Below are 288,358 nucleotides of genomic sequence, written 5' to 3'. Positions count from 1 at the left end.
CCTGAGGACGGCTTCAATGAGACAACCCACCATGTACTCCTACATGGCCACTCACCGATACCTTTACCAAATCATGTTCACACACTTAGCTCACAATAGTAGGACATGTTCCCACACCTCTAATTCATCCCCGATGAATCAGACCTGACTCAACTCTAAGCAATATCAGGCATGACAAACAAGCATGAATGAGTAGGCACACCAGGGCTCAAATAAGTCCTACTCATGCTAGTGGGTTTCATCTATTTACTGTGGCAATGACCGGTCATGCAAAGGAAAGGGGTTCAACTACCGCATCATGTAACAGTTGAATCGTTGTTGTCCTAATGCAGTAAAAGAGAGCAGGAGCGAGAGAGTGGGATTGTATCGAAATGAACAAGGGGGTTTTGCTTGCCTGGCACTTCTGAAGATAGAATAGTTCTTCATCGGTGTGATCGATCTCATCGTCGGAACGTCGTCTACCGAGAGGGGACAATTACCGGCAAACAAGGAAGAACACAATCAATGCGATGCACAATATGATGCATGATCATGAGATGACAACATGTTGTGATTTGAGCTAATTAATGCAACTAGCAATGATTTAAATGAAGTTGGTTTGAACCAAAGGTTCAAATTCAAACTCCATATGTGATTATTTACATGCCAACATTTGATTTGACCTGATCAGCAGGCATAAGTTTCTCAAACATGCATGGAAATAGCATGAATGGATAGATTGGATTTTTCTGATAATTTTTCATATATAATTTATTTAATTCTGAGCTACGGTTGATTTTCTATGATTTTTCAAAGTTTAAAGCATTTTCTGGAATTTCTAAACCTTTCCTGATTTATTTCAATTCCAGAAAGATTTTACTACATCAGCACTGCGTCATCATGACGTTAGCAGGTCAACAGGGCATGGTCCAGGTCAAACCTGGCCTGTGGGTTACACGTGTCAGTGTCATAACTAACTTAACAGAGTTAGTTAGTGTTAGGTTAGGCACTAATCTAGGATAATTAGCGCTAAACTAATCTAACTAATATTTAACAGGGGCGGCCCACACGTCTGTGGGTCAGGGGGGAAGTCAAACCCCAGTCAAGCGGGGTCAAACCCGCCGGACTTGGTCCACGACTCGTCGCCGGTGAAGCCCGGTGGAGGGGCTCGGAATTTGCCCACGGACGACCAAATCAACCGCGGTTTGGTCCTATGCGTAACTGGGGCTCGCGCGCATCTGGTAGGCCAAGCGGGAGGAGCTGGGGTGGTCTGAGTCGATGGCAGCGAGCACGAATGCAGCGGCTGGAGTTTGGGTCTCTGCGGTTTCGGTGTTGCGAAGCACGGCAGGAGCAGCTGGAGGGGGTTTTGGGCTTCTGGCATTGCGCTGAGCACGGCTATGTGCTTGGTTGCAGCTCTATGTGACAGTGGCCAACGCGGCGACATGGCCGGCGGAGCCGAGCTCTCGGCCGCGACGGGCAACAGTGTTAGTAGGAGGAAAAGAGCCAGGAGAGAGGAGGGATCGACGCAGATGCTCACAATGGATCAAATGGAGGGGTTGGCGAGCTCGGGAAGAGGCTGGAGTGAGCGGGGCGGCGAGGGAGATCTCCGGCGGCCGACGGCGAAGATGAAGATGATGGAGTCCCTTCGGGCGTCTCGCGGGCGCGTGGTTCGTCTTGGAGCTCTGTGGCGTCGAGGCGGAGCCTTTGGGCATGGCGGAAGGGTGAGGGGGTGGCTCTAGGCACGGTGGTAGCGAACGGCGGCAGTCGCTCTCGGGTGAGCTACGAGGAAGGGGCTAGAGAGCGAGGGAGAGAGCAGAGAGTGAGGGGAGAGGCAGAGGGGGCTGTGGGGCGCCTCGGTGGCAAGCATGAGGTGGAGCTCGGGCGCGCGTGCTGTCGACACGCCTCTGACTACTGGCAGAGGCTGAAGACAACCGCTTCTGGCCAGTGGGCCTGCCAGGTGCGTTGCCAGGTGAGTTCCCTCTCTCTCAGTTTTCAGTTTTTGTTTTTCTAGTTTTCTGCAACTTCTGAGTTTTATTAAAAATACCAAAATGTTTTCAAAAATCCTGAAGATAATTGTGGGCTATGTTTGGATTATTCCTAACAGCCCTCACTTAAGTTCAGAATTAATTGAGCACTTAAAACAATATATAGCATTTAAATACCCAACTACAAATAGCATATGATTTAATTCAGTGACCTTATGTGTCCTAGAAAATTGTGCACCATTTTTGTCAGAGGTTCTGGACCAAGGCAAAGATGATGAACATTTTAGAAGGGCATTTCAAGTTCATTGAGAAAATTATTTAGTAACCCTAGTTGGTTTAAGAGGTGCTGGGGGTTTTGAATCATCCCCATTTCAAGTTTCTTTCAATATTAAACATGATGCACACATGAGGCTAGCCTAGTGCATTACCAGAAGCTAGGGATGTGACAACTCACCCCCACTAAACAAGAATCTCATCCCGAGATTCAAGCGTAGGGTAAGATGAAGGGGAAACACCACTAACACAATCTTCACGATCCAGGTTGCACTTCGTAAGAACGTTGATTCATCACCATCTTTGTCTCGACGTCTTGCTTCGGAAACTTCAACCAACACGACAACGAGAGAAAAAAGAAACACTAAGAGAATCAATCTTCTTGAACATCGAACAACTCAGTGTAACGTCCCGAGACCGATGTGCCAGGTGTCTTCCAGTTATTCTCCGTTGTTGCCTTGTCATTGCTTGCGTGTCATGCTTTTCATATCATGTCATCATGTGCATTTCCTTTGCATACATGTTTGTCTCATGCATCCGAGCATTTTCCCCGTTGTCCGTTTTGCAATCCGGCGCTCCTATGTCACCCGGTGTCCCTTTCTACCTCTTTTCGTGTGCGGGTCTTAAACGTTTTCGGATTGTACCGAGACTTTCCAAGCGGCCTTGGTTTACTACCGGTAGACCTCCTGTCAAGTTTCGTGCCATTTGGACTTCGTTTGATACTCCAACGGTTAACAGAGGGACCGGAAAGGCCTCGTGTGTGTTGCAGCCCAACACCCTTCCAAAGTTGCCCAAAACCCACCTAAACCTCCTCCATCATCTCGGTCGTTCGATCACGATTGCGTGGCCGAAAACCGCACCTCATTTGGACTCTCCTAGCTCCCTCTACCTACATATATGGGTGCCTCCCCGAATTTCCGCGGATGAAACCCTAGCCCCGCTCCTCGCGTCGCCGGACAAAATTCCCACCACCGGCCGGACATATCCGCCGCCCTCAGCCACCTCACTCCGGCCAATCATAGGACGCCACCTCAGCTCCGCCGCCCCCTCCAGCGAATCCGCCGCCGCCATGTGTCGCCCGCGCCCCCTCTCTCCCCTCCCTGCCGCCAGGCCCGCCGGGGCCCGAGGCCGGCCCGCCCCGGACCACACCCGGGCCGCGCCCCGCGCGCCTGCCCCGCCGCCTGCGATCCTGCGCCGCCGCCGCCCAGTACGCCGCGTGCGCCGCCACCGGCCTTCACGCCTCGCCGCCGAGCTGCTTCGGCCACCGTGCATCGCCGCCGGCGCCAACACACGCCCGCGCCGCCTCTTTCGCGAGCTTCCGGTGACCTTCTGGCGAACCTCGTACGGCGTGCCCCGAAACCCTAGGTCCGTTTCGGGAGGTACAATTTTGGCTAAGTCCCCAGATTCCAGTTATTTTTGCATTTTTCTTCGCATCGTATCTCTGCATCCATGGCTCCGATTCGTACGTGTAGCATATCAAAATGCTGTTGGAAGAGGGCTATGTGAGGAATATGTCAGATCTGTTTCAGCGAATGGCCTTTTGTCATTTTTGCCATGATTAATGTGTCCATGCTATGATGCTGAGACCTACATGTGTTTTGTAGAATGCCATGCCATGTTTACAGGGGTGTATGCCATGTATTTTTGTGATATTTTTTGTGACTAGCACAAGCATGCAAAGTAGCTTACTCAATGATGCTGATTTCAGGGACTTGGTATTTCACTAAGTCCTTGTCCTGTTATTGTTTTTATGCCATATGTTCATATTGTTTGCTAGTGATCCATGCCTCTTTTGAGGATGATAAGTAAGGATTTTTTGTTAATATTGTTGTGCTTTATCCATCCATGTCTTTGATTGCATTTATGGAGCATCCTAGCTTGAGTCAATCGAGCTCTACTTTTGCTATAAAATGTTCCTGACAGATTGTTAACATGTTTAGCGATTTTGCCGAGGATGTTGTTATTGATCCGTGCATGATATGTTGTTGTTCTTGCCATCTCTAGTTTCTATGACATGTCTTCTTCATGGGTGTATGCTTAGATTGTCATGCCATGCTCTGTAGTGAGTGCATCGAGCTCGTAAACATGCCTACATGTTAAACTGTTTTGCATGCTCCACTTTTTCACCAAGTCTGAATTTGTTTATGTTTTTGCCATGTTCACATGCTTGCAATTGTATTTTATGATCCCTTTTGACTCATGGTCACTAAGGGACGTTTGTTTAGTGCTTAGAGTAGCTTCATGCCATGCATTTCTCTGCCACGATATGTTCCTGTAGCATGTAGTTTTTCATGCTCTAAAGATTGCTTCCTGATGATTAATTCCAGACTTGTGTTAATTTCACTAAGTCTGGAACCTGTTATCATTTGCACTTTTGCCATGCTTGTTTGAACCTGTTAATGGACGAATTAGCTGTAGCTCCGTGTTCATCTTGTGTCAAGCATCATGAGTGGATCCCTGCCATGTTTTTTGTTGTCATGCTTGAGTGTTGTAGCATATTTATCCTGATGCATTTAGGAGGCTACTTGCTGATTGTCGCAGACCGGTGCCATATTTGTTTTGCTTGCCATTTCCAAACCGTGCATCTGATTCCGGTGATCTTTATATCGATTTTGACCAAAATCAACTCATATTGCCAGTGGCACTCTTGGATTTCCAAGTTGAGGCCAGGTTGAATCATTCCTTTCCAAATCATGCATATGCATCACATACCGCATCCCGCATATCATGCCATGTTCATGTGTTGGTTGTTTACTATGTTGTGTGCTTCTTTCCGGTGTTGCTTCTTCGGGTTGGTTCCGATTACGTCGCGTTTGTGAGGACCTATTCGACTACGTTCGTTTGTCTTCTTCATGGACTCGTTCTTCTTCCTTGCGGGATTTCAGGCAAGATGACAATACCCTCAAAATCACTTCTATCTTTGCTTGCTAGTTGCTCGCTCTTTTGCTATGCCTATGCTGTGATACCTACCACTTGCTTATCATGCGTCCCATATTGTTAAGCCAAGCCTCTAACCCACCTTGTCCCAGCAAACTATTGTTTGGCTATGTTACCGCTTTGCTCAGCCCCTCTTATAGCGTTGTTAGTTGCAGGTGAAGATTGGAGTTTGTTCCTTGTTGGAACATGGATATTTTGTTGGGATATCAAAATATCTCTTATTTAATTAATGCATCTATATACTTGGTAAAGAGTGGAAGGCTCGGCCTTATGCCTGGTGTTTTGTTCCCCTCTTGCCGCCCTAGTTTCCGTCATATCGGTGTTATGTTCCCGGATTTTGCGTTCCTTACACGGTTGGGTTATAATGAGAACCCCTTGATAGTTCACCTTGAATAAAACTCCTCCATCAACGCCCAACCTTGGTTTTACCATTCGCCACCTAGCCTCTTTTTCCCTTGGGAGTCGTGATCCCGAGGGTCATCATTATTTTAACCTCCACCCCGCGGGCCAGTGCTCCTCTGAGTGTTGGTCCAAACTAGAGCCCTGTGCAGCGCCCCCTCGGGGAAACTCGAGGTTTGGTTTTAGTTGTATGGAGCGCTCATGTGAGTGTGCCCTGAGAACGAGATATGTGTAGCTCCTATCGGGATTTGTCGGCACATTCGGGCGGTGTTGCTGGACTTGTTTTGCCATTGTCGAGGATGTCTTGTAACCGGGATGCTGAGTCTGATCGGATTGTCTTGGGAGAAGGAATATCCTTCGTTGACCGTGAGAGCTTGTGATGGGCTAAGTTGGGACACCCCTGCAAGGATTGAACTTTTGAAAGCCGTGCCCGCGGTTATGGGAAGATGGGAATTTGTTAATGTCCGGTTGTAGAAAACCTGAAGTTGATCTTAATTAAAATGCATCAACCGCGTGTCTAACCGTGATGGTCTCTTCTCGGCGGAGTCCGGGGAGTGAACACGGTGTTGGAGTTATGCTTGACGTAGGATGTTCTAGGATCACTTCTTGATCATAGTTTCTCGATCATGCTTTTGCCTTCTCTTCTCACTCTCATTTGCGTATGTTAGCCACCAAGTATGCTCGTCGCTTGCTGCAGCTCCACCTCATACTTTTACCCTTCCTATAAGCTTAAATAGTCTTGATCGCGATGGTGTGAGATTGCTGAGTCCCCGTAACTCACAAATACTTCCAAAACCAGTTTGCAGGTGCTGAGGAAACCGTGCAGGTGGTGCAACTGAGCTCAAGGAGGAGCTCGGAGAAGATCTTGTCCTTAGTTGTTTCGTTCTAGTTGATCAGTAGTGGAGCCCAGTTGGGACGATCGGTGATCTGTGTAGCATTTGGGGTAGTCTTCTTTTATTTTGTTTCCGTAGTCGGACCTTGTGTGTATCCAGATGATGTAATGCTTTATTCATGTAATTGTGTGAAGTGGCGATTGTAAGCTAACTATGTATCTCTTTCCCTTATGTATTACATGGTTTGTGTGAAGATTACCTCACTTGCGACATTGCTTTCAATGCGGTTATGCCTCTAAGTCGTGCTTCGACACGTGGGAGATATAGCCGCATGGAGGGCGTTACAAGTTGGTATCAGAGCCTTCCCCGACTTTAGGAGCCCCCTGCTTGATCGAATCGCTGGCGTTGTTGAGTCTAGAAAAATATTTTGAGTCATTTAGGATTATATATACCGGAGAGTTAGGAATTCTTTTTACTCCTCAGTCCCTTCGTCGCTCTGGTGTGGCATCCCGACGTAGAGTTTTGATTCTTCTCTTCTCAAATTTCACTAAAAAAATTTTAGGATCATGCAGGTATCTTGGAATCGTTCCGATGGTTTTGTGACGAGAACATTGTTCTTGGTGCCTCCTGACATTTAGGGGTTGTGGCAGTGTCCCGGGGAGTTGAGCTCCGAGGTGTTGTCGTCACAATTTTATCGTTGCAATTTTGGAATTCCTGATTTTTTTCGCCGACATCGAAAATCTCTTTTATGCAGTTGTTGGTGAGATAACCTCGATGCCACCCAGTACTGGGGCGGCAGTTCGGGAGTATTGCCATAACTCGTATAACAGATGCTTTTCGAAGGTTGAGGTAAATGAGTTCCGAAGGTTTCTTGGTTATGTGTTGAAGGATGGATACAGCTGGATGTAGGATTTGCTAGTTTTGGGTGAGATATTATGCTTCCCCCGTACCCCTAACACCTGATTGCATAACCGGGAAAGTTTCGGGATTTTATAAGTGGGAATTCAAGTAGCTCTTAGGATATCTTTCCGATAGATGTATGATATGAAATTGGGGTTCGACATCTAGTGGTCCGCCTATCCACGGTTGGTTTACAGTGGTCTCGTTGTGTCTTAAAGAGTCCTTGGCTATGCTGACTCGGGGACGCTTCATATGTCATGTGCACTGCCTTGTACATGATGGTGTTGTACGATCGAGCCCGTGTAGGACCCACCACGAAAACTTCGGACGAAATCTCTACCATATGTTTGTTCCGGCTTACTCTGCAAGCCAATCCTTTGTTTTGTTTTCAGTTGTGGTATTTGAGTTGCTTCAATGGCAAATGTTGATTCCATACCTTCCTGAAGTGGTGTTCTCATACTCCGATGTGAATACCAATCCTTCTTGATCATAGAGATTGTGCTGTCAATCCTTTTTCAACCGGCGTGTTTCTCTTCAAGTGAATCCTATCGTTTTCAACATCCGCTTGATCAAGTATCAGTTCTTCTCAACGGTGTTTGTTTCATCCATCTCCAAGTTGTCTTTGTTTTTCCCACCCTCCCACCCTTGTTTTCTTCAAGGACTCATATATCTTAATCAAGTATCCATCTTATTGATGCGAAGTCTCTTCTTTCTTTTCAATCAATGTTCTTATCCGGTGATTCTCATGAAGATGCTAAGGAAGCTACAAGTTCGTCATTCTTCATTCTTTTCATCTCCGGCGGTTTCAAGTCAAGCTTTGTTGATCATATCCCTTTTCCTTGTTTCAAATACCATCTCATACCGGTGCACCTCATAATAATTCACTTCTCGCTATTTAATTGTTCCGGAGTGCTCAAGATATCTCGAAGATTCGTGTTTCCACTCTGCATTCGTTCAAGATCTTTTGAGGATGTTCTCTCACTCAAGCCATTTACCTCAACCGGTGCATTCTCTCTTTTAAATCGTTCTACGGTGTTTCTTTTGAGTGGGCCCTAACCCACAGGTCTTTTTCCAGGATCTTACCTGACTCTTCTTATTCTCCCGGAGATATTCTCAAATCTTCTAAAGCTTGACGTAAGAATGAATTGTCATCAGTCATATGTATTTCTCCAAGATCTTTCAAATTCTTTCATCGTTGGTTCAACCTTTCTAATTTTCATCCCGGAGTATCTCAACAATTTGGTGGTGTTTATCATTGTCATTCTCAGATTTTGAAGACCGAAGAAGAGTTTTACCTCCATATCTTATCCGTTCTCTCAGAGATTCGTGGTTCTGGTTCAAGGCCATCCTCTCATAATTGTTTTGATTGTGACAATTCCTTTCACCTATTCGGAGCAATTCAAGACTCTTTTCAATTTGATTCATCCGGAGTCCATCAATTCAGGTTTATTCATTCTCAGCTTTCAGCCCTCATTCTCCAAATCTTGCCGGTGCATCATTCAAATATCCTCTAATCAGTTCATGACCTCTTCATTCTTTTGTATCTAAACTCTCTCATGTACCTTCGTTCATTTTCAATTCTTACGGTGGTTCGTTCAAGATCCTTCTTTATACGTTATTGTATCAATTCACTCATTCTTTCCAATTTTACCGGTGGTTCGTAGAAGACCTTCTCAAGGTTGCGCTATATCTATCTTAATCCTTTCTACGAGAATAAGTAGTATGCCAAATCCTTTGTTTGTCATCAATTTAATTGGTGAAGGATGAGCATAATGTAATTCTTATTTTTGTTTCATCGAGTGAACTCAATTCCCTGTTCCGGAGGCTCATCAAATTCTCGTTTTCATTTGTTTCATTTTTTGTTTTCCGGAGTTCCAAGTTTCCATTTTATCTCGTCGCAAAGTTTCATCCAATCATTGCAAGGTTTCACATTATGTTTTTAACTTCTCTTTCCTCTCGTTTGATCATCCTTTTGTTACCGGAGTTCTTCATGAAGGTTCTACATGATGGTTCATCAAGGATTTATATTCCTCCTCAAAGTTTTCATCGAGATTCTTTTCTAAGGAGCTCTAGCTCTCTTCATCTCGCAACCCGGAGTGCAATTCTTTCACGCATATCTTTTGAGGTGGTGTTATGTCATTCTTGTTAATTTCCCTTCGTGCTTCGTGATTCACAGGTTATCAAGAATGAGGTATTTTAAATCCATCAATCTCTTCTTTGGAGTTATCTTGCGTTATATTTCACCATAAGCATTCCCTAAGGATTGTTGCTATTTATGGTGCTCATATATGATCCAAGTTCTTCATCTATCCTCCCGGTGAAATAAGTTTCTCGTCTCCTTGTTCTTATCAATCCAATTCTTTTTCCCGTGAGTGGCAGGTTGTCACCTCATAATTTGAGATGTATTCCATAAGACCACATCAAGCTTATCCTTTCATTGTTGTTAATCCAACAACTCCGTTCGACCCTTCTTCTAAAGATGTCTTTTCAAGCACTTTTGCGGCAGAAGTTGGCTTTTTCTTCTCCATTCTCCTATCTCAATTATCTATCTTCTATTCTTTCGTTCCGGAGGCATTGCGATGTTGTTATTTTAACCCATCATCTCATTTTGTCAAAGCTCATGTTCTTTTCATGATTATCCATTTAACCGGAGTGTCATGCCCTCTTTTCAAGTTCTATCATCTTATCAAGTTCTTATTCAATTCCTTTTCTTTTCAATCGGAGTGCTGCCTGAAGTTGTTCTTCCTTATTCCTCTTTTCTAATGAAGTGTTTTCAACTTCGTTCATTTCCATTGTATTCTTTTCTCGAAATGGCTTAACCTCTTCAAGGTTCTTTGTTTTCACTCGTTTGTCAAAGAAGCAACTTAGTTTTACCTCTTCTCTTTCTCTTCTGTTTTCCCTCCGGTGCCATTCTAGTTCTCGGGACGAGATCCTCTCGTAGTTGTGGAGTGTTGTAACGTCCCGAGACCGATGTGCCAGGTGTCTTCCAGTTATTCGCTGTTGTTGCATTGTCATTGCTTGCGTGTCATGCTTTGCATATCATGTCATCATGTGCATTTCATTTGCATACATGTTTGTCTCATGCATCCGAGCATTTTCCCCGTTGTCCGTTTTGTAATCCGGTGCTCCTATGTCACCCGGTGTCCCTTTCTACCTCTTTTCGTGTGCGGGTGTTAAACGTTTTCGGATTGGACCAAGACTTGCCAAGCGGCCTTGGTTTACTACCGGTAGACCTTCTGTCAAGTTTCGTGCCATTTGGACTTCGTTTGATACTCCAACGGTTAACCGAGGGACCAAAAAGGCCTCGTGTGTGTTGCAGCCCAACACCCTTCCAAAGTGGCCCAAAACCCACCTAAACCTCCTCCATCATCTCGGTCGTTCGATCACGATCGCGTGGCCGAAAACCGCACCTCAGTTGGACTCCCCTAGCTCCCTCTACCTACATATATGGGTGCCTCCCCGAATTTTTGCGGATGAAACCCTAGCCCCGCTCCTCGCGCCGCCGGACAAAATTCCCACCACCGGCCGGACATGTCTGCCGCCCTCAGCCACCTCACTCCGGCCAATCAGAGGACGCCACCTCAGCTCAGCCGCCGCCTCCAGCGAATCCGCCGCCGCCATGTGTCGCCCGCGCCCCCTCTCTCCCCTCCCCGCCGCCAGGGCCCGAGGCCGGCCCGCCCCGGGCCGCACCCGGGCCGCGCCCCGCGCGCCTGCCGCGCCGCCTGCGATCTCGTGCCGCCGCCGCCCAGTACGCCGCGTGCGCCACTGCCGGCCTTCGCGCCTCACCGCCGAGCTTCTTCGGCCACCGTGCGTCGCCGCCCGCGCCAACACGCGCTCGCGCCAATGCGCACCCGCGCCGCCTCTTCGGCGAGCTCGCCGACCCCAACTCCGGCGACCGGTTGCCCCAACTCCGGCGAGCCCTTCCCCAACTCCGGCGCCGTCTCCCTCTCCTCTGGTGACCTTCCAGCGAACCTAGTACGGCGTGCCCCGAAACCCTAGATCCGTTTCAGGAGGTACAATTTCGGCTAAGTCCCTAGATTCTAGTTATTTTATGCATTTTCTTCACATCGTAAATCTGCATCCATGGCTCCGATTCATGCGTGTAGCATAGCAAAATGTTCGTCTCTACGAGTAATTCATTTCATCTCATTGCATCATTTTCATTTGAGCTCATCTTGGTGCCCGAAATGCTGTTGGAAGAGGGCTATGTGAGGAATATGTCAGATCTGTTTCAGCAAATGGCCTTTTGTCATTTTTTCCATGATTAATGTGTGCATGCTATGATGCTGAGACCTACATGTGTTATGTAGAATGCCATGCCATGTTTGCAGGGGTGTATTCCATGTATTTTTGTGATCTTTTTGGTGACTAGCACAAGCATGCAAAGTAGCTTACTCAATGATGTTGATTTCAGGGACTTAGAATTTCACTAAGTCCTTGTCCTATTATTATTTTTATGCCATATGTTCATGTTGTTTCCTAGTGATCCGTGCCTCTTTTGAGGATGATCAGTAAGGATGTTTTGTTAATATTGTCGTGCTTTATCCATCCATGTCGTTGTTTGCATTTATGGGGTACCCTAGCTTGAGTCAATCGAGCTCTACTTTTGCTATAAAATGTTCCTGGCAGATTGTTAACATGTTTAGCGATTTTGCCGAGGATGTTGTTATTGATCCGTGCATGCTATGTTATTGTGCTTGCCATGTCTAGCTTCTATGCCATGTCTTCTTCATGGGTGTATGCTTAGATTGTCATGCCATGCTCTTTAGTGAGTGCATCGAGCTCATAAACATGCCTACTTGTTAATCTGTTTTGCATGCTCCAGTTTTTCAGTAAGTCTGAATTTATTTATGTTTTTGCCATGTTCACATGCTAGCAATTGTATTTTATGGTCCCTTTTGACTCATGGTCACTAAGGGACGTTTGTTTAGTGCTTAGAGTAGCTTCATGCCATGCCTTTCTTTGCCATGATATGTTCCAGTAGGATGTAGTTTTTCATGCTTTAAAGATTGCTTCCTGATGATTAATTCCAGACTTGTGTTAATTTCACTAAGTCTGAAACATGTTATCATTTGCACTTTTGCCATGCTTGTTTGAACCTGTTAATGGACGAATTAGCCGTAGCTCAGTGTTCATCTTTTGTCAAGCAGCATGAGTGGATCCCTGCCATGTATTTTGTTTTCATGTTTGAGTGCTGTAGCATATTTATCCTGATGCATTTAGGAGGCTACTTGCTGATTGTCGCAGACCGGTGCCATATTTGTTTTGCTTGCCATTTCCAAACCGTGTATCCGATTCCGGTGATCTTTATATCGATTTCGACCGAAATCAACTCACCTTTCCAGTGGTACTCTTGGATTTCCAAGTTGAGGCCAGGTTGAATCATTCCTTTCAAAATCATTCATATGCATCACATACCGCATCCCGCATATCATGCCATGTTTATGTGTTGGTTGTTTACTATGTTGTGTGCTTCTTTCCGGTGTTGCTTCTTCGGGTGGGTTCCGATTACTTCGTGTTTGTGAGGACCCGTTCGACTACGTCCGTTTGTCTTCTTCATGGACTCGTTCTTCTTCCTTGCGGGATTTCAGGCAAGATGACCATACCCTCGAAATCACTTCTATCTTTGCTTGCTAGTTGCTCGCTCTTTTACTATGCCTATGCTGCGATACCTACCATTTGCTTATCATGCCTCCCATATTGTTAAGCCAAGCTTCTAACCCACCTTGTCCTAGCAAACCGTTGTTTGGCTATGTTACCGCTTTGGTCAGCCCCTCTTATAGCGTTGTTAGTTGCAGGTGAAGATTGGAGTTTGTTCCTTGTTGGAACATGGATATTTTGTTGGGATATCACAATATCTCTTATTTAATTAATGCATATATATACTTTGTAAAGGGTGGAAGGCTCGGCCTTATTCCTGGTGTTTTGTTCCACTCTTGCCGCCCTAGTTTCCGTCATATCGGTGTTTTGTTCCCAGATTTTGCGTTCCTTACACGGTTGGGTTATAATGGGAACCCCTTGACAGTTCGCCTTGAATAAAACTCCTCCAGCAATGCCCAACCTTGGTTTTACCATTCGCCACCTAGCCTCTTTTTCCCTTGGGAGTCACGCTCCTGAGGGTCATCATTATTTTAACCCCCGCATGCCAGTGCTCCTCTGAGTGTTGGTCCAAACTAGAGCCCTGTGCAGCGCCCCCTCGAGGAAACTCGAGGTTTGGTTTTAGTTGTATGGAGCGCTCATCTGAGTGTGCCCTGAGAACGAGATATGTGCAGCTCCTATCGGTATTTGTTGGCACATTCGGGCGGTGTTGCTGGACTTGTTTTACCATTGTCGAGGATGTCTTGTAACCGGGATGCCGAGTCTGATCGGATTGTGTTGGGAGAAGGAATATCCTTTGTTGACCGTGAGAGCTTGTGATGGGCTAAGTTGGGACACCCCTGCAGGGATAGAACTTTTGAAAGCCGTGCCCGCCGTTATGGGCAGATGGGAATTTGTTAATGTCCGGTTGTAGAAAACCTGAAGTTGATCTTAATTAAAATGCATCAACCGTGTGTGTAACCGTGATGGTATCTTCTCAGCGGAGTCTGGGAAGTGAACACGGTGTTGGAGTTATGCTTGACGTAGGTTGTTCTAGGATCACTTCTTGATCATAGTTTCTCGATCATGCTTTTGCCTTCTCTTCTCACTCTCATTTGCGTATGTTAGCCACCAAGTATGCTAGTCGCTTGCTGCAGCTCCACCTCATACTTTTACCCTTCCTATAAGCTTAAATAGTCTTGATCGCGATGGTGTGAGATTGCTGAGTCCCCGTGACTCACAGATACTTCAAAAACCAGTTTGCAGGTGCCGAGGAAACCGTGCAGGTGGTGCAACTGAGCTCAAGGAGGAGCTCGAAGAAGATCTTGTCCTTAGTTGTTTCGTTCTAGTTGATCAGTAGTGGAGCCCAGTTGGGACGATCGGGGATCTGTGTAGCATTTGGGGTAGTCTTCTTTTATTTTGGTTCCGTAGTCGGACCTTGTTATGGGCAGATGGGAATTTGTTAATGTCTGGTTGTAGAAAACCTGAAGTTGATCTTAATTAAAATGCATCAACCGCGTGTGTAACCGTGATGGTATCGTCTCGGCGGAGTCCGGGAAGTGAACACGGTGTTGGAGTTATGCTTGACGTAGGTAGTTCTAGGATCACTTCTTGATCATAGTTTCTCGATCGTGCTTTTGCCTTCTCTTCTCGCTCTCATTTGCGTATGTTAGCCACCAAGTATGCTAGTCGCTTTCTGTAGCTCCACCTCATACTTTTACCCTTCCTATAAGCTTAAATAGTCTTGATCGCGAGGGTGTGACATTGCTGAGTCCCCGTGACTCACAGATACTTGCAAAACCAGTTTGCAGGTGCCGAGGAAACCGTGCAGGTGGTGCAATTGAGCTCAAGGAGGAGCTCGAAGAAGATCTTGTCCTTAGTTGTTTCCTTCTGGTTGATCAGTAGTGGAGCCCAGTTGGGACGACCGGGGATCTGTGTAGCATTTGGGGTAGTCTTCTTTTATTTTGGTTCCGTAGTCGGACCTTGTGTGTATCTGGATGATGCAATGCTTTATTCATGTAATTGTGTGAAGTGGCGATTGTAAGCCAACTATGTATCTCTTTCCCTTATGTATTACATGGGTTGTGTGAAGATTACCTCACTTGCGACATTGCTTTCAATGCGGTTATGCCTCTAAGTCGTGCTTCGACACGTGGGAGATATAGCCGCATCGAGGGCGTTACAAGACCTGGCTCTGATACCAACTTGTAACGCCCCGGACACACCCGTCGGTGGTCGTTACTCCTGGCGGGATCTAGACTGGCCCCACAGATCAATACTAGTCTTTTCTGCGCAATTTGTCCTCACTCATGCACACCTGGGAGCAACTTCCCGGTCGGTTACCCATCCTGACACTACTCCAAGCTGAGCACGCTTAACTTTGGAGTTCTGTCCGAATGGGCTGTCGGAAAAGAAGGAATTCCTTATTGATATGAGTAGTCTATCATCCCTAATAAGACAGGCCATCACACTCAGGATCAACGCATGGAGTGAGACATTGAAAACATCTCTCGAGCTGAGACACAAAGCATACATCCAGAGGGATGGAGTGAAACAGATGACGAAGATACACTAGGTAGGCAACAATTCCACACTTAAGAAGGTGGTGAACGGTTGTCAACGTAGCAAGGAGTTGAGTGGCCATGATACCACAACGAGACATCTTAGAGGAGGTGACTCGTAGAATTATTCCCTTAGGTGGCAAAAAGAATTACTTTTGATACGGAGATTATTGGAACTCTTCTTACCAGCCTAAGGCAATTTACAAACGTCGTTTGAATGAATTCGAAAGAATGGCATACTCATACCAGAATGGATGATGTGGACTACCTTGTTGAAGACAACGTAATGGATGATTTGCTTATCATCGGAGATGAATGGGACCCATGGTAAGTCCACTTTTGAAGATGACCCTGAACAACAACTACTGAGGTGCAAGCTGGGAACAAAATGCAAATGTTGGGAATGATTCTGGTAACTGGGGAAGAACTCAACAGTCGAGAGTGTTTCCAACGTTCCAATGGTTATAGAATCATCGAAGAAACTAAGAGCACAAGGATCCCTAAGGAACAACTTCAAGAATATGTCATGCGAAATCCTCATGGGAGGTGACCAAACGGCTTAATCAAGATACTACAACAACAGTGCTTCCAGCTAGGTGTGTCCACTTCACTGGAACCTATATCATAGTTCTCGGAAGAAGTTCCAACCATCATATCTGCCTGAGATTCAAATCTGGTTGGTAACAGGATAATTCAGACAATGTGTCAGGAAAGAAAGTTTGCAACACAAACCAACGAGATGACGTTGCGAGATTCTCGAGATATGAACTACAATAGCAAGCTCCAAAACATGAGTTGGTTCTGCTACATACATGTGAGCATGTTGTCCAAGACAAGCATGACCACATAGTAGTCTTTCATTAAAACACTATCGAGTTCAGGTGGGGAACCATCATTGAAGATAACAAAGTCTTGTGCATGTCCGTCTGGGCCCTTCAGGAATAGCATGTGAACTTCTTATCCTTGAACAAATCAATCAGTGGCTTGGTGTGCTAGGGAATACATATGGAGTGGAGGTAATTAATCTACCAAACCATAGAATACATTCGCACATGCATAACTGACTTGGGATGGTAATAGAGGAAACAAAAACAATCTTTCTCGAACTCATGGCGGCAACTTGCACCAAATGCACATGAATTCGAGGAAGTCACTTCTTCCATCCAAGCATAAGCTTCATGAACGGAACACGAAGGCATTTCTTACAAAGTTTTCAACACTAGGTGGATGTTCAACATGAATCATGGAGGAGACAAAATGCTGCTGATGGGCTCAACAACAACTCATCAGAATTTCCATATCACCGGACTTCCATCATTATGTGATAGTATTGGTCAGACCAAAAGATGTAATGGTGTATGCTCGAGGGATCAACCACGAGTAAGACAACATTATGAACATCGTTGGCTCTGATTTGATTTGACGATAGCCCACACTCAAATGAAAGATTGGATAAGATAATAGCACCGACAACTGATCACGAGGATCAATCGAGGAAGATATCATCTTTCTTCAACGCCCACACACACAAGAATATCCCTTTGGAACCAATTAAGTTAGGCAAGCTTTTATCTTCCAACTCCCCAAGTTGTTGCTTAGCTCAACCAACTAGCTCAGGGGTATCCAACACAGATTCTTGGAGAAAGGGGTGGCTACAAGAAACCAACTTTATCACGAACTCAACATAGCGGTCAGGTGATAACCGGTGATACTTCCGAGAAGATATTCAGAAAATCACGAACCACCGATATGTTACTAAGCTCGGGAACAATCTTACTCTTCAGGGCAAGACAATATGATCAACAGAGCAAGGGTTTGACAAAATCCTAACTCATTGATCGAAGAGTGCACCAGAATTAAGGACTAGGTAGCACGATCAATCTAAGGATGATGATTTAATAACCAGCACACTAAGAATGAGAGCGTTGTCCATTAACTACCAAGCAACGGGTTGCTAGGGGTATTGATTTCACACATCACGGTCCACCTGTCAGCATTCCGGTTACAACCAACATGGAGACCAAGAAATGAATAATGATGGCGAAAATATCACTATATTAAGAATTCATAAGAGATTGTACAATTCTCACGTCATTCTTGATATGAAAGAGGGTGACACTCCAAGGTAGAACAGAGCAAAAGCTGAATTGGCATTTTCATCTGTGGAATACAACTACTTTGACCCAATCCTCAAAGTGGACAAGGTACTAGAGTTTGTTTCTCCTAGTCATTCCGGAATAGAATGGCTTGACGGACCACCAGAATAATAGGCATTGATGAACACAATGCACACATACTCTTGACTACCAATTGATAGACGAAGGTCAGAAAACAACTAAAGAGGGATAACTCAAAGGAACGTATGATTTTCTGAGTTGTGGATGCATAGATTAGTATGTCGAACCAAGTTCATAGGTTTCTTCTGGATAATCCATGTGGAGAGGTAGAATTGGCAGAGTCACAATATAGAATGGAGAACTCATCAAGAGCACACTGGCTGTGATCTTTTGGTTAAAAGAACTTCTGCCAAGAATGGTTGATGGTATTTAGAAGAAGGAAATACCACGGACCTCGAGAACTATCACAAGGGTTACTAATATCCTAAAGGAACTAGCAACACTATCAACAAGAGGTAAGTAGAGTGAAACTTGGACTCAAAAACCCAGAAATAGAATGCCTACTAACTAAATGGCATCACGGGATGCTTTCGAGAACAATGGCCAGAATCATCACACTGGGGATACAAAGCATTGTTAGATTAGTGGGCGGTTCTCCAGGATGCGTAGGGTCATAATAACGGCTTCAACATATATGCCGAGGCAACGAAGTACCTCAACTCGACGATTAGTGTGGTTAATCTGGCCCAAAGGAACATCCAGACTATTTAGAGACCTGGGATGACTCGGACAGCATAACGACTGTAAATGCTCAAAAAGATTTGAGACATCCTGAAAAATGGTGGCATTACCACTCAACATCACAATAATAAGGTTCCGAGATCAACTAACAACACATGGAAGTAGTAGGAACTGAACCGGGGCTTGAATCCATCAATCCTATAAGTCTACGGATTAGTAACACGTGATCCTAATAGAAATATGAGAAGCCTAGTTCATTAACCCCGTAGAAAAGAAGAGGTTGACTCAGATCAGAAGGGCATAAGGTAAAGGAGTAAAAGATCCTTATGTTCCCTTCTACAATCAATTCCCTTATATAACTAAAGCATTTCTAGACTCAACTTCGACCAGCTTGGCTTGGTAATCCTACAGGCAGCTAGGCTCTGATACCAAAGCTGTCAGGACCCCGATTCCAAGTCACATCGATCTAGCCGGTAACACCTCATATCACTTTGCGGCCGCACGCACGGTATTCCCACGGGTATCGCCTTACCATGGCCTGGGACAGTTTGCACCTTTCGGCTCATGTATATGATAGTGTCGCTAGCGTCCATATGACAGAGAACCCGGGCTGACATGACTAGTCGTGAACCCAAAGTGGCACTAACTTATGGGGACATGCATACATGAATCAACATCGAGCATGTCGGTTAGCAGCGTGCGAATCCGGGCTGTAGCACTGGGCTAACAGGACTCCGGTGAACCGGGCTGTAGCAGGCTAGGCAGGACTCTGGATGTCACCGCGTGACATTTCCCTGAAGGGACAGACACAGGAACGAAGTGAATCACAGGCCGGCCAGTCAAGTGTTCCGGAGCAGTAGTGCTGGGCTAGCAGGACTCCGGTGAACCAGGCTGTAGCGGACTACTATGGCTCATGGAAGCACAAGACTACATTTCCCCATAAGAGAGGCTACCAAGGATAAACAACTAGGTTGTCGGATCCCACACATATCAAGCATTTCAATCATACACACAATATGCTCGAAATGTGTAAATACAACATGGCATCACAACAAAACTCTACGACTCAAAGTATTTATTCATTAGGCTCCGAGGAGCGAGATATTACAAACATGGGTCTCATGACCCAACATACAGAGCATACAAGCAACAAGCACATGCGGAAGCTTAACTTGTCTGAGTACAGACAACTACAAATGAAGAAGGCTGAGAAGCCTGACTATCTACAAGACCCTCCCAAGGGTACAAGATCGTAGCTGAGGTCACGAGCTAAAAGTCGAAGTCCATGTGGAACTACTAGTGAGACTGAAGTCTCTCTGCAAAAGCATAAATTAAGCAAACGTGAGTACAAATGTACCCAGCAAGACTTACATAAAAAATAGCTACATATGCATCAATATCAATAAAGGGGTGGTGGAGTTTAACTACAGCAAGCCAGCTTTGACTCGGTGGCTATCCTGAACTATGACTGAAAGTAACTCTTTTGAGGTGGCGCACACGAGTCCACATATTCACCATATCAATACACCACTATGGATCCGCTCCCGTCTCCCTACAAGAACGCCATCCATAGCACTCACGCTTATCTTGCGCATTTTAGAGTATCCACTTTCACTTGTATATGAACTGTACAGGCAACCCAGAAGTCCTTTACCACGGACACGACTATTCTAATAGATGATGTTAACCCTGCAGGGGTGTACTTCTTCACACACGCTCTCACCACTTACCACCATGTACACATCGTGTATCTCGCCAACCTTCAAGCGGAAGCCTAGCAAGGGAGTCGGCCACAACCTGACTAACCAACAAGTCTCTAGTCCAGGTTTATCGCCTATTCGGGTTCCATCCGCAAGGAGATCCGGCCGGGGTGTCGCTCACGGCCCCAAACAATGTGTGCAGGGTTCCCAAGCCCACCTCGACGGATGGATCTATGCTTGGTACACCGTGCCACGGTGCCTAGTCTGTCCCAAGCCCACCTGTACCGAGTACCACTTGGTAGACTACTAACACAACCTACAAACACCAGAAACTAGTTGCAACTCTTGGACAGAGATCAGGTTGATTATTAAGTCGAGAGGGGCACTTAAGCATTCCAATGCGTGGTAGTAGCTGTTCATGGATCACAAATACAGAACTCAGTTCCTGAGGACGACTGCAATGAGACAACCCACCATGTAATCCTACATGGCCTCTCACCGATACCTTTACCAAATCGTGTTCACACACTTAGCTCACAACAGTAGGACATGTTCTCACACCTCTAATTCATCCCCGATGAATCAGACCTGACTCAACTCTAAGCAATAGCAGGCATGACAAACAAGCATGAATGAGTAGGCACAGCAGGGCTCAAACAACTCCTACTCATGCTAGTGGGTTTCATCTATTTACTGTGGCAATGACAGGTCATGCAAAGGAAAGGGGTTCAACTACCGCAACATGTAACAGTTGAATCGTTGTTGTCCTAATGCAGTAAAAGAGAGCAGGAGCGAGAGAGTGGGATTGTATCGGAATGAACAAGGGGGTTTTGCTTGCCTGGCACTTCTGAAGATAGTATAGTTCTTCATCGGTGTCATCGATCTCATCGTCGGTACGTCGTCTACTGAGAGGGGACAATTACCGGCAAACAAGGAAGAACACAATCAATGTGATTCACAATATGATGCATGATCATGACATGACAATATGCTGTGATTTGAGCTAATGCTACTAGCAATGATTTAAATGAAGTTGGTTTGAACCAAAGGTTCAAATTCAAACTCCACATGTGATTATTTAAATGCCAACATTTGATTTGACCTGATCAGCAGGCATAAGTTGCTCAAACACGCATGGAAATAGCATGAATGGATATATTGGATTTTTCTGATAATTTTTCATATATAATTTATTTAATTCTGAGCTACGGTTGATTTTCTATGATTTTTCAAAGTTTAAAGCATTTTCTGGAATTTCTAAACTTTTCCTGATTTATTTCAATTCCAGAAAGACTTTACTGTGTTAGCACTGCATCATCATGACGTCAGCAGGTCAACAGGGCACGGTCCAGGTCAAACCTGACCTGCGGGTCCCGCATGTCAGTGTCATAACTAACTTAACAGAGTTAGTTAGTGTTAGGTTAGGCACTAATCTAGGTTAGTTAGCGCTAGACTAATCTAACTAATATTTAACAGAGGCGGCCCACACGTCAGTGGGTCAGGGGGGAAGTCAAACCCCAGTCAAGCGGGGTCAAACCCGCCGGACTTGGTCCACGGCTCATCGGCGGTGAAGCCCGAGATGGCGGAGGGGCTCGGAATTTGCCCACGGTCGACCAAATCGACCATGGTTTGGTCCTCCGCATAGCTGGGGCTCGCACGCATCTGGTAGTCCAAGTGGGAGGAGCTGGGGTGGTCTGTGTCGACGGCGGCGAGCACGAATGCGGCGGCCTGAGTTTGGGTCTCGGCGGTTTCGGTGTTGCGAAGCACGGCAGGAGCAGCTGGAGGGGGTTTTGGGCTTCTGGCTTTGCGCTGAGCACTTAAAATAATATATAGCATTTAAATGCCCAACTGCAAATAGCATATGATTTAATTCAGTGACCTTATGTGTCCTAGAAAATTGTGCACCATTTTTGTCAGAGGTTCTGGACCAAGGCAAAGATGATGAACATTTTAGAAGGGAATTTCATGTTCATTGAAAAAACTATTCAGTAACCCTAGTTGGTTTAAGTGGTGGTGGGGGTTTTGAATCATCCCCATTTGAAGTTTCTTCCAAGATTAAACATGATGCACACATGAGGCTAGCCTAGTGCATTACCAAAAGCTAGGGATGTGATAGAGGGGGCGCGGCCCATGCCCTGGCCGCCTCTCCTCTCTTTCCACCAAGGCCCATTAAGTCCCCGAGGGGTTCCGGTAACCTCCCAGTACTCCGGTAAAATCCTGATTTCACCCGGAACACTTCCGATATCCAAACATAGGCCTCCAATATATCAATCTTCATGTCTCGACCATTTCGAAACTCCTCGTCATGACCGTGATCACATCCGGGACTCCAAACAACCTTCGGTACATCAAAACATATAAACTCATAATATAACTATCATCGAGACGTTAAGCGTGCGGACCCTACGGGTTCAAGAACTATGTAGACATGACCGAGACTCGTCTCCGGTCAACAACCAATAGCGGAACCTGGATGTTCATATTGGCTCCCACATATTCTATGAAGATCTTTACGGTTAGACTGCATAACAACATACGTTGTTTCCTTTGTCATCGGAATGTTACTTGCCCGAGATTCGATCGTCGGTATCTCAATACCTAGTTCGATCTCCTTACCGGCAAGTCTCTTTACTCGTTCTATAATACATCATCCTGCAACCAACTCATTAGTTGCAATGCTTGCAAGGCTTAAATGATGTGCATTACCGAGAGGGCCCAGAGATACCTCTCCGACAATCGGAGTGACAAATCCTAATCTCGAAATACGCCAACCCAACAAGTACCTTCAGAGACACCTGTAGAGCACCTTTATAATCACCCAGTTACGTTGTGATGTTTGGTAGAACACAAAGTGTTCCTCCGGTAAACAGGAGTTGCATAATCTCATATTCATAGGAACATGTATAAGTCATGAAGAAAGCAATAGCAACATACTAAACGATCAAGTGCTAAGCTAACGGAATGGGTCAAGTCAATCACATCATTCTCCTAATGATGTGATCCCGTTAGTCAAATGAAAACTCATGTCTATGGCTAGGAAACATAACCATCTTTGATTAACGAGCTAGTCAAGTAGAGGCATACTAGTGACACTCTGTTTGTCTATGTATTCACACATGTATCATGTTTCCGGTTAATACAATTCTAGCATGAATAGTAAACATTTATCATGAAATAAGGAAATAAATAATTACTTTATTATTGCCTCTAGGGCATATTTCCTTCAGTCTCCCACTTGCACTAGAGTCAATAATCTAGTTCACATTGCCATGTGATTTAACACCAATGGTTCACATCACCATGTGATTAACACCCATAGTTCACATCGTCATGTGACCAACACCCAAAGGGTTTACTAGAGTCAATATTCTAGTTCACATCGCTATGTGATTAACACCCAAAGAGTACTTAGGTGTGATCATGTTTTGCTTGTGAGAAAGTTTAGTCAACGGGTCTGCCACACTCAGATCCATATGTATTTTGCAAATTTCTATGTCAACAATGCTCCGCACAGAGCTACTCTAGCTAATTGTTCCCACTTTCAATTTGTATCCAGATTGAGACTTAGAGTCGTCTGGATCAGTGTCAAAACTTGCATCAATGTAACCCTTTACGACGAACCTTTTGTCACTTCCATAATCGAAAAACATATCCTTATTCCACTAAGGATAATTTTGACCGTTGTCCAGTGATCTACTCCTAGATCACTATTGTACTCCCTTTCCAAAAATAGTGTAGGGTATACAATAGATCTGGTATACAGCATGGCATACTTTATAGAACCTATGGCCGAGGCATAGGGAATGACTTGCATTCTCATTCTATCTTCTGCCGTGGTCGGGCTTTGAGTCTTACTGAATTTCACACCTTGTAACACAGGCAAGAAACTCTTTCTTTGACTGTTCCATTTTGAACTGCTTCAAAATCTTGTCAAGGTATGTACTCATTGAAAAAACTTATCTAGCGTCTTGATCTATCTCTATAGATCTTGGTGCTCAATATGTAAGCAGCTTCATCGAGGTCCTTCTTTCAAAAACTCCTTTCAAATACTCCTTTATGCTTTGCAGAATATTTCTACATTATTTCCAATCAACAATATGTCATTCGCATATACTTATCAGAAATGCTGTAGTGCTCCCACTCACTTTCTTGTAAATACAGGCTTCACCGCAAGTCTGTATAAAACTATATGCTTTGATGAACTTATCAAAGCGTATATTCCAACTCCGAGATGCTTGCACCAGTCCATAAATGGATCGCTGGAGCTTGGCATATTTTGTTAGCACCTTTAGGATTGACAAAACCTTTTGGTTGCATCATATACAACTCTTCTTTAAGAAATCCATTAAGGAATGTAGTTTCGACATCCATTTGCCAGATTTCATAAAATGTGGCAATTTGCTAACATGATTTTGACAGACTTAAGCATCGCTACGAGTGAGAAAATCTCATCGTAGCCAACACTTTGAACTTTGTCAAAAACCTTTTTCCGACAAGTCTGGCTTTGTAGATAGTAACACTACTATCAGCGTCCATCTTCTCACTACTAGAAAAAGGGGCTTTTGTCCCGGTTGGTAAGGCCCCTTTAGTCCCGGTTCGAACCGGGACTAAAGGGTCGGTACAATTGCCTCTCCCCTTTAGTCCCGGTTCTTACACAAACTGGGACTAAAGGGCGCGGCCACGTGGAGCTCCACCTTTAGTCCCGGTTGGTAACACCAACCGGGACTAAAGGAAATTTTATGATTTTTTTTTTAATTTTTTTATGATTTTTTTAATTTTTTTTTATTTTCAAATTTCTGAATTATTTTAACCTCTAATGTGTAATCACCACCCCTCATCACTGCTCAATTTATCCTCTAATCACCCCTCATCATTCCAAATCATCTAACTTCCCGAACGGTCACCCATCCTCCCACTCCCCCAGCCTGAGCACGCTTAACTTCCGGGTTCTATTCTCTCTCCTTTCCAAGTCTGCACTTGTTGTTTTCCTGACAATAGTAAGATGTCAATCCTATTAACCTTCATGAATTTTGCTTGAGCATGAAGTGACACATTTCACTGTTTGAGTTTGAAACTATTGTTTTAAAAAACAATAATTATTTAGTAACACTAATATTTCTTGAATAATTAGTTTGACCATAGTTTGACCAGATTTGACCAAAATTCAAAATAACTGAAATAATTATTTAGTAACACTAATATTCTAGAATAATTAGTTTGACCATTGTTTGACGACAATTTGACCACTGTTTGACCAGATTTGACTAGTAATTTTTTCGATTTTTTCCACTCTAGATCTTAAAATCCCCGTAACTTTTTTCTGTTAGGTTTTTGAGGATTTTGAAAATGTTTAACAGGGTTCGCCCTGTTAAATTCGGATGTAACTTTTCGAGTAGATGATTTTTCATATAAAAAACTTTTTAATCCGAGTTCGTATGCAAAAGTTATGCCCATTTTACAAATTCCAGAGAGATTTTGCAAATAAAGTCGAAATTCATATCTGTAAATTTTCCCAACAAGTAGACCACATATCACATGGGAAACTTATTTTATTTTATTTTTTTTTGACATTTCCATCATTTTCTTTTGTTTTTTCTAAAACTGAAAAGGCGGTCCACCGGGGGGGAGAGTTTGAAAATGGGACCTTTAGTACCAGTTCGTGCCATGAACCGGTACTAATGCCTCAAAACCCATTAGTACCGGTTGGTGGCACCAACCGGTACTAAAGGTCTAACCTTTAGTCCCGGTTGGTGCCACCAACTGGGACTAATGGACATCGCACCCTTTAGTCCCGGTTCGTGGCACGAACCGGGACTAAAGGGCCCAGGTGAACCGGGACTAATGCCTTAGCCGCCCGAACCAGGATAAATGCTCACGTTAGTCCCGGTTCTTGACTGAACCGGGACTAATGTGAAAACTGCCCCATGACCAAAGCCCTGTTTTCTACTAGTGCTCTTGAAGATCCATTTATTTTCTATGGCTTGCCGATCACCAGGCAAGTCAACCAAAGTCCACACTTTGTTCTCATACATGGATCCCATCTCAGATTTCACGGCCTCAAGCCATTTTGCGGATTCTGGGCTCATCATCGCTTCCTCATAGTTCGTAGGTTCGTCATGGTCAAGTAACATGACCTCTAGAACTGGATTACCGTACAACTCTGGTGCGGATTTCATTCTAGTCAACCTACGAGGTTCGGTAGTAACTTGATCTGAAGTTACATGATCATCGCCATTAGCTTCCTCACTAATTGGTGTAGGAGTCACAGGAATAGATTTCTATGATGAACTACTTTCCAATAAGGGAGCGGGTATAGTTACCTCATCAAGTTCTACTTTCCTCCCACTCACTTCTTTCGAGAGAAACTCCTTCTCTAGAAAGGATCCATTCTTAGCAACGAATATCTTGCCTTCGGATCTATGATAGAAGGTGTGCCCAATAGTAACTTTTGGGTATCCTATGAAGACACACTTTTCTGATTTGGGTTTGAGCTTATCAGGATGAAACTTTTCACATAAGCATCGCAAGCCCAAACTTTAAAAAACGACAACTTTGGTTTCTTGCCAAACCATAGTTCATATGGTGTCGTCTCAATGGATTTAGATGGTGCCCTTTTTAATGTGAATGCAGCTGTCTCTAATGCACAACCCCAAAACTATAGTGGTAAATCGGTAAGAAACATCATAGATTGCACTATATCCAATAAAGTACGGTTATGACGTTCGGACACACCATTACACTGTGGTGTTCCAGGTGGCGTGAGTAGTGAAACTATTTCACATTGTTTTAACTGAAGGCCAAACTCGTAACTCAAATATTTCACCTCTGCGATCATATCATAGAAACTTTTATTTTCATGTTACGATGATTCTCCACTTGTCGGAGTAAATAGCCATGGGTAGCCTAGCCGGCTTCCCCTGGCACTTCTGCAAAAATTACGAGCCAGCCCGGCTCTCAAGAACCCAAGGCATGGAGCCGCCTTCCCCTAGCCGGCTGCGATCAAGGCCGGCTTTCGGAAGGCGGTCCGACTTTAGCCCTCACGAGAAGGCCGACTCCTTCAAGCCGGCTCCTCGTAAAGCAGTCAAGACCGTACCCACAAAGTTTGCACCCACCTAACGGCGGTGCGACGGGGCGTGGCTGCAGAAGAGCCTGCCACCCCCGAATCCTGGGGCACGCCTGGCACAGTGCGCCGTACGAGGTAGGCATGACCCGTCCGGCGCAGCACTGTTGCCATGTTGACCCTGGCGTCACCCACGACGGGCCGCCAGCGTGGCCCACAGGCGGTGGGCCCCTTAAAGTAGAGAGACGGCCGAAGGCGGCCACGCTTCCAACCAGCCAGCCCAAGACGGAGCCGGCTCCCCGCAGCCGGCTCGCCGCCTCCCTCGAAGAGGACGCCCCATTAAGGAGACAAGACGCGGTAAGGCTACAGCGATCGTCCGACAGGCGGCGGTACTGTAGCCGCGCTTACCACGATGAAGCTCACGTCAGCAAGATGAAGCCACAGTGACCAAGGAGTTGGCAGCCGGCGGGACCCACCAGTCGGCGGGCCCCAGCAGTCGGCGCAGAAGCCGGCGAGCGCAGTCACAGACGGCTGGGCCCCGCACCCAGCCGGATTACCATTGTACCCTCGGGGGGTAGGCCTATATAAACCCCCCGGAGCACCCATGCAAAGGGTTCGACCCCTTGCTAGTTCTAGACACCATACAAGGAGAAGAAGCAGGCTAGCCATGCCCTTACTTCCTCCTCCCCCCAAAAACAACTCAAGGAGCGTCGTGTAGCTACTCGATTCATCTAGTGAGCATGCGGAGCCCCCGCAGAGCAACAGTAGGGGTGTTATCTTCTCGGAGAGCCCCGAAGCTGGGTAAGATCCGCCGGCGTGCATGTCGTCGCCTCATCCCGCTTCCAGGCACCGGCCATGTCTTACTGGTTCCCACAAAGATAAGCCACCCGTTGGCATATGTCGCACCCACCACCCGACATTTGGCGCCCACCGTGGGGCCAGGCGCACCGTCGTCCGGAGACCTGTTCTGGACGGGAACCCTCTTCCTCCCCAGCGAGCGTAGCCAGCCCGGCACGCCCGATGGCGCTTGCCACGACGCGCTGCAATGCGTCACCAGCATCTGCGCGGCAAGCGGCCTTGCCGATCTCCCCGACGAGACCTTCATCCCCGACGAGCTCGCCTCCGATGCGGGCACGGACCGCCTCGCCAACCTTCTTGGCCAGCTACAGCGAGCCCGCTACGGACCTGTAGTCGGTTGGCTCCACCGACCCGATGCATGTCGACTCACACGGCCTCCTACGACGCCTTCCCCACCAACGTCGCGATCTACAACGACCCGCTTCCTCGAGCCGACGGCCACGATGCTGTCACCGCCGAAGTGATGGTTGTCGGCCACAGCGGCCCGGCCGACGAGAGCGCCCGCGACGCCTCGCGCGCGGTGGCCCACGACTTGTCCGCTCCTCTCCCGGCCGACGCCGACGACGAAGCACTGGAAGCACGCCGCCTCGCCCTCCTCGCAGAGGGCCGGAGGCTGGCCTCCGTAAGACGCCTCACTGAGGCCTACCAGCGCGAGGCTGACCGCGCCGCCTTCGGCACGCCGGCCCCGGGCGGGCCAAGCCGGGCCGGCCTTGTCAAGCAACGCGGCGCCGTCATCACCGACACGCTGGGAGTCGACCGCCCAGTCTATGCCACTCCGCTCGAGAACTTGCGTGCCGCCCAGGCGGCCGTAGACGAGCTGGACGGCCTGGAGGCCGAAGACCTTCCCCACATGACCCGACGCATCCAGCAATTGATTGACGCCGCCGCGCAGAGGCACGAATCCGACGCTCGCGCGGAAAGCCTTCCCCCGCACCGAGAGCATGGCGCGACGTCCCGGACGCCGACTACGAGCAATACCCGCGCGCGACGCGAGAAGGAGCCGGCTACCAGCCGCAGCCGGACCCGGATCTCCATCGAGCGGGACGCGGACGGTCATCCCCGAGCCATGGAGTGGCGGGGCGACCCGCCTCCGCCTCCGCCCCGAGGAGAGAGATATCCCGCCTCACCGCTAGTGGCGCACCCGACTCTCAGCGGCCGGCTGGGCCGCTGCGAAGGAATTGGCGAGAACGACGCCCGTCATCGGCTCGACCGCCTGGCACGATCCCTGGCATTGGAAGAAGAAGACGATGTCGGCCCGCCTTGCTTGGCCCCCGCATCCGCGACGAGCCCTTTCCCAAAGGGTTCTCGCTCCCAAGAGACACGCCCAAATACAACGGCTCCGTGAAGCCGGAAGACTGGTTGATCGACTACTCCACCACAGTTAGCATAGCCAACGGCAATCGGCGCGTCGCCGTGAAGTACGTGCCCCTCATGCTGCAGAGCACGACGCGGACTTGGCTCAACAGCCTCAAGCCGCGCAGCATCAACAGCTGGCTAGACTTCACAGAAGCCTTCATCCGCAACTTCACCAGCACCTACAAGTGGGCTCCCAAGCCCAGACAGCTCTCCTTGTGCGTACAAGGCCCCGCCGAGTCCACTCGCAATTACCTCACGCGTTGGGCCGAGCTCCGCAACTCCTGAGAAGGGGTGCACGAGGTGCAAGCCATAGAGTACTTCACAGCCGGATGCCGAGAAGGCACCCTCCTCAAGCACAAGCTCCTCTGCGATGAGCCGGCTACCCTCGACGAGCTTCTGGACATAGCGGACAAGTACGCCACCGCCGACTCCTCGATGAAGACCGAGCTTCGGGTAGACGCGTCCGGGAAGGTGCTCAACCCGGCGCCCAAGACGCCGGCTGGAGAACCCGGCCGACACCGCAACTCGAACGAAAACAAGCGCAAGGGCCCCGCGCCGCCTCCCGCTAGCCGGCAGGTGGCCACGGTCGAAGATGCGCTGCCTGAAGAACGACCGGTGCCCAAGAAGCCCAACGGCGGCAGGCCGGCTTGCCAGCCCGCCTTCTCCTACGAGCAAACCCTCGACGCCCCGTGCAAGTTCCACAGCGGCGCAAAGCTGTCCAACCACACGACCCGGAAGTGCAACTGGCTCACCCAAATCTCTAAGGGCGAGGGGCTCTTGCCACCTCCGCCTGCCGGCCCGCCGCCTCCGCCTCCGCCGCCTCCGGCCGCTCGGCCCGCAGTCAGAGCCGTGCACGACGAGTTTCCTGACGAGCAAGCAACCTACATCGTCTTCACAAGCCAGCCCGAAGACCGGCGCAGCAAACGCCGAGAGCACCAGGAAGTCAGCGTGGTCGCTACCAACCCCGCTGGACACATGCATTGGTCAGAAAAGCCCATCAGCTGGAGCCGGGCCGACCATCCGGAGGTGATGCCGTCTCCCGGCTCTTACGCTCTGGTCTTGGAAGCCACCCTTGCGACGGACAGACGCGCCGCCCGCTTCTCCCGTGTGTTGATAGACGGCGGGAGCAGCATCAACATCCTGTATCGTGGCACCCTGGAGAAGCTGAACGTCAAGACAAAACAGCTCACGCCCACTCGGACAGTGTTCCACGGCATCGTACCCGGCCTGTCCTGCGCTCCCATTGGCAAAATCAAGATTGATGTACTTTTTGGGGACAAGGAGCATTTCCGCCGGGAAGCAATCTGGTTTGAAGTGGTGGACCTGGAGAGCCCTTACCATGCATTGCTGGGCCGACCTGCCTTGGCCAAATTCATGGCGGTTCCCCACTATGCATACCTCAAGATGAAGATACCAAGCACCAAAGGCGTCATCACCGTAGCCGCGACTACAAGAAGTCCTCCGAGTGCGCCGCGGCCAGCAGCCGGCTGGCTGAGTCCCTTGTGATCGCCGAAGAGAAGAAGATGCTGGACCGAGTCGTGGCCCTAGCCGGCAAGCAGTCGGCCGTGTCCCCCGACCCCAAGGAGGATGATGCTCAAGGATCTTTCCAGCCGGCCAAGGAGACGAAGAAAATACCCCTTGACCCCGAACATCCAGAGAGGTTTGCCGTCATCGGGGCAAACCTAAACAGCAAATAGGAAGGCGAGCTCGCCGATTTCCTCCGTGAGAATCGCGACATCTTTGCGTGGTCCCCCAAGGACATGCCGGGTGTTCCGAGGAAATTCGCCGAGCACAAACTACATCTTCGAGAAGACGCAAAGCCAGTCAGACAGCCCCTCTGCCGACTGTCGGAGGAGAAACGCAGGATTGTAGGGGAGGAGATAGCCCGGCTCTTGGCGGCCGGCTTTATCATGGAAGTTTTCTTCCCAGAGTGGCTCGCCAACCCGGTCCTTATGCTAAAGAAGAATAACAAGTGGCGCATGTGTATAGACTACACAAGTCTCAACAAGGCTTGCCCCAAAGATCCTTTTGCCCTGCCAAGGATAGACCAAGTGATAGACTCCACAGCCGGATGCGAGCTGTTGAGTTTTTTGGATGCTTACTCTGGATATCACCAGATAAAGCTGGATCCGGATGACCGCCTGAAGACCGCCTTCATCACGCCGTTCGGAGCCTTCTGCTACCTGACTATGACATTCGGCTTGAGAAATGCCGGTGCCACCTTTCAGCGTTGCATGCAGAAGTGCCTCCTCAAGCAGCTCGGCAGGAATGCCCACGTTTACGTGGACGACATTGTGGTGAAGACGGAGAAGCGTGGCATCTTGCTAGAAGACCTCAAGGAAACATTCGAGAACCTGCGCCGGTTCCAAATCAAGCTCAACCCCGAGAAATGCGTGTTCGGGGTGCCAGCCGGCCAGCTCCTAGGCTTCCTGGTCTCCGAACGCGGCATCGAATGCAACCCAGTGAAGATCAAGGCCATCGAGAGAATGGCAATCCCCACCAAGCTTCGAGACATTCAGAAGTTCACCGGGTGCTTGGCCTCCTTGAACCGCTTCATGAGTCGGCTCGGAGAGAAGGCCCTCCCCCTCTACCGCCTCATGAAGAAGAGCACTCACTTCGAGTGGAACGACCAGGCTGACCAAGCTTTCCATGAGTTGAAGAAGATGCTGGCCACGCCGCCTGTCCTCGCGGCGCCGACCGAGAAAGAGCCCATGCTCCTTTACATCGCTGCAACCAGCCGGGTAGTCAACACCGTCATCGTAGTCCAGCGCCAGGAAGAAGGCCGAGCCCAGCCGGTCCAGAGGCCGGTGTATTATTTGAGCGAGGTGCTGTCCGCCTCAAAGCAGAACAACCCGCACTACCAAAAGATGTGTTACGGCGTGTACTTCACCGCCAAGAAGCTGAAGCCCTACTTTCAAGAGCATCTCGTCACGGTCGTATGCACTGCCCCGCTAGCTGAGATCATAGGCAGCCAGGATGCATCCGGCCGGGTGGCGAAATGGGCCATCGAGCTGGCTCCATACACGATCTTCTACCAGCCCCGCACCGCCATCAAGCCCCAAGCACTGGCCGACTTCCTCATCGACTGGGCCGAGACCCAGTACCTGCCGCCGGCTCCCGACTCCACCTATTGGCGCATGCACTTCGACGGGTCCAAGATGCGCACCGGCTTGGGAGCCGGCCTCGTCCTTACCTCTCCCAAAGGCGACAAGCTCAGATACACGCTACAGATCCACTTTGCCGCCTCCAACAATGTGGCCGAGTACGAGGCGCTCATACACGGGCTCCGGCTTGCCAAAGAGCTTGGCATTCGCTGGATCCTATGTTATGGCGACTCGGACCTAGTAGTCCAGCAGTCATCCGGCGACTGGGACGCCAAGGACGCGAATATGGCGAGCTACCGTTTCCTGGTCCAACAACTCAGCGGATACTTTGAAGGATGCGAGTTCCTCCACGTACCACGAGCTGACAACGACTCAGCCGATGCCCTGGCTTGAATAGGCTCCACTCGGCAAGCAATTCCAACCAGCGTCGCTCTACAACGCCTACTCAAGCCGTCTATCAAGCCGTCTCCGGAATCCGATTCCATCTTCGTGCCACCTGACCCCGATGCGGCCAGGTCCGGCTCGAAGAATCAAGTAGCCGACCCCAAAACCCCCGTAGCCGGCCCGGGGACTTCGGCAGCTGGCTCGGGGACTGCGGTAGCTGGCCCGGGGACTTCGGCAGCCGGCCCGGGGATTGCGGTAGCCGTCCCGGGGACTGCACCAGCACTACAGCCGGCGGCTGACTCCAGCACCTCACCGCCCAGCCCGCCCACCCTGGTGGCAGTAGCCACTTTGGCAGTAGAAGAAGTCGCGGCTCCGTCTTGGGCTCAGTCCATCCTCAACTTCCTAGTAAACCAAGACCTGCCTGCTGACGAAACAGAAGCAAGACAAGTCCAGCGTCAAGCAGGAGCGTACACAATCGTCAACAGAGAACTACTCAAGCGCAGCGTCACCGGAGTCCTCCAGCGATGCGTCGAGCAAGAGAAGGGCATTGCAATCCTCGCAGACATTCACCAAGGAGAATGCGGCCACCATGCGGCCTCAAGATCACTTGTCGCCAAAGCCTTCCGCCATGGTTTTACTGGCCGACTGCTTTGGACGACGCCAAAGAATTAGTCAAGCATTGCAAGGGATGCCAGCTCTTCAGCTCCAAGCAACACATGCCGGCCTCGGCACTCAAGACCATTCCCCTCACTTGGCCCTTTGCCATTTGGGGACTGGACATGGTGGGCCCATTCAAGACGGCGCGCGGCGGCATGACGCATTTGCTCGTCGCTGTGGACAAATTCACCAAGTGGGTTGAGGCAAAGCCGATCAAGAAGCTGAATGGGCCGACTGCCGTGACGTTCATCGCGGACATAACAACTCGGTACGGCGTGCCGCACAGCATCATCACCGACAATGGCACGAATTTCACCGAAGGAGCCTTGGCACGTTTCTGTGCAGCCCAAGGCATCCGGCTGGACCTAGCGTCCGTCGCCCACCCGCAGTCAAACGGCCAGGTCGAGCGAGCCAATGGCCTCATCCTCTCCGGCATCAAGCCCCGACTGGTTGTACCTCTGGAGCGTTCAGCCGGCTGTTGGCTCGATGAGCTGCCGGCTGTCCTCTGGAGTCTGCGCACTACACCAAACAAGTCAACTGGCTTCACCCCTTTCTTCCTTGTGTATGGTGCCGAGGCGGTCATCCCAACTGACATCAAATTCGACTCGCCTCGAGTAACCATGTACATGGAAGCGGAGGCCAAGGAAGCGCGAGAAGACGGCGTCGACCTGCTGGAAGAAAGCCGGCTGTTAGCCCTCAGCCGGTCTGCAATTTACCAGCAGGGTTTGCGCCGCTACCACAGCCGAAAGGTCAGGCCAAGATCTTTCCAGGAGGGCGACCTTGTGCTCCGGCTGATTCAGCGAACAGCCGGCCAGCACAAGCTCTCAGCCCCTTGGGAAGGCCCTTTCGTCATCAGCAGAGCTCTAGGCAACGACTCCTACTACCTGATCGACGCGCAGAAGCCGAAGGCACACAAGAGAGACGACTCCGGCAAGGAGTCGGAACGGCCATGGAACGCCAACCTCCTTCGAAGATTTTATAGTTGAAAGGCAGTATGTATCATGCTAACTTTTGTATTAAGTACAAGACAATAGGCTCCCCGAGGAGGGCTCGGGGACTGCCATCCCTTATTTATGAATGAAAAATATCATGCTTATGACCTTGTTGTATCATTTACTTATTCCATCCGGCATCGAGTTCGACTAGTCGGCTCGGGGACTGGCCGACTGAAGTTATATTAGAAGTCCTACCCGCAGTCAGACAAGTAGTGTGCCGGCTCTCAAGCCTTCCCTTGCCAAAAGACGCAGTTCGAAGAACCGGCTGTCCGGCTGGCAAGAGTTAAAGGTAGGAACGACAGCCCACACGAAAAACGGCTAGGGACTAATGGACTAATATAACAAAAGCCGGCTTCTTCCCACACCGCCGACTGGCTACCAGAGTAGCCGGCCGGCCGGTTTCCATTCACTTTACTTTAAATCCAAGAAAGCTCAAGTACTTGCCTCCCCAAAGAGGGAAGGCGGCAAAGGAAAAAGCCTAAGGATAAACAAGCATACGCGAATGGAAACCAAACATGCACATGATAATATTTACACAAAAAGACCTCCAAGAGGCCAGCATTTAACATAGTTTGGATACACCCCCAGTGGGTGGAACTGCGAAACTTAATAAAAGGTTGTTCCAAAGACAACAAAGCAGGAAAGATAGAGACGGCAGGTCAAGCTGGCGGAGCAGCCGACTGGTTGGCGGAGACGGTCGCGCCGGCTGAAGGAGCGGCCGGCTGACGAACTTCGGCTTGGTCGCCGCCTCCCACAGAGGGCGCGCTTCCACGCGCCTCGTTGCTGGAGGCACGGTCGGCCTAAGGTCGGCTGGTTGTTCCAGCAGCCGGCTCGACGTCTCCACCGTCGTCGTCTTCGTCTTCTTCGCCCTCGTCGCTGGAGGCGATCTCCTCCGCCGAGTCCTCGCCCACCGTCGGGTTCAGCCCGAACCACTCCTCCGGCTGCGCGACACCGTCATCATCGATTTCGGGTGCGAAAACGCTGATGTCGGTGCACTCGGCGATCGTTGAAGCCTGCTGGGCGATAGCCGGCCTCACCGCCTCCAGCTCCGCGTCGGCCTCCATCCGCCAAGTGCGCAGCTGGTCCAGGCTCAGCCCTGGGTACCAAGCCCGGACGAATTCCAACGCCCGCCCGGCTCCGAGGCGGGCCGCTGATGCTTTCCAAGCCTCGAAGCGACCAACTGCGACTTCCAGCCAGTCGGCGGTTCGGCTTGGAGTGCGGGGGATCGTCTCGCCGGGCCAGAGGGCGGCCAGCACTTGCGCCCCAGCACGTTGGAGCCGGCGGAGCATCCGATGAGCCGGCTGCAACCGTGCCTGGACAGCCAGGAGCTGCTCCTAAAGGGTCCGGTTTGCATCCAGCGCGATGTCGGCCCCCGCTTGCCGGCGCGCCTCGCGATGGGCCTCAATGCTTTGGGCGGCGAAGGCGGAGTAGCCTGGGAAGTAATCTGCAAGAAACAACAAGCAAGAGCTCAAGATAAGTCAAAAGACCCAAGCGGCAAGTGGCAGGAGAGGGCCGAGGAAGGCAGCTTACCGTCGATCAAGTCTTTGATCCGGCCGAAGCCTTCGTCCAGGCCTCACCGGGTCTCAGACCAGGTCGCCGCCGCCATCTCATATTCCGCTAGCAAGGTGGCCTCGCTTTCACGCGCTGCCTGCAGGGCCATTTTGTGGCTTTCCTCTTGGTCGGCTAGCTTCTTGGCCAAGCGATCTCGTTCCTGGACCAAGGCAGCGCACTCGTCCTCTTTGGCGTAAAGGGCGGCTCTCGCTTCGCCAAGCTCCTTCCTCAAGTCGGCGTTGGCCCCTGAAGACAAAGAAGAAGAAAAATCAATAAGAAAAGAGTCGTCAAGAAAGATTCGACCCGACTACGCGGCAGTCGGCCCGAATCTCGGGGACTACACCCAGTGGGTGCGCTGACGCGCCCCCACAGGAGACAAACAAAACCAAGTACTTACTTCGGCTGTCGGCCAGGTCGTCGGTCCGCCAGCTCAACTCTCGAGCCTGGGAGTCGAAGGCGGCAGCACGAAGGTTATGGTATTCCTGAAAGTTTAGAAAGAAAGCATAGTAAGGTGGCCGTCGAGAAAGATCCGACCCGACTGCGCAGCAGTCGGCCCGAATCTCGGGGACTACACCCAGTGGGTGCGCTGATGCGCCCCCACGGAAGAAATCAAGAAAGCAAAGCAGCCAAGAGCGAAGGACTCACCCGGACAGTGGTCCGCGTCGACAAGAACTCTTGGTTGAGCTGTTGCAGCAGGGCGGCTTGAGCTCGTAGCCGGCTCCGGACCCCTTGAGCCGCCGCTTCCAGCTCGCCGGTCCCCCCGCTGAGAGTCTACTCGGACACGGCGGAGCTGGCCGCCTCCAGATCTCCAGCCGGCTGGCCTGCGCCTGCGGCTCGGCGCAACTCCGGCGGAGCAGCGCCTCCTCCAGCACGCCGGCCCGTCGCCAGCTACACCTTGAGGCCGGCCCTGCTCTCTGGCTCGCCTCCGGCCGGCTCCTCCGGCACCGCTGACGGTTGACCGCCTTGGCCCGCTCCGGTTGGCGCCGCAGGCGGCGCTCTCCCGGCCAAGGCCACGGGCTCCTCCTCCTTCTCCAACAGCGGCGGGTCTTGGATGATCTCCTCCGCCAAGGGCAACGGGGTGTCGGGGGCCACGGCTCGGAGAGGAACGGCGAGCAGCGGAGGCTGGCTACGCGAGCTTTCCGCCTCCGTCTCTGCAGGAGCCGCCTCCCTCTGGGCGTTGGCTACCGCTTCAGCCTGCCCCTTTGCCACCTGGGCGGCCGCCTTCTCCGCCGCCTCGCGCTCCTCCCACGCTTCGCGGGTGTTCCGCTCTGTGGCCTCCCTAAGATAGGCACGGGGGTCCACACGGCGGAAGCTCGAAGACCCTCCAGCCGGCCCCACGACTGAGCCGCCCGGGCCCCGCTCAAGAGAAAGCGGCGCCCTGTCCAGCAAGCGAAGAAAAGTTAAGAAGACATTCGAAGAAAAGAGAACAACGACGAGACTGCGGCAAGCAATTAAAGACTTACGCCGAGACCGCCTGGGGCTGTTTCACAGCCTTGCGGAAGCGGGCCGCCTTCGCGGCCGCCTCTTCTCGCTTCGTCGCCACGGCGGAAGGTTTGGACTTCTTCGGCTGACTGCCAAAGAGGCCTAGAGTGGCCCGACGTTTCTGCGGGCCGCCGGCAGCCGGCGCGACGGACGGGCCCGCGCCCTGTTGGTCGGCCGCCGGCTGGCGATGCGAAGCGACTTCGGCTTCAAAGTCGTCCGGCCAGTCCTCGAAGCTCGCAGTGAACCTTGCGCCTCCGGGCTCGGCACTGTCCCCCACGACGGCGTCTTCCATGGCAGCCGCCCCCAAGTCCGGGTCGTCAACATCATCCACTGTGCGGTCGGGGGCGTACTGGCGTTCGATCCCTGCCGTCCCGGCCGGTGGCGCAAGAAGAGGGTTCTGCACAGAGAACCGGCTGGTCATAAGCCGGCCGTCACGAAGCCGGCTGACGACAAAAAAGAAGATAAAGAGAGAAACTTACCACGGGTGGAGGATTTGCGCGAGAATACGGCGCCTTGCCGTATTGCCAGTCCCCGCTGAGCTTGCAGTTGGCGATGTAGTTGACCATGAGTGCCACCTCCGCGTGGGGCATCTCCCATGTGCTCAGCCGGCTTGGGTCGAAGCGGCCGCTCATCTGACACATCATATGGGGCCGGCTCTGGAGAGGAAGGATCCGGCGCTCCACGAAGGCGGCCACCAAGTCGGCCCCGCGCAAGCCTTCCGACTGAATCAGCACCCGAAGCCGGGAGATGGCGGCGTTCCTGGCCGGGGACAACGACCGGGATCGGAAGCTCCACGAGGGCTGCCTTCCAGCCGGCGGGCCGGCTACGTAGGCCGGCAGGTTGATGTAGTCTTCTCGCTCGGCGACGTTCTTTACATAGAAATAAGATCTCTGCCAGACCTTCACCGACTGGATCAGGGGGATGGGCGGGAACGGATTGTTCTCGCTCGCCCTCCTCATGGCGATGAAGGCTCCGCAGGGGGCGGGCACGCCGGCGACGACTGTGCCGAGCTTGCTCTGGAAGAACTCTCCCCAGAGCTCCAGCGTGGGGAGCAGCCCCAAGAAACCTTCGCAGAGGGAGACGAAGGCCGACAGCAGCATCACCGCATTGGGCGTGAGGTGATGCGGCTGGAGGTTGTAGAAGTCGAGGAAGGAACGCAGAAACCCGCTCGCCAGGAGGCCGAAGCCGCGCAGGCAGTGCAAGCGGAAGACGACCCGCTCGCCCTCCTCCGGCGCCGGCGAGATCTCCCTCTTGGGCGCCAGGCGGACCTGAACACGGTCGGCGCCGGGCAGGCGCCGGGTCTGGCGAAGGAACTCCACGTGATCCTCATGGACGTTGGAGCCGTCCCAAGAGCTTGACAATGCCATGGGGGCGAGGTGGCGTGGAGACGCGACGGCGCTGAGACAGGAGGCTGTGGCGGCAGCGGGAGGAACAAGACGAGAGTTAGGAGGGACGGAGTGGGAGGGAGCGCGCGAACCTCTGTCGCTCCCCCTCCTCCCCCTACTTATAGGCTCACGTGGCGGAGCTGAGGAGGCGTGGCGTGGGGAAGCGTGGGGGATGATCGTGCCCACTTCCCACGCCCCGCGATTACCGATCCTTAATGGCGAGATGAAACCTGCCTTGAGAAGGCGAGCGGCCCTGTGGGCCACGGGAGATCCGCGCCCGGACCGAGGCTCGCGAGTGGCGGACCCGGGCCTGCGGCGGCGTCCCATCGCGCGCGTGCGCTCGCAGGATCCTGCCGCCACGTGGCCGCGAGAGGGCCCGTGGTCAGCATGCAGGCCCCCTCTCCTCCCGCCTACGCGGGGTTATCTGAAGTCGGCGTACGCCCGCGAAGCCGGCTCTTTAGGATAGGAAGCTGACCAAGCTTCTCGTCCCCTTGTTCACCTCGGGGCTCGATCAGCTTCGGGGACTACTGCCGGAGTAAATAGCCATGGGTAGCCTAGTCGGCTTCCCCTGGCACTTCTGCAAAAATTACGAGCCAGCCCGGCTCTCAAGAACCCAAGACATGGGGCCGCCTTCCCCTAGCCGGCTGCGATCAAGGCCGGCTTTCGGAAGGCGGTCCGACTTTTAGCCCTCACGAGAGGGCCGACTCCAAGAAGCCGGCTGTGAGAAGGCCGACTCCTTCAAGCCGGCTCCTCGTAAAGGAGTCAAGACCGTACCCACAAAGTTGGCACGCACCTAACGGCGGTGCGACGGGGCGTGGCTACAGAAGAGCCTGCCACCCCCGAATCCCGGGGCACGCCTGGCACAGTGCGCCGTACGAGGTAGGCATGACCCGTCCGGCGCAGCACTGTTGCCATGTTGACCCTGGCGTCACCCATGACGGGCCGCCAGCGTGGCCCACAGGCGGTGGGCCCCTTAAAGTAGAGAGACAGCCGAAGGCGGCCACGCTTCCAACCAGCCAGCCCAAGACGGAGCCGGCTCCCCGCAGCCGGCTCGCCGCCTCCCTCGAAGAGGACGCCCCATTAAGGAGACAAGACGCGGTAAGGCTACAGCGATCGTCCGATAGGCGGCGGTACTGTAGCCGCGCTTACCATGATGAAGCTCACGTCAGCAAGATGAAGCCACAGTGACCAAGGAGTTGGCAGCCGGCGGGACCCACCAGTCGGCGGGCCCCAGCAGCCGGCGCAGAAGCCGGTGAGCGCAGTCACAGACGGCTGGGCCCCGCGCCCAGCCGGATTACCATTGTACCCTCGGGGGGTAGGCCTATATAAACCCCCCGGAGCACCCATGCAAAGGGTTCGACCCCCTGCTAGTTCTAGACACCATACAAGGAGAAGAAGCAGGCTAGCCGTGCCCTTACTTCCTCCTCCCCCCAAAAACAACTCAAGGAGCGTCGTGTAGCTACTCGCTTCATCTAGTGAGCATGCGGAGCCCCCGCAGAGCAGCAGTAGGGGTGTTATCTCCTCGGAGAGCCCCGAAGCTGGGTAAGATCCGCCGGCGTGCATGTCGTTGCCTCATCCCGCTTCCAGGCACCGGCCATGTCTTACTGGTTCCCACAAAGATAAGCCACCCGTTGGCATATGTCGCACCCACCACCCGACACCAGTTCACTCTGAAATTCTTTGAATTTTTCAAATGTTTCAGGCTTGTGTTTCATCAAGTAGATATATCCATATCTGCTCAAATCATCTGGGAAGGTCAAAAAATAAATGATACTTGCCATGAGCCTTAACACTCATCGGACCGCATACATCAATATGTATTATTTCCAATAAGTCAGTTGCTCGATCCATTGTTCCGAAGAACGGAGTCTTAGTCATCTTGCCCATGAGGCATGGTTCGCAAGCATCAAGTGGTTCCAAAAATCCATCAGTATGGAGTTTCTTCATGCGCTTTACACCAATATGACCTAAACGGCAGTGCCACAAATAAGTTGCACTATCATTATTAACTTTGCATCTTTTGGCTTCAATATTATGAAAATGTGTATCACCACGACCGAGATCCAACAAACCATTTTCATTGGGTGTATGACCATAGAAGGTTTTATTCATGTAAACAGAACAACATTATTCTCTAACTTACATGAATAACCGTATTGCAATAAACATTATCCAAACATATTCATGCTCAACGCAAACACTAAATAACATATATTTTAGGTTCAACACTAATCCCGAAAGTATAGGGAGTGTGCGATGATGATCATATCAATCTTGGAACCACTTCCAATACACATCGTCACTTCACCCTTAACTAGTCTCTGTTCATTCTATAACTCTCGTTTCGAGTTACTACTCTTAGCAAATGAACCAGTATCAAATACTGAGGGGTTGCTATAAACACTAGTAAAGTACACATAAATAACATGTATATCAAATATAGCTTTGTTCACTTTGCCATCCTTATTATCCACCAAATACTTGGGGCAGTTCCGCTTCTAGTGACCAGTCCCTTTGCAGTAGAAGCACTTAGTCTCAGGCTTAGGTCCAGACTTGGGCTTCTTCACTTGAGCAGCAACTCGCTTGCCGTTCTACTTGAAGTTCCCCTTCTTCCCTTTGCCCTTTACTTGAAACTAATGGTCTTGTCAACCATCAACACTTGATGTTTTTCTTGATTTCTACCTTCGTCGATTTCAGCATCACGAAGAGCTTGGGAATCATTTCCGTTATCCCTTGCATATTATAGTTCATCACGAATTTCTAGTAACATGGTGATAGTGAGTAGAGAACTCTGCCAATCACTGTCTTATCTGGAAGATTAACTCCCACTTGATTCAAGTGATTGTAGTACCCAGACAATCTGAGCACATGCTCACTGCTTGAGCTATTCTCCTGCATCTTTTAGCTATAGAACTTGTTGGAGACTTCATATCTCTCAACTCCGGTATTTGCTTGAAATATAAACTTCAACTCATGGAACATCTCATATGGTCCATGACGTTCAAAACGTCTTTGAAGTCCCGATTCTAAGCCGTTTAAGAATGGTGCACTAAACTATCAAGTAGTCATCATACCGAGCTTTTGTCAAAACGTTCATAACGTCTGCATCTGCTTCTGCAATAGCTCTGTCACCTAGGGGTGCATCAAGGACATAATTCTTCTGTGCAGCAATGAGGTTAATCCTCAGATCACGGATCCAATCCGCATCATTGCTACTAACATCTTTCAACACAGTAGGAACATATCAAAATAAAACAGGGGAGCTAAACGCGAGCTATTGATCTACAACATAGATATGCTAATACTACCAGGACTAAGTTCATGATAAATTAAAGTTTAATTAACCATATTACTTAAGAACTCCCACTTAGATAGACATCCCTCTAATCCTCTAAGTGATCACGTGATCCATATTAGCTAAACCATGTCCGATCATCACGTGAGATGGAGTAGTTTCAACGGTGAACATCACTATGTTGATCATATCTACTATATGATTCACGCTCGACCTTTCGATCTCTGTGTTCCGAGGCCATATCTATTATATGCTAGGCTCGTCGAGTTTAACCTTAGTATTTCACGTGTGCAACTATTTTGCACCTGTTGTATTTGAACGTAGAGCCTATCACACCCGATCATCATGTGGTGTCTCAGCACGAAGAACTTTCGCAACGTTGCATACTTAGGGAGAACACTTATACTTTGATAATTTAGTGAGGGATCATCTTATAATGCTACCATCAATCAAAGAAAGATAATATGCATAAAAGATAAACATCACATGCAATCAATATAAATGATATGATATGGCCATCATCATCTTGTGCTTGTGATCTCCATCTCCGAAGCACCGTCATGATCACCATCATCACCGGTGTGACACCTTGATCTCCATCGTAGCATCATTGTCGTCTCGCCAATCTTATGCTTCTACGACTATCGCTACCGCTTAGTGATAAAGTAAAGCATTACAGGGTGATTGCATTGCATACAATAAAGCGACAACCATATGGCTCCTGTTAGTTGTCGATAACTTGGTTACAAAACATGATCATCTCATACAATAAAATTTTAGCATCATGTCTTGACCATATCACATCACAACATGCCCTACCAAAAAAAAGTTAGACGTCCTCTACTTTGTTGTTGCAAATTTTGCGTGGCTGCTACGGGCTAAGCAAGAACCGTTCTTACCTACGCATCAAAACCACAATGATAGTTTGTCAAGTTGGTGTTGTTTTAACCTGCGCAATGACCGGGCGTAGCCACACTCGGTTCAACTAAAGTTGGAGAAACTGACACCCGCCAGCCACCTATGTGCAAAGCATGTCGGTAGAACCAGTCTCGCGTAACCGTACGCGTAATGTCGGTCCGGCTGCTTCATCCAAAAATACCGTCGAACCAAAGTATGACATGTTGGTAAGCAGTATGACTTATATTGCCCACAACTCACTTGTGTTCTACTCGTGCATATGACATCTACGCATAAAACCTGGCTCGGATGCCACTGTTGGGAAACATAGTAATTTCAAAAATTTCCAACGCACACGCAAGATCATGGTGATGCATAGCAACGAGATGGGATAGTGTTGTCCACGTACCCACGTAGACTGAAAGTGGAAGCATTAGCACAACGCAGTTGATGTAGTCGTACGTCTTCACGATTCGACAGATCAAGTACCGAACGTACGGCATCTCCGAGTTCAACACACGTTCAGCCCGATGATGTCCCTCAAACTCCGATCCAGCTGAGTGTTGAGGGAGAGTTTCGTCAGCACGACGGCATGGTGACAATGATGATGTTCTACCGATGCAGGGCTTCGCCTAAGCACCGCTACAGTATTATCGAGGTGGACTATGGTGGAGGGGGGCACCGCACATGGCTAAAAGATCAAACGATCAATTGTTGTGTCTCTGGGGTGCCCCCGTATATAAAGGAGCAAGGGGGGGTGCGGCCGGCCTAGAGAGGGGCGCGCCAGGAGGAGTCCTACTCCTACCGGGAGTAGGACTCCCCCCTTTTCCTTGTTGGACTAGGAGAGAGAGGGGAAAGAGGTGGAGGAGAAGAAGGAAGGGGGGTGCCGCCCCCCTCTCCTTGTCCTATTCGGACTAGGGGGAGGGGGCGCGGCCCATGCCCTGGCCGCCTCTCCTCTCTTTCCACCAAGGCCCACTAAGGCCCATTATGTCCCCGGGGGGTTCCGGTAACCTCCCGGTACTCCGGTAAAATCCTGATTTCACCCGGAACACTTCCGATATCCAAACATAGACTTCCAATATATCAATCTTCATGTCTCAGCCATTTCGAGACTCCTCATCATGTCCGTGATCACATCCCGGGCTCCGAACAACTTTCATTACATCAAAACATATAAACTCATAATATAACTGTCATCGAAACGTTAAGCGTGCGGACCCTACGGGTTTGAGAACTATGTATACATGACCGAGACACATCTCCTGTCAATAACCAATAGTGGAACCTGGATGTTCATATTGGCTCCCACATATTCTATGAAGATCTTTATTGGTCAGACCGCATAACGACATACGTTGTTCCCTTTGCCATCGGTATGTTACTTGCCCGAGATTCAATCGTCGGTATCTCAATACCTAGTTCAATCTCGTTACCGGCAAGTCTCTTAACCTGTTCCGTAATACATCATCCCGCAACTAACTCATTAGTTGCAATGCTTGCAAGGCTTAAATGTTGTGCATTACCGAGAGGGCCCATAGATACCTCTCCGACAATCGGAGTGACAAATCCTAATCTTGAAATACGCCAACCCAACAAGTACCTTCAGAGACACCTGTAGAGCACCTTTATAATCTCCCATTTATGTTGTGACGTTTGGTAGCACACAAAGTGTTCCTCCGGTAAACGGGAGTTGCATAATCTCATATTCATAGGAACATGTATAAGTCATGAAGAAAGCAATAGCAACATACGAAACGATCAATTGCTAAGCTAACGGAATGGGTCAAGTCAATCACATCATTCTCCTAATGATGTGATCCTATTAATGAAATGACAACTCATGTCTATGGCTAGGAAACATAACCATCTTTGATTAATGAGCTAGTCAAGTAGAGGCATACTAGTGACACTCTGTTTGTCTATGTATTCACACATGTATCCTGTTTCCGGTTATTACAATTCTAGCATGAATAATAAACATTTATCATGAAATAAGGAAATAAATAATAACTTTATTATTGCCTCTAGGGCATATTTCCTTCACGCCCTACCCCCCTGGGCGCGCCCCCTACCTCGTGGGCCCCCTGGTGGCCCTCCGATGGCCATCGGGTATACAGGTGGCACGAGGGAAACTCCGCCACCGTCTTTCGATGGCCGTCTTTTGATGGGAAAAAAATAACAAGCCATCTTCTTGGACGAAACTCCGCCGCCACGAGGCGGAACCTTGGCGGAACCAATCTAGGGCTCTGGCGGAGCTGTTCTGCCGGGGAAACTTCCCTCCCAGAGGGGGAAATCATCGCCATCGTCATCGCCAACGCTCCTCTCATCGGGAGAGGGCAATCTCCATCAACATCTTCATCCGCACCATCTCCTCTCAAAACACTAGTTCATCTCTTGTATCCAATTCTTGTCTCCAAGTCCGGGATTGGTGCTAGTAGGTTGCTAGTAGTGTTAATTACTCCTTGTAGTTGATGCTAGTTGGTTTAATTGGTGGAAGATCATATGTTCAGATCCTATATGCACATTAATACCCCTCTGATTATGAACATGTTTATGCTTTGTGAGTAGTTACTTTTGTTCCTAAGGACATGGGAGAAGTCTTGCTATTAGTAGTCATGTGAATTTGGTATTCGTTCGATATTTTGATGAGATGTATGGTGTCTCTCCTCTAGTGGTGTTATGTGAACGTCGACTACATGACACTTAACCATTATTTGGGCCTAGAGGAAGGCATTGGGAAGTAATAAGTAGATGATGGGTTGCTAGAGTGACAGAAGCTTAAACCCTAGTTTATGCGTTGCTTCGTAAGGGGCTGATTTGGATCCATATGTTCCATGCGATGGTTAGGTTTACCTTAATACTTTTGTTGTAGTTGAGGATGCTTGCAATAGAGGTTAATCATATGTGGGATGCTTGTCCAAGTAAGGGTAGTACTGTCACGCCCTCGATGCGGCTATAGCTCCCACGTGTCGAGGCACGACTTAGAGACATAACCGCATTGAAAGCAATGTCGCAAGTTAGGCAATCATCACAACATCCCATGTAACATATAGAATGGAAGGGGAAAACATAGTTGGCTTACACTCGCCACGTCACATCAGAGTACATAAATAACATACATCATCCAAACACTCATGGCCCGACTACGGCGCCAAAATAGAAAATAACCCAACATGCGACACGGTCCCGATCAAACCCCAAGTAGGCACCACTACTGATCGTCAGGAAAAGACACGTAGTATCGCTGAGAGTCTTCGTCAAACTCCCACTTGAGCTCGTACTCGTCACCTGGAGCGGAATCACCTGGACCTGCATCTGGTGTAATAGTAATCTGTGAGCCACAGGGACTCAGCAATCTCGCACCCTCGCGATCAAGACTATTTAAGCTTATAGGAATGGCAAGGCAATATATATGTGGAGCTGCAGCAAGCGACTAGCATATGTGGTGGCTAACTTATACGCAAAAGAGAGAGCGAGAAGAGGAGGCAAAGCGCGAGCGAGAATCTAGAGGAACAAGCTACACAAACATTACTCCAACACCGTGTCCACTTCCCGGACTCCGCCGAGAAGAGGCCATCACGGCTACACACTCAGTTGATTCATTTTAATTAAATTAAGATTTAAGTTATCTACAACCGGACATTAATAAATTCCCATCTGCCCATAACCGCGGGCACGGCTTTCGAAAGTTCAATCCCTGCAGGGGAGTCCCAACTTAGCCCATGACAAGCTCTCACGGTCAATGAAGGAATAGACCTCCTCCCAAGACGTTCCGATCAGACTCGGTATCTCGGTAACTCAAGACACTTCGACAGGTTAAAACAAGACCAGCAACACCGCCCAAATGCGCTGACAAATTCCGATAGGAGCTGCACATATCTCTTTCTCAGGGCACACTCAGATGAGCAAGACGTCGGGTAGGCCAGCCCAGAGTTGCCCCTGGTAGCCCCGGACATCGCTCGGTGGGACCAACACTCAGAGGAGCACTGGCCCGGGGGGGTTAAAATAAGATGACCCTTGAGTCTGCAGAACCCAAGGGAAAGAAATGGGGCTAGGTGGCGAATGGTAAAACCAATGTTGGGCATTGCTGGAAAAGCTTTAATCAAGGCGAAATATCAAGGGGTTCCCATTATAACCCAACCGCGTAAGGAACGCAAAATCCGGGAACATAACACCGATATGACGGAAACTAGGGCGGCAAGAGTGGAACAAAACACTAGGCGAGAGGCCGAGCCTTCCACCCTTTACCAAGTATATAGATGCATTAAGATAACATAGCAATATAATGATATCCCAACAAGTAAATAAAAGGTGTTCCAACAAGGAACGGCCTCCAATCTTCACCTGCAACTAGCAACGCTATAAGAGGGGCTGAGCAAAGCGGTAACATAGCCAATCAACGGTTTGCTAGGAGAAGGTGGGTTAGAGGTTTGACATGACAATTGGGAGGCTGACAAGCAGATGGTAGGCATCGTAGCATTGGCATAGCAAAAGAGCGAGCAAACTAGCATAGCAAAGATAGTAGTGATTTCGAGGGTATGATCATCTTGCCTGCACAGTTGTCAGAGTTGACTGGATCCTCACAAGCAAACTCAACGGGCTCCTCGGTAGCGAACTCGTCTCCCGGCTCTACCCAAACAAGACAAACAAGCAACAAGGACACAATCAACCACGTGCAAGGATCAAGCGATATGATGCAATGATGATATGCTATGCGGGATGCGATGCGGGATGCAAAATGCAAGATATGACAGGAAATGCATGAATCTGGCCTCAACTTGGAATTCCAAGGGTGCCACTGGAAAGATGAGATGAAATCGCTTGAAAACGATATAAAGAACGCCGGAATCGGAGTTACGGTTTGGAAATGGCAAGCGATTTAAGAATGACACCGGTCTGCGATTTACAGCAAGTAGGCATCTAAATGCAATGAAATGAACATGCTACAGCATCCAAACATGACAACAAAATACATGGAAGGGATGCACACAAGATGCTTAACAAAAGTCTAGCACTGAGCCACGGTCAATATCCATTATGAGGTTCAAACAAGCATGTCAAAAACGCAAATGCAAAACAGATTTCAGACTTAGTGAAATTAACACTTGTCTGAAATTTCGGAGCAACAAAACAACATGATACATGACCTGATCATGACAAAGAAAGACATGGCATGGAGCTACTCATCAAGCTTAACAAAAGTCCCTTAGTGACCTTGAGCCAAGAGGGATCACAAAATATACTAACAAGCACACGAACATCGCAAAAGCATAATCAGTTTTCAGACTTAGTGAAACTAGGACATGCTGAAACATAACTCACGAAGGCATGTTTACGAGCTCGATGCACTCACCACGGTGCAAGTCATGGCAAGACAAGCATACATCCATCAAGAAGGCACAAAATACAAGCTAGAAATGGCAAGAACAATGGCATAGCGTGCACGGATCAATTATAATAACATCGGCAAAATCGCAAACAAGTTGACGATCTGCCCAGATTCACAACGAAGCAAAAGTAGAGCTCGATTGACTCAATCTAGGGTGCTCCATAATTGCAAACAAAGGCATGGATGGATAGAGAACTACAAGATTAACAAAACTCTTTTACTGATCATCCTCAAAAGAGGCACGGATCACTAGGAAACAACAAGAACATATGGCATCATGAACTAAATAATCCCAAACTTAGTGAAAACTACTAAGTCCCTGAAAACAGATTTACCGGGTGCCACACTTTGCAAGCTTGCACAAGTCACCACACACATCCTAAAAATGCATGGGTTGTGCCTCTGGAAAGAAGACAAAATTCTTAACAAAACATATGAAGGACTCACAGGCATGGCATGCACACAATAATCATGGCAAAAATGACAAAAGTCTAAGATGAACTAGCAGATCTGACAATTAACTCACGAAGCCTCCTTCTAACAGCATTTCGGGCATCAAGATGAACTCAAATGAAAATGATGCAATGTAATGAAATGATGTACTCGTCGAGACGAACATTTTGATATGCTAAATGTCCAAATCGGAGCTACGGATGCGGAGATATCACTGGTCAAAGTATGCATAAAAATTCAGGAGGAGAGGGGAAAAGTCAACCCTAGGGTTTTTCAGATCTGGGATCCAGATCGGGTTACTGTAGCAGGTACTGTTCACGCGCACGGAAGCCGAGGTTGAATGTCGGAACTTCGCCGGAATCGGAGCGGGGGGAGGCCGGAGCTCGGGGAGGCCGGTCGCCGGCGAGGTCTTGCGGCGGCCGGGGCGACGAGGCCGCGGTGGCGAGGCGGCGGTCGGGGCGGCCGGTGCGGCGAGGACCCGGTCGCCTTCGGCGACGAGGCGGCGAGGCAGCGCCGGCGCGATGGAGGCGGAACGGCGGCCGGCGACGAGGGAGACCGGGTGGCGCGGCGAGGTAGGCGACTCGGGCGGCGGCGCGCGAGGACCCGGGCCGCGGGGGCTCTCCTCGGGCCCGGCAGGCCGCAGGCGGCGGTGGGTGGTGGGAGGCCACGTGTCAGGCGCTGGTTGGCGCGGCGGCTTCGTCCGGCGCGGACGGACAATGTCTGGCGCGGGCGGGCGATTTCTAGGGTTAGAGGAAGGGGAGATCCGCGAATTTTAGGGGGGTGTATATATAGGCATAGAGGGAGCTAGGAGAGTCCAAATGAGGTGCGGTTTTCGGCCACGCGATCGTGATCGAACGCTCTAGGACATGGAGCAGTGTTTGGTGGGTTTTGGGCCAAATTGGAGGGGTGTTGGGCTGCAACACACACGAGGCCTTTTTGGTCCCTCGGTTAACCGTTGGAGTATCAAACGAAGTCCAAATGATACGAAACTTGACAGGCGGTCTACCGGTAGTAAACCAAGGCCGCTTGGCAAGTCTCGGTCCAATCCGGAAATGTTTAATCCCCACACACGAAAGAAAGCTAGGAATGACCACCGGAGGAGAACGAAGCGCCGGAATGCAAAACGGACAACGGGGAAAATGCTCGAATGCATGAGATGAACACGTATGCAAATGCAATGCACATGATGACATGATATGAGATGCATGACAAAGACAACAACACACGGAGACAAAGACCCGAACCCGAGAAATAAATATAACTAAGCACCAGAAACGGCAAGAGTTGGAGTACAAATAGGGAAAGTTACATCCGGGGTGTTACAAGTACCCAAGCACCGGTCCACCCACATACCGAATTATCAAAGTACCGAACGCGAATCATATGAGCGTGATGAAAACTAGCTTGACGATATTCCCATGTGTCCTCGGGAGCGCTTCTCTCTATATAAGAGTTTGTCCAGGATTGTCCTTTGCTACAAAAAGGATTGGGCCACCTTTCTGCACTTTATTTACTTTTGTCACTTGTTGCTCGTTACAAATTATCCTATCACAAAACTATCTATTACCACTTATTTCAGTACTTGCAGAGAATACCTTGCTGGAAACCGCTTATCATTTCCTTCTGCTCCTCGTTGGGTTCGACACTCTTACTTATCGAAAGGACTACGATAGATCCCCTATACTTGTGGGTCATCAAGACTCTTTTCTAGCGTCGCTGCCGGGGAGTGAAGCGCCTTTGGTAGGTGGAATTTAGTAAGGAAAATTTTGTCACATCCCTAGTTCTGGTATGACCTAGGCTAGCCCTTCATGCTTGCATCATGTTTAAATTCCATTTAAATTTGAAATGGGGATTGTGAAACCCACAGAAATCATTTCTGGAAATGACCCAGATAAAAATTTCTCCAAAAAGGTCCAAGAAAATGTTCATGTTGCTCTCTGGAAATATTGGACAGAGATAAAAATCAAACCAATATTATTAGGAGCTCATAGATATTTATTTTGGGCATTTGGATTTAATGAATAATTATTTGCTTTGGATATATATTTGTTATATATATAATATATGTCCAAAAATTATGTTAGTTGTTGAGGAGCTCTGGAATAATACCACTAGCTCCTGCAAAAATTGGCATAAGTAAATTAATTGATTTAACTTTTTTATTAAATCAAAACAAATGTCAGAAAAATAGAGAAGAAAAATGAAAAAGGAATAAAACCCTTACCTGGCCTTACCTGGCAACCCAGCCGGCCCAGTGGTGCGGCCCACTGGCCCAACCGCCAACCGTCATCCTCCTGGCGACGACAGAAGGACAGGGGCACGCGCCGGCGCGTGCGGCCACGCAGCCGGCCATGGCCACGTTCCCCGCCACCTCCTGCTTCTCCCTCTCGTCGCCTGGATCGCCCGCGCGTCGCCACGCACCCCCGAAGCCTCTCTCTCCCTCTCCCGTGCCATTCTCTCCTCCCCCTCGCTTCCTCTATCGCGGCCGAAATCGCCGTCGCCGCCGTCCACAGCCACCGTGGCCTCGGCCACTGCCGCACCTCCCCGACACGCTTCCCAGCTCCACCGAGCCCCCTAGCCTCTCCTCACTCTCTCCCGAGCTCTCTCCTCTCCTTTGCTCGTCTTCTCTCCCGCGCCCGAACGCCACCGCAGCACGTCGCCGTGAGCCACCGCGACCATCGCCACCGCCTCGTCCCTTGCTGCTGTCCAGGAGCACCGCCGCCCTTGACTACGCCTCCTCGTCGAGCTGGACGACGCCAGGAGCACTGCAGCATCGCCACCGCCATCATCCCCTTCGTCGGAGCCGCGGATCTCGTCGCCCACTGGTCCTCCCCGAGCTCACCGACGACGCCTTCAAGTTCCCTGTGAGCCCCGCCGTCGTTCCCCCCTACTCCCCTGCCCTTCCGCGCCCTCTAGCCCCTCTGCCGCACGCCACCGAACTTCGGCCGCCGCCCCGAGCTTCGCTCCGGCGAGCTCCGGCCGTTCCCGCCTCCCCCACTTGCTCCAGACGACGCGGACGAGCGCTGGCTCCTCGCTAGTGGTCTCCGCCATCCAAATGGTCGCCGGAGGGCGAAATCCGAGGCCCTCCGCCGCGTCTGGCTCGCTGGCATCAAGCCGCCAGTGGGGTTTGACCCCTTTGACCTCGCGGGCACGTCAGGTGGGCCCCATGGGTCAGGTGATTAGCTTAAGGCTAATCACCATTTAACTAAACCTGATACTGACATGTGGGCCCGAGGCCACTAACTAAACTAGATTAGTTAGTTTAGACACTGAAATATGGGTCCTACTGGTCAGGTTTGACCTGGACCGACCCGTTGACTCGCTGACGTCACGCTGATGTCAGGTTGACGCAGTTATTCATTTTCTGGATTTAAAATTAATCAGGAAATTCCAGAAAATGTTCAAAACTTCTAAAAATCATAGAAAATAATCTATAACTCAGAATGAAATAATTTATATATGAAAAATTATCAGAAAAATTCAAGGAATCTGTTTATGGCATTTTCATGCATGTTTGAACAATGTTTGTCCTCTGTTTTGGACAAAACAAATAAATGGCATATATAAGAGCTTAATTTGGAGTTGCATTTGAACCCTTGGTTCAAATGGACTTCATTCAATTTGAATACTAGTTGCATTAGCTCAAACAGCATCACATCTTCATGCCATGTTCATGCATCATATTGTTGCATATGCTTGTGTATTGATTGTTGGCACCGTTCCTTCTCGATAGGTCCTGCTCCGGAAGTGTTCGAGAGTACCTATCAGTGAAGCAGTGCCCCCCTGTTGATCTACCAGGCAAGCAAACCCCCTTGTTCATTCCGATACAATCCTACTCTCTCGCTCCTGCTCTCATTTATTGCATTAGGACAACAACGATTCAACTGCTACTTTATGCTGCGGTAGTTGAACCCATTCCTCTGCATGACCTGTCATTTCCACAGTAAATAGTTAAAACCCACTAGCATGTGTAGGAGTTGATTGAGCCATGTTGTGTTCTTTCCATGCCATGCCTGCTATTGCTTAGAGTTGTGTCAGGTCTGATTCATTGGGAATGAATTGGAGTGGTACGATATGTTCTGATGTTGAGAGTTAAGCGTGTGAACATGATTTGGTAAAGGTAGCGGTGAGAGGCCATGTAGGAGTACATGGTGGTTGTCTCACTGGAACCGTCCTTAAGCACTAAGTTCTGTGTATGTTGTCAAATGACTAGTTACTACCACACATTGGGTTCCGGTAACTCGACCCCTCTCGACTTATTAACCGACTTGGTCTCTGTCCAGGAGTTGCAAATAGTTTCTGGTGTTTGTAGGTAGTGTTAGTAGTCTACCAAGTGGCACCCGTCTAGGTGGGCTTGGGACCGACTAGGCACAAGTGGCACGGTGTACCAAGCGTAGATCCATCCGGCGAGGTGGGCTTGGGAACCCTGCACACATCATTTGGGGCCGTGAGCGACACCCCGGCCGGATCTCCTTGCGGATGGAACCCGAATAGGCGATAAACCTGGACTAGAGTCTTGTGTGGTTAGTCAGGTCGTGGCCGACACCCTCGCCAGGCTTCCGCTTGAAGGTTGCCGAGATACATGATGTGTATATGGTGATAAGTGGTGAGAGCGTGTGTGAAGAAGTACACCCGTGCAGGGTTATCATGATCTATTCGAATAGCCGTGTCCTCGGTTATGGACTTCTTGGATGCTTACGTGGTACATAGACAACTTAAAGTGGATACTCTAAAATGCTCAAGACAAGTGTGAGTGCTATGGATGGCCTTCTCGTCAGGAGACGAGGATGGATCCATAGTAGTGTTTTGATGTGGTGATTAGTGGACTCGTGTGCGCTGCCTCATCTCAAAGAAGTTTCTCGTTGTTGTAGAATATGATAGCCACTGAGTCAAAGCTGGCTTGCTGCAACTAAACCCCACATTATCTTCTTGATACAAATGCATGTATGATAGGATCTGATGTAAGTCTTGCTGAGTACCTTTGTACTCACGTTTGCTTTATTTATGTTTTGCAGATGAGACATCTGTCTCACTAGTAGTACCACTTGGACTTCGACGAGTAGCTTGTACCCCAGCTACGATCTTGATCGGACGTTGTAGATAGTCAGGCTCACAGCCTTTTCTTTTTTAGTTGTCTGTACTCAGACAAGTAATGCTTCCGCTTGTTGCTTGTATGCTCTGAATGATGGGTCATGTGACCCCTGTTTGTATTTATGTTATGTGGCTCTTCTGAGCCTTTATCTATATGAGATTGCGTTATGTTGTGATGCCATGTTGTATATCACATACTTGCATGTTATGCGTACGTGTGACATGTATTGCTATGTGTGGGATCCGACAATCTAGTTGTTTGTCCTTAGCAGCCTCTCTTATGGGGAAATGTAGTCTAGTGCTTCCTTGAGCCATAGTAGTCCGCTACAGCCCGGTTCACCGGAGTCCTGCTAGCCCAGCACTACTGCTTAGAACACTTGACTGGCCGGCATGTGTTCCACTTTGTTCCTATGTATGTCCCTTCGGGGAAATGTCACGCGGTGACTTCTGGAGTCCTGTTAGCCCAGTGCTACAGCCCGGATTCATATGCTGTTGACCGACATGCTCGATGTGATTCATGTATGCCTGTCCCCATAGGTTAGCACCGCTTTGGGTTCACGACTAGCTATGTCGTCCCGGGTTCTCTGTCATATGGATGCTAGCGATACTATCATATACGTGAGCCAAAAGGCGCAAACGGTCCCGGGCCATGGTAAGGCGACACCCGTGGGAATACCGTGCGTGAGGCCACAAAGTGATATGATGTGTTACAGGCTAGATCGGTGTGACTTAGAATCGGGGTCCCGACAAAATTTATATAGTGTGCTGAAATTTACTGTCACTTGTTAGTATGGAAAGTAATCCTCTGAGGGGCTTGTTCGGGGTATCTTCACCCCGACCAGTAGAGAAAAGAGTTGCTCCTCAACCTACTGAACCTAGTGAAAATGAAAATGAAAATGTCTACTTTGAAATTCCTTCGGGTATGATAGAAAAACTGCTAGCTAATCCTTTTTTAGGAGATGGAACAAGACATCCTGATGAGCATCTAATATATGTGGATGAAGTTTGTGGATTATTTAAGCTTGCAGGTGTACCTGGAGATGTTGTTAAGAAGAAGGTCTTCCCTTTATCTTTGAAGGGAGATGCATCGACATGGTATAGGCTATGTGATGATATGGGGTCTTGGAATTACAAAAGATTGAAATTGGAATTTCATCAAAAGTTTTATCCTATGCATCTTGTTCATCATGATCGCAATTACATATATAATTTTTGGCCTCGTGAAGGAGAAAGCATCGCTCAAGCTTGGGGGAGGCTTAAATCAATGTTATATTCATGCCCCAATCATGAGCTCTCAAGAGAAATGATTATTCAAAATTTTTATGCTCGGCTTTCTGATAAAAATCGCACCATCACTACAAAAAAACACATACGTGACATTTTGGGCCGAACGAAATTTTTTCTGTCATACATATGACACTTCTATGACGATAATTGTGACAAAACCCGGAATCATCATAGATGTGGTGGGCTCCTACTTCTATGACAAAAAATCATGACAGAAAATGGGCTTTTCGTCTTGGGCGGGCCGGAGATGCAGCTGCATGACATTCTTTGGGCCGTCCATGACGGGAAAAACCGTGGTAGAAGCGAGGGCGAGGAAAATTTCAGGTAGTTCCCGGTTACGGTGGGAGGTCGGGGACCGAGCGATGCGCATTTCTCTCGTACACGTATGCGCGTGTGTGCGAGGCGTTGGCTCTAACGGAACCCGAGCGAGGTGTTGGGCTCTAACTGAACCCGAGCGATTGCACTGCAGGCTACGCGTTACTGAACCCGAGCGATCGATCAATGGCTGTTAACTGAACCCGATCGAGCGATTCCTTCGCTACTGCTGCTAACTGAAGCCGATCGATTAGATGAATAGTGAGCGTTGCAGGGGGGTGGATGAACAGTGAGCGGTGGCGTTGCCTCTGGATGAACAGGACTCCGTGGTGTGGAGGGCTGGATGAACAGTAGATGGTGGAGGGGTGCCCATGGAGGGGTGGTCGAACAGGACCCCGTGGTGTGGAGGGCTGGATGAACAGTAGACGGTGGAGGGGTGGTTGAACAGTAGCCGGTGGAGTAGCGCACGGTGGAGGCTGGATGAACAGGAGCCCATGGAGGCTGCAGGAGGTCGACAGTAGCCCGTGGAGGCTAGAGGAGGTCGACGGTTGTCGTGGAATTGTCACGGCAGATATCCTTAGTGTCAGGACTTAGTCACGAGGCCAACGCATCTATGTGGTAGCTTGAGAGGGGTTGAGTGGGACGAGAGATGCGATGTTTTACCCAGGTTCGGCCCCTCACGGTGGAGGTAAAAGCCTACATCCTGCTTCATTGATGTTGATGATGATGACCACGGTTACAAGAGTGATCTATCTCGAGAGCTATTATCTAAACCTAACTTGTCCAACTTGTGGAACTTGTCAATCTTGTCCCTTTTGGGGAGCCCTGCCCCTCGTTATATATGTTGGAGGGGCTGGTTACATGTAGAGTCCTATTAGGATTAGGACTAGTCTATCTCTAATACAAACCGGATACAAGTCCAGGTCTTAACTCCGTGTAAGATAAATGTTCCTCATGCCTTTCCTCTTAAACCGGCCCGCCATTAACATAAACTGGCCTGCTGGGCCTTGGGCCTTGTCATCCATCTGGAACACGCGTCGGGTCACCAATGAGCCTTCAGGCTCATGAATCGTCATACCAGTGAACCGCCAGACACGTAAGTCGCCAATCCTTTGGCGGTTTACCAATGAAACACCTAGTCCGGCCGGGTTATACTTCCGGCCGGTTTACGCCGCGGGGTATATCCCCGACAACGGTAGCCCATGGAGGCTGGAGGAGGTTGATGGTGGAGATGAACAGTATCCCGTGGAGTCCCGTTTTGCGGTACGCTACACCCCTCCCGATGAACAGGACCCCCGTTTCGACCGTAGGAGGTCTGTTTCGTCCATTTTGCGGTACGCCACACCCCTCCCGATCAATAGGACCCCCGTTTCGACCGTAGGAGGTCCGTTTCCTCCGTTTTGCGGTACGCCACACCCCTCCCTATCAATAGGGCCCCCGTTTCGACTGTAGGAGGTCCGTTTCCTCCGTTCTACGGTACGCCAGGCCTCATTTCCATCGCCTGTTCCGTCCAAGCCCTCCCAATGAACACGACCACACATTCCGTTCTGACCCAGCCGGTTGGCTCCCACGCATTCCGTTGCCTCCCGATGAACACGACGGATTCCGTTGCCTCCCGTTGAATACGACGCATTCCGTTGCCTCCCCATGAACACGACGCATTCCGTTGCCTCCCCATGAACACGACGCATTCCGTTGCCTCCCCATGAATATGACGCATTTCGTTGCCTCCCCATGAACATGACGACGACGTTGTTTCTCTGTTCCGACCCAGCCATCTACACGAGCCCTGGCCGTACGTATGCACGAGTAGGCGTTTGAGACCCTGCCCGTATGTACACATACGTGGCCGTATTTTATTTCTTCCACCCTGGCCGCTATACGTACGTGTACATGCTACGTGCGCGCCTCTACTACGACACGTGCGCGCCTCTACTACGACATGTGCGCACCACTACATCGACCAGTATGTACGTACACATTCGCGACCAGAATGATAACGCTACGTACGCTTCGACCAGGTGGGTCCCGACTATCAGGCACTTCCTTGCCTGCGAAGATGTAGCTGGTGGGTCTAGCAGTCGGGGGGGGGGCGAATTGTTTTGTTTTTTTTTCAGACGCACTTCCTTGCGTGCGAAGGTGTAGCTGCTGGGTCCCAGCAGTCAGGGGGGCGAATCGTTTTTTTTTGGACGCACTTCCTTGCGTGCGAAGGTGTAACTGGTGGGTCCCAGCAGTCGCGGGGCGAATTGTTTTTTTTCGGACGCACTTCCTTGCGTGGGAAGATGTAGCTGGTGGGTCCTAGCAGTCAGGGGGCGAATCATTTTTTCCCGGACGCACTTCCTTGCATGCGAAGATGTAGCTCGTGGGTCCCAGCAGTCAGGGGGCGAATCATTTTTTTTGCGAAATACGGTGGCCCGTCCGGTGGGTCCCCGCTGTCAGGTGGAGGAATAATTATTTTGCGCATAATAAGGAGGCACTTCCTTGCGGCTGCCGTGGACCCAGCTGTCAGCCTCTCCACATACAGTCCACGTCCGATGGAAGTCGTTCCTTGACCACGTTGACCATGCCGCACCGAGAGCACCAGGGCGGTGGACGACGGCGAGGCCTAGGAAGGGGACGATGCGGAGCCGGGGAAGACACGGCAGTGGATGCACACGCGGAGAGGAGTACGAGGGTTCACTGGTTTGGCTGCGCTGCCATCGCCGCAGAATAATAGGGGGTGTGGGTGAGTGGAGGGATGGTCTGGCCAGCGATGGGAGTAGTAGGGGGCGGTGAGGCCTCCGCGGCAGCACAGCCGGCCACGGGAGGCAGGAGCAGGCAACACGACTGGCGCTGCTTTGGGCGGCTGGAGCAAGAAGACCAGAGGTTGACGAAGCACGACGGCCGTTGGATGGACATCGTACAGTCACTGTCGGTGTCAAAACCAACAGATCTCGAGTAGGGGGTACCGAACTGTGCGTCTAGGCCGAATGGTAACAGGAGGCAAGGAACACGATGTTTTACCCAGGTTCGGGCCCTCTTGATGGAGGTAAAACCCTACGTCCTTCTTGATTAATATTGATGATATGGGTCGTACAAGAGTAGATCTACCACGAGATCAAGGAGGCTAAACCCTAGAAGCTAGCCTATGGTATGATTATTGTATGATAAAGTTGTCCTACGGACTAAAACCCTCCAGTTTATATAGACACCAGAGAGGGTTAGGGTTACACAAAGTCGGTTACAATGGTAGGAGATCTTGAATATCCGCATCGCCAAGCTTGCCTTCCACGCCAAGGAAAGTCCCATCCGGACACGAGACGAAGTCTTCAATCTTGTATCTTCATAGTCCTGGAGTCCGGCTGAAGGTATAGTTCGGCTACCCAAACACCCTATAATCCAGGACTCCCTCAGTAGCCCTGAACCAGGCTTCAATGACGACGAGTCTGGCGCGTAGATTGTCTTCGGCATTGCAAGGTGGGTTCCTCCTCCAAATTCTCCATAAAAGTTTGTAAACACCAAGAGTAGTGTCCGGCTCTGCAAAATAAGTTTCCACGTATTGCCACAGAGAGAATAATATTAACACAAATCTAATCTGCTGACGTATTCCGCAGCGTGACATCACACTACGGCCAAGCCTTTATTCGAATCGTTTTCACTTTTCCACCTCAGCATGTTTTGCGAGGCGGTTTCCTTGGCACGTCTTGTCAAAGCAGAGATTGTGTCCCCCATTTACAGGATTCTCATCAATACGGACGTGGGTAACCCAACCGCGCCATTTATCACGGCGCTTGGGAGGCAAGCGAGTTTTACTAGTCTGGTGGGGACGCACAGTCGCATCCGCCCATATAAGGGGATAAGGATCCACCTTTTTACCTACGCCTTCTTCCTCCTTTGCCTATCCATCTTCTGCACACCCGAGCTCCAGCGCCCAAGCACGCACTTCCTACCTCAACCTTCTCCAACAATGTCCGGAGCGGGAGGCAAGTGGATGGTCTCCTCCGTCACGGAGGGCCATGTCAAAAAGCTAAGGAAGGCCGGATACCTGTCCAAAGACATCGCACACCGGCTTCCTGAGGAGGGGAAGCTTCTCCCTACCCCGAGGCCCCATGAGAGGGTAGTATTTCTTCCCCACTTCCTCCGCGGACTGGGTTTTCCTCTCCACCCATTTGTCCGCGGGCTCATGTTCTACTATGGCCTAGATTTCCACGATCTGGCCCCAAACTTCATCCCCAATATCTCGGCGTTTATCGTCGTGTGCTAGGCTTTCCTCTGCATCCGCCCCCATTTCGGCCTCTGGCTCAAGACCTTCAACGTCAAGCCAAAGGTGGTGCGCGGCAACCAGGCGGAGTGCGGAGGTGCCATGGTGGGCAAAATAGCCAACGTCCTATGGCTCGAGGGCTCCTTTGTGGAGACCTTAAAGGGGTGGCAGACAGGGTGGTTTTACATCACCGAGCCACGCGATCCAAAGTGGATCGCAGCCCCTGAATTCCGATCCGGACCCCCTACACGGCTCACGTCCTGGAAGGAGACGGGCTTGTCGTGGGGCAACGAAGAAGAGGTGACCGGACTGCAAAAATGCATCCAGTCCCTGGTGAACAAGCAGCTCAAGCTTGTCAACATAGTCCAGGTCATGCTCGTCCGCTGGATCCTTCCGTGTCAAGGATGGGACTTCAATCTGTGGGAGTTCAACCCGGCGCAGCACCGAACTCTGAGCAGGCTCTTCGACACGACGTACGAAGATGTCTGGAAGGGGCTAACCAAAGGCGCCGAGGCTCCCACATCTGCCTCCGAAGACCGCGGATTCAGCTCACAGCGTCCTGCTGGCGAGGTAAAATATTTTCATCTTTTACAGGATGTTAAGTTTTCTTCATAGTTTGACTCTATGCGGGATATAAACTCCCTCACCTTTGACAGGATTGGCAGGCGAAGTCCGGACTGATTAACTGTCCAGCTCCCTTGCCCGAAGATCCAGCCCCTGCTCTCCTAGTGAAGCTGCTAGTTCCGGCACCTTATGTGGTGTCGGAGAAGAAGGCCAAGAAGAAGAAGGCCACGGGGACTCGAAATAGTTCCCGGCATATGGTGGTGTCAGACTTGTCGTCCGACGAGTCCGAGATGCACTCCTCCCGTGAAGACGAGGAGGAGGAAGAAGAGACCTCTCCCCCTCCAGTGGGGGGAGGAAAGAAGAGGAAGGCCGCCCCAGTAGGGGAGGCCGAAGGGTCCAAGAAGAGGAAAACCCCTCCGCCGGACTACGCCCCCGACGCCGACAAGGACGAAGAGGAGTGGCCGGACAGGGCCAAGCGTCCGGTGAAATCGTAAGTGTTCGGATACCAGAGTAACTCATGGTATTCCTTTTGTTGCGCAGCTTTCCCTAATGTCGAATATAATCATGCAGCCCGCCCAAGGACGGGCTCGACGAGTCGTCGAGCGGCTCCCTGGATTCATTGGACGTGAATTCAGTTCCGCCCGCTGCCTCCCCCTGTGCTGCGGATGACGCCAAAGTGGCGTCGCGACAATCTCCGGGGCAAGAGGAGGTGGTCCAGGAGGAACCGCGAGGCGACCTCCCAGACTCCAGGAGTAAAGGGGACCAAACCCCCCAGGGCTCCAAGTCCGGCTTTAAGCCAGACACCACGCCGGAATCATCAACGGTTCCGGACCGCGGCAGGCGAACTTCTGCCAAGAGGAGCAAGCCTATTGAGTCGGCGTCCTCCGTCCAACCGGAGGCGCCGGACAATCTGCTGGAGGTGCTTAAGGGCGCCTCCATCGACGAGGAGCACCATACCATCATGAGTACGGTGGTCCAGAAGGTTCGGTCCGCCAAAAGCGGACTGACTGAAGCTTGTGCTAGCCTTCTAACAGGCTTTGAGGTAAGTAAAAAATATGTAAAAATATTACCGCATAGACTGTAGCCCCTGATGCTCTATTTGGCGTTCGGAAATAAAAGCCGAATAGAGGATCTATTAAATATCGCAGGAGTCTAACTAAAAAGGAGTCAATATACGTATGCAGGCTTCGCTGCTGGCCACCGCCGCACTGACTGCGGAGGTGGGTTCCCTGAAGCAGGGCCTTGAGCGGACCGAGCAAGAGCTCGGCCTTGCCAAACAGCAGCTCGAGGAGAAAGAAGGTAAGAGATACCTTATATAAAAAAATGCCTATAAGAAGACGCAATTGCAAAAAATGATAGGATTACACTGCTTATTGTAGGGGCCACAACTGAGGTGGCGACCCTCAAGCAGGCGCTGTCCGAGGCCGAGAAGAAAGCGGCCACGGAGCGCACCGAGCGGGAGAAATTTGAGGCGTAGGTCGGCGAGGTGCAGCAAGAGCTTCAGGCTCTCATGAAAAAACATGAGAGTTTGGAGCTCGACTCAAAGACGTGAGCATCCGAGCTTGCTGCGGCCCTTAAAACTGCCAAATCTGCCAAGGCCGAAGCCCGGAAGGCCCTCCAGGAATTGGATGCGGTGAAAAAGATAGCGACGGGTAAGGAATTCTCTATGCAAAGCAGACATATAAAAGTAAACTACTTGTCACTTACCCGAATCCAGAGCTCTCCAGGGGCATTCGCAGATCTTCCCCGCAGCGTATCCGATGCCACCGCATTCTACCGAGTCGAGGAAGGCAGCTCGACGGAGAAGGTGTTCAGGTCTCCGTACGCTGAGGCCGGACACTCTGTGCCCTTGAGCGACCAGCTGAAGCAGCTGGTCGAGCTCCACAAGGCGGCCGAACAAGCCCTGAAGGGCTTCATAGTTCGGCTGTGGCCTGGAGAGGCCCTGCCTGGGAGCTACTTCGGACTGGTGAAGTGGCTGGTGGAGGCTTGTCCACGGCTCGAGGTCATCAAGCGCTCCGTCTGCATCGAAGGTGCCCATAGGGCCCTTGCCCGTGCAAAGGTGCACTGGGGTAAGCTGGACAGTGAGAATCTTGTGAGGGACGGGCCGCCGCTAGGGAAGGAGCATCGCAAGCCCGAGAACTATTACAAGGATGTTCTGGCTGGTGCCCGCCTTATGGCGGATGAATGTAACAAGGATGTAATTTTTGAATGAACTCGCTCGTGTTATCCTGTGCGCTGAAAACTTGTTCATATGCGCTAAGCAATGCTTGTTGAATTTAAAATATTACTTTCTGTGCGGATGTTTATCAAAAAATTGAGAGATGGCCAGTCGTCGGCTTCTGCCCCCATGCCACTAGTGCTGGGGTGTTCGGGATAAACCTGAGCGCTCTTTTTCCCATGATTGGGTCCGTCGAGGGAGGCGCTCAGCACAACGAACAAGGCAATCAGACTATAATGCTTGAACACTCTCACTTAGCCATAAAACTCAATAATTTTAAATTTTGGCGAAGCCCCTAGTATTCGGAAGACCGAGTTCGGGGCGCTATCCACACCTTGGCCGGAAAAAGCCGGTTCCTCGCTCGAAGCGGCATAAGTCTTTAAGGACTCGAAAAACCTCTCGAACAGCGACCGGTCTATCGCCTCATCATGACAGTCAGTTTTAGCTTTCTCTACTGAGGTGCTCAGCCCAGCTTAAATGGGGCACAATCGCAGTAGTTCTCCTAGTGCTACCTTAGCCGATATAGCAGAACGTAAGGCACCAAAACATAGGAGCCGGGCAAACCCAACTATTGACCCAAATCATGATTCGAAGCCGATGCATATAGTGCTATAAGTTCGGGGTGCCGCACTTGTGAAAGTGTACGGACTTCTCACGCCATATTGATGGGTACTGAAGCCCCTGGCGTATTTTTGCTGTACCACAGTGTACGGATGCAACATGTTATTAATAAACATATATATAAAGAGGATAATGCAAAAAATAGACAAAAAGTTATGCATTGTTTATAGAAAGGCTGTTATGAAAGCGGAACGATACAAATAGTGCGATAAGCAAAAGAAATTGGACTATTTAACATGTCCTGGCCAGGGGCAGGCCGCGGAATTGTATTAAAAAACAGGTATACTGCTCGCAATAGAGACCACCTGGGAGTTCCATAATGCGGCGTGGCTTGTCTGCTTTCCTGGATCTTGCATCGTTTGTGCGGCAGTTGAATTGCCGAACGGGTCATTCGAAGTATGGAGTCCTGAGAGTAAGAGAAAAAAAGAAAAAAAGGAATCCGGCAGCCCCTGGTGCGGTTAAAGCCGTATTTCGGGCGTGCCGTGATAGTGCCCCTTCCCCTGTGCCCATGGTATTTCAAGAGCGTAGTTATGTACGCGAAGCACTGGTTTCGCTATATCGCAAGGGCTAGGGTTGGGGCCGCATGGCTACGCTAGCTCAGAACGTGCCAGGCGGTCTTGTTGTAGGGTACTCCGGGCGCGCTTGACAGTGTCTGGCTTTTTGAAGGCCGAACTGGAGAACTGCCTAGAGAGGCTGCTTTGTACTTCTGCTGCGAGCGGTGCCGTGTGCTCCTCCATTTGTAGGGAGCGTCCAGTGTTCCCATTGACCGTGATTACTCCTCTAGGGCCTGGCATCTTGAGCTTGAGGTATGCATAGTGCGGTACCGCGTTGAATTTTGCGAATGCGGTTCGCCCGAGCAGTGCGTGATAGCCACTACGGAACGGGACTATGTCGAAGATTAACTCCTCGCTTCGGAAGTTACCCGGAGATCCGAAGACCACTTCCAGTGTGACTGAGCCTGTACAGTTGGCTTCTACACCTGGTATGACGCCTTTAAAGGTCGTTTTGGTGGGCTTGATCCTCGAGGGATCTATGCCCATTTTTCGCACTGTATCCTGGTAAAGCAGGTTCAGGCTGCTGCCTCCATCCATGAGGACTCTTGTGAGATGAAATCCTTCAATGATTGGGTCTAGAACCAATGCGGCGAAGCCACCGTGACGGATGCTAGTGGGGTGGTCCCTTCGATCAAAGGTGATCGGGCAGGAGGACCATGGGTTGAACTTTGGGGCGACTGGCTCCATCGCATATACGTCCCGTAACGCACGCTTCCGCTCCCTCTTGGGGATGTGGGTTGCGTATATCATGTTCACCGTCCGCACTTGCGGGGGAAATCCCTTCTGTCCACTGTTGTTCGGCGGCCTGGGCTCCTCCTCGTTGTCGCTATGCAGCCCCTTGTCTTTGTTTTCGGCTCTTAACTTGCCTGCCTGCTTGAACACCCAACAATCCCTGTTGGTGTGATTGGCTGGCTTTTCGGGGGTGCCATGTATCTGGCACAAGCGGTCGAGTATTCGGTCCAAACTAGACGGGCCCTGATTATTTCTTTTGAATGGCTTTTTCCGTTTCTTCAATGATTGGATCTATGCCCATTTGACCGGATTTATAGCCTCGGAATCCGGCATTAACTGCCGTATCCTCGTTGCTGTCGTTGTTAACGCGGCGCTTTTGTTTGTTCTGACGCGACCTGTTGCTTTTGTCCTTGGTATTCGAATTACCAGGGTTCTTGGTTAAATTTTTGCTGTGAGCTAGCCAGCTGTCTTCTCCCACGCAAAAGCGGGTCATGAGTGTCGTGAGGGCTGCTATAGATTTCGGCTTTTCCTGTCCCAGGTGCCGGGAAAGCCGCTCTTCATGGATATTATGCTTGAAGGCCGCTAAGGCCTCTGCGTCCGGACAGTCGAATATCTGGTTTTTCTTTGTTAGGAACCGTGTCCAGAATTGTCTGGCCGATTCCTCTGGCTGCTGAATTATGTGGCTTAGGTCATCGGCGTCCGGTGGTCGCACATAAGTTCCCTGGAAGTTATCAAGGAATGCGGCTTCCAGGTCCTCCCAAGAACCGATTGAGTCTACTGGCAAGTTGTTAAGCCAATGTCGGGCCTGTCCCTTAAGTTTGAGTGGGAGGTATTTGATGGCGTGTAGATCATCACCGCGGGCCATGTGGATATGAAGGAGATAATCCTCGATCCATACCGCAGGATCTGTTGTGCCATCGTACGATTCGATGTTTACGGGTTTGAAGCCCTCAGGGATTTTATGATCCATTACTTCATCTGTGAAGCATAGTGGGTGTGCGGCGCCTCTGTATTGGGCTATATCACGAGGCAGCTCGAAGGAGCTTTGTCTGTTGAGTTCGGCCCGGCCGGATTTATTGCATCCGGAGTGACGATCACCGTCACGTGTCGTGGGGCGCCTGCGTGATCCGTAGATCGATCTTGTTTGCCTTGCCTTGTCCTCCAGTATGTCGCATAGGTCGGGCGCATTTTCCCGTGCCTTAGTATGCTTGACGCGGCGTCGGGGCATGGCTTGAGTGGAGGGCCAAGAGGCCTCTCTGTCGCGGCCACGAGTTGGCCGGTCGGCCATGTCATGCACTGGTGATGTAGGTGCTTCCTCCTCTAGTCGGGGTAGCAGCCTGCGCTTTGGGTAACTCTTGGAGGGGCGTTCGAGTTCATACTCTTCGGCCGCAAGGACTTCAGTCCATCTGTCAACTAGCAAATCCTGATCAGCTCTAAGTTGTTGCTGCTTTTTCTTGAGGCTGCTTGCCGTGGCCATAAGCCTGCGTTTAAAACGCTCTTGTTCAGCGAGATCCTCTGGCACGATGAACTCGTCGTCATCGAGGCTTGCCTCGTGTTCGGAGGGAGGCGTATAATTATCGTCCTCAACCTCTTGGTCCGCTACCCTCTCGTGATGGCTGGCTTCTCTGTCCTCCTGTGCTGAATCTTGCTGGAGGGGGTGTTCTTCGGCGCTATCCGGAGTAGTATTCTCTCCCGTGCCGGAATCACAGTTTTTGCTTTGGCGGGATTTAGAGCGGCGCCGCTGACGCCGGCGCTTGGGCTGTTTCTTAGAGGTATCGTCCCCTGCTGTTCCATCGCCATCTCCATCCTTTGGAGTGTCCACCATATATATGTCATATGACGAGGTGGCCTTCCAGCGCCCTACAGGTGCTGGTTCTTGTTCGTCTCCTACATCGTCGTCCATGCCGTCGATGTCTTCGGAGTCGAAGTCAAGCATGTCGGTTAAGTCGTCGACAGTGGCTACGAAGTGGGTGGTGGGTGGGTTTTGAATTTCCTCATCGTCTGTATCCCAACCTTGCTGACCGTAGTCCGGCCAGGGCTCTCCCGATAAAGAGAGAGACTTTAGAGAATTCAGGATGTCGCCAAAGGGCGAGTGCTGAAAGATGTCCGCGGCAGTGAACTCCATTATCGGCGCCCAATCGGATTCGATCGGCAGGGGCATGGGGGGCTCGGAGTTCAGAGAGGAATCCGGCTCCTCGGAGTCACGGTCCATGCGAAGTGCGGGGCTGGAGTTCGGCTCGATCACCTCTGAGATCGCAGACCCTGAGGCAGTGTCCAACCGCTGATCCTCGATCGGCGCTGTAGGCTCCGAATCAATGGTCGGAACCGATTCGTGTGCGGCCTCCAAGGCGCTGTTCGGTGGCAGATCTATATCATGCCCATCGAGACAGTGCGGCGTGCTTGGCTGTGGCTCGAATCCGTTGAAGATCAAGTCCCCGCGGATGTCAGCCGTGTAGTTTAGGCCTCCAAACCTGACCTGATGGCTAGGGGCCTAGCTTTCGATCTGCTCAAGGTGGCCAAGCAAATTGGCCCGCAGTGCGAAGCCGCCGAAGACGAAGATCTGTCCGGGGAGAAAAGTCTCACCCTGGACTGCATCGTTGTTGATGATCGAAGGAGCCATCGGGCCTAAAAGCGACGACACAGAGAAACTCTCAATGAAAGCACCAATGTCGGTGTCAAAACCGACGGATCTCGGGTAGGGGGTCCCGAACTGTGCGTCTAGGCCGAATGGTAACAGGAGGCAAGGAACACGATGTTTTACCCAGGTTCGGGCCCTCTTGATGGAGGTAAAACCCTACATCCTGCTTGATTAATATTGATGATATGGGTCGTACAAGAGTAGATCTACCACGAGATCAAGGAGGCTAAACCCTAGAAGCTAGCCTATGGTATGATTGTTGTATGATGAAGTTGTCCTACGGACTAAAACCCTCTGATTTATATAGACACCGGAGAGGGTTAGGGTTACACAAAGTCGGTTACAATGGTAGGAGATCTTGAATATCCGCATCGCCAAGCTTGCCTTCCACGCCAAGGAAAGTCCCATCCGGACACGGGACGAAGTCTTCAATCTTGTATCTTCATAGTCCTGGAGTCCAGCTGAAGGTATAGTCTGGCTACCCGAACACCCCCTAATCCAGGACTCCCTCAGTCACTGCAGCAAGAATCGTTTATATTGACTAAGTTGACAAAGCCCTTGGTACGTCAACTTAGTAGGCCCAGAGGTCAGCTTCTGAAACGATGCGCTCCAGATGTCAGGGGGAGGAATCATTTTTTGGGCGGGTGAAGCTAGAATATCCGAGATTGAAGAAGAAGCACGACATCCGTTGGATGGACATCCAACGACCATTGCTGCTAGAACCGCGTGTTGACTATAAGTTGACAAAGCCTTGCATACACGTCAACTCTGTTTTTTAGGGGACGCATCAACTTAGTAAGGCCAGAAGTGTGTGGCAGAGAACTTATAGCCCATTTGAGATTTGTAAGAATGTGTAGCCCAATTTTGAATTCTATTGGAATTTACTACTGCCCATTTACAGTTTGTTAAAAGTACAGCCCATTTCAACCAACTGTTGACAACAGAATTCAATAAAATTTCCCACATTTTGATGGGATCCGAAATATTTTTATCTCAAAATTTCTAGTCAGATTAAATACAATTTCAATATCAATTTATATTACGTAAAAATCCAGCGAAACATTGCGCTTGCAACAATTAATGAAATTAAAATTTTCAATATCCAAAAATAATATTTTATAAAGTAATCACGTGTTTGGTGCATTTTTTTATAGTTACTGCCCAGTTTTCATAATTACATCCCATTTATTATTTCTTAAAGCCCATTTTCTTGTTAAGCCTAATGCATCCCTCCTAGGAAAGATTTGTAGCCCAGCGGGGCGGAGAATAACAACTTGACCTTTCCTGGGTATTCCTTAAAAAAAGTATAGCTGGGCTAGCCATTTTACCCAAAGCCCGCCCAGTTAATACCTGCATCGATGTTTTTGTTGTTGTTCAAACGAGAAAAATTAATATCTGGGCTAAACATCGAAAAACTCTGCAGTGCTCACACCTCAAAAACACAAATATTGCTTGAGCTGCTTGGTCCCAGCTGTCGGCCGCTTCTTGTGCAATTCTCTCGTTTAGTGACTACTCCCTCCTTTCCGGTTTATAAGGCTCAATTCAAAAATCTCACCAACCAAGGTAGATGATGAGTGGTGGAATATTTTTTGTAGTTTGCAAAAGCACCCAATTAATGCTCTTATTTTCCTCAAAAAATTATGTTTACGAATGCATTAATTGCAATGCATGCCTGCATAAAGTGCATGCATTGGTCAGTTTTCTCTTAATACTTGCATGCAATGATTTAATGCACCTTGAAGTCTGAACATGTGATGGGGAACAACCAAATTGAGCCTTATAAAATGGAAAAACTAAAATTTTGAGATAAGCCCTATAAACTGGAAAGGAGGGAGTACTACATAGGTTGACAATGGTATGGGACCGTGATGTCAGGAAACCAGGAGGAAGCAAAATAAATTATAGTTATATATATATAATAAGGAGGCACTTACATAAGTGAGGGTATGGACCTGGTGGGTCCCCATTGTCATCCTCTCCAGGTAAAGTCATCTCCTCGCCCGCGCGCGCTTTCCGCCCGAAACAGTCAGCACCGCCCGCCCCGCTTCCCGGTGCAGGCGATTGCTCCGCCTTCAAACGACACAAGTGCCGTCCGTCCTTCCGTCCATCTGCCGCCCACATTAATGATATGCGGTTGCCAAGGCGGCTACTCCGGCACCACACGTCCGTCCCTCTGCCCGCCCACCATTGCTATATAAACTGTTGCACCGGCCATAGCCGCAGTCATCCGCATCCGTTCCCTTTCTCCTGTCCACACCACTACTGCCCACCATGGCTTCCTCGCACTCCAGCGCTCTTCCGGACGGGTGGACGACGGACCACAAGGAGATGGCAGCCATTGCTGCCGACCTGCTGGCAGGCAGGCAGTCGGAGGACGACGGCGTCCCAATGGAAAACATGGTAGTCGATGATCCGGCGCCAACCCCCTCCTCCACGCCATCCTCGCCGGTGCATTGCACCATGACCATCAGCGAGGCCCGTGCCCAATATATGGACAGGGTGAGGCAGATGCGTGAGGAGCAGTTCCATGAGGCGCAGGCCAACGCTGCCTACAACCACCATCTCCTCCAAGAGCACTTGTAGGCGAAGGAGCAGATCGCCGCGGAGCGGGCGGAGCAGGAGGTGCTGCTCGACTCGTACCGCTCCGCCCGCAAGGGCTGCCTCAAGCGCTGGCGGTACCGCATGCAGGTGGCGGAGGCTGCGGCCGCCTACAAAGAGGCTGGCAAAGAGGGCGATGAAGCGGGCGAGGCGCTGTTTGGCGAGACCGAGGACAATGCCGGCTCCAATGAGTCCCCGCTCCGCTGGTGTTGACGAGGCCCTGCACCACCGAGGCCCCGCGGCGCCAACAACGAGGCAGAGGACACCGTCGGCTCCGCCGAGGCCCCGCCCCGCCAACAGTGAGGCAGAGGACATCGCCGGCTCAGCCAAGGCCCCACCCTGCTGGCAACGTGGGGGAGGATTTCCACCGCTCCGCTGAGGCACCGCCCGCCGGCAATGAGACAGAGGACATCGCCGGCTCCGCCGAGGCGCCGCCCCGTTGCCAACGAGGCCGCGCCACATAGAAAACGAGGAAGAGTAGAACACAGTAGGTCGCCGCCGCCGCTCGGGTCCAAGTAAGGCCACCGCTGCTACCCTCTGGTTGAAGCCAAGCTAGGCGGGTTGACCATTGACGGCCGGTTAGCTTCTTGGCGGCGACGTGGAGTCGGAGAGCTGCGCTGGAGAAGAACACTGCTTCTACTTAATAGCTGGTGCAGTTGGCTGACTGACACATGGGCCCAACAAGCCACATGTCAGTTACGTAACTGCACCTGCAGTTAAGTCACTGAAGCTTCTGTTCGGCTCAGCGGGACACAGGTGGGTAGCTTCGGTTAATTAATTATACCTCCAGCGCACCCCTTTTTAGTTGAAGAATGTATGAAATGTAATGAAATCCGGCATGTTTATATGAAATCCGACCGTGTATGAATGAATTTATTTCGACTAGTTTGAATTCCTGTATCACTGGCATTGGATGAACATGCAAAACAATACGTACTAGCATTATTCCCAGGGTGATCACCTCGTTTGCATACAAGTACTCCCTCCGGTCCTTTCTAGTCTGCATACAAGTTTTGTCTGCAGTCAAAGTATCTCTACTTTGACCAATCTTATACAAAAAGTATGCACTTTCACAATGTGCGAAGTAAAAAGGAACAGAAGGAGTACAAAGAGTTTGAGCAGCTTTTTAGCGTTTCTGTACATTGCAATCAAACACACAGGCCTGGCAATTCAATGAGAACATTAAAAACAATCGATGATTATGCATCCGAGCGACTCACATGTCAGAGGCAATATTTATTTCACAACTAAAGAATAAAGAAAAAAATTGATCGACGGTGCTGACAGCAAAGGGCGTCCCATTCAAAAATATCAAACACATGTCTTGCTAAAATCAATGAGCAAAATTTTACAAGGTTGTCCCATTCCAAAATATCAAATGCCTACGATTGTGGAATGGGCAGGGTTTGCCATCAGTTCGGACATTGACATGGCACCTCGTGCGAAATAAACCAGCTGTTCTTTTTGTGTAGTTCCACCAAAATCAACCAAATTCGCGCGTAGCTTCTATGATTTCGCCCTTATATGTTGCGACGCGTTGAACTTATCGGCACCTCCTTTCTTGTGGTGGAAATGAATGATTCGATGTATTCATGAACATTTTGCACAGTTCCCATTGAAATCAAGATGAGCACCCCTGTTTGCACAAATACAAAAAAGTGATTAGTATAAAGCAAACTATACTATGAATTGATAGTTTCAACAGGCACATACATGGTCCATGTAGAGAACACTTTTAGCAAAATGGAACTCACCAGAAAGAATCCTAGAACAACATTGTACTCGCGCATTACAGCAAAAAAAATGGAGATTTGTCAGTCCTTCTGAGCTGAAGTTAGTTTGATCTTGTGGGGAGTAATGTAACCATCCTTCAACTGCTCCTTCTGATGAGAAGATAGACAGGGCTTCTTCATCCTGGCATAATCGGAACTAGTCACTTCACGTACTCCATATTCTTCCTCAGAGGAAGATGATCCTGTTGTGCAAAGACAAGAGGACTACTAAATGCTAGCATCCCTGTTTGCTCGAAAAAAAGGAAAGGAAATATTTAAAACAACACAGAAGAAGCACTTCTCAAGGACAATACCACTTTTTCATGACAGTATCTAAACAGTAGCACAACACCAATAGAGATGACAAAGCTCAATCATATGGATGAAATTAGTGGGCGAGTACCAACCTTTGTCAGGAGGCTTATTGTGTAGAGCATACAGATGAAGCACTTCTCCGGAACCATCTGTTGCTATCTATGGTGGTGGCCATGCTTACTATTTACTCCTCGATTAGTTTAATGTTTCCAACATCTTCTTGTGCAGTTCCACTAAAATATATGGTATGTTCAAGGAAGATCCATGTTTGCACAAGTAGAGATAATTACATATTACATTAAGAGTGGCATCAAATCATTGGCAAAACAATTGCTCGTTCCAGCCATAGCAATAAATTTAGATGCAAAACTATATCATTACTTGTGTCATCACAGTTCCAGTGCTTCATTACAGCACCGGGAGTTGATTTTTGTTTTTCTTCCACTTGTTCTTCCCCTTCATCACTTGGTTCAATAACAGACAAGCTTCGCCTTCAATGTAAGATTTGGCATGTCAATTAGGGAGCACAAGTATAGTACTAAACTTAATTTTCTGATGAAAGTGGCAAAATACAAGCTAGCAGTTGTGAAATATCCTTATCTTACCTCAATGGGATATTACGGTGCACATACAGATTGGAAGTCTTGTCTCCATTTGTGCTGTTCACTGAAATCAAGCAACATTATCGTACAAGTAGCACAACATATGAAAGCACACTGCAGAATCATGTGAAAGAAGGCTAGTTCTGACCTCTCATGATGCGGAATTCAAACAACTCACAAGAAGAAGATCTGAACCAAATTCTCCTTAGCGGATAGGAAGTAAGATCTCCTCTTGTGCAGTTCCACTAAGATCAAGCAATCAAGCAACGTTGTCGGTGTGACATTTTGGTTGAGCTGCACAAAACACTCTTAAAACAAAAGTGTTTTGTGCAGTGCAACAAAAGGTCACAATGGCAACGAGGTGAAGTAGATAACCATGTTTACACATAGGTGCAAAGGAAACAATTAGTGTTCAATAACGGTGGATGACACAGAATCCAACAAAAAGAAGCATCTACCTTATCAAAATGGGAAAGAAAGCAAGACAGTAGCATTTCTCAAATGGTGGCATTGATTAATATTAACATAGAGATTATATTAACAATAAAATTCGTTAAACATGTAATTTTCTTTTAACTGTGGCATTGCATCAATTTTCCAGCGGCATTATTAGAGGATGTTTGTTTACAGGGACATTTTGGTGTAGGGACTAGAAAAACTCCGTGGCAGTCCCATCTAAACCAAACAGGAGGGACTTTTAGGGACTAAAAGTGGGCATTTGGGACTAAAGAAAGAAGACCCTGAGGGAGTCTTTTTGGGACTTTTTCCAACAGTTGCCCCTACCACGCATCGCACCTTGTCTCTATTAGTTCATTACTAGGGGTAACATGGTATTTTAGCATGTCATTTAATAACCTCTAGTCCATGTTTAGTCCCTGAACCAAGCAGGTAGGGACTAGGGAGTTTTTAACCAAACAGGGCCTTAGATTAACAACAGCTAATGAGTTGCACGGGATAGTGGACGCACCAGCACCATGTGCATCTACCGATGTACTGTGGCCATGCACAGTCTGTTGCAACAAAGAACAAACAACCAAGGAGCATATTTGTGTTGGTCCCAGTTTTGTTATCTTTAGACACCTTTCCCTATGTGAGCGCAGAAAATCTAGTCCTGCTCAAACTCTAAAGCCTTGTCCCTTCCTTTCCTTTTTGAACTTGTACTTTCGCCCCTTCCTTTCCTCTTTGAACCACGTCCTAGATTTATGCGATACAACTTTCCCCACCACTTTCCCCCATTCCTTTCCTCTTTGAACCACGTCCTAGATTCATGCTATACAACTTTCCCCCTTCATTTCCTCTTTGAACCACGTCCTAGATTCATGCTATATATACAACTTTTCCCATTACTTCCCCCCACTCCTTTCCTCTTTGAACCACGTCCTAGATTCATGGTATACATGCAGCTAGAGCAATGCATGTGGAGGAAGTAAATTATACCTTAAGGTTCTTGGGGCGTGGTTCGGTGGGTGACGGGACGACGGCGAAGAAGAAGGGGTCGGAGGCCCTCCTGCGTCACCGCTGGGTGGAAAGTGAACAGCTATGCCGGTAGTCCCTCGCCGACGGCGATAGCGTTGAGCCTCCTTCCCTTCCCGATGGACGGATCCTGCCGGCTCTTTGAGCAGTAGTGAGGGGAGAGAGAGGCCAACGAAGTCTTGTTTAGATCTAGAGAGGGCGAGAGAGTGCGAAGAGAGCAACTGCAAGCGTTGATGCTCCAGCGGGAGAGGGCGAGAGAGTGTGAAGAGAGCAACTACAAGCGCTGAGGCTCCAGCGTGTATATATATAATGGAGAGAGAGTGTGAAGCATGCAAACCCTAGAAAACATTTTGACCATTCAAAGAATCCTCCTGGCACAAATTATGCTCAAGTGTAGTTATCGAACCCGAGACCTCAAGTTTGATGAGCGAACAGGCTAACCAGCTACACAACCCTCCCATTATGTTCAATGAGAGGGAAATAACCTTTTATACATTCCTGCATTCGTGGGACAAGCATGTCGTGTTTTTTGTGTGTGTGTGGGAGTCATTGGGATTTCAATCATAATCGTGTCATGTGGCTCTGGTGGTAAGACTATCCACAATGGTGCAGAAATAATGCATCCTTAGTCACCTTACCTCTCTCCACGTAGTATGTTGGGTCCCACCAGTCAGAGGGTGAAACAAACAAATTAATAAGAAAAATTAAAAGCGACAGCGGTGTTTCTTACCTCACACATCTCGCTACTGCTCGGGAACACTGTCCAATTGATCCCTCTGTTCGCTCACGTACTATTTTAAGTGAATCCTTATTATAACATGCACACAAATTTTGGGCACTTGTATTCAACTTAAGTCAGTGACCACCGTATCTCGTATACTTACTACTCCCTCCGTCTAGGTGTAATAAGTCACGTTAGAAGGTGCAACGGGACCAAGGTGCGTGCATGTGCGTGCCTGTGCGTGTGTGTGCGTGTGTGTGTTTAACAGCATGTGTGTGTTAGAGAGAGCGACAGATCGACCTACTCCTACAGACAGATGTTGTGTAGTGTACGATTTTAGCCGCGAGAGTCGGTGGATCCTCTCATTTCTGGGCGTGCCCGGTAGGGACATGCGGACAGCTGCCACGCCCGCTCCTGACCAGCCTGGCCCACCCAAAGCCCCTCCATCGCCCGCGCGCGCTTCCCGCCCGAAACGGTCAGCGCCGCTCCAAATAATCGATGCCGCATTCATGCCCGGGCAGAGCGGACGCGACCTCTCACTGGCGCAAGAGTGATGGTTGCTTCGTCCATCCAACTTACTGCTGGGTCTATGTGATTTTACGGCTCATTGGTCTTTATTACTGAGGTAGTAGGACTGCTGGATGTCCCACGCTTTCGGCGAAAGGAGGTACTACTACTAGATTACAATTTTCTCCATTCTTACAGCGGAGGCGTGCAAGAGCAGTGAAAACATGCAGGCTCAGTGATCACATGGCCCACCTTACACTATCACCATGCGACACCTAACTCTTTATATATTACTCCCTCCGTTCCTAAATATTACTAGATGAGTCCCCGCGCGTTGCCGCGGAACAGCGGTATATCTCTCTGCGCAAAATTATCGATTTCATATAACTCAAAAAATCTATAACCGCATGACAAATGTTGTAGACAAACTAAATAAACTCCCATCATCATTTAGATCATCCCACGTAAGGAAAAAAGATCAGCTAACTCCTACTGCATAATGGGATTATATTTTTCTTTTTGACATGTTAATGGGACTTAAAAGCTCACTTACATGCATGCTACTAGTGCATGCTTGCATGCAGACATGTTGATGTGATTTAATACCCACTCACATGCATGTGCCACGGTATTTCAGCATGCTTGCATGTGGCTTAGTGCGGAGCCTCTCAACGTCTAGATCAGACGGCTATTATGGACTGATTTACTTCATCTAACGGCTACATCAATTTTGATGATGTGGCTCAAGGAGAGGATAGAGAATTCCTAGTAGTGGGGGCTAGCTATTACTAGTAGATAAGTCGTTGTAAAGATTCCACTACATACGGGAAAAAATGAATGAATCTACACTTAAAATGCATCTATATATATCCGGATGTGGTTCATGGTGAAATCTCTACAAAGACTTATATTTAGGAACGGGGGAGACGGCGTACTAAGCAAGCTTCTCCTCATTCTGCGAGTTGACGGGACACATCAAAAGTAGTCCAGTGTATAGAGCCTTGCCTCTAAGGTAGGCCCCACATGGTTTGCCTCTTTTTTTAACATAACACGTCAAGTCGCAATTTGTTTGTTCACCCGTGGTAGACGATCCTCCCTCCACCAAGTGGACAACCATTACACGTGCCAAATTACCACGTGGGCTGCCTTTTTCATACAGAAATGAGCTCCACCGTGTACCCGCACGGGTGTGGTTGGGAAAGAGACGGGAGTACGTGCATCGTGCATGCACCTCTTCTCTTCGTGCACGTCCCCCACCTACGTGGGTGTGTGTGAGAGATACAAACTGCGTTCGTGAGTGTTTTTTGTTTTGGGGTGGGGGTTGATTTCGTGAATTATTTGTGGGAATATGTGTCGATGACATCTCAAACAAAATTTTGCATGCAATGTGTGTGAAATGGAGGCTTATCCATATCATACATAGAGGGTCGGGCAATCCACGAGAAGAGAGGGAGGGGTCATAGCTATCGATAGAGTCGAAGACAGGATCAAGTGGGTGGGTGCGAGATCGATGAAGAGAGCCATCGAAATTGTGTGTGTGCAAGTGAAAGATATAGGGCGACTGGCCTACTGGAACATTAGAGGGCACATGTCAAGTTTGTGTGTGGCAGGGAGACATGACTAGAGCGCTCGATGTATCGGCGTGTGGGGGGGAGGGGGTGGGGGGAGGGGTAGGCAGAGGCCTAACTATAGAGGTAGAACGACTCGTATATGTGTTGAGAAGGAGAGACCCAGCTATGTCTAGAGGGAGATCAATCGATCCATACATAACTGAAGGACGGGAAATATGATGGGACAGAGAGAGAGAGAGAGGAGAGAGAGAGAGAGGGAGGGAGAGGGGTAGAGTGCTGGATGGGTGATGGAGTTGCTTCTCGAAGATGGTGGGAGAGGCCTACTAGACAAACTGAGGGTGTAATTGCAATGTTATCAATAAGAGTGGGGATGTGTTTCTGTGTGTGCCTGTGCGTGATAGATCTATTGGGACGCATCCATGGATGATGAAGGGGAACCATGTGTTTGGTAAGCAAACCTAACTAGATCGGTAGATCAATTGTTGTTTGTCGGAGGAAGGGAGAGACACAACTAATGAGGTAGATCGATTGACGTGTGGGTAAAAACGAGTTATAAGGACCTAGCTAGCTATATGTATAACAAGAGATCGGTCGGTGTACGTCCATTTGTTAGAGGCAAATAAGGCCCAGCGAGACGGATAGACAAAGAGAATGGAGCTAGGAGGTGGTCCGAGAGGCCCAACTACTAGCTAGATAGGGGGAGGAGTGTGCGGTTGTGAGATTGACGAAAAGAGGGGCGAGAGTTCACATGTGTGTCTGACCGTATGAGAGACACGAGGCAAGGACACATAAAGGAGGAGATTGAAGGTGTGTGTATGTTGTAGCCAGGCATCGCTGGAGAGGTTTATCGATCAGTGTGTGTCGGAAAGGAGTTGTGGAGACTCTGGGAGAATGACCTAAAGAAAAAAAATGAATGAGCCCGGTGGATAGAATGCGAGGGAGGGGGAGGGCGTGTGCATGCACGAGAGAAAGTTAGTGGTAGCTACAAAGGTTAGAGGATTGTGTGGGTGTAAGAGACTAACAAAGATCATAATTTGATATGAAAGCGGATTCATATATTTGAATAGGAGATGCTAGTGTTTTAAACATTGCATGCATGAATATAGCGGTGATACACGTGCTGTGCACATGTTATACCATAATGTGATAATGCATGGCATTTGCAACTCACAGCTAAATGCCGAACAATCTAAACCATACTATACATCAAACAATCTCACATTTTATTTGAATTTGTGATAATGTGTGGCGTTTGCAGCTTACAACTAAATATCGAACAATCTAAACAATACTATATATCAAACATTCTCACATTTTATTTGAATTTGTGGTGATGTGTGGTGTTTGCAACTCACATCTAAATACTTGTAGGCGTAGGGGGCGGGGCACCATACATAATGTGATAAACACATTATACATATGAGACATGGTTTAGATTATGAAGATCTAGCTAGACCTAGGAATGTAATGTGATTTGAAATCAGAATAAAGTGGATTCAAAAAATCTAGTTCGAGTTCATATAGTACACATAGTTCATATGTAACTCGAGACTAATCATGTGGTGTGCTGTGAAGATAATATACAAACGATGGTTTAACTTGAAAATAATGATGATTGTAGATCTTACTAAAACAGAGAAACGAATTCAAATGCTTTGACTTCACAACAATCATTACTGTAGATCTTATTCAAATAGAGAAACGAATTCAAATTTAGTTCATATTGAAGTGGTAGTATATACGTTTGGAATGCACTAAAACATTCATTTGAGTAGTAGGTTGCATGCATTATACATGTAGCGAAATATTTTAATTGAACATAACATGAATTCAAAGTTCTGAATGACATTTGTAGTGCGCATTGATTTGGTACAGTACACGTTAGGGTTGTCCAGAAATTTCAGCCCGCGCCTTGTTAGCCCGAAATATTTAAGATATATCTTTGTCTCGTTGTGCTCCGACAACTCCCTCCATCTCAACCCGCGCCTTGCTATTCCGAAATTACAACGCACGCGAAAACTCCGACCTCCTGTGAAATCCCGACACGTGAAATGCCCGTGGTACCCCTGAACCGAAAGAACTGCCTCAAATCGATGGGGGTACTTTCGTAACTTACCCCACATTTCAGACAAGCGCGCCTCTAAGCCATGGTTCCCCACTGCCATCCCATCCGCCCACCCATTCGTACACCGAGGCCGTGAAAATCCGCGACGAAACCCCACACCCTGCTCCGTCCGCCAACCAGCCGGAGCCTCTTCCTCGACGACGTCATCCACAGCAACACCTCGACGTCCCTCATCCACCGTACCGGATGAGGATCCGTCGTCAATCTCATCTTCCCGCCGGTTTAGCCACCCCGTCCTCCACCTCCAAGGAGCTGCCCCGATGTTGCCCTCATCTTTCATGCCACCTCCATTCCCACACCGCCGTCTTCACTTGCACCACCAGAAGAGCATCATCATTAGCGTTTCCTCGGATGAAGCTGCGGCATAATCAGCGCCACCAAAGAGGTTGTACACTAATCGCCGTATTTTCTTCTTGATTCGTTCTCACGGTGCTGCCAGCGCTCGGTCCTGAGCCGACACGGCGCGGCTCCATCCACGGCGGCGTCGCCCGCCACTTCCTCCACGGCGTCGCTCCCTCGGCGGTGACGTCCACATCAGTAGGAGCTGCTGCTGCTTTAGCTCTCGCTCGCGCTGCTGCTCTGCTCTTTCTCTCGGTCCCCTGCCTGGTCTGCTCTTGCTATTACTCTTGCTTGCGCTGCTTCTCTCGCTCTTGCTCTTGCTTGCGATGCTGCTCCGATTTAGCTACACTTCAATCGACCGAATCAACTTTTGGGTCAATCGATTTTCAGGGGGTGGGGGGGCTCACCGGGGTGAAGGAAGAACCAGTCGCAGCGGGGAGGGGGGCTCACCGGAGAGGTACCCCACTACCTATCTTAGGGTTCAGGATGGGGGCGGTGGTCGCCGACGGTGGCGGGGCGTTGGCGGGGCGGTGGCGTGGGGATCGCCGGAGAAAAAGCTCGGCACGGGGGGGCCTAAGAGGGATGGCCGGGGCGGTGGCGGACCGGCGGTGGGGAGTGTTTTTGGGGCGGGCGGGGCGGCGCACCGCCGGCCGCGGGTAGCGGGGGGGCTGCTGTTTGGCCGGTGGTGGCTGGCGGCTCAGGGGGGTGGAGGTTCAAGATGAACCGCAGGCCCTTGATTTCGTATCCAACGGCTGCAAAATCGACTGGCCAGAGATGAAAAAGTCAGTCGACCGATATGTAGCCTCACCTTGCTAGTGCGTTCAGTTTCGACAGCAAAATTCAGTTTCGACAGCAAAATTCAGTTTCGACAGTTAAGTTCAGTTTCGACAGTTAAGTTCAGAGATGAGCGGCTGCTGTATTTTACATCTAGCACTTTGTGGTTATGTATTTTATGGCATGTATTGGAGATGCTATTAGAATTCCACTCAGGTTAACGTTGTTTGTTGTCTCTCTTGTCGTGCTTCAGCCTTGGCGTCGTACAACTCACCGGAGCTGCTCCAATGACGAAACCCTCCATCACATCGGAGCAGTACCTCGGGCTCCATCTCCAGACGCCTAGGATTTTCTTCCCCTCTTCCGACAGCAAAGTCAGCCGGAGCATCCTCACCGGCCAAACCAATCTCGCTGAGATCGACATGGCTTCGCCAAAGAGGTTGTACAATTGTTGCATCTCTTTTTTACTCTACATGTTATATATATTGTCCACTGAGCACACGGATTTGTTCCTTTAGTGTCTCCTTGAAATAAAAAAACGTAGGAATTTTAATTTTCACTTGTCCTCCTTTTCAAATTCCGATTCATGAAGCACAAGACTAAGAGATAGTAGCATTATAACCATACATTTTCTTGTGGGTTGACTTAATCTCACCATGCTTCTTTGCATCCTATGATCTTCCAATTGTTGTGAATCAAACACCCCGATTGGCAGAAATCATGTGTTTTTAAATTCTCTGTTTTGCACGTGCATTCCTATCCTATTCCTGTCTATTTCCTATCCCTGCATTGTTGGAATCCTTCGATTCAAACGATCCCTTACATAATTACTTCTCTTATAGATAGTTGTCAAAGAAAACCTTGCGTGGTTTGTCCCGCTCCTGCTGCGCCGTCCTCCACCCCAGCTCAGCTACTCCAACGACAGAAGGGTCCAGCACAGCAGGGATCCGGCCTCCAGACTGGCTTTCGCCGCCTCAGATCTTCTTCCCCTCTGCTGGCAGCCATGAAAACTGCATTACCATCATCAACCGAGCAGATGACCTCGAGGACTACAGGGGTCCACAAGAGAGGTTGCACTCTTTCGTGTCTGCTTACGTTATGCATCGCTTAATATTACATGCTACTTTATCGTCCTGTTCACCGATTAGACCCTGAGTCAGCTCCAAACTAATGGTCAAACTTGAGTTTTTAAATGGTTGTGGGGTACATATCGGGCCGCTATCAATAGTATCTATCTACCATCTGGTTAATCTCCGGTGTCTACTATGAGTTTCATGTTGGGTGGGAAACAAATAGTAAAGAAGCCATTATCTGTATTTTTTAACTGAAGCCATTATCTTCCTGCTATTATTGGTTTTGGGTCTATCCACAGGTTGCTATCATCACTCTGGATTTCTGCATGCACTCCTTACATAATCTCACTATGTTTTATTCCTATGCATGACAGTTATTGTAAACAATGGAACTGAACATGTAGAGCAAAAGAGACGAGCCTCGCGTGGCAATAAAATTTCATGCAGACGTCGCTCCATGGTTGGCGCAAAGGCAGCCCCCCTCCACGCATTTCAGATTGTAATCGAGAGGAAGATATCTGTTCTGAGGGGGATTCAGAAGGAGAAGACAACTCCTATTTACCCCCTGAGGTGTTCGCTCTAACTTGGCGGCGTCGTCACATCGGCCTCCCTCGCCGCGATCCATGAGGTCATGGCACTCAACAGGCCCTAACCCCTCGGTTCCGCCTGCTGGTGGTCATCGACGCCATCGCCAACTGCCGCTTTGAGGCCGGGGTTGAGGCTTCCATCGAGGAGGTCGTCTTGACGCGGATGCCGCAGGACGTGCCTGCACTCCCATACCACCCCTACGCTTCGGGACTAGCACATCTATGCCGTCGTCGGGAACGCATGCTCTATGTCATATAGGCCGCCACACAGGCCGAGCTTCTACAACGCTTCAGGTATATATGTGCATCGCATAAGGGCAGCTACGGTTTCTTTCATAAAGCAATTTGTTGTGAGTGCATTGCATGTTAAAGTAAACTGGATGGGCTAATCTTCAATTTCTCCATCATGTCAGATTTTACTTCGACGAGAAAAATTGCAGAAAAAACATATAAAGTATTGTTTTTTAGATGCGTTAAACATGCACAAACGATTTGCTCTGATGATTCTATGTCAACTGAATTAGCACTCAATTTATAGCAATTACCATCTTTTTTCTACTACTGCAATTTGATGACACAGTTGAGTTGAGTGGATGTTTTGCGGCACGCATAGTTGATTTTGCCAATGTTAATCCCATTGTGCCTGTAATAACAGAGGTGAAGTGTGTTATGAAATTCACAGTACAGTTAGCCAACTAAAGCCAGTTGTTATGCATACTGACTGGGCGTGGACTCTGTTTTTTAGGGGGAAACTCAAGTGAGATTTTGCTTCCATGGGTATCCCTGTCTTCTACAATTATTTCGTCAAATCTTTACTAACAATTTATTATTTTTCTTTGTGTGTATTGCCCTTACCATCCATTTGGCAAGTTAAAATTAATTGGTTGGCCACATTAAGGTTATATCAGAGATTCGGCGGGAAAAGAAGTCAGCTTGTCATCTACTTACTGTCTCTACCTTTGCTGATTGGGTGTTGACTTCTCACCTGCAATCCCGACTACTTTTTCATATTTTCTTATCATACCTGAGATGTATATATACTGGTAAGCATTATTCACATGTTATGACTGAGACATGAATATCACATCCTATTGTCCTGGTTTACAACTTGTTTTTTCAAAATGCAATTTCCAGCATGTCATTAGCCAAATTGGAAGTATATAAGGAGACTGTAAAAAATTACTAATCTGATGCATTCATCATGCTTTAAAATCAACAGAAAATTGAACAAATGCATTAGCATGAATCTTGAAGGATAACAACGACCTGGATAAGGGGTGTGTGCACACCTGAGAGCAGCCACACCTTTCCAATTTATAATCTGTTACCAAACAATGAGGTTCTCATATTGATGTGTTTTAAGTTTATTTATGTCCAAATCAAGCTTCAACCAATCACTGATCTACTAACGTCCTTAAGCGATGTCCTTGAGCTACCTGCCAGCATGTACTGATCATTTCATCAGTTTGCAGTAGGTACTCACTTTCATGGTTGGAGCTGAGAGCGGCATGGCCTGGTACGGTGCACATCAATGCCGCAAAACCCATGGTTACAATCATGTCTTTCACAGCCGGTGTGGTGTGCCGAAGGTGAAGACACCATCAATGGCGGTGACATTTATCTTATGGTGGTCGATGGCGGTGACACAGACGGCGAGCAGCTGATGAAGTAAAGAAGACCGTTGTTAAGGTTGGTGCGCAAAAGTGCTTTGATTGTTTCTAGCACTAGGATGTAGATGCACATGGTATTGAATTATATATAGCTTACGAGATTTTTATAAAGATATGCATAGTAGCACTTTAGGAAATATGTAAACATACCTTCATTGTGTGCTCTATCGACATGTAAGCAATTGTCAAATATAACTATAAGAGATTATGTGCCTTGTAACTATAATGAATGGTTAAAAATATAGAATGAATGGGGAATTTTTGTCAATAAAGTGTAATGATTGATCTACTGACTGTAGCTTTGTATACTTTAGGTTCTCAAGACCAAGATGCCCATGTTCGCTTGAGCCACTCTCGCGGGCGGTAGGACGAAGCCCTAGCCGCCAGCACATCTTCCCCACCTCCCCTCCTCCTTGCCGCCGCCAGGCGAAGCCCGACTGGCTTCAGTGGAGGCAGGGCCATATTCCCTCATCCCATGGTTACAATCACGAGCGAGGTTAGTGTGATTGGCCAATTTAATTTAGTTGGTGTTCGTGTCTAAGGTAATTAGCAAAAGAGCTCATTTGCATCTCATGTTGTTGTTTTTGCCATCATAATCTGTTTTTATGATGTATATGTTGTAAACTTGATATGCATCAGATTGATAAGTAATTAACATGGACATGTTTCATTCTTTTTCTCCTTGAATCTTCGAGTCATAGTTGCACCTGCACCGATCATGTTATATTCTTGATTACGAACAAGAAGATGAGCGGGTTATAATTCAACCACCCAGTGCTAGGCCTTGATTTAGTTGTTTTTGTTTAAGATTTTAGCAGCTGAGCGATGGTGTGATGGAAATGGAGCTAGAGGCAGAGCCCAGGATTAAGCAGAAGCATATAGGGAAAAGCTAGAGACGAGGCCATTTTCTTTATGTTTGCCTAGGATCTAGAGATCAATGATCATGTGTTAACACCCTTTGATTATTGATCAATTTTTGTATGTTTATTTGTTCCGTGGCAACGCACGGGTATTATGCTAGTAGACCATAAAGTGACCATGGTACATAGATATATGTTTGTTTCATGCTGTTATCCTATCCACTTTACTACTGAACTCATTTACCAAAATGAGTTTCATATACAACATGGTAAACATGTGATGTGTCTTCTTGTTTCTCTTTTAGAATGCGGACAAAATATTGGAGAATAGTACCGCGTTATCCAATGGTAAAGGAAGTAATGCAGATAAGGTTCAATATAGTGAGACATCCCTGTTGGTCTCCAAGAAAGCTGATAAAAACTATCTTGACGACAGTGAGGGAACTCAAAAGTCCTGTCTTGGTGTAGTGTTCGAGTTACTGGCCACTACTGCTGGCACAATCTCTTCGAACTCGCTGCCTGAATCAGTTCGTCTTCTTGAGTCTCAACTTCAAGTTGAAAGACATCGATCAGATGTGCTGTGACAGGAAGCTGAAGGACTGAGGAAGTCCCTGCAGAATTCAGATGCATATTTTCTGGTGCAACAGCAAGCACTGGAGGATTTAAGCGCCAAACAAGAGAAAGTTACTAAGCTTGCTAAGCATCTTGCCAGCATTATGGGTACCCAGGATATTGTTTCTTGAGATCTTCTGAAGTGGTTTCAGTTCTGGATTTGTTTTGTTGCGACGTTTATTTGCGCTGGTCGCCAACTTTGACAACCAGTGCATATGATATGCTGCTTTGTTCCCTATATTTGCACTGGTGGCGAACTTTGATGCCCAGTGGATGTAATATGTGTAATAGCCGTGATAGCCTAGCGTTAGTTGCTTGCTTATTTATTTCCTTGTTATCTTGTTTATTTGTTTGCTTGTATTCATTGCAGTTCTTTTTCCGTGGTTAGCTAGTGGCTGCAATAACCTATTTTTTTAAAACTAGGCCACAATAACCATGTGCTAATATTTACTGTAGTGACACTGGGCCTCCTACTGGCCGTAGAAACAGTGGGCCTTCTATGGGCCGTAGGAACAATGGGCCTTCTACGGGCCATAGAAACAATGGGCCTTCTGCGGGCCGTATCATCAATTGGCCTTATACGTGCCGTATGATAGATTGGCCAAACATGGGCCAAACAGACCGCATTATGGCTGTAAACGGGCTAGAGTTAGAATCGTCCGTTCATGGGCCAACCATAACGGGCCATCGTTAATAGGTCGTATTTGATGACGCTATGAAAACGGCCCAACGTATTAACGGACCACAAACGGTCCGACTGTAACCACGGGCTGAATTTGGCCCACAAGCAGAAAATGACAGTAATGGGCCGTAAGTAAACGAATGCTGGAAATGAGCTCAGGAATAAATGGGATCTGAGAAGGCCGAAAGATAACATGGGCTAGAAATGGCCCAATGGAATAACAGCCCGTTAATGGGTATAAAGTGATACACTATTCATTACGGGCCAATTTCACCACGGGCCGTTAATGGGTGTAAAGTGATACATTGTTCATTACGGGCCAGTTTCACCACGGGCCGTTAATAGGCCAAGAGTTACATAGGGCCTCATATGGGCCGAAAGACATCATGGGCCATACATGCACCAGAAGTGAAAACGGGCTGGAATCATATTGGATGGCCCAGATGACGCTACTGGGCCTAATTTGGATAGGGTGTAACGGGCCTTGGGTTAGCGGGCTGTAAATGGGCTATATGCGAACATGCCGTTAACAGGCTTTCCATGGGCCGGCCTGCCACCTTTTGACCAAGTCAAACGGGCCGGCCTTTTCACAGGAATGGGCCTCTGTTGGGCCGTGCCACATGTCGATGTATCATAGGCGCCTTCCGTCCAATGAGTGGATGACATCTGTCCCAACGATGAGTCGACACGTGTTTCCTCCAGCCAATGATGATTCTACATGTGGAAAATCCCCATTGGTCGGGGCTGTTAACGAGTTATCAGATCCAAAACCCGACCCGGTAGCTTAACGGCGTTCCGTTACGGTGGATGCCACGTGTCGGTCACCCTTGACGAAAGCACTTCTATGACGCGCGATTTATCGTCATGGAAGTGGACACTTCCGTGATGATCATTTTGGTAATGTCATGGAACGCTTCTATGACAGCACAGGTATGACTATCTTGACTCTGTCATAAAATCGTCATGGATGTACATGCATGACAAAAAATGCGACCTACTGTGACAAACACGTATCATCACGGAAGTGTATTTTTTTTGTAGTGCTTGCTTGATACTTCTTGTGCTGGCTCTTTTATGATGAAGACTGTTGAATTCAAATGGGATTTATTGGAAAGAATTAAACGCAACTCTGAAGATTGGGACCTCGAAAAAGGTAAGGAGTCAGGTGTGACACCTAGTTTTGATTGTGTTAAATCTTTTATGGATACCGATATTTTTCGTAAATTTAGCACTAAATATGGACTTGACTCTGAGATAGTAGCTTCTTTCTGTGAATCTTTTGCTACTTATGTTGATCTCCCCAAGGAGAAGTGGTTTAAATATCATCCTCCCATAGAAGTAAAAGTAGCTGCACCTATTAAAGTTGAAGAAAATATTGTCACTTATAATGATCCTATTGCTCCAACTACTTATGTTGAGAAACCACCTTTCCCTATTAGGATAAAGGATCATGCTAAAGCTTCAACTATAGTTCGTAAAAGCAATATTAAAACATATACACCTCCTGAGCAAGTTAAAGTTGAACCTAATATTGCTATTGTTAAAGATCTATTGTCTGATAATATTGATGGGCATGTTATTTATTTCTGTGATGAAACTGCTAGAATTGTTAAACCCTGTGCTAAAGATAAACCTAGACCTGTGGTAGGCATGCCTGTTATTTCTGTTAAAATAGGAGATCATTGTTACCATGGCTTTTTTGATATGGGTGCTAGTGCTAGTGCAATACCTATTAGCCTATATAGAGAAATCATGCATGATATTGCACCTGTTGAGTTAGAAGATATTGATGTCACAATTAAACTTGCCAATAGAGATACTATATCACCAATGGGAATTGTTAGAGATGTTGAAGTCTTGTGTGGGAAAACTAAATATCCTACAGATTTTCTTGTTCTTGGTTCCCCACAAGATAGCTTTTGTCCCATTATATTTGGTAGACCCTTCTGAACACTGTTAATGCTACCATAGATTGCAAAAGGGATGTGGTTACTATCAGTTTAGATGATATGACTCATGAATTTAATTTCTCTAAATTTAGTAGACAACACCGTGAAGAAGAATTACCTAGTAAGGATGAAATTATTGGTCTTGCTTCTATTGCCGTACCTCCTAGTGATCCTTTAGAACAATACTTGCTAGACCATGAAAATGACATGTTTATGAATGAAAGAAGGAAATTAGATGAATTATTCTTTAAACAGGAACCTATTCTGAAAAACAATTTACCTGTTGAAATCCTAGGGGATCCTCCTCCACCCAAGGGTGATCCCGTGTTTGAGCATAAACCGTTACCTGATACTCTTAAATATGCCTATCTTGATGAGAAAAAGATATATCCTGTTATTATTAGTGCTAACCTTTCAGAGCATGAGGGAGAGATTATTGAAAACTCTGAAGAAGCACCGTGCTGCTATTGGGTGTACTCTTGATGTTCTTAAGGGCATTAGTCCCACTTTATGTGAACATAAAATTAATTTGGAAGAAGATGCTAAACCAGTTCGTGATCATCAACGACGGCTGAATCCTAAAATGAAAGAAGTGGTAAGAAAGGAAATACTAAAGCTCCTTGAGACAGGTATAATTTATCCCATTGCTGGTAGTCAGTGGGTAAGCCATGTCCATTGTGTCCCTAAGAAGGGAGGTATTACTGTCGTATCTAATGATAAAGATGAATTGATTCCTCAAAGAATTATTACATGTTATAGGATGGTAATTGATTTCCGCAAATTAAATAAGGCTACTAAAAAGGATCATTACCCCTTACCTTTTATCGATCAAATGCTAGAAAGATTATCCAAACATACACATTTTTTTCTTTCTAGATGGTTATTCTGGTTTCTCTCAAACACCTGTGTCAGCCAAAGATCAATCAAAGACTACTTTTACATGCCCTTTTGGTACTTTTTCTTATAGACGTATTCCTTTTGGTTTATGTAATGCACCTGCTACCTTTCAAAGATGCATGATGGCTATATTCTCTAACTTTTGTGAAAAGATTTGTGAGGTTTTCATGGACGATTTTTCCATCTATGGATCTTCTTTTGATGATTGCTTGAACAACCTTGATCGAGTTTTGCAGAGATGTGAAGAAACTAATCTTGTCTTGAATTGGGAAAAGTGCCACTTTATGGTTAATGAAGGTATTGTCTTGGGGCATAAAGTTTCTGAAAGAGGTATTGAAGTTGATAAAGCCAAGGTTGATGCTATTGAAAAGATGACATGTCCCAAGGACATCAAAGGTATAAGAAGTTTCCTTGGTCATGCTGGATTTTATAGGAGGTTTATTAAGAACTTCTCAAAAATTTCTCGGCCTTTGACTAATTTATTACAAAAAGATATACCATTTGTTTTTGATGATGATTGTGTAGAAGCATTTGAAATACTTAAGAAAGCATTGATCTCTGCACCTATTGTTCAGCCACCTGATTGGAATTTACCATTTGAAATTATGTGTGATGCTAGTGATTATGCTGTAGGTGTTGTTCTAGGACAAAGAGTTGATAAGAAATTAAATGTTATTCATATGCTAGTAAAACCCTAGACAATGCTCAAATAAATTATGCTACTACTGAAAAAGAATTTTTAGCAGTTGTATTTGCTTGTGATAAGTTCAGACCTTATATTGTTGATTCTAAAGTAACTATTCACACTGATCATGCTACTATTAAAAATCTTATGGAAAAAGAAAGATGCTAAACCTAGACTTATTAGATGGGTTCTCTTGCTACAAGAATTTGATTTGCATATTGTTGATAGAAAGGGAGCTGAGAACCCCGTTGCAGACAACTTATCTAGGTTAGAAAATGTGCTTGATGACCCACTACCTATTGATGATAGCTTCCCTGATGAGCAATTAAATGTCATAAATGCTTCTCATACTGCTCCATGGTATGCTGATTATTCTAATTACATTGGTGCTAAGTTTATGCCACCTAGTTTCACATACCAGCAAAAGAAAAAGTTCTTCTATGATTTGAGGCATTACTTTTGGGATGACCCACAACTTTATAAAGAAGGAGTAGATGGTGTTATTAGACATTGTGTACCTGAGCATGAACAGGAACAGATCCTACGCAAGTGTCATTCTGAAGCTTATGGAGGACACCATGCTGGAGATAGAACTGCACATAAGGTATTGCAATCTAGTTTTTATTGGCCTACTCTCTTCAAGGATGCCCGTAAGTTTGTCCTATCTTGTGATGAATATCAAAGAATTGGTAATATTAGTAGACGTCAAGAAATGCCTATGAATTATTCACTTGTTATTGAACCATTTGATGTTTGGGGCCTTGACTATATGGGACCCTTTCCTTCCTCTAATGGATATACACATATTTTAGTTGATGTTGATTACGTTACTAAGTGGGTAGAAGCTATTCCAACTAGTAGTGCTGATCATAACACTTCTATTAAAATTCTTAAAGAAGTTATTTTTTCAAGATTTGGAGTCCCTAGATATTTAATGACTGATGGTGGTTCACATTTTATTCATGGTGCTTTCCGTAAAATGCTTGCCAAGTATGATGTTAATCATAGAATTGCATTCCCTTCACCCTCAGTCTAGTGGTCAAGTAGAATTGAGTAATAGAGAGCTCAAATTAACTTTGCAAAAGACTGTTAATAGATCTAGAAAGAATTGATCCAAGAAACTTGATGCTGCATTATGGGCCTATAGAACTGCATATAAAAATCCTATGGGTATGTCTCCGTATAAAATGGTTTATGGAAAAGCATGTCACTTACCTCTCGAACTAGAACATAAGTCTTATTGGGCTATTAAAGAACTCAATTATGATTTTAAACTTGCTGGTGAGAAGAGGTTATTTGATATTAGCTCACTTGATGAATGGAGAACCCAAACCTACGAAAATGCCAAGTTGTTTAAAGAAAAAGTTAAAATATGGCATGACAAAAGGATACAAAAGCGTGAGTTTAATGTAGGTGATTATGTATTACTATACAACTCTCATTTAAGATTTTTTGCAGGAAAACTTCTCTCTAAATGGTAAGGTCACTATGTTATCGAGGAGGTCTATCGTTCCGGTGCCATAAAAATCAACAACTTCGAAGGCACAAATCCGAAGGTGGTGAACGGTCAAGGAATGAAACATTATATCTCAGGTAATCCCATAAATGTTGAAACCAATGTTATTGAAACCGTAACCCCGGAGGAATACATAAGGGACACTTTCTGGAACGTTTCAGACTCCGAAAAGGAATAGGTATGTGGTATGGTAAGTAAACCGACTCGAAAACAGTTTTTAAGGCAATATTTCTCCGTTTTGGAATATTTAGAAAAATAGAAAAATAAGTTGCAGTCCGGGAAGGACATGAGGCCTCCACGAGGGTGGAGGGCGCGCCCTACCCTACTGGGCGTGCCCCCCTACCTCGTGGGCACCTCGTGTGCTCTCCGGACTCCGTTTTCGTACACGACAGGTATTTTGGTCGGTAAAAATTCATTATATAATCTCCCGGGGGTTTTGACTCCTGTATCACGCAAATATATCTTGTCTTTGTTTTAAGCTGTCCTGCTGCAGACAAAGCAACATGCCGTCCCAGGATTCGAAAGGAGAAAGCTACGTGGCTGATTACCTTGCAGATCCTAAGGTCTATGGGGATGTGGAGCATTGCGGTTGGACTACGGAAGAAGAAGAGGACTATGAACCCAAGGGAAAGGAGGAGACGAGCTCAGATGAAGATGAAGTCCCACTACCTCAACCTGGGGACATGCATGTGGAGTTCAAAAAGTCAAGCCTCCTGGATAGGGTAAAGAAACCTAAGATCGAGTTTATCCCTTTTCGCCTCTTGCAGGAGAACAAGCAGGAACTATGCAAAAAGATACTGAGCTTGGAGCAGGAGATCGAGGACCTAAGGGACCAAAATTCTGTCCTCAAGCACAAATTAAAGAAGAAGCCTACGCCATCAACAAAATCACCACCGTCTCCACCAACAAAGAACAATTGAGTATCTGGTATGGGCACTCCACTCGGCAACTGCCAAGCTTGGGGGAGTGCCCCGGTATCGTATCACCATCACTTTTATATTTACCATTTTTCTTAGTTCGATCCTTTTGGTAATATCTTGATCCAGTAGAATAAAAGTTCTTAGTATGATCTAGTTGTGAGTTTTGCTTTATAATCCTTCTATGTAATCGAGTCCTTGCGCTATATAATAAAGATCAGTGTTGAGTCAAGGGCTTGATTATTTTGCCATGATCCTAAGTGAATAAAAGAAAAGAGAAAAAAATAAAAAGAAACAAAGAGATCATGTGAGTCTTATGGAGAGTAATGAGCTCACATAGAAAAAGTATGATGAATAAAAGTTGTTGAGGGTTGACAAACATAGTTTTGGTCATCGTGGCAAGTAATAGGAAGTAATAAAGAAAGAGAGGTGTTCACATATAAATATACTATCTTGGACATCTTTTATGATTGTGAGCACTCATTAAAATATGACATGCTAAAGAGTTGACGTTGGACAAGGAAGACAACGTAATGGGTTATGTTTTCTTACATCTGAGATAAATTATATTGTCTTGGATCCTCCAACATGTTGAGCTTGCCTTTCCCCCTCATGCTAGCCAAATTCATCGCACCAAGTAGAGATACTACTTGTGCTTCCAAATACCCTTAAACCAGTTTTTCCATGAGAGTCCACCATACCTACCTATGGATTGAGTAAGATCCTCCAAGTAAGTTGTCATCGGTGCAAGCAATAAAAATTGCTCTCTAAATATGTATGACTTATTAGTGTGGGAGAAAATAAGCTTTATACGATCATGTGATATGGAAGAAATAAAAGCGACAGACTGCATAATAAAGGTCCATATCACAAGTGGCAATATAAAGTGACGTTCTCCTGCATTAAGACTTTGTGCATCCAACTATAAAAGCGCATGACAACCTCTACTTCCCTCTGCGAAGGGCCTATCTTTTACTTTTATCCCCTTCCTTGCATAAGAGTCATGGTGATCTTCACCCTTCCTTTTTACATTTTATCCTTTGGCAAGCACAGTATGTTGGAAAGATCCTGGTATATATGGCTAATTGGATGTGAGTTTTCATGAACTATTACTGTTGACATTACCCTTGAGGTAAAATGTTGGAAGGCAAAACTATAAGCCCCTATCTTTCTCTGTGTCCGATTAAAACTCCATACCCATAAGTATTGCGTGAGTGTCAGCAATTGTGAAAGACTATATGATAGTTGAGTATGTGGACTTGCTGAAAAGCTCTTATATATTGACTCTTTCCTATGTTATGATAAATTGCAATTGCTCCAATGACTGAGATTATAGTTTGTTAGTTTTCAATAAAGTTTACTATTCATACTTAAGATTGTGATTGAATTATTATTCTAGCATAAGAAATCATATGGCAAGAATTATATAAGTTGTTGTTCTAAGAATAATCATGATGCCCTCATGTCCGTATTTTATTTTTATCGACGCCTCTATCTCTAAACATGTGGACATATTTTTTTGATTTTGGCTTTTTGCTTCAGGACAAGCAAGGTCTAAGCTTGGGGGAGTTGATACGTCCATTTTGCATCATGCTATTATATCGATATTTATTGCATTATGGGCTGTTATTACACATTATGTCACGATACTTATGCCTATTCTCTCTTATTTTACAAGGTTTACATAAAGAGGGAGAATGCCGGCAGCTGGGATTCTGGGCTAGAAAAGGAGCAAATATTAGAGACCTATTCTGCACAGCTCCAAAAGACCTTAAACTCCACGGAAGACGTTTTCCAAATATATATAAAATACTAAGAGCAAGAATTTCACCAGGGGGCCACACCCTGCCCACGAGGGTGGGGGCGCGCCCTACCCCCCTGGGCGCGCGACCGTACCTCGTGGGACCCCTGGTGGCCCTCCGGTGGCCATCTTCTTCTATATGAAGTCTTTCGATGGGAAAAAATAACAAGCCATCTTCTAGGACGAAACTCTGCCGCCACGAGACGGAACCAATCTAGGGCTCTGGCGGAGCTGTTCTGCCGGGGAAACTTCCCTCCCGGAGGGGGAAATCATCGCCATCGTCATCACCAACGCTCCTCTCATCGGGAGAGGGAAATCTCCATCAACATGCTCATCAGCACCATCTCCTCTCAAAATCCTAGTTCATCTCTTGTATCCAATTCTTGTCTCCAAGTCCGGGATTGGTGCTAGTAGGTTGCTAGCAGTGTTAATTACTCCTTGTAGTTGATGCTAGTTGGTATAATTGGTGGAAGATCATATGTTCAGATCCTATATGCACATTAATACCCCTCTGATTATGAACATGTTTATGCTTTGTGAGTAGTTACTTTTGTTCCTGAGGACATGGGAGAAGTCTTGCTATTAGTAGTCATGTGAATTTGGTATTTGTTCGATATTTTGATGAGATGTATGTTGTCTCTCCTCTAGTGGTGTTATGTGAACGTCGACTACATGACACTTCACCATTATTTGGGCCTAGAGGAAGGCATTGGGAAGTAATAAGTAGATGATGGGTTGCTAGAGTGACAGAAGCTTAAACCCTAGTTTATGCGTTGACAGAAGCTTAAACCTTAGCTATAGCGTTTGCTTTGAACGGGCGCTACAGCTAGTGGGCTTAGAAGTAGCGCTGGCCCGTACGCAGCGCTACTACTACACAAAATGTAAAAAATAACCCCCCCCCCCCCGCACCCCTCTCTCTCTCACATCAATCCTCTCCCTCCGCCCGACGACGCCGCCGCGGTTTGGTTTCCTCCCCGCCTCACCCCAGCCGACGGCGCTGCCGCAGCAGCACCCCAGCCACCACGCATGCCACCGCCATCGCAGGTAACGCTCGTCCTCCCCTAAGCAACGCTCCTCCCCCCTCTCGCCGCCCCTACGCGGCGCTCCTTCCCCCTCTCGCCACCCCCTCTGTCGCCGGCCACCTCCCCACTCCCCTTGCTGACCCACTATCCTACTGTTAATTAGTATCACATATTGTCGGTGTACTAGAGTAGGGGTACCCTAGTATCCCGAACTTGTGCACGGGCAGTCGCAGCATCCCGTGGCAAGGCTTACCGGGTGACCGCCAAGGTCCTCCGTGGTTCCCCTGGAGCCATTCAAGGAGACAAGACCCCGGCAAGAGGAGCTTGCCGGGAAGGCCAACTAAGGAACTTCAAGACCCCGGCAAGAGGAGCTTGCCAGGAAGGCCACCCAAGGCATCTTAAAGAACTTGCCGCGGCGCGCCACGCGTCCCGGCAAGGCCCGGTGAGCGACAAGCTCCCGGACGCGACAAGACAACGACCGCGGCAAGGCGCTTGCCGTGGCAAGCCACCACTCCGTGCCCGCGCTCCTGCACATCCACCGACGTGTCGCTCTGGGACCCTTCCCAGCATACGTGGCGGGAGGCTGTGCAGCCAGCGGTGAGCGGTGGCAAGCGGCGCTGACAAGATTGCCGCCGTGGCGAGCGGTGGCGTCCCTGACGGTCCCTTTTACACTGTTTAGGCGACGCAGACGGGCATTTAAGGCCCTTGTCCCCTGCCGTCAAGGTTAGGTATGATACACTGTAGCAGGTAGATGTACCAACCGCAGCACCTTTCCCTTTTTGCCCTTGTCTACGTTGCCATCTGTCGGTGACCCCTTGAGCATATAAAAGGAGGCCAATGCGCAACATAGAGGGGGGTTCGAACACTCACGCTCGGTCTCGTTAGCTGTTGGTGTGTACTGTAGCACTCCGCGCTCCCGAGCAAGAAATCAATACAAACAACAAAGCAGGAGTAGGGTTTTACGCATCCGTGCGGCCCGAACCTGGGTAAACTGCTCGTGTGCTTCGCCTCGATCCGCTCTTTGCACGACCTCCGCCCCCGCCGAACCAAAAGGGACTCGGCCCGCCGGTCCCATAGGTGTTCGTGGATCAGTCCCCCGACACATATGGATTAATAGGATTAGTATCACATATGCATCTCTAGATTCTACTGTTAATTAGTATCACATATCATCTTATATGTTACTAGATCTTAGGATTTGGCATGCACACTTGAAGTGTTGTTCGTATATGCTTTTATGGGCTATTAAGTCAAGTGAGCACTTGTAGTGTGCTGGCCTTTCATGATTCAGGGGTTGGTACTTTGATTCTTAATTAATTGTAATTACTTGGGTTGTTACTTGAGTGAGCATGCACACTTGCATTGCCCCTTTTATAGGTAGTATTATCTTGCTATAGGAACTTTTTTTAAAGGATGGTAGCCACCAGATATCCAATTCAGCTCCAGGGAACATTTGCTCTTACACGCTCAAAATGGTTTTGCAAATGTAAAAAAAGAAAAAAGAAAAGTTTATATGTACATGTTCATGTACAAATGTTATATGTAATTTGAATTCACAGAGGCTCTCGGCTCCATGGGAAATTTTTTGGCTATTTTTGAACTACTTTTGCTTGTCGGCTTGCGCAATAATGGCAATATGCCATTTATCTTATTATTAGGCTTTGTTTGGGTTACATGCTCTCTATTAGGTTATGACTGTCTGAACTTAACTACAATTTAGTTGTTATTTTGTTTGCCATGTGAACCTGTTGTGTATTCTCTATGGTGTGAACCTGATGTTTCCTATTTTCCTTTGTATATTATTCAATATCTGTCAAATTCTAGCCAATTTTAGGGAAATGACGCCACCACCACCACCACCATGCCGACGGTGCAAGTCAAGGTGCGCCAGCAACCTTGCAACTGGCACGCTGTTCGGCATCTACTACCAGTCTAGTTTTCTTCATGCGGCGGTAATAAATTATATGAAACTAGTAACCACTATTTTGTTTTTAGTGTTATTGGCATTAATGCATCATGTATATATCATTTTGCTTTTTGCACACAGATCGTCCCATGCAATGTGGGGTCAGAATTCAACAAGCTGACCGGAGACTCTGTGACCTTTGAGGCTCCTGGGGGCCCCTACACTATGGAGGTCAAGAAAGGATGAAATATGACGCAGGTGAGAGGAGATGGATGGGTCTGTTTCATCGCCCACATGCGTATCACCGGTGGTGAGTTGATCAGCTTCTCCTTCAGAGCAGAAAGACTCAAGTTGGCCGTGATCTATGTCAATAAAGAAGAAGATGATGAAGATGATGAGGATGATGAGTATGATGACGACCCACTTGGTGAAGCCATCATTGATCAAAGAATGAGGTTGAGCGAGGAGGAGGTGTGCAACCTATGGGACATCATTCCGCCACGTGCTGACTTCGTCGGGGGTGCCATTCGTGACCCGCCTGACAAGTACCATGGTTGATCGGCATATCATGGTATGTTGCATTTACTATAGTAATTTGATGATATGCTTTATTGTTATACTTAGTGTAGAATCCGATGATATATATGCTTAGTGAATCTTATATGCTTAGTGAATCTTATATGCTTAGTAAATCCGATGATCTATATGCTTAGTGAATCCGATGATATATATGCTTAGTGAATCTTATATGCTTAGTGAGTCCGATGATATATATGCTTTATTGTTATACTTAGTGTAGAAATGTAGTACTGTCTTTTGATAGTGTAGAATGTGTGAGGCTACTTATTAATTGATATGTTTTTCTTATTCAGAAATTGCCAAAGAGCCTATCTGAGAGTTGTGGTATCAAGCCTGATGAAGAAGGCTCTCCTGGAATACGCCTTACCGCGAGGGGCTCCGTCACCACTTGTGCGTACAGCGTGGGCACGGACGGTCGCACATACTTCAACTCGGTTGGGTGGAAGAGCTTCCTCGTCGGCAAGGATCTTCATGTTGGATAGGTAATCCTAATTACTATCAGGAACACCCACCGCCCAGGCTTGAGGATGATGGTCGTCATCGATATCATCTAGAACTACATATGCTTCTGAGATCTATCCATGCATGCGTGTGGCTACTAAACCATATATATCCTAGTATGACTACCTAGTAGACTTATCAACTATGATCTATCCATGCATTGTTGACTACTATATATGAGTTTGTGAGATTGTGTGGTTATATTAAATGTGGTATTGTCATTAATGCTTGTGAGATGGTTCTGTGAACTTAGTTTATTTGCACTGGACTTGTCTTGATTTCCATGAATATTGCATCTGACTCCTTTTTTATTTTTAATTTCTATTTACCTAGTTGTAGCATGGGGAGAAAATAGGGCGCTACTACTATGTGATGATAGTAGTAGCGTTGGTAGAGAAATAGGCACTACTACTAAGTATTTTAGCTATAGCGCTTGTTTAGAAATGCGGCACTGCTAAATAATAGCTGTAGCGCCCTAGCAGTAGTGCGGGTGCCCGCGCTACTGCTATGTAAAAAACCAGCGCCACTAGTTAGGTTTTCTCTAGTAGTGAGATGGCCCAATCCTTTTTGTAGCAAAGGACAAGCCTGGACAAACTCTTATATAGAGAAAACGCTCCCGAGGACACCTGGGAATTATCGTCAAGCTAGTTTTCATCACGCTCATATGATTCGCGTTCGGTACTTTGATAATTTGATATGTGGGTGGATCAGTGCTTGGGTACTGCCCTTACTTAGAAAAGCATCCCACTTATGATTAACCCCTCTTGCAAGCATCCGAAGTACAAAACAAGTATTATGGTAAACCTAACCATAGCATGAAACATATGGATCCAAATCAGCCCCTTATGAAGCAACACATAAACTAGGGTTTAAGCTTCTGTCACTCTAGCAACCCATCATCTACTTATTACTTCCCAAAGCCTTCCCCTAGGCACAAACAATGGTGAAGTGTCATCTAGTCGATGTTCACATGACACCACTAGAGGAAAGACAACATACATCTCATCAAAATATCGAACAAATACCAAATTCACATGACTACTTATAGCAAGACTTCTCCCATGTCCTCAGGAACAAACGTAACTACTCACAAATCATATCCATGTTCATAATCAGAGGGGTATTAATATGCATAAAGGATCTGAACATATGATCTTCCACCAAATAAACCAACTAGCTGTTGGGGAACGTTGCAGAAAACAAAAAAAATTCCTACGGTTTCACCAAGATCCATCTATGAGTTCATATAGCAACGAGTGATCGGATTGCTTCTACATACCTTTGTAGATCACGCGCAGAAGCGATCAAAGAACGGGGATGAGGAAGGCGTACTCGACGTGATCCAAATCACTGGAGATCCTAGCGTCGAACGGACGGCACCTCCGCGTTCAACACACGTACGGTCAGCGTGACGTCTCCTTCTTGTTGATCCAGCAAGGAGGAAGGAGAGGTTGAGGAAGATTGCTCCAGCTGCAGCACGACGGCGTGGTGGTGGTGGAGCTGCAGTACTCCGACAGGGCTTCGCCAAGCACTATGGAGGAGGAGGATGTGTTGGAGAGGGAGAGGGAGGCACCAAAGGCGTGGGGTAAGAAGTCCTCCATCTCCCCACTATATATAGGAGGGCCAAGGGGGGGCGCTGGCCCTAGGAGATCCAATCTCCTAGGGGGCGGCGGCCAAGGGAGGAATCCCTCCTCCCCAAGGCACCTAGGAGGTGCCTTCCCCCTTCGGGACTCTTCCCCTCTTGAACCCTAGGCGCATGGGCCTCTTGGGGCTGGTGCCCTTGGCCCATATAGGCCAAGGCGCACCCCCTACAGCCCATGTGGCCCCCCGGGGCAGGTGGCCCCACCCGGTGGACCCCCGGGACCCTTCCGGTGGTCCCGGTACAATACCGGTGACCCCGAAACTTGTCCCGATGCCCAAAATAGCACTTCCTATATATAATTCTTCACCTCCGGACCATTCCGGAACTCCTCGTGACGTCCGGGATCTCATCCGGGACTCCGAACAACATTCGGGTTACTGCATATACATATCCCTACAACCCTAGCGTCACCGAACCTTAAGTGTGTAGACCCTACGGGTTCGGGAGACATGTAGACATGACCGAGATCGCTCTCCGGTCAATAACCAACAGCGGGATCTGGATACCCAAGTTGGCTCCCACATGCTCCTTGATGATCTCATCGGATGAACCACGATGTCGAGGATTCAATCAATCCCGTATACAATTCCCTTTGTCAATCGGTATGTTACTTGCCCGAGATTCGATCGTCGGTATCCCTATACCTCGTTCAATCTCGTTACCGGAAAGTCACTTTACTCGTACCGTAATGCATGATCCCGTGAACAGACACTTGGTCACTTTGAGCTCATTATGATGATGCATTACCGAGTGGGCCTAGTGATACCTCTCCGTCATACGGAGTGACAAATCCCAGTCTTGATCCGTGTAAACCCAACAGACACTTTCGGAGATACCCGTACTATACCTTTATAGTCACCCAGTTACGTTGTGACGTTTGGTACACCCAAAGCACTCCTACGGTATCCGGGAGTTACACGATCTCATGGTCTAAGGAAAACATACTTGACATTGGAAAAACTCTAGCAAACGAACTATACGATCTTATGCTATGTTTAGGATTGGGTCTTGTCCATCACATCATTCTCCTAATGATGTGATCTCGTTATCAATGACATCCAATGTCCATAGTCAGGAAACCATGACTATCTGTTGATCAACGAGCTAGTTACCTAGAGGCTTACTAGGGACATGTTGGTGTCTATTATTCACACATGTATTACGATTTCCGGATAACACAATTATAGCATGAATAAAGACAATTATCATGAATAAGGAAATATAATAATAATGCTTTTATTATTGCCTCTAGGGCATATTTCCAACAGTCTCCCACTTGCAGTAGAGTCAATAATCTAGTTACATTGTGATGAATCGAACACCCATGGAATTCTGGTGTTGATCATGTTTTGCTCTAGGGAGAGGTTTAGTCAACGGATCTGCTACATTCAGGTCCGTATGTACTTTACAAATATCTATGTCTCCATCTTGAACATTTTCACGAATGGAGTTGAAGCGACGTTTGATGTGCCTGGTCTTCTTGTGAAACCTGGGCTCCTTGGCAAGTGCAATAGCTCCAGTGTTGTCACAGAAGAGTTTGATTGGCCCCGACGCATTGGGTATGACTCCTAGGTCGGTGATGAACTCCTTCACCCAAATTGCTTCATGTGCTGCCTCCGAGGCTGCCATGTACTCCGCTTCACATGTAGATCCCGCCACGACGCTCTGCTTGCAACTGCACCAGCTTACTGCCCCACCATTCAAAATATACACGTATCCGGTTTGTGACTTAGAGTCATCCAGATCTGTGTCGAAGCTAGCGTCGACGTAACCCTTTACGACGAGCTCTTCATCACCTCCATAAACGAGAAACATTTCCTTAGTCCTTTTCAGGTACTTCAGGATATTCTTGACCGCTGTCCAGTGTTCCTTGCCGGGATTACTTTGGTACCTTCCTACCAAACTTACGGCAAGGTTTACATCAGGTCTGGTACATAGCATGGCATACATAATAGAACCTATGGCTGAGGCATAGGGGATGACACTCATCTCTTCTATATCTTCTGCCGTGGTCGGACATTGAGCCGAGCTCAATTTCACACCTTGCAACACAGGCAAGAACCCCTTCTTAGACTGATCCATGTTGAACTTCTTCAATATCTTATCAAGGTAGGTGCTTTGTGAAAGACCTATGAGGCGTCTTGATCTATCTCTATAGATCTTGATGCCTAATATATATGCAGCTTCTCCAAGGTCCTTCATTGAAAAACTCTTATTCAAGTAGGCCTTAATGATGTCCAAGAGTTCTATATCATTTCCCATCAAAAGTATGTCATCTACATATAATATGAGAAATGCTACAGAGCTCCCACTCACTTTCTTGTAAACGCAGGCTTCTCCATAAGTCTGCGTAAACCCAAACGCTTTGATCATCTCATCAAAGCGAATGTTCCAACTCCGAGATGCTTGCACCAGCCCATAAATCGAGCGTTGGACCTTGCACACCTTGTCAGCATTCTTAGGATCGACAAAACCTTCCGGCTGCATCATATACAATTCTCCCTTAAGGAAACCATTAAGGAATGCCGTTTTGACGTCCATTTTCCATATTTCATAATCATAGAATGCGGCAATTGCTAACATGATTCGGATGGACTTTAGCTTCGCTACCGGTGAGAAAGTCTCATCGTAGTCAACCCCTTGAACTTGTCGATAACCCTTAGCGACAAGCCGAGCTTTATAGATGGTCACATTACCATCCGCGTCTGTCTTCTTCTTAAAGATCCATTTATTTTCTATGGCTCGCCGCTCTACGGGCAAGTCAGTCAAAGTCCATACTTCGTTTTCATACATGGATCCTATATCGGATTTCATGGCTTCCAGCCATTTGTCGGAATCCAGGCCCGCCATCGCTTCTTCATAGTTCGAAGGTTCACCGTTGTCTAACAACATGATTTCCAAGACAGGGTTGCCGTACCACTCTGGTGCGGAACGTGTCCTTGTGGACCTTCGAATTTCAGTAGGAGCTTGATCAGAAGTATCTTGATCATCATCATTAACTTCCTTTCTAGTCGGTGCAGGCACCTCAGGAACATTTTCTTGAGTTGCGCCATTTTCCGGTTCAAGAGGTAATACTTCATCAAGTTCTACTTTCCTCCCACTTACTTCTTTCGAGAGAAACTCCTTCTCTAGAAAGGATCCATTCTTGGCAACAAAGATCTTGCCTTCGGATCTGAGGTAGAAGGTATACCCAATAGTTTCTTTAGGGTATCCTATGAAGACGCATTTTTCCGACTTGGGTTCGAGCTTTTCAGGTTGAAGTTTCTTGACATAAGCATCGCATCCCCAAACTTTTAGAAATGACAGCTTAGGTTTCTTCCCAAACCATAATTCATACGGTGTCGTCTCAACGGATTTTGATGGAGCCCTATTTAAAGTGAATGCGGCAGTCTCTAAAGCATAGCCCCAAAAAGAAAGCAGTAAATCGGCAAGAGACATCATAGATCGCACCATATCTAATAGAGTGCGATTACGATGTTCGGACACACCATTACGCTGAGGTGTTCCAGGCGGCGTGAGTTGTGAAACTATTCCACATTTTCTTAAGTGCGTGCCAAACTCGTGACTCAAGTATTCTCCTCCGCGATCTGATCGCAGGAACTTGATTTTCCTATCACGTTGATTCTCAACCTCACTCTGAAATTCCTTGAACTTTTCAAAGGTTTCAGACTTGTGTTTCATTAAGTAGACATACCCATATCTACTCAAGTCATCAGTGAGGGTGAGAACATAACGATAGCCACCGCGAGCCTCAACACTCATTGGACCGCACACATCAGTATGTATGATTTCCAATAAGTTGGTTGCTCGCTCCATTGTTCCTGAGAACGGAGTCTTGGTCATTTTACCCATGAGGCATGGTTCGCATGTGTCAAATGATTCGTAATCAAGAGACTCTAAAAGTCCATCAGCATGGAGCTTCTTCATGCGTTTGACACCTATGTGACCAAGGCGGCAGTGCCACAAGTATGTGGGACTATCATTATCAATCTTACATCTTTTGGTACTCACACTATGAACATGTGTAGTATTACGCTCGAGATTCATTAAGAATAAAACATTCACCATCGGAGCATGACCATAAAACATATCTCTCATATAAATAGAACAACCATTATTCTCGGATTTAAATGAGTAGCCATCTCAAATTAAACGAGATCCTGATACAATGTTCATGCTCAAAGCTGGCACTAAATAACAATTATTAAGGTTCAAAACTAATCCCGAAGGTAAATGTAGAGGTAGCGTGCCGATGGCGATCACATTGACCTTGGAACCATTCCCGACTCGCGTCGTCACCTCGTCCTTCGCCAGTCTCCGCTTATTCCGCAGCTCCTGTTTTGAGTTACAAATGTGAGCAACCGCACCGGTATCAAATACGCAGGAGCTACTACGAATACTGTTAAGGTACACATCAATTACATGTATACCACATATACCTTTCATTTTGCCGGCCTTCTTGTCCGCTAAGTACTTGGGGCAGTTCCGCTTCCAGTGACCACTTCCCTTGCAATAAAAGCACTCAGTCTCGGGCTTGGGTCCATTCTTTGGCTTCTTCCCGGCAGCTTGCTTACCGGGCGCGGCAACTCCCTTGCTGTCCTTCTTGAAGTTCTTCTTACCCTTGCCTTTCTTGAACTTAGTGGTTTTATTCACCATCAACACTTGATGTTCCTTTTTGACTTCTACCTCTGCTGATTTCAGCATTGCAAATAATTCGGGAATGGTCTTTTCCATCCCCTGCATATTGAAGTTCATCACAATGCTCTTGTAGCTCGGTGGAAGCGACTGGAGGATTCTGTCAATGACCGCGTCATCCGGGAGATTAACTCCCAGCTGAGTCAAGCGGTTATGTAACCCAGACGTAGTGAGTATGTGCTCACTGACATAACTGTTTTCCTCCATCTTACAGCTGAAGAATTTGCCGGAGACTTCATATCTCTCGACCCGGGCATGAGCTTGAAAAACCATTTTCAGCTCTTCGAACATCTCATATGCTCCATGTCTCTCAAAACGCTTTTGGAGCCCTGGCTCTAAGCTGTAAAGCATGCCGCACTGAACGAGGGAGTAGTCATCAACACGTGTCTGCCAAGCGTTCATAACGTCTTGGTTCTGTGGGACAGGTGCGTCACCTAGCGGTGCTTGTAGGACATAATCTTTCTTGGCAGCTATGAGGATGATCCTCAGGTTCCGGACCCAGTCCGTATAGTTGCTGCCATCGTCTTTCAGCTTGGTTTTCTCTAGGAACGCGTTGAAGTTGAGGACTACGTTGGCCATTTGATCTACAAGACATATTGTAAAGATTTTAGACTAAGTTCATGATAATTAAGTTCATCTAATCAAATTATTCAATGAACTCCCACTTAGATAGACATCCCTCCAGTTATCTAAGTATAACATGATCCGAGTTGACTGGGCCGTGTCCGATCATCACGTGAGACGGACTAGTCAACATTGGTGAACATCTTCATGTTGATCGTATCTTCTATACGACTCATGCTCGACCTTTCAGTCGTCTGTGTTCCGAGGCCATGTCTGTACATGCTAGGCTCGTCAATTCAACCTAAGTGTTTGCATGTGTAAATCTGTCTTACACCCGTTGTATGTGAACGTTAGAATCTAACACCCGATCATCACGTGGTGCTTTGAAACAACGTACTGTCGCAACGGTGCACAGTTAGGGGAAACACTTTCTTGAAATTATTATGAGGGATCATCTTATTTACTACCGTCATTCTAAGTAAACAAGATACAAAACATGATAAACATCACATGCAATCAAATAATAATAGTGACATGATATGGCCAATATCACATAGCTCCTTTGATCTCCATCTTGGGGCTCCATGATCATCTTGTCACCGGCATGACACCATGATCTCCATCATCATGATCTCCATCATCGTGTCTCCATGAAGTTGCTCGCCAACTATTACTTCTACTACTATGGCTAACGCGTTTAGCAATAAAGTAAAGTAATTTACATGGCGTTTCTCAATGACACGCAGGTCATACAAAAATAAAGACAACTCCTATGGCTCCTGCTGGTTGTCATACTCATCGACATGCAAGTCGTGATTCCTATTACAATAGCATGAACATCTCATACATCACATATATATCATTCATCATTCATCACAACTTTGGCCATATCATATCACAAAGCACTTGCTGCAAAAACAAGTTAGACGTCCTCTAATTGTTGTTGCAAGTTTTACGTGGCTGAAGTAGGGTTCTAGCAAGAACGTTTTCTTACCTACGTGAAAGCCACAACGTGATTTGTCAACTTCTATTTACCCTTCATAAGGACCCTTTTCATCGAATCCGCTCCAACTAAAGTGGGAGAGACAGACACCCGCCAGCCACCTTATGCAACTTGTGCATGTTAGTCGGTGGAACCGGTCTCACGTAAGCGTACGTGTAAGGTTGGTCCGGGCCGCTTCATCCCACAATACCGCTGAAGCAAGATAAGACTAGTAGCGGCAAGAAAGTTGGCAACATCTACGCCCACAACAAATTGTGTTCTACTCGTGCAAAGAGAACTACGCATAGACCTAGCTCATGATGCCACTGTTGGGGAACGTTGCAGAAAACAAAAAAAATTCCTACGGTTTCACCAAGATCCATCTATGAGTTCATCTAGCAACAAGTGATCGGATTGCTTCTACATACCTTTGTAGATCACGCGCGGAAGCGTTCAAAGAACGGGGATGAGGAAGGCGTACTCGACGTGATCCAAATCACCGGAGATCCTTGCACCGAACGGACGGCACCTCCACGTTCAACACACGTACGGTCAGCGTGACGTCTCCTTCTTCTTGATCCAGCAAGGAGGAAGGAGAGGTTGAGGAAGATTGCTCCAGCAGCAGCACGACGGCGTGGTGGTAGTGGAGCTGCAGTACTCCGACAGGGCTTCGCCAAGCACTATGGAGGAGGAGGATGTGTTGGAGAGGGAGAGGGAGGCACCAAAGGCGTGGGGTAAGAAGTCCTCCATCTCCCCACTATATATAGGAGGGCCAAGGGGGGGCACCGGCCCTAGGAGATCCAATCTCCTAGGGGGCGGCGACCAAGGGAGGAATCCCTCCTCCCCAAGGCACCTAGGAGGTGCCTTCCCCCTTCGGGACTCTTCCCCTCTTGAACCCTAGGCGCATGGGCCTCTTGGGGCTGGTGCCCTTGGCCCATATAGGCCAAGGCACACCCCCTACAGCCCATGTGGCCCCCGGGGCAGGTGGCCCCACCCGGTGGACCCCCGGGACCCTTCCGGTGGTCCCGGTACAATACCGGTGACCCCGAAACTTGTCCCGATGCCCAAAATAGCACTTCCTATATATAATTCTTTACCTCCGGACCATTCCGGAACTCCTCGTGACGTCCGGGATCTCATCCGGGACTCCGAACAACATTCGGGTTACTGCATATACATATCCCTACAACCCTAGCGTCACTGAACCTTAAGTGTGTAGACCCTACGGGTTCGGGAGACATGTAGACATGACCGAGATCGCTCTCCGGTCAATAACCAACAGCAGGATCTGGATACCCATGTTGGCTCCCACATGCTCCTCGATGATCTCATCAGATGAACCACGATGTCGAGGATTCAATCAATCCCGTATACAATTCCCTTTGTCAATCGGTATGTTACTTGCCCGAGATTCGATCGTCGGTATCCTAATACCTCGTTCAATCTCGTTACCGGCAAGTCACTTTACTCGTACCGTAATGCATGATCCCATGACCAGACACTTGGTCACTTTGAGCTCATTATGATGATGCATTACCGAGTGGGCCCAGTGATACCTCTCCGTCATACGGAGTGACAAATCCCAGTCTTGATCCGTGTCAACCCAACAGACACTTTCGGAGATACCCGTACTATACCTTTATAGTCACCCAGTTACGTTGTGACGTTTGGTACACCCAAAGCACTCCTACGGTATCCGGGAGTTACACGATCTCATGGTCTAAGGAAAAGATACTTGACATTGGAAAAACTCTAGCAAACGAACTATACGATCTTATGCTATGTTTAGGATTGGGTCTTGTCCATCACATCATTCTCCTAATGATGTGATCTCATTATCAATGACATCCAATGTCCATAGTCAGGAAACCATGACTATCTGTTGATCAACGAGCTAGTTACCTAGAGGCTTACTAGGGACATGTTGGTGTCTATTATTCACACATGTACGATTTCCGGATAACACAATTATAGCATGAATAAAGACAATTATCATGAATAAGGAAATATAATAATAATGCTTTTATTATTTCCTCTAGGGCATATTTCCAACACTAGCATCAACTACAAGGAGTAATCAACACTACTAGCAACCCACAGGCACCAATCTGAGGTTTTGAGACAAAGATTGGATACAAGAGGTGAACTAGGGTTTGAGATGAGATGGTGCTGGTGAAGATTTTGATGGAGATTGACCCCCTCCCGATGAGAGGATCGATGGTGATGATGATGGTGATGATTCCCCCCACCCGGAGGGATGCTTCCCCGGCAGAACAGCTCCGCCAGAGCCCTAGATTGGTTCCGCCAAGGTTCCGCCTCGTGGTGGCGGAGTTTCGTCCCGAGAGCTTGCTTATGATTTTTTCCAGGGCGAAAGACTTCACATAGGCAAAGATGGGCACCGGAGGCCTACCAGGGGGCCCACGAGATAGGGGGCGCGCCCCCACCCTCGTGGATGGTGGGTGGCCCCCCTCTGGTGCTTTCTTCGCCCAATATTTTTTATATATTCTAAAACTGACTTACCTGGAGTTTCAGGACTTTTGGAGTTGTGCAGAATAGGTGTCTAATATTTGCTCCTTTTCCAGCCCAGAATTCCAGCTGTCAGCCTTCTCCCTCTTCGTGCAAACCTTGTAAAGTAAGAGAGAATAGGCATAAGTATTGTGACATGATGTGTAATAACATCCCATAATGCAATAAATATCGATATAAAAGCATGATGCAAAATGGACGTATCGGTCGACTAGATGACACTTCACCATATTTGGGTCTAAGGGAATGCATTGTGGAGTAGCAATTATATGATGGGTTGAGAGAGTGACAGAAGCTTAAACCCCATTTTATGCGCTATTCCGTAAGGGGGCGCTTGGATCCAAAAGTTTAATGCTATGGTTAGGATTTATTCTTGGTACTTTTTCTCATAGTTGCGGATGCTCGCGGGAGGGTTAATCATAAGTAGGAGGTTTGTTCAAGTAAGAACAACACCTAAGCACCGGTCCACCCACATATCAAATTATCAAAGTACCGAACACAAAGCAAACCAACATGATGAAAGTGACTAGATGAAACTCCCGTGTACCCTCAAGAACGCTTTGCTTATCATAAGAGACCGTTTTGGCCTGTCCTTTGCCTCAAAAGGATTGGGCTACCTTGCTGCACTTTTGTTACTACTATTGTTAATTTCTCGTTACAAATTATCTTGCTATCAAATTTCTCAGCTACTTACAATTTTAGCACTTGTAGACATTACCTTGCTGAAAAACCACTTGTCATTTCCTTCTGCTCTTCATTGGGTTTGACACTCTTACTTATCGAAAAGAGCTACAATTGATCCCCTATACTTGTGGGTCATCAAGGCTATTTTCTGGCGCCGTTGTCGGGAGTGAAGCGCCTTTGGTAAGTGGAATTTGGTAAGGAAACATTTATATAGTGTTCTGGAAATTTGTTGTCACTTGTTACTATGGAAAACAATCCTTTGAGGGGTTTGTTCGAGGTATCTTCACCTCATCTGGAACCACAATTAGCTACCCCTCAACCTACTGCACCTACTGAAAAATATTGAATATGAAATTCCTTTGGGTATGGTAGAACAACTGCTAGCTAATCCTAATGCTGGAGATGGAACCGAACATCCTGATATGCACTTGATATATGTGGAACAAATTTGTGGATTGTTTAAGCTTGCAGGTTTACCCGGAAATGAAGTGATGAAAAAGGTTTTCCCTTTATCTTTGAAGGGAAAAGCATTGGCATGGTATAGTCTATGCGATGATACTGGATCATGAAATTGGAATCGTTTGAAATTGGAGTTCTCACCAAAAAATTATCCTATGCATCTAGTTCATCGTGATCGGAATCATATATATAATATTGGGCCTCGTGAAGGAGAAAATCGCTCTAGCTTGGGGGAGGCTTAAGTCAATGTTATATTCATGCCCCAATCATGAGCTCTTAGAGAAATTATTATACAGAATTTTTATGCTCGGCTTTCCCGTAATGATCAAACCATGCTTGATACTTCTTGTGTTGGTTCTTTTATAAATAATACTATTGAATTTCGGTGGGATCTTTTGGAAAGAATTAAATGCAATTCTGAAGATTGGGAACTCAACGAAGGTAAAGATTCAGGTATTAAACTTAAGTATGATTGTGTTAAACCTTTTATGGATACTGATGCTTTTCAAAAGTTTAGCACTAAATATGGACTTGACTCTGAGATAGTAGCCTCCTTTTGTGAATCATTTGCTACTCATGCTGAACTCCCTAAAGATAAGTGGTTTAAATATCACCCACCTATTAAAGAAGAAACCAAATAACCGGTACCAATTAAAGAAGAAACTATACTTTATAATGTTGATCCAGTTGTTCCTGTCGCTTATACAGAGAAACCACCTTTACCTATTAGGATAAAGGAACATGCTAAAGTTTTAGCTGTGGTTAACAAAAGCTATATTAGAACACCTAAACCTGATGAAAAAATTAAAGTAGAACCTAGTATTGCTATGGTTAAAGACCTCTTAGAAGAAGATATGGATGGCATGTTATTTAGTTCTATGAAGAAGCTGCTAGAATTGCCAAACCTGGTAAAAAGGATAACCATAGACCTGTTGTTGGCATGCCCGTCATCTCAGTTAAAATAGGAGATCATTGTTATCACGGTTTTTGTGACATAGGTGCTAGTGTGAGTGCTATTCCTTACGCCTTAATTATATCAAGAAATTATGAATTACATAGCACCCGCAGAAATAGAAGATATAGATGTTACTATTAAACTTGCTAATAGAGACACAATTTCACCGATTGGGATCGTTAGATATGTTGATGTCTTGTGTGGGAAAATAAAATACCCTACTGATTTTCTTATTCTTGGTTCCCCACAAGATGACTTTTGTCCCATTATCTTTGGTAGACCTTTCTTGAACACCATTAATGCTAAGATAGATTGTGAGAAACAAACTGTCGGTGTTAGTTTTGGTGATGAGTCTCATGAATTTAATTTTTCCAAGTTTAGTAGAAAGCTTCATGAAAAAGAATTGCCTAGTAAGGACGAATTAATTGGTCTTGCCTCTATTGCTGTTCCACCTACTGATCCTTTAGAACAATATTTGCTAGACCATGAAAATGATTTACATATGCATGAAAGAAATCAAATAGATAAAATTTTCTTTGAACAAAGTCCTCTGCTTAAACACAATTTGCCTATTGAAACTCTAGGAGGTCCTCCTCCACCTAAAGGTGATCATGTCTTTGAATTAAAACAATTGCCAGACACTTTGAAATATGCTTATCTTGATGAAAAGAAAATATATCCTGTTATTATTAGTGGTAACCTTTCAGAACATGAAGAAGAAAGACTACTGAAAGTTTTGAGGAAGCACCGAGCTGCTGTTGGATATACTCTTGATGATTTAAAGGGCATTAGTCCCACTCTATGTCAGCATAAAATTAATATGGAACCTGGTGCTAAACTCGTTATTGATCACCAACGTCGGTTAAATCCGAAGATGAAAGAAGTGGTAAGAACATAAATATTAAAACTTCTGGAAGCAGGTATAATCTATCCTATAGCTGATAGTAGATGGGTAAGTCTTGTTCATTGTGTTCCTAAGAAAGGAGGTATAACTATTGTTCCTAATGATAAGAATGGACTTATTCCACAAAGAATTGTTACAGGCTATAGAATGGTAATAGATTTTAGAAAATTAAATAAAGCAACTAGAAAAGATCATTACCATTTGCCTTTTATTGATCAAATGCTTGAAAGATTATCTAAGCACACATACTCTTCCTTGATGGATATTCTGGCCTTTCACAAATACCTGTTTCTCAACCTGATCAGGAAAAGACCACTTTTACTTGTCCCTTTGGAACCTATGCTTATAGACGTATGCCTTTTGGTTTATGTAATGCACCTGCTACCTTCCAAAGATGTATGACTACTATATTCTCTAACTTTTATGAAAAGATTGTTGAGGTTTTCATGGATGGCTTTTCTGTCTACGGAAAGTCTTTTGATGATTGTTTAAGCAATCTTGATCGAGTTTTGCTGAGATGTGAACAAACAAATCTTGTCTTGAATTGGGGGAAGTGCCACTTTATGGTTAATGAAGGCATTATCTTGGGTCATAAAATTTCTGAAAGAGGTATTGAAGTGGACAAAGCTAAGGTTGATGCAATTCAGAAAATGCCATGTCCTAAAGATATAAAAGGTATTTGTAGTTTCCTAGGTCATGTTGGTTTCTATAGGAGATTTATCAAAGACTTATCTAATTTTTCTAGGCCTCTCACTAGTCTCTTGCAAAAGGATATTCCCTTTATTTTTTATGATGATTATTTAGAAGCCTTTGAAACACTCAAGAAAGCCTTAATTTCTGCACCTATTGTTCAACCACCTAACTAGAACTTGCCTTTTGAAATTATGTGTGATGCTAGTGATTATGCTGTTGCTGCTGTTCTAGGACAAAGAGTTGATAAGAAACTTAATGTAATTCATTATGCTAGTAAAACTCTAGACACTGCTCAAAGAAATTATGCTACTACTGAAAAAGAATTCTTAGCAGTTGTGTTTGCTTGCGATAAGTTTAGACCTTATATTGTTGATCCCAAAGTAACTGTTCACTCAGACCATGTTGTTATTAAATATCTCATGGAAAACAAAGATGCTAAACCTAGACTTATTAGATGGGTTCTCTTGTTACAAGAAATTGATTTACATATCATTGATAGAAAAGGAGCTGAGAACCCAGTAGTTGATAATTTATCTAGGCTTGAAAATGTGCTTGATGACCCACTACCTATTGATGATAGTTTTCCTGATGAGCAGTTAGCTGCAATAAATGTTGCTCACAGTACTCCTTGGTATGCTGACTATGCTAATTCAATTGTTGCTAAATATTTACCACCTAGCTTTACATACCAACAAAAGAAAAAAATTCTTCTATGATGGGATCACCCACATCTTTATAAAGAAGGAGTATATGGTATTATTAGACATTGTGTACCTGAGCATGAACAGCGACAAATCCTACGGAAATGTCACTCCGAAGCTTATGGAGGGCATCATGCTGTAGATAGAACTACTCACAAGGTATTGCAGTCTGGATTTTATTAGCCTACTCTCTTCAAGGATGCCCATAAGTTCGTATTATCTTGTGATGAATGTCAAAGCATAAGTAATATCGGTAAGCGTTAAGAAATGCCTATGAATTATTCACTTGCTGTTGAACCATTTGATGTTTGGGGATTTGATTACATGGGACATTTTCCTTCCTCTAATGGGTATACACATATTTTGGTAGCTGTTGATGTTACACCTGGATAGTTAAGCTACAGTAACCCTCCGATAATGATGCCACGTCACCATGTTACCGTTGTTAACCTTGTGATGATTCAAATCCCATTCAAATTTCAAATTTAAAATCAAGTAAAACAGTTAAAGTTTTCAAAAGTCAAAACTAAAATGTTCTAAATGTGTCAAATAAATCATAAGTAAATATGGTGGAAAAACCAAAATTTTGTAAAGTGTTAAATGCCCTAAACTAGTTAAAACAGTGGCTAAAATAATAATTTAATAGATTTTTAAATTATAACAATATCAAACTAATTTACTTTGGGTCCAAACTAAGTTTGGCAGTGGCCTATATTAATGATACTAATTTGGGTGCTAGCTCGGTATTTTTATAAAACAAAATATATAAAACTAGAAAGAAAACAGAAAAGGTAAAAGGTAAATGAAAAACAAAACAAATAAAGAAAAGAAGCCAACCCCCTCCCCGGCCGTTTGGCCACCATGCCAACCCCAGGCCGGCCCAGCTCCTTCCCCCGGCCCAACTGCGCATATAACCCACCCTTTCCCTGAAACCCTAGCCACTACTACACCCCCACTTCCCCACACGTCGCCACTCCCTCTTCCCCTCTCGATCCAATCTGGATCGGGGTGAAACCCCCACTCCACTCGCTACTCGCACCCCCTCTGCCCGAACTAGTTCATGCACGATGCCCCAGCCCCATCGTCGGCGCTCGCCGTCACCGCCTCCGATCCCACTGGACCCCGCCGTTGCTGGAGCACCGCCGCCGCCCGGAAACCTCGTCGTCGTCCTCTCCGTCGTCGCCTCGTCCCCGTCGTCGTCCCCACGCCCTGCTGCCTAAGGCCCTACGGCCCTGCCGTGAGCTCCGGCGTCCCTCCCTCTCTCCCCGGTTCTCTGTCATCGGCGTCGTCCACTCAAGCATGCCTGACCGTCGCCCGGCCCCGTCGCCCTGCTCGCCTGGCCTCGACCTGGCGCGTGCCCACACGCGCCCGACCACCCGCTGCACGCTCGCCGCCCGCACCCGCGCCTGGAGCTCGATCCGCCGTGGCCTCCCCCGCCACTGCACCTGTCTCCACCTGGTCGCGCCGGCTCCGCCCGGCCGCGCCCGTGATCTACCGGAGCGCGCTGGCACCCGCGCCGCCTGCGATGACCGCGCGCGCCCCGCTCCCCCTTCTGGTACTTTCGCCAGCCACCCCGCCCGCATGGCCCGCCTCTCGCGCCGACGCTCGCCGTGGCGCCGTGCATGCTCTGTCCCTTCCCGCTGCTGCTGTGTGTCGCGACCTTGGCGCCCCTCGCCGCCCACTTCGCCTCTCGTTGTTGCCCGTTGTTGCCCCCAGGCCCCCTGCTCCCCTCGTCCCGCTCGGTCACGGCCTTTGACTCACCACGCGTGCACGCGTCGTGCTGACCGCTGCCGAGCGCGCCGTCCCCAACCGCTCCGCCCCTCCGCAGCTGCTCACGGGCCGCCGCTCCAGCCGCCTGGCCGGCACCATCGCCATCGGCGCCCCACAGCGCTCTCCTGGGCTGCGCCCGTTGCGGCTGTGCCCGCAGCGCTCGCATCGCCCGCTTGCCCGTTCCTGTTAAGGCCCTTTGGCTATTGACAGCCGGGGCCCAATCCCAGAACGTTTCTATAAAAAAACGATTTTCAAATAATAATAAATAAAATATTAATTAATTAATTATGTTTAGTTAACCTAATTAACTATTGTTAATTAATTAAAGAATAATTAGATTAGTTAAGCCCTAATTAGGATAAGCCGAGTAAGACAGTTGGGACCCACATATCAGTTTGACCCAGTCAACGCCCCTGTTGACTGCTGACGTCATGCTGACATCATGATGACGTCATCATACACTATTCTGGATAATGTTGATTTAAAATAATTAAATAAATTTAGAAAATGATTAAAACTTTAGAAAAACATAGAAAATAAACCGTAGCTCGGATGAAATTGTTTTCTACATGCAAGTTGCTCAGAACGACGAGACGAATCTGAATGCGTAGTCCGTTTGTCCGCCACACGTCCCTAGCATAGTGAACACGCAACTTTCCCCCTCCGGCCCGTCTATCCGAAAACTCGAAACACCGAAAATACTTTCCCGGATGTTTCCCCCCTTCGCCGGTATCACCTAATACCGCGTTAGGGCATACCTAGCACCACATATTACCTCATTATGTTTTGTGATGCTTTTTTTGCTCCGTATTTACTATTTATTCCCCCTCTTATTATCCGGTAGACCCCGAGACCATTGCTGATGCCACTGAGTTCGACTACATTGTTGACGACCCGTCCTTGCCAGAGCAACCAGGCAAGCCCCCCCTTGATCACCAGATATCGCCTATTCTCCTCTCTACTGCTTGCATTAGAGTAGTGTAGCATGTTACTGCTTTCGGTTAATCCCATTCTGCTGCATAGCATGTCATTGTTGCTACAATTGTTGATACCTTTACCTGAAATCCTACATGCTTAGTATAGGTTGCTAGTACTTCATCAATGGCCCTGCATTCTTATTCTCCTGCCATGTTATACTATCGGGTCGTGATCACTTGGGAGGTGATCATGGGTATATACTTATGTACATAATATGTGATACATGTGGTGACTAAAGTCGGGTCGGCTCATAGAGTACCCGCAAGTGATTCCGATGTGGGGGCTGAAGGGGCAGGTGGTTCCATCCTAGTAGTGATGGGCCTGGGTTCCCGACGGCCCCCGACTACTACTTTGTGGCGGAGCGACAGGGCAGGTTGAGACCACCTAGGTGAGAGAGGTGGGCCTGGCCCTGGTCGGCGTCCACGGTTACATCAATTAACACACTTAACGAGATCTTGGTATTTGATCTGAGTCTGGCCACTGGCCTATACATACTAACCAGTTACGCGGGGATAGTTATGGGCACTCGACGTCGTGGTATCAGCTGAAGCCTTTGTGGCGTCAATGACTGAGCGGGCGCGCCGGATTGGACTGGAACGCCTGCTCTTGTATTAGGGAGGCTAGGTCTCCTTCCGGCCGCCCACGCAACATGCGGGTCTGCAATGGGCGATGCGCCCAGACCCCTGCACCATAGGATTTAGACCGACGTCCTGACCTCTCTGTTGTGCCTAGGTGGGTCTGCAATGTGTTGATCTTCCGAGGCCGGGCATGACCCAGGAAAGTGTGTCCGGCCAAAGGGGATCGAGCGTGTTGGAAAATGTGGTGCACCCCTGCAGGGAAGTTTATCTATTTGAATAGCCGTGTCCCTCTGTAAAAGGACGACCCGGAGTTGTACCTTGACCTTATGACAACTAGAACCGGATACTTAATAAAATACACCCTTCCAAGTGCCAGATATAACCCGGTGATCGCTCTCTCACAGGGTGACGAGGGGAGGATCGCCGGGTAGGATTGTGCTATGCGATGATACTTGGCTAACTTACAATCTACTCTCTTCTACTGCTTCTAGATGGAGGCTGCCAGAAGCGCAGTCTTCGATAGGACTAGCTATACCCCTCTTATTCTGGCATTTCGCAGTTCAGTCCACAGATACTACCCATTTCATTGATACAAAGCATATGTAGTGTAGATCCTTGCTTGCGAGTACTTTGGATGAGTACTCACGGTGGCTTTCCTACTTATTTTTTTCCTTTTCCCGGTTATTGTGATCATATGATGGATTCCAGGAGCTAGAGGATCCCGGGGATGATTCTACGTGGAGTTCGGCTTCGAGGAGTAGTTAGGAGGTCTCAGATATTGTTGCTTCTGCTGACTTTTGTGCTTTCGAGCTTATGTATTCGAGCCTTCGAGGCCCCTGGCTTGTAATACAAAGCTTGTATGATTTTAATTTGTGTCTAGAGTTGTGTGGTGATATCTTCCCATGAGTCCCTGATCTTGGTCGTACACATTTGCGTGCATGATTAGTGTACGGTCAAATCGGGGGCGTCACAAGTTGGTATCAGAGCTGACTGCCTGTATGAATCCCCCTTCCACACTCCTTGGCCGAAGTTGAGTCTAGTTGATGAAAACTGTTTTACTACCATGGTTGTGCCGCCCATGGGCCCACGTCGCCATTGGGTGGTATTCGGATCTTTTATTCCTCGTCTATACTCTGGGACTCTAATCTCTCTTCTATTCGGGTTTAAATGAATTTACTAATTCTAACTCTAGGTTCTTGTACCACTTCCTCCCGGAGAGCCCCTCGCTCCAGATGCTTCCTTGGTGCACCAAAGGATTTCGAAGATACTCTCAGTAGTTCTCTCGAGACTCTATGCCCTTCGCTTTTGCAATCCCGTACTACCGATATGTCCCTATGCATAAATACATACACCTGTCGTTCTTACTTTTATTCCCAGATGATCTTGATATTACAAGATACCCCGAAATTCTGTCCATTGTTCCGAAAATACTTTAAGCCTATTGCCTTACAGTTCTTTGCCACATGAATACCCCTATGGATAATTCCTCGCACTTATTGAGTATCCGCTCATTCCCAGTTGTTCACATGTTTCACAAAAGTCTTCGAAATCCATTCGCTCTTCCAAAAATCCTCAACAGCCTATTGCTCTTGAAATTCCTGCTTGCTTGCATTATGAATAATCTCATAAGTCTGGTAATCTTATTGGCATCCTTTGCCATCATCATTTATAGTCCGCTGATTCAATATGTTGTGAATGCTCGCAATCCTCAACCAGATCCTAGAATCCATCCTTCCAGCTCAGATGCCATTTTAAACATGAGCTGGATCTCGACCAACCAAATTGCCATCGATTGTACCCCTAAGGCTATTCAACTTATCCATCCCTAATCAGAGCATTGCTTCTGATCCCTTGTCTTGGAATTCATAATTCCTTTGCATTTGAGCTTTGAGTTAGTCAGTTGTTTCTATAATCTGATCTCCTTGCATTCTTTCTTCCTCTGGTTGAGTACCGATACTCACATCAGATCCCTTATGGACCACCAGATCCTTTGTTGGAGTTTTGTCCGACATCGTCTTTCGTATTCATTAAACTTGTGAGCCTTTCATCGGATGCATAATGCCTTTGGTAAATTGTATCCCCTGCTTTTGTCAACCATGCTCTGCTCCCGAGCTTGAGTTATTCGCTCCTGAAGTTGGTGGTATGTGTTCGTAAGATGCCCCGATGGGTTAAACCTATGCCATCCTTACTCTGTGTGAACCCGAAAGATTTCACGGGTCATAATTATCTAGTATTGCACCAGGTAAAACTTTTGACAACTAATGTCATTTTCGAAAAGCGAGAGGTGAATGGAAGGTTATACAGTGAAGAAGTGGGGTCGACCTTGAACTTTGTGTTCATGCCCATGGACACGATGTATATCCTATCATGGAAGCTTCTTGTAATACTAACTATTCCCTTGATATAATATCATTTGGTATCTGTGAATTGATCCTTTGCAATCATGGTTCCAGTCATATTTTCTCCTTGATTTCATTTCTCGGACTAGTTGAAGTACTTGTCTTCTGCAGATCAATACACCTCTGCAAACCCCTATTATGTTCTACTTCGAGTATTACCTCGTGGTATCTCGATAAAATCACAGAACCATATTACTTCTTATGAGTTCTTCTTCAAGTATTATTTCTCACTGATTCCAATTTTTCCCCGGGTTCTAGGTTGTTAGACACTCAGGGACACCAATAGTGAATCGAGTCTGTAATTCGATTCATTAACGCTAAGTAATTTTCATTGCTTATGAGTTTAATAATCCTTCAAGTCATTCCTAGCCCGATCGGCTATATCATTATCGTGCTAAATTTTGACTATGCTACCTGGTCCTTCTTTCCGGAGTACAATTTTCAACGATGAGCTAAGCTTATGTCGATCTTCCTTGGCATATCATTTTGCCTTAAGCAGCAGCTTGATTTCAAGTTTGTGTCGTATCCATGGTTTCAGTAACTTTTTGCTCCATCCTTCCTTTTGCTTGATGTCACTGATGAGCGATTATATCTTCATGAAATCTCTCGACAACTATGTCGTGATCATCATGAACATCCTGAGCTCTTCCAAGATATATATCAAATTCTTGATGAGAAATACCATCCTTTCCCCTCGATGATTTGTGTTATCATCGACCAGTTTATTGCCTTCCATTCAACACAAACTTGTTCGTGTTCTGTGTTATACCTTGAGATCATTGCTACCTAGAATTTGTTATTCTTTACCTTGGAAGTATTACCATCTTTTATGTCGAGAAAGTCATGAGAATTTCACCACCTCTTTAAGAGATCTTGATACAGGTGATACTTCTTGCCATATCCGTTCATTCCTTTGTCCCCGTGTTGTTTCGAACCGGAAAACCGACAATTGAACTATGATGTGTGACTTCAAAACTTCTAGCAATCCTATTGCTTTGAAGATAATGGTCGACATTTCATTCTTAGACCATTGGTTATTGAATCACCATTCTAACATTGATCATGCTACCTAAGCCCACATTTCGGGTGCACCTTTCAGCCAATGTTTAATTGTGTATGTTTTTTTCTAGCATACATCATTATGTCATTTGATCCGACAAATGTTATCCCCTTGTTCACATAAGTGTGGAAATCCATCTTTTGGAAATCTCAATGAATTGTCGCTGAGTCAATTAGCCACCTCCTCACCTCTCCTTCATTTAATGATGAGCTCTTGCTTTGGAACTCACCTCCATAGTTCAATTCCTGAGAATCTTACAATGTCATCTCTACAAATTGTGTTGCACCTTTCTTCTCAGGCATCCTGGGTCTGAGTTATCCTGACACCAATCAGATCTGAATCTCGGTCAGATATGATGGTTGGAACATATTCCCAAGAGTTATAACATTGGTCTTTGACCCGATAAGGTGATGTTATGCCTAGCACACCTGGGCAGAGGACATCTTGTTATAGTTTCCTTTTTAGCAAGCGTAGCGATTCTACCATGAGGAAATTATAAGACTTACTCTATAAGTTCTTCCTGATGGATCCTTTGTGTATCCATAGTATGACCTTGCTTGAAGACCATGTCAATGCTATCTTGAAGCATGTCGGTGGTACTCTGTGTTGGGGAACGTAGCAGAAATTCAAAATTTTCCTACGTGTCACCAAGATCTATCTATGGAGAGACTAGCAACGAGGGGAAGGAGAGTGCATCTACATACCCTTGTAGATCGCTAAGCGGAAGCGTTCAAGTGAACGGGGTTGATGAAGTCGTACTTGTCGTGATTCAAATCACCGATGATCAAGTGCCGAACGCACGGCACCTCCGCGTTCAACACACGTACAGCCCGGTGACGTCTCCCATGCCTTGATCCAGCAAGGAGAGGGGGAGAGGTTGATGGAGATCCAACAGCACGACGGCGTGGTGGAAGTAGCGGGATTCCAACAGGGCTTCGCTAAGCGCTGCGGAAGGAGGTAGATGTGTCACGGGAGGGAGAAGGGAGGCGCCAGGCCTTAGATTGGTTTGCTCCTCCTTTCTCCCCACTATATATAGGGCCAAGGGAGAGGGGGAGGCGCAGCCCTTGCCCCTTCCTCCAAGGAAGGGTGCGGCCAAGGGTGGGGAGGAGTCCATCCTCCCCAAGGCACCTCGGAGGTGCCTTCCCCTTTTAGGACTCTCCCCTTTTTCTCTTCTCTTGGAGCATGGGCCTCTTGGGGCTGGTGCCCTTGGCCCATATAGGCCAAGGCACACCCCCTACAGCCCATGTGGCCCCCCGGGGCAGGTGGCCCCACCCGGTGGACCCCCGGGACCCTTCCGGTGGTCCCGGTACAATACCGGTGACCCCGAAACTTGTCCCGATGGCCGAAATAGCACTGACTATATATAATTCTTTACCTCCGGACCATTCCGGAACTCCTCGTGATGTCCGGGATCTCATTCGGGACTCCGAACAACATTCGGGTTACCGCATACTAATATCTCTACAACCCTAGCGTCACCGAACCTTAAGTGTGTAGACCCTACGGGTTCGGGAGACATGCAGACATGACCGAGACGTTCTCCGGTCAATAACCAACAGCGGGATCTGGATACCCATGATGGCTCCCACATGTTCCACGATGATCTCATCGGATGAACCACGATGTCAAGGACTTAATCAATCCCGTATACAATTCCCTTTGTCTAGCGGTATTGTACTTGCCCGAGATTCGATCGTCGGCATCCAATACCTAGTTCAATCTCGTTACCGGCAAGTCTCTTTACTCGTTCCGTAACACATCATCCCGTGATCAACTCCTTGGTCACATTGCGCATATGATGATGTCCTACCGAGTGGGCCCAGAGATACCTCTCCGTTTACACGGAGTGACAAATCCCAGTCTCGATTCGTGCCAACCCAACAGACACTTTCGGAGATACCTGTAGTGCACCTTTATAGTCACCCAGTTACGTTGTGACGTTTGATACACCCAAAGCATTCTTAAGGTATCCGGGAGTTGCACAATCTCATGGTCTAAGGAAATGATACTTGACATTAGAAAAGCTTTAGCATACGAACTACACGATCTTTGTGCTAGGCTTAGGATTGGGTCTTGTCCATCACATCATTCTCCTAATGATGTGATCCCGTTATCAACGACATCCAATGTCCATGGTTAGGAAACCGTAACCATCTATTGATCAACAAGCTAGTCAACTAGAGGCTTACTAGGGACATGGTGTTGTCTATGTATCCACACATGTATCTGAGTTTCCTATCAATACAATTATAGCATGGATAATAAACGATTATCATGAACAAGGAAATATAATAATAACTAATTTATTATTGCCTCTAGGGCATATTTCCAACAGTCTCCCACTTGCACTAGAGTCAATAATCTAGTTCACATCGCCATGTGATTAACACTCACAGGTCACATCGCCATGTGACTAACACCCAAAGAGTTTACTAGAGTCAGCAATCTAGTTCACATCACTATGTGATTAACACTCAATGAGTTTTAGGTTTGATCATGTTGCTTGTGAGAGAGGTTTTAGTCAACGGGTCCGAACCTTTCAGATCCGTGTGTGCTTTACAAATCTCTATGTCATCTCCTAGACGTAGCTACCATGCTCTATTTGGAGCTATTCCAAATAACTGTTCTACTTGGAGCTATTCTAAATTGTTGCTCCATTATATGCATCCGGTATCTCTACTCAGAGCTATCCGGGTAGGTGTTAAGCTTGCATCGACGTAACCCTTTACGACAAACTCTTTTTACCACCTCCATAACCGAGAAACTTCCTTAGTCCACTAGTTACTAAGGATAACTTTGACCGCTGTCCTGTGATCCATTCATGGATCACTCTTGTACCCCTTGACTGACTCATGGCAAGGCACACTTCAGGTGCGGTACACAGTATAGCATACTGTAGAGCCTATGTCTTAAGCATAGGGGACGACCTTCGTCCTTTCTCTCTATTCTGCCGCGGTCGAGCTTTAAGTCTTAACTTCATACCTTACAACTCAGGCAACAACTCCTTCTTTGACTGATCCATCTTGAACACCTTCAAGATCACGTCAAGGCATGTGCTCATTTGAAAGTACCATTAAGCGTTTTGATCTATGCTTATAGATCTTGATGCTCAATGTTCAAGTAGCTTAATCCAGGCTTTCCATTGAAAAATACTTTCCAAACAACCCTATATGCTTTCCAGAAATTCTACGTCATTTCTGATCTACAATATGTCAACAACATACTTATCAGAAATTCTATAGTGCTCCCACTCACTTCTTTGGAAATACCAGTTTCTCATAAACTTTGTATACACCCAAAATCTTTGATTATCTCATCAAAGCATATATTCCAACTCCGAGATGCTTACTCCAGTCCTCAGAAGGATTGCTGGAGCTTTGCATACTTATTAGCATCTTTCAGGATTGACAAAACCTTTCAGTTGTATCATATACAACCTTTCCTCAAGAAAATCATCGAGGAAACAATGTTTTGACATCCTATCTGCAAGATTTCATAAATAATGCAGTAATCGCTAATATAATTCCAACAGACTCTTAGCATCGCTACGAGTGAGAAAGTCTCATCATAGTCAACTCCTTGAACTTGTCGGAAAACATCTTAACGACAAGTCGAGCTTTCTTAATGGTGACATTTACCATCATTGTCCGTCTTCCTTTTAAAATCCATCTGTACTTAACAGCCTTACGACCATCAAGTAGTTCTTCCAAAGTCTACACTTTGTTTTATATATGGATCCTCTCTCGGATTATATGGCCTCGAGCCATTTATCGGAATCCAGGCCCACCATCGCTTCTCCATAGCTCGTAGGTTCATTGTTGTCTAGCAACATGACTTCCAAGACAGGATTACGCACCACTCTGAAGTAGTACGCATCCTTGTCATCCCACGAGGTTTGGGAGTGACTTGATCCGAAGTCTCATGATCAATATCATAAGCTTCCACTTCAATTGGTGTAGGTGCCACAGGAACAACTCTTTGTGCCCTGCTATACACTAGTTGAAGTGACGGTTCAATAACCTCATCAAGTCTCCACCATCCTCCCACTCAATTCTTTCAAGAGAAACTTTTCCTCGAGAAAGGACCCGATTCTAGAAACAATCCCTTATTGCTTTCGGATCTGAGACAGGAGGTATACCCAACTGTTTTGGGTGTCCTATGAAGATGCATTTATCCGCTTTGGGTTCGAGCTTATCAGCCTGAAACTTTTTCACATAAGCGTCGCAGCCCCAAACTTTTAAGAAATGATAGCTTAAGTTTCTCTAAACCATAGTTCATACGGTGTCATCTCATCGGAATTACGTGGTGCCCCTTTTAAAGTGAATGTGGTTGTCTCTAATGCCTAACCCATAAACTATTGTGGTAATTCGATAAGAGACATCATGGTATGCATCATATCCAATAGGGTGCAGTTATGATGTTCGGACACACCATCACACTATGGTGCTCCAGGCTGTATTAGTTGTGGAACAATTTCCACAATGTCTTAATTCTGTGCCAAACTCGTAATTCAGATATTCATCTCTATGATCATATCATAGATATTTTATCCTCTTGTCACGACGATCTTTCAACTTCACCCTGAAATTACTTGAACCTTTCAATAATTCAGACTCGTGATTCATCAATTAAATATACTCAACATCTACTCAAATCATCTGTGAAGTAAGAACATAACGACATCCACTACATGCCTCAGCACTCATTGGACTGCATACATCAAAATGTATTACTTCCAACAAGTTGCTTTCTAGTTCCATTTTACTGAAAACGAGGCTTTCAGTCATCTTGCCCATGTGGTATGATTTGCATGTCTCAAGTGATTCAAAATCAAGCGAGTACAAAATGGTCCATTTGCATGGAGTTTCTTCATGCATATATACCAATAGACATGGTTCGCATGTCCCAAACTTTTCAAAAATGAGTGAGCCCAAAGATCCATCAACATGGAGCTTCTTCATGCGTTTTATACCGATATGACTTACGTGGCAGTGCCACAAGTAGGTGGTATTATCATTACTATCTTTTGGCATGAACATGTGTATCACTACGATCGAGATTCAATAAACCATTCATTTTAGGCGTAAGACCATTGAAGGTATTATTCAAATAAACAGAGTAACCATTATTCTCCTTAAATGAATAACCGTATTGCGATAGACATAATCCAATCATGTCTATGCTCAACACAAACACCAATCTCGATGGTAGAAGGAGCGTACGATATTTGATTATATCAACATTGGAAACACTTCCAACACATATCATCAGCTCACCTTTAGCTAGTCTCCATTTATTCCGTAGCTTTTATTTCGAGTTACTAACACTTAGCAACTGAACCGGTATCTAATACCCTGGTGCTACTAGGAGTACTAGTAAAGTACACATTAACATAATGTATATCCAATATACTTCTATCGACAGCCTTCTCATCTACCAAGTATCTAGGGTAATACTGCTCTAGTGGCTGTTCCCCTTATTACAGAAGCACTTAGTCTCGGGTTTGGGTTCAACCTTGGGTTTCTTCACTAGAGCAACAGCTGAATTGCCGTTTTATGAAGTATCCCTTCGTGCCCTTGCCCTTCTTGAAACTAGTGGTTTCACCAACCATCAACAATTGATGCTCCTTCTTGATTTCTACTTTTGTGGTGTCAAACATCACGAACATCTCAAGGATCATCATACATGTCCCCGATATATTATAGTTCATCACGAAGCTCTAGCAGCTTGGTGGTAATGACTTCGGAGAAACGTCACTATCTTATCTGGAAGATCAACTCCCACTTGATTCAAATGATTGTTGTACTCAGACAATCTGAGCACAAGCTCAACAATTGAGTTTTTCTCCCTTAGTTTGTAGGCTAAGAAAATCGTCAGAGGTCTTATACCTCTTGACGTGGGCACGATCCTGAAATTCCAATTTCAGCCCTCAAAACATCTCATATGTTTCGTGACATTTCAAAAACGTCTTTGGTGCCTCAACTCTAAACCGTTTAACTGAACTATCATGTAGTTATCAAAACGTGTATGTCAGATGTTCGCAACATCCACACGCAACGTTTGAGGTTTAGCACACTGAGCGGTGCATTAAGGACATAAGCCTTCTAAGAAGCAATGAGGACAATCCTCAGTTTACGGACCTAGTCCGCATAATTGCTACTATCAACTTTCAACTAATTTTTCTCTAGGAACATATCTAAACAGTAGAACTGAAATGCGAGCTACGACATAATTTGCAAAATCCTTTTTGACTATGTTCAGGATAATTAAGTTCATCTTATGAACTCCCACTTAGATAGACATCCCTCTAGTCATCTAAGTGATTACATGATCCGAGTGAACTAGGCCGTGTCCGATCATCACGTGAGACGGACTAGTCAACGTCGGTGAACATCTTCATGTTGATCATATCTACCATACGATTCATGCTCGACCTTTCGGTCTTCTGTGTTCCGAGGCCATGTCTATGCACATGCTAGGCTCGTCAAGTTAACCCTAAGTGTTTTTGCATGTGTAAATCTGTCTTACACCCGTTGTATGTGAACGTAAGGATCTATCACACCCGATCATCACGTGGTGCTTCGAAACGACGAACTGTAGCAACGGTGCACAGTTAGGGGAGAACACTTCTTGAAATTTTAATGAGGGATCATCTTATTTACTACCGTCGTTCTAAGCAAATAAGATGTATAAACATGATAAACATCACATGCAATCAAATAATAGTGACATGATATGGCCAATATCATATAGCTCCTTTGATCTCCATCTTGGGGCTCCATGATCATCTATTACAAGAACATGATCAATCTCATACATCACATATATCATTCATCACATCCTTTTGGCCATATCACATCACATAGAATACCCTGCAAAAACAAGTTAGACGTCCTCTAATTGTTGTTCGCATGTTTTACGTGGCTGCTATGGGTTTCTAGCAAGAACGTTTCTTACCTACGCAAAAACCACAACGTGATATGCCAATTGCTATTTACCCTTCATAAGGACCCTTTTCATCGAATCCGATCCGTCTAAAGTAGGAGAGACAGACACCCGCTAGCCACCTTATGCAACTAGTGCATGTCAGTCGGTGGAACCTGTCTCACGTAAGCATACGTGTAAGGTTGGTCCGGGCCGCTTCATCCCACGATGCCGCCGGATCAAGATAAGACTAGTAACGGCAAACATATTGAACAAAATCAACGCCCACAACTACTTTGTGTTCTACTCGTGCATAGAAACTACGCATAGACCTAGCTCATGATGCCACTGTTGGGGAACGTAGCAGAAATTCAAAATTTTCCTACGTGTCACCAAGATCTATCTATGGAGAGACTAGCAACGAGGGGAAGGAGAGTGCATCTACATACCCTTGTAGATCGCTAAGCGGAAGCGTTCAAGTGAACGGGGTTGATGAAGTCGTACTTGTCGTGATTCAAACCACCGATGATCAAGTGCCGAACGCACGGCACCTCCGCGTTCAACACACGTACAGCCCGGTGACGTCTCCCATGCCTTGATCCAGCAAGGAGAGAGGGAGAGGTTGATGGAGATCCAGCAGCACGACGGCGTGGTGGAAGTAGCGGGATTCCAACAGGGCTTCGCTAAGCGCTGCGGAAGGAGGTAGATGTGTCACGGGAGGGAGAGGGAGGCGCCAGGCCTTAGATTGGTTTGCTCCTCCTTTTTCCCCACTATATATAGGGCCAAGGGAGAGGGGGAGGCGCAGCCCTTGCCCCTTCCTCCAAGGAAGGGTGCGGCCAAGGGTGGGGAGGAGTCCATCCTCCCCAAGGCACCTCGGAGGTGCCTTCCCCTTTTAGGACTCTCCCCTTTTTCTCTTCTCTTGGTGCATGGGCCTCTTGGGGCTGGTGCCCTTGGCCCATATAGGCCAAGGCACACCCCCTACAGCCCATGTGGCCCCCCGGGGCAGGTGGCCCCACCCGGTGGACCCCCGGGACCCTTCCGGTGGTCCCGGTACAATACCGGTGACCCCGAAACTTGTCCCGATGGCCGAAATAGCACTGACTATATATAATTCTTTACCTCCGGACCATTCCGGAACTCCTCGTGATGTCCGGGATCTCATTCGGGACTCCGAACAACATTCGGGTTACCGCATACTAATATCTCTACAACCCTAGCGTCACCGAACCTTAAGTGTGTAGACCCTACGGGTTCGGGAGACATGCAGACATGACCGAGACGTTCTCCGGTCAATAACCAACAGCGGGATCTGGATACCCATGATGGCTCCCACATGTTCCACGATGATCTCATCGGATGAACCACGATGTCAAGGACTTAATCAATCCCGTATACAATTCCCTTTGTCTAGCGGTATTGTACTTGCCCGAGATTCGATCGTCGGCATCCAATACCTAGTTCAATCTCGTTACCGGCAAGTCTCTTTACTCGTTCCGTAACACATCATCCCGTGATCAACTCCTTGGTCACATTGCGCATATGATGATGTCCTACCGAGTGGGCCCAGAGATACCTCTCCGTTTACACGGAGTGACAAATCCCAGTCTCGATTCGTGCCAACCCAACAGACACTTTCGGAGATACCTGTAGTGCACCTTTATAGTCACCCAGTTACGTTGTGACGTTTGATACACCCAAAGCATTCTTAAGGTATCCGGGAGTTGCACAATCTCATGGTCTAAGGAAATGATACTTGACATTAGAAAAGCTTTAGCATACGAACTACACGATCTTTGTGCTAGGCTTAGGATTGGGTCTTGTCCATCACATCATTCTCCTAATGATGTGATCCCGTTATCAACGACATCCAATGTCCATGGTTAGGAAACCGTAACCATCTATTGATCAACAAGCTAGTCAACTAGAGGCTTACTAGGGACATGGTGTTGTCTATGTATCCACACATGTATCTGAGTTTCCTATCAATACAATTATAGCATGGATAATAAACGATTATCATGAACAAGGAAATATAATAATAACTAATTTATTATTGCCTCTAGGGCATATTTCCAACAGTCTCCCACTTGCACTAGAGTCAATAATCTAGTTCACATCGCCATGTGATTAACACTCACAGGTCACATCGCCATGTGACTAACACCCAAAGAGTTTACTAGAGTCAGCAATCTAGTTCACATCACTATGTGATTAACACTCAATGAGTTTTAGGTTTGATCATGTTGCTTGTGAGAGAGGTTTTAGTCAACGGGTCCGAACCTTTCAGATCCGTGTGTGCTTTACAAATCTCTATGTCATCTCCTAGACGTAGCTACCATGCTCTATTTGGAGCTATTCCAAATAACTGTTCTACTTGGAGCTATTCTAAATTGTTGCTCCATTATATGCATCCGGTATCTCTACTCAGAGCTATCCGGGTAGGTGTTAAGCTTGCATCGACGTAACCCTTTACGACAAACTCTTTTTACCACCTCCATAACCGAGAAACTTCCTTAGTCCACTAGTTACTAAGGATAACTTTGACCGCTGTCCTGTGATCCATTCATGGATCACTCTTGTACCCCTTGACTGACTCATGGCAAGGCACACTTCAGGTGCGGTACACAGTATAGCATACTGTAGAGCCTATGTCTTAAGCATAGGGGACGACCTTCGTCCTTTCTCTCTATTCTGCCGCGGTCGAGCTTTAAGTCTTAACTTCATACCTTACAACTCAGGCAACAACTCCTTCTTTGACTGATCCATCTTGAACACCTTCAAGATCACGTCAAGGCATGTGCTCATTTGAAAGTACCATTAAGCGTTTTGATCTATGCTTATAGATCTTGATGCTCAATGTTCAAGTAGCTTAATCCAGGCTTTCCATTGAAAAATACTTTCCAAACAACCCTATATGCTTTCCAGAAATTCTACGTCATTTCTGATCTACAATATGTCAACAACATACTTATCAGAAATTCTATAGTGCTCCCACTCACTTCTTTGGAAATACCAGTTTCTCATAAACTTTGTATACACCCAAAATCTTTGATCATCTCATCAAAGCATACATTCCAACTCCGAGATGCTTACTCCAGTCCTCAGAAGGATTGCTGGAGCTTTGCATACTTATTAGCATCTTTCAGGATTGACAAAACCTTCCGGTTGTATCACATACAACCTTTCCTCAAGAAAATCGTCGAGGAAACAATGTTTTGACATCCTATCTGCAAGATTTCATAAATAATGCAGTAATCGCTAATATAATTCCAACAGACTCTTAGCATCGCTACGAGTGAGAAAGTCTCATCATAGTCAACTCCTTGAACTTGTCGGAAAACACCGTTGTATGGGTAATGTCATGAAGTTTCTCTCTTCTTACCTAAAGGGTTTTCTACTTTATATCATGTCATGGATATCATGCACTACTTGTCCGTGGGAAGGATATACCCCCGGAATATGTGTTTTAACACATTTGCCTTTCCATTGTTCTGTTTAATCTGATAATAATCTTTTCCTTTCCCTTGTTTGGTTTAACCTTTCTGGTGATCTATATGATCTAAGTAGTAATATTCTTATGCTTATGTAAACACCTAGGTGTACAATCATGTCGGTAAGACCTGTTACTATTATTGATGACATTCCGGTAACCACCGATGGACGAGAACTTTGCCTATTTGGTCTGCCTCGTTCAACGAGCAGGAGAATGGTTCTCTTCATCCCTCGCCCTTGGTACCGATGTTGTTGCCGACATAACTGACAGGCTATCCTCCGGCATGCCTTGCTTACATGATCATGCAAATCATCACCGCCTCCCTACTTTTAACCCACATGGTGGGCCTATAACCCACAGGTCCACAGGATCGAAACCTGACTCTCCTACACACCCCCTGTTCTCAAGGTTGTTCCTACCACGTGGCCTCATATGAAATTCATGAGCCACTTTCCAAGAGATCATCAATTCTGTTATCAGACACAATACTTATTCCCGTTACTTTGAACCCCTTTCACACCCTGTTTCAGGCATCGAATGATTGCCTGCTCGCTCAAAACTTCCCATGATACCTCCTTACTTTGCTCTCGATATTTTCTTAAGATTCAGTTCGAGAGTTACTTTCCGCCACCTTCCCCGTTGTTTTCGACCAGATAGTCAACCTTGCAGAAGTCCGTTCTCCCGGACTACCCCCTTTATTCTTTCGTAAGTACGATGGAGTTCCCGAAGAAAGGATGCTGACTTCATCATGATGACTTGAAGCAGAGAAATAGAGACATCAACATAATGGATCAACCTCTTCGAAAAGACAACCAAGACCGAGAAGATTCGTTAGAATTTCGTAACCAGGTCTTTTTCTCCTTACTCCACCTCTTAAATCTCAAGACGAGATTTCTTGTAGTGGAGGAGAATTGTGATGCCCGGATAGTTAATCTACAGTAACCCTCTGATAATTATGCCACGTCACCACGATTACAGTTGTTAACCTTGCGATGATTCAAATCCCGTAAATTTAAAATCAAGTCAAAGAGTTAATTTTTCAAAAGTCAAAACTAAAATGTTCTAAATGTGTCAAATAAATCATAAGTAAATATGCTGGAGAAACCAAAATTTTGTAAAGTGTTAGATGCCCTAAACTAGTTAAAACAGTGGCTAAAATAATAATTAATAGCTTTTTAAATTATAACAATATCAAACTAATTTACTTTGGGTCCAAACTAAGTTTGGCAGTGGCTTATATTAATGATACTAATTTGGGTGCCAGCTCGGTATTTTTATAAAACAAAAATATATAAAACTAGAAAGAAAACAGAAACTGTAAAAGGTAAACGAAAAACAAAACAAATAAAGAAAAGAAGCCAACCCCCTCCCCGGCCGTTTGGCCACCATGCCAACCCCAGGCCGGCCCAGCTCCTTCCCCCAGCCCAACTGCGCATATAACCCCCCTTTCCTCGAAACCCTAGCCACTACTTCACCCCCACTTCCATCCCACGTCGCCACTCCCTCTTCCCCTCCCGATCCGGATCGGGGTGAAACCCCCACTCCCCTCGCTCCTCGCACCCCCTCTGCCCGAACTAGTTCGGGCATGACGCCCCAACCCCGTCGTCGGCGCTCACCATCACCGCCTCCGACGCCGCTGGACCCCGCCGTTGCTGGAGCACCACCGCCGCCCGGAAACCTTGTCGCCGTCCTCTCCGTCGTCGCTTCGTCCCTGTCGTCCTCCCCACGCCTGCCTAAGATCCTACGTCCCCGCCGTGAGCTCCGACCTTCCTCCATCTCTCCCCGGTTCTCTGTCATCGGCGTCATCCACTCGCGCATGTCTGACTGTAGCCCGGCCCCGTCGCCCCAGCTCGCCTGGCCTCGACCTCGCGCGTGCCCACGCGCGCCCGACCACCCGCTGCACGCTCGCCGCCCGCACCCGCGCCCGGAGCTCGATCCGCCGTGGCCTCCCCCGGTGCTGCACCCGTCTCCACCTGGTCGCGCCGGCTCCGCCCGGCCGCGCCCGCGCTCTGCCGGAGCGCGCTGGCACCCGCGCCACCTGCGACGACCGCGCGCGCCCCGCTCCCCTTCTGGTGCTTCCGCCAGCAACCCCGTCCACACAGCCCCGCCTCTCGCGCCGGCGCTCGCCGGCGCTCCAAACTTCGTGCATGCTCTGTCCCTTCCCCCTGCTGCAGTGCGTCGCGACCTCGGCACCCCTTGCCGCCCACTGCGCCTCTCACCGTTGCCCGCTACTGCCCCTGGGCCCCCTGCTCCCCTCGTCCCGCTTTGTCGCGGCCTCTGCCTCACCGTGCGCGCATGCGTCACGCTGACCGCTACTGAGTGTGTCGCCCCCAACCGCTCCGCCCCTCCGCAGCTGCTCGCCGGCCACCGCTCCGGCCGCCTAGCCAGCGTCGTGGCCATCGGCGACCCACAGCGCTCTCCTGGGCTGCGCCCGTTGTGGCTGCGCCTACAGCGCTCGCATCGCCCGCTTGCCCGTGCCGGTTAAGGCCCGTTGGCCATTGACAGCTGGGGCCCAACCCCAGAATGTTTCTATAAAAAAGATTTAAAAATAATAAATAAAGTATTAATTAATTAATTAATTAATTAAGTTAATTATGTTTAGTTAACCTAACTAACTATTGTTAATTAATTAAACAATAATTAGATTAGTTAAACCCTAATTAGCATAAGCAGAGTATGACAACTGGGACCCACACGTCAGTTTGACCCAGTCAACGCCCTGTTGACTGCTAATGTCATGCTGACATCATGATGACGTCATCATACACTACTCTGGATAATGTTGATTTAAAATAATTAAACAAATTCGGAAAATGATTAAAACTTTAGAAAAACATAGAAAATAAATCATAGCTTGGATGAAAATGTTTTTGTACATGAAAGTTGCTCAGAACGACGAGACGAATCCGAATATGCAACCCGTTTGTCCGCCACACGTCCCTAGCATAGTGAACATGCAACTTTCCCCCTCTGTTCCGTCCGTCCGAAAACGTGAAACACCAGAAATACTTTCCTGGATGTTTCCCCCCTTCGCCCGTATCACCTAATACCACGTTAGGGCATAATAGCACCGCGTATTACCTCGTTATGTTTTGTGATGCTTTGTTTGCTCTGTATTTACTGTTTCTTCCCTCCCCCCTCTTCTTCTCCGATAGACCCCGAGACCGTTGCTGATGCCACTGAGTTTGACTACGTTGTTGACAACCCCTCCTTGCTAGAGCAACCAGGCAAGCCCCTTCCCCCTTGATCACCGGATATCACCTATTCTCCTCTCTACTGCTTGCATTAGAGTAGTGTAGCATGTTACTGCTTCCGGTTAATCCCATTCCGCTGCATAGCCTGTCATTGTTGCTACAATTGTTGATACCTTTACCTGCAATCCTATGTGCTTAGTATAGGTTGCTAATACTTCATCAATGGCCCTACATTCTTGTCCGTCTTCCATGCTATACTATCGGGCTGTGATCACTTGGGAGGTGATCACGGGTATATACTTATGTACATAATATGTGATACATGTGGTGACTAAAGTCGGGTCGGCTCGTAGAGTACCCACAAGTGATTCCGATGTGGGGGCGGAAGGTGCAGGTGGTTCCATCCCAGTAGTGGTGGGCCTGGGTTCCCGACGGCCCCCGACTGTTACTTTGTGGCGGAGCGACAGGGCATATTGAGAACACCTAGGAGAGAGGTGGGCCTGGCCTTGGTCGGCGTCCGCGGTTACATCAATTAACACGCTTAATGAGATCTTGGTATTTGATCTGAGTCTAGCCACTGGCCTATACACACTAACCAACTAGGCGGGAACAGTTATGGGGACTCGACGTCGTGGTATCAGCCGAAGCCTTCATGACATCAGCGACTGAGCGGCACGCACCGGATTGGACTGGAACGCCTGCTCTTGTCTTAGGGAGGCTAGGTCTGCTTCAGGCCGCCCATGCAACATGCAGGTGTGCAATGGGCGATGGGCCCAGACCCCCGCGCCATAGGATTTAGACCGGCATGCTGACCTCTCTGTTGTGCCTAGGTGGGGCTGCGACGTGTTGGGAAATGTGGTGCACCCCTGCAGGGAAGTTTATCTATTCGAATAGCCGTGTCCCTCGGTAAAAGGACGACCCGGAGTTGTACCTTGACCTTATGACAACTAGAACCGGATACTTAATAAAATACACCCTTCCAAGTGCCAGATATAACCCGGTGATCGCTCTCTCACAGGGCGACGAGGGGAGGATCGTCGGGTAGGATTATGCTATGCGATGATACTTGGTTAACTTACCATCTACTCTCTTCTACTGCTTCAAGAAGGAGGCTGCCAGAAGCGTAGTCTTCGATAGGACTAGTTATCCCCCTCTTATTCTGGCATTCTGCAGTTCAGTCCACAGATACTACCCATTTCATTGATATCAATGCATATGTAGTGTAGATCCTTACTTGCGAGTACTTTGGATGAGTACTCATGGTTGCTCTCCTACTTCTTTTTCCCCTTTTCCCGGTTACTGCGATCATATGATGGATTCCATGAGCTAGAGGATCCCGGGGATGATTCTACGTGGAGTTCGGCTTCGAGGAGTAGTTAGGAGATCCCAGGCAGGAGGCCTTGCCTTTTTCGATCGTTGCTACTTTTGTGCTAGCCTTCTTAAGGCAAACTTGTTTAACTTATGTCTGTACTCAGATATTGTTGCTTCCACTGGCTTTTGTGCTTTCGAGCTTATGTATTCGAGCCTTCGAGGCCCCTGGCTTGTAATATAAAGCTTGTATGATTTTAATTTATGTCTAGAGTTGTGTGGTGATATCTTCCCGTGAGTCCCTGATCTTGGTCGTACACATTTGCGTGCATGATTAGTGTACGGTCAAATCGGGGGCGCACAGTTGATTATGTCACTAAATCGGTAGAAGCTATTCCAACCAGTAGTGCTGATCACAACACCTCTATTAAAATTCTTAAGAAAGTTATTTTCCCAAGGTTGGAGTCCCTAGATATTTAATGCCTGATGGTGGTTCACACTTTATTCATGGTGCTTTCCGTAAAATGCTTGCCAAGTATGATGTTAACCATAGAATTGCATCACCCTATCATCCTCAGTCTAGTGGTCAAGTTGAACTTAGCAGTAGAGAAATAAAATTAATTTTGCAAAAGACTGTTAATAGGTCCAGGAAGAATTGGTCTAAGAAATTAGATGATGCACTTCGGGCTCATAGAACAGCATATAAAGATACTATGGGTATGTCTGCTTATAAAATGATTTATGGAAAAGCTTTTCAATTGCCTCTTGAGTTAGAACATAAAGCATATTGGGCAATCAAAGAACTCAACTATGATTTCAAACTTGCTGGTGAAAAGAGGTTATTTGATATTAGCTCATTAGATGAGTGGAGAACCCAAGCTTATGAAAATGCAAAATTATTCAAATAAAAAGTAAAAAGATGGCATGACAAAAAAATTCAAAAGCGTGAGTTTAAAGTCGGAGAATATGTTCTTTTGTACAACTCTCATTTCAGATTCTTTGCAGGAAAACTCCTCTCAAAATGGGAAGGCCCTTATGTTATCGAGGAGGTCTACCGGTCTAGAGCCATCAAAATAAATAATTTCGAAGGTACTAATCTGAAGGTTGTCAATGGGCAATGAATAAACCATTATATCTCAGGTACGCCCATTAATCTTGAAAGTAATGTTATCCAAACTTTGACACCGGAAGAACACATAAAAGAGTCCTTCCGGAACACTCCAAAATCGTGAAAATAAGGAGGTACATGATACAATAAGTAAACAGACTCCGAAAAATCCGCAAAGATATTTTTATCAGTTTTGAAATATTTAAAAAATTGGAAATAAAGAAATTTCCAGGAAGCGTACCCTGGTGGGCACAAGACATGCGCCCAGGTGGGTTGTGCCCATCGGGGGCACCTTTTGGACTCCGTTTTTCTACCATATGTTGTCCTTCAAGATAAAAAATCTATATATACTCCCCGAACCTGTTGATCACCGTATTGCGAAGAAATCCTCTGTTCTCTTTTCTTGCTGTTTTCTACGCAGTTTTGAAAATATGTCGTCCCAAGACTCCGACGGAGAGAGCTATGTATCACATCTCATTGCTGACCCAAAGACCTATGGGGACCTATCTCCTTATGGTCGAACTATGGATGATGAGGAGGATGCTCACTTGATGAGGATCGATGATTCAAGCTCGGAGGAGGAGGATGTTCCTCTACCTCAACCTGGGGATATGCACGTGGAGTTCAAGAAGTCAAGTATCCCTAGGAGAGTTAATCGGTCTAAAAATCAATCTATTCCTTCTCTTTTTCGGCAGAAAAGCAAAGGGGATTTATGTGACAAGATCTTGAAGCTGGAGTTGGAGGTCGATGATTTAAAGGGGGAAGTTGCTCTCCTCAACTACAATATGAAAAGGTTGAAGGCACAATTGTCACCACCACCATCATCATCTCCACCACCCAAGGAGAACTGAGTATCAGGTATGCGAACTCCCGTTGGCTTCTTCCAAGCTTGGGGGAGGTGCCTCGGTATTGTATCATCCCACTATCTTTTTGCTTTTACTTATTTTAGTTCGATCTTTTTGCTTTAGATGAATAAAAGTTTAGTTTGACCCTTTCTTTGCGAGTTTGGTTAGTAATATATCATTGTAATCGTGTGCAAGTTATATAATAAAAGTTTAGTTTGAGTTTTTGCTTTCTTTACTTTCATATTGAAAATAAAATAAAATAAAGAAAGAAAGAAAAAGAGAAAGGAAATAAATAAATAAAGAAAATATTATATACTAATCCTATGGTAGGTGATGGCGCCACATAAGGAAAAGTACAAGTAGAAAATTTTATTAGAGATTGACAAACATGCCATTAGTCAATGATGCAACTCATGAAAGAATTAATAAGGGAAGAGAAGATTCACATATAAATATACTATCCTAGAAATCTTTTGTGATTGTGAGCCCTCATCAAAATATTATATGCCAAAATTGTTGACGTTGGACAAGGAAGACAACTTAATGATTTATGTTTCTTTATATTCACAAAGAAGTCATATTGTCATAGGTCCTTCAACATATGGTGCTTGCCCCTATCTTTGCTAGCCAAAATTTCCGCACTAAGTAGAGATACTACTTGTGCATCCAAAAACCCTTAAACCCAAATCTTATTTTCAAGTGTCCACCATACCTACCTAGGGATTGAGCAAGATCCCTCAAGTAAGTTGTCATCGGTGCAAAAAGGCAATAAAAATTGCTTCTAAAACTGTGAGATCATTTAGTGCAAGAGAAAATTGAGCGTTGCACGAACTTGTGATGGTGAAGAATAAAAGCGACGGACTTCATAATAAAATTCGCTATCACAAGGGGCAATGTAACGTGACGTACTTTTGCACTAAGGGGTTGAGCATACAAACAAATAAGCGCATGGCAACCTCTGCTTCCTGATACGTCTCCAACGTATCTATAATTTTTGATTGCTCAATGCTATATTATCTACTGTTTTGGACATTATTGGGTTTTATTATCCACTTTTATATTATTTTTGGGACTAACCTATTAACCAGAGGCCCAGCCCAGAATTGCTATTTTTTGCCTATTTCAGGGTTTCGAAGAAAAGGAATATCAAACGGAATCCAAACAGAATGAAACCTTCGGGAACGTGATTTTCTCAATGAAAAAGACCTAGGAGACTTGGACCCTACGTCAAGACAAAAAAGAGGAGGCCACGAGGTAGGGGGCGCGCCTACCCCCCCCCCCCCCCCCCCAGGCGCGCCCTCCACCCTCGTGGGCCCCCTGTTGCTCCACCGACGTACTCCTTCCTCCTATATATACCTATGTACCCCCAAACGATCAGATACGGAGCCAAAACCCTAATTCCACCGCCGCAACTTTCTGTATCCATGAGATCCCATCTTGGGGCCTGTTCTGGAGCTCCGTCGGAGGGGGCATCGATCACGGAGGGCTTCTACATCAACACCATAGCCCCTCCGATGAAGTGTGAGTAGTTTACCTCAGACCTACGGGTCCATAGATAGTAGCTAGATGGCTTCTTCTCTCTTTTTGGATCTCAATACAATGTTCTCCCCCTCTCTTGTGGAGATCTATTCGATGTAATCTTGTTTTTGCAGTGTGTTTGTTGAGACCGATGAATTGTGGGTTTATGATCAAGTCTATCTATGGGCAATACTTGAATCTTCTCTGAATTCTTTTATGTATGATTGGTTATCTTTGCAAGTCTCTTCGAATTATCAGTTTGGTTTGGCCTACTAGATTGATCTTTCTTGCAATGGGAGAAGTGCTTAGCTTTGGGTTCAATCTTGCGATGTCCTTTCCCAGTGACAGTAGGGGCAGCAAGGCACGTATTGTATTGTTGCCATCGAGGATAACAAGATGGGGTTTTCATCATATTGCATGAGTTTATCCCTCTACATCATGTCATCTTGCTTAAGGCGTTACTCTATTTTCATTAACTTAATACTCTAGATGCATGCTGGATAGCAGTCGATAGTGGAGTAATAGTAGTAGATGCAGGCAGGAGTCAGTCTACTTGTCTCGGACGTGATGCCTATATACATGATCATACCTAGATATTCTCATAACTATGCTCAATTCTGTCAATTGCTCAACAGTAATTTGTTCACCCATGCTAGAATACTTATGCTCTCGAGAGAAGCCACTAGTGAAACCAATGGCCCCCAAGTCTATCTTCATCATATTAATCTACCAATACTTAGTTATTTCCTTTTGCTTTTACTTTGCTTTTATTTTACTTTGCATCTTTATCATAAAAATACCAAAAATATTATCTTATCATAGCTATCAGATCTCACTCTCGTAAGTGGCCGTGTAGGGATTGACAACCCCTTAACGCATTGGTTGCGAGGATTTATTTGTTTTGTGCAGGTACGGGGGACTCGCGCGTAGCCTCCTACTGGACTGATACCTTGGTTCTCAAAAACCGAGGGAAATACTTACGCTACTTTGCTGCATCATCCCTTCCTCTTCGGGGAAAAACAACGCAGTGCTCAAGAGGAAGCACTTCCCTCTGCGAAGGGCCTATCTTTTACTTTTATATATTTACTTTTATGCAAAGAGTCAATGTTTTCCTTCTATTCCTTTTTATTTTTATCTTTTGGCAAGCATCATGAGGTGAGGAAAGATCTAGGCACATATGTCCAGCGGAATATTGATAGCATGAGTTATTATTGTTGACATCACCCTTGAGGTGAATATGTTGGGAGGAGAAACTATAAGCCCCTATCTTCCTATGTGTCTGGTTGAAACATTTTGATCATGTGTACGAGGTGAGTGCTAGCAATCATAGAAGACTATATGATGGTTGAGTATGTGGACTTTCCTAAAGGCTCCGATACGTGACCCTTCCTGAAAAGATGATGAATTGTAGTTGCAAAGTTGACTGAGAACATAGTTTGTTGGTTTTTAATAGAGTTCTTGCTTTATACTTCGATTGTGTGATGAACTGTTACTTATTCATGAGAATTATATGATAAAAGTTCTATGATAAGAGTACTATGTTCAATTTTATTATTGTTGTGATAATCAACATGATGCTTCTATGTCCGTATTTTGTTTTTATCGACACCTCTCTCTCAAAGCATGTGGACATGTTTTTCGATTTTGGTTTTCTCTTGAGGACAAGCGAGGTTTAAGCTTTGGGGAGTTGATACGTCCATTTTGCATCATGTCTTCTCACTGTTATTTATGATGTTTTTATCCATAATAAAGCTTTTTGGAGTAATTATAATGCCTTTTCTCTCATAATATGCAAGGGATACACCAAGAGGGAGAATTCCGGCAGCTGGAAATCTGGACCTGGAAAAGCTACGTCAGGCCACCTATTCTGCACAACTCCAAATGAGCTGAAACTTCACGGAGAATTTTTATGGAATATATGAGGAATATTGGAGCCAATAAGTACCAGAGGGGGTCCACTAGGTGGGCATAACCCACCTGGGCACGCTAGGGAGCCCATGCGCGCCCTGGTGGGTTGTGCTCTCCCCGGCCCACCTCCGGTGCCCATCTTCTGGTATATAAGTTAGTTTGACCTAGAAAAAAAATAAGGAGAGGACTTTCGGGACGAAGCGCCGCCGCCTCGAGGCGGAACTTGGGCAGGAGCATGTTTGCCCTCCGGCGGAGCGATTCCGTCGGGGGAACTTCCCTCCCAGAGGGGGAAATCATCGTCATCGTCATCACCAACAACTCTCCCATCTTGGGGAGGGAAATCTCCATCAACATTTTCAACAACACCATCTCCTCTCAAACCCTAGTTCAACTCTTGTGTTCAATCTTGTTACCGGGACTATAGATTGGTGCTTGTGGGTGACTAGTAGTGTTGATTACAACTTGTAGTTCATTACTATATAGTTTATTTGGTGGAAGATTATATGTTCAGATCCAATATGCTATTTAATACTCCTCTGATCATGAGCATGTTTATCATTTGTGAGTAGTTACTTTTGTTCTTGAGGTCACGGGAGAAATCATGTTGTAAGTAATCATGTGAACTTCATATGTGTTCGATATTTTGATAGTATGTATGTTGTGATTCCCTTAGTGGTGTCATGTGAACGTCTACTGCACGACACTTCACCATATTTGGGCCTAAGAAAATGCATTATGGAGTAGCAATTAGATGATGGGTTGCGAGAGTGACGGAAGCTTAAACCCCAGTTTATGTGCTATTCAATAAGGGACCGATTGGATCAAAAAGTTTAATGCTATGGTTAGAATTTATTCTTAATACTTTTTCTCGTAGTTGCGGATGCTCGCGGGAGGGTTAATCATAAGTAGGAGGTCTGTTCAGGTAAGAACAACACCTAAGCACCGGTCCACCCACATATCAAATTATCAAAGTACCAAACACAAATCGAACCAACATGATGAAAGTGACTAGATGAAATTACCGTGTACCCTCAAGAACGCTTTGCTTATCATAAGAGACCGTTTTGGCCTGTCCTTTGCCTCAAAAGGATTGGGCTACCTTTCTGCACTTTTGTTACTACTATCGTTACTTGCTCGTTACAAATTATCTTGCTATCAAACTACTCTGCTACTTACAATTTCAGCACTTGCTAACATTACCTTGCTGAAAACCACTTGTCATTTCCTTCTACTCCTCGTTGGGTTCGACACTCTTACTTATCAAAAAGAGCTACAATTGATCCACTATACTTGTGGGTCATCAATCACATGGCGATGTGAATTAGAGTATTGACTCTAGCGAACTCTTTGGGTGTTAATCACATGGGGATGTGAACTAGATTATTGACTATAGTGCAAGTGGGAGACTGATGGAAATATGCCGTAGAGGCAATAATAAAATGGTTGTTATTATATTTCCTTAATATTGATAAAGTTTTATTATTCATGCTAGAATTGTATTGACCGGAAACTTAAATACATGTGTGGATACATAAACAAATACCGTGTCCCTAGTGAGCCTCTACTAGACTAGCTCGTTCATCAAAGATGGTTATGGTTTCCTAACCATAGACATGAGTTGTCAATTGATATAATGATCACATCATTAGGAGAATGATATGATGGACAGGACCCAACCCTTAGCATCGCATATGATCGTTCAGTTTATTGCTACTGCTTTCTTAATGTCAAATACATGTTGCTTCAACCATGAGATCATGCACCTCCTGGATACCATAGGAATACCTTGTGTGCTATCAAACGTCATGACGTAACTAGGTGATCATAAAGATGCTCTACAGGTATCTCCCGAAGGTGTCTGTTGAGTTGGTGTGAATCGAGATTGGGATTTGTCACTCCATGTATCAGAGAGGTATCTCTGGGCCCTCTCGGTAATACACATCACAAGAAGCTTGCAAGCAAAGTGACTAAGGAGTTTGTTGCAAGATGATGTATTACGGAACGAGTAAAGAGACTTGCCGGTAACGAGATTGAACTAGGTATAGAGATACCGACGATCGAATCTCGGGCAAGTAACATACCGACAAACAAAGGGAATTATGTATGTTGTCATAAAGGTTCAACCGATAAAAGATCTACGTGGAGTATGTAGGAATCAATATGGTCATCCAGGTCCCACTATTGGTTATTGAGCGGAGAGGTGTCTCGGTCATGACTACATAATTCCCGAACCCGTAGGGTCGCATGCTTAATGTTCGTTGACGCTAGAGTAGTATTGGGATATTTGATGAGTGATAATCAAATGTTGTTCTGAGTCCTGGTTGAGACCCTGGACGTCACGAGGAGTCTCGTAATGGTCGAGAGGTAAAGATTTATATATGGGAAGTCATATTTTGGGTTCCGGAAAAAGGTGCACTTTTTCGGTATTGTACCGGGAAGCTTCGAGAAGGTTCCAGAGGATTCCGGAGGGGTACGGAAGTCCACAAGTGGGTTCACCATGACCCAAGGGATAGCATGAGCTATGGGGAGGCGCCCTGGCCTTATTAGGCTAGGCGCACCACGTCCTCAAAAGCCCATGTGGCTAGGGAAGGCAAAAAAGGAAGGAGTCCTAGTAGGAATAGGATTGGACTTGTAGTCCAAGTCCTCTCCCCCTGAGCTGCTCCCTAGGGCTTGGAGAGGATGTTTCCCACACCCCTCCACCTATATATAGAGGGGAGGGGGCGCCGCAATAGGATACACCAGGCCCTTGATGCCCCTCTCTCTCCCGTTACTCTGTAGTTCCACCGCCTCGTCCAAGCGACGCTTAGCGAAGCGCTGTCGGTGCTCCACCACCACCATCACCACCACGCCATCATGTTGGTTGTGATACCATCTACTTCTCCTCTTTCGTTTGCTGGATCAAGAAGGAGGAGACGTCATTGAACCACACGTGTGCTAAACTCGGAGGTGTCGTCCGTTCGGCACTAGATCGGTTGGATCGTGATCGGATCGAAAAGAGTACGACTACATCAACCGCGTGATAAACGCTTCTGCTTAGCGATCTACAAGGGTATGTAGATGCTATCCGTCTCTCGTAGCTATGCATCTCCATGGATATATCTTGCGTGTGCGTAGAAAATTTTTGTTTTCCATGCAACGTTCCCCAACAGAATCTCTCTACGGATTGCGTGCGTACGAGAGTAATGATCCGATAGTGCTTCTCCATCCAAATCTAGACATTACTGGAGAACTAAAGGAGGGAGAATTATCCTTGTGGAGTCTCACTACTTTTTCTAAGGAATTAGACAAATAGAGAGTGATGAGGCGCCCAGAGCCGTGAGAGAAACTTTTTTCTCAATTGGAGTGCACCTTGCATGTATATTGGTGTAGGAGGGGGCTTGGCCGACATGGAGGAGGGGTTCTCCTCCCTTGGGAATTGGTCAAGGAGGAGGATTCCTCCTACAACTCCTAGCCACCTCCTTAGTTTGTGGGGCAAGGTAAGGGCAGGGGGCACTCTTATTGGACATCTAGGCCCGTGTTGCTGCCCCCTAATAAATCTTAGCCTATTTGGGCCCATGGCGCCTAGAATAATCTCGGAGGGCTCCAGTATTACCGGAGCCCTCCTATATTATTATTATTATTAGGACCTTCGTAATTTTTATTGGTTGTTTCGTTCTCCTATGCCTCCTTTGCTCTTTCGGAGGATTTGTTTGGAGTGGTGTTGCAATGCTCAGCTGGTGGATCTGCCTCTAGTTTTATTGTGTGCTAATTAAGCAAAAGGAGTTTTTCTGTGGCTTCAAATTGAGCTAGGCATTTTATTGTGACCAGGCAGACATGGACCTCTGAAAGCGCAAGTTTACTCCTAGAGGGGGGTGAATGGGAGATCTTTAGAAATTTACCATACTCTGATGAATTTGACGAAGATCATAGTGAAGAAATAGAAACACGAGGGAACTAAGTCATCACAGAAATAAAAAGTATGCATACATAATACATACAGATGAAGGACATACAATCATATAGTCATACAAACATGAGGAAGATGAACTGAAGAAATAGAATACATAGCTTGATGAAAGTCTTCAGTTCAAGTTCTTCAGAAAGTAGATCAAAAATTCTTCAGCAGCGGAATAATGTAAAGGGATGGGTGATGAATTTGAAACCAGGTTGGCTCAGTGAAGATACATCGATTTGGTAGACCAGTTCCAGTTGTTGTATCAACTGTACGTCTGGTTTAGGCGGCTGAGATGAACTCAGAGGACACACAGTCCTCACTGTATTCCTCTTGAGCTAAGGTCACTTAAACCTCGCCCAATGACTCGTGGTAAGTCTTCAAGGTAGACTTCCAAAACCTTCACATGCTTGTTCACCGGCACACTCCAGTGACTCTCGGTGTGCTCAAAACGTGATGCCTAACCGCCTGGAAGAATGACAGTCTTCAAAGGTAACAGGCGTCAGATCACACCGATCAATCTCTTCAGTGATGCTCAATCACTTTGGCTCTAGATTTTTCCTCACTTGGATTCTCTCAAAGTCGTCAGAGGAAGGGTTGTTCTCAAATGACAAATGTCAAGTTCTCTTGGAGCAGCCAACCAACAAGTGATTATGGGGGCGGCTATTTATATCCTGGGAGGCAACCCAATATGAATTGTCATAAATGTCATTCTCTTATTCGATCGTTGTCAGGATAAGGATCCACTCGACAGCTGGCCCGCATTGCAGCAATGGTCGGAATTTGAACTCTCAAATTCGTCGGGGCACTCAATTTCCTCACTTTTAGGCAGCACACTGGCAAAATCCTAACTCCTTAGCCTGACCAAATTCATCAGCGACCAAATGAACTTCGTCACTATCACTAGCAAATGCGTCAGCTGTTCCAGAGATTTCCAAAGGCTTCACTCGAAGCGGCTTGTGTATATATAGGCTTGAGCATCACTTTGGAAATGTGAACTATGTTTCACCTAGACCCCCTTTAACAATACGGTTTTTCATATGACTCAAATAAGAAGAAAGAAACTACAAAAACAAAAGTCTTCAAGCTTCCAGTCTTCACATCAATTTCCTCAAAGGTCGTACCAATTTCATCACCAAATTCTTCACTTGAAAAATCCAATTTTTAGGGGTCGTCTTCCATCTGTTAAACCAAATCTTCAGGGACTATATTTCCTGTGTGCACTCACAAACATATTAATTCCTCAACCTATTTGTCTTCAATACTCCAAAACCACTAAGGGGGCACTTGATGCACTTACAACCTCTTTCGGGCATGCAACACCATCACCATCAGAAATGGGCGCAAGGGGTTGTTATGGCATGGCAACTGGAGTGGTCACCCCCCTGAAATTGCTTGCTCCGGAACTCTTCAAGATTGCTTCAAGAAAGAATAGGACAGTGCACCAGGAGTTGTGCTACGAAAACTGGATTTGCGCACTCGTAAGGATCCATTCTTGACCTCAGCTTCAGGAATAAGTCGACCTTTGGGCTTGGTTAATCCAGGTGCACCTCTCGCCTGACCAGGAGGACTCCATAATCTGGAACCTAACTTCGAATGGGGCATACTCTTCCGCTTCCACGTACGTGGCCCAATTCCATGGTTCCCACCCCAAGTTCACCGCTGACAAGATCCGGTCTGCTCATGCTGAGCCTAAGTGCACGTTTTTCGCATGGCTTTTGCTTCATGGTAGTATCCTCATGGCTGATATGCTGGCTATTCGTGGATGGCCGCATGACCCGAGATGCCAGCTTTGCCTTCACGCACCGGAAACTGCAAACCACCTTTGCAAGGATTGCTCTTCTGCGGTTGCCGTCTGGAATCACATGTCTGCCTGGACACATGAGGACTTGCCAGTCTAAGGTTTCCTTCTAGACCCCGCTGATGTCTCGGGATGGTGGGATATGAGCTGAAGGAGGCAAAGCAAGGCTGCAGACGCCGCAGTGGGAGGCTTATCTATGCCATGTGGAATATTTGGAAGGAGAGGAACAAACGCATTTTCACGGTTCCCACATGACGCAATATGAGGTTGTGATGCTAGCCTTTGACGGTACCAAGCAAAGGGAGAGGGCGTTTGGCGTCGACGTACCAATTGTCGGTGTGGGCTAAGCTCGGGTCAAACACGTTCCCATAAAATGTTAGATGTATACCATATGAAACAAAAAGAAAATGCTATCAGTAACTATTTGGGGGAAGAGGGATCACACTTGAAACCATATCCTCGTTAATCTGTCTATTTGTGTGCTCTTAATTTTATTTATTGTTACTCCTTATGTCTGTGATAATATAACACTTGAAACCGAAAATGGTAGTTTGAGTTTTGCTGACAAAACAATCTGGAAAGAATAGCCTATCAGAGAAAATAAATTGAAAAAATGCATCAAGATTAGATAATCAAATGAGTGGTCTTCTTTACCTGGTCCTTGATGTGTGAAGTAACCATCAGGAGCTCCTTGTCTGCAGAAAAAGTGCAGAAAATCTAGGCAAGATAACATAGCGTACTAACTTTATCTAATGGAAAAGAGGAAGCAAACTGAAGGGTTGCTTTGAGCAGATTGCACATCAAAGATATGCGTGGTGTTGAACTAAAATGTAGCATGCGGAACGTCTATGCATTCTTCGGTGTGAAAAAGTTTGCGAATCATATTTCATCTCATTTTTAGCCTCTTTCTGAGTTTGCGCGAAAGATTTAAAATTCAATCCCTGCTTGAGTGGATGAATCCATGCATAAATCAGCAAGGAAAGTCACTATTTGTTGATTTAGATCTTCAGTACAAATGCCTATCAAAATAAATAAAATTAAACTCTTCCTTTTCAGAAAAAGGTAGGCTCAACCAATTTAAGCAAGATGCATTTGGTTACGATCACAAAACACACACTATTGTAGCTTTAAATTATTGTCCAATAATACAACACTAAGCAATGCAAAGCAAAGGCATATAAACTATTAAGTTCCATTTTGGAGTGATGGGCATATTATGAGATTGAAGGGCACAATATTTCAACCGTTCAGTTTCTGAATTCTTAAGATTTGGGTTAGTCTGTTGATCCTCTTAAAAGAGACTCCTCATGTTTTCTTCTCCCATAGGAAATTGCTTACTTTCTGATAAATAAAAAACATACATACATGAATAAAGTAGTTGGAAGGATACAACAGACATACTCACTGAATTGATCACAATTCTACAACACTGAGAAATTGCATAAAACGTTACAACACTTGCCTTTGTGGGGAGTACTTCATAGTTTCACACTCATTAGCTTCGCATTAGACATGATTGAATGGAACAACGGATGCAAGCCAAGATGGCAAAGCTTCGTTTGAGACTCCGCGCTCTCGTTCCGTACCACGTCTCTGTCGTCGGCCAATCCGGCCCCGGCACCCAGCTTCCCGACGGCGGCCACTCCGACCCCGTCGTCCACCCTCCCTCGCTGCCCTCTCCCGTCGGGCATGGCCCCGTCCCCAACCCCTGGCTGGCCTCGCGAGCAGTGCTGGCTCGAGGCCAGCCTCTCACCGCCGAGCTCAGCGGAGCCATGCGCCTCCCCCACCTCCTACCGCCAGGCGCTCTGCTTCGGCATGCCTGAGCTCCCCGACCCTGTGGTCCCCACTTCGCCGGCCGCCAGGCACGGCCCACGCTCGGAGATCCACCGGGTCTTCCCTGACGCGCCGCTGCTGCTGCAGCTGGACGCGCCGGCTCCCCAGGCCCCTTGGGAGCAGGTTCGTGGCCACAAGCGCCCCCGCCCTCGCCGTGATCTCTGGCCGGATGGGGGGCGCCCCTCTCGTCCCGCCTGGCCCGTTCGCGCGGGGGAGTGCTCCCGCTGCTTCAGCACGCGGCACCCGCGCAGCGAGTGTCGCCGCGATATCCGGTGCTCTCGCTGCCGACACTATGGGCATCTGCGGCGGCACTGCACCAACCCTCCCTACCGCCCGCGGCGGTGCCCCCAAGCTGTGCTCCTCCCCTCTCCTCGGCCTCTGCCCGCCCTGTCGATTCCTCTGGGTCCAGCGTCGCAGGTCCCTGCCGGCCCGCGTCTTCCGGGTCGTGCTGTGTGTCTGCTACCTCTCCGCTCCCCTCTGAGCCGTGCTCTGCTTCACCCGTGAGGTCATTGACCGCCTCCCTGGTGGCAATGGGCACGTCGGTGCCTCTTTTGGGTCACCCTGCTCGCCGACCGGAGGTCGCGCTCTGCTTCCTGCCTCGATCGGTGGAGGTCGTGGCGGCCGAGATGGAGCAGCATCAGCTCACGCTTGTCGCCACCTTGGCCAGCAACCGTTCTGGGGTCTCCTGCGCTGAGGTCGCGCTCGCGCTCCAGCAGCGCTTCCACCTCGCTCCACGGGACATCTCTGTTCATCGCCACCACCTCGAGCCCTTCCTCCTCAGGTTCGCGGACCCTGCCTCCTGTGCCCGCTTCGCTACCGGAAACGCGCGTTTTCCGTGATTCCGTCTATTCCTCCACCCTTGGAGCAGCGTGGCCGGCGCGGAGCTGGTCGATCTTCTCTTCAGGGTGGACATCGAGATGACTGGCATCCCCGACCATGCCTGGCATCACTCCACGGCAGAGTTGCTCCTCGCTCCCTTCTATGAGATTGAGCACTTGGCGTCGGAGACACGCGACTAATCCGACCGCTTCGCGTTCAAGCTGTGTGCATGGACCAACAACCCCGATGCCATCCCGAGGCATTTCGAGCTCTTTCTCCTGGATTCTGATGCAGTTCTTCCTGATGCCAATCTCGCGGTGGCTGGGCGGCTATCTCTACGAGTCTACCGCCGCCCGGTAACTATTTTCGTCACGGAGACGGCCGACTACCGGCGACCTGCGCCTCGGCCGCAGGCCAGCCGCGGCGACAACGACGGGCCCCCTGGAGATGATGATGGCTCGGCCGGCAATGTCCCTAGCTCCCCGCCTCTGCCAGACCCGTGGCCTAGTTGACATGAGTTCCCGCGTCGTTCCGGGGACAATGATGCTACCACTGATAGGTTTGCGCTGGGCGGTGCCGCCGGGAAGCGGCGTCGGCGGCGGCGATACGGTGCTCTGCCTCCTGCCAGGATTTGGACGGGCGTATTGGGCCCCCACCCCTTGGACCACACCCCTCCTACCCGCCTGTCTGACGCCTTGGCCCACCGACTTTCTTTTCCAGCTTTGGGCAAAGCGGCTGCCACGGATTTGGACGCTTCCGGTGCTGGGGCCCATCCCGCGTTGATTCTGCCGTTGGCCAGGTGACCAGAGGCAACGACCATGTCTCCTCTCCGCGCGGATCCTGCGGACGATCCTCCTCGGTCTCCTACCCCTTGTGTGTCGTCCCCCACCCTGGGGGCGTGACCTACCGCAACTCAATAGCTGTCCAGATCCTATTGGGTTGAGACCTGCCTCGGACCCTACAGCCTCTGTCGCCTCTCCCTGTCGCCCCGCAACTGGGCCCTGACCATACCGCCCCGTTCCGTGCGCCCAACAGTTGCGGGCCTGACGATGAGGCAGTGCTGGCGCAACTCCCCTGCATGTCTATCTCCCCATCCTCATCCCAGCAGGGTGGGCCTGTACCTATGCAAAACGCTGATTGGCTCGCACCTGCCTCGCAGCCTCTCGCCACCTCAGGGGTGGGGGATGTTCTGGGGGGCCCGCCGCCCTCCCACGACGAGGGCAACCGCATGACGAACCCCACGGCTGTTGTTGCAGAGCATCAGGTGGGCCAGCTGCATGGGGGCATCCTTTCCATGCATGGGAGCAATTCATCTGGCGAAGTTAACCACTTTTTGCTGCCCTTGCTCCAAGCTGCTACTCCGGTTCTTCCCACGCCCGCGGCCCCTCCACGTCGTCGGTGCAATGAGCTGCCACCAAACTTCACGCCGTGGCGTAGTGGGCGGATAGCCATGAATGACCGTGGCCTAGTCTCCGAGCTAAAGGCTAAACGTGTGCTGCTCAAGCACCTGGGGCTTCTCAAGGAGGATCAGCCGCTATCAGATAGCTTACTCCAACAATACGCCAGCCTCTTTGACTGCCCGTTGGTGGCCGAGATTGTGCAGGCCCTAGCAGACTTCTATGGCTGGAAAATTCCCACTAGTGCCATTGGGTGTACCCCTCCTGGATCCCCTGTGGCTCAGGGGCGCCTTGTCATGGATTGACATTCGTGTTTTGGTCCCTTCTATGGAAAAATTGTTTGTTTCCATGAATAGCAACCTTAAGATTGTTTTTTGGAATGTGCGCGGCCTTAATTGCCCAGCTAGGCGCGGCGCCGTTCAGTCTGTCCTCTCCTCGGTCTCCCCGAGTGTGGTTTGCCTACATGAGTCCAAGCTCGCTGCGGTCTCACCTTCCATTGTCTCCGACACCTGTGGTGCGGCCTTTCAGGACTTCTTTGCTCTCCCGACCACTGGCACGCGTGGGGGGGTCATCCTAGCCTGGCGGGGCGACGAGATCTCGCTCTCCAACCCTGACATTGGTCTGTATCATGTCACCGTCTTGGCCTCTGTGCCGGGTGTGGCTGGGCACTGGTGGCTGACTGGCGTCTACGGACCCCAACATGACGAGGACAAGCTTGCCTTCCTCGCTGAGCTGCATGATGCGCGTTCCTTGTGCGCCGGTCCCTGGCTAATTGGCGGCGACTTCAACATGATTGCAACGGCCGAGGATAAGAGTAATGAGCGTTTGCATCATGGGATGATGAGCAGATTCTGTCGTTTCATTGCTGACGAGGAGCTTCATGATGTTTATCTCCACGGTCGGTGATACACCTGGTCTAGCGAGAAAGACTCACCCACTCTGGAGCGCATTGATCGGGCACTCTGTACCTCCAGTTGGGCGATGGGGCACCCCAACTACTTCATGCGATGCCTCTCCTCCATGGTGTTGGATCACGCCCCACTCCTAATCAACTGCACCCCGCGTACTCCAGGGCCTCGCGGGTTTCATTTCGAGAAGTTCTGGCCAAAAATTGATGGCTTTCATGAGACTATGGCTGACGCTTGGAACTCTTGCCCTGCGGACGATGACCCGTTCAGATGCATCTTTGCCCGTCTCAAGTTCACTGCCAAGCGCTTGCACAGCTGGAGCGTGTGCCGCATCGGGCATGTGGCTCTGCAGCTTTCCGTTGCCCGCGAGCTTATTTCCAGGCTCGATGCTGCCCAAGATTTCCGCCCTCTTTTGCTACACGAGGCCTGGTTCCGGCGCCGACTGAAGGTTGCATATCTGGGCCTCGCTTCGCTGGATCGTTCCATTGCTCGCCAGTGGGCCCATTGCTCCTGGCTCCAGGTCGGGGAGCCAATACTTCCTTCTTGCGTGTTCGGGCGGCACAGAGAAAGCAACGCACTAGAATCACTTCCCTTCAGGTGGAAAGCGCTGAAATTTCGGATCAGGCAGCCATGGCTGATTCCATCCACGAGTTCTTCACTAGGGCGCTGGGTACCCCTGACCATAGGGCTTTCTCCATAAACCTTGACGCCCTCGATCAGCGCTCATTCGATCTTTCCGCCCTCGACATGCCGTTCTCTGAGGACGAGATATGGGCTGCGATCAAATCTCTACCGTCTGGCAAGGCCCCTGGCCCGGATGGGTATTCTTCAGAGTTTCTTTGCTCATGCTGGGACATCATCAAGCACGACATTTGTGCAGTCTTCCACAAGCTCTACTCCCTCAACGGTTGTGGCTTCCAAAAGCTCAATGAGGCCTTCATTACTCTGCTCCCTAAGCGGCCCGATGCGGCGTCCATTGCCGACTACCGTCCCATCAGCCTCATTCACCTCATTGCCAAGCTGGTGGCGAAGGTCTTATCTCTGTGCCTAGCACCACGACTTTACGAGATGGTTTCGGCAAACCAGAGTGCATTCATTGTTGGGCGATGCATACATGACATTTTTTTGCTCGTCTAGCAAATGGCCCGACGCCTCCATAACCTCAAGCTTGCTCGCGTGATGCTCAAGCTCGACATCGCGTGCGCCTTCGACTCTGTTTCCTGGCCCTTCCTCCTGGACATATTGCGCCACCTCGGGTTCGGACCACGCTGGAGGGAGTGGGTCTCCATCCTACTTTGCACGGCAAGTACGCGGGTGCTGCTCAACGGCTGTCCTGGGCCGCCTGTCACTCACCGCAAGGGGCTCCGGTAGGGCGACCCGGTTTCTCCCATGTTATTTGTCCTGGTCATTGATGTCCTCAGCCGACTCCTTCAGCGTGTCATCGCTGCGGGCATCCTCATGCGGCTTACTCCGCGCCACATGGCCTCTAGCATCTCCCTGTATGCTGACGATGTGGTCATATCACCCCACAGTGTATGAGCTGGCAGTGGTGCGCGAGCTCCTTCGGGTCTATGGTGTCGCCTCTGGTCTGCATACCAATTTTGCCAAGTGTTCGGCCACACCCATTCATTGCTCTGCAGATGATCGCAGCGCAATCGTCGGTGGCCTGGAGTGCCCGATCATGGATTTCCCAACCAAGTATCTTAGACTTCCCCTCTCCATCAGGAAGATCTCTTCCTCCGCGCTGCAACCATTCATTGACAAGCTCGAGTGGAAACTTTCGGCGTGGTGGGGATCCATGCTTTCGAGGGGCGAGAGACTTGCCCTGGCCCGGCATGTTCTGGGTGCCATGCCACTTCATATTCTCATGGCGATGGCTATTACCCCTCCCATCTTGAAGCATCTCAATCACCTCGTACGCTCCTTTCTCTGGCGTGGGAGGAAACAGGCCAATGGTGGCCATTGCCTTGTAAATTGGGCTACTGGATGTCGTCCGATCTCTCTTGGCGGCCTGGGCATCCCGGACTTTCAGCGGGCCGGCATCGCCTTGCAGTCCAGATGGCTGTGGATCCAATCCACCAACCCCTCGTGTCGATGGCATCACCTCCATATGCCCAGTAGCCCCGAGGTTCAGGCTATTTTCAGGGCCTCCACGTCCTGGACCCCTGGTGCTGGCCGTTCTTGCAAGTTTTGGGTGGATCACTGGCTCTACGGCAACTCTATTTAGGAGACCGCACCGCTGATATTCCAGAAGGTACCGAGGCTCTGCCGTAAACTCACCTCCGTTCGTGATGCCTTGCTAGACCGATCTTGGGCGCGGCAAATTTTGGGCTCTCTTGGGCCAGCGGCTCTATTGCAGTACGTTCAGCTATGGCGTCGCCTACGGCATATTGCGCTCTCTGAGACGCCCGACCTCATCAGATAGAGATGGACCTCGACAAGGATCTACTCGGCGAGTTCCTGCTATCAAGCTCTGTTCCATGGATCCATCGAAGCACCCCACTGGCAGCTCACGTGGAGGCCATGGGCGCCTCTCCGGGTGAAGATCTTCTTCTAGCTCGCTCTTAGGGATCGCTGCTGGACTGCGCAGCGTCTTGCCCGGCATGGCCTGCCGCACGATTCGACCTGTCCCTTATGCGACCAGGAGCCGGAGACGATGTCTCACCTGCTCTCGGGTTGCCCCTTTTCCCGACAGGTTTGGCACGAGATCTTGAGCTGGTGTCGGCTTCCAGTCTCCATTCCCTCTGTGGACGTCCCATTCCTCGACTGGCTCGCTGCGTCCACGGCAAACTCCCCGCTCTGCCTGCGTCGAGGCTTCACTTCGCTAGTCCTGCTCACTACCTGGTGGATTTGGAAGCAGCGCAACTCCTGTGTCTTCCACAACGACAGGGCATCCGTCCCGCACCTCACGATGACAATCAAGGACGAGGCTCGTGCATGGACACGAGCAGGCGCCAAAGGAATATGCACCATCTTGCCACAGACGTAGTGTCTAGGACCTGGGGTGCGTACCCCCCCTTTTTCTGATTGTACGCCCCACCTCCTGACTCATGCCGCCATGTGTGTTCATGCTTGTCAGAGGTGTTATTCTGTACTTGTTGTTTGCTACTTCTTATACCTATCAATGCAATGATACACAAGTCTTTTGCGTATTCGCGAAAAAATATTCTTTCTGAAACTCTTCTAATAATGTTGGCCTCAACATCAGACAAGCCAGCTATCCGAGTTTTGCACTTCCGTAGAAGGGAAAACCATGGTACATCCGTCAGGCAACAACAGCAGTACAACTACAATTACAAAGTAATGCATCTAAATAATATACTTCCAATCCCTTGGTGCCCCAGATCCATAAACAAAATTGAAGGGTGGATGCGAGGCTAATTAAAGAATGAGCAGTGAGCCCCTACCTTGGTTACCGTCGGCTGAAGGTCTGAACAGGTCAACAACATTGTGTTGTTTGTCAGGAACGGCTGTGGCAGCACCTTCAGGAGGCCAACAGTGCCATGGAAGGTTGAGGACGGGCATGTTAGAGAGAGAGGAGGCTCCAGTCGGGTGCAGGTAGGAGGATCCACTTGCGCTGGAGGTGGTGTCGCCGACGGGGGCCCGGGAGTCATTGCGCATGGAGGTGGCCCAAGTTGGGCATGCCTAAGCTGCAGGGTATCGGCGGGGTCTGACGCGTGTCCTGGTACTTTCATCGTGGATCCGGGTCCTTGCCCGGTGTCGCACCATCGAGGCTGAAAAGAAAGCAACTCCATGGTTCAATTTCAACAATAATTCTGGTGGAACCAACCAAAATCAATCTCACTCCAATGGAGCTCCCTTGGCAGGTAGAGACAGAGACACGGGAGGTAAAAGGACTGCTGCTCCAGGGGAGTCGTCTCGACGAACAAAACGGATGCCGAGGAAGATGCAGAGATCGGCTCCCAACCGTCGGGGAGAAATTGATGTTCTTTTTTCTGGCGGAGATGGTGGTCGATCGGTTTATTTTTCTTTCGGGGAACAGAAGGGTCCGTGGCTTTTATTACGACAAGAAATGGAGAGACGGCTGGTCGTTCGGTATATGCTCGTTGTCACTGTTAATGGAACGCACTGAGGTGACGACGTGGCATGCGTTATGCATGTGCAGAATTGCTGATCTGAGTGGGCCGGTGACATGGAGATTGCATGTTGAGAGAGCATTGACGTGGCATCGATGTTGATGTGGACAGTGCGCATGTAGAGAGAATTGCTATAGTGGGGAGCAACTTCTTAAGAATGATAGATTTGGAGGTTTTTTCACCTATTTGTTCTATATGAAAAGGCAGTGGTCCTACCGGTTTCTCGAAAAAATGTGTGAAGTCTCGTTGTCTCCGATTTCGACCTTTCCTCGACTCACCTGCACCGTCGACATTGTGACAACGCACGTCGTCTCCAACTTCGACTCCATACACCGACAATAGTCAAGGAAATGGGCACGAATCATTTTGTTGGATGGTTAGGAGGACAGTGGTATTCCCAGGCCACCAAGGTTCAAATCCTGGTGCTCGCATTTATCCTGAGTTTATTTCAGGATTTCTGGCAAGGAGACATTCCTATCGACTACGAGGCACCTACGATGACTTCGTAAAATCTCAAGACAATATGCCGGCTCAGTCTTTCGGAGGTGCTCATAGGGGTAGGGTGTGCGTTCATAGGGGTGAGTGTATGCGTGTATATACGATGCTTGCGTCTGTATTGTGTTAAAAAGGAAATGGGCCCGGTCCAAAACTAGAGGGGTATGCTATTTGGCAGTTATTCTTCACAATGGGCAAAGAATAGGAGTCAGAAACCCAAACTAGGCTTAGATAAGGCCCAACGAGTGTCTGGCAGGTTTCCTCTCTGACCCCGTCTTCCTCAGGGTTGTGAAGTTATCTGCTCATAGCCATAGCCATAGCCCCGGGAGAATATCCGGTACACCCAACCCCTAGGGTGCTCCCGGTGCTCCAAACTCCGTAGCACATTCTTAAATGTTCGAAAAATTCTGAAAAAAATCGAGCACCTCTCGTTCAGACACTACTACACATCTTTGTGTGTGCCCCTACATCTATGTCTTCGACACTACTACTTATGCCATTTATGTGCTACAAATGGATCCTACCGACAGGATGATAATTCTCATGGTGGCAAAAAAGCAAGATATCTGTGTCCGGAGCTTCCAGAGGTATGTTCTGATAATGGGAAGCTTCTATTGCGAGTGAAAATATCAGCAGAATAGCTAACGAAATAATTACGAATATATTTTTCACCTCTCGATCTCCTGAGGTCCCAGTGCATTAGTAGCTTTGCTTTGTTCTGTTGCAATTTACAACCAACTCCCCGGCAGAAAACTGTTTGACATCTCGAAATTTGGATCCCTAGTTATCATTTGTTTCCCTTATGTGCCTTCTGTTTCATTTGCCGTGATTGCTGTAGTTTAGATCCACTCTTCTTCTGTTTATGATAAGTACAACCCTTGGAAGGTTTGGTGGCCTCTTCCACATCTAGCTTATGGTCTTAGGCTCCTGCTTCATCCTCATCTCGCTTATGCCAAGCCTTTTCAGCATAAAAAAACAGCATTTAGAGAGCAAGTAGTTCCTTTGTACTTTAGACTCTCCGAGTCAAATGTTTGAATTTCTCCACTTTTGCATGCAGGAAATCTGGCATCACACACAAGCCCTAGTGCCAATGCGAGACGCGGCCAGGGCTGCCTGTGTGTCTCGTTCCTTTTTGAACTCCTGGAGATGCCATCATCATCTCACCTTCACCAATGAAACAATGTGGTCAAAAGAAACTTTATTGAAGGGAACAACTGACCCGAATTATAGAAGAAACAGAAGAGAGTATAACAACAATATTGACCGTATTCTGGCAAATCATAGAGACGTCGGTGTGAAGACATTCGGGTTTGTATTTTATGGTAGTTACTGTAGAAGTGCATGCTCTAGCCAATGCAACCAAAAGACCAATCTGATGGAAGAGACTAGGCAGCACATTATATGTCAACACCCACCCCTCACATGTGGCTCCCTCAGGCCTAAACGTGGACCGAAAGTGGGCTGCAATTTAATTGCGTCAGCCGGGTCTTGAACACAAGACCTCTTGGCTCTGATACCATGTAGAAGTGCATGCTCTAGCCAGTACAACCAAAAGACCAATCTGATGGAAGAGACTAGACTGCACATTATACGACAACACTTACAATACCAAATTTTATAATCGTCTCAATAATTGGCTTCAGATTGCTATTACACCAGTGATGGAAAAACTTACCCTTACATCGGAGAAGGCAAAGTATGAGTTCCCTTGTTAACTTTTATCTGATAGAAGTGGAAACACGATACGGCATCTCGACCTTGCTAATTGTATCTTGCATCCCACAGTTAACCTTAATTTGAGATGCCTGACAGTATTGGATTTGTACGAAGTGCCTATCACAGGGGGTGAGTTAGCGATCCTTCTTTCCAAATCATTTGCTCTGGAAAAATTGACACTCCTACATTGTCATGATATACGCCGATGATGTGGTCTTATTCATCAAGCCAAACTACACGGATCTGTCATTTGTTCAAGAGACTCTCAAAATATTCGGAGAGGCATCAGGGCTCAAGGTGAACTATGCTAAGTCGTCTGCCATTCTTATCAGAGGGGAAGAAGGGGATGAGGAGATGGTCCGGAACATGGTGCCCTGGCAGATTGAAAAGTTCCCATGCAGATACTTAGGCTTGCAGCTCAGCATCAAACAGCTCAAACGATGGGATTGGCAGCCGATGATTGACTCTGCTCTGAGAATCCTGCCGGGATGGCAGAGAGGGATGGTGACCCGGCCCAGAAGGCTGATCCTAGTTAACTAGGTCATGAGGGCAAGACCTACACATCACATCACATGACTTTTGTCTTGGTTGTAAGTCACTGTTCGTCCCGCAAAGTTTATTTAATAACCGTAGTGGAATCAATTAACTCAAATATCTCAACAATTTTATTTTCAGGTGTCAGTGCCGCCAACTTATGACTTGATCTCTCAACCCTGAGGCAAATGCCAAAACAGAACCATGACAAGCTCAAGGGTGTGCAGATAACTGGTTTCTTCCCCCAGAAGACTTTGGCTGAGCTAACACGCCCTGGTAGAAAAAGGGCCTTTAGTACTAATGCCCTGACCCTTTAGTCCCGGTTCAATCCAGAACCGGGACTAAAGGCCCTCCACGTGGCCGGTCCACCTTTAGTCCCGGTTGGTAACACCAACCGGTACTAAAGGAAATTTCCTGATTTTTTTTGAATTTTTTTTTTGAATTTTTTATTTTCAAATTTCTGAATTATTTTAACCTCTAATCTCTAATCACCCCTCATCACTGCTCAATTTAATCTCTAATCACCCCTCATCATTCCAAATCATCTCACTACTCCAGCCTGAGCACGCTTAACTTTCGGGTTCTATTCTCCCTCGTTTCCAAGTCTGCACTTGTTGTTTTCCTGACAATAGTAAGATGTCAATCCTATTAACCCTCAGGAATTTAGCTTGAGCATGAAGTCACATATTTCACTGTTTGAGTTTAAAACTATTGTTCTAAAAAACAATAATTTTTTAGTAACACTAATATTTTTGAATAAGTAGTTTGACCATTGTTTGACCACAGTTTGACCAGATTTGACCAAAATTCAAAAAAGGTGAAATAATTATTTAATAACACTAATATTATTGAATAATTATTTAGTAACACTAATACTTCTTGAATAAGTAGTTTGACCATAGTTTGACCAGATTTACTGAAAATTTAAAAAAACTGAAATTTGAGCATAACTTTTTTTCCTTTTGGAATTTGAGGATTCTAGAAATTTGCAAACAGGCCATAGGCCGTCTCCATCGGATGTAACTTTTCGAGTAGATGATTTTTCATATAAAAAACTTTTTCATCCGAGTTCGTATGCAAAAGTTATGCCCATTTTGCAAATTCCAGAGAGATTTTGTAAATAAAGTCAAAATTCATATTTGTAAATTTTCCCAACAACTAGACCACATATTACATGTGAAACTTATTTTCTTTTATTTTTTGACATTTCCATCATTTTTTTATTTTTTTTAAAACTGAAAAGGCGATCCAGGGGGGGTGTATAGTTTGAAAATGGGACCTTTAGTACCGGTTCGTGGCACGAACCGGGACTAAAGGTCTCATCCCCATTAGTCCCGGTTCGTGCCTCAAACCGGGACTAAAAGTCTAATCTTTAGTCCCGGTTTGTGGCACGAACCGGGACCAATGGTTGTGGGCCAGGAGCGAGGCCCATTGGTCCCGGTTCATCCCACCAACCGGGACCAAAAGGTCTAGATGAACCGGGACTAATGCCTTAGCCGCACGAACCGGGACCAATGCTCACCATAGCCCTATTTTCTACTAGTGACGGCATATTCTAGAGAGTTCAGCGTCACTTGAGTGCCTTATATTAGACACTGTAAAAGTGAATCGTCGGTGCTCTGGCCATATATCTAGGAAATGTTCTCCCTTGGACGAGGCATATATCAAGGAGGCATGCGAGTCGATCGTGGCTGTAAAGACGTACATCAAGGGGATGGTTCCATCTACAGTTTGGTTAGATGTTTTAGGGCCTTAGCCGGTGTCATTCTTAATAGCATACTCGATGATGCCCGCACGTTGCTGTGTAAATTGCCTGCAATGTATTTTTGATACTCGAGTATAAAAAAGGGTTGTCGGGATTTTGGATACGAAAATGGTAACTGAAACCACATATAATACGAAAATGTTATAGAATTGACGTTTTCTGAGAGTGGTTTTTTGAGCAAACGCTCTCTAGTGCTTTCAATTTCACGCACAAATCTTAAAGCTGTGACATGTGTCAGTTACTATGGGGAACATGAAATTGATTATATATTACCGCACACACACCAGCACAAGAGGCAAGAGGTGGACATCTTGCTATACAAGGCAGAACACAAATTAAATAAAGCAAATTAGGTTCAGATCGAAACACCCACCCCTACAGCTAGTCACGCAAAACATAATCCCTCCCGTCTTAAAAAGATTCAGGTCATATTTTGACTCTCCAATTCCAGAACATGAAGCAACTATGTACAAAGAAACATTAGGGGAATGCACACAACCATGCAGTTTCAGTAACATGATAAAACATTATAATAATATGTAATCAGAAGACATGTAGAAATTTCAACAATGACAGTACAAATGAACAATTACTACACTCCGTTTGCTTTCCCGTGCAAATGCTGCCCGAGGACGCATAAAATGTTCAGCTACCACAGAAACTAGCAAACACCACCAGAGCTCTAGATGAAGTATATTCACTCTCATAAATGGAACACCATAATATTGGTCCAAACATTGAGATATGGCTTGATGAGAGATAACTTCTAACAGCTCAAACAAACAGGTTCAACACATGGAGAGCGCAAATTCAACGGAGCAGATCAAGGGCATGACGAGATCTATGGTTGTCAACCCTGTCTCCATCCACATATGTGAATCCAAACCTCCCAGATTTTTCCCCGTGGCCAAGTGGGAGCGAATCTTTGAGCTCATCGTCCGGATGACGCCAACACGGTATGGGCACCGGCCACCTATTTCCATTATCCAATCATTTTCCACACACAGTAACGTTATCGGCAGATTTTGTTTATGCAAAACATCAAAGTGATGAGTAAATATAATGCACACCTGATTGGTTTACCGCTGCCAACTTCAACAGTCCTGTGTCAAACACAGTAGGCCAGATTTAATGCAAAGTTTTTCTTTTTCTCTTTGATAAAACACAAAATTTCAAGTCCTGCAGTTGAATATGCCAAACAAAAAGTCAGTGTACATACCCATTTTCCTTAAAATGTGCCAGCACTCGAATAATACAATCCCTGAACAAGAACGGGGTTCCTATTTTCTTATCATAGAAGTTCATGCCAACAAATCTCCCTTTAAAGTCAATCAGAGGCCCACCAATCCCAGCCTAGCAAACAAAAGGTGTCATTAAAGCAATATGAATGGAGAAGTTGCCATTTGTTTTGCCAAAGAGATATGGTCTAGTACATCATGTGACGGATACATCAAATAAGATTAACCCACGGCTCCACGAGCAGTACTAACCTTAGTGATCTTACAACTGGAGTACCTAAGATCTCTGTAGTCAAGCACGCCTGACCAGTCAGTTAGTCTCCCATGTGCAGCCATTAACCTGCCAGATTTGAAGCAGCGCCCCACAGCTACTACATTGGAATCTTCCAGAATTAGAGGATTCCACCAATCTTCATGAATTCTAACTGGACGAAGACAGCAGAAATCCTTGACAACGACAAGAGCAACATTGTAGTGTAAAGTACAATATCGCAATTCCCCTTCTTTGCATTTATTGTTTGGAAGCAAAACTTCAATCTGCAAATGGCACTTGTGAGACTTAAGCAGAAAATGTAAGGACCACATCAAGAACCAACCTTCAACTTTTCAGCAATCTTGTTTCCATCTTTAGGATCACTAACCAAACTCGCTGAAGTCAGAATGGGGGTGCATCCATTCCATTCAATAAATAAGCCTGTGCATGCGAAAAACCTCCTTTCTCCTGTATATATACCGCAGTTTTGATTGACAGCCAAGTTCAAATGTGGAATAGTAAAAGGCACATTACTGAGATATTACCGCTGAATGAAGCGAGTGCGACAACTCGTCGAGGTAAACTATGAGAACCCATTTCTGTGAGTTGGCTCCAGATACCTTTACCAGAATCATATATGTCACCAAAAGTCTCTTCGAAGGTATTAACCAAAACCAAGCCCTCTGTTCAATGTTAGATGGCACAATAGTAGTCAGTGGTAGAGGAAAGCTGTAAACAAGTGCAACGCAGTACCGACTTATAAGCATCAACTCACCACTGACAATGGTTTTTGATGGCTTTGGATAACCCAAGGAGTCTAGATCACCAGATCTGTCTATGTCCCCAAGTTGAACACACCCATGAAGATAGTGTAATAAGGTTAGCTGATTAGCATTGACACCATGAGAGTACAACTATAAAAAAGGCTAAACAGCTTACGTGAAAGGCTAAGTTTGCATCACTTGTGAGGATCTTATGAAACAATATCACTAGAAATGATGAGAAAATGCACAACAGCAAAATATATCTGGCTGTGTGCTCACCTCTTGCATAGGTGCAATATGGCATGGGCTGCACTGGCCTCTGTATTTTCATATCCTTGTGGGAACTGGAAAGACATAGTAAACTTGGAATAAATTTTACATCCCCATGAGTACGAACCAGAAGTAAAATAGACCAAATCAGCGCTACGCAACATCTACATTAACAGAATTGCAAGAGAAGAAAGAGGACTACGTTGTGAGGAGAACTGAGCAATTGCACTATACAGAACCTATAGGGTCAGGAAAAGATCATAAATCCAACTATTTACCACATTTTAAGTCCGAAACAGGATGAGATTAGAAAAATCTACTACTCCCTCCGTTCTATAATTCTCGTCGTGGTTTTAGTTCCACAAGAATTATGGAACGGAGGGAGTACATTCAACATTAATGTGTTACCTGAGGATAAAAAAGGGAAGTGGGAAGAAACTACGAACACCATACATAAATATAAAGCAGGAACAAAAAAGCTACTAACTTCAGCTTTGAAGTAATGATGAGTATTCTTGGTAGAGGCAGCCAACAAGCAAGTTGTTATGAAGGGATAAATAAACAATGAAAAGTGCAAGGAAATAACAAGTGTGATGCATAAAACCACAAAAGGAATGACACCCTACGCCCACGATCCAGATTCTTGCAAAATTAATATGCCTCGAAATGTTTGGTAATCAATATAGCCTAGCACAAATGGAATTAGTGCTGGACAAACATAAGCAAAAATACAAGAAAACACACAAGATATACCTGAACCTCTCAACTTCCCTTTTTGGCTTAAATTTCTCCAACCATTTGATAATTGTACTCCTTGGCACGAAGGAAGTTCTTTCCGCAACCAAAGAAAGGTTCATGCCAAAAAGGTTCCCATCATAATCAAAAAGTGGCCCACCTTCCCAAGCCTAGAAATAAAAAAAATAAAAATAAAGAGGCAACAATGGTTACATTGAATAAAAAAGAACGATATGGAACAAGAGGTACATAATAAAAACATGATTTATATGCCTCAGAGCTATATATTTCAAGTGCATATAGTTGCAGATAAAATACTCACACCATGGTGAAAGTGTACCTCAGAGATTTTACAAGTGGAAAGCATAAGCTGTTTGCCATCTTCAGATCCACTTGAATCATTAGGTAATATCCCACTTGTGGCCATTAATGTGTCAGAATTGGCACGCGCGACAGCTAGTACTTTCATACTGGGAAGCAATTCCACCTGATGATCAAGACCCACTGGATGAACACCAAGGGTGACGAACACTATGTAGACAAGAGCAATCCCCTGATCCAAATCATAGTATCCCAATAACCCTCTGGCAACATCACCGTTGCGACACACTTCAATCTGTAATGAGACAGCAGGAGAAGTATTGAATGGTGACAAACTGACAATTATATTGAGCAAACAAGTAAAATAACTGAAGGATGATTAGCAGCACCAACTTTCAAGCTATCATGGCCTTCTCTTTTTTTATCGTTGAAAGCTTTAATCAAACTTGCTGAAGACAGAAACCTTGTGGCTTGCATCCCACATTGCAAGGCTATGCCCGAGCATGCAAATAACACCGAATGTCCTACACAAGATATAAATTTTAATCATCTGTAACTAATATTGTTAAATAAGATAAATATTTTAAAACTAAGAAAATTATAGTAAGACAGCATAGTCACCATCAGACAAAGCAAGGGAGACAACAGTTCTAGAAATTTTTGAGGTGACTTCTTTACTGAGCTCACTCCAGACACTTTGACCAGAATCACTAAAGCTATCAATCGGTTCTTCCGAACTGCCATCCGGATGTAATTCACCTAGTTAAAAAAATGATGGAACACAATTGTGAGTGCTCCAATAGAGTTGTAATAAAACATGTATAGAAAGATGAAGTGCCGGCAGACCTGAAGTCAACAGATCAAGTGTCTCTGCTCCGTCAGTGCAGATTCTCCTGTTCTTTTTGGAGCTTTCTGTTAGATCATCACCAGCTCTCTTAATTTTCAGCATATTCCTAACACTGAAGGGGAACAAAAGAAAATCCAAATGTTCAGTCATTGCCGGCAACAAAAGATTGTCGAACAACATTAATCAAAGGGTCCCCAATATAAGTCTTATGTCAGCTGATAGTCCTTGAACTAATATACTAGCTCTGTAACTAAATATAAGAAGTTTTTGCAGTTTAAATTGAACTGTAAAAACGTCTTCTGAAAAAAAAAGAGGTTTACTGAACCACTAAGTGGCTGTTTGTTACTTACGCACTTCCAGATATACTCCATCAATGTCCCTCATATAAGGAAGTACTCCCTCCTTCCCATATTATATGTTGACACTACACTAGTGTAAAAAACGTTCTTATATTATGGGACGGAGGGAGTACATTATTTTGAAATGAAATAAAAAAGTATTCTGGTGCAAGAATAAATATTGAGTGCCAATGCCAGCGCAAAAATGTTAATTAGTACTGTTGTATCCTATCAAACTAGGCGTGGGAGCTCATCAATTCGATTAAAATAACTAAAAAGGAGAAAGGAAGTCTACCAATTTCACGTTGGGGTTAAAAGGTTGAACTTTGCACCCAAAATTGCACAGTACCAATTTTCACGTTCGGGGTTAAAAAGGTTAAGAAGATTAGGAGGATGTAGATAGATGATTGCCGGTTGTTCACCCAAAATTTGTAGAGGTTATTTCGGATTAATTAATCAAATCACTGAGTGACGAAAAGGTCATACCTGAGAAACCAGTGTCCAAGGATGCGGACGAGGTGGAGACAGCAGACAGGCGATGCGTTAGAGGGGGCGGCGACGAGCGTGAGAGGCGGAGAAGACGTCCGCCCGGCGGCTGTGGCGGTGGATTTTCGAGAGCGGCGTGTGAAAGGAGTCCGTGGTTTCGTTTTCTGGGGGCCACGGTCGGTGGCACATCGTGGAGGGAGGAAGAGGAAAGGTAAAAGAGTCCCGTGGTGATATTCATACAGAGTCCTCCACGACCGCTCTCGCGACTGCGTCGCCCCGTGGGCGGCCGGCCGCGCGCCGATCTCTCCCCCTCAAGTCCCCCTCTCCGCTTCCTTCCCGCCGCTGTTGCTGGTGCCCACGGCCGGCCTGGCCCTGGGGGCGCTGGTGGCGGCGGCCCTCCTGACCTTCCCCTCTCAATAGCTCTCCGGTGCGGGGTGGAGCTGCACCGGTGGGTGCTCCTAGGCGGCGACGGTCTAGCTGGCGGCGGGGTTCCTCGTCGCAGAGCGGGTAGGCGGCTGGGCGGCGGCGCCATCGTTGGCGGCGGGGTGGCGTTGCGACACGTCCTGGCGGCGGTGCTCGGCCCAGGTCTAGGCCCTAGGGGGCCCATCTGGATCTAGGCCGGCCGACGGCGTGATTCTCGGGAGGCGGGGGCGTGGCATTGCGTGACGGGGTGCTGGCGACGCCGACGCTAGCCTGCTGCAGCACGGCCGGCGGGGCATAGCGGGCCCGTTTCGGGCCTGGGCAGGCCAAGGGTGACCTGGTATGCCCTGCTGCCGTGTCCGGTCGGCTACCGCGATGGTGCCGAAGGCGCAGGCTTCTCGCACTACCGCGGTGGAGGTGGTTCCCTTCCGCTCGGCCTTGGTGCTGCCGCTCTCGTCGTGTGGCACTTCTATCCGGTCTACTCGGCCTCGTGTTGGTGTCGTAGTGAGACGGCGTGGGTGGCGGCGCAACCGCGATGGCGCATTGGGCGGTGGTTTGGATGGTAGGCTCCGGATGGGCAGTGGTGTTTGGTGTGCGGGAGAAATCTTTACCGGTTCGTCCGACTCCGATGCGGTGACACCGGCGGGTGCCACCATTCCTTCTTGATGGGTGTCAGTGGTAGCCATCCCCCACTTTCCTCCGCATACTGAGGGAAACCCTAGGACTCGTCTGGGCAGCAGCGTCGTCAGCGTCGCATACTTTCTTGGAGGTGCTGCTTGGTACGCGGCACTCGGAGCCTTGGGCTGTGGTAGGGTGTTTCCGGAGGGCGCAGCGGTGGCGGGCCTTCCACGCTTTGTCGAGCTGTCGTTGTTGGCATTTGTTCTTCCTCTTTTCTGTCTTTGGGCTTGTTGTGCTGCTCGCCCCAGCGTCGCGATGTGTACTATGTTGGTTGGTTGTTTTGGAATACAAAGCGGGGGGAAACCCTTTTTCGGTAAAGAGTCCCGTGGTCTCGTTTGCTGGGGCCTAGGTCACGCCGCTTCGTTAGAGCTGAAGGAAATATGCCCTAGAGGCAATAATAAAGTTATTATTTTATTTCCTTATCTCATGATAAATGTTTATTATTCATGCTAGAATTGTATTATCCGGAAACATATAATACTTGTGTGAATACATAGACAAACTAAAACGTCACTAGTGTGCCTCTACTTGACTAGCTCGTTAATCAAAGATGGTTATGTTTCCTAACCATAGACATGTGTTGTCATTTGATTAAGAGGATCACATCATTAGGAGAATTATGTGATTGACATGACCCATTTCATTAGCTTAGCACCCAATCGTTTAGTATGTTGCTATTGCTTTCTTCATGACTTATACATGTTCCTATGACTATGAGATTATGCAACTCCCGTTTGCCGGAGGAACACTTTGTGTGCTACCAAACGTCACAACGTAACTGGGTGATTATAAAGGAGCTCTACAGGTGTCTCCAAAGGTACATGTTGGGTTGGCGTATTTCGAGATTAGGATTTGTCACTCCGATTGTCGGAGAGGTATCTCTAGGCCCTCTCGGTAATGCACATCACATAAGCCTTGCAAGCATTGCAACTAATGAGTTAGTTGCGAGATGATGTATTACGAAATAAGTAAAGAGACTTGCCAGTAACGAGATTGAACTAGGTATTGAGATACCGACGATCGAATCTCGAACAAGTAACATACCGATGACAAAGGGAACAAAGTATGTTGTTATGCGGTCTGACCGATAAAAGTCTTCGTAGAATATGTGGGAGCCAATATGAGCATCCAGGTTCCGCTATTGGTTATTGACCGGAGACATGTCTCGGTCATGTCTACATTGTTCTCGAACCCGTAGGGTCCGCACGCTTAACGTTATGATGACAGTGTCATTATGAGTTTATATATTTTGATGTACCGAAGTTTGTTCGGAGTCTCGGATGTGATCACGGACATGACGAGGAGTCTCGAAATGTTCAATACATAAAGATTGATATATTGGAAGCCTATGTTTGGACATCGGAAGTGTTCCGGATGAAATCGGCATTTTACCGGAGTACCGGGAGGTTACTGGAACTCCCCGGTAACCTAATGGGCCTTAATGGGCTTAGTGGAGGAAGAGGAGAGGAGGCCTAGGGGCTGCCGCGCGCCCCTCCCCCCCCAAGTCCGAATTGGACAAGGAGGGGGGGCGCCCCCCCTTTCCTTTCTTCCCTCTCCTCCTTCCCCCCAAGTCCTAATCCAACTAGGGAAAGGGGGGGGAGTCCTACTCCTGGTAGGAGTAGGACTCCTCCGGTGCGCCTCCTCCTAGGGCCGGCCGCACCCCCCTTGCTCCTTTATATACGGGGGCAGGGGCACCCCTAGACACACAAGTTGATCTCCAAGATCGTTCTCTTAGCCGTGTGCGGTGCCCCCTTCCACCATAGTCCTCGATAATATTGTAGTGGTGCTTAGGCGAAGCCCTGCGACAGTAGAACATCAAGATCGTCACCACGCCATCGTGCTGACGGAACTCTTCCCCGACACTTTGCTGGATCGGAGTTCGGGGATCGTCATCGAGCTGAACGTGTGCTAGAACTCGGAGGTGCCGTAGTTTCGGTGCTTGATCGATCGGGCCGTGAAGACATACGACTACATCAACCGCGTTGTCATAACACTTCCGCTGTTGGTCTACGAGGGTACGTAGATTACACTCTCCCCTCTCGTTGCTATCCATCACCATGATCTTGCATGTGCGTAGGAAATTTTTTGAAATTACTACGTTCGCCAACAGTGGCATCCGAGCCTGGTTTTATGTGTTGATGTTATATGCACGAGTAGAACACAAGCGAGTTGTGGGCGATATAAGTCATACTGCTTACCAGCATGTCATACTTTGGTTCGGCGGTATTGTTGGATGAAGCGGCCCGGACCGACATTATGCGTACGCTTACGCGAGACTGCTTCTACCGACGTGCTTTGCACATAGGTGGCTGGCGGGTGTCAGTTTCTCCAACTTTAGTTGAACCAAGTATGGCTACGCCCGGTCCTTGCGAAGGTTAAAACAACACCAACTTGACAAACTATCGTTGTGGTTTTGATGCGTAGGTAAGATTGGTTCTTGCTTAAGCCCGTAGCAGCCACGTAAAACTTGCAACAACAAAGTAGAGGATGTCTAACTTGTTTTTGCAGGGTATGTTGTGATGTGATATGGTCAAGACATGATGCTGAATTTTATTGTATGAGATGATCATGTTTTGTAACCAAGTTATCGGCAACTGGCAGGAGCCATATGGTTGTCGCTTTATTGTATGCAATGCAATTGCGCTGTAATGCTTTACTTTATCACTAAGCGGTAGCAATAGTCGTGGAAGCATAAGATTGGCGAGACGACACCGATGCTACGATGATGATCAAGGTGTCGCGCCGGTGACAATGGTGATCATGACGGTGCTTCGAAGATGGAGATCACAAGCACAAGATGATGATGGCCATATCATATCACTTATATTGATTGCATGTGATGTTTATCTTTTATGCATCTTATCTTGCTATGATTCACGGTAGCATTTTAATATGATCTCTCGCTAATTATCAAGAAGTGTTCTCCCTGAGTATGCACCGTTGTGAAAGTTCTTCGTGCTGAGACACCACGTGATGATCGGGTGTGATAGGCTCTACGTTCAAATACAACGGGTGCAAAACAGTTGCACACGCGGAATACTCAGGTTATACTTGACGAGCCAAGCATATACAGATATGGCCTCGGAACACAGAGACTGAAAGGTCGAGCGTGAATCATATGGTAGATATGATCAACATAGTGATGTTCACCAATGAAACTACTCCATCTCACATGATGATCGGACATGGTTTAGTTGATTTGGATCACGTGATCACTTAGAGGATTAGAGGGATGTCTATCTAAGTGGGAGTTCTTTAGAAATATGATTAATTGAACTTAAATTTATCATGAACTTAGTACCTAATAGTATCTAGCTTGTTTATGTTTGATTGTAGATAGATGGCTCGTGCTGTTGTTCCGTTGAATTTTAATGCGTTCCTTGAGAAAGCAAAGTTGAAAGATGATGGTAGCAATTACACGGACTGGGTCCATAACTTGAGGATTATCCTCATTGCTACACAAAAGAATTACGTCCTGGAAGCACGGCTGGGTGCCAGGCCTGCTGCTGGAGCAACACCAGATGTTATGAACATCTGGCAGAGCAAAGCTGATGACTACTCGATGGTTCAGTGTGCCATGCTTTACGGCTTAGAATTGGGACTTCAACGACGTTTTGAACGTCATGGAGCATATGAGATGTTCCAGGAGTTGAAGTTAATATTTCAAGCAAATGCCCGGATTGAGAGATATGAAGTCTCCAATAAGTTCTATAGCTGCAAGATGGAGGAGAACAGTTCTGTCAGTGAGCATATACTCAAAATGTCTGGGTATAATAATCACTTGATTCAATTGGGAGTTAATCTTCCAAATGATTGCGTCATTGACAGAATTCTCCAATCACTTCCACCTAGCTACAAGAGCTTCGTGATGTACTATAATATGCAAGGGATGAATAAGACTATTCCCGAGCTCTTTGCAATGCTGAAAGCTGCGGAGGTAGAAATCAAGAAGGAGCATCAAGTGTTGATGGTCAGCAAGACCACTAGTTTCAAGAAAAAGGGCAAAGGGAAGAAGAAGGGAAACTTCAAAAAGAACAGCAAACAAGTTGCTACTCAGGAGAATAAACCCAAATCTGGACCTAAGCCTGAAACTGAGTGCTTCTACTGCAAGCAGACTGGTCACTGGAAGCGGAACTGCCCCAAGTATTTGGCGGATAAGAAGGATGGCAAGGTGAACTAAGGTATATACGATATACATGTTATTGATGTGTACCTTACTAATGCTCGCAGTAGCACCTGGGTATTTGATACTGGTTCTGTTGCTATTATTTGCAACTCGAAACAAGGACTACGGATTAAGCGAAGATTGGCTGAGGACGAGGTGACGATGCGCGTGGGAAATGGTTCCAAAGTCGATGTGATCGCGGTCGGCACGCTACCTCTACATCTACCTTCGGGATTAGTATTAGACCTAAATAATTGTTATTTGGTGCCAGCGTTGAGCATGAACATTATATCTGGATCTTGTTTGATGCGAGACGGTTATTCATTTAAATCAGAGAATAATGGTTGTTCTATTTATATGAGTAATATCTTTTATGGTCATGCACCCTTGAAGAGTGGTCTATTCTTATTAAATCTCGATAGTAGTGACACACATATTCATAATGTTGAAGCCAAAAGATGCAAAGTTGATAATGATAGTGCAACTTATTTGTGGCACTGCCGTTTAGGTCATATCGGTGTAAAGCGCATGAAGAAACTCCATACTGATGGACTTTTGGAACCACTTGATTATGAATCACTTGGTACTTGCGAACCGTGCCTTATGGGCAAGATGACAAAAACACCGTTCTCCGGTACTATGGAGATAGCAACAGATTTGTTGGAAATCATACATACAGATGTATGTGGTCCGATGAATGTTGAGGCTCGTGGCGGATATCGTTATTTTCTCACCTTCACAGATGACTTAAGCAGATATGGGTATATCTACTTAATGAAACATAAGTCTGAAACATTTGAAAAGTTCAAAGAATTTCAGAGTGAAGTTGAAAATCATCGTAACAAGAAAATAGAATTTCTACGATCTGATCGTGGAGGAGAATATTTGAGTTACGAGTTTGGTGTACATTTGAAAAATTGTGGAATAGTTTCGCAACTCACGCCACCCGGAACACCACAGCGTAATGGTGTGTCCGAATGTCGTAATCGTACTTTACTAGATATGGTGCGATCTATGATGTCTCTTACTGATTTACCGCTATTGTTTTGGGGTTATGCTTTAGAGACGGCCGCATTCACGTTAAATAGGGCACCATCAAAATCCGTTGAGACGATACCTTATGAACTGTGGTTTGGCAAGAAACCAAAGTTGTTGTTTCTGAAAGTTTGGGGCTGCGATGCTTATGTGAAAAAACTTTAACCTGATAAGCTCGAACCCAAATCGGAGAAATGTGTCTTCATAGGATATCCAAAGGAAACTATTGGATACACCTTCTATCACAGATCCGAAGGCAAAACTTTTGTTGCTAAATTCGGAAACTTTCTAGAGAAGGAGTTTCTCTCGAAAGAAGTGAGTGGGAGGAAAGTAGAACTTGATGAGGTAACTGTACCTGCTCCCTTATTGGAAAGTAGTACATCACAGAAACCAGTTCCTGTGAAACCTACACCAATTAGTGAGGAAGCTAATGATGATGATCATGAAACTTCAGAACAAGATACTACTAAACCTCGTAGATCAACCAAAGTAAGATCAGCACCAAAGTGGTACGGTAATCCTGTTCTGGAAGTCATGCTACTAGATCATGATGAACCTACGAACTATGAAGAAGCGATGGTGAGCCCAGATTCCGCAAAATGGCTTGAAGCCATGAAATCTGAGATGGGATCCATGTATGAGAACAAAGTGTGGACTTTGGTTGACTTGCCCAATGATCGGCAAGCAATTGAAAATAAATGGATCTTCAAGAAGAAGACTGACGCTGACGGTAATGTTACTATCTACAAAGCTCGACTTGTCACAAAAGGTTTTCGACAAGTTCAAGGGATTGACTACGATGAGACCTTCTCACCCGTAGCAATTCTTAAGTCTGTCCGAATAATGTTAGCAATTGCCGCATTTTATGATTATGAAATTTGGCAGATGGATGTCAAAACTGCATTCCTGAATGGATTTCTGGAAGAAGAGTTGTATATGATGCAGCCGGAAGGTTTTGTCGATCCAAAGGGAGCTAACAAAGTGTGCAAGCTCCAGCGATCCATTTATGGACTGGTGCAAGCCTCCCGGAGTTGGAATAAACGCTTTGATAGTGTGATCAAAGCATTTGGTTTTGTACAGACTTTTGGAGAAGCCTGTATTTACAAGAAAGTGAGTGGGAGCTCTATAGCATTTCTGATATTATATGTAGATGACATATTACTAATCGGAAATGATATAGAATTTCTAGATAGCATAAAGGGATACTTGAATAAGAGTTTTTCAATGAAAGACCTCGGTGAAGCTGCTTACATATTGGGCATTAAGATCTATAGAGATAGATCAAAACGCTTAATTGGACTTTCACAAAGCACATACCTTGACAAAATTTTGAAGAAATTCAAAATGGATCAAGCAAAGAAAGGATTCTTGCCTGTGTCACAAGGTGTGAAATTGAGTAAGACTCAATGCCCGACCAATGCAGAAGATAGAGAGAAAATGAAAGATGTTCCCTATGCTTCAGCCATAGGCTCTATCATGTATGCAATGCTGTGTACCAGACCTGATGTGTGTCTTGCTATAAGTCTAGCAGGGAGGTACCAACGTAATCCAGGAGTGGATCACTGGACAGCGGTCAAAAACATCCTGAAATACCTGAAAAGGACTAAGGATATGTTTCTCGTATATGGAGATGACAAAGAGCTCATCGTAAATGGTTACGTTGATGCAAGCTTTGACACTGATCCGGACGATTCTAAATCGCAAACCGGATACGTGTTTACATTAAACGGTGGAGTTGTCAGTTGGTGCAGTTCTAAACAAAGCGTTGTGGCAGGATCTACATGTGAAGCGGAGTATATAGCTGCTTCAGAAGCAGCAAACGAAGGAGTCTGGATGAAGGAGTTCACATACGATCTAGGTGTCATACCTAGTGCATCGGGTCCAATGAAAATCTTTTGTGACAATACTGGTGCAATTGCCTTGGCAAAGGAATCCAGATTTCACAAGAGAACCAAGCACATCAAGAGGTGCTTCAATTCCATCCGGGATCTAGTCCAGGTGGGAGACATAGAGATTTGCAAGATACATACGGATCTGAATGTTGCAGACCCGTTGACTAAGCCTCTTCCACGAGCAAAACATGATCAGCACCAAAGCTCCATGGGTGTTAGAATCATTACTGTGTAATCTAGATTATTGACTCTAGTGCAAGTGGCAGACTGAAGGAAATATGCCCTAGAGGCAATAATAAAGTTATTATTTTATTTCCTTATATCATGATAAATGTTTATTATTCATGCTAGAATTGTATTATCCGGAAACATATAATACTTGTGTGAATACATAGACAAACTAAAACGTCACTAGTGTGCCTCTACTTGACTAGCTCGTTAATCAAAGATGGTTATGTTTCCTAACCATAGACATGTGTTGTCATTTGATTAAGAGGATCACATCATTAGGAGAATTATGTGATTGACATGACCCATTCCATTAGCTTAGCACCCGATCGTTTAGTATGTTGCTATTGCTTTCTTCATGACTTATACATGTTCCTATGACTATGAGATTATGCAACTCCCGTTTGCCGGAGGAACACTTTGTGTGCTACCAAACGTCACAACGTAACTGGGTGATTATAAAGGAGCTCTACAGGTGTCTCCAAAGGTACATGTTGGGTTGGCGTATTTCGAGATTAGGATTTGTCACTCCGATTGTCGGAGAGGTATCTCTAGGCCCTCTCGGTAATGCGCATCACATAAGCCTTGCAAGCATTGCAACTAATGAGTTAGTTGCGAGATGATGTATTACGAAATAAGTAAAGAGACTTGCCAATAACGAGATTGAACTAGGTATTGAGATACCGACGATCGAATCTCGAACAAGTAACATACCGATGACAAAGGGAACAAAGTATGTTGTTATGCGGTCTGACCGATAAAAGATCTTCGTAGAATATGTGGGAGCCAATATGAGCATCCAGGTTCCGCTATTGGTTATTGACTGGAGACATGTCTCGGTCATGTCTACATTGTTCTCGAACCCGTAGGGTCCGCACGCTTAACGTTACGATGACAGTTTCATTATGAGTTTATATATTTTGATGTATCGAAGTCTGTTCGGAGTCTCGGATGTGATCACAAACATGACGAGGAGTCTCAAAATGTTCGAGACATAAAGATTGATATATTGGAAGCCTATGTTTGGACATCGGAAGTGTTCCGGATGAAATCGGCATTTTACCGGAGTACCGGGAGGTTACCGGAACCCCCCGGTAACCTAATGGGCCTTAATGGGCCTAGTGGAGGAAGAGGAGAGGAGGCCTAGGGGCTGCCGCGCGCCCCTCCCCCCAAGTCCGAATTGGACAAGGATGGGGGGCGGCGCCCCCCTTTCCTTTCTTCCCTCTCCTCCTTCCCCCCAAGTCCTAATCCAACTAGGGAAAGGGGGGGGGAGTCCTACTCCTGGTAGGAGTAGGACTCCTCCGGCGCGCCTCCTCCTAGGGCCGGCCGCACCCCCCCTCGATCCTTTATATACGGGGGCAGGGGGCACCCCTAGACACACAAGTTGATCTCCAAGATCGTTCTCTTAGCCGTGTGCGGTGCCCCCTTCCACCACAGTCCTCGATAATATTGTAGTGGTGCTTAGGCGAAGCCCTGCGACAGTAGAACATCAAGATCGTCACCACGCCGTCGTGCTGACGGAACTCTTCCCTGACACTTTGCTGGATCGGAGTCCGGGGATCGTCATCGAGCTGAACGTGTGCTAGAACTTAGAGGTGCCGTAGTTTCAGTGCTTGATCGATCGGGCCGTGAAGACGTACGACTACATCAACCGCGTTGTCATAACGCTTCCGCTGTCGGTCTACGAGGGTACGTAGATTACACTCTCCCCTCTCGTTGCTATGCATCACCATGATCTTGTGTGTGCGTAGGAATTTTTTTGAAATTACTACGTTCCCCAACAAGAGCATCCACAGCGTACTGTCCCTCTCGCGATTCAGAAAGCCCACCATAGCGACGGCGGGGGAGGTAGCGTAAGGCTGCGGTGCAACCCACCGGAGGAGACGGGCACTCCACCAGTCTCGCCGCCCTGCCTCAAAGCAGACGCCGCCACGGAGCCTGGCAGAAACTGATACATCTCCAATGTATCTATAATTTTTTATTGTTCCATACTATTATATTATCTATCTTGGATGCATATATGCATTTATATGATTTTTGGGGCTAACCTATTAACCTAGAGCCCAGTGCCAGTTTCTCTTTGTTTTTTCTTGTTTTTGAGTTTCATGGGAAAGGAATAATATCAAACGGAGTCCAATTGACCTGAAACATCACGACGATTGTTTTTGGCCCAGAAGAAGCCCCTGAAGCAAAAGAGTGAAGGAAATATGCCCTAGAGGCAATAATAAAGTTATTATTTATTTCCTTATATCATGATAAATGTTTATTATTCATGCTAGAATTGTATTAACCGGAAACATAATACATGTGTGAATACATAGACAAACAGAGTGTCACTAGTATGCCTCTATTTGACTAGCTCGTTAATCAAAGATGGTTATGTTTCCTAACCATGAACAAAGAGTTGTTATTTGATTAACGAGGTCACATCATTAGTTGAATGATCTGATTGACATGACCCATTCCATTAGCTTAGCACCCGATCGTTTAGTATGTTGCTATTGCTTTTCTTCATGACTTATACATGTTCCTGTAACTATGAGATTATGCAACTCCCGTTTACCGGAGGAACACTTTGGGTACTACCAAACATCACAACGTAACTGGGTGATTATAAAGGAGTACTACAGGTGTCTCCAAAGGTAGATGTTGGGTTGGCGTATTTCGAGATTAGGATTTGTCACTCCGATTGTCGGAGAGGTATCTCTGGGCCCTCTCGGTAATGCACATCACATAAGCCTTGCAAGCATTACAACTAATATGTTAGTTGTGAGATGATGCATTACGGAACGAGTAAAGAGACTTGCCGGTAACGATATTGAACTAGGTATTGGATACCGACGATCGAATCTCGGGCAAGTAACATACCGATGACAAAGGGAACAACGTATGTTGTTATGCGGTCTGACCGATAAAGATCTTCGTAGAATATGTAGGAGCCAATATGGGCATCCAGGTCCCGCTATTGGTTATTGACCGGAGACGTGTCTCGGTCATGTCTACATTGTTCTCGAACCCGTAGGGTCCGCACGCTTAAGGTTACGATGACAGTTATATTATGAGTTTATGCATTTTGATGTACCGAAGGTTGTTCGGAGTCCCGGATGTGATCACGGACATGACGAGGAGTCTCGAAATGGTCGAGACATAAAGATTGATATATTGGAAGCCTATGTTTGGATATCGGAAGTGTTCCGGGTGAAATCGGGATTTTACCGGAGTACCGGGAGGTTACCGGAACCCCCCGGGAGCTATATGGGCCTTAGTGGGCTTTAGTGGAAAGGAGAAAGGGGCAGCCCAAGGTGGCTGTGCGCCTCCCCCCTTCCCCTAGTCCTATTAGGACTAGGAGAGGTGGCCGGCCCCCTCTCTCTCTTTCCCCCCCTCAAGGAATCCTATTCCAACTAGGATTGGGGGGGGGGGGAATCCTACTCCCAGAGGGAGTAGGACTCTCCTGGCGCGCCTCCTATGGCCGGCCAGCCCTCCCCCCTCTAGTCCTTAATATACTGAGGTAGAGGCACCCTAGAACACACAAGTTGATCCACGTGATCTATTCGTTAGCCGTGTGTGGTGCCCCCAGCCACCATATTCCTCGATAATACTGTAGCGGAGTTTAGGCGAAGCCCTGCTGCTGTAGTACATCAAGATCGTCACCACGCCGTCATGCTGACGGAACTCTTCCCCGACACTTTGCTGGATCGAAGTCCGGGGATCGTCATCGAGCTGAACGTGTGCTCGAACTCGGAGGTGCCGTAGTTTCGGTGCTTGATCGGTTGGATCGTGAAGACGTACGACTACTTCCTCTACGTTGCGTCAACGCTTCCGCAGTCGGTCTGCGTGGGTACGTAGACAACACTCTCCCCTCTCGTTGCTATGCATCACATGATCTTGCGTGTGCGTAGGAAATTTTTTGAAATTACTACGAAACCCATCAAAGAGTTGGGCCAGAAGAGCCACAAGGCCTCCACAAGGGTGGAGGGCGTGCCCTACCCCCCCCCCCCCCCCCCCCCCCCCCGCGCGGCCGCGCCCTCCGACCTTGTGGGCCCCTCGTGGACTCCCCTGACTTGTTTTCAACGCCAATACCTCTTATAAATCCCAAACCTCTAGAACAGAACCTAGATCGGGAGTTCCGGTGCTGCAAGCCTCGGTGGCCACCAAAAACCAATCGGGACACAGTTCCGGCACCCTTCCGGAGGGGGACTCATCACCGGTGGCCATCTTCATCATCCCGACGCTCTCCATGACGAGGAGGGAGTAGTTCACCCTCGAGGCTGAGGGTATGTACCAGTAGCTATGTGTTTGATCTCTCTCTCTCTCTCTCGTGTTCTTGATTTGGCACGATCTTGATGTACCGCGAGCTTTGCTATTATAGTTGGATCTTATGATGTTTCTCCCCCTCTACCTTCTTGTAATGGATTGAGTTTCCCATTGAAGTTATCTTATCGGATTTAGTCTTTAAGGATTTGAGAACACTTGATGTATGTCTTGCATGTGCTTATTTGTGGTGACAATGGGATATTCACGTGATCTACTTGATGTATGTTTTGGTGATGAACTTGCGGGTTCTGTGACCGTGTGAACTTATGCATAGGGGTTGGCACACATTTTTGTCTTGACTCTCCGGTAGAAACTTTGGGGCACTCTTTGAAGTTCTTTGTGTTGGTTCGAATAGATGAATCTGAGATTGTGTGATGCATATCGTATAATCAAACCCGTGGATACTTGTGGTGACATTGGAGTATCTAGTTGATAATAGGGTTTTGGTTGATGTGTGTCTTAAGGTGTTATTTTAGCATGAACTCTAGGGCTGTTTGTGACACTTATAGAAGCCCAATAGATCGATCAGAAAGAATAACTTTGAGGTGGTTTCGTACCCTACAATAATCTCTTCATTTGTTCTCCGCTATTAGTGACTTTGGAGTGACTCTTTGTTGCACGTTGAGGGACTTTTATATGATCTAATTATGTTATCATTGTTGAGACAACTTGCACTAGTGAAAGTATGAACCCTAGGCCTTGTTTCTAAGCATTGCAATACCGTTTTCGCTCACTTCTACTACTAGTTACCTTGCTATTTTTATATTTTTCAGATTACAAAAACCTATATCTACCATCCATATTGCACTTGTATTACCATCTCTTCGCCGAACTAGTGCACCTATACAATTTACCATTGTATTGGGTGTGTTGGGGACACAAGAGACTCTTGTTATTTGGTTGCGGGGTTGTTTGAGAGAGACCATTTTCATCCTATGCCTCCCACGGATTGATAAATCTTAGGTCATCCACTTGAGGGAAAATTGCTACTGTCCTACAAAACTCTGCGCTTGGAGGCCCAACACGAGTCTACAAGAAGAAGGTTGCGTTGTAGACATCAAGCTCTTTTCTGGCGCCGTTGACGGGGAGGTTAGTGCTTAAAGGTATATCTTTAGATCTTGCAATCGAATCTTTTAGTTTCTTGTTTTATCACTAGTTTAGTCTATAAAAGAAAATTACAAAAAATGGAATTGAGGTTGCCTCATATGCTTCATATTTTTCATGTCTTCCGTGAAAATAAGGATTTCGATAATTGTGCCAAAGTGTTAGAAGAAGAATGCATTAAAATGTTTGGCACTAAATCTTTGAATGATGAGCATGATTGCAATGTTGTTAGTATGAATTCTTTGAATATCCATGATGCTAATGATATGCAAAGCCACAAGCTTGGGGATGCTATGTTTGATGAAGATGATATTTTTAGTCCCCAGAGTTATGTTGAGAAAATTTATTATGATGATAGCATGCCTCCTATTTATGATGATTATATTGATGGAAGTGGGTTTGGAAGAGTGTCAACTTTAGGAAGTAATGATCCCACTATTTTGGAGGGTGTTGAATCTTATTGTGATAATTATGAAAGTGGATTTGGAGAGGTCAAGACTTTATTTAGTGATGAATCCACTATTTCGTAAGAGGTTTCAATTGATTATGAGAACAAAGTTGCTATCTATGATGATTATTGTGATGACACGTATGCTATAAAGAATAATGATAACCATGAAACGTGTCATTATGATTTTAATTTTCACATGAGATTAATATGTGATAAACATGGATTATGCCTCACATGATAGTTATTTTATTGATTTTTCTCCCACTACTATGAATGAGAAGAATTTTGCTTATGTGGAGAATAGTAAAATTCATATGCTTGTGCATCATGAGAATAATGCTTTATGTGATGGTTATATTGTTGAATTCATTCATGATGCTACTGAAAATTATTATGAGGAAGGAATATATGCTTGTAGGAGTTGCAATAATATCATTTTCCTCTCTATGTGTTGAATATCTTGAAGTTATGCTTGTTTTACCTTCCTATGCAAGTTGATTCTTGTTCTCATAATTTTTTGCTCACAAAATACCTATGCATAGGAATTGGGCTAGACTTAAATGTGCTAGTCATACTGTTCATGATGCTCCCATTATGTTTCAATTCCTATCTTTTATTTGAGCATCATTAAATCATCATGCCTAGCTAAAAAGGCATTAAAGAAAAGCGCTTATCGGGAGACAACCCAATATTTACCCCTACTGTTTTCGTGTGTTCACACGATTATGCTACTGTAGTAATCATGTTTTATAGCTTTTTTCAATAAAGTGCCAAGTAAGACCTTTGGGATGATCTATGGCGATAGTTGATTTGATCTTGCTGAAATACAGAAACTTTTGTGCCCAAGAGATTTGTTTTCATTTTTAACAGATGCACGATAAAATACTGATTCTTTTTGCAGAGGATTAATAAACAAATTTCCTAGGGCTTGCTATTTTCTCAAGATTTTTGGAGTTACAGAAGTATTAGAGAGCTACAGATTACTACAGACTGCCCTGTTTTTGACAGATTCTGTTTTCGATGCATAGTTTGCTTGTTTTCTAGTTTCTATGGCTTATATTGCTTAATATAAATTGTATAAATTATAGGGTATAGTAGGAATCAGGTGAGAAAAATTATGAATCTTGTCTTGACAGTACCTAAGTGGTGATTTGATTTCTTATGCTAACGGAGCTTACGAGTTTTCTGTTAAGTTTTGTGTTGTGAAGTTTTCAAGTTTTGGGTAAAGATTTGAAGGACTATGGAATAAGGAGTGGCAAGAGCCTAAGCTTGGGGATTCCCAAGGCACCCCAAGGTAATATTGAAGGACAACCAAGATCCTAAGCTTGGGGATGCCCCGGATGGCATCCCCTCTTTCGTCTTCGTTCATCGGTAACTTTACTTGGGGCTATATTTTTATTCACCACATGATACGTGTTTTTCTTGGAGAGTCATTCCATTTTATTTTGTTTTGCTTTCTATTTGAATAATATCCCAAGATCTGAAATTCTTAAATGTTAGTGAGTCTTCACATAGTTACATAATTATTCGACTACTCAATGATCTTCACTTATATCTTTTGGAGTAGTTTGTTATTTGCTCTAGTGCTTCACTTATATCTTTTTAGAGCATGGCAGTAGTTTTATTTTGAAGAAATTTTTGAACTCTCATGCTTCAATTATATCATTTTGAGAGTCTTTGTCAGGACCCCGATTCTAAGTCACACCGATCTAGCCTTTAACACCTCATATCACTTTGCGGCCTCACGCACGATATTCCCACGGGTGTCGCCTTACCATGGCCCGGGACCGTTTGTGCCTTTTGGCTGACGTATATGATAGTGTCGCTAGCATCCATATGATAGAGAACCCGGGCCAACATGGCTAGTCGTGAACCCAAAGCGGCAGCAACCTATGGTGACAGGCATACATGAATCACATCGAGCATGTCAGTCAGCAGCGTGTGAATCCGGGCTGTAGCACTGGGCTAACAGGACTCAGGGAACCCGGGCTGTAGCAGGCTAGGCAGGACTCCGGATGTCACCGCGTGACATTTCCCCGAAGGGACAGACACAGGAACGAAGTGAAACACATGCCGGCCAGTCAAGTGTCCTGAGCAGTAGTGCTGGGCTAGCAGGACTCTGGTGAACCGGGCTGTAGCGGACTACTATGGCTCATGGAAGCACTAGACTACATTTCCCCATAAAAGAGGCAGCCAAGGATAAACAACTAGATTGTCGGATCCCACACATACCAAGCATTTCAATCATACACACAATATGCTCGATATGTGTAAATACAACATGGCATCACAACATAACTCTACGACTCAAGTATTTATTCATTAGGCTCCGAGGAGCGAGATATTACAAACATGGGTCTCATGACCCAACATTCAGAGCATACAAGTCAAAGCACATGCGGAAGCTTAACATGTCTGAGTATAGACAGCTAAAAATGAAGAAGGCTGAGGAGCCTGACTATCTACAAGACCCTCCCAAGGGTACAAGATCGTAGCTGAGGTAACAAGCTAAACGTCAAAGTCCACGTGGAACTACTAGCGAGACTGAAGTCTCTCTGCAAAACATAAAATAAGCAAACGTGAGTACAAATGTACCCAGCAAGACTTACATCAGAACTAACTACATATGCATCGGTATCAATAAAAGGGGTGGTGGAGTTTGACTGCAGCAAGCCAGCTTTGACTCAGTGGCTATCCTATACTACGACTGCGAGTAACTCTTTTGGGGTGGCGCACACGAGTCCACATATTCACCATACCAATACACCACTATGAATCCGCTCCCGTCTTCCTACGAGAACGCCATCCATAGCACTCACGCTTATCTTGCGCATTTTAAAGTATCCACTTTCACTTGTCTATGAACTATGCAAGGGGTCCAAGTTTCCATATCCGAGGAATCCGGCTATTCGAATATATAATGATAACCCTGCAGGGGTGTACTTCTTCACACATGCTCTCGCCACTTATCGCCCTGTACACTTCATGTACCTTGGCAACCTTCAAGCGGAAGCCGGGCGAGGGAGTCGGCCACGACCTCACTACTAGGGAAAACCTTATACACAGAATCTTAGCAGCAGCCCGACATAAAAACAGGCGCTGGTGCTAAGTAGTAGCAGCGCGGCTACAGAAAGCTCGCTACTGGTGCAAACTTAGTAGTAGCGCGTGACGCTTAAACCGCGCTGCTACAAAAATCCACCGACAGTACACAACGACATAAGTTTACCAGTAGCGCGGTGCCAGGGAGCGCGCTGCTGCTAATGCCATAGTAGCAGCGCACTTTTTTGTCACCTCACTGCTACTAATTTTGAAATTGTGCACAGGGTTGGCCCGTTTAGCAGTAGCGCGTGACAGGAAAGCGCGCTGTTGCTACGCTCTTAGCAGCAGCGCGCTTTCTCTCCCGCGCTACTGCTAAGACGCAGCACCCACCACCTTTTCCACCTCCCCCTCCCCATCTCCTCTCCTCCCTTTCCCCTACCTCCCACATCCTCCCTCTCTCACTCTTCTTCTTCCTCAATACTTCTCCCCCCATTACTCTCCCTCTTCTACCTACCTTTCTCTCTCTTCATTACTCCTAGCTATAACTACACCACCTCCATTAATTCGTCTCCTTCCTCTTTTTCCTCCCCCCTCCACTAGTTGAAGTTGTCTCCTCCCAAATTAGCTAGCTAGGTAGATGTAGCATTTAGTTAAGTGACCTATTTGCCCCCTAACTAGATCTTTCTTTGTCAAGAAGAGCTTTGTGCACTTTTGACCTCCCTACATCATCATCTCCACCGTGTGCTCGATCTCGAGATAGAGGTGTGATTAATATTTCATGCTTTTGCAAAATGGAAATATGTTTATGCATGTGTGTGTGATATTTTTATGGAAATTGTGTGTGTGGCATGAGTTGACGCCAAATTGTGCATTTGAGTTGCCTATGTTTTGCCGAAATGTCGATTTATTTCCATTTCGGCGAATTCCGGGAAAACTCTAGATCTATATATGTCCTACTTTTAAGGAAGGTCATGCCGAATTTTTGTATGACTTTGATGAATGCACGCATTTTTATAATCAATTTGTTTATTATTACCGTGCAGAGTTCACGATGGTCAGTGGAACGATGGTGGACAGGTGGTTGCGGTCGGCGGTGCAGGACATGAAGGAAAATAAGCTGACAGAGGTTTTATGTCCGTGTCAAAAATGCAAAGGAATAGTTTGGCTTGACCCCCATGTCGATGGTCGTGTTGAAGCGCACCTGCTCATGACTGGTTTCATGGATGGCTATACTCGGTGGATAACTGAAGATGAGGATGACGATGTTGAGGATGCCGACGGGGCAGGCAATGATGACACGGGGCAAGACGAAGAGATGATCGATAATGGCGGCGGGGAAGAGGACGGACATGGCGGCGGAGAAGGGGCCGGACATGGCGGCGGAGAGAATGACATGGACTCCATGTAGCAGAGTTCATCAGTACTAAGTTCAATCGTGCGGGACCCTCATGTTCAAGCATTGCTTCGCAAGGAGACGAGTACTAAGAGAGCTGCTTCTAGAGAGGAGGCTAAGCTGGAGCAACTGGTGGTAGACTCGAACACTCCATTGTATGATGGTTGCAATCCTGAGGTGACCCGCTTGAGTTTCACGCTCCAAGTGCTGAAGACGAAGGCTAAAAGAAAATGGACCGACACTAGCCTCGATGAGCATCTCAAGTACCTAAAGGATGTTCTTCCCGAGGGTAATCTATGTCCTAGTAGTGTTGATGAGGCCAAGAAGATCGTGTGCCCTCTTGATCTGCCACACGTTAGATACCATGCATGCATCAACGATTGCATAATTTATCGGAAGGAGCACACGAAAAAAACAAGTTGTCCGGTGTGCAATGCTTCTCGATACGAGAAGGCCAGGAAGAAATGTCCCCAGAAAGTGGTATGGTACTTACCGATCACTCCCCGTCTCTAGAGGTATTTTGTAGGACCCAAGGAAGCAAAGCTAATGCGCTGGCACGCGGAGAGGAAGAAGCCCGACGATGGAGATGATCCGAAGCTGAGACACGTCAAGGATGGAAGCCAGTGGAGAGCGTTGAACAGCTTCTATCGGTATTTTGAATGTGATGCAAGGAACATCGTGCTCGGCGCGTGTACCGATGGCATGAATCCGTTTGGCAACCAGAGCACCAACCATAGCACATGGCCCGTGTTTGTATGGATGTACAACCTCCCCCCTGGTTGTGCATGAAATCGAAGTACATTCACATGAGCATGCTTATTCAAGGGCCGAAACAACCAGGAAATAATATTAATTTGTATCTGGGGCTACTTCAGGAGGAGTTAGACACGTTATGGAAAACACCGGCCAAGACATGGGACGCCAGCAAAGGCGAGTATTTCAACATGAGAGCCACGCTGATCACGACAGTGCACGACTATCTTGGTTACGGATATGTGGCAGGCCAGGTGTGCCATGGATATTGCGGATGCACGCGGTGCATGGATGATACGACGTCTCAGCAGCTAATGTCAAGGAAAGATGGCGGGTCTGGGAAAATCGTGTACATGGGGCATCAAAGATGGCTCGAACAGGATGACCCATGGAGAAACCGTGGAGATCTATTCAATGGTCACGCTGAGCATCGAGGACCTCCACATAAGCGGAGCGGTGCCGAAATCGATGAGCTGTTGAAAAACTGGAAGGAGTGCCCCACGCCGGGAAAGACGATGAGAAAGGCGCCGGAGCCGCTGCTGAAGGTATGGAAGACGAGGTCTGTGTTCTAGGACTTGGAGTACTGGCACAAACTCGATATGCCTCATTGCCTTGATCAAATGCATATCTGTAAGAATGTCCTTGAGAGCTTGCTCACAACACTGACGAACATGCCGGATAAGACCAAGGATGGGCCGAAGGCAAGAAAAGACTTGCAAGATTTGGAAATCAGGGAAGATCTGCACATGCCGCCACGTAAAATGTCAGACGAGACAGAGACGGACACAGAGGAACGGGAGAAGAAGGGCAAGTAAATAAAGAATGAGGATTATTGCCCCCCTTCTTGCTTCACCTTAAGTCAGGCTGAGATCAATCAATTCTTTAAGTGCCTTGCCGGAGTCAAAGTTAGTTCCGGTTATTGTGGCAAGATAAGTAGATATCTACACACGGACAAGAAAAGGTTCAGCGGGATGAAGTCTCATGACTGTCATGTGATGATGACGCAGATATTACCTGTTGCCCTTAGAGGGATAATGGACAAGCACGTCCGTGACACGCTTATTGGTCTCTGCAACTTTTTCGATGTCATCTCTCGAAAGTCGATTAGTGTGAAGCAGCTCCGAAGGCTACAGGAAGAGATTGTTGTGATACTGAATGAGCTTGAGATGTACTTCCCGCCCGCGTTCTTGACGTGATGGTGCATCTGTGTGTCCATATTGTGGATGACATAATAGACCTGGGGCCGTCATTCCTGCACAACATGATGCCATTTGAGAGGATGAATGGGATCATCAAAGGATTCGTTCGTAACATGTCCCGTCCGGATGGAAGCATCGTCCAGGGCTATTTGACAAAAGAGTGCATCTCTTTCTGTGAGAATTTTCTATATGGTGCAGACCAGCTGCCTGGTGTTAGTGTTGGTTTGCCCGTTAACAAGCACGATGGGAGGCTCGAAGGAGAAAGTCACTGCAACGGTCGCAGGGAACTGCACGTGGCATACTCAGATCGACGCAGTGACTTTGATAGAGCAAACTTGGTAGTGCTACAACACCTAGACGAGGTAGATCCTTTCGTGGCATTGCACAAAGAAATTATCGCAAAGAAGTATCGTGACCGGAGGGTATGCAGGACGGACGCCGAAGTTACTAGAGAGCACAACTCTACTTTCCTGCATTGGTTCAAAGGGCATATTATTGCTAATCCCCCGGAGGAGGGCTCTAAGGAAGGATTGCTCATATACGCCTTAGCACATGGCCCCTCGCCCAACCTCGTAACCTATCAGGCATATGATATCAACGGATACACGTTCTACACGGAGGCCAAAGATATGGACAGTGATGAATATCAGAACTCAGGGGTGACGATGGAATGCATGACCGGCAGCGACAACGGCGCAACTGGACGATTTTATGGAAGGGTCGAGGAGATCTAGGAGCTTGACTACTCTGGACTGCACAACACGACGATGTCCGTGCCAGATGGGCTAAGAATGTCAAAAGAGAAAGCCGGATTTTCACTACCATGACTATACCCGACGCCAAGAGCGCTACCGTGAACGCTATTGCAAAAAACGAGCCATGGGTACACACTAAGCACGTGACACAATGCTTCTTCATAACCGACCCATGCAATCCCAGTCGTGTTGTCGTGAGGAAAGGCAAAAGAAACATCATTGGAATGGATGGACTTGCCAACGAGGAAGACTATGATCAGTACGGCAACCCAATGAGGGAAGATGACGATGATGATGAAGTATACGTCAAAAGAAGAATCAATACTACATTACCAAAGAAAAATCATACTCCATGGAAAAGGCAAAGTCATAATGAGGGGCTCAATTATTCTTCGACGAACAAGAATGAAAGAAGCTGACTCAAAAACGAAAACGTCAGCGCTGAGGAATCGGTCAAATGATGTAATATATATATATGTTCCTATTTTGTATACACACTTAATTAGCCATTATTATGCATGGGTCCAATGATGTAATATATATATGTTCCTATTTTGTATACACAATTAGCCATTATTATGCAAGGGTCCAATGATGTAATATATATGTTCCTATTATGCTGAGGAAAAGAAAAAGGGAAACTGGTTATAGCAGTAGCGCTTTAGTGAAAAAGAGCTACAGCTATTCAAGGTAGCAGTAGCGGTTTCTGCAGAAAATCGCTATAGCTGCTCGTAATAGTAGTAGCGCGTTTCGTGTAAACACGCTACTGCTACGTCCACTTAACCCAAAATTCGCCCTCTCCCTGCTTCATCCCGCCTCTTTTCCCCCAACTCGCCACTCTCTCTTCCCCGGCCCCGTCGCACCGCCGCGCCCGCCCCCGACCTCGGCGCGCTCGCCCCCGACCTCGCCGCGCCCGACCCCGGCGCGCTCGCCCCCGACCCCACCGCCCCTGACCCAGGCGCGCTCGCCCCCGGCGCTGGCGCTCGCCCCCGACCCGTCGGCCCTCGCCTCCCTTCTCTGCTTCCTCCCCTCCCAACCTCGGCCGTCGTCGGGCCTGCCTCCTCGCCCTGCACCCTCTGTAAACCACCCCCCCTCTCTCTCTCTGCTAGCTAGGGTTAATTTACTTAGGTTTTAGTTATGTTAATTAGGTTATCTATTTAGTTATGAATTTAGATAGGTTTCAAAATTTGCTGAATTTATATGCAAATTTGAACTGGACATGTGATATGTGGATATGTCATGTTTTGGACATGTCATGTTTTGGTAAATGATCCGAGTTGCCTATGTTATGCCGAAATGTTGATTCATTTCCGTTCCGGTGAATTTCAGGCACTCGATATGTCCATTTTTTAGCAAAGGTCATGCCGAAATTTCCCGTGAATAAAGGCATGATTTGTGCTACATAGTTGGCATATCGAGTGCTGGCACATAGATTTCTTTTTTATCTCATTTCTCATTTATTCATACTTTTAGAAATAAATGAGGACACTTAATCATAGGAAACATGTCGAACAACGAAGAAACTAGGCCTTCTGACCAAGATGCAGACGAGATGGATTATGAGGGTGAACAAGACTACCTCAACTTTTTGACTGCTAAGCAAGGTTTGCAGGTCCGCCTCGATGATGGTACTGATGCCGACACCGACACCGACGGCGCTGGCACCGATGGCGGCGCCGAGACCGGTGGGGAAGGTATCACCGGGGAAGATACCGGCGCCGATGCCGGTACCAAAAAGAGGCATAAGAAGCAGAGGATATGAAAACCTAACAAACTAGGGATTGGACGACTTGTGATCACAAAGATGGCACCTGGCAAGTTTGAGCCGTTAGAGCCAGAAGAACCTCGCAAGTGCTATGGGAACCAAGTAGGATGCATCCTACGGGAATGCGCGAGCATCAATGACGATGACTTAAGGAGTAAAGAACATTTGACGCAGTTGCTCCTAACGAAGTTGCACAAGAGATTCAAGTTCCCCGATCGGGATGATAACATAGAACAACCGTGGGATGATCCGAAGATGAAAAAGATTAACAATCACGCCATGGGCATGTTCATCAATGATTTGGCCTCCTGGAAATCGAGGGTGAAACGAGCTATTGAGGCTGAGGAACTCTTGTCCAAGATTCTGGAGGAAAATCCGACACTTACGGAAGAGGAGTTCGAAAAGTTCAAGGACACTTGCGCTACCGAGGACGCCAAGGCTAAGGCTGCAAAATTCAAGAGCCTTCAGCAAAGGAACACGGGGAAGCATCGCCTCGGAAGCCGTGGCTACCTCGGTAAAAGGCCCATATGGGATAAGGAGGACGCGGAACGTGAAGCCGCGGGTCTCCCAGACCCCTTCGCGAAGTTCACCAACCCCTTGGAGCATGACTTCATCAGGGCCCGCTACAAGTCGGACAAGGAGAAAAAGGTTTTTTACACGGACAAGATCACGAGGAAATTGATTAGACTACTGGAGAAGCAACACCAGCTTGCAGCCGAAAACCCTACTTCTCCGATGAGGCCCAAGTGGGACACCCCTCTCAACCGGGCCTTGAACGAACTTAAGGGACTCCCTTTGGGCCAGCGGCCACAATATGGTCGTGTGCATGGCGCTGGAGATGGCGCCACGTGGAAGGTGTTTTACAACGAGGGCCCGGAGGCCAAGAAGCAGAAAAAGAAGTTTAGTCAGGCGGACATCAACGCGAAGGTGAAGCTTGCGGTCGAGAAAAAAACAGCTGAGGACGCGAAAAAAGCAGCCGAGGACAAATATGAGTTGCTACAGCAGGCAGTCAATGCAGCTGTAACTGCCTGCAGAAATGATTTTGCTACTAACTTGGTTCCAGTTATCATCAACTGGACGAAGGAAAATCCAGACAAGATGGTACATGATTTCCCGTTGCCCAGTTTCGTCGGAAGCAACTCCATGAACAACAACACCATCGCACCATCACTTGCTCACGCAATTGGGCCTCCTCTCGTAGCCGCTCCCGCTCATAGCAGCCCGTCCTTAGTCTCTGGCGCGCTTGGTGGGCCTTCGTCTTTGGTTGAGCTCGACGCCGTCACGGTAATTACATGTCGCACCAACATATATATATATAATATTCCATTTTTGTTGCCTTTCGGATGTTTTACGCCACAGACATATGTGTTTGCAGGCGAAAGAAACCCCGTGCACCATACTCTACTTGATCAAAGGCCAGAAGGTGGACGTGGGAAAGGGGATGATAATGGACCCCTTGCAACCCACGTTCCACAACCAGCCGATCCCTGCTGGGCACTTTAGGGTTAGCTTATCCAGTGTGAAATCGGGGCACGAGGATTTGCCTCCTCCAGTACAGCATGTGGGAGCGGATGACGAGACCCCGCCGTGGATTGGAAGCTGCAAGGGTTGGGTGCTGCTATGGCCGAAGAATCTTATTCGTCTGGAGCCGGCCGAGAACACACCAATAACCACACATCAACAAGCATGTGCAGAGACCACCACCCCGCCTACGCAATTACCAGCTCCTGTAGTGCCGGGTGAGAGCGGCGGACGACATGATGAAGGGGGTGAAATAGTGCTGGCTGATGTAATTTGTCCTGTAGAATAGAGAATGGATGATGAGACAGAGGTCGACCCTATGGATTTCCTCAATACAAACGCGTATGACTGTGACATAGAATTGATGAGTCAACCATATGACGAATCGGGCTATCAGCTTGCTAATGAGGATATGGATGATATGCCCGGGCAGGAAGGTCGTAGCAGGGATTGCAAAAAGTCTCTCTTCATGAAATCCTCACAGGACATGCCTGAAGATGCCACCTCAACACAGGCTCAACTATCCCAGCGCGAGGGTCGTACAATACTTAGCCCGGGAACACTGGGGCAGGGGTTAAGGAAGGGTCTAGAAGGTGTGCCCAAGAAAAAGGAGAGAAAGAGATCGGGGAAGATAGCTGCCTCCAAACAAGCCAGAGCACATAGCAGCCAAACGATGCATTCTGAAGAGCGTGTACCCGTGAAAGGTGTGGCCATGTTCCATCTCACGGGCGAGCCGATGCTACCGCCGAAACCGCTGTAGGCACTATCAGGGGATCTCAGGAGACTGCACGACCATGTGCTGTCGATTGAGAAAAACCTACTAGCCTCAAAGGATCCAGGATATCCGACATACACGGCTCGTGTGCCTGAGGGGAAGTGCTACGTTGAGACGCGGCCCGCAGAGGTGTTCTTCCTGCGGTTTGACCATATCTTTGAGATGTTTCTGACAAGGCGGCTCGATTTTACAATCATCCTCCTTTTTGCTCTACATATGAGCTCTGTCATGAACAGTGAAGAAGTCTCGCAAATCTGTGTGGCGGATCCGTACTACATGCACGAGTCTTTCTTGAGTCTCGGCGACTTTGAGCGTGAAACTGCTAGGGACTACCTCCAAAACTTCATGGTACAGAATAAGGACCGGGAAATTGTCCTCGTGCCTTATCATCCAAAGTAAGTCAGTTTCGAACAACCCTTTCATACATTTCAATCATTCCTTCTCTCTCTATGGGGAATAATTTGAGGTGTCTTTTCCCCGCAGTAACGGGCGCGCCATCCTTATCGTTCTTTATCCGCAAGTCTCCCACGCCGTGTATTTTGACCCTTCTAGAGACTACGAGAAAAAAGACTACACCCACATAATGAATATTCTAGATGATGCTCTCCAAGGCTTCAGCTTTAGAGGTGGCCACATGCAGATCAGGAAACAAAGGAACAAGAAGATGGGTTTCGCGCATAAAACTAACTTCTCCTGCATCCAAGTCCCAAAACCAAGCAAGAAGGATGGATTGTACATCCTCCATCTCATGATTCAGTTCAACATGGATCACCAAAAGCTTCGCATGAGAAGCAGAAATGATGATCATATCCACAAGTGGCTAGAATCTCATGGAGAACCGGATTATAAACTTAGAGATGACTTCTTTTGCATCCAAAGCGACATTGCGACGATCATCATGAAAGAAGTCGTCGATGAGAAGGGGATGTTCCACTACGGCCCTATATCGCGAGCTGACGTCCGAACTCGCATAGGCATGCAACGTCTAGACCTCACGCCGTTCAAGAAGCTAGGGTCCATCCTCGATGATATGGAAGGATGGAACTTCTAGTGATTTATGATGTCGATGATGATGATATGTGTCGGTTGAACTTGTATACTATTTGTAGCGATGCAACTTTGTGATGTCCATGATCCCTGCCGAACTTGCGTAACGCTACTTTGTTAGTTTGCGTACGATGACCTGCGTACCTCTAGTTAATTAATTTGCGTACTGTATGTTGCATCTAGTTGCTAACCCTTTCTTTTTCGGTGTTCTCTAGTATATTTTATTGCATATATATGATTGTACATCCTCTTCATGAACATGCATCTCTAACAGGTACCTAGTTTCTTGATGGCGAGATGGAACTGCTATGTCGTGTACAAAGGGAAGGTTCCGCGGGTGTACAACGAGTGGCATGAGTGTCAGGCGCAAGTGAATGGGTTCTCGGATGCCAGCCATAAAGGCTTCAAAAGCAGACAAGAAGGAGAAGCTAGTTACTTGAGGTTCACGCTAGCGCGAGAGAGGACTCGTAACCGCCATCTCATGTACTGCATAGTTCCGCTCTCACTCATAGTGATAGCTCTTCTCGCATATACCTTTGTTTAGATGGATGACGTTGTAGTTGCAAGTATTCGAGACTTGCATGTATCGCTATTTTCGAGATGATGACAAGATACCACTTTGTGTTGGATGATGATTATGACGAGACTATTTGTATGTATATGCTATGATTACATTTGTGGTCTCGCAGGCATTTATATGTGTATCATGATGACATTTGTATGTGCTAAAGATTCTTCTATAAAGCCTGTTCAAATACAAAACAAATATGCCAAAAAAAACAAAAAACTACTAAAATTAGCAGTAGCGAGTGGAGAAAAGTTAGCAGCAGCGCGGTTGTAGCAGTAGCGCGCACAGGGGAAGCGCGCTATAGCTATTAGCAGCAGCGAGGTTCCTTTAAGCGCGCTGCTGCAACACTTGTGTAGCAGTAGCGCGGGTGGACCAGCGCTACTGCTATACATTAGCTGTAGCGCCTTATTAGTAGCGCCGGCCCCCGCGCTACTAAAAGGACGAAAACCCGCACAGCTGCTAGGCTTTTCCCTAGTAGTGCCTGACTAACTAACAAGTCTCTAGTCCAGGTTTATCGCCTATTTGGGTTCCTTCCGCAAGGAGATCCGGCCAGGGTGTCGCTCACAGCCCCAAACGATGTGAGCAGGGTTCCCAAGCCCACCATCTGGGTGCTACTTGGTACACCGTTCCACTGCGCCTAGTCTATCCCAAGCCCACTTGTACCGGGTGCCACTTGGTAGACTACTAACACTACCTACAAACACCAGAAACTAGTTGCAACTCCTGGACAGAGATTGAGTTGATTAATAAGCCGAGAGGGGCTGAGTTACCGAAACCCAATGTGTGGTAGTAACTGTTCATGGATCACAAACACAGAACTCAGTTCCTGAGGACGGCTGCAATGAGACAACCCACCATGTACTCCTACATGGCCTCTCACCGCTACCTTTACCAAATCATGTTCACACACCTAGCTCACACACAGTAGGACATGTTCAACGCCATTCCAATTCATCCCCGATGAATCAGACCTGACTCAAATCTAAGCAGTAGCAGGCATGACAGACAAGCATGAATGAGTAGGCACATCAGGGCTCAAACAACTCCTACTCATGCTAGTGGGTTTCATCTATTTACTGTGGCAATGATAGGTCATGCAGAGGAAAGGGGTTCAATTACCGCAGCATGTAACCGTTGAATCGTTGTTGTCCTAATGCAGTAAAAGAGAGCAGGAGCGAGAGAGTGGGATTGTATCGGAATGAACAAGGGGGTTTTGCTTGCCTGGCACTTCTGAAGATAGTATAGCTCTTCATCGGTGTCATCGAACTCATCGCCGGATCAACGTCCACTGACGGGGAACAAATACTGGCAATAGAGAATAAACACAATCAATGCAATGCACAATATGATGCATGATCATGACATGGCAATATGCTGTTGATTGAGCTAATGCAACTAGCAACAAGTTAAATGAAGTTGGTTTGAACCCTAGTTTCAAATTCAAACTCCATATGTGAAGGTCTAAATGCCCTTTATATGATTTGTCCTAAACAGTAGCCAAAAGTTGGTCTAACATGCATGATAATGGTACAGATGGATTCCTTGAATTTTTCTGATAATTTTTCATATATAAATCTTTTCATTTGGAGTTATAGATAATTTTCTATGATTTTTAGAAGTTTTGGGCATTATCTGGAATTTCCTGAATAAACTTAAATCCAGAAAATGATTTATAGCATCAGCATTGTGCAAGCATGACATCAGCGAGTCAACTGACGCTGACCAGGTCAAACGTGACGACCGAGTCCCACATATCATTGGCTCATAGTTAACTGGGAGTTAATCCCGTGTTGACTGGGATTTGACCCGCTGTGAGGCCCGCCTGTCAGTGTCTGTTAGAGAGGGATTAGTGGTGATTAGCGCCTAACTAAGCGACCACGTCAGCCCGCCGGAGTTCGGCCGGCGGCAACCTCAACTGCGGCGGAAACTCGCCGGAAAACAGCTACGCGGCTCGGTTTTGCGGGTGGTTTGCGTCTACGGGTAGCTGAAGATGCACCGCATCCAACTGGGCGAGCGACAGTGGCTGGGGTGGCCTATACTCACCGGAGACGAGCTCGCGGCGGCGGCCGGAGTACGGGCTCGATGGCTAAGACGCTACGGTGCATGCGAGGTCAAACGGACGGCAGTTCTGGGCTCCTAGGAGTGTGCTGAGGACGATAGCGTCCTCGGATGCGACGTGTGTGGGCTCTCGCCACGGCAGCGACATGGATGGAGGCGAGCAAGCTTTTGGTCATGGCGGTGCTATGGCCTAGAGGGCGAGCGAAACCAGGGGAGAAGGGGGAGACGACGCGGGTGCTCACAGCGCGTCCGATGGCGTCGTCGGCGAGGTCGGGCGTGGTCGGGTTGCTGTGAATCAAAGACGACGACTGCCGGTGCAGAGGACGAAGATGAGCTCGATGGCGACGATGGGTTGCTCCCACGCTCGGGGTCTTCGACTTGGAGAAGCTTTGGTCCAGGGCGGTGCTGCTGGACGTGGCGGTGGAGCTAGGGGTGGCCGAAGAGGGCGGTGGCAGCAAGAGGCGGCGGCGGGCGCGCTCGGGCAAACGAGAGAGGGAGCACCAGGGGAGAGGAGAGAGCTCGAGGGAGAGTGAGAGGGGTCGAGCGGTTCGGGATGACGCCGGGGCGTTCACCCACGCGTCCAGGGGCTCGGCGGCAAGAAGGAGGAGGCGTGGGGCCTCGCGCGCGCGTGCGCTGTCCTGCCTCTACCTACTGGCAGAGGTTAGGGATGACTGGCAGGGGCCAGCTGGGCTGGGCCGGCTTGCTGGGCCGTAGGTAAGGCCAGGTAAGTGCTCTGCCTTTTCTATTTTCTGTTTGTTCTGTTTTCTATTTTTTTGAAGTTTGTTTTGAGTTTGGTTTTCAAACAAACCAATTTTTATGCTTCTGAAAATTATTATGTGGACTTAGGAAACTAATTCAGAGCCACATGCAAATTTTCAAAATTATTGGGCTTATATCTATTTTGTAGTAAATATAAACCCAAATCAAATAGCTAGTGATTTAATTCAAAGGCCCAAGAATAATTATTTCCGTGATTCCAAAAATATTGGTTTGAGTTATAGCTCTTGCCAATATTTTCAGAGGTTAGCAGGAACATTTTGTTGGGCTCATTTGAATTTTTTTTAATGTTGATCATTTTTGTAAAAGACTTCTGAGGCTTTCCACTTTCCCCAATTCAACTTTCAATAAAATTTAAACATGATGCAACAAGATCAAGCAAGGACAACAGGGGCTGAGCTAGGGCTGTGACAACTCACCCCCACTAAACAAGAATCTCGTCTCGAGATTCAAGACGTGAGGTATGAAGACAAAGGTGTCATAAAGCTAACACGATCTTCATGATCCGATTTCCCTCATCGAAGATGTTGATTCATTGCATCACCTTGATCTGGACGTCTTGATTTGAGAACTACAACTAACACGACAATGAGAGGAAAGGGAAAACTCTATAAGGATTGATCTTATCGAAGGTCGAACAACTCAGGATCAACTCGTGGAGCGAGACGCTGAAACAACTCTCGAGCTGAGACAAGAAGCATACATCGAGAGGAATGGAGTGAAACACATGACAAAGGTTCACTAGGTAGGCAACAATTCCACACCTAAGAGGGTGGTGGACGGTTGCCAACGTAGCAAGGAATTGAGTTGCCATGACACCAAAACGAGACATCTTGGAGGAGGGTGACCCGTAGAATCATCCCTTAAGTGGCAAAAAGAATTACTTTTGATCCAGAGATCAATAAAATTCTCTATACCAGCCTAGGGAAAATCTCGAGCAATCGTTTGGCGGAGTAAGTAGGGATGGCATACCGAGACTAGAATGGATGATGTGGACTACCTTGTTGAAGACAACGCAAGGGATGATTTTGCTTGCGCGTGCTCTCAAGAACTTGAGCATTTCCATATTCATCAAGGTTCTATCAACATCCGTGCCAAGGATCCTGGCAACACATCGTACTACCATGACAAACGGTGATGGAGGATGTAGATGCAAAGGAGGACATCACTTTCTCAGATTTTTCCTTAGCAATGCCAAAGAAGCAAATCTGGATGATCGACCGAGAGACATTTAGAACTCTGCTTCTAATGTTCTCCTTGATGTACTAGGTACCACAGTCAATTCTTAAAAGCATCAACATGGCCATCAAGTAAAGGTCAGACTTCGGGAGCACATGAATCCATAAGGAATAACTACGGAAGTAAATCCTGCGAGATCCTTATGGGGAAGTGGCCAACTCCCTCAATCAAGATACTACAATAATAGGTCTTCCGGCTGGTGCGTTGGCCACGCCATCCACTTTACCGGGCTACAGAGAGACCAATATTATAGTTCTCGGGAAACGTTCCAACCATCATATCTGCCTAAGATTCAGATCTGGTTGGTGTCAGAATATTCCAGACTCATCTAGTCTAGAGAGAAAAATGAAAGTTTGCAACACAAATCGACGAGATGATGTTGCGAGATTCTCGGGAAATGAACTACGATAGCAAGCTCCAAAACATGAGCTGGTTCTGCTCCAAACCTATGAACACGCTGCCCAAGACAAGCATGATCACATAGTAGTCTTACAATAAAAACACTACCGGGTTCAGATGGGGAACCATCATTGAGGATATCGAAGTCCTTGTATACTTATCGATGAACTTCTTATCCTTGAACAGATCAATCAGTGGCTTGGTGTGCTAGGGAATACATATGGAATGAAGATGATCAGTTAACAGACCACAAAATACTTCACACATGCATGACCGACTTGGGATGATTCCAGAGGAAGCAAAAATGAACTTTCTTGAATTCACGGCGGCAACTTACACCTAATGCACATGAACTTGGAGAAAGTCACTTCTTTCACCAAACATATACCTCATGAGCGAAACACGAAGGAAATGCTTACAAAGTTTCCAACACTAGCTTAATGTTTAACACGAATCATGGGGGAGAGAAGATGCTGCTGATGGTCTTAACAGCAACTCATCGGAATTTCCATATCACTGGACTTCCACCATTATGTGAACAATGTGATAGTATTGGTCAGACCAAAAGATGTAATGGTGTATGCTCGAGGATTCAACCACGAGTAGACAACATTACGAATATCGTTGGTTCTGATTTGATTTGACGATAGCCCACTCTCAAATCAAGGATTGGATAGGATAATAGCACCGACAACTGATCACAAGGATCAATCGAGGAAGATATCATCCTTCTTCAACACCCACACACACAAGGATATCCCTTAGTGATGAACTAAGTCGGACAAGCTTTCATCTTCCAACTCTCCAAGTTATTGTTTAGCTTATCAAACTAGTTCAGGGATATCCAACACAGATTCTTGGAGAAGGGGTGGTTTATTGGAAAACCAACTTGATCACGAACTCAACATATCGGTCAGGGGACGACCTGGTGATACTTCCGTGAAGCACTACTAGGAAAAGGGCTACTAATGGCGTACCAGTTTTGCCTACTAATGGCGCATCACTGGTGCGTCATTAGTATCACGCCACTAGTATTTTTTACTAATGGCGCACCACTGGTGCGCCATTAGTATAGGCCACGGTGCGCCATTAGTATAGGCCACTGGTGCGCCATTAGTATTTTTGAATTTTGAAGGCGGGAAAATAGTAGTGGCGCACCGTCTAACCCCCACCGTGCGCCATTGCTATTTTTGAATTTTGAATATGGATTTGGATCGTGATTTTTTTGCCCATTTTTTGCTCTTTTTTGCTCATTTTTTGGCACGATATTATTTCAAATTTTGTTCCTGTTTTTGGATCTTGTACGTTCTTTTGCTAGAGAGGAGTTCGCCGGAGAGGAGGAGGAGGAGGTCACCGGAGAGGCGTTCGCCTACATCGCCGAAGAGGAGGAGGAGGAGTTCGCCGGAGAGGAGGAGGAGGAGGTCGCCGGAGAGGAGTTCACCGGAGCATCGGAGAGGAGGAAGGAGAAACCATGAGGGGATGGGAGGAGAGGAGGGAGGAGGAGCTCACCGGAGAGGAGGGAGGAGAAACCGTGAGGGGAGGGGAGGAGAGGAGGGAGGAGGAGGTCGCCGGAGAGGAGGAGGAGGTCACCGGAGAGGAGGAGGAGGAGGTCGCTGGAGAGGAGGAGGGTAGTATGTTGGAGGAGAGAAGGGAAGATGGAGTGGAGGAGAGGAGGAGATGGAGTGGAGGAGAGGTGGAGTGGAGGAGAAGAATGAAGAGGTAAGGAGGAGAGGACCACGCCCAGCCATATATACGGCATAGTAATGGCGCACCGCGGGCAGGTGCGCCATTACTAACTTTTTTTTTATTTTTTTTGATTTATTTGAATTTTGAAGGCGGGAAGATACTAATGGCGCACCATGGGCAGGTGCGCCATTAGTAACTTTTTTTTTATTTTTTTGACTTACTTTGAATTTTTAAGGCGGGAAGATAGTAATGGCGCACCATGGGTAGGTGCGCCATTAGTAAGTTTGAATTTTTTTGAATTTTTTTGCCTCTCCAGATCTTAAAAGCCCCGTATCTTTTTTTTATGTTAGGTTTTTGAGGATTTTGAAAATTTTTAACGGGGTTCCCCCAGTTAAATTCGGATGTAACTTTTCGAGTAGATGATTTTTCATATAAAACACTTTTTCATCCGAGTTCGTACACAAAAGTTATGCCCATTTTACAAATTCTCGAGAGATTTCGCAAATAAAGTCAAAATTCATATTTGTAAATTTTCACAACAACTAGACCACATATCACATGGGAAACTTATTTTCTTTTATTTTTTTGACATTTCCATCATTTTTTTATTTATTTTTAAAACTGAAAAGGCGGTCCACGGGGGGGGGGGGTGCATTTGCTGGAAGTGGTGGCCAAATTACTAATGGCGCACCGTGGCATGGTGCGCCATTACTAGTTCAACTAGTAATGGCGCACCACTCCCACGGTGCGCCATTAGTAGTTTTGAAAAAAATTAATTTTTTTTACTAATGGCGCACCGTGGATGTGGTGCGCCATTAGTATTTGGACACTAATGCGCACCAACACATGGTGCGCCATTAGTATATAGTAATGGCGCACCACATGTCTGGTGCGCCATTAGTGTCAATTCCATCTATAGCCCTTTTCCTAGTAGTGAAGGTGTCCGGAAAATCACGAACCACCGATATGTCTCTAAGCTCGAGAACAATCTTGCTTTTGAAGGCAAGACGGCATGATCAAAAGAGTAAGGGATTCGATTCTAACTCAAAGATCGAAGAGTGCACCAGAAATAAGGACAAGATAGCACGATCAATCCTAGAGTAGTGATTCGATAACCAACACACTAAGAATGATATTAATGTCCATTAACTACCAAGAAACACGGTTGCTAGGAGTGTTGATTTCACACATCATGGTTCACTTGTCGGTATTCCAGTTACAACAACATGGGACCGAGGAATGAATAATGATGGCGAGAAGTATCACTGTATCAAGAGTTCATAGGAGGTTGTGCAATTCCTATGATATTCCTGACATAAAGAGGGCAATACTTCAGGGTACAACAGAATCAAAAGCTGGATTGGCATTTTGATCTGCGGAATACAACTACTTTGACCCAATCCGAGATATGGATGAGGTACTGGAGTTTGTTTCTCCTAGTCATTCTGGAATAGAATGGCTTGACGGATCACATGAATAATAGGCATCGATAACACCAATGCACAACTACTCTTGACCAACAATTGACAGACGAAGGTCAGATAACAGCTAAAGAGGGACAACTCAAGGAACATATAACTTTCTGAGTTGTGGATGCATAGATTAGTATGTCAAACCAAGTTCAACATATTTCTTCCGGATAACCCATGCAGAGAGGTAGGACTGGCAGAGTCACAATTATGAATGGAGAACTCCTCAAGAGTACTCTGATTGTGATCTTTTGGTTCAAATAACTTCTGCCATATTGGCTCATGGTATTGGAAGAACGATATACCACAGACCTCGAGGACTATCGCAAGGGTTACTAATATAATATCCAAAAGGAACTAGCAACACTATCAACAAGAGGTAAGTAGAGTGAAACTTGGGCTCAAAAACCTAGAAATAGAATGCCTACTAATAAATGGCATCACTGGATGCTTTCGAGAATGGTGGCCAGAATCATCACACTGGGGATACGAAAGCATTGCTAAATTACTGAGTGGTTCTCGAGGACACCTAGGGTCATAATATTAACTCCAACATACACGTCAAGGCAACGGAGTACCTCAACAGAGTGATTAGTGTGCTTAAACTGGCCCAAAGAAACATCAAGAACCGAAAGAAGGGATTTGCAAATGCATCAGACTATTTTAGAAACCTGGGATGACTCGGACAGCATAATGGCTGTAAATGCTCAATAGATTTGAGACATCCTGCAAAATGGTGGCATAACCACTCAACAACACAATATCAAGGTTCTGAGGCCAGCTATGAACATATGGAAGTAGTAGGAACTGAACTGAGGCTTAAACTCAACAATCCTAGGCAACTACGGTTTAGTAACACGTCATCCTGATAGATAGATGAGAAGGCCTAGTTCTTAATCCCCGTATAAAAGAAGAGGTTGACTCAGATCAAAAGGACATAAGGATAAGGAGTAAAAAGAGCCTTACATTCCCTTCCACAATCAATTCCCCTACATAACTAAAGCATTCTAGACACAACTTCGACCGGTTTGGCTTGGTAATCCTACAGGCAGTCAGGCTCTGATACCAAAGCTGTCAGGACCCTGATTCTAAGTCACACCGATCTAGCCTTTAACACCTCATATCACTTTGCGGCCTCACGCACGGTATTCCCACGGGTGTCGCTGTACCATGGCCAGGGACCGTTTGTGCCTTTTGGCTCACTTATATGATAGTGTCGCTAGCATCCATATGACAGAGAACCCAGGCCGACATGGCTAGTCGTGAAGCCAAAGCGGCACCAACCTATGGGGACAGGCATACATGAATCACATCGAGCATGTCGGTCAGCAGCGTGTGAATCCGGGCTGTAGCACTAGGCTAACAGGACTCTGGGAACCCGGGCTATAGCAGGCTAGGCAGGACTCCAGATGTCACCGCGTGACATTTCCCCGAAGGGACAGACACAGGAATGAAGTGAAACACATGCCGGCCAGTCAAGTGTCCTGAGCAGTAGTGCTGGGCTAGCAGGACTCTGGTGAACCGGGCTGTAGCGGACTACTATGGCTCATGGAAGCACTAGACTACATTTCCCCATAAAAGAGGCCGCCAAGGATAAACAACTAGATTGTCGGATCCCACACATACCAAGCATTTCAATCATACACACAATATGCTCGATATGTGTAAATACAACATGGCATCACAACATAACTCTACGACTCAAGTATTTATTCATTAGGCTCCAAGGAGCGAGATATTACAAACATGGGTCTCATGACCCAACATTCAGAGCATACAAGTCAAAGCACATGCGGAAGCTTAACATGTCTGAGTACAGACAGCTAAAAATAAAGAAGGGTGAGGAGCCCGACTATCTACAAGACCCTCCCAAGGGTACAAGATCGTAGCTGAGGTAACAAGCTAAACGTCGAAGTCCACGTGGAACTACTAGCGAGACTGAAGTCTCTCTGCAAAACATAAAATAAGCAAACGTGAGTACAAATGTACCCAGCAAGACTTATATCAGAACTAAGTACATATGCATTGCTATCAATAAAGGGGGTGCTGGAGTTTGACTGCAGCAAGCCAGCTTTGACTCAGTGTCTATCCTATACTACGACTGCGAGTAACTCTTTTGGGGTGGCGCACACGAGTCCACATATTCACTTTACCAATACACCACTATGAATCCGCTCCCGTCTTCCTACGAGAACGCTATCCATAGCACTCACGCTTATCTTGTGCATTTTAAAGTATCCACTTTCACTTGTCTATGAACTATGCAAGGGGTCCAAGTTTCCATATTCGAGGAATCCGGCTATTCGAATAGATAATGATAACCCTGTAGGGGTGTACTTCTTCACACACGCTTTCGCCACTTATCGCCCTCTACACGTCATGTACCTCGGCAACCTTCAAGCGGAAGCCGGGCGAGGGAGTCGGCCATGACCTGACTAACCAACAAGTCTAGTCCAAGTTTATTGCCTATTCGGGTTCCTTCCGCAAGGAGATCCGGCCAGGGTGTCGCTCACGGCCCCAAACGATGTGAGCAGGGTTCCCAAGCCCACCATCCGGGTGCCACTTGGTACACCGTTCCACTGTGCCTAGTCTGTCCCAAGCCCACTTGTACCGGGTGCCACTTGGTAGACTACTAACACTACCTACAAACACCAGAAACTAGTTGCAACTCCTGGACAGAGATCGAGTTGATTAATAAGCCGAGAGGGGTCGAGTTACCGGAACCCAATGTGTGGTAGTAACTGTTCATGGATCACAAACACAAAACTCAGTTCCTGAGGACGGCTGCAATGAGACAACCCACCATGTACTCCTACATGGCCTCTCACTGCTACCTTTACCAAATCGTGTTCACACACCTAGCTCACACACAGTAGGACATGTTCAACACCATTCCAATTCATCCCCGATGAATCAGACCTGACTCAACTCTAAGCAGTAGCAGGCATGACAGACAAGCATGAATGAGTAGGCACATCAGGGCTCAAACAACTCCTACTCATGCTAGTGGGTTTCATCTATTTACTGTGGCAATGATAGGTCATGCAGAGGAAAGGGGTTCAATTACCGCAGCATGTAACAGTTGAATCGTTGTTGTCCTAATGCAGTAAAAGAGAGCAAGAGCGAGAGAGTGGGATTGTATCGGAATGAACAAGGGGTTTTTGCTTGCCTGGCACTTCTGAAGATAGTATAGCTCTTCATCAGTGTCATCGAACTCATCGCTGGATCAACATCTACTGACAGGGAACAAATACCGGCAACAGAGAATAAACACAATCAATGCAATGCACAATATGACGCATGATCATGACATGGCAATATGCTGTTGCTTGAGCTAATGCAACTAGCAACAAGTTAAATGAAGTTGGTTTGAACCCTAGTTTCCAATTCAAACTCCATATGTGAAGGTCTAAATGCCCTTTATATGATTTGTCCTAAACAGTAGCCAAAAGTTGGTCTAACATGCATGATAATGGTACAGATGGATTCCTTGACTTTTTCTGATAATTTTTCATATATAAATCTTTTTATTTGGAGTTATAGATAATTTTCTATGATTTTTAGAAGTTTTGGGCATTATCTGGAATTTCCTAAGTAAACTTAAATCCAGAAAATAATTTATAGCATCAGCATTGTGCAAGCATGACGTCAGCGAGTAAACTGACGCTGACCAGGTCAAACCTGACGACCGGGTCCCACATGTCATTGACTCACAGTTAACTGGGAGTTAATCCCGTGTTGACTGGGATTTGACCTGCAGCGGGGCCCGCCTGCCAGTGTCTGTTAGAGAGGGATTAGTGGTGATTAGCGCCTAACTAAGCGACCACATCAGCCCGCCGGAGTTCGGCCGGCGGCGACCTCAACTGCGGCGGAAACTCGCTAGAAAACAGCTATGGGGCTCAGTTTTGCGCGTGGTTTGCGTCTACGGGTAGCTGAAGGTGCGCCACATCCAACTGGGTGAGCGACAGTGGCTGGGGTGGCCTATACTCGCCGGAGACGAGCTCGCGGCGGCGGCCGGAGTACGGGCTCGACGGCTAAGACGCTACGGTGCATGCGAGGTCAAACGGACGACAGTTCTGGGCTCCTGGGAGTGTGCTGAGGATGATAGCGTCCTCAGATGCGACGTGAGTGGGCTCTCGCCACGGCAGCGACATGGATGGTGGCAAGCAAGCTTTCGGTCATGGCGGGGCTATGGCCTAGAGGGCGAGCGCGACCAGGGAAGAAGGGGGAGACGACGCGGGTGCTCACAGCGCGTCCGATGGCGTCGTCGGCGAGGTCGGGCGTGGTCGGGTTGCTGCGAATCGAAGGCGATGGCTGCCGGTGCAGAGGACGAAGATGAGATCGATGGCAACGATGGGCTGCTCCCGCGCTCGGGGTCTTCAACTTGGAGAAGCTTTGGTCCAGGGCGGTGCTGCTGGACGTGGCGGTGGAGCTAGGAGTGGCCGAAGAGGGCGGTGGCAGCAAGCGGCGGCGGCGGGCGCGCTCGGGCAAACGAGAGAGGGAGCACCAGGGGAGAGGAGAGAGCTCGAGGGAGAGTGAGAGGGGTCGAGCGGTTCGGGACGACGCCAGGGCATTCACCCACGCGTCCAGGGGCTCGGCAGCAAGCAGGAGGAGGCGTGGCGCCTCACGCGCGCGTGCGCTGTCCCGCCTCTGCCTACTGGCAGAGGTTAGGGATGACTGGCAGGGGCCAGCTGGGCTGGGCCGGCTTGCTGGGCCTCAGGTAAGGCCAGGTAAGTGCTCTGCCTTTTCTATTTTCTGTTTGTTCTGTTTTCTATTTTTTGAAGTTTGTTTTGAGTTTGGTTTTCAAACAAACCAATTTTTATGCTTCTGAAATTATTATGTGGACTTAGGAAACTAGTTCAGAGCCAAATGCAAATTTTCAAAATTATTGGGCTTATATCTATTTTATAGTAAATATAAACCCAAATCAAATAGCTAGTGATTTAATTCAAAGTCCCAAGAATAATTATTTCTGTGATTCCAAAAATATTGGTTTGAGTTATAGCTCTTGCCAATATTTTCAAAGGTTAGCAGGAACATTTTGTTGGGCTCATTTGGAACAATTTTTAATGTTGATCATTTTTGTAAAAGACTTTTGAGGCTTCCACTTTCCCCAATTCAACGTTCAATAAAATTTAAACATGATGCAACAAGATCAAGCAAGGACAACAGGGGCTGAGCTAGGGCTGTGACAGTCTCTAAACAGAGTGGTAATTTTCTTTGGTAATGAATTTAGTCCTAATATGATAGGCATACAAGAGGGATATAATAAAAACTTTCATATAAAATGCATTGAATACTATGAGAAGTTTGATTCCTTATGATTGTTTTGTGATATAAAGAAGGTTATATTGGAGTCATGCTAGTGATTAATTGTGAATTTGAGAAATACTTGTGTTAAGGTTTGAGAGTCCCGTAGCATGCATGTATGGTGAACCGTTATGTAACAAAGTTGGAGCATGAGATATTTTTTATTGTCTTCCTTATGAGTGGCGGTTGGGGATGAGCGATGGTCTTTTCCTACCAATTTATCCCCCTAGGAGCATGCACGTAGTACTTTGTTTCTATGACTAATAGATTTTTGTAATAAGTATGTGAGTCCTCTATGACTAATGTTGAGTCCATGGAATATACACACTCTCACCCTTCCACCATTGCTAGCCTCTCTAGTGCCGCGCAACTGTAACATCCCAAATTTGCAATTTGGAATGTTATACACTAGATCATCATGCATAGCATATTTTCTTGCATTTTGGTCGATCCTAGAAATTTCACGCAACTCAAGGACCCTCGGAGAGAGTTGGAGATTTTGTTATTTTCATATTTGAGTTCTCTCGAATTTTGAAAAGAGGATCATTTGATTTATTTATTTCATCTTCAATTATTTTTCCAATATCAAAAAAATATGAGAGAGGGAATAATATGACTTTCCCAAATTTAGGAAAAATGAAGATTTAATAAATAAATCAAATTTTGGTTTTGCCGGAGTTTTGTTTGCTTTTTATTTGGATAGGGAAAAATGCGTGTTTTCAAAAATTGCATTTTAGGCCCGGAGTAAAGTTCATTTTGTTCGGCTCATTTTTAGGAGTCGGGGAAAATTTACTTTAGGAATTTTGAAGCTCGTTTAGATTTTCTTTTCTGTGTTTTTCTGCGCGCGAAACCGATTTAAAAAAAAATCTTGCAGCGCCCTGGGCCAAGGCCCAGCCAGCAGCCGGCCGGCCAGGCCATCGCCCACGTCGCGCGCGCCAGGCGCCAGGAGGCCGCCGCCGCCCCTTTTGGAGTCCTAGTAGGACTTTAGTCCTACTCCGTTTCCTCTTTTTCTTTCCTATTCCTACTCTATTTCTTGTCCCCTACCCCAAGAAAACCCCTCCCCTCACCAATATAAATACCCCCACACCCCCCCCTCCAAAACATCAAATCAAACCCCAAGCCCCACACCACCCCACGCCTCCCCAAGCCGCGCCCCTCACCCACGCCGCCGCCGCCCAACGCCGCCGTTCGCCGGAGCTCCTCGCCGGAACCTCGCCGAGGTAGCCGCGCCGCGTCTCTCATATCCCCTCGGTTCGGTTTTTCTTATAAACCGTTCCGATTCTTTTCTTCTCTTCCGATTCGTTTTCTTTTCGGTTCTTTTCTAAACCGTTCCGGTTTCTAGATCGGTTTTCATTCTTTTTCGGACCATTCGTCTCAACGAACGTGATCACCGATTATTCCCCGGTTAGCGACGCCCGTTCTTTTAATCATTCTTCTTTTTCTTTTCGTCGGATTTATTCCGCGATCGCGATCTCAGATCCGATCTTCGTTCTAGTCTTTCTTTCCGCTCGTTTATCGGAATCAGGTGATTCAAGCGGCTGAAGTTTCGTTCCGAAACCGCCGTTCCGTCTAATCAACTTGAAAAAGTTTTTGCCACAATAAAATTTGACCTAGTTTCAACTTGCTAGAACCGAGTTGTTTTCTTCCGCCGTTTGTTTTCCGTTTCTTTGTTCGGTTCTTTCTTTCTTTGCAACCGGAGTTCTTAAGTTGAACCTTCTGGTTCGTTCCCTTGTTCGAGTTTTACCTGTGCATTAGATGAGTACTTATTGTATGCTTGTTTTTTTTGTCTGCGATAGATTACCCGGATTGCGCCGCTTGTTACTTCGAAACCCTAGGACTCGCGGATCATCAGCAAGGCAAGTAACACTTTGATCATACCTTTTCTACAACCCATGTTTTACTGCATTAGATCAATCCTCTCACATTGCATGATTAGGATCTAATTAAATTATGGGATGGGAAGTAGATGAGGTAGTACCTATTACCTGTATTATTATGAAACCTTGGGAGTTACTTCTACGTTTGCTTATTATGCCATGCTATGCTAGTAGACGTGGATTGGGTGAGTGATATCCATGACAGATGTGAGATTGATAATTTTATGGTTTATTTAAGGTGGCAACTTAAACACACATCTGGGTGGATTGAGGCACCTGATGTCTATCAGGACTTGCCTATTTTTTTTGGACCGCCACCCAGGCTCAAAGGGATCATAAGATCTTTCATGCTAGAAACTTCCGTGTGCAGCCACATGCTACTATGAGCTCTAGCATAGTTGACTAAGTTGTGCGAACTCTTACGGGATGGACTAGCAGATGTAGGGGTTGTAGGTGGTACGGTCTACCCCACATGTAAGGTGCTAGCGCTTCTGAAAGACTATGTCTCGGTCATCCGTTTCTCAAACACCATGTAGTGCGAGAAAACAAACGGAGGCGATCGAGTCATGTGGGGAAAAGTGCGCAAACCTCTGCAGAGTGTACAAACTAATCATGATTAGCCGTGTCCCCGGTTATGGACAACTTGAGTATCTAGTACTTGAATATCATGTGAATCTCAACATGTTACTTCTAATTAATGTTGTTGGGTTTTAATTGTTCACTTAATTGGGATCGGAATGCTGTCAACCATTCTCGATGTTTCACAACACCATGATAGTTAAATAAATTTATTCCTTTGCAGTAGGGAAAAACTGGCTTTACGCAAAACTGTAACCATAGAGCTTTCCACCAGCCATATATGCATATAGTATAGCTGTTTCATTCCATTCTCTCTATGTGTTACATTGCCAGCATATTCCATGTGCTGACCCGTTTTCGGGCTGCAACTTCTCATGTTGCAGACTTTTCAGACGACGAGTAAGGTGTTTTTGGGTCGTGGTTCTATACTCAGTGATGCCGTTGGAGTTGATGGACCCATTTATCTTCTGAGTCTTCCGCTATTATCGTTATTAGATGGCCTTAAGCCATATTATTTATTGTAATAAGTTCTCTTTGAGACAACGATGTAATAAGTGTGTGATTGCAACTCTGCTATAAATCCTTCGATGTACTGTGTGGTGTCAGCATTACTGATCCAGGATGACACCTGAGCACAGAGCACTTGATCCATTCGGGTCGGGTCGCTACAAAGATGGTATCAGAGCACACGCTGACTGTAGGACACGACCACTAAGTTAAAGCCATAGAACACCACTCTCTTCTCATTTTCTAACTCCTCATCTTTTCTACCCTTTTAGGATGACGAACGCGAAGATTAAGTACGCTCAACCGGATGAAGGCACACCTTTTGGATTTCACTTGAAGGAAGTCACCAAGTACCTGAACATTGGATTACCAAGCTTCACGGGAACTTTCAACGCCACTGTGCCTGAAGAGGAGCGCTGGAAGATTCAAGCTCATGTTCCGGGAAGGACATTCGCACCAACCACGAAGCCCATAGATAGTGTTTTTAATACACCAACCTGGAGTCTGGGAAGGAGCATGGCAGCTCATATCACCATAGGACGCATTGGAGAAGTTTATCAAGAAGACCTTAAGGACACTATCTACCAGATTTGCGGACGCCGAGATGAACAATGGGAGTTAGTCAGCACCAAGAAGGATAGATCCATTGCATCTTTCATCCAGGAGTCAAACCAGCACATTCGACGCCACGAGAACCAGATGTGCAATGATATGATAGAGTTGAAGAATGCAAAGGCAAGGATCATCGAGCTGGAAGGAGAACTGAAGTCTACACGCAAGGACTACATGGACGAGATCGTAGCTCTAGCAAGACACAATGGCGATCTTAAGCAGGAGATTGAAGAACTCAAGAGGAAGTTAGCATCCCAGGAGGAAGACGAGTACGTCGCATGTCCGGACAACTACATCATCATCGACGACACCGATTCGGATCCAAGTGAACCCGACTTTGAAGACGAAGCTGGAGCAGATATCATGGAGTCTTCCACCGGTTCAAATTTCTAGATGACCACCAGATAGTAGTAGTATTCCCCCTGTAAACACAATAGTTCGAGCACTTTTGCGATAGTTAGACCGTTTGTAAGCCCTTGTTTGATTGAATGAAGTGGAATTGTGTGCTTTTGCCTCATGTGCATTGGGGTAGTGTTTTCCCTTTAGACCTCACTCTATTCTCAATTCTCATCTTTTCTAAACCCTCAGATGCCTCCAAGACGTGACAATGGATTCCCACCGGAGCTCACTCAGTTGATCCAGCAGCAGAATCAATTGATGCAGATGTTAGTCCAGAACCAGCAGAACAACAACAACAACCCACCACCACCACCACCTGTTGACCACTTAGCCCGTTTCCTTAGGCTGAATCCGCCGGTGTTTTCCAGTAGCACCGAGCCGATAGTAGCAGATGATTGGCTCCGCAAGATAGGAAGGGAGTTGACCACTGTAGGATGCACAGATGGTGAGAAAGTGAAGTTTGCCGCTCACCAGCTTGACGGACCCGTGGCAGCATGGTGGGAGAATTTCACAGCCACTTACCCAGTTGACACTGTCACATGGGATCAGTTTCAGCAAGCTTTCCGCACTGCCCATGTTTCAGCAGGAGCTATGGCCCTGAAGAAGCGTGAGTTTCGCAACTTACGCCAAGGAGGAAGGACAATTGGCCAGTACGTTGACGATTTCAGCAAGTTAGCACGTTATGCCCCAGATGACGTTGCTACGGATGTAGCTAAGCAGGAGAAGTTTTTGGAAGGACTGAATGATGAGTTGAGTATGCAGTTGATGGTAGCCACTTTCAACAACTACCAGGAGTTGGTAGATCGTGCCATCGTGATTGAAGGAAAGCAACAGCAGATTGAGAACCGTAAGAGGAAGTATGGACAGGGGAAGTATAACTCTGGAGCCCAGCAGAAGCCCTGTTTTACCCCTAAACCGGGATTTCAGTTTCAGCATACCCAGGAGGAAGTACCAGTGGTGAAGGATTTTCTTGATGTATTTCCTGAGGAATTGCCAGGCATGACACCGGATAGAGACATTGAGTTTTTGATTGAGTTATTGCCAGGTACAGGCCCAATATCGAAGCGACCATATAGGATGCCAGCAAAGGATTTGGTGGAAATTAAGAATCAGATTAAGGAGTTATTGGATAACGGTTACATTCGCCCAAGTTCTTCGCCTTGGGGATCACCCGTACTTCTAGTGGAAAAGAAGGATGGATCATTAAGGATGGTTGTAGATTATCGGGGATTGAATGAAGTAACCATCAAGAATAAGTACCCATTGCCAATGATCAACGATCTGTTTGATCGATTGCAAGGAGCTAGAGTGTTTTCCAAGATCGATTTGCGATCAGGGTACCATCAATTGAAGATTCGAGAGCAGGACATACCTAAGACAGCATTCACCACAAGATATGGACTGTATGAGTATACCGTTATGTCATTTGGATTGACTAACGCACCTGCCTATTTTATGAACCTGATGAACAAAGTGTTTATGGAGTTTTTGGATAAGTTCCTTGTAGTGTTCATTGATGACATCCTGGTTTATTCAAAGAATGAAGAGGAGCATAAGGAACATTTGCGTTTGGTTTTGGAGAAATTAAGGGAACATCAATTATACGCCAAATTCAGCAAATGTGAGTTTTGGTTGAAGGAAGTCGGATTCATCGGACACGTTATATCCGGAGAAGGTATAGCAGTCGACCCCACTAAGGTTGAGACCGTAACAGAATGGGAAGCACCAACAACAGTTGGAGAGATCCGGAGTTTTCTTGGACTCGCAGGATACTACCGGAGATTCATTGAGAACTTTTCAAAGATTGCAAAGCCTATGACTGAATTGTTGAAGAAGGATACTAAGTTCAAATGGACTGAGGAGTGTGAGGCTAGTTTCCAGGAGTTGAAGAAACGCTTGGTTACCTCACCAGTGTTGATTTTGCCAGATCAGACCAAGGATTATGAGGTGTATTGCGACGCTTCACGTCGAGGACTTGGAGCAGTGCTTATGCAGGAAGGAAGAGTTGTTTCGTATGCTTCACGACAACTGAAGCCTCATGAATTGAATTATGCCACGCATGATTTGGAGTTAGCAGCCGTAGTGCATGCTTTGAAGACGTGGAGACATTTCCTCATTGGAAATCATTGTGAGGTGTACACGGATCACAAGAGTTTGAAGTACATTTTCACTCAGAAGGAGTTGAACCTCTGACAAAGGAGATGGTTGGAGCTCATCAAGGATTATGATATGAAATTGCATTACCATCCCGGAAAAGCTAATGTAGTAGCTGACGCATTGAGCCGTAAGAGCCATGTCAATACTCTAATGGCGGGGAAAATACCCAAGGAGTTAGCAGAAAACCTTCGTGAGCTATGTTTGGAAATAGTTCCGAGAGGCTATGTAGCAGCATTGGAGATTCAGTCAACATTGATGGATAAGATCAGAGAAGCTCAGAAATCTGACAAGGAGACTGCTGCTATAAAAGAGAAATTGAGCGAAGGAAAAGCAAAGGGATTTCGTGAGGATGAGCACGATACCCTATGGTTTGAGGACCGTGTTTATGTGCCCAATGACCCGGAGATCAGGAAGTTGATTTTGCACGAGGCACATGATTCACCGTATTCGATTCACCCAGGGAATACCAAGATGTATTTGGATTGAAGGAAACATTCTGGTGGACCGGAATGAAGAAGGATATTGCAGCATATGTAGCAGTTTGTGACGTATGTCAGAGAGTAAAGGCAAAGCATCAGAAGCCAGCAGGATTGTTACAACTATTACCGATACCCGAATGGAAGTGGGATAAGATAGGCATGGATTTTATCACAGGACTACCCAGGACGAAAGCAGTCTATGACTCGATATGGGTAGTAGTTGATCGTTTGACAAAGGTAGCACATTTTATCCCAGTTAAGACCACTTACACCAGTGCTAAGTTGGCAAAGATATACATGACTAGGATCATTTGTTTGCATGGAGTTCCGAGGAGTATCGTATCAGATAGAGGAACCCAATTCACCTCAAAGTTTTGGAATCAGTTGCATGAAACTTTATGAACCAGACTGGAGTTCAGCACAGCTTTTCATCCGCAGACAGATGGACAGACCAAGAGAGTCAATCAGATTTTGGAAGATATGCTGAGAGCTTGTGCCCTAGATTATGGATCTAGTTGGGACGATAACTTGCCATATGCGGAGTTTTCTTATAACAACAGTTACCAAACCAGTTTGAAGATGGCACCTTTCGAAGCTTTATATGGAAGGAGGTGCAGGACACCGTTGTCATGGGACGAAGTTGGAGACCGTCAATTCTTTGGACCAGATTTGATTAAGGAGTCTGAACGGAAAGTTAAGTTGATTCGCAATAGGCTCAAGGTAGCCCAGTCCAGGCAGAAGAGCTACATAGATTCTAAACGCAAGGAGACAGTCTACGAAACCGGAGACAGAGTTTATCTCCGAGTATCCCCACTTCGAGGAGTTAAGCGCTTTGGAGTTAAGGGAAAGTTAGCACCGCGTTTCGTTGGACCGTATAAGATCTTGCAACGTATGGGAGAAGTCGCTTATAAGTTGGAATTACCAGAGGGACTGTCAGGAGTTCATGATGTATTCCATGTTTCTCAGCTGAAGAAATGTCACGCCGAGATGGCGGAGGTACCGCTAAGAGATACCGTGCCGCTTGAAGCGATTCAGTTGAAGGATGACTTAACATATGAGGAGAAGCCAGTCAAGATTCTCGATCAGGCCAGCAGAGTTACCCGCAGCAAGGTTATCAAGTTTTGCAAAGTTCAGTGGAACCACCACTCAGAGGATGAAGCCACCTGGGAAAGAGAAGAAGATTTGCTCAAGGACCACCCTCACCTATTTTCTAGCCAACCCGAATCTCGAGGGCGAGATTCATCTTAAGGGGGGTAGGTTTGTAACATCCCAAATTTGCAATTTGGAATGTTATACACTAGATCATCATGCATAGCATATTTTCTTGCATTTTGGTCGATCCTAGAAATTTCACGCAACTCAAGGACCCTCGGAGAGAGTTGGAGTTTTCGTTATTTTCATATTTGAGTTCTCTCGAATTTTGAAAAGAGGATCATTTGATTTATTTATTTCATCTTCAATTATTTTTCCAATATCAAAAAAATATGAGAGAGGGAATAATATGACTTTCCCAAATTTAGGAAAAATGAAGATTTAATAAATAAATCAAATTTTGGTTTTGCCGGAGTTTTGTTTGCTTTTTATTTGGATAGGGAAAAATGCGTGTTTTCAAAAATTGCATTTTAGGCCCAGAGTAAAGTTCATTTTGTTCGGCTCATTTTTAGGAGTCGGGGAAAATTTACTTTAGGAATTTTGGAGCTCTTTAGATTTTCTTTTCTGTGTTTTTCTGCGCGCGAAACCGATTTAAAAAAAAATCTTGCAGCGCCCTGGGCCAAGGCCCAGCCATCAGCCGGCCGGCCAGGCCATCGCTCGCGCCGCGCGCGCCAGGTGCCAGGAGGCCGCCGCCCCTTTTGGAGTCCTAGTAGGACTTTAGTCCTACTCCGTTTCCTCTTTTTCTTTCCTATTCCTACTCTATTTCTTGTCCCCTACCCCAAGAAAACCCCTCCCCTCACCAATATAAATAACCCCACACCCCCCTCCAAAACATCAAATCAAACCCCAAGCCCCACACCACCCCACGCCTCCCCAAGCCGCGCCCCACCCCGCGCCCCTCACCCACGCCGCCGCCCTTGTGCATCGCCGCCACCGCCCAACGCCGCCGTTCGCCGGAGCCCCTCGCCGGAACCTCGCCGAGGTAGCCGCTCCACGTCTCTCCTATCCCCTCGGTTCGGTTTTTCTTATAAACCATTCCGATTCTTTTCTTCTCTTCCGATTCGTTTTCTTTTCGGTTCTTTTCTAAACCGTTCCGGTTTCTAGATCGGTTTTTCGTTTTGGTCTTTTTCTCCGAAAACCCTAGATCGGTTTTCGTTCTTCTTTCGGACCGTTCGTCTCAATGAACGTGATCACCGATTATTCCCCGGTTAACGACGCCTGTTCGTTTAATCGTTCTTCTTTTTCTTTTCGTCGGATTTATTCCGCGATCGCGATCTCAAATCCGATCTTCGTTCTAGTCTTTCTTTCCGCTCGTTTATCGGAATCAGGTGATTCAAGCGCCTGGAGTTTCGTTTCGAAACCGCCGTTCCGTCTAATCAACTTGAACAAGGTTTTGCCACAATAAAATTTGACCTAGTTTCAACTTGCTAGAACCGAGTTGTTTTCTTCCGCCGTTTGTTTTCCGTTTCTTTGTTTGGTTCTTTCTTTCTTTGCAACAGGAGTTCTTAAGTTGAACTTTCTGGTTCGTTCCCTTGTTCGAGTTTTACCTGCGCATTAGATGAGTACTTATTGTATGCTTGTTGTTTGTCTGCGATAGATCACCCGGATTGCGCCGCTTGTTACTTCGAAACCCTAGGTCTTGCGGATCATCAGCAAGGCAAGTAACACTTTGATCATACCTTTTCTACAACCCATGTTTTATTGCATTAGATCAATCCTCTCACATTGCATGATTAGGATCTAATTAAACTGTGGGATGGGAAGTAGATGAGGTAGTATCTATCACCTGTATTATTATGAAACCTTTGGGAGTTACTTCTATGTTTGCTTATTATGCCATGCTATGCTAGTAGACGTGGATTGGGTGAGTGATATCCATGACAGATGTGAGTTGATAATTTTAATGGTTTATCTAAGGTGGCAACTTAAACACACATCTGGGTGGATTGAGGCACCTGATGTCTATCAGGACTTGCCTGTTTTATTTTGGACCGCCACCCAGGCTCAAAGGGATCATAAGATCATTCATGCTAGTAACTTCCGTGTGCAGCCACATGCTACTATGGGCTCTGGCATAGTTGACTAAGTTGTGCGAACTCTTACGGGGTGGACTAGCAGATGTAGGGGTTGTAGGTGGTGCGGTCTACCCCACATGTAAGGTGCTAGCGCTTCTGAAAGACTATGTCTCAGTCATCCGTTTCTCAAACACCATGTAGTGCGAGAAAACAAACGGAGGCGATCGAGTCATGTGGGGAAAGTGCGCAAACCTCTGCAGAGTGTACAAACTAATCATGATTAGCCGTGTCCCCGGTTATGGACAACTTGAGTATCTAGTACTTGAATATCATGTGTATCTCAACATGTTACTTCTAATTAATGTTGTTGGGTTTTAATTGTTCACTTAATTGGGATCGGAATGCTGTCAACCATTCTCGATGTTTCACAACTACCATGATAGTTAAATAAATTTATTCCTTTGCAGTAGGGAAAAACTGGCTTTACGCAAAACTGTAACCATAGAGCTTTCCACCAGCCATATATGCATATAGTATAGCTGTTTCATTCCATTACTCTCTATGTGTTACATTGCCAGCATATTCCATGTGCTGACCCGTTTTCGGGCTGCAACTTCTCATGTTGCAGATTTTTCAGACGTCGAGTAAGGTGCTTTTAGGTCGTGGCCCTATACTCAGTGATGTCGTTGGAGTTGATGGACCCATTTATCTTCCGAGTCTTCCGCTGTTATCGTTATTAGATGGCCTTAAGCCATATTTATTGTATTAAGTTCTCTTTGAGACAACGATGTGATAAGTGTGTGATTGCAACTCTGCTATAAATCCTTTGATGTACTGTGTGGTGTCAGCATTACGGATCCAGGGATGACACCTGAGCACAGAGCACTTGATCCATTCGGGTCGGGTCGCTACAGCAACTTTCGCCGGTACCATACACCCACCATATACCTTCCTCAAAACAGCCACCATACCTACATATTATGGCATTTCATAGCCATTCCGAGATATATTGCCATACAACATTCCACCATTTCGTTTATTATGACATGTTCCATCATTGTCATATTGCTTTGCATGATCATGTAGTTGATATCGTATTTGTGGAAAAGTCACCGTTCATAACTTTCATACATGTCACTCTTGAGTAATTGCACATCCCGGTACACCGCTAGAGGCATTCATATAGATTCATATTTTGTTCTAAGTATCGAGTTGTAATTCTTGAGTTGTAAGTAAATAAAAGTGTGATGATCTTCATTATTAGAGCATTGTCCCATGTGAGGAAAGGATGATGGAGACTATGATTCCCGGGAGCAACTAGCTAACGAGCGCTCCTTCGAGAGCCTCGCAACGATCAACGCCACTTGGCGCGCTCTCAGCCATTCGCCACGTGTCGCGCTCTGGATGCTCCCTTCGGATTTTATTTTTTTTATTTTTATGCATACATTTTTGGCTTTTTAAATGGTTTTTTTCTGGGTTTCTTCGACGTTTTGGTTTTCCCCCCGGTCTTTCTTAGCTTTTCGATAAAAAAATTGAAAAAAAAATTTGCGTGAAAAAACGCGTTTTCTTTTATTTTCCTTTCGCGAAAGTCACGGTTTTTCTTCCGCGAGAGGCACGGTTGTGCTTTAGCGAGAGTCATGGCTGTGCCTTTCAGAAATGAAAAAAAACGTGTTTCTGTTTTTTTTTCTTTTGCGAGAGTCACGGTTTTGCTTTCGCGAGAGGCACGATTGTGCTTTTGCGAGTGTCACGGCCGTGCCTGTCAGAAAAGGGAAAAACAAAATGCGTTTTCTGTTTTTTTTCTTTCGTGAGAGTCACGGTTTTGCTTCCGTGAGAGGCACGGTTGTGCTTTTGCGAAAGTCACGACCATGCCTCTAGGAAAGGGAAAAACAAAACACGTTATCTGTTTTTTTTTCTTTCATGAGAGTCACGGTTTTGCTTCTGCGAGAGGTACGGTTGTGCTTTCGCGAAAGTCATGGCCGTGCCTCTAGGAAAGGGGGAAAAATACGTGTTTTCTGTTTTTTTATTTCGCGAGAGTCACAGTTTTGCTTTTGCAAGAGGCACGGTTGTGCCTTCGCGAGAGTCACGGCCGTGCCTCTCGGAAACGAAAAAAACATGTTTTCTGTTTTTTTCCTTCCACGAGAGTCACAATTTTGCTTCCACGAGAGGCACGGTTGTGATTTTGCGAGAGGCACGGGCGTGCCTTTTTCGGAAAGGAAAAAAAACCGTGCTCCCGGTTTGGTTTATTCGCTCGGTTTTTTTCGTTCAGTTTTTTTCGTGAAAAAAAAGTTCGTCAAAACCTATCAACATGGGATCTAGTTTTGAAGATATCGACGCGAGGAATCCAATGGTGAAAACGGTTCGAGATTTGGACGCATGGTTTAAGAGATAAAACGTTTTGAATAAACGGATCTACGAAAAAAGGGAAAACTCCCAGGTTGCGGCAAGTGGTGTGCTGCATGTGCGCCATTTGTCGCGACCTGGGAAAGTGGAGTGTTCTTTGCAACGCGTACTCCTTAATTAGTGATTTCGATGATTCCCCCACAAGTCGGGATGAGACTCCGGATGAAAAAGGGGCCAAAAAAGAGAGGGCCCAAAAAACAAAAACAAAACAAAAAAATAAAAAAACTGAGAGAAAAGAGGGAAGGGGCAATGCTACTATCCTTTTACCACACTTGTGCTTCAAAGTAGCACCATGATCTTCATGATAGAAAGTCTCCTATGTTGTCACTTTCCTATACTAGTGGGAATTTTTCATTATACAACTTGTCTTGTATATTCCAATGATGGGCTTCCTCAAATTGCCCTAGGTCTTCATGAGCAAGCGAGTTGGATGCACACTGATGTCGCTTGAAGCTACATCGGTATTTCCCCAAAGAGGAAGGGATGATGTAGCACATCAGCGATAGATATTTCCCTCGGATATGAAACCAAGGTTATCAAACCAGTAGGAGAACCAAGCAACACAACATAAACAACCCCTCCACATAGAAAACAAATCCTCGCAACCCGATGTGTTAAAGGGGTTGCCAATCCCTTTTGGGTAACGGTGCCCGTGCGTGATGGGAGAAAGTTGTAATAGATTGAATAAATAGATCACAAATAAAATAAAGTTCAGCAAAGAATTTTTGTGTTTTGGATTAATAGATCTGAAAATAAAAGCAAATAAAAGTAGATCACAAAGGCAAATAATATGAGAAGGAGACCCGGTGGCCGTAGATTTCACTAGTGGCTTCTCTTGAGAAAATAGCAAACGGTGGGTGAAGAAATTACTGTTGGGAAATTGATAGAACTTCAAATACTAATGACCATATCCAGGCAATGATCATTATATATGCATCATGTCCAAGATTAGTAGACCGACTCCTACATGCATCTACTACTATTAATCCACACATCGCCCGCTATCCAGCATGCATCTAGTGTATTAAGTTCATGGAGAAACGGAGTAATGCAATAAGAACGAAGACATGATGTAGAAAAGATCTATCTATGTAGAGATAGACCCCATCATTTTATCCTTAGTAGTAATGATACATACGTGTTGGTCCCCCTTCTGTCACTGGGATCAAGCTGCGTAAGATCAAACCCACTACAAAGCACCTTTTCCCACTGCAATATAAATAGATCAAGTTGGCCAAACAAAACCAAAATATCAGAGAAGAAATACAAGGCTATAAGCAATCATGCATAAAAGAGATCAAAGAAACTCAAATACTTTCATGGATATAAAAAGATAGATCTGACCATAAACTCAAAGTTTATCGATCCCAACAAACACATCGTAAAAGAGTTACATCATATGGATCTCCAAGAGACCATTGTATTGAGAATCAAGAGAGAGAGGGGGGGGGGAAGCCATCTAGCTACTAACTACAGACCTAAAGGTCTACAAAGAACTACTCACGCATCATCGGAGAGGCACCAATGGAGGTGGTGAACCCCATCCAAGATGGTGTCTAGATTGGATCTGGTGGTTCTGGACTCTGCGGCGACTGGATGAATATTTCGTCCACTCCCCTAGGGTTTTGGGGATATATGGGTATTTATAGAGCAAAGAGGCGGTCCGGGAGGCACCCGAGGTGGGCACAACCCACCAGGGCGTGCCTGGGCCTCCTGGCGCGTCCTGGTGGGTTGTGCCGCCCTCAGGGCACCCCCAGGCGCAGCCAGGGCCCGTTGTGTTCCTTTTGGCCCATAAAAATTCTCCGTAAAGTTTCGTGGCATTTGGACTCCGTTTGATATTGATTTTCGGTGATGTAAAAAATAGCAACTGGCACTTGGCACTATGTCAATAGGTTAGTACCAAAAAATGATATAAAATGACTATAAAATGATTATAAAACATCCAAGATTGATAATATAACAGCATGGAACAATAAAAAATTATAGATATGTTGGAGATGTATCATCATCCCCAAGCTTAACTCCTACTCGTCCTCGAGTAGGGAAGTGCTAAAAATAAAATTTTTAATGTGGAATGCTGCCTAACATGTCATATCATATTCTTTTCTTTATAGCATGGACATTTGGAATTTTATATTGTTCAAAGCAATAGTCTAGTTTTGACATGATAATTTAAATACTCAATCATATCGACAAGCAACCATGTCTCTCAAAATATCAACGCTAAAATAAGTTATACCTATCCCATCATGCTCAACCATTGATCCATTCATGAAACACACACGCATATGAGCTACACCGAATACTCAAGTACGATCATATTGTCTCCTAGTTGGTTCTTTTATAAGAGAAGATGGAGACTCAAATTCAAAATAAAAATTGCATAAAGTAAAAGAAAGGCCCTTCGCAGAGGGAAGTAGGGATCTTTAGAGGTGCTAGAGCTCAAAGCGAAAAACTCAGAGATAAAAGCATTTTGGGAGGTGTATCCATCCCACCAACGAAAATGACTTAGAGTTCCCAATACTTTCCATGCTAAGATATATCATAGGCGGTTCCCAAACAGAAAATAAAGATTATTCCTTTTTCCACCATACTTTCACGTTCCATGGCTAGCCATATCCACGGTTGCCCTCCATACCAACACTTTCCAAGGAATTTATTATATGAAAACACAAAGTAAATTCATTTTTTTCATTTTGGGACTGGGCATCCCTAATACCTTTGCCTTACTCTCGTGCAATCACAAGTGAATAAACACCCATCTTGAGAATAACACATCTACCATGGAAAATATTAGCCACCCCTCACCGCTCCGCGAGCGAAACAAACACACAAAAGAGAAGTTTATTTTTGAAAATTAGAGATGGCACATGCAAATTTGCTTAGAACGGAAAATAATACCGCATATAGGTAGATATAGTGGACTCATGTGGCAAAACTAGTTTAAAGGTTTTTGGATGCACTAGTCGAGATCATACTTAGTGCAAAATGAAGGCTAGCAAAAGATTGAGAAGCGACCAACCAAGAAATGAATAATATCATAAGCGAGCATTAAGCATAACTAACACCAAGTAAGCACCATAAGTAGGATATAATTTCATTACATAATTATTGACTTACGTGCTTGCATAGGGAATCACAAACCTTAACACCAAAATTCTTACTAAAGCATAATTACTCATCAATATGACTCACATATCACATCATCATATGTCAAAACTATTACTAAGAATCAAGTTTATTTTGTCCAATGATCTTCATGAAAGTTTTCATTATATCCTTGCAGGATATCTATCACTTTGGAACTAATTTTCATATGTTGCTTTTGACAAGCTCAAACAAATATAAGTGAAGATCATGAGCATAATTTTTCTTTCAATAAAATTAATTTAGGTGAAGCAAGAGAGAATTTCTTGAAATTTTTACTAACTCTCAAATAAATCTAAGTGAAGCAAGAGAGCATTTCTTCAAAAATACTAAAGCACACTGTGCTCAAAAAGATATAAGTGAAGCACTAGAGCAAGTCCATAGCTCATAAAAGAAAATTTAAGTGAAGCATAGAGAGCAATTCTAACAAGTCATGAAAATTTTGGCTCTCTCAAATAGATGTGTCCAGCAAGGGATCAAGACTTAAAAGAAAAAATAAAACAAGAAAAGACTCATATCATACAAGATGCTCCAAGAAAAACACATAGTATACGACGAATAAAAATATAGCTTCGAGTAAAATACCGATGGTCGTTAGAAGAAAGAGGGGATGCCACTCGGGGGCATCCCCAAGCTTAGTTCATTGCTCATTTTTGGATAATAGCTTGGGATGCCGGGGCATCCCCAAGCTTAGGCTCTTCTACTCCTTATTCCTTCATCCATCGTAAGATAACCCAAAACTTGGAAACTTCAATCACACAAAACTCAACAAAACCTTCTTGAGATCTGTTAGTATAAGAATAATAAATCACTACTATAAGTGCTATATCAAACCAATTCATATTTTGTTCTTGCATTATATCTACTGCATTCCAACTTTTCCATGGCAAAAACTCATCAAAGAAAACCATGGAGCCATCAAAATAAGCACACAACACAAAGAAAACAAAATTTGTCAAAACAGAACAGTCTGTAGAAATCTGACTATTTCGAATACTTCTGTAACTCCAAAAATTCTGAAACATTAGGACGACCTGAGAAATTTGTACATTGATCTACTGCAAGTGGAATGGGTATTTTATCCTCTCTGGTAAAAAATGAAAATTATTTTTGTCAGCGCAAAAGTTTCTGTTTTTTCAGCAAGATCAAACAACTATCACCCAAGAAGATCCTAAAGTCTTTACTTGGCACAAATACTAATTAAAACACAAATAACACAATCATAACAGTAGCATAATTATGCTAACACTCGAAAACAGGAAGCAAAAAAGCAAAAATAAATTTTATTCATTGGGTTGCCTCCCAACAAGCGCTATTGTTTTACTCCCTTAGCTAGGCATAAAGCAAGGATCTAAGTTTTGTCATCTTTGGTTCGAGATCCATAAGATGCCCTCATGATTGATTCATATGGTGGCCTAATTCTTGTTCTAGGAAAGTGTTCCATACCCTTCCTCAAAGGAAATTGGAACTTAATATTGCCTTCTTTCATATCAATCACGGCACCAATAGTGCGTAAAAACGGTCTACCATGAATAATTGGACAAGATGGATTGCAATCAATATCAAGAACAATAAAATCTATGGGCACATAATTTCTATTTGCAAGAATAAGAACATCATTAATTCTTCCAATAGACTTTTTAATAGTAGAATCCGCCAAGTGCAAATTTAAAGAACATTCTTCAAGATCGATAAGACCAAGCACATCACATAAAGATTTCAGAATGGTAGAAACACTAGCACCCAAATCACACAAAGTAAAGAACTCATAATTTTTAATTTTGATTTTGATAGTAGGTTCCCATTCATCATGCAATTTTCTAGGAATTGAAACTTCTAATTCCAACTTTTCCTCAAAAGTTTTCATCATAACATCAACAATATGTTTAGTAAAAGCTTTATTTTGTTCATAAGCACGGGGTGAATTTATCATGGATTGCAACAAAGAAATACAATCAATCAAAGAGCAACTATCATAATTAAAGTCTTTGTAATCCAAAAGAGTGGGCACATCACTAGCTAAAGTTTTGACCTCTTCAAACCCACTTTTATCAATTTTCTCAACAAGATTTTCACCCTTCGAAATATTGGGATGCCTCCTACCTAAAGTTGACTCTTCTCCAGTCCATTTTTCATTAATATTAACTTTACTAAACAAGGAATCAATAGAAGAAAGACCAATCATTTTAAGATCTTCATCACTTTTGCGAAAGAAATCACTAGAAAACACTTTTTCTAAAATTCTCTTTTAGGTCTAAGCATAGTGGTTCTTTTCTTACTTTCATCCATAGAAACATAAATATCTTTAATTGATTCATCAACCTTAGGCACACAAATTTTCAGCTTGAGATTTTCCACATCATGAGCAATTTTGTCAACACTTCTAGACAAATCATCAATCTTACTCAACTTTTCTTCTATGGAAGGGTTGAAAACTTTTTGTGTATTGATAAATTTTTTAATATTGTTCTCAAGATCAGAGGTGTTAATATTATTATTATAAGATTAATTTCCATAGTAATTACCGTAATTATTAGAGGAATTACTAGGAAAAGGCCTAGGATTAAAATTACCTCTATAAGCATTGTTGTTGAAATTATTTCGAGAGATAAAATTCACATCTATGGCATCACTATTTTGCTCAATCAAAGTAGACAAAGGCATATCATTAAAATCAATAGGAGCACTTCTACTAGCAACCAATTTCACAAGAGCATCGACTTTTTCACTCAAAGAAGAAATTTCTTCAACCGAATTGACTTTTTTACTACTAGGAGCTCTTTCGGTATGCCATTGCGAATAATTTGTCATAATATTATCAAGCAATTTGGTGGCTTGACCCAAAGTAATTTCCATAAAAGTACCACCCGCGGCGGAATCTAAAAGATTATGAGAAACAAAATTCAAACCCGCATAAATTTTTTGTATGATCATCCAAAGATTTAACCCATGAGTTGGGCAATTCCTTAGCATCATTTTCATCCTTTCCCAACATTGTGCAACATGCTCATGTTCAGGTTGCTTGAAATTCATGATCTGGGTTCTAAGGGAAATAATTTTTGTCGGCGGAAAATACTTAGTGATAAAAGCATCTTTGCACTTATTCCAAGAATCAATACTATTGCGCGGCAAAGAAGAGAACCAAAATTTTGCCGAATCACGCAAAGAAATTGGAAATAATTTCATCTTGACCACATCATTGTCCACCTCTTTTTTCTTTTTGCATATCGCATAATTCCACGAAGGTATTAAGATGGGACGCAGCATCCTCATTAGGACTACCAAAAAATTGGTCTTTCATAACAAGATTCAGCAAAGCAGTATTAATATCACAAGTCTCCGCACTAGTGGAGGGAGGATCAAGCGGAGTGCCGATAAAATCATTGTTGTTGGTATTTGAGAAATCACATAACTTGGTGTTCTCTTGAGTCATGATGACCGCACAACAAGATTGCACTCAAAAACAGATCCGGCAAGAAAACGGCGAACGAAAGAGTGGGGCGAATAAAACGAAATTTTTTGTGAAGTGGGGGAGAGGAAAAAGAGAGGCAAATGGAAAATAATGTAAATTGCAAGAAGATGAGATTTGTGATTAGGAAGCTGGTATATGTTGAAGATCCTCCCCAGCAACGGCGCCAGAAATTCCTTATGATGTCGCTTGAAGCTACGTCGGTATTTCCCCAAAGAGGAAGGGATGATGCAGCACAGCAGCGATAGGTATTTCCCTCAGATATGAAACCAAGATTATCGAACCAGTAGGAGAACCAAGCAACACAACGTAAACAGCCCCTGCACACAGATAACAAATCCTCGCAACTCGACGCGTTAAAGGGGTTCTCAATCCCTTCCGGGTAACGGTGCCAAAAATTGGTGCGTAACGGGAGAAATTTGTAATAGATTGAATAAATAAATCGCAAATAAAATAAAGTGCAGCGAAGTATTTTTGGGTTTTCGGATTAATAGATCTGAAAATAAAAGAAAATAAAAGTAGATCGCAAAGGCAAATAATATGAGAAAGAGACACGGGGGCCGTAGATTTCACTAGTGGCTTCTCTCGAGAAAAATAGAAAATGGTGGGTGAACAAATTACTGTTGGGCAATTGATAGATCTTCAAATACTCATAACCATATCCAGGAGATGATCATTATATAGGCATCACGTCCAAGATTAGTAGACCGACTCCTCCCTGCATCTACTACTATTACTCCACACATTGGCTGCTATCCAGCATGCATCTAGTGTATTAAGTTCATGGAGAAATGGAGTAATGCAATAAGAATGATGACATGATGTAGACAATATCTATCTATGTAGAGATAGACCCCATCGTTTTATCCTTAGTCACAACGATACATACGTGTCGGTTCCCCTTCTGTCACTGGGATCAAGCACTATAAGATCGAACCCACTACAAAGCACCTCTTCCCATTGCAAGATAAATAGATCAAGTTGTCCCAACAAAACCCAAATATCGGAGAAGAAATACGAGGCTATAAGCAATCATGCATAAAAGAGATCAAAAAAACTCAACTACTTTCATGGATGTAAAAAGATGGATCTGATCATAAACTCAAAGTTCATCGATCCCAACAAACACACCGCAAAAGAGTTACATCATATGGATCTCCAAGAGACCGTTGTATTGAGAATCAACATAGAAGCCATCTTGCTACTAACTACGGACCCGGAGGTCTACAAAGAACTACTCACGCATCATTGGAGAGGCACCAATGGAGGTGGTGAACCCCATCCGAGATGGTGTCTAGATTGGATCTGGTGGTTCTGGACTCTGCGGCGGCTGGATGAATATTTCGTCCACTCCCCTAGGGTTTTGGGAATATACGGGTATTTATAAAGCAAAGAGGTGGTCCGGGGTGGGTTGTGCCCCCCTCGGGGCACCCCCAGGCGCAGCCAGGGCCTGTTGTGTTCCTTTTGGCCCATAAAAATTCTCTGTAAAGTTTTATGGCATTTGGACTCCGTTTGATATTGATTTTCTACGATGTAAAAAACATGGAAAAAACAGCAACTGGCACTTGACACTATGTCAATAGGTTAGTACCAAAAATTGATATAAAATTATTATAAAATGATTATAAAACATCCAAGATTGATAATATAATAGCATGGAACAATCAAAAATTATAGATACATCGCAGACGTATCACACACCCTCTTAGTTTCCTTTTGAGCTTTCATACACTTATAGCTCTAGTGCATCCGTTGGATGGCAATCCCTACTCACTGACATTGATATCTATTGATGGGCATCTCCATACCCCGTTGATACGCCTATTTGATGTGAGACTATCTCCTTCTTTCTGTCTTCTCCACAACCACCGTCTATTCCACCTATAGTGCTATGTCCATGGCTCACGCTCATGTATTGCGTGAAAGTTGAAAAGGTTTGAGAACATCAAAAGTATGATACAATTGATTGGCTTGTCATCGGGGTTGTGCATGATTTGAATATTTTGTGTGATGAAGATGGAGCATAGCCACACTATAATATTTTGTAGGGATAAGCTTTCTTTGGCCATGTTATTTATAATTGCCTTGTTAGTATGCTTGAAGTATTATTGTTTTTATGTCAATATTAAACTTTTGTTTTGAATCTTATGGATCTGAATATTCTTTCCACAATAGAGAATATTACATTGATAAATATGTTAGGTAGCATTCCACATCAAAAAATTGTTTTTAATGTTTACCTACTCGAGGACGAGCAGGAATTAAGCTTGGGGATGCTCGATACGTCTCCAACGTATCTATAATTTTTTATTGTTCCATGATATTATATTATCTATCTTGGATGTTTTATATGCATTTCTATGCTATTTTATATGATTTTTGGGACTAACCTATTAACCTAGAGCATAGTGCCAGTTTATGTTTTTCCTTGTTTTTGAGTTTCGCAGGAAAGGAATATCAAACGGAGTCCAATTGACCTGAAACTTCACGACGATTGCTTTTGGACCAGAAGAAGCCCCCGAAACAAAAGAGTTGGGCCAGAAGAGCCACAGGGCCTCCACAAGGGTGGAGGGCACGCCCTACCCCACCCCCGGGCACGCCCTCCGACCTTCTGGGCCCCTTGTAGACTCCCCTGACTTGTTCTCGACGCCAACACCTCTTATATATCCCCAAACCTCCAGAATAGAACCTAGATCGGGAGTTCCGCCGCCGCAAGCCTCTGTAGCCACCAAAAACCAATCGGGACCCTCTTCCGGCACCCTACCGAAGGGGGGAATCATCACCAGTGGCCATCTTCATCCTCTCGGCGCTCTCCATGATGAGCAGGAAGTAGTTCACCCTCGGGGCTGAGGGTATGTACTAGGAGCTATGTGTTTGATCTCTCTCTATCTCTCATGTTCTTGATTTGGCACGATCTTGATGTACCACGAGCTTTGCTATTATAGTTGGATCTTATGATGTTTCTCCCCCTCTGCCTTCTTGTAATGGATTGAGTTTTCCCTTTTAAGTTATGTTATCGGATTGAGTCCTTCAGGATTTGAGAACACTTGATGTATGTCTTGCATGTGCTTATCTGTGGTGACAATGGGATATTCACATGATCTACTTGATGTATGTTTTGGTGATCAACTTGCGGGTTCTGTGACCTTGTGAACTTATGCATAGGGGTTGGCACATGATTTCGTCTTGATTCTCCTGTAGAAACTTTGGGCCATTCTTTGAAGTTCTTTGTGTTGGTTCGAATAGATGAATCTGAGATTGTGTGATGCATATCATATAATCAAACCCGCGGATACTTGTGGTGACATTGGAGTATCTAGGTGTCATTAGGGTTTTGGTTGATGTGTGTCTTAAGGTGTTATTTTAGTATGAACTCTGGGGCTGTTTGTGACACTTATAGAAATATCCCAATAGATCGATCAGAAAGAATAACTTTGAGGTGGTTTCGCACCCTACAATAATCTCTTCGTTTTTTCTCCGCTATTAGTGACTTTGGAGTGACTCTTTGTTGCACATTGAGGGATTGTTATATGATCTAATTATGTTATCATTATTGAGAGAACTTGCACTAGTGAAAGTATGGACCCTAGGACTTGTTTCTAAGCATTGCAATACCGTTTTCACTAACTTTTACTAGTAGTTACCTTGCTGTTTTTATAGTTTCAGATTACAAAAACCTATATCTACCATCCATATTGCACTTGTATCACCATCTCTTCGCCGAACTCGTGCACCTATACAATTTACCATTTTATTGGGTGTGTTGGGGACACAAAAGACTCTTTGCTATTTGGTTGCAGGGTTGTTTGAGAGAGGCCATCTTCATCCTATGCCTCCCACAGATTGATAAACCTTAGGTCATCCACTTGAGGGAAATTTGCTACTGTCCTACAAAACTCTACGCTTGGAGGCCCAACACAAGTCTACAAGAAGAAGGTTGCGTAGTAGACATCTGAAACCCTAGGCCTTAGAGCAAGTCCAATGCACGTACCTATTTCGTCCTGCCTCCGTTCGTTTGGGTTGCTGCGAACAAAAGTGATGACCCAATGCACCGACCCATTCCCAAAATGCATCCGCGGCCATCCGTTTGAGTCGCCGCGGATAAAAGTGATGGCCCAACGCGTCGACTCATTCCCAAAACGCCTTGCAACAATGGCCCCAAAATTAAATCGTTTATCATCAATTACTGCACTCTTGACGACACTAAGATCTACTGCACAAAGGTGGCTATGATCATGTTTACCATTAATGCATCTACCTATAAAGTGAGCAAAATAATGTATATCAGGAAAGTGAATGCCCCCAATAGTAGCTTGTGTTACATTTCTAGTTTCTCCCCTTGTGATTCTAGCAAGGAACTCAGAACAATCAATTTTACGAGGCTCACTATGAATGCCCCATTGTGGAATTTTGCATGCATCATTAAAATGTTCTAGGTCCATGGTAAATGATTTATCATAAAGATCAAACAAAATAGAATGCATATTGCGATGGACTGAATACTTAAATCTCCGCATAAAGGAATTTGTGAGGTTGTAATATTGTAAACACTTATCTGACACGAAGTCTGTCAGGCCGGTGTTGTGCACATACATATCAAATTCCTCCTTGAAACCTGCATGAGTCATGAAATTATCCGACAACCATTCACAAGGTTGGACTTGAGCCTCCCTCGGTGGTTCAAGGTCCAGCTCACGTATTGCGAGCCTTGGAGATTTCTTATTTGAGGAACAACCTTGGAACACTTTTCTCAACATTTTCTTTCTCTGAAAAATTTCTGAAATTTTTAGTGACTCAAAATAAAAGTGAACAAAACTCAACAAAATTGATAGCAAGTACTCCCACAAGTGTCTAGAGGCTATATCATGGAACAAAACTACTTTGGACCATATAAATTTGACATGCAAGCTCAAAAAAAGGTCACCACAACAACAAAAATTTGCAATATATAAAGCACTAGAACAAAAAACTAATTGGACCATTGGAGGAGTCACATACCGAAGAGCAATCCCCCAAAACAGTTTTGCAAATGGAGCTTTGAGCAAGGAGATCAAAGATGGCAACAAAATGAGCTAGAACACGGGTTCGAGAAATGGTGGGATTTTTTCTGGAGGAATATGAAATGGATGGGTGCCGGAATAAGTGAGGGGACCCACGTGGGACCCACAAGCCTTGTAGGCGTGCCCATGGGGGCTGGGCGCGCCCTGTGTGCTTGTGGCCCACTGGTGCACCCCCTGTTGTGTTTTCAGTGCCAAAGATTCTCAAATATTCTAGAAAAAATCATACTAAATTTTCAGGACATTTGGAGAACTTTTATTTTCTGGTCTTGTTTTATTGCACGGATAATTCAAAAAATAGGGAAATAATAGTAATTTTGCTTTAATTATACCCTAAATAACATAAACTAAAAAGTGGGTATAGAAAGTTGTGTTTATTAAATTCATCCATCTCATGTCCATCAAAAGGAATCCATTAACAAGGTTGATCAAGTCTTATTAACAAACTTCTTCCGAATGGCATGAAACCGGAGAATTTCCGTACAACACTAGGTTACCTCAACGGGATATGCACGTCCCCAACAATAAGAATATCATATTTATTTTTGACAGTAGGAATAGGGAATTCAAAACCTCCAATAGCAATAGTTGAAAATTTTCCAATATAATTGATACTATTCACTTGAGGTTGTTTCTTCGGAAAGTGTACCGTATGCTCATTACCATTAACATGAAAAGTGACATTGCCTTTGTTGCAATCAATAATAGCCCTTGCAGTATTCAAAAAGGGTCTACCAAGGATGATCGACATACTATCGTCCTCAGGAATATCAAGAATAACAAAGTCCGTTAGGATAGTAACGTTTGCAACCACAACAGGCACATCCTCACAAATACTGATGGGTATAGCAGTTGATTTATCAACCATTTGCAAAGAGATTTTAGTGGGTGTCAACTTATTCAAATAAAGTCTATGATACAAAGAGAAAGGCATAACACTAACACCGGCTCCCAAATCACATAAAGCAGTTTTAACATAGTTTCTTTTAATGGAGCATGGTATAGTTGGTATTCCTGGGTCTCCTTGTTTCTTTGGTATTCCACTCTTAAAAGTGTAATTTGCAAGCATGGTGGAAATTTCAGCTTCGGGTATCTTTCTTTTATTTGTTAAATTTCTTTCATATACTTAGCATAATGAGACATTTTTCAGAATATATCAATCAAACGCAAGCACAAAAAGACAGGTCTAAGCATTTCAACAAAGCGCCCAAAATCCTCATCATCCTTTTTCTTGGATGGCTTAGGAGGAAAGGGCATGGGTTTCTGAACCCATGGTTCTCCTTGTTTACCATGTTTCCTAGCAATGAAGTCCCTTTTATCATATCTTTTATTCTTAGGTTGTGGGTTATCAAGATCAACAGCAGGTTCAATCTCCACATCATTATCATTACTAGGTTGAGCATCAATATGAACATCATCATTAACATTATCACTAGGTTCATGTTCATCACCACATTGTGTTTCAGCATTAGAAATAGAAATATCATTTGGATTCTCAGGTGTGTTTCTAAAAGTTTCACTAGAAGCATGCAAAGTCCTATCACTTTTATTTTCTTTTTATTACTAGGAGGACTAGGTGCATCTATATGAATTATCTAAGAATCTTACTAAATTCTCTTAGGATGGCCCCAAGATACAAAAGTTTGATGCGGCTTGTGATACGTCTCCAACGTATCGTTAATATTTGATTGTTACATGCTATTATATTATCAACATTGGATGTTTTATATGCATTTATATGCTATTTTATATGATTTTTGGGACTAACCTATTAACCTAGAGCCCAGTGTCAGTGCCAGTTTCTGTTTTTCCTTGTTTCAGAGTATCGTAGAAAAGGAAAATCAAACGGAGTCCAGTTGACCTGAAACTTCACGGAACTTATTCTTGGACCAAAAGAAGCCCACGGAGTATCGGAGTTGGACCATGAGAGTCTCGGGCTGCCCACGAGGGTGGGGGGCGTGCCCGCCCCCCTGGGCGTGCCCCCCTGCCTCGTGGACAGCCTGGAGGTCCATCGACGTACTTCTTCCTCCCATATATACCCATATACCCTAAAAACTTCGGGGAGCACAATATATCGGGAGTTCTGCCGCCAAAAGCCTCTGTAGCCACCGAAAACCAATCTAGATCCATTCCGGCACCCCGCCGGAGGGGGGAATCCCTCTCCGGTGGCCATCTTCATCATCACGGTGCTCTCCATGATGAGGAGGGAGTAGTTCTCCCTCGGGGCTGAGGGTATGTACCAGTAGCTATGTGTTTGATCTCTCTCTCTCTCTCTCGTGTTCTTGAGGTAGCACGATCTTGATGTATCGCGAGTTTTGCTATTATATTTGGATGCTATGATGTTTCTCCCCCTCTACTCTCTTGTAATGGATTGAGTTTTCCCTTTGAAGTTATCTTATCGGATTGAGTCTTTAAGGATTTGAGAACACTTGATGTATGTCTTGCGTGGGATAACCGTGGTGACAATGGGTTATTCTATTGATTCACTTGATGTATGTTTTGGTGATCAACTTGCGGGTTCCGCCCATGAACCTATGCATAGGGGTTGGCACACGTTTTCATCTTGACTCTCCGGTAGAATCTTTGGGGCACTCTTTGAGGTCCTATGTGTTGGTTGAATAGATGAATCTGAGATTGTGTGATGCATATCGTATAATCATACCCACGGATACTTGAGGTGACATTGGAGTATCTAGGTGACATTAGGGGTTTGGTTGATTTGTGTCTTAAGGTGTTATTCTAGTACGAACTCTAGGGCTGTTTGTGACACTTATAGGAATAGCCCAAAGATTGATTGGAAAGAATAACTTTGAGGTGGTTTTGTACCCTACCATAATCTCTTCGTTTGTTCTCCGCTATTAGTGACTTTGGAGTGACTCTATGTTGCATGTTGAGGGATAGTTATGTGATCCAATTATGTTATTATTGTTGAGGGAACTTGCACTAGCGAAAGTATGAACCCTAGGCCTTGTTTCAACGCATTGCAATACCGTTTGTGCTCACTTTTATCATTAGTTACCTTCCTGTTTTTATATTTTCAGATTACAAAAACCTTATCTACCATCCATATACCACTTGTATCACCATCTCTTCGCCGAACTAGTGCACCTATATAATTTACCACTACTAGGGAAAAGCCTAGCAGCAGCGCGGGTTTTGGATGTATTAGTAGCACGGGTGCCCGCGCTACTAATACAGCGCCATAGCTAACTTGTAGCAGTAGCGCATGTTGACACACGCTACTGCTATACATGGTTAGCTGTAGCGTGCGTTGCAGACAGCGCTACTGCTAATTATCCGTAGAGGGTCTTATACCCCACGCTACTGTTATTACTTTTAAAAACAAAAAAAATCTCGATCCCATGTGTGTTCTCAATGGCAGCATTCGTTCGATCTAGCAACGGTTGGCGTTGCCGGAGGCATGAACGGACAACGGCAGACTAGATCCGGCGGTGGCTGTTGGAGAGGCCCGTTTTTATGGAACAGCTAGGCCGCGGCGTGGGGCTCCTCTTCCCGACCATGCCAGATAGCTCCGGGTTGTCCATGGCGATGACCTGCATGGGCATGGACATGGGAGGGTGAGTCAAATCAGAGGGAGAGAGAGAAAAGGAAAACCGAGGGAGAGAGGAAGGTGATGGAGGCAGCAGCGGAGCTAGCCACCGGTGGTGAGGTGCTCCGGTGTGGTGGCGCGGGGCGGCGGCCTCCTAGACGTCGGTGGAAGACCGGCGAGCTTCTAGACGCCAGTGGCGTGAGGCAGCGGCCTCTTTCGGCGCCACGGAGGAGGAAGGGCGCATGGGCAAGAGGTCCATGTGAGATTGTATGGAAAGTGAGAGGAGACAGTGGCGGAAGAGAGGAGGGATTTGGGGGAGGAGACGGGGATTCGGCCGACGATATGGCGACTTCACCTACCTCATAATTAGTAGTAGCGAGGGGTAAAAAAACCGCGCTACTACTGTCAACTTAGTAGTAGCGTTGGTTTATACCCCTCGCTACTACTATGGCATGTCTCGGGGGGCACGGTAGAAACCGCTTAGTAGTAGCGAGGGTTAAAAACCCGCGCTACTACTATCAACTTAGTAGTAGCGAGGGGTTAAAACCCGCGCTACTAGTAATTAGCAGTAGCGAGGGGTATAAACCCTCGCTACTAGTAAGCGTCTGCCTATAAGCTTTTCCCTAGTAGTGTACCATTGTATTGGGTGTGTTGGGGACACAAGAGACTCTTTGTTATTTGGTTGCAGGGTTGCTTGAGAGAGACCATCTTCATCCTACGCCTCCTACGGATTGATAAACCTTAGGTCATCCACTTGAGGGAAATTTGCTACTGTCCTACAAACCTCTGCACTTGGAGGCCCAACAACGTCTACAAGAAGGTTGTGTAGTAGACATCAAGCTCTTTTCTGGAGCTGTTGCCAGGGAGGTTAGCGCTTGAAGGTATATCTTTAGATCTTGCAATCAAATATTTTTGTTTCTTGTTTTATCACTAGCTTAGTATATAAAAGAAAACTAGAAAAAATGGAATTAAGGGTACCTCATATGCTTCATCTTTTTAATGTCTTTCATGAAAATAAGGATTCCGATAATTGTGCCCAAGTGCTAGAAGAAGAATGCATTAGAATGTTTGGCACTAAATATTTGAATGATGAGCATGATTGCAATGTTGTTAGTATGAATTCCTTGAATATCCATGATGCTAATGATATGCAAAGCCACAAGCTTGGGGATGCTATGTTTGATGAAGATGATATTTTTAGTCCCCAAGTTATGATGAGAAAATTTATTATGATGAAAGCATACCTCCTATTTATGATGATTATATTGATGAAAGTGGATTTGGAGAGGTAAACTTTAGGAAGTAATGATCCACTATTCCGGAGAGGTTCAATCTTATTGTGATAATTATGAAAGTGGATTTGGAGAGGTCAAGACTTTATTTAGTGATGAATCCACTATTTCGTAAGAGGTTTCAATTGATTATGAGAACAAAGTTGCTATCTATGATGATTATTGTGTTGACTTGTATGCTATAAAGAATAATGATATCCATGAAACTTTTCATCATGATTTTAACCTTCAATTGGATTATGCCTCGCATGATAGTTATTTTGTTGAGTTTGCTCCCACTATTATTCATGAGAAGAATTTTGCTTATGTGGAGGGTAGTAAATTTTCTATGCTTGTAGATCATGAAAAGAATGCTTTAGGTGCTGGTTATATTGTTGAATTCATTCATGATTCTACTGAAAATTATTATGATGGAGGAATATATGCTTGTAGGAATTACAATAATATCAAGTTTCCTCTCTATGTGTTGAAAATCTTGAAGTTATGCTTGTTTTGCCTTCCTATGCTAGTTGATTATTGTTCCCACAAGTTGTTTGCTCACAAAATACCTATGCATAGGAAGTGTGTTAGGCTTAAATGTGCTAGTCATATTCTTCATGATGCTCTCTTTATGTTTCAATTCTTATCTTTTATGTGAGCATCATTGAAATCATCATGCCTAGCTAGGGGAGTTAAACGTTAGCGCTTGTTGGGAGGCAACCCAATTTTATTTTTGTTCCTTGATTTTTTCCTGTTTAGTAATAAATAATTCATCTAGCCTCTGTTTTTCTTGAGTTTTTATGTTTTAATTAGTGTTCGTGCCAAGTAGAACTGTTGGGAAGACTTGGGGAAAGTCTTGTTGATCTTGCTGTAAAAAATACAAACTTTAGCGCTCATGAGAATTTCTGCCAGTTTTTATTGGAGAGTGATATTTAGTTAATTCTTTTTTAAGATGATTAATAGATAAATTCCTCACGTCCAGCAATTTATATTAGAATTTTTGGGGTTCCAAAAGTTTGCATTAGTTACAGATTACTGCAGACTGTTCTGTTTTTGACAGATTCTGTTTTTCGTGTGTTGTTTGCATATTTTGATGAATCTATGGCTAGCAAAACAGTTTATAAACCATAGATAAGTTGGAATACAGTAGTTTTAACACCAATATAAATAAAGAATGAGTTCATTACAGTACCTTAAAGTGGTGTTTTGTTTTCTTTCGCTAACGGAGCTTACGAGTTTTCTGTTAAGTTTTGTGTTGTGAAGTTTTCAAGTTTTGGGTAAAGATTCGGTGGACTATGGAATAAGGAGTGGCAAGAGCCTAAGATTGGGGATGCCCAAGGCACCCCAAGGTAATATTCAAGGACAACCAAAAGCCTAAGCTTGGGGATGCCCCGGAAGGCATCCCCTTTTTCGTCTTCGTTCATCGGTAACTTTACTTGGAGCTATATTTTTATTCGCCACATGATATGTGTTTTGCTTGGAGTGTCATTTTATTTTATTTAGTCTTGCTTGCTGTTTGAATAAAATACCAAGATCTGAAATTCTTAAATGTTAGAGAGTCTTCACATAGTTGCATAATTATTCGACTACTCATTGATCTTCACTTATATCTTTTGGAGTAGTTTGTCATTTGCTGTAGTGCTTCACTTATATCTTTTTAGAGCATGGTGGTGGTTTTATTTTATAGAAATAGATGAACTCTCATGCGTCACTTATATTATTTTGAGAGTCCTAAACAGCATGGTAATTTGCTTTGGTTATGAATTTAGTCCTAATATGATGGGCATCCAAGAGGGATATAATAAAAACTATCATATAAAGTGCATTGAATACTATAAGAAGTTTGATACTCGATAATTGTTTTGAGATATGGAGATGGTGATATTAGAGTCATGCTAGTTCAGTAGTTATGAATTTCAGAAATACTTATTCTAAAGTTTGTGATTCCCGTAGCATGCATGTATGGTGAACCGTTATGTGATGAAGTCGGAACATGATTTATTTATTTATTGTCTTCCTTATGAGTGGCGGTCGGGGACGAGCGATGGTGTTTTCCTACCAACCTATCCCCTAGGAGCATGCCCATAGTACTTTGTTTCGATAACTAATAGATTTTTGCAATAAGTATGTGAGTTCTTTATGACTAATGTTGAGTCCATGGATTATACGTACTCTCACCCTTCCACCATTGCTAGCCTCTCTAGTACCGCGCAACTTTCGCCGGTACCATAAACCCACCATATATCTTCCTCAAAACAGCCACCATACCTACCTATTATGGCATTTCCATAGCCATTCCGAGATATATTGCCATGCAACTTTCCACCGTTCCGTTATTATGACACGCTTCATCATTGTCATATTGCTTTGCATGATCATGTAGTAGACATTGTAATTGTGGCAAAGCCACCGTTCATAATTCTTTCATACATGTCACTCACGAGTCATTGCACATCCCGGTACACCGCCGTTGGCACTCACATAGAGTCATATTTTGTTCTAAGTATCGAGTTGTAATTGTTCAGTTGTAAGTAAATAAAAGTGTGATGATCATCATTTTTAGAGCATTGTCCCATGTGAGGAAAGGAAGATGGTGACTATGATTCCCCCACAAGTCGAGATAAGACTCCAGACGAAAATAAATAAATAAAATAGGCCAAAGAAGCCCAAATAAAAAAAGAAGATAAAAGAGGCCATAAAAAAGAGAAGGCCCAAATAAAAAAATAAAAAATAAAAAATGAGAGAGAAAGAGAGAAGGGGCAATGCTACTATCCTTTTTACCACACTTGTGCTTCAAAGTAGCACCATCATCTTCATGATAGAGAGTCTTGTCGGGGATATACCCCGCGGTATGACCCGGCCGGAGTTGTAAACCGGCTGGGACTTGGTAAACCGGCAGATGTTAAACCGGCGGACAGTTAAGACAGACAGTTAAATCAGATGGCTATGACGGACGGTAAACCGGCAGGTGGTAAACCGGCAAGTGTTAAAGCAGGTGGTAAACCGGCAAGTGTTAAGTCAGATCTTAAACCGGCAGACAATGTTAAACCGGCAGACAATGTTAAACCGGAAGACAATGTTAAACCGGCCGACAATGTTAAACCGGCAAACAGTGATAACTGGGTTGTCAAGGGTTATGAAGCCCGAGATGTTATGAAGCCCAAGGTGTTAAGAATCCCATGAAGATAAGTTAGAATAGTTAAGTCTTAAGTCCGAGTTGGACTCTACATGTAACCCGTCTCTTCAACATATATAAGGAGGGGCAGGGCTCCCCAAAGAGGGACAAGCTACAAGTAAGAAGAAACAATCTTAGGGCTAGACACAAAGAGGAGAGCCGGTTTACGGCGACTCCCTCGTGATGATAATGAGACCTAGCCTCAAACAGCATGTAGGGTTGTTACCGGATGATGTTTCCGGGGGCCCAAAGCTGTCTAAATCCCTGTCTTGTGTTGCGTCTTTTGATTCCGCTCAACCCCTCTCAAGCTACCACATAGATGCGTTGGCCTCACGACTAAGTCCTCACCCTAGGATATCTGCCGTGACAATTCCACGACAGTTGGCGCCCACCGTGGGGCACGCGCACGGTGGTGTTGAGTTCTTGAAGGGATCTTTCTTAAGGTTCCGGGAAGCTCATGATTGGTTAGATGAAGAAAAGATGGTTTGATTATCAGAATCATGATTAAATTTGGAGTTTACAGTGCAAAGTTTTGAGATCAGAAGGATAAAGGGTTCTATTGTTTGAGTCGTCAGACGTGACGAGATCCGTCTAAACCGCAGCTCCGCCAAATCCGAGATGTAAGGAGTTAATCTGTGGTACGTATATGGACAAACCGATCCAAGGTTACAGCCGGATCCGCCGAATTCCCCTACTCCTCCTCGCCTCCTTCAAGTCCCGAGGAGACCACCAACTATTACGCAATTTTTGGTACAGCCTACTGTCCTTGTGATATTAAAAGGTTTTGCTGCCGCCGATTCCAACAACTCATCGTCAATTCAAAAATAGTACTATAATGCTACTGCTTCTCAGGTGGTGGTCAAGGCTGATCCACAGGATTTTTTTTCTTCTCTTGTTGCACTATACGCGATGCTAGTACCAATTCAGTACAGACCAGATTTTTTTTGGGTTTTTCAAAACACTGCCTACTATCGGAAACACCAAGGCAAGATTCCAGTGTACAAATGATTGAACGAGTCGGTCAACCAACTACGACCCGGATTCATATTGCCTTCAAGCCAGCTCCGCCTCTGGGCCGTTCGCCGTCGCGTTAGTCGTCGTTTCTGAACCGGCCACTGCTATGCCGAGTCAACGCCAGAGCCTCGCCTTGGCTTTGCTCCTCAGCCGTGGTGCCACATCAGTCTGTTTCAGCCATGGATTTCGAGCCGCTACTGCACTCGCCTCGCCACCTCTATCGCGGTCGTCTCTGAGCCGCGTCGGATCGTCCCCTGCCGGAGCTCCGCTGTTAAACCGCCTTGTTAGCAGTATTGGCACAGCCATCCGCAAGTCACTGTTGAGATCGCTTTGTCTTTGTCGACCGGCGTCGCTTCCTATAAGGTGCCCTCGCGGTGGCCGCCTCAGGCCGCCGCCGTCACACGACGAGCCGGTCGCACCCCGGGCCGCCTTTGTTGACCCGCCTAGCTGCTTCTGCAGCCTCGCGCCACTGCGCGCCCCGTCCATGCAACTCGCCCTGCTCTACAAGCCTCTCCGCGCCCAAGTCCTCCGGTTTCCTGCGGCCTTTGAGTACCTCTGCTCTACCAAGACGCGACGCCTCCAAGCTCACGACCGCTGGCCTGTTTTTAGATGCCACTTTAAGTTGGTCTTACCAAGCCATCTGAATCCACCGCTGCTGCAACAAACAGAGCAGCAAGGAAGCTGCAGGGGCAATAGCCCGACGTAGTGAGGCTGTTACGCCATGGCATTACGCTGCGTCAAGTCACCAGAGGAAAAAGGCATAAAAAAAGGGAGGGAGCCACTACGAGAAGGAAGCACGAGCGTGGACTCCTCGAACCAGCGACGACTCAGAAGCGGAGATGGGCGCGGGCTCTGCTGCTGTTGTGCCTGCAAGTCGGCCACCGTCGACCGGCTGTCTTCATGGCCCGGCCGCCTCGCTCCACCTCCATTCAAGAGCTGCCGCGCTGACCAGCCTTGGCCCGCCCACCGCGCCGCTCTGTCGTCCCGGTATCTGCGGCCGGCCGCGCTGGTCTGTCAACTTCCTCAAACCACCGCACTGCGAGTCACCGCTTTCACCGCGGACTTGCCGGCGTGCCCCCGTGGACCGGCCCTGAGCTGCCCGCCGCCTCCACGGCCTGAAGCCACCTCGGTTCCTCCGATTGGCCATCTGACGCCGTCTCCGAGTCAACCACAAGCACTTCGTGCCTCATCGAGCCGCCGCCGTGGCTCGTTTCCACGCCACTGCCGGGTTACCATGATCCACATCAAGTCATCGCCGCGCCTCCGAGCCGTTACGGTCGGCCTGGGCCCTGCCGTCTCCGCCGGTGTATTTCTGAACCGCCGCTGCGCCGGGTCATCCTCTGCCTCCGTCGACCCCGCGCCAAGTGGCCTGCCACCGTTGTCGACCCGCGGGTGCTGCCGAGTTGCCACGACCGTGCTGGGAGCTGCCCCGCGCCCGCTGCCGGTTCACGACATGACCAGCTATCGCTAAACCGCCGCCGCGATGGATTTAACTCGCGGCCGCCCTCGTCGAAGCGCCTGGCCTGCTTCCTGCTGCCGCCTTACCGTGACTCGCCTCACCGGCATCTTCTACGCCCGAGGCCGCTGCCGACTTACCTCGCGCTGGCACTGAACCGTCCGCGTTGACTGCGACTTCGCCTTCCTCTTACTTCCGCTGCTGTGGACCGCAACTCCGCGTCGAAACCGCCATCGCCGCCTTGCCAAGTCGCCGGCGTCCTTCTCGCAAACCGGCAGGGGAGCGTGTGGGTTCAATCAACCAACCGCGCCCGCCGGTTCACAACCACAACCCGGAGAAGATGGGGTCATGAGCATGGACTTGAAGTCAAACCGCCCCGGTTCATCTCAGCCACTAGCCGCCCGGATCCATCGCCGGGTCAAGAGCTGCATATCGAGTCACCAGTCTTCGCCGGCCCTGCCTCGTCCCTGAGTCGCCTTTGCCGAGTCACTGGCAAGCTGCCCCCGGCCTCCGTAGGTATCTGTGGCCGACCTGTTGTTCCGGCCCGCTTCAGCTGCTGCCCCGCCGGATTACCTCTGCCTGACATCGACCTGCTGTTCTGTTCCGCTTCAGCTGCCGCCCCGTCGGGTCACATCTGCCTGTGGCTGGCGCCGGTTCTCCCCTAATGCTTTGAGCTGCCCTGCCGGTTTGATCTTCAGTGAGCTGCTACGCAGGCTCCGGTTGCCCATGCCCGGCCGCATCCTACGTTTATTTCCGTCGCCGCGGACAGTTTGAGTTGACGAAGCCACTGGAGCTATGGTACTGGGCGCCACTGATTCAGAGTTTTTTCCAAATGTACGGGCTCAATATACTGGATTTTAGGCCAAAGGAAATTTTCACCTAGACTTGCCAAATGATCAGTAGCGAAGACAGTGTGCTTTGCAGTTTTTTGGCCTAAGAATGCCATTGGAGATTGAGAAGGATGTCTCCAGGTCCACCTGAGAAGGTGTCATATCAGTGGGAGTATGTTGGATCGATCGACGTGTGGATTCCTCAGTCTGATGGAAAATTACCAGTACTATTGCATGGCACAGCTCCCAAAGTTTGATGGAAAATTGCTCCCGTTAGAAGACAAAGGCACTAACACGCCAGTTAGTAGTGCTATTCAGAAGTTTTTCTACGGGCTCGCTTCAAAATTCTCAAAGACGCCAGAGCCAAAACTTCAAGCATATGCTCCAGCGGTTGAAAAAAAGGTGGAAGCAGTAAACTTCAGATCAATTGGAAACACGACGATGGGCATGGCTGGCTTGACATCCCAGGAAAAGATCAGGTGCTATCCACCTTATTTATTTTTTCAATATACTTTACAGTTCTTCTGGGAACAATTTTCCTCCCTTTAAATATTTTTTGTTCCATGATCATATCAGAGACGACAAGATCATCTGTCATTCAAATACATCAGGACAATTATTCATCGTCGAAGTGGAGTTATATCGCGGATATGGAGTGGATACCATCGTCATGTTGTACTAACATTTATCCATGCTGCCATGCTCAATGGAAGTGCTTGCGCTGCCGCCCTTGCGGTCTGGTCTACATCAACACACCGGGCCGCACCTGTCTGCATGAGCTATTTATTGCATATGAGCAAGTCACAACTTGGGTACCCCGGTTTTCTTTCAGCAAATTGGAGGCAAGTTATCATCAGCTGCCGTCTGCGCTGGATGGTTCAATGGACATGCACACAAATCGCTGCCACTACAGTTTGGTCAACTTCAAATAGCCAGTTGGAAGGAACCATTGGCCGAGTTGCTGACACGGCTTATACGGGATCATTTATAACCCGCTGCAGTCTCCTCAGCCTTTTGTGGATTTACATCGCGTTATCAACACCAATGATATATACCTTCTGCCATGGTCAAAGTACGGAGAATCTCAAGACAACTCCTTGAGTCATCTTAAGACTCGGGGGCTACAGTGATATGACGCAGCAAGTCTTGCCAGTTTCAGCAAATTCAGGTGCAATAGGATGTTGAAGGGAAACCCGGTCCCGGAGGCTACTATTATATTGATGAAAATTTAAAGGCCGTCAGAAATATTCCGGCTCACAATGATGCTTCCGGTTTATAGTCCGGTTTAAGGGGAATCCTGTCTCCTACACAAAGCTGAAGCCCTTAGTATCTGGCTCAAATCCGGTTTAAAAATGTCTGGTTCAAAAAGGAATTAACTTCTCGCAAGTTCGAGTTGAAAGGCCGTCAGAAAGTTTTCGGCTGAAAATGAAGATTCCGGTTTACAATCCGGTTCAAGGGAAAGATATCTCCCACAAAGCTTTGAAGCTCTCAATATCCGGTGCAAGGATTTATCTCTTGCAAAAAGTTAAAGGGTGCCAAAGAGGACCTGCTGCCATGATGCGTGGTTCAAACATGGGTATCCCGCCTTATTGGCTTATCATATTATTGATCACTTGGGGGCTTGGTCATATCCGAACCATAGCAACACCTTTTGATAGGCGTAAAGCCACAACATCACTTGGGGGCTTTGGTCGTATCCGAACCATAGCAACACCTTTTGATAGGCGTAAAGCCACATCATCACTTGGGGGCTTTGGTCGCGTCCGAACCATAGCAACACCTTTTGATAGGCGTAAAGCCACATCATCACTTGGGGACTTGTGTTCACGTCTGAACCATAATCATGCCTCTTGATCGGCCTAGTGCCAGAGCATCACTTGGGGGCTTTGGTCGAATCCGAACCATCGCTACACCTCTTGATCGGCGTAATGCCAATGCATCATTTGGGGACCTGGCTGACTCGAACCATAGCTACGCCTTTTGGGGGCTTGGTCGTGTCCGACCATGGTAATGCCTCTTGATCGGCTCAAAGCCTCATTTGCAATGGTTTTATATTTGCCTTTGCTTGAATTTTGTTCTCTTTTAAACTATTTCTTTTGTTGTGTTTTCAAACCGACATTGTTAATCCGGTTCGACTGTCAATTACAAATTGACGGAACACGATTAAATCATAATCCGGAGACTATCAGCCCGGTCTGGTTTCGACTATAAGTCGCCAGTATATATTTGGATTGCGCCATTGGAATCATGCACTCATAAATCATTGGATTATATTATTCAAATCTTCAAATAGCCAACATGGCTGGATTTTATTATAGTTATCAGTAACCGGTATTGTAATTAAGGTTTTCAAAAGTCGCTTTTGCGCAATGGCTATTATATTATCAATGGATATGATTTATTTTACAATTGAAGGAATAGTCCCGAATTGCTGCAGGCTTACGACCTGACACTTGGGGGCTACATTATTCAACTGAAGATTATATCAAATCTGCAAGTCTCATGTCGCTGCAAGCATGCACCATGACACTTGGGGGCTAATGCAAAGTCATTTTTTTGATCACCTTATTGAAGACCCGACTCATCACATCGTAATGAGCCGGCCCTTGGGGGCTACCAATTGCTCCTGTCAACAATTCAAGGTACAAAGCTTTTTATTCATTATATTGAAGGGTCCACTGCCCAGTTGGTAAAGCACAAGGCTCTTAACCTCGTGGATGTGAATTCAAGCCCCATGATGGGGGTTACATCATATGATGTTATTCTCAATGAAGTATATATAAAGTCCCAGCTCAATATTATCTTACTGAGCCGGCCCTTGTGGGCTACACGTTGCTGTTAAAATCTACATGATCATATTTTCGAAGTCCCTGCTCATTATTTGCATAATGACCCGACCCTTGGGGGCTACACTGGTTGAAGGTTTTTTGAGCATCAGGAAATTACAAGTCCCAGGTTGCTGCAAGCATGACAACCCGGCACTTGGGGGCTACATATATGGAATACTCAGTTCTGACTAGTGATTGAGGTGAACAACCTGGATTTCTTCGAGCTTGTGACATTCATATTGAAGCAAATCTTAAGCTGTTACTACGTTACGTTCTTAAGATTTGAGGGCTACAAGTGATAGGCATATAAGAGGTATATTTTCAAAAGTTGATGTTAACAAACAGTTATGATCCGGTGCCATCAATATTTGTAAACCGACAAAGTTCTACATGCTTAAACCGGCTGATGATCAGATGAGTATTTCAAAGACCAATATTTTTGTTAAGCATTGGGAGCTGAGTCAAAGAAGTTATTCTTCACAATATTTCTCTGCGACAAACCACTGTCAGCAAATTGATTATGAAGTTGGCCTATTGACCCGGATTTTCTGGAAGGAAATGACAAGGATTTAAAGAGGATCAGGATCAGTTTAACATGGATAAATCCAAATTAAACTGGGGGCTAATGTCGGGGATATACCCCGCGGTATGACCCGGCCGGAGTTGTAAACTGGCTGGGACTTGGTAAATCGGCAGATGTTAAACGGGCGGACAGTTAACACAGACAGTTAAATCAGATGGCTATGACGGGCGGTAAACTGGCAGCTGGTAAACCGGCAAGTGTTAAAGCAGGTGGTAAACCGGCAAGTGTTAAGTCAGATCTTAAACTGGCAGACAATGTTAAACCGGCAGACAATGTTAAACCGGCAGACAATGTTAAACCGGCAGACAATGTTAAACCGGCAAACAGTGATAACTGGGTTGTCAAGGGTTATGAAGCCCGTGATGTTATGAAGCCCAAGATGTTAAGAAGCCCATGAAGATAAGTTAGAATAGTTAAGTTTTAAGTCCGAGTTGGACTCTACATGTAACCCGCCTCTTCAACATATATAAGGAGGGGCAGGGCTCCCCAAAGAGGGACAAGCTACAAGCAAGAAGAAACAATCTTAGGGCTAGACACAAAGAGGAGAGCCGGTTTACGACTACTCCCTCGTGATGATAATGAGACCTAGCCTCAAACAGCATGTAGGGTTGTTACCGGATGATGTTTCCCGGGGCCCGAAGCTGTCTAAATCCCTGTCTTGTGTTGCGTCTTTCAATTCCGCTCAACCCCTCTCAAGCTACCACATAGATGCGTTGGCCTCACGACTAAGTCCTCACCCTAGGACATCTGCCGTGACAATTCCACGACAAGTCTCCTATGTTGTCACTTTCATATACTAGTGGAATCTTTCATTATAGAACTTGGCTTGTATATTCCAATGATGGGCTTCCTCAAAATGCCCTGGGTCTTCGTGAGCAAGCGAGTTGGATGCACACCCACTTAGTTTCCTTTTGAGCTTTCATACACTTATAGCTCTAGTGCATCCGTTGCATGGCAATCCCTACTTACTCACATTGATATCTATTAATGGGCATCTTCATAGACCGTTGATACGCCTAGTTGATGTGAGACTATCTTCTCCTTTTTGTCTTCTCCACAACCACCATTCTATTCCACCTATAGTGCTATATATCCATGGCTCACGCTCATGTATTGCGTGAAGATTGAAAAAGTTTGAGAACATCAAAAGTATGAAACAATAGCTTGGATTGTCATCGGGGTTGCGCATGATTTAAATACGTTGTGTGGTGAAGATGGAGCATAGCCAGACTATATGATTTTGTAGGGATAGCTTTCTTTAGCCATGTTATTTTGAGAAGACATGATTGCTTAGTTAGTATGCTTGAAGTATTATTGTTTTTATGTCAATATTAAACTTTTGTCTTGAATCTTATGGATCTGAATATTCTTGCCACAATAAAGAGAGTTACATGGATAAATATGTTAGGTAACATTCCACATCAAAAATTCTGTTTTTACCATTTACCTATTCGAGGACGAGAAGGAATTATGCTTGGGGATGCTGATACGTCTCCAACGTATCTATAATTTTTGATTGTTCCATGCTATTATATTATCAACCTTGCATGTTTTATATGCATTTATATGCTATTTTATATGATTTTTGGAACTAACCTATTAACCTAGAGCCCAGTGCCAGTTCTGTTTTTTCCTTGTTTTAGAGTATCGCAGAAAAGGAAAATCAAACGGAGTCCAATTGAGCTGAAACTTCACGGAACTTATTTTTGGACCAGAAGAAGCCCACGGAGTATCGGAGTTGGACCAAGAGAGTCCCGGGCTGCCCACGAGGGTGGGGGGCGCGCCCCTTGCCTCGTGGACAGCCCGGAGGTCCACCGACATACTTCTTCCTCCCATATATACCCATATACCCTAAAAACTTCTGGGAGCACAATAGATCGGGAGTTCCGCCGCCAAAAGCCTCCGTAGCCACCGAAAACCAATCTAGACCCGTTCCAGCACCCTGACGGAGGGGGGAATCCCTCTCCAGTGGCCATCTTCATCATCCCGGTGCTCTTCATGATGAGGAGGGAGTAGTTCTCCCTCAGGGCTGAGGCTATGTACCAGTAGCTATGTGTTTGATCTCTCTCTCTCTCTCTCTCTCTTGTGTTCTTGAGGTGGAACGATCTTAATGTATCGCGAGCTTTGCTATTATATTTGGATCCTATGTTGTTTCTCCCCTCTACTCTTGTAATGTATTGAGTTTTCCCTTTGAAGTTATCTTATCGGATTGAGTCTTTAAGGATTTGAGAACACTTGATGTATGTCTTGCGTGGGATTACCGTGGTGACAATGGGTTATTCTATTGATTCACTTGATGTATGTTTTGGTGATCAACTTGCGGGTTCCGCCCATGAACCTATGCATAGGGTTTGGCACACGTTTTCATCTTGACTCTCCGGTAGAATCTTTGGGGCACTCTTTGAGGTCCTATGTGTTGGGGTTGAATAGATGAATCTGAGATTGTGTGATGCATATCGTATAATCATACCCACGGATACTTGAGGTGACATTGGAGTATCTAGGTGAAATTAGGGTTTTGGTTGATTTGTGTCTTAAGGTGTTATTCTAGTACAAACTCTAGGGCTTTTTGTGACACTTATAGGAATAGACCAACGGATTGATTGGAAAGAATAACTTTGAGGTGGTTTCGTACCCTACCATAGTCTCTTCGTTTGTTCTCCACTATTAGTGACTTTGGAGTGACTCTTTGTTGCATGTTGAGGGATAGTTATGTGATCCAGTTATGTTATTATTGTTGAGGGAACTTGCACTAGCGAAAATATGAACCCTAGGCCTTGTTTCAACGCATTGCAATACCGTTTGTGCTCACTTTTATCATTAGTTACCTTGCTGTTTTTATATTTTCAGATTACAAAAACCTTATCTACCATCCATATACCACTTGTATCACCATCTCCTCGCCGAACTAGTGCACCTATACAATTTACCATTGTATTGGGTGTGTTGGGGACACAAGAGACTCTTTGTTATTTGGTTGCAGGTTGCTTGAAAGAGACCATCTTCATCCTACGCCTCCTACGGATTGATAAACCATAGGTCATCCACTTGAGGGAAATTTGCTACTGTCCTACAAACCTTTGCACTCGGAGGCCCAACAACGTCTACAAGAAGAAGGTTGTCACTAGTGCAGAACCGGGCAATAGCACCAGTTCGTAAGGCCCTTTAGTCCCGGTTCGGTAACCGGCACTAAAGTGTGGGCACTAAAGGTCCCCCCTTTAGTACCGGTTCAGCATGAACCGGTGCTAAAGGGCAACCACGTGGCACGAGCCAGCTCCGGGGGCAGGGAGCCCTTTAGTACCGGTTGGTGACACCAACCGGTATTAAAAGGTTGGGGGGTTTTGGGTTTATGATTTCTTTTTCATTTAATTTTGTGTTTTCCATTTAATTCTTTTTCGTGTGCTGGTATTTTACGATACTACATTACACGTTATGCATATATATAAATAGAATTTCTAGTAGAACCGATCATATATATATATCATTGAATGTCTCACAACCACCATTAATTAATTCACACATATATACACACATGTATATATATATTTATATATACAATTAGCTAGCTATATACAATTTCTCCTAATTGGTACCTTCGGAGCTAGTGGCATTATCCTAATTGGTGCCTTCAGAGCACGATAACAATTGGAAGTGGTTCATGGGGGCGGTAGTGGGTAATAGTATTCTCCTTTGGGATCTATGACCTGGTCGAGCAAAAATCCCGCTATTCCCTCTTGAATTGCTTGTATGCGCTCCGTTGCTAGGAGCTGCTCCCGCACCTCTTTGAACTGTTAAGAAGGAGATCAATATGCATGTGTATTAGTTGTGTGACTTGATATCGATAATGGTGTAAAAATTGTGAATGGTGTTTTGACAAACGTACCCACTCCTGTCTTTGAGATCTGCTCCTTTCGGACGCCATCATGCGAATGTTCTCGCAAACGTAGTATGCACACAGATTATTCCCCGACGCCTGCTTCAGGGCTTTTACGAGAATGGAATTTGATTAGATAATAATTAATCAAGCATGATAATTAAAGAGATGGTAGCTAGCTAGCTAGTACTACTTAATTACTTACCTTGGGTCGATACCATTTCAGCTTTCGGTTCCATTGGCCTGGAGTGACGCTGATGAACTTTGCCCAAGCCCTGCCCGCCGACAAAGAAAATGAATAAAGGGGTTATTAAATAGTTCATATCAGGAAATGACGAACTAAATAGGCCGAGATATAGTTAATATTGATTGAAATTACCTGTTGACTATCCCAGACAAGATGGTGTAGTCACTTGCTTTTTTATGTAGTGAGTCCAGTATTTCAACTGTTCCTTCCTCAACTTTAATGATTAACAAGATCCAGTGAAATCTGCATGCACACACGTTTGCATGTCTTAATTAAGCGGGCATATGTAAGCAAAAACATGTAGCTAGCTAGTAGGCAAAAATAGAATTTGTAGTACAAGATAGTGTGACTCACTCGAAGTTGTAAAGAAGTAGTATATCTTCATTGGTATTGAGGCGCTTCAAGAACTCTAGCATGCTTTCCTCTACACTTTTTTCATAATATGGATCTAATTTCCATGTGTATTCATTAATGGTGTTTGGGTCAATGAACCCAATGCCATAGCGTCCACCTTTTTTCATTTCATAAATCTTCATCCTGCATAATACCACAGAAAAGAATATAGTGAGGATAATTACAGGTAATGATTGATCAAAATGATCACTACAGCTAGCTTGAGACTTAAATTACAGAAATAAATCACTTACAGACAATAGCAACTGACAATAGATTTGTCGAGTGCGTCTTGATTGTATAACTAAAATAGTTCTGAATACTCAACGGACACAACTTTCTCATGGTAGTAATGATCCTTCTTGACATTCACCATGAGGGACTCTCGATTGGAAATCTTGGTAATGTCCATGTACCATTGATGCAATTCATACATTCTCATCGGGAGCTTCTTGACCTCGTCTGGCTCGACCAAAGGTTGGCCCCAGACATATTTCTATTTTATTTCCTCCTCTCTAAGCGGAGGCATGGGCTCGATGTCGAGGAGTTGTCCAACAGTGATCTTGAGGATTTCAGCCTTCCTTATATGCTCCTCGGTTATTACCACATCGCCCAGCTCGGGAACGTAAACGGTTTGCCCACAATAATATTGGGCGCGCCTACTCTCATGTGTTGTTGGCACAACAAGTGGGGGGATTGATTGCGCCGCCTGTTCTCCCAGCTGGGGAACGGTTTTACCGCATTTTTCGCCAGCTGATTTGCTCGTGCTCAAGCTCGCCTCTTTCTATAGACGTGCTCGATTTAACTTTTTGATGTGGCGCTCATAGTCTGTGTCAACAGGCTTGGGAGCTGGTGCTCTAGCCATACGAATGAAGTGGTCAATCTTTTCCTCAGGCACTTTCTCCCTTGGCGGCGGTGGCGGTTTCGGTGCAAAATGGGCTTCCACCTCGGCCTTCGATATGGCTGTGTTTTCCTCCTCGGACTTGTCATAAGGCCTCTGCGGAAGAGGCGCGAGGCTGCTTGGACCATATTGAAATCGCTTGCCTCCTCCAGTACTACCTCGACTTGTACTGCTACGCACCATAGCTGAGGCGGCTCTCTTCCGTGATTGCTGAGGCGGCGAAGACGGCTGACGTGGCTGAGTTGGAGGAGGAGGAGTGGCCTGAAGCTGTGCCGGACTTGGAGGAGGAGTGGCCTGACGCTTTTCCGGACTTGGAGGAGGAGGAGTGGCCTGAAGCTGTGCCGGACTTGGAGGAGGAGTCGGATGACGCGGTGTCGGTGGCCTTCGAAAGATGATGCAATCCTTTCTCCAAAGGATGATACGATGGTTGGCCTCTCCCAGTGTGTGCTCCTCGTCACCTCCAGGAATGTCAAGCTCTAGCCCCGAATATTGGTCCACCACCTCATCAACCAAGACACGAGCATAGCCCGCTGGAATCGGGTTGCAATGGAAGGTTATCTCGGGGGGATTTGTAAAAGCAACGGCGTCCGCCACCTTCATGGATATGTTCTTCATTTTGAAGTGTAGCTCGCAGTTAGTGTTCTCCATGATGTCATCCACTGGGTAGCTATCCAGCAATGCGTCGCCTGGGGCGGAACCCATGCTGCTTCTCGGCATGGATGGGACGGTGCTATCCAATGCTGGATCATCCGCTAGCTACTGCAGCTGCAGAGACCCCCTTTGCTGGCTAAGTGAGTCGATCTGCTCCTGCTACCGCTGGAATTTGACTGCCAAGTCCTCGTGCGCTGATTCTAGGCCTTGAAGGCATTCATAGTCCAGCTTCCTCTTCTCCTCCTCCATCTTCCTCTTCTCCTCCTCCGCAATCTTCTTTCTCGCACGGGTTCTGTAGTCGGCATTCCAGTACGAAAACCCCTCATACCACGGAATAGCGCCCTTGCCTCGTGTTCTTCCCGAGTGTTCAGGATTTCCCAGGGCACGCGTAAGCTCATCGTTCTCTCAGCTGGGCTCGAACACCCCCGATCAAGCCTCTTCTATTGCAACAAGTAGCTTATCCTCGGCTCCGTCCAGACATGCCTTCTTCGAAACTTTGCCTGTCTTCGGGTCCAACTCCCCCCCATGCGAATAGAACCAAGTCCTGCACCTGGGGGGCCAGTTCAATGTTTCTGGAGTGACACCTGCATCCTCCATCTCTTTCTCAGACTTATCCCACTTAGGCATTCCCACCGCATAGCCACCTGGCCCCAGCTTATGGAACTTATCCTTTTTTGCGGCATTGGCCTTGTTTATTCTCGACCGTTCCTTAGATAATTCCAATTCCTTGAATTTCATGAAATCATCCCAATGAGCACTTTGCTTCTCTAGTGTTCCCTCGAATACTGGAGTCTTCCTTCCTCCCTTGAAGTACTTGTCCCATACACGATTCTTGTGGTTGTTGAATGCAACCGCCATCTTCCTAAGAGCAGCGTCCTTGACTTTCTCCACATCTGCATCTGTGAAATGATCTGGTAGGGTGAAATGTTCCATGAGCGTTTCCCAAAGCAGAAGTTTTTGTCTATCATCAACACAAGTAAGATCTGGACGTGGCTTTGCTGGCTCTCTCCATTCTTGAATGGAGATCGGGAGTTGGTCCTTCACAAGAACACCGCACTGACGAATGAACTTGTCCGCAATCTTCTTAGGCGCTAATGGTTCGCCATTAGGTTTGATGGCCTCGATATTGTACTTTACGCCCTCCTTCAACTTTTTGTTCGGGCCTCGTTTCCTGTTGCCTGAAGATTTTCTCGATCCGGATGGCTGAAAGAAGAAAGATCGATTCGTTAATATATCTTCAAGTCATTTAAAACATGTGATGATCACCAGATGCCTGCTTATATAAATATATATATACCTCGCCGGTCTTTGTTGTTTCAAGATCAACATTTTCTTCATCATGTTCATAGTTCATGACATCATCAATTCGGTCGTCGCGATCGAATATCATATCACCCTCCCCGGTGTTGTTTAGATATTCGGAGCCGTCATAATCTTCTTCATTCTGATCATCATCTGGCCCGCGAGGATTGTGTATGATATTGAACATGGCCTCTTCTCCCTCTTTGCCGGTATTGTCCGCCATAGGTTTTATTTAACTAATCCAAAAGAAATATATTCAAATTACAATGCATGGATGCAATCAATTAATAAGGAAAAACTCAATCAATCATAGTACATAATAAGCATCATCGAATATAATCTCGAATACGTCATCTCGAATAATAGATATAATCTCGAATACATCGTCTCGAATAACATATATAATATTGAATAAATCATCTCGAATATTATATATCGAATACATCACTAGCTAGCTAGCTAGCTAATAAAGATCGAATACTAGAGAGTAATCTAGGCCACTCGCGGTTCCTGAGGCGCGGGCGGTGGACAACCAAAGTGAAGGAACCATCACTGGATCATAGCTCGGGTGATCTCCCGAAAGAACCTGCCAGGTATTGGAGAACCTGACGTCCATAGCAGCCATGTAGTGATGGACGTGCTCGTCCTCCTCCCTAACACGGCGACGTACCACCTCCGGCGGGGCCGGCTCTCTCCGCACTGAAAGTGGCCCACGCGAACGCCACCAAAGGAGATCAGGGTCGACGACGGGACCCGGGGCCGGGTTCCTCACCAAGCGTTGCGCCCCTGAAGGTAGAACCTCCTAGTGCCAGCCCGGTGGAGCCCAGTCCCGGACATGGGTCCTCTGAAGCAGGATGTCGTCGCGAACTGGTCGATGGCGAGGATGTGGTCTGGGCATCATCGACAACAAATACTATATGCCGCAAAAGTAAAGTAACATTTTTTTAAATGATGGATTGTGATTTCATATATGCAAATTCTAAATTTTATAACTAAAACTAACATTTCTAATATTTCTATAACTAAAACTAACATTTCTAATATTTCTATAACTAAAAAACATTTCTATATAACTAACATTTCTATATAACTATCTAATATAACTAACATTTCTATATAACTAACATTTCTAATATTTCTATATAACTAACATTTCTAATATTTCTATATAACTAACATTTCTAATATTTCTATAACTAAAAAACATTTCTATATAACTAACATTTCTAATAATTCTATAACTAAAAAAAAGAAAGATTTCTAACATTTCTATAACAATGTGTGTGTGTGTGTGGTACATGGCGGCCGGAGACGGAGACGGAGACGGCGACAGGGACGGGGCGGGGCGCGGCGACGGGGCGCGGCACGGCGACGGGGACGGCGACAGACGGCGACGGGGATGACGACGACGGCGACGGGGGCGGCGACGAGGGGCGGCGGCGACGGGGCAGAGGAGAAAGAAGCAGAGGGAGAGATGAGAAATTGACAAATTTTTTGAAGTGTTTTCTTATATGGAACAACCTTTAGTACCGGTTGGAGCCACCAACCGGTACTAAAGGTTTGTTTTGGCCAAGCCAAGCGGCGGGAACGGCACCCCTTTAGTATCAGGTGGTGGCTCCAACCGGTACTAAAGACCTCCCCTTCAGTACCGGTTTGAGTCACCACCCGATACTAAAGGGGGTGCACTAGCGCAGGTGCGGTGCGTCATGTTTAGTCCCACCTCGCTAGCCGAGGGGCGTCCGCACTGGCTTATAAGCCCCAGTGCGGTAGCTCCCTCGAGCTCCTCTCCAAAGCAGGCCTACTGGGCCTAAATGTTCTGTGCTGCCCTGTGGGCCTACTGGGCCTTTGCGGGCCTGCATCCTGGCCCAACAACAGGTTGGGTTTCTAGTCGTATGCAGGCCGCTGTGGCGCAGTAGGTGGGCTTTTTTTCTTATTTTTTTTGCTTTATTTATTTTTGTTTTATTTATTTTTGAGTTGTTTTTGCTGTATTTAGAGTTTCTTTGTGAATATTTTTGCTTTAGGTACAAAAAATTACAAACTTTCTGTTAGTACCGGTAGTTTACAAATTTGAATAGTTTAAATTTTGAATTATTTGAAATTTGTGTGAATCACTAGTTTGTGAATAACTTAACTTTGAAAATAGATTTTTCAGTGATTCTTTTTTCTTATGTTTAATATTAGTGTGTTTTATCATTATATTCAATTTGGTAATGCTTAGGTTATTTAAAAAATGAAATGCCTTTGTAACGGATGAGTTTTCGTCCGAAACCCTGATACTTCGAAAGAGATTGTCCATTTTGTACACGAAGTGCATTCAGTTTTTGCGGTAACCCTCTCTACTTTTTTGCACATGCTATGTGGGTGAAATTATGATACCATGCTAACTTTCAACCTTTTCTTAGTTCATTTGAAATGCTTTTCAATTTCAGGGTCATTTAGCTGAAAAAATCAGTAAATGCATGAAAGAATTTGCTTGCACATAAAATTTCTTCGCGTTTCAAATGCCAAAACACATAACTACCCTAACTATTACAGAGATTCCCTCCTGGGTGTGAAACACAGAAGAAAGTGATGATAGTGAAGCCGATCACATCCCAGATCTTTGGGTGTGAAACTTTTTCTTCGCGTGTGTCCCTTTGCGCCGTAGCCATGGAAAATCTTCATCATTTAACTGGATGCTCGGGTCTATATTCGCTGTGAATGGAGCAATTTCATCAAACTTTTCATAATCTCCTGACATGTCTATCTTGTCATCCACTGCCATGATGTTTCTCTTCCCAGAAAGAAATATGTGCCGCTTTGGCTCATCATACGATGCATTCGCTTCCTTATCTTTTCTTTTTCTCGGCTTGGTAGACATGTCCTTCACATAGAAAACCCGTGCCACATCATTGGCTAGGACGAATGGTTCGTCTGCATACGCAAGATTGTTGAGATCCACTGTTGTCATTCCATACTTCGGGTCTTCCGTTACCCCGCCTCGTGTCATATTGACCCATTTGCACCGAAACAAAGGGACCTTCAAACCACGTCGATAGTCAAGTTCCCATATGTCCTGTATATAACCATAATATGTTTCCTTTCCCGTCTTGGTTTCTGCATCAAAGCGGACACCATTGTTTTGGTTGGTGCTCTTCTTATCTTGGGCGATCGTGTAAAATGTATTACCATTTATCTCGTACCCTTTGAAAGTCATTATATTCGAAGATGGTAACTGGGACAGCAAGTACAAGTCATCTTCAATAGAGGCGTCATGCATGGTACGTGTCTGCAACCTGCTGGCGAAACTCTTGGTTTGTTCACGTGTAATCCAGTCATCAGACCGCTCCGGGTGTTTGGAGCGTAGCAAATTCTTGTGTTCATCCATATACGGAGCCACCAAGGTGGAATTCTGTAGAACTGGGTAGTGTGCTTCAGTGAGAGAATGTCCGTCCATACATATTATTTGTTCCCCTCCTAGTGTGCCTTTTCCATCCAGTCTGCCCTTATGCCGCGATTCAGGAACACCAATCAGCTTAAGGTTAGGAATAAAGTCAATACAAAACTCAATGACCTCCTCATTTTCATGGCCCTTGGAGATGCTTCCTTATGGCCTAGCACGGTTATGACCATATTTCTTTAAGACTCCCATGAACCTCTCAAAGGGGAACATATTGTGTAGAAATACAGGACCCAAAACATTAATCTCTTCGCATAGGTGAACTAGGACGTGAGTCATGATGTTGAAGAAGGATGGTGGGAACACCAACTTGAAACTGACAAGACATTGCACCAAATCATTCTCTAACCTTGGTATGATTTCTGGATCGATTACCTTCTGAGAGATTGCATTGAGGAATGCACATAGCTTCACAATGGCTAATCGAACATTTTCCGGTAGAAGCCCCCTCAATGCAACCGGAAGCAGTTGCATCATAATCACGTGGCAGTCATGAGACTTTAGGTTCTGGAACTTTTTCTCTGCCATGTTTATTATTCCCTTTATATTCGACGAGAAGCCAGACGGTACCTTAATACTGAGCAGGCATTCAAAGAAGATTTCCTTCTCTTCTTTGGTAAGAGCGTAGCTTGCATGACCATGATGTATGCCGTCTTTTCCGTGCATATGTTGCTGGTCCTCCCGTGCCTCAGGTGTATCTTTTGTCTTCCCATACACGCCCAAGAAGGCAAGCAGGGTCACACAAAGATTCTTCGTCACGTGCATCACGTCGATTGCGGAGCGGACCTCTAGGTCTTTCCAATAGGGCAGGTCCCAAAATATAATTTCTTCTTCCACATGGGTGCGCGTCCGTCAGTGTAATTCGGAACAGGTTGTCCACCAGGACCCTTTCCAAAGACCACCTTCAAATCCTTGACCATATCATGTACATCAGCACCAGTACGGTGGCGAGGCTTCGTCCGGTGATCCGCCTCACCTTTTAAATGCTTGCCTTTCTTTCTTACGGGATGCCTGCTCGGAAGAAATCGACGATGTCCCAGGTACACATTCTTCTTACAATTAGCCAAATATATACTGTCGGTATCATCCAAACAGTGCGTGCATGCGCGGTATCCCTTGTTTGTCTGTCCTGAAAGGTTACTGAGATCAGGCCAATCATTGATGGTCATGAACTGCAACACCTTTAGGTCAAATTCTTCTCCCATGTGCTCATCCCACGCACGTACACCTGTTCCATTCCACAGTTGTAAGAGTTCTTCAACTAATGGCCTTAGGTACACATCAATGTCATTGCCGGGTTGCTTAGGGCCTTGGATGAGCATGATACGTCTCCAACGTATCTATAATTTTTGATTGCTCCATGCTATATTATCTACTGTTTTGGACTATATTGGGCTTTATTTTCCACTTTTATATTATTTTTGGGACTAACCTATTAACCGGAGGCCCAACCCAGAATTGCTGTTTTTTTTGCCTATTTCAGTGTTTCGAAGAAATGGAATATCAAACAGAGTCCAAACGGAATGAAACCTTCGAGAACGTGATTTTCTCACCGAACGTGATCCAGGAGACTTGGACCCTACTCCAAGGAGTCAAAGAGGCGGTCACGAGGGTGGGGGGTGCGCCCCCTGCCTCGTGGGCCCCTCGATGCTCCACCGACGCACTCCTTCCTCCTATATATACCTACGTACCCCCAAACGAAGAGATACGGAGCCAAAAACCTAATTCCACCACCGCAACTTTCTGTATCCACGAGATCCCATCTTGGGGCCTGTTCCAGAGGACCGCCGGAAGAGGGCCGTCATCACGGAGGGCTTCTACATCATCATAGCTCTCCGATGAAGTGTGAGTAGTTTACCTCAGACCTTCGGGTCCATAGTTAGTAGCTAGATGGCTTCTTCTCTCTTTTTGGATCTCAATACAAAGTTCTCCCCCACTCTTGTGGAGATCTATTTGATGTAATCTTCTTTTTGCGGTGTGTTTGTTGAGATCGATGAATTTTGGGTTTATGATCAAGTCTATCTATGAATAATATTTGAATCTTCTCTGAAATCTTTTATGTATGATTGGTTATCTTTGCAAGTCTCTTTGAATTATCCGTTTGGTTTGGCCAACTAGATTGGTAGTTCTTGCCATGGGAGAAGTGCTTAGCTTTGGGTTCGATCTTGTAGTGTCCTTTCCCAGTGAAAAAAGGGGCAGCAAGGCACGTATTGCGTCATTGCGATCGAGGATAACAAGATGGGGTTTATTTCATATTGCAAGAATTTATCTCTCTACATCATGTCATCTTGCTTAAGGCAGTACTCTGTTTTTAACTTAATACTCTAGATGCATGCTCGATAGCGGTTGATGAGTGGAGTAATAGTAGTAGATGCATAATCGTTTCGGTCTACTTGTCATGGACGTGATGCCTATATACATGATCATGCCTAGATATTCTCATAACCATGCTCAATTCTGTCAATTGCTCAACAGTAATTTGTTCAGCCACCATAGAATACTTATGCTCTTGAGAGAAACCACTAGTGAAACCTATGGCCCCTAGGTCTATTCTCATCATATCAATCTCCATCACTTTAATCTTGATTTGCTTTTTTACATTGCCTTTACTTTTTACTTTGCATCTTTATACCAAAAATACTAAAAATATTATATCTATCAAATCTCACTCTCGTAAGTGACCGTGAAGGGATTGACAACCCCTAATCGCGTTGGTTGTGAGTAGCTATCGTTTTGTGCAGGTACGAGGGACTTGAGCGTGGCCTCCTACTGGATTGATACCTTGGTTCTCAAAAACTGAGGGAAATACTTACGCTACTCTGCTGCATCATCCCTTCCTCTTCGGGGAAAACCAACGCAATCTCAAGAGGTAGCAAGAAGGATTTCTGGCGCCGTTGCCGGGGAATCTGCGCAAAAAGTCTACATACCAAGTACCCATCACAATCCCTATCTCTCGCATTACATTATTAGCCATTTGCCTCTCGTTTCCCTCTCCCCCACTTCACCCTTGCCGTTTTATTCGCCCTCTCTCTCTCTCTATCCTCCCTCTCTATTTGCCTCTTTTGCCCGTTTGCTCTTGTTTTCTCATGTGCTAGTTTGTTTGCTTGTTATCATGGCTACTCTCATTTCTTCTCCGTTGTCTCCCGAGAGTGAAGTGCTAAATTTTAAACAAAGGGAGGGAGAAAATCTAAAAGATGCTTGGTATAGAATTTGCAATGCTCAAAATAGATCTACCAGGAAGCAATCTACCTTAGTTCTTCTCCGCAATTTTTATGTAGGTGTTAATCTGTGGTATAGATATATCCTCGATACCATTACCGGAGGAAACTTCTTGGGTAGCCATACTTTTGATTCTTATAATGCTATGCTAAATTTATTTGGCTCACCACCTCTGTTGGTTAATGGAACCATGTTAACATTGGAGCATGTTATGCAAAGACTTGAAATTATTGAAAATAAATTTGCTACTGTTGAATCAATAGAAAATCTAGATAAAAAGATCCACAATCAAATTACTCAATATGGATCTAAGGTAGGAATGACTTTGAAAAATATTAAGGAAAAAGAACCCATAGTTAATGAGAAGATGAACTTAGATTCTACTAGAATTGATAAACTTGAGGGTATCATTACAAACTTGGGAACCACTTTTTCTGCCATAAAGAATACTCCAAGTCCTCCTACTAAAATTGCCAAGATTATGTATGTTCCTAAAAATAAGGGTGAATCATCTAAGGAAACTGCAGATCTTAAATCTATAAGTATTCATCCCAATCTTTTTGATATCATTAAGGAACCAATTGCTACAAATGAATTTCTAAGGGAAACAGATGCCTCATCGAAGAATTGCCTACCAAAGATGGCAATACCTAGATCTATCCTCGCTTTTATGCCTAGCTAGGGGCGTTAAACGACAACGCTTGTTGGGAGGCAACCCAATTTTATTTTTATTCCTTGATTTTTGCTACTTCTTAGTAATAAACAAATTATTTAGCCTCTGTTTTGGTTGTGTTTTTTGTGTTTAATTAGTGTTTGTGCCAAGTAGAAACGTTGGGAAGACTTGGGGAAAGTCTTGTTGAACTTCCTGTAAAAAACAGAAACTTTAGCGCTCACAAGAACTGCTGTCATTTTTATTTGAAGAGTGCTATTTAGTTAATTATTTTTGTAGATGATTAATATATAAATTCCTCACGTCCAGAAATTTATTTTAGAATTTTTTGGGTTCCATAAGTTTGCATTAGTTACAGATTACTACAGACTGTTCTGTTTTTGACAGATTCTGTTTTTCGTGTGTTGTTTGCTTATTTTGATGAATCTATGGCTAGTAAAATAGTTTATAATCCATAGAGAAGTTGGAATACAGTAGGTTTAACACAAATATAAATAAATAATGAGTTCATTGCAGTACCTTGATGTGGTCTTTTGTTTTCTTTCGCTAACGGAGCCCACGAGTTTTCTACTTTAAGTTTTGTGTTGTGAAGTTTTCAAGTTTTGGGTGAATTCTTTTGATGGATTATGGAACAAGGAGTGGAAAGAGCCTAAGCTTGGGGATTACCATGGCACCCCCAAGATAATCCAAGGACACCAAGAAGTCAAAGCTTGGGGATGCCCCGGAAGGCATCCCCTCTTTCGTCCACTTCCATCGGTAATTTACTTGGAGCTATATTTTTATTCACCAACATGATATGTGTTTTGCTTGGAGCGTCTTGTATTATTTGTGTCTTTGTGTATTTGTATGCCACAATCATCCTTGCTGTACACACCTTTTGAGAGATCCATACATGAATTAAAATTTTATAGAATACTCTATGTGCTTCACTTATATCTTTTGAGCTAAGTAGTTTTGCTCTATGTGCTTCACTTATATCTTTTGAGCCAAGTAGTTTTGCTCTATGTGCTTCACTTAGATCTTTTAGAGCACGGTGGTGGATTTGTTTTAAAGAAACTATTGATATCTCATGCTTCACTTAAATTATTTTGAGAGTCTTAATAGCATGTTAATTTGCTTAATAATAATATGCTTGGTATTCAAGATTTGTGAAACTTTCTTTTGAGTGTGTTGAATACTAAGAAAAGATTGAAACATGATAATTGTTTTGAGATATGGAGGTGATAATATTAAAGTCATGCTAGTTGAGTAGTTGTGAATTTAAAGAATACTTGTGTTAAAGTTTGTGATTCCCGTAGCATGCACGTATGGTGAACCGTTATGTGATGAAGTCGGAGCATGGTTTATTTATTGATTGTCTTCCTTATGAGTGGCGGTCGGGGACGAGTGATGGTCTTCTCCTACCAATCTATACCCCTAGGATCATGCGCGTAATACTTTGCTTTGATAACTTCTAGATTTTTGCAACAAGTATATGAGTTCTTTATGACTAATGTTGAGTCCATGGATTATGCGCACTCTCACCCTTCCACCTTTGCTAGCCTCTCTAATACCGCGCACTTTTCGCCGGTATCATACACCCACCATATACCTTCCTCAAAACAGCCACCATACCTACCTATTATGGCATTTCCATAGCCATCCCGAGATATATTGCCATGCAACTTTCCACCGTTCCGTTTATTATGACACACTCCATCATTGTCATATTGCATATCCCGGTACACCGACGGAGGCATTCATATAGAGTCATATTTTGTTCTAAGTATTGAGTTGTAAGAAAAATAAAAGTGTGATGATCATCATTATTAGAGTATTGTCCCAGTGAGGAAAGGATGATGGAGACTATGATTCCCCCATAAGCCGGGATGAGACTCCGGACGAAAAATAAAATAAATAAAAAAAAGAGGCCAAAGAAGCCCAAATAAAAAGAGGCCATAAAAAAGAGAAAAGGCCCAAATAAAAATAAAAAAATTAGAGAAAAAGAGAGAAGGGACAATGTTACTATCCTTTTACCACACTTTTGCTTCAAAGTGGCACCATGATCTTCATAGTAGAGAGTCTCTCATGTTATCACTTTCATATACTAGTGGGAATTTTACATTATAGAACTTGGCTTGTATATTCCAATGATGGGCTTCCTCAAATTTCCCTATGTCTTCATGATCAAGCAAGTTGGATGCACACCCACTTAGTTTCTTTTTGAGCTTTCATATACTTATAGCTCTAGTGCATCCGTTGCATGGCAATCCCTACTCACTCACATTGATATCTATTGATGGGAATCTCCATAGCCCGTTGATACGCCTAGTTGATGTGAGACTATCTTCTCCTTTTTGTGTTCTCCACAACCACCATTCTCTTCCACCTATAGTTCTATATCCATGGCTCACACTCATGTATTGCGTGAAGATTGAAAAAGTTTTGAAAAAGTTAGAGTATGAAACAATTGCTTGGCTTGTCATCGGGGTTGTGCATGATTTAAATACTTTGTGTGGTGAAGATAGAGCATAGCCAGACTATATGATTTTGTAGGGATAACTTTCTTTGGCCATGTCATTTTGAGAAGACATAATTGCTTTGTTAGTATGCTTGAAGTACTATTATTTTTATGTCAATATAAAGTTTTGTCTTGAATCTTTCGAATCTGAATATTCATATCACAATTAAGGAGATTTGCATTGAAATTATGACAAGTAGCACTCCGCATCAAAAATTCTCTTTTTATCATTTACCTACTCGAGGACGAGCAGAAATTAAGCTTGGGGATGCCTGATACGTCTCCAACGTACCTATAATTTTTGATTGCTCCATGCTATATTATCTACTGTTTTGGACTATATTGGGCTTTATTTTCCACTTTTATATTATTTTTAGGACTAACCTATTAACCGGAGGCCCAGCCCAGAATTGCTGTTTTTTTTGCCTATTTCAGTGTTTCGAAGAAACTGAATATCAAACGGAGTCCAAACGGAATGAAACCTTCGGGAACGTGATTTTCTCACCAAACGTGATCCAGGAGACTTGGACCCTACTCCAAGGAGTCAAAGAGGCGGTCACGAGGGTGGGGGCGCCCCCCATAGGGTGCGCCCCTGCCTCGTGGGCCCCTCGATGCTCCACCGACGTACTCCTTCCTCCTATATATAACTATGTACCCCCAAACGAACAGATACGGTGCCAAAAACCTAATTCCACCGCCGCAAATTTTTGTATCCACGAGATCCCATCTTGGGGCATGTTTCGGAGCTCCGCTGAAAGAGGGCCGTCATCATGGAGGGCTTCTACATCATCATAGCTTCTCCGATGAAGTGTGAGTAGTTTACCTTAGACCTTCGGGTCCATAGTTAGTTGCTAGATGGCTTCTTCTCTCTTTTTGGATCTCAATACAAAGTTCTCCCCCTCTCTTGTGGAGATCTATTCGATGTAATCTTCTTTTTGTGGTGTGTTTGTTGAGATCGATGAATTGTGGGTTTATGATCAAGTCTATCTATGAATAATATTTGAATCTTCTCTGAATTCTTTTATGTATGATTGGTTATCTTTGCAAGTCTCTTCGAATTATCCGTTTGGTTTGGCCAACTAGATTGGTAGTTCTTTCCGTGGGAGAAGTGATTAGCTTTGGGTTCGATCTTGCGGTGTCCTTTCCCAGTGACAGAAGGGGCAGCAAGGCACGTATTGCATCGTTGCCATCAAGGATAACAAGATGGGGTTTATTTAATATTGCATGAATTTATCTCTCTACATCATGTCATCTTGCTTAAGGCATTACTTTGTTTTTAACTTACTACTCTAGATGCATGCTCGATAGCGGTCGATGAGTGGAGTAATAGTAGTAGATGCAGAATCGTTTCGGTCTACTTGTCACGGACGTGATGCCTATATACATGATCATGCCTAGATATTCTCATAACTATGCTCAATTCTGTCAATTGCTCAACAGTAATTTGTTCACCCACCATAGAATACTTATGCTCTTGAGAGAACCCACTAGTGAAACCTATGGCCCCCGGGTCTATTCTCATCATATCAATCTCCATCACTTTAATCTTGCTTTGCTTTTTTACTTTGCCTTTACTTTTTACTTTGCATCTTTATAACAAAAATACCAAAAATATTATATCTATCAGATCTCACTCTGGTAAGTGACCGTGAAGGGATTGACAACCCCTAATCGCGTTGGTTGCGAGTAGCTATCGTTTTGTGCAGGTACGAGGGACTTGAGCGTGGCCTCCTACTGGATTGATACCTTGGTTCTCAAAAACTGAGGGAAATACTTACGCTACTCTGCTGCATCATCCCTTCCTCTTCGGGGAAAACCAACGCAAGCTCAAGACGTAGCAGAGCACTGGCATCATAATGAACTTCCACTTCATGCACAACCAAGGAGGAAGGTTATTGAGGGAGTCCTGGATTAGGGGGTGTCCGGATGGCTGGACTATACCTTGGGCCGGACTCCTAGACTATGAAGATACAAGATTGAAGACCTCGTCCCGTGTCCGGGAGGGACTTTCCTTGGCGTGGAAGGCAAGCTTGGCGACATGGATATGTAGATCTCTTACCATTGTAACCGACTTTGTGTAACCCTAGCCCTCTTTGGTGTCTATATAAACCGGAGGGTTTAGGTCCGTAGGACAACATAAAGAACAACAATCATACCGTAGGCTAGCTTCTAGGGTTTAGCCTCTCTGATCTCGTGGTAGATATACTCTTGTACTACCCATATCATCAATATTAATCAAGCAGGACGTAGGGTTTTACCTCCATCAAGAGGGCCCGAACCTGGGTAAAACTTCGTGTCCCTTGCCTCCTGTTACCATCCGGCCTAGACGCACAGTTCGGGACCCCCTACCTGAGATCCGCCGGTTTTGACACCGACATTGGTGCTTTCATTGAGAGTTCCTCTGTGTCGTCGCCATCAGGAAGGATGCCTCGCCCCGTCTTTAAAGACGGCACTGCTGCTAAGGGAGCTTTGGCTGTCGGCCAAACCCTCCGGCTAGGTGGTTTTCTTGTGACCGCCTGTTCAGCTTCTGCGCCGACGATGACCTCTCGAGCCATCGAAAACAATCTTCATGTCAGCTTGGAACTCGCCGAGCAGTTAGATCAAATGGAGCTCTCCTCCATAAACGAGCTCTAGGATCACATCGCCGCCCTGGGAGTCGCTACGGATTACGACCAGATTGGGCCTAAGCCCGATCTGAGAGAGATTAACTCTCCCCAAGTCACCCATCACGTTGCCGTGGTAGAGGGACAGTGTGGCGACCCCTCATCTATCTTAAGGACTAGCTACGTCCAAATTCCCGATCCCTCCAAGCCGGATACCCGCGGAGGGGAGGATATCACTCAAGACCTGAACTTAGAGTCACGCGACGGATTGGATTCATTGGACAACATCCAGGAATCCAAATTTCCGAGTTCAGAAATTCCTCGGCCTTTGAGCCTCAGATGGGGTGAGGCTTCGGATTTAATTCCACCCACCCACCCGAACATAAGCGATCTATCCCAAATTAGGCAAGAGCCCGAAGAAACAGTACATCATTACTGGGCCAGATTCCTCCTGGTTATGAACAGGATAAAGGACTGCCACGAGGAAGACGCAATTTCATTCTTCTGCAATAATTGCACGGACAAGGGAATCCTCAACACCATAAGTCGCCGTGATATTACACGCTTCGCTGACTTGGCGTCCATAGTACGAAAGTACTGTGCGATGGAAAGCGCCTGGAAAACCGAAATAAAATTTTGGGACAATCCGGCCCTGAATACAAACCTAGTCCGAAATAAAAGGGTGCATCATCGCCAGACACCTGAGTCAAACACCAAAAAGCAAAAACCCTCTACAGGGCATGGAACCGTATTGGAAGGATGGCTTAATGGACCCTGTAAAATTCACAGTACAGAGGACGCCACACCAACTCACAGCCTTAGAGCATGTTGGATACTCCGGCAGGTGGCCAAAATTGGCGAAGATCTCCTAATTCCGGAGGCCACAGAAAGACACCCCAAAGACACCAATACGGTATTAACAGTCTTCGAGACTTCGGCATCAAATAACATGCGAAAAAGGACACTCCGCAGCCTTGCCGAAATCTACCAAGTGGCAACAATAAACCCATGGAGTGACATGGCTATTACCTTTAACGCTAGTGATGAACCTAAATTCCGAACAACCTGAGTACCAGCCGCATTGGTCCTCAGCCCAATAGTGGACGGCTTTCGTCTTACCAAGGTACTCATGGACGGCGGCAGCGGATTGAACCTCATTTATGAGGAAACCCTTCAAAAAATGGAAATAGACTGGAACCGCATTGAGCGAAGCAGCACAACCTTTAGAGGAATAATCCCCAGTCGGGAAGCGTGCTGTACAGGAAAAATCACACTAGATGTGGTGTTCAGCATGCCAGATAATTACAGGTCCGAAGAGGTCACGTTCCATGTGGCTCCATTCAGCAGCGGTTATCACGCTCTGCTAGGGCGGGATGCATTTACAATCTTCCAAGCAATACCCCATTATGGGTACATGAAGCTCAAGATGCCCGGGCCCAACGGGATCATCACTCTCGCTAGTGATCCGGACATAGCACTCCGCGCCGAAAACAAGATAGCCGCACTGGCCCTCGAGGCACTATCCGAAGCCCTAGCGGCTGAGGAACTGACTGCGCTGCGCTCCACGGTGAATAGAGATGATGTGGTACTCGACAAAAGATCCAAGTCCACCTCCTTTAAACCGGCGGACGAAATAGTCAAATTCCAGGTCGATCCAACGAACCCCAATAAAACAGCTTCCATCGGGGCACAGTTAAACCCTGCTGTAGATGCCGCACTGCGAGAGTTCCTACGAGAAAACTGGGACATTTTCGCCTGGCACCCTTCATACATGCCAGGAATCCCACGCAGGCTGGCCGAGCACAACTTAAATATCCTAAAAGAATTCAAACCTGTCAAGCAAGCTCTTCGGTGTTTTTTCGAACCTAAGAGACAGGCCATGGGAGAGGAGCTAGCAAAGCTATTGGAGGCCGGATTGATCAGAGATATAAAACATCTGGACTGGCTAGCAAACCTGGTGATGGTACCAAAGAAGGACAAATCCTGGCGCCTGTGCGTTGATTTTAAAGACCTTAACAAGGCTTGCCAAAAGGATCCCTTCCCCCTCCCCCGCATCGATCAAATTATCGACGCTACCGCAGGACACGATTCGTTGTGTTTCCTCGACGCATATTCCGGCTACCATCAAATCAAGATGGCAGAATCAGACCAAGACGCAATGGCATTTATCACACCATACGGCCCGTTCTGCTTCAACACAATGCCCTTCGGGCTCAAAAACGTCGGCGCAACATATCAGCGCATGATTCAGACATGTCTGGCAAACCAGATCGACAAAACGGTGGAGGCATATGTAGATGATGTGGTCGTCAAAACAAGACATGTCGAATCTCTAGTTGACGACTTGAGGCTCACATTTGATAACCTCCGAACATATGACATCAAGCTCAACCCGGAAAAATGCGTTTTTGGCGTCCCAGCCGGAAAGCTCTTGGGCTTCATTGTATCCGGTAGAGGAATTGAAGCAAATCCAGCCAAGATCCGAGCTCTGTCACAATTGGATATCCCAAAGGACCTCAAACAAATACAAAAGTTAACCGGATGCGTGGCGGCTCTAAGCCGCTTTATCTCCCGCTTGGGAGAAAAGGCCCTACCCCTTTATCGCCTCCTTCGGCGCACCGAACACTTCGAATGGACGGATGCAGCCACGGCCGGACTCGACGAAATAAAAGCCATATTGGCAACAAACCCAGTCCTGGCCGCGCCAAACATTGGCGAACCAATGCTATTGTACATTGCAGCAACACACCAGGTGGTAAGCGCAGTGCTCGTCGTCGAACGAGAAATGGACGGACACAAATTCCCCCTTCAAAAGCCGGTCTATTATGTGTCCACTGTCCTCACTCCGTGCAAATCACGGTACCCGCATTATCAAAAGATTGCTTACGCGGTATTCATGGCATCCTGGAAGCGATGACACTACTTTCAAGAGTGTTCAATAACAGTAGCCTCGGAAGTACCACTTAACGATATTATAAACAACCGTGACGCAACAGGCCAGATTACAAAATGGGCCATTGAGCTCCTCCCGTTCGACATAACTTATAAGCCACGGCGAGCCATCAAGTCGCAAGTTTTGGCCGACTTCGTCGCAGAATGGGGGACTTCGGCACATATTCAAATTGGATCATGCATTTCGACGGCTCCAAGATGTTTGCCGGACTGGGGGCTGGTGTTGTTTTGACGTCCCCCACAGGAGACACAATTCAATACGTACTCCAGATTATGTACAAAGACTCCAACAATGCAGCCAAATATGAGGCCCTTTTACATGGTCTCCGGATGGTAGTATCCATGGGCATTCAACGCCTAGAGGTGCGCGGGGACTCGAACCTCGCAATATCCCAAATAAATGGAGACTTCGATGCCAAGGATCCAAAAATGGCAGCTTACTGCAACGTCGTCCTAAAAATGTCAGCTCGGTTCGAAGGGCTTGAATTTCACCATATAGCCCGAGAAAATAATCAGGCGGCAGATGTCCTGGCATGCATCAGCGCAAAACGCGATGTAGTCCCCCCGAACATCTTCTTGGAAAGGATGTTCAAGCCATCCGTAGTATGGGAAGGGGAGCCGAACAATAACAGCCCGGACCCAACCGCACTGCCCGACACCGAACATTCTGACACAATCGGAGGCTCTGCCAATGAAATAACACCTTCAGCCCACGTAATAATGGTCGTCATTGCCCCATGGACAGAACCATTCCTCGCCTACCTTACTAGGCAGGAACTCTCCGAGGACCAAAATGAGGCACGCTGCATAGTGCGGTGATCCAAAGCCTACAGAGTCCAAGAGGGAGAGCTTTATAAGAAAAGCACTACCGGAGTCCTTCAAAGGTGCATCTCCAAAGAGGAAGGGCGGAACCTCCTGGCTGAAATTCATGCCGAACTCGGCGGTCATCACGCTGCAGCTCGGTCCCTTGTAAGCAAGGCCTTCCCTACAGGCTTTTATTGGCCGACGGCCCGGGCAGACGCTCAGGACTTAGTCCAACGATACACCGGTTGCCAGCTCTTTGCAAACCAAAGCCATATGCCACCCACCGCCCACCAAACTATCCCCATTACTTGGCCCTTCGCGGTCTGGGGGCTTGACATGGTCGGACCCCTTAAAGGCGGAACCCACAAGCAAAAATACTTACTGGTCATGGTGGATAAGTTCACTAAATGGATAGAGGCCAAGCCTATTAAGACGGCCGAATCCGGACCGGTGATAGACTCTATATCCGGGGTTGTACAGCGTTACGACGTCCCCCACAGCATCATCACTGATAACGACACGAACTTCACGGCCGATGAGGTAAAACTCTGGTGCAAAAACATGGGCATCAAGCTCGATTATGCTTCCGTCTATCACCCACAAACTAACGGCCAGGTCGAACGTGCAAATGGTCTTATCATGAGCGGCATCAAACCCAGATTAGTGCGGTCCCTCAAGGAATCTAACACGCACTGGGTAGAGGAGCTCGACTCCATACTCTGGGGGCTGCGACCATGCCGAATCGCACCACCGGATACACACCATTCTTTATGGTGTACGGTGCAGAGGCAGTTTTGCCTTGCGACATAATTCATGACTCACCTCGAGTGCGCATGTACGAAGACAGAGAAGCCGAGCTCGATCGGCAGGACAGTTTGGATGCATTGGAGGAGGAGCGCGACGTGGCAAAAGCCCGTTCCGCATTCTATCAACAGCAGGCTCGAAGATACCAAAGCAGAGAAGTACGGGCCAAAAATTACAACGTTGGCGAATTAGTTCTACGCCTGCCGGACAAGAAAAAGGACAAACTCAAGCCCAAGTGGGAAGGTCCCTTCATAATTGACCAAGTCCTGACTGGTGGAGCGTACCGCCTGCGAGATGCATCGGATAACCGACTCAAGCCGAGCCCATGGAACGCAGCCCGTCTCCGAAGATTCTATGCCTAGCGCCGGACTCTGTGTTCGTCTCCTTCCTCTGTCCATTTTTTATATATACTGTCTGTCCTACATTTCTCTCGTTCACCCCTTCCTTTCTCTTATAACCTTTAAAGGCTCATCAAATGGCGTGCTATTCGCACTCATTAAACCTGGGGGCTTCTTTTAACAGATGCTTATTTATACGGGCTTCATGCCCAACACATGTGTTACACTTCCGCATGTACCTTTTATTTCACCATTATATGCATCGATATGACTTAAGTTTTGGGCAAGCTGGGTTGCCTGGCTCCTGTGCTTACCCCTACGTTCCCGATTATTCGGCTAGGCGGAAAAGGGAGCACCTCTGCGATTGTTACTGCCGGATCAGCCGGATGTGTACCTCAGACTGGGTGAAGCTGAAAGCTAGCGTTCTTAAGGGAATATTTGGTCGGTAACCTAAAAGATGATCTTTTCACTTATTTATTTATGCGCCCCCAGATGCTTTTTCCTGCGTCTTTTTCGCAGAATGGGCATGCACTTTAGGGCATGCCTCCCAGGGAAACGAACCCCTAACGGAACTATTCTCCCTGGAAGATGTTTCTTACTAACCATGTAATATAACATAACTAGTCGGGCACTTGTCTGTTCACGCACTAATGACCCCTACGCCTGGTCTCCATGATGGGTTTCGCAGTAATTTCAAAAATTTTCCTACGCTCACGCAAGATCATGTGATGTATAGCAACGAGAGGGGAGAGTGTTGTCTACGTACCCACGCAGACCGACTGCGGAAGCGTTGACGCAACATAGAGGAAGTAGTCGTACGTCTTCACGATCCAACCGATCAAGTACCGAAACTACGACACCTCCGAGTTCGAGCACACGTTCAGCTCGATGACGATCCCCGGACTCTGATCCAGCAAAGTGTCGGGGAAGAGTTCCGTCAGCACGACGGCGTGGTGACGATCTTGATGCACTACAGCAGCAGGGCTTCGCCTAAACTCCGCTACAGTATTATCGAGGAATATGGTGGCTGGGGGCACCGCACACGGCTAAGGAATAGATCACGTGGATCAACTTGTGTGTTCTAGGGTGCCTCTACCTCAGTATATAAAGGACTAGAGGGGGGAGGCTGGCCGGCCAAGGTATGGCGCGCCAGGAGAGTCCTACTCCTTCTGGGAGTAGGATTCCCCCCCCCAATCCTAGTTGGAATAGGATTCGCGGAGGGGGGAAAGAGAGAGAGGGGGCCGGCCACCTCTCCTAGTCCTAATAGGACTAGGGGAAGGGGGGAGGCGCACAGCCACCTTGGGCTGCCCCTTTCTCCTTTCCACTAAAGCCCACTAAGGCCCATATAGCTCCTGGGGGGTTCCGGTAACCTCCCGGTACTCCGGTAAAATCCCGATTTCACCCGGAACACTTCCGATATCCAAACATAGGCTTCCAATATATCAATCTTTACGTCTCGACCATTTCGAGACTCCTCGTCATGTCCGTGATCACATCCGGGACTCAGAACAACCTTCGGTACATCAAAATGCATAAACTCGTAATATAACTGTCATCGTAACCTTAAGCGTGCGGACCCTAAGGGTTCGAGAACAATGTAGACATGACCGAGACATGTCTCCGATCAATAACCAATAGCGTGACCTGGATGCCCATATTGGCTCCTACATATTCTACGAAGATCTTTATCGGTCAGACCGCATAACAACATACGTTGTTCCCTTTGTCATGGGTATGTAACTTGCTCGAGATTCGATCGTCGGTATTCCAATACCTAGTTCAATCTCGTTACCCGCAAGTCTCTTTACTCGTTCTGTAATACATCATCCCGCAACTAACTCATTTAGTTGCAATGCTTGCAAGGCTTAAGTGATGTGTAATACCGAGAGGGCCCAGAGATACCTCTCCGACAATCGGAGTGACAAATCCTAATCTCGAAATACGCCAACCCAACATCTACCTTTGGAGACACCTGTAATGCTCCTTTATAATCACCCAGTTACGTTGTGACGTTTGGTAGCACCCAAAGTGTTCCTTCGGTAAACAGGAGTTGCATAATCTCATAGTCATAGGAACATGTATAAGTCATGAAGAAAAGCAATAGCAACATACTAAACGATCGGGTGCTAAGCTAATGGAATGGGTCATGTCAATCAGATCATTCAACTAATGATGTGACCTCGTTAATCAAATAACAACTCTTTGTTCATGGTTAGGAAACATAACCATCTTTGATTAGCGAGCTAGTCAAGTAGAGGCATACTAGTGACACTCTGTTTGTCTATGTATTCACACATGTATTATGTTTCCGGTTAATACAATTCTAGCATGAATAATAAACATTTATCATGATATAAGGAAATAAATAATAACTTTATTATTGCCTCTAGGGCATATTTCCTTCAGTCTCCCACTTGCACTAGAGTCAATAATCTAGATTACACTGCAATGATTCTAACACCCATGGAGATTTGGTGCTGATCATGTTTTGCTCGTGGAAGAGGCTTAGTCAATGGGTCTGCAACATTCAGATCCGTATGTATCTTGCAAATCTCTATGTCTCCCACCTGGACTAGATCCCGGATGGAATTGAAGTGTCTCTTGATGTGTTTGGTCCTTTTGTGAAATCTGGATTCCTTTGCCAAGGCAATTGCACCAGTATTGTCACAAAAGATTTTCATTGGACCCGATGCACTAGGTATGACACCTAGATCGGATATGAACTCCTTCATCCAGACTCCTTCGTTCGCTGCTTCCGAAGCAGCTATGTACTCCGCTTCACATGTAGATCCCGCTACGACGCTTTGTTTAGAACTGCACCAACTGACAGCTCCACCGTTTAATGTAAACACGTATCCGGTTTGCGATTTAGAATCGTCCGGATCAGTGTCAAAGCTTGCATCAACGTAACCTTTTACGGTGAGCTCTTTGTCACCTCCATATACGAGAAAAATATCCTTAGTCCTTTTCAGGTATTTCAGGATGTTCTTGACCGCTGTCCAGTGATCCACTCCTGGATTACTTTGGTACCTCCCTGCTAAACTTATAGCAAGGCAAACATCAGGTCTGGTACACAGCATTGCATACATGATAGAGCCTATGGCTGAAGCATAGGGAACATCTTTGATTTTCTCTCTATCTTCTGCAGTGGTCGGGCATTGAGTCTGACTCAACTTCACACCTTGTAACACAGGCAAGAACCCTTTCTTTGCTTGATCCATTTTGAACTTCTTCAGAATCTTGTCAAGGTATGTGCTTTGTGAAAGTCCAATTAAGCGTCTTGATCTATCTCTATAGATCTTTATGCCTAATATGTAAGCAGCTTCACCGAGGTCTTTCATTGAAAAACTCTTATTCAAGTATCCCTTTATGCTATCCAGAAATTCTATATCATTTCCAATCAGCAATATGTCATCCACATATAATATCAGAAATGCTACAGAGCTCCCACTCACTTTCTTGTAAATACAGGCTTCTCCGAAAGTCTGTATAAAACCAAATGCTTTGATCACACTATCAAAACGTTTATTCCAACTCCGAGAGGCTTGCACCAGTCCATAAATGGATCGCTGGAGCTTGCACACTTTGTTAGCTCCCTTTGGATCGACAAAACCTTCCGGTTGCATCATATACAACTCTTCTTCCAAAAATCCATTCAGGAATGCAGTTTTGACATCCATCTGCCAAATTTCATAATCATAAAATGCGGCAATTGCTAACATGATTCGGACAGACTTAAGCATCGCTACGGGTGAGAAGGTCTCATCGTAGTCAACCCCTTGAAGTTGTCGAAAACCTTTTGCGACAAGTCGAGCTTTATAGACAGTAACATTACCATCAGCGTCAGTCTTCTTCTTGAAGATCCATTTATTCTCAATTGCTTGCCGATCATTAGGCAAGTCAACCAAAGTCCATACTTTGTTCTCATACATGGATCCCATCTCAGATTTCATGGCTTCAAGCCACTTTGCAGAATCTGGGCTCACCATCGCTTCTTCATAGTTCGTAGGTTCATCATGATCTAGTAGCATGACTTCCAGAACAGGATTACCGTACCACTTTGGCGCGGATCTTACTCTGGTTGATCTACGAGGTTCAGTAGTATCTTGATCTGAAGTTTCATGATCATCATCATTAGCTTCCTCACTTATTGGTGTAGGTGTCGCAGAAACAGTTTTCTGTGATGTACTACTTTCCAATAAAGGAGCAGGTACAGTTACCTCGTCAAGTTCGACTTTCCTCCCACTCACTTCTTTCGAGAGAAACTCCTTCTCTAGAAAGGATCCATTCTTAGCAACGAATGTCCTGCCTTCGGATCTGTGATAGAAGGTGTACCCAACAGTCTCCTTTGGGTATCCTATGAAGACACATTTCTCCGATTTGGGTTCGAGCTTATCAGGTTGAAGCTTTTTCACATAAGCATCGCAGCCCCAAACTTTAAGAAACGACAACTTTGGTTTCTTGCCAAACCACAGTTCATAAGGCGTCGTTTCAACGGATTTTGATGGTGCCCTATTTAACGTGAATGCGGCCGTCTCTAAAGCATAACCCCAAAACGATAGCGGTAAATCAGTAAGAGACATCATAGATCGCACCATATCTAGTAAAGTATGATTACGACATTCGGACACACCATTACGCTGTGGTGTTCCGGGTGGCGTGAGTTGCGAAACTATTCCACAATTTTTCAAATGTACACCAAACTCGTAACTCAAATATTCTCCTCCACGATCAGATCGTAGAAACTTTATTTTCTTGTTACGATGATTTTCAACTTCACTCTGAAATTCCTTGAACTTTTCAAATGTTTCAGACTTATGTTTCATTAAGTAGATATACCCATATCTTCTTAAATCATCTGTGAAGGTGAGAAAATAAAGATATCTGCCACGAGCCTCAATATTCATCGGACCACATACATCTGTATGTATGATTTCCAACAAATCTGTTGCTCTCTCCATAGTACCGGAGAACGGTGTTTTGGTCATCTTGCCCATGAGGCATGGTTCGCATGTACCAAGTGATTCATAATCAAGTGGTTCCAAAAGTCCATCAGTATGGAGTTTCTTCATGCGCTTTACACCGATATGACCTAAACGGCAGTGCCACAAATAAGTTGCACTCTCATTATCAACTCTGCATCTTTTGGCTTCAACATTATGAATATGTGTGTTACTACTATCGAGATTCAACAAGAATAGACCACTCTTCAAGGGTGCATGACCATAAAAGATATTACTCATATAAATAGAACAACCATTATTCTCTGATTTAAATGAATAACCGTCTCGCATTAAACAAGATCCAGATATAATGTTCATGCTCAACGCTGGCACCAAATAACAATTATTTAGGTCTAATATTAATCCCGAAGGTAGATGTAGAGGTAGCGTGCCGACCGCGATCACATCGTCTTTGGAACCGTTTCCCACGCGCATCGTCACCTCGTCCTTTGCCAGTGCCCGCTTATTCTGTAGTCCCTGTATTGAGTTGCAAATATTAGCAATAGAACCAGTATCAAATACCCAGGTGCTACTGCGAGCTCTAGTAAGGTACACATCAATAACATGTATATTACATATACCTTTGTTCACCTTGCCATCCTTCTTATCCGCCAAATACTTGGGGCAGTTCCGCTTCCAGTGACCAGTCTGCTTGCAGTAGAAGCACTCAGTTTCAGGCTTAGGTCCAGACTTGGGTTTCTTCTCCTGAGCAGCAACTGGCTTGCCATTCTTTTTGAAGTTCCCCTTCTTCTTCCGTTTGCCCTTTTTCTTGAAACTAGTGGTCTTGTTAACCATCAACACTTGATGCTCCTTCTTGATTTCTACCTCCGCAGCTTTCAGCATTGCGAAGAGCTCGGGAATAGTCTTGTTCATCCCTTGCATATTATAGTTCATCACAAAGCTCTTGTGGCTTGGTGGCAGTGATTGGAGAATTCTGTCAATGACGCAATCATCCGGAAGATTAACTCCCAATTGAATCAAGTGATTATTATACCCAGACATTTTGAGTATATGCTCACTGACAGAACTGTTCTCCTCCATCTTGCAGCTATAGAACTTATTGGAGACTTCATATCTCTCAATCCGGGAATTTGCTTGAAATATTAACTTCAACTCCTGGAACATCTCATATGCTCCATGATGTTCAAAACGTCGTTGAACTCCCGATTCTAAGCCGTAAAGCATGGCACACTGAACTATCAAGTAGTCATCAGCTTTGCTCTGCCAGACGTTCATAACATCTGGTGTTGCTCCAGCAGCAGGCCTAGCACCCAGTGGTGCTTCCAGGACGTAATTCTTCTGAGCAGCAATGAGGATAATACTCAAGTTACGGACCCAGTCCGTATAATTGCTACCATCATCTTTCAACTTTGCTTTCTCAAGGAACGCATTAAAATTCAACGGAACAACAGCACGAGCCATCTATCTACAATCAACATAAACAAGCAAGATACTATCAGGTACTAAGTTCATGATAAGTTTAAGTTCAATTAATCAAATTACTTAAGAACTCCCACTTAGATAGACATCCCTCTAATCTTCTAAGTGATTACGTGATCCAAATCAACTAAACCATAACCGATCATCACGTGAGATGGAGTAGTTTTCAATGGTGAACATCGTTTATGTTGATCATATCTACTATATGATTCACGCTCGACCTTTCGGTCTCCACGTTACGAGGCCATATCTGCATATGCTAGGCTCGTCAAGTTTAACCTGAGTATTCTGCGTGTGCAAAAACTGGCTTGCACCCGTTGTAGATGGACGTAGAGCTTATCACACCCGATCATCAAGTGGTGTCTGGGCACGACGAACTTTGGCAACGGTGCATACTCAAGGAGAACACTTCTTGATAATTTAGTGAGAGATCATCTTATAATGCTACCGTCAATCAAAGCAAGATAAGATGCATAAAACGATAAACATCACATGCAATCAATATAAGTGATATGATATGGCCATCATCATCTTGTGCTTGTGATCTCCATCTCCGAAGCATCGTCATGATCACCATCGTCACCGGCACGATACCTTGATCTCCATCGTAGCATCGTTGTCGTCTCGCCAATCTTATGCTTCCACGACTATCACTACCGTTTAGTAATAAAGTAAAGCATTACATCACGATTGCATTGCATACAATAAAGCGACAACCATATGGCTCCTGCCAGTTGCCGATAACTCGGTTACAAAACATGATCATCTCATACAATAAAATTTAGCATCATGCCTTGACCATATCACATCACAACATGCCCTGCAAAAACAAGTTAGACGTCCTCTACTTTGTTGTTGCAAGTTTTACGTGGCTGCTACGGGCTTAAGCAAGAACCAATCTCACCTACGCATCAAAACCACAACGATAGTTTGTCAAATAGACTCCGTTTTAACCTTCGCAAGGACCGGGCGTAGCCACACTTGGTTCAACTAAAGTTGGAGAGACTGTCGCCCGCAAGCCACCTATGTGCAAAGCACGTCGGGGGAACCGGTCTCGCGTAAGCGTACGCGTAATGTTGGTCCGGGTCGTCTCGTCCAACAATGCTGCCGAACCAAAGTATGACATGCTGGTAGGCAGTATGACTTATATCCCCACAACTCACTTGTGTTCTACTCGTGCATATAACATCAACATAAATAACCTAGGCTCGGATGCCACTGATGGGTTTCGTAGTAATTTCAAAAAATTTCCTACGCTCACGCAAGGTCATGTGATGTATAGCAACGAGAGGGGAGAGTGTTGTCTACGTACCCATGCAGACCGACTGCGGAAGCGTTGACGCAACATAGAGGAAGTAGTCGTACGTCTTCACGATCCAACCGATCAAGTACCGAAACTACGGCACCTCCGAGTTCGAGCACACGTTCAGCTCGATGACGATCCCCGGACTCCGATCCAGCAAATTGTCGGGGAAGAGTTCTGTCAGCACAACGGCGTGGTGACGATCTTGATGCACTACAGCAGCAGGGCTTCGCCTAAACTCCGCTACAGTATTATCGAGGAATATGGTGGCTGGGGGCACCGCACACGGCTAAGGAATAGATCGCGTGGATCAACTTGTGTGTTCTAGGGTGCCTCTACCTCAGTATATAAAGGACTAGAGGGGGGAGGCTGGCCGGCCAAGGTATGGCGCGCCAGGAGAGTCCTACTCCTTCTGGGAGTAGGATTCCCCCCCCAATCCTAGTTGGAATAGGATTCGCGGAGGGGGGAAAGAGAGAGAGGGGGCCGGCCACCTCTCCTAGTCCTAATAGGACTAGGGGAAGGGGGGAGGCGCACAGCCACCTTGGGCTGCCCCTTTCTCCTTTCCACTAAAGCCCACTAAGGCCCATATAGCTCCCGGGGGGTTCCGGTAACCTCCTGGTACTCCGGTAAAATCCCGATTTCACCCGGAACACTTCCGATATCCAAACATAGGCTTCCAATATATCAATCTTTACGTCTCGACCATTTCGAGACTCCTCGTCATGTCCGTGATCACATCCGGGACTCCGAACAACCTTCGGTACATCAAAATGCATAAACTCATAATATAACTGTCATCGTAACCTTAAGCGTGCGGACCCTATGGGTTCGAGAACAATGTAGACATGACCGAGACATGTCTCCGGTCAATAACCAATAGCGGGACCTGGATGCCCATATTGGCTCCTACATATTCTACGAAGATCTTTATCGGTCCGACCGCATAACAACATACGTTGTTCCCTTTGTCATCGGTATGTAACTTGCTCGAGATTCGATCCTCGGTATTCCAATACCTAGTTCAATCTCGTTACCGGCAAGTCTATTTACTCGTTCTGTAATACATCATCCCGCAACTAACTCATTTAGTTGCAATGCTTGCAAGGCTTAAGTGATGTGTAATACCGAGAGGGCCCAGAGATACCTCTCCGACAATCGGAGTGACAAATCCTAATCTCGAAATACGCCAACCCAACATCTACCGTTGGAGACACCTGTAATGCTCCTTTATAATCACCCAGTTACATTGTGATGTTTGGTAGCACCCAAAGTGTTCCTCCGGTAAATGGGAGTTGCATAATCTCATAGTCATAGGAACATGTATAAGTCATGAAGAAAAGCAATAGCAACATACTAAACGATCGGGTGCTAAGCTAATGGAATGGGTCATGTCAATCAGATCATTCAACTAATGATGTGACCTCGTTAATCAAATAACAACTCTTTGTTCATGGTTAGGAAACATAACCATCTTTGATTAACGAGCTAGTCAAGTAGAGGCATACTAGTGACACTCTGTTTGTCTATGTATTCACACATGTATTATGTTTCCGGTTAATACAATTCTAGCATGAATAATAAACATTTATCATGATATAAGGAAATAAATAATAACTTTATTATTGCCTCTAGGGCATATTTCCTTCACTCCATGCATTCCCCGGTTCTTTTATAACCACATGGGAATTCGGACACACTCCGGACCGTCAGGTCCCGAGGCTGAAGTGAAAAGGTCGGCCATGAGAAACGATCTACAATCCGGCTAGAAGGCATTATAAATGTCAATTAAATTACATAGTCATTCTGACTGATTGTATTCCGCTTCAATACCATCCAACAGGCTGTCTAATTTACAGTCCTGCTGGGAATACTTTGTGGCCAATTCTACTTGGCCGTATACTAAGCTTATAGGGATCTCCTTCCCGTCGGGCCCCACAGGACCGACCTCGGCCATGTGGTTGGGGTCAGCCTTTGTGTACCACATCTTCACCATGGCCCAGGCCTCCCTAGTGCCTTGACGGCAGGCCGATACCTTCCACAATCGGAACCGCCGCCGTGCTCCCTTTCGCTTCTCCGCAAGCTCTCCAAGACCTTCGGGCACGGAGATGGATGGCCACAGGGCCTGGGCAACGCCTCGCATCGCCTTCTAAACTCGCTCGAGCAGTTGCGAGAGCTCGGGAAGAAGGTCACCCATAGAACCGGGCATCTCCTCTGCAGGACGACCTGTTAGCACACCTACAGACATTACTCTGTTAGTCGACTTCCCCGCCGAACTTTTTTTTTCTCCAAAGGTTCGTTCAAGCACTTACTAAATATGCCGCGCCGAAGCCGCTAATTCTCCTTAACGGAGTCTGACAGCTGGGCACTTACATCTTTCAGCTCGACACCCAGCTTGTTGTTGGCATCTTGGAGATCGTTCTTCTCCCGCCTCACCTTTGTCAGCACCTTCTCACCAGCCTTCAGCTGGTGTAGGAGGTGTTGCCTTTCCGGATTCAATCCGGCACCATCTGCAATTTCATTTGTCAGATTCGCACCCATGCCGTGCTTCGCGAAATACTTATCTTTTGAAGTGTATATTACCAGAGGGGGTCTCCTTGGGCTCCCCTGCCGCGGCTAGTGTGGCCTCAAGTTGGGCTTTGCACTCTTCCAGCTCCTGGGACAGTAGGGAATTCTTTTCTGTAAGAACCTGCATAACATATGATCCTTAAATCAGTTATTCTAACTGTTTCAAGTCTCGATGGCTACTGGTATATATATATAATTACCAAAATTTTCTTACTCGTATGTCTTTTACATATTGCTCTGTGGCTCTGGCTAGACCATTTTGAGTGGCACGGAGGTACGCATCTCCCGAATTGAAGGCATCTAATGCCTCTCGGGAGAAACAAGCGTCCGGTGCGCGCCTTGTGTTCACCTCCGCCTCCGGACCAGGCTTTGGAGCCTGGCTGGTGGAGGCGCGATTGGCAGCCTCTCCGGATATAGTCTGGTGAGGTCTCTTTGTCCTGAAGAAAGCATGAGTGTTAGTATACCTTGAAGGTATAACACCTGGGATAAGGGGGCACGCCATATCTTTGCGCTGACGCCTCGGTCCGGACTGCACCTCTTTTCTACCCACGGGGCCCTGCGGCCCCTCGTTGGCTTGTCGCCACAGGTTCGGCCTCCCATCTCAAAAACGTCCCCTGCAAAGTTCGGTTGTAATCAGAAAACTGAAAATGCGAGAGGGCGGACCCCTGTTCGGGGTACTGGGACTTCGATCTCAGTTACCTGGGAGGCCGGGATTAGCCCTGGGTAATCGGCCGTAATGGCCACCAAGGCGTTGTCCTTGCTCAATTGATGGAACACTCTATCAATCAGCTCCACAGATAAGTCCGGATCCTCTTGAGAGGCCGGATCGAGGGACCGTCCTGGGTCCTCGGGTTGTGGAGGAGGGCTATTTATTTCTTTAACAGCTTGGCGCAGTTCCTGCGTTGAAGTCATTAGACTGAATATTTAACAATGGGAATATAAAACGAATGGGCAGGTAAATGTGGCCACTTACCCAGCTTGGGGGATTGTACATAGAAAATCCACCCTTTGGGTCGACGCGGAGAAATTCCTCCTCTTCTCCCTTGTAGAAAGCGGACAAGTTCTTTGTTAGAGCCGCAGCCGAATCCGGCCCCTTATGGCCGTAGCGGGTGGCGTCGTCCTCCCCGTTGAAGTCCCACATGGGGTGGCCTCTATACTGTAGCAGCTGCACCCCTCGCATAATGCATGTGGCCATGACCCCGATCATGGTCAGTCCGGAATGAGCTAACAATCTTATCTGGCCCATCAGGTAACGGACGTCCTTGTCACTTTCCCTCTGAGGGCTCCGTGGACGCCAACTTAGGCGCTTCTTTAGTGGAGCACTTTCGAACTCAGGGAGGCCGGTCCGGATAGGATCCGGCAGCGGGACGTCCTCTATGTAAAACCATTCCGAAGGCCAGTCCTCGGACGCCTTCTTTGGGGTTCCGGATAGATATCTGGTCCCGGCGATGCGCCACACTTCAGCTCCGCCCACTTGATATACTGACCCATTCTTAGAACGGGGCACGAGGCAGAATAGCTCTTTCCACAGCCCGAAATGAGTCTCAACACCCAAGAACAGCTCGCAGAGGGCTACGAAGCCCGCGATATGCAATATGGAGGCAGGCGTGAGATTGTGTAGCTGGAGGCCATAGAACTGCAGGAGCCTCCGGAGAAATGGATGGATTGGAAATCCAAGCCCCCTTATTAAGTAAGGGACGAGGCACACCCGCTCTCCTTTGGAGGGATTAGGGGCACTCTCCGCTTGCTCTCCGCCATTATAGATGGCAAGACCGGCTCGAACCGGGACCATATAGGCGGGGGGGAGAAATCCCTTGGTCTGGAGCGTCACTAACTCGCTATGCGGGATGGAGCATCTCTCCCAATATCCAGGCTGAGGGCTGGAAGGGCGAGAGGAGGAGTTGCGACGGCTGGCCATGGTGGTATGGACCTTTGTCAGTTGCGCTCTGATGAACACTCGCGAATGGGAGAAGGTGTGGTTTGGATCTAAATCCTCGTCCCCTTAAATGGGCGGCTCATTTGCGCGGCTAGGGGTGTGGATGTAAAAACACTCAGACTTTTCATATTCATTTGACACGTGGGAGACGGCCATTATTGGGCATACAAGCCGAGGAGCGCAACATTTACAAGAGACCAAACTTTATTCAACAGGTACACGGAATTTGGAGGAGAACCCGCCTTGCAATGCCGAAGACAATCTGCGCACCAGACTCATCGTCATTGAAGCCTGGTTCGGGGGCTATTGAGGGAGTCCTGGATTAGGGGGTGTCCGGATGGCCGGACGATACCTTCGGCCGGACTCCTGGACTATGAAGATACAAGATTGAAGACCTCGTCCCGTGTCCGGGAGGGACTTTCCTTGGCGTGGAAGGCAAGCTTGGCGATATGGATATGTAGATCTCCTACCATTGTAACCGACTTTGTGTAACCCTAGCCCTCTCCGGTGTCTATATAAACCGGAGGGTTTAGGTCCGTAGGACAACATACAGAACAACAATCATACCATAGGCTAGCTTCTAGGGTTTAGCCTCTCTGATCTCGTGGTAGATCTACTCTTGTACTACCCATATCATCAATATTAATCAAGCAGGACGTAGGGTTTTACCTCCATCAAGAGGGCCCGAACCTAGGTAAAACTTCATGTCCCTTGCCTCCTGTTACCATCCGGCCTAGACGCATAGTTCGGGACCCCCTACCCGAGATCTGCCGGTTTTGACACCGATAGGTATACAAACATAGAGTCATAGGCCAGGTGCTACGGTTGCTGCTCTGCTCCCCAAAAGGATTAGTGCCATCTGCGCTTAGACCAAACCATACGTTCCTTGCATCATCTACAAACTCCTTCCCGTACTTTCTTTTGATTTTTCTCCACTGCGACCCGTCAGCGGGTACTCTCAACTTTCCATCTTTCTTACGGTCTTCTCTGTTCCATCGCATTGCCTTGGCATGCTCTTTGTTTTGGAACAAACATTACAACCGTGGTATTATAGGAGCATACCACATCACCTTGGCAGGAATCTTCTTCCTGGGGCACTCGCCCTCGACATCACCAGGGTCATCGCGGCTGATCTTATAGCGCAATGCACCGCATACCGGGCAAGCGTTCAAATCCTCGTACTCACCACGGTAGAGGATGCAATCATTAGGGCATGCATGTATCTTCTGCACCTCTAACCCTAGAGGGCAGACAACCTTCTTTGCTTCGTACGTACTCTCGGGCAATTCGTTGTCCTTTGGAAGCATATTCTTTATCATTAACAGCAACTTTCCAAATCCCTTGTTAGATACACCATTCTCTGCCTTCCATTGTAGCAATTCCAGTGTGGTGCCCAACTTTTTCTTGTCACCTACGCAATTCGGGTACAACAATTTTTTGTGATTCTCTAACATGCGCTGCAACTTCTTCTTCTCCAAATCACTTGCGCAGTTTCTCTTTGCATCGGCAATGGTCCGACCTAGATCATCAACGGGCTCATCCGATGCCTCTTCTTCAGCTTCTTCCCGCATTGCCGGCTCAGCTTCTTCCCGCATTACCGGCTCAGCTTCTTCCATCATTGTTGTATCATCGTGTTCAGGGAACCCATGGCGAGGATAGCTGTCGTCGTCCTCTTCTTCTTCATTATCTTCCATCATAACCCCTCTTTCTCCGTGCTTGGTCCAAACATTACAGTGGGGCATGAAACCGGACTCAAACAGGTGGACGTGAATGGTTCTTGACGTATAGTAATTGTTACCATTCTTACAGCCAGCACATGGACAAGGCATAAAACCATCCGCCCGCTTGTTTGCCTCAGCCACAAGCAGAAAAGTACACACACCATTAATGAACTTGGGAGAGCATCGGTCATCGTACATCCATTGCCAGCTCATCTTCAATACACAACACCGAAAACACAAAATTAATACAATACATAAAGTTCATACATAAAGTTCATACAACACTTAAATGCAACAAACAAATAACTCTCTAGCTAAAGAATTTAAATGCAACAACAAATGCGATCAAGATCGCAACTAAGGTAACAATTGATCCAATAGCATAATGATACCAAGCCTCACTATGAATGCCATATTTTCTAATCTTTCTAATCTTCAAGCGCATTTTCTCCATCTTAATCTTGTGATCATCGACGACATCGGCAACATGCAACTCCAATTCCATCTTCTCCCCCTCAATTCTTTTCAATTTTTCCTTCAAATCCCCGTTTTCTCTTTCAACTAAATTTAACCTCTCGACAATAGGGTCGGTTGGAATTTCCGGTTCAACTACCTCCTACATACAAATATCTATGTCAACTTGATGGGAATAATTTGTCATAAACACGAAATGCAATGAATAGTTTTAGAAGAGAATATACCACATCCGAATCATAACCCGGACGAGGGCCGACAGGGACGGATATCAAAACCATGGCACTATGAATAACAAACAACGTATTGGTAAGATAATTATACGAGTAACTATATATCCAAATCACACAAACATCAATTTTTTATATAAAACATTCATGAACAAGAGGCTCACCACAAGGTGGTGCCAGCGATGGGACGTGACGGTGGTTATGACGGAGATTTAGAACGCACTAAGTAAACCACACCTACATATGCAAACTAAGTGTTATTTTGACCTCAAATTGCATATAAATCAAATACTAGCATATATATATATATATATAATTCCTCCCAAATTACTAAACTCAAAAATCAATCACTATATAAAGCATTGCACGAGCTAATCTAGCAATGAGAGATGAAAGGACAAAGTTGCTAACCTTTGTGATCATTTGAATGGATGGGGGCCTTCAAATATTGACAACTTTTGGGCAAAATATGTGACGAGCTTGAGAGGAAGAGGGAAAAGAACAGAGAGGAGAGGGGAAAGGGGAAGAACAGACCGAGCTCGGGTGGACGAAGGGTGTATGTAGGACGACCTTTAGTACCGGTTGGTGATACGACCCGGTACTAAATGTGCTGGAGGGGCCCCGGACTGACAACATTCTGCCACCACTCAATTTAGTACCGGTTCGTGGCACGAACCGGTGCTAAAGGTTCGCCACGAACCGGTACTAACGATGTCCGCCCGCCTAGCCGTTGGAACCGGCACTAATGGACACATTAGTGCCGGCTCAAATTCAAACCGGCACTAATGTGCTTCACATTTGACCCTTTTTCTACTAGTGTGTGTAGTAGACATCAGCTTGAAGCTATGTCGGTATTTCCCCAAAGAGGAAGGGATGATGCAGCACAGCGATGGTAGGTATTTCCCTCAGTGATGAAACCAAGGTTATCGAACCAGTAGGAGAACCAAGCAACACTACGTAAATAGCACTTGTGCACAAATAACAAATAATCGCAACCCAACGTGTTGAAGGGGTTGTCAATCCCTTTCGGGTAACGGTGCCACAAATTTGCAAACGGACGTGAATAAATTGTAGTAGATTGATAGATCAAATGCCAAAAAATTAATTGTAGCAAGGATATTTTTGTATTTTTGGGTTTAATAGATCTGAAAATAAAAGGAAAATAAAATAGATCACAAAGGCAAATAATATGAGAAAGAGACCCGGGGGCCGTAGGTTTCACTAGTGGCTTCTCTCGAGAAAAATAGCAAACGGTGGGTAAACAAATTACTATTGGGCAATTGATAGAACTTCAAATAATCATGACGATATCCAAGCCATGATCATTACATAGGCATCACGTCCAAGATTATTAGACCGACTCTTGTCTGCATCTACTACTATTACTCCACACATCGACCGCTATCCAGCATGCATATAGTGTATTAAGTTCATGAAGAAATGGAGTAATGCAATAAGAACGATGACATGATGTAGACAAGATCTATTTATGTAGAAGTAGACCCCATCAATTTATCCTCAGTAGCAACGATACATACGTGTCGGTTCCCTTCTGTCACTAGGATCAAGCACCATAAGATCGAACCCACTACAAAGCACCAATTCCCATTGCAAGATAAATGGATCAAGTTGGCCAAAGAAAACCCAAATATCTGATAAGAAATATGAGGCTATAAGCAATCATGCATATAAGAGATCAAAGAAACTCAAATAACTTTCATGGATAAAAAGAGATAGATCTGATCACAAACTCAAAGTTCATCGGATCCCAACAAACACACCGCGAAAGAGTTACATCATATGGATCTCCAAGAGACCATTGTATTGAGAATCGAACAAGAGAGAGGAAGCCATCTAGCTACTAACCACGGACCCGAAGGTCTACAAAGAACTAACCACGCATCATCAGAGAGGAACCAATGGAATTGGTGAACCCCTCCGTGATGGTGTCTAGATTGGATCTAGTGGTTCTGGACTCTCCGGTGGCTGGAATTGATTTTAGTAGACTCCCCTAGGGTTTGTAGAATATTGGGGTATTTATAGAGTAAAGAGGCAGTCTGGGGGGCACCCGAGGTGGGCACAACCCACCAGGGCGCGCCTGGGCCTCCAAGCGCGCCCTGGTGGGTTGTGCTCCCCACGGAGTAGCCCCCAGGTGCTTCATCGACCCATTAGTTGTCTTCTGGTCCAAAAAAATCCACAAAATGTTTCGCTACATTTGGACTCTGTTTGATATTGATTACTTGCGATGTAAAAAACATGCAAAAAACAACAACTGGTACTTGGCACTATGTCAATAGGTTAGTACCAAAAATGATATAAAATGACTATAAAATGATTAAAAAACATCCAAGATTGATAATATAACAGCATGGAACAATCAAAAATTATAGATACGCTGGAGACGTATCATCATCCCCAAGCTTAATTCTTGCTCGTCCTCGAGTAGGTAAATGGTAAAAACAAATTTTTTGATGTGGAATGCTGCCTAACATGTCATCTCACATTATTTTCTTTATAGCATGGACATTTGGACTTTTATATTGTTCAAAGAAATAGTTTAGTTTTGTCATGATAACTTAAATACTCAAGCATATCAACATGCAACCATGTCTTTCAAAATATCAACGCTAAAATAAGTTATCCCTAGCCCATCATGCTCAATCATTGATCCATTCATGAAACACACTCGCATACTAAGTACACCCAATGCTCAAGTACGATCATAGTGCCCCCTAGTTGGTGCTTTTATAAGAGAAGATGGAGACTCAAATTCAAAATAAAAATTGCATAAAGTAAAAGAAAGGCCCTTCGCAAAGGGAAGTAGGGATTTGTAGAGGTTCCAGAGCTCAAAGCGAAAATTTAGAGATAAAAACATTTCGAGAGGCATACTTTTCCCACCAACGAAAACGACTTAGAGTTCCCAACACTTTCCATGCTAGATATATCATAGGCAGTTCCTAAAAAGAAAACAAAGTTTATTCCTTTTTCCACCATACTTTCACTTTCCATGGCTAACCGTAGCCATGGGTACCTTCCATACCAACACTTTCCAAGGAATTTATTGTTTGACAACATAAAGTAAATTCATTTTTCATTTCTGGTTTGGGCATCCCTAATACCTTTGCCTTAGTCTCATGCAATGAGAAGTGAATAAACACTCATCGTAAGAATAACACATCTAGCATGGAAAATATTAGCCACCCCTCACCGCCTCGCGAGTGGTACGAGCACATAGAAGAGAAATTTATTTTGAATATTATAGATGGCACATACAAATTTTCTTAGAACGACAAAAGAATACATCATATAGGTAGGTATTGTGGACTCATGTGGCAAAACTGGTTTAAAGGATTTTGGATGCAAAAGTAGTGATCACTTAGTGCAAAATGAAGGCTAGCAAAATATTGAGAGGCGACCAACCAAGAAACGAATAATCTCATAAGCAAGCATTAAGCATAATTAACACCGAAAATGCACCACAAGTAGGATGTATTTTCATTGCATGACTATTGACTTTCGTGCTTGCATAGGGAATCACAAACCTTAACACCAATATTCTTACTAAAGCATAATTACTCATCAACATGACTCACATATCACATCATCATATCTCAAAACTATTACTAAGAATCAAGTTTATTTTTTCCAATGATCTTCATGAAAGTTTTTATTATATCCTTCTTGGATATCTATCACTTTGGGACTAATTTTCATGTGTTGCTTTTGACAAGCTCAAACAAATATAAGTGGAGATCATGAGCATAATATTTCTTTCTCTCAAATTAATTTAAGTGAAGCAAGAGAGAATTTCTTGAAAATTTTACTAACTCTCAAATAAATCTAAGTGAAGCAAGAGAGCATTTATTCCAAAATACTAAAGCACACCGTGCTAAAAAAGATATAAGTGAAGCACTAGAGCAAATCCATAGCTCATAAAAATTTAAGTGAAGCATAGAGAGCAATTCTAAAAAGTCATGGAATAAATTTGGCTCTCTCAAATAGATGTGTCCAGCAAAGAATAAAGACTCAAAACACAAAATAAAACAAGCAAAGACTCATTATCATACAAGACGCTCCAAGCAAAACACATAGTATGTGAAGAATAAAAATATAGCTTCGAGTAAAATACCGATGGTTGTTAGAAGAAAGAGGGGATGCCACTCAGGGCATCCCCAAGCTTAGTTGCTTGCTTCTCTTTGGATAATAGCTTTGGATGCCGGGGCATCCCCAAGCTTAGGCTGTTCTCACTCCTTATTCCTTCATCCATCGTAAGATAACCCAAAACCTGAAACTTCAATCACACAAAACTCAACAAAACCTTCATGAGATCCGTTAGTATAAGAAAACAAATCACTAATATAAGTGTTGTAGCAAACCAATTCATGTTTTATTCTTGTATTATATCTACTATATTCCAACTTTTATATGGAAAAAACTCATCAAAGAAAACCATAGAATAATCAAAACAAGTACACAACACAAAGAAAATAGAATCTGTCAAAAACAGAACAGTCTGTAGCAATCTGGATATTATGAATACTTTTGTAAATCCAAAAACTCTCAAATATTAGGATGGCCTGGAAAATTTGTATATTAATCTTCTGGAAAAGGAATTGGTATTTTAGCGCTCTCTGGTTAAAAGTGAAAATTATTTTCGCGAGTGCAAAAGTTTCTGTTTTTTCAGCAAGATCAAACAACTATCTCCCAAGAAGATCCTAAAGGCTTAACTTGGCACAAACATTAATTAAAACATAAAAGATACAATCATAACAGTAGAATAATTGTTCTAACACTGAAAAATTGAAGCAAAAAGCAAAAATAAATTTTATTCATTGGGTTGCCTCCCAACAAGCGCTATCGTTTTACGCCCCTAGCTAGGCATAAGATTTCAATGATGCTCACACAAAAGATAATAAATTGAAATGAAGAGAGCATCATGAAGCATATGAAAAAGACATTTAAGTCTAACATAGTTCCTATGCATAGGAATTTTATAAGCAAGCAAATCATCAAGACAAGAAACATCTAATATATGCAAAGAAGAGGAATAAAATATTGACAATCTCAACATAACGAGTGGTAATTTTGTAACATGAAAATTTCTATAACCATATTTTACACTCTCATAATAATTATATGTAGGATCATAATCAAATTCAACAATATAACTATCACATAAAATATTGTTTCATGATCCACATGCATGCAAAGTTGACACTCTTCCAAAATGGTGGGATTATCATCAAATAAAGTCATGACCACTCCAAGCCCACTTTTATCAAAAATTTCATAAGATTCAACACTCTCCAAATATGAGGGATTATTTTTAGCTAAAGTTGACACTCTTCAAACCCACTTTCAATATTATTGCAAAGATATTCATCATGAGGCTTAAATAAATTTTCAAGATCATAAGAAGAATCACCCTGATGACCCACAAGTGTAGGGGATCTATCGTAGCCTTTTCGATAAGTAAGAGTGTCGAACCCAACGAGGAGCAAAAGGAGATGATAAGCAGTTTTCCGCAAGGTATTCTCTGGAAGCACTGAAATTATCGGTAACAGATAGTTTTGTGATAAGGTAATTTGTAACTGGTAACAAGTAATAAAAGTAAATAAGGTGAGAAAGATGGCCCAATCCTTTTTGTAGCAAAGGACAAGCCTGGACAAACTCTTATATAAAGGAAAGCGCTCCCGAGGACACATGGGAATTATTGTCAAGCTAGTTTTCATCACGTTCATATGATTCACGTTCGGTACTTTAATAATTTGATATGTGGGTGGACCGGTGCTTGGGTACTGTCCTTCCTTGGACAAGCATCCCACTTATGATTAATCCCTATGGCAAGCATCCGCAACTACAACAGAAGTATTAAGGTAAACCTAACCATAGCATGAAACATATGGATCCAAATCAACCCCTTACGAAGCAACGCATAAACTAGGGTTTAAGCTTCTGTCACTCGAGCAACCCATCATCTACTTATTACTTCCCAATGCCTTCCTCTAGGCCCAAACAATGGTGAAGTGTCATGTAGTCGACGTTCACATGACACCACTAGAGGGATGACAACATACATCTCATCAAAATATCGAACGAATACCAAATTCACATGACTACTTATAGCAAGACATCTCCAATGTCCTCAGGAACAAACGTAACTACTCACTAATCATATCCATGTTCATAATCAGAGGGATATTAATATGCATAATGGATCTGAACATATGATATTCCACCGAATAAACCAACTAGCATCAACTACAAGGAGTAATCAACACTACTAGCAACCCACAGGTACCAATCTGAGGCTTTGGGACAAAGATTGAGTACAAGAGATGAACTAGGGTTTGAGATGAGATGGTGCTGGTGAACATGTTGATGGAGATTGACCCCGTCTCGATGAGAGGGTCGTTGGTGATGACGATGGTGATGATTTCCCCCTCCCGGAGGGATGTTTCCCCGGCAGAACAGCTCCGCCGGAGCCTTGGATTGGTTCCGCCAAGGTTCCGTCTTGTGGCGGCGGAGTTTCGTCCCGAAAGCTTGCTTATGATTTTTTCATCTTTGGCTATATATTCTGAAATGTGCTCCCATGAAGTTTTAGGACTTTTGGAGATGTGCAGAATAGGTCTCTAATATTTGCTCCTTTTCCAGCCCAGAATTCCAGCTGCTGACATTCCCCCTCTTCATGCAAACCTTGTAAAATAAGAGAGAATAGGCATAAGTATTGTGACATAATGTGTAATAATAGCCCATAATGCAATAAATATCGAT

General features: G+C 45.9%; 1 protein-coding gene across 1 annotated transcript; it reads right to left on the bottom strand.

Moving 5' to 3' along the window:
- Nucleotides 1-158,880: 158,880 nt before the first annotated feature.
- On the bottom strand, nt 158,881-163,779 carry LOC125556369. The gene is made up of 13 exons (XM_048719120.1): nt 163,619-163,779; nt 162,794-162,906; nt 162,569-162,706; nt 162,341-162,471; nt 161,967-162,242; nt 161,645-161,796; nt 160,901-160,965; nt 160,633-160,692; nt 160,403-160,540; nt 159,857-160,325; nt 159,586-159,719; nt 159,437-159,469; nt 158,881-159,339 (listed from the first exon to the last, which is right to left on the bottom strand). The coding sequence occupies exons 2-10, from the start codon at nt 162,894-162,896 to the stop codon at nt 160,189-160,191; spliced, it is 1,200 nt and encodes a 399-aa protein (XP_048575077.1). The 5' UTR covers nt 162,897-162,906; nt 163,619-163,779; the 3' UTR covers nt 158,881-159,339; nt 159,437-159,469; nt 159,586-159,719; nt 159,857-160,188.
- Between the last annotated feature and the right edge of the window lie 124,579 nt (nt 163,780-288,358).

Source organism: Triticum urartu, chromosome 5 (assembly GCF_003073215.2).
Source record: "Triticum urartu cultivar G1812 chromosome 5, Tu2.1, whole genome shotgun sequence".
Taxonomy (NCBI): domain Eukaryota; kingdom Viridiplantae; phylum Streptophyta; class Magnoliopsida; order Poales; family Poaceae; genus Triticum; species Triticum urartu.
Note: the sequence above shows the minus strand (reverse complement) of the source record. Positions and strands in the feature narration are given on the sequence as shown.

Excerpts from the sequence above, each read along its gene's own strand:
- LOC125556369 (XM_048719120.1), bottom strand. The coding sequence starts at position 162,896 with ATGCTGAAAATTAAGAGAGCTGGTGATGATCTAACAGAAAGCTCCAAA. Across the intron at positions 160,693-160,900 it reads ATATTGCACCTATGCAAGAG|ACAGATCTGGTGATCTAGAC; the intron begins GTGAGCACACAG and ends TTGGGGACATAG. Across the intron at positions 160,326-160,402 it reads CGCACTCGCTTCATTCAGCG|GAGAAAGGAGGTTTTTCGCA; the intron begins GTAATATCTCAG and ends GTATATATACAG.